This window comes from Kogia breviceps, chromosome 2 (genome assembly GCF_026419965.1).
Source record: "Kogia breviceps isolate mKogBre1 chromosome 2, mKogBre1 haplotype 1, whole genome shotgun sequence".
Taxonomy (NCBI): Eukaryota; Metazoa; Chordata; class Mammalia; order Artiodactyla; family Physeteridae; genus Kogia; species Kogia breviceps.
In genome coordinates this window covers 134,676,205-134,964,562 of record NC_081311.1, presented here as the reverse complement: position 1 = coordinate 134,964,562, position 288,358 = coordinate 134,676,205, and the positions used below count along the sequence as shown (strand labels likewise).

The following is a 288,358-nucleotide window of genomic DNA, read 5'->3' as shown; positions in this document are numbered from 1 at the left end:
GTGCGGAGGGCAAAGCGGAGAGAATCCCGCAGAGGATCGGTGCCGATCGGCGCTCACCAGCCCGAGAGGCTTGTCTGCTCGACCGCCGGGGCGGGCGGGGCCGGGAGCTGAGGCTCGGGCTTCAGTCGGATCCCGGGGAAAGGGCTGGAGTTGGCAGAGTGAAGACAGCTTGAAGGGGGCTAGTGCGCCACGGCTGGCCGGGAGGGAGTTCGGGAGAAGTCTGGAGTTGCCGAAGAGGCAAGAGACCTTTTCCTCCCTCTTTGCTGCCTGGGCGCGAGGAGAGGGGATTAAGTGCGCCGCTTAAAGGAGCCCTAGAACCGGGCGCGGAGCTGCCGAAGAGACAAGAGACTTTTTCTTGCCTCTTTGCTTCCTCGGGTGTGAGGTGAGGGGATTAAGAGCACCGCGTAGAGGAGCTCCAGAAACGGGCGCGAGCCGCGGCTGTCGGCACGGACAGTAGAGACGGGTGTCGGACGCTAAGGTTGCTGCTGCCACCACCAAGAGGCCTGTGTGTGAGCACAGGTCACTCTCCACACCGGCCCTCCCGGGAGCCCGGGCAGTCCGCCACTGCCGGGGTCCCGGGATCCAGGGACAGCTTCCCCGGGAGAACGCACGGCGCGCCTTGGGCCTGTGCAGCGTCACGTCGGCCTCTGACGTCGCGGACTCGCCCCACCCCCGTGCCACTCCCTCCCCCCAGCCTGAGTGAGCTGGAGCCCCCGAATCAACTGCTCCTTTAACATCGTCCTGTCTGAGCGAAGGACAGTCGCCCTCGGACAACCTACACGCAGAGGCGGGACCAAGTCCAAAGCTGAACCCCAGGAGCTGTGCGAACAGAGAGGAGAGGGGGAGATCTCTCCCAACAGCCTCAGAAGCGGCGGATTAAAGCTCCACAATCAACTTGAAGTGCCCTGCATCTGTTGAAAACCTGAATAGACAACGAATCATCCCAAGTTGAGGAGGTGGACTTTGGGAGCAAGATATACTATTATTTTCCCCTTTTTTTTCTTTTTGTGAGTGTGTATGTGTGTGCTGCTGTGTGAGATTTTGTCTGTATAGCTTTGCTTGCACCATTTGTCCTAGGGTTAGACCGACCCATTTTTCTGTTTTTTTTTTGTTTGTTTGTTTGTTTTGGTTTTGTTTTTTGTTTTTGGTTTTGTTTTTTTTTTTTTTAAAGGAAATTTTTCTTCTTAATAATTATTTTTTATTTTAATAACTATACTTTATACTACTCTGTCTTCTCCCTTTCTTTCTTCCTTTCTTCCCTCCTTCCCTCCTTTCTTCCTTCCTTCCCCCTTCTTTCCTCCCTTCCTCTCTTCCTTCCTCCCTTTCTTCCTCTGCACCTTCCATCCTTGCTTTCTTGCTTCCTTCCTTCATTTCTTCCTTCCTTTCTTCCTTCCTTCCCTCCCTCCCTCCTTCCTTCCTTTTCTTTCCTCTCTATTTATTCTACCTTTTATTTTGAGCCGTGTGGATTAAAGGTTCTTGGCGCCCCAGCCAGGCACCAGGGCGGTGTCCCTGAGGTGGGAGAACCAACCTCAAGACACTAGTCCACAAGAGACCTCCGAGCTCCACGTAATATCAGACGGCGAAAATCTCCCAGAGACCTCCATCTCAACACCAAGACCCAGCTTCACTCAAGGACCAGCAAAGAACAGTGCTGGACACCCTATCCCCAACAAAGAGCAAGACAGGTCTACAGCCCCATCCATTAGCAGAGAGACTGCCTAAAATCATAATAAGGTTACCAACATCCCCAAGCACACCACCAGACGAGGACCTGCCCACCAGAAGGACAAGATCCAGCCTCATCCACCAGAACAGAGGCACTAGTCCCCCCAACCAGGGAATCTACTCAACCCACTGAACCAACCTTAGCCACTGGGGACAGCCACCAAAAACAACAGGAACTACGAACCTGCAGCGTGCAAAAAGGAGACCTCAAACACAGTAAGATAAGCGAAATGAGAAGACAGAAAAACACACAACAGATGAAGGAGCAAGATAAAAACACACCAGACCTAACAGATGAAGAGGTAATAGCCAATCTACCTGAAAGAGAATTTAGAATAATGATGGTGAAGATGATGCAAAATCTTGGAAATAGAATAGACAATTTGCAAGAAACAGTTAACAGGGACCTAGAAGAAATAAAGAGGAAGCAAGCAACGATGAGCAACACAATAAATGAAATTAAAAATACTCTAGATGGGATCAATAGCAGAATAACTGAGGCAGAAGGACGGATAAGTGACCTGGAAGATAAAATAGTGGAAATAACTGCTGCAGAGCAGAAGAAAGAAAAAAGAATGAAAAGAACTGAGGACAGTCTCAGAGATCTCTGGGACAACATTAAACGCACCAACATTCGAATCATAGGGGTCCCAGAAGAAGAAGAGAAAAAGAAAGGGACTGAGAAAATATTTGAAGAGATTATAGTTGAAAACTTCCCTAATATAGGAAAGGAAATAGTCAATCAAGTCCAGGAAGCACAGAGAGTCCCATACAGGATAAACCCAAGAATAAACACGCCGAGACACATAATAATCAAACTGTCAAAAATTAAATACAAAGAAAACATATTAAAAGCAGCAAGGGAAAAACAACAAATAACACACAAGGGAATCCCCATAAGGCTAACATCTGATCTTTCAGCAGAAACTCTACAAGCCAGAAGGGAGTGGCAGGACATATTTAAAGTGATGAAGGAAAAAAACCTACAACCAAGATTACTCTACCCAGCAAGGATCTCATTCAGATTTGATGGAGAAATTAAAACCTTTACAGACAAGCAAAAACTGAGAGAGTTCAGCACCACCAAACCAGCTCTACAACAAATCCTAAAGGAACTTCTCTAGGCAAGAAACACAAGAGAAGGAAAAGACCTACAAGAACAACCCGAAACAAGTAAATGGTAATAGGAACATACATATCGATAATTACCTTAAATGTAAATGGATTAAATGCTCCCACCAAAAGACACAGACTGGCTGAATGGATACAAAAACAAGACCCATATATATGCTGTCTACAAGAGACCCACTTCAGACCTAGGGACACATACAGACTGAAAGTAAGGGGATGGAAAAAGATATTCCATGCAAATGGAAATCAGAAGAAAGCTGGAGTAGCAATTCTCATATCAGACAAAATAGACTTTAAAATAAAGACTATTACAAGAGACAAAGAAGGACACTACATAATGATCAAGGGATCGATCCATGAAGAAGATATAACAATTGTAAATATTTATGCACCCAACATAGGAGCACCTCAATACATAAGGCAAATACTAACAGCCTTAAAAGGGGAAATCGACAGCAACACAATTATAATGGGGGACTTTAACACCCCACTTTCACCAATGGACAGGTCATCCAAAATGAAAATAAATAAGGAAACACAAGCTTTAAATGATACATTACACAAGATGGACTTAATTGATATTTATAGGACATTCCATCCAAAAACAACAGAATACACATTTTTCTCAAGTGCTCATGGAACATTCTCCAGGATTGATCATATATTGGGTCACAAATCTAGCCTTGGCAAATTTAAGAAAATTGAAATCGTATCAAGTATCTTTTCCGACCACAACGCTATGAGACTAAATATCAATTATAGGAAAAGATCTGTAAAAAATACAAACACATGGAGGCTAAACAATACACTACTTAATAACGAAGTGATCACTGAAGAAATCAAAGAGGAAATCAAAAAATACTTAGAAACAAATGACAATGGAGACACAACGACCCAAAACCTATGGGATACAGCAAAAGCAGTTCTAAGAGGCAAGTTTATAGCAATACAATCATACCTTAAGAAACAGGAAACATCTCGAATAAACAACCTAACTTTGCACTTAAAGCAATTAGAGAAAGAAGAACAAAAAACCCCCAAATTTAGCAGAAGGAAAGAAATCATAAAGATCAGATCAGAAATAAATGAAAAAGAAGTGAAGGAAACAATAGCAAAGATCAATAAAACTAAAAGCTGGTTCTTTGAGAAGATAAATAAAATTGATAAACCGTTAGCCAGACTCATCAAGAATAAAAGGGAGAAGACTCAAATCAATAGAATTAGAAATGAAAAAGGAGATATAACAACTGACACTGCAGAAATACAAAAGATTATTAGAGATTACTACAAGCAACTGTATGCCAATAAAATGGACAACCTGGAAGAAATGGACAAATTCTTAGAAATGCACAACCTGCCGAGACTGAACCAGGAAGAAATAGAAAATATGAACAGACCAATCACAAGCACTGAAATTGAAACTGTGATTAAAAATCTTCCAGCAAACAAAAGTCCAGGACCAGATGGCTTCACAGGCGAATTCTATCAAACATTTAGAGAAGAGCTAACACCTATCCTTCTCAAACTCTTCCAACAGATAGCAGAGGGAGGAACACTCCCAAACTCATTCTATGAGGCCAACATCACCCTGATACCAAAACCAGACAAAGACGTCACAAAGAAAGAAAACTACAGGCCAATATCACTGATGAACATAGATGCAAAAATCCTCAACAAAATATTAGCAAACAGAATCCAACAGCACATTAAAAGGATCATACACCATGATCAAGTGGGGTTTATCCCAGGAATGCAAGGATTCTTCAATATACGCAAATCAATCAATGTGATACACCATATCAACAAACTGAAGGAGAAAAACCATATGATCATCTCAATAGATGCAGAGAAAGCTTTTGACAAAATTCAACACTCATTTATGATAAAAACCTTGCAGAAAGTGGGCATAGAGGGAACTTTCCTCAACATAATAAAGGCCATATATGACAAACCCACAGCTAGCATCGTTCTCAATGGTGAAAAACTGAAACCATTTCCACTAAGATCAGGAACAAGACAAGGTTGCCCACTCTCACCACTCTTATTCAACATAGTTTTGGAAGTTCTAGCCACAGCAATCAGAGAAGAAAAAGAAATAAAAGGAATCCAAATAGGAAAAGAAGAAGTAAAGCTGTCACTGTTTGCAGATGACATGATACTATACATAGAGAATCCTAAGGATGCTACCAGAAAACTACTAGAGCTAATCAATGAATTTAGTAAAGTTGCAGGATACAAAATTAATGCACAGAAATCTCTGGCATTCTTATACACTAATGATGAAAAATCTGAGAGTGAAATTAAGAAAACGCTCCCATTTACCATTGCAACAAAAAGAATAAAATATCTAGGAATAAACCTACCTAAGGAGACAAAAGACTTGTATGCAGAAAACTATAAGACACTGATGAAAGAAATTAAAGATGATACAAATAGGTGGAGAAATATACCATGTTCTTGGATTGGAAGAATCAACATTGTGAAAATGACTCTACTACCCAAAGCAATCTACCGATTCAATGCAATCCCTATCAAATTACCACTGGCATTTTTTACAGAACTAGAACAAAAAATTTCACAATTTGTATGGAAACACAAAAGACCCCGAATAGCCAAAGCAATCTTGAGAACGAGAAATGGAGCTGGAGGAATTAGGCTCCCTGACTTCAGACTCTACTACAAGGCTACAGTAATCAAGACAATATGGTACTGGCACAAAAACAGAAATATAGATCAATGGAACAGGATAGAGAGCCCAGAGATAAACCCACACACATATGGTCACCTTATCTTTGATAAAGGAGGGAAGGATATACAGTGGAGAAAAGACAGCCTCTTCAATAAGTGGTGCTGGGAAAACTGGACAGCTACATGTAAAAGTATGAAATTAGAACACTCCCTAACACCACACACAAAAATAAACTCAAAATGGGTTAAAGACCTAAATGTAAGGCCAGACACTATCAAACTCTTAGAGGAAAACATAGGCAGAACACTATACGACATAAATCACAGCAAGATCCTTTTTGACCCATCTCCTAGAGAAATGGAAATAAAAACAAAAATAAACAAATGGGACCTAATGAAACTTAAAAGCTTTTGCACAGCAAAGGATACCATAAACAAGACCAAAAGACAACCCTCAGAATGGGAGAAAATATTTGCAAATGAAGCAACTGACAAAGGATTAATTTCCAAAATTTATAAGCAACTCATGCAGCTCAATAACAAAAAAACAAACAACCCAATCCAAAAATGGGCAGAAGAACTAAATAGACATTTCTCCAAAGAAGATATACAGATTGCTAACAAACACATGAAAGAATGCTCAACCTCATTAATCATTAGAGAAATGCAAATCAAAACTACAATGAGATATCATCTCACACCGGTCAGATTGGCCATCATCAAAAACTCTAGAAACAATAAATGCTGGAGAGGGTGTGGAGAAAAGGGAACCCTCTTGCACTGCTGGTGGGAATGTAAATTGATACAGCCGCTATGGAGAACAGTATGGAGGTTCCTTAAAAAACTACAAATAGAACTACCATACGACCCTGCAATCCCACTACTGGGAATATACCCTGAGAAAACTATAATTCAGAAAGACTCATGTACCAAAATGTTCATTGCAGCTCTATTTACAATAGCCAGGACATGGAAGCAACCTAAGTGTCCATCAACAGATGAATGGATAAAGAAGATGTGGCACATATATACAATGGAATATTACTCAGCCATAAAAAGAAATGAAACTGAGTTATTTATAATGAGGTGGATGGACCTGGAGTCTGTCATACAGAGTGAAGTAAGTCAGAAGGAGAAAAACAAATACCGTATGCTAACACATATATATGGACTCTAAGGGAAAAAAATGTCATGAAGAGGTTAGTGGTAGGACGGGAATAAAACACAGACTTACTCGAGCATGGACTTGAGGATATGGGGAGGGGGAGGGGTGGGCTGTGACGAAGTGGGGGAGTGGCAGGGACATATATACACTATCAATTGTAAATTAGATAGCTGGTGGGAAGCTGCTGCATAGCACAGGGAGATCACCTCTGTGCTGTGTGACCGCCTGGGGGGGTGGGATAGGGAGGGTGGGAGAGAGGGTGATGCAAGAGGGAGGAGATGTGGGAGCATGTGTGTATGTATAACTGATTTAGTTTGTTGTAGAGGGAAAACTAACACACTATTGTAAAACAATTATACTACAATAAAGATGTTAAAAAAAAAAAAAAAAAAAAAAAAAAAAAAAAAAAAAAAAAATTTTATTCTTTTTTTTTTAAATTTTATTTATTTTTTTATTATTTATTTTTGGCTGCATTGGGTCTTCATTGCTGTGCACAGACTTTCTCTAGTTGCTGTGAGCAGGGGCTACTCTTTGTTGCAGTGCACGAGCTTCTCATTGCAGTAGCTTCTCTTGTTGCGGAGTGCAGGCTCTAGGCATGTGGGCTTCAGTAGTCGCAGCAGGCGGGCTCAGTAGTTGCGGCACGTGGGCCCTAGAGTGCACAGGCTTCAGTAATTGTGATGCATGGGCTTAGTTGCTCTGCAGCATGTGGCATCTTCCTGGACCAGGGATTGAACCCGTGTCCCCTGCATTGGCAGGCGGATTCTTAACCCCTGCACCACCAGGGAAGTCCCTATTCTTTTACTCTTAATTGATCTAACAGATAACAGTTTGTTCAAAATAATAATAGCAACGATGTATTCAATCATGTGCTTATGTATGTACTATTAGAATGGTGAAAATGTAGAACACTGAAAACACCAAACGCTGGCAGGAACTCTCATTCATTCATTGTACCATTCAATATAAAAGCCACTTTGAAAGACAGTTTGGTGGTTTCTTACAAAGGTAAACATAATCTTACCATAGGATCCAGCAACTGTACTCCTTGGTATTTACCCAAAGGAGATGAAAACCTATGTCTACACAAAAACCCACACACCGATGTTTACAGCATCAATATTCAAAACTGCCAAAACTTGGAAGGAACCAAGATGTCCTTCAGTGGGTGAGCGGATAAATAAACTGTGGTAAATAGATAATGGAAAATTATTTAGTGCTAAAAAGAAATGAGAGGGGCTTCCCTGGTGGCACAGTGGTTAAGAATCCACCTGCCAATGCAGCAGACACGGGTTCAAGCCCTGGTCCAGGAAGATCCCACATGCCGCGGAGCAACTAAGCCCGTGCACCACAACTACTGAGCCTGTGCTCTAGAGCCCGTGAGCCACAACTACTGAAGCCCAGGCACGTAGAGCCTATGCTTCACAACAAGAGAAGCCACTGCAATGAGAAGCCCGCGCATCACAACAAAGGGTAGCCCCCGCTTGCCGCATCTAGAGAAAGCCCGCGTGCAGCAACAAAGACCCAACGCAGCCAAAAATAAATTAAATAAAATAAATAAATTTATTTTTTAAAAAAGAAATGAGTTACCAAGCCATGAAAAAAAAGGAGGAAATTTACATGCATATTACTAAGTGAAATAAGCCAATCTGAAAAGGCTACATGTTGTATGATCCCAACTATAGGACATTCTAGAAAAGGGTAAACTCTGGAGATAGTAAAAATATTAGTGGTTGCCAGGGATTTAGGGGAGGGAGGACAGGGATAAATCAGCTGAGCACAGAGGATATTTAAGGCAGTGAAACTATTCTGTATGATACTATAATTGTGGATACATATCATTATACATTTGTCCAAACACATAGAATGTACAACACCAAGAGTAAACTCTAATGTAAACTACGAACTGTGGGTGATGATATGTCAATGTAGGCTCATCAGCTGTAACAAATATACAACTCTGGTGGGGAATGTTCTTCATAGGGGAGGCTGTGGATGTTTGGAGACAAAGCATATATGGTAAATCTCTGTACCTTCTGCTCAGTGTTGCAGTGAACCTAAAACTGTTCAAAATAAATTCCAAAATGCAAATTAATTAATTAATTAATAAAAACTAACCACCAAAAAAAAATAGTATAGAAATCCTATCTTAGTTTTCTATCACCATGCAACAAATAGACCCCAACTAGTGGTCTAAAACAACAATAAACGTTTTTGTGGACGAGGAAGGAGCAGGTTGGTTGAGTGGCCCTGGTTCAGGTTGCATCTGGGATGTTGGCTGGGGCTGCAGTCATCTGAAGGGTTGAGTGGGGCTAAGGGATCATTTTTCAACATGACTTACTCACATGGCATTGGCAGAGGGTTCAGTTTCTTCTATGAGACCCCTGAATGTCCTCATGACATTGCAGCTGGCTTTTCCCAGATTGAGTGATCTGAAAGAGAACAAAGCAGAAACCACAATGACTTTTATGACTTAGTATCAGAGATGACACATGTCACTTCCATCATATGCAGTTTATTAGAAACAAGTCACTGAGTCTAGCCCACGCTCAGGGAAGGGAAATGAAACTCCACTTCTTGATGGGAGGAGTATCAAGAATTTGTAAACATGTTTTAAACCACCCATAGAGCCCTATTCACAAAAAGGAATTCACCACTGTCACATACACAAATATTTAATATATTGAAAAAATTTATAAAGTTATCACTGAAAGTAGAAATACAAAATTTATTAAAAATTCTTTTTACTTTACTTTCTACTTTTAAAAATCAAATATATTTCTTTGGTAGATTAAAAAAGGAAACTTTTACAAGCTCTAGAAATTTACACCGCAGGTGTTTGTGGTCAATATGGTGAAACTAATTGTTTTTAATCAATAAATCAATTTGGACAGAATTGATATCTTTGGAATATTTAGTCTACTTATCCATGAATTTGGTATTTCTCTCCATTTATTCAAGCCTTATTTAATGTCTTTTGATTGTTACAGTTTTCTCTGAAGAGTTTGTGTGTCTTTAGTTGAATTTATTCCTAAGTATTTGGTATTCTTTGACACTATTATAAATTAGCTTCTTTTTAAATTATTATATCTAGTTGTTTGTTGCTGCTGTAAAAATTAATATATTTTCAGGCAAATCTTATATCTATTAAGCTCCCTAAATTCTCTTATTGCTTCTAATATTTTCCTTTAAAGTCTGTTGAATTTTTCTTTTTAAACAATTTCATCATCCCAGAATGACAGCTTTATTTCTACATTTCCAATCCTCATACCTATAAATTCTTTTCCTCTTCTTATTGCTTTAGGCTACAGACTCCAACATCATGTAAACTAAGGGTCATTATCATGTGCATTTTTGTTTCATTTCTTAATTAAATGGAAATGCTTCCAAAATTTCCCCATTAATGAAGATATCTGCTATAGTTTATCAGTTTAAGGAAGTTGTCTTCTGTTTCTAATTTACAAAGAGGTTTTCTCCAATCATGAATTCAACATTATCAAATGTTTTATTCTATATCTAGTAAAACAATTACATAGTTTTCTCTTGGCATCTGTTAATGTGGGAAATTATAGTTTTTTGGGGGTTAACCTATCCTTTCAAACTTGGGGTATACTCAACTTGGTCATGATATTGTTAGCTTTTTCATACACTGTTAGCTTCAATCTACTATCATTTTATTCAGGATTTTGAATCTATATTTTTTAGTGAAAGGGCTATAATTTTCTTTCTTTTAATGCACTTGTATCAGGATTAAGATTACTAATTTTAAATATTTCAAAACTGTAAACTTTGCATGAAAAAAATACCAGAATTTTAGAAGAAAGACGCTGGAAGAAGATATGTACAAAATATGTAACTGACATACAGTTGGCCCCCCAAATATATAAATAACTCTTACAGATCAATAAGAAAAAGACTAACAATCAAATCAAATGGGCAAAGGGTTAAAAAAAATGAAATTAACAGAGGATAACCAAAATATTTAATTATATTCATTAAACATTTTAAAAAGATCCTCAACATCACTATAGATTAAGAAAATACAAATCTATACAATATTTATATACCATCTTAAAGCTCATCACAACGTCAAAACTTAAAAAGAAACTAAGTCCTGATGTTAACAGTGCAGAGCAGGAATTCCATCCCTGCTGGTGGAAATATAATTGGGGCAATCAATTTGTAGAGCAGTTTGGAAATATTTAGTGAAGTTGAAAATATGCATGAACTACTTCCTCATAACTCTACTTCTAGAGAAACTGTCATTTAATATGCTCCAGAAGAGTACAAAATTAGAAACAATCTTAATGTCTTTCTGTAGGAGGATGGCTAACTGAACAGTGACACAGATAAAATGAATATGCTGTATCTGCATGAATCTATATAATACTTCTTGAAAACAGTACACTGGGTAAACAACAATAATGCTAGGAGGAAAGTAGTGCAGTATGGGACCATCTTTGTAAATCTTGAAAATACTCAAATCATTGTTATATATCATTTATGGCTACAAATGAATCAATTAAAATATAAAGCATGAATACAAAAGATATACACAAACTTCATGAATTGGATGAGTCTAGCAACGTAGGGAAAGGAATTCGGAAGGGCAAAGGGGTTTCTGTTGTGACATTAAATGTTTATTTTCGCAATTTGAAGAAAATATGACAAAATATTAGTATTTGTTACTTTGATAGTGGAGAGTATATGAAGTTTATAGTTCTCTTTAGGTTTTTCTATGTTTTTTAAATGCTTCATAATTTTAAATAAATGTTTATGAAAAAAGAACCACTTGAATTATTTGAGAAGCAGATGTTGTGTTATATTACCGCTCTAACTATCCTTGAAACTGTTCTCTATGTATTCTGTCTCTTTGTGATTGAATATTCTCTGGGCCTGCTTCCTCACCTGTAATGTAAGAGGGGTGAACAGATGGTCATTTCAGATTCTTTGTAGCCCAGATACTCTAAGTGCCTTTCCTTCCCCATCCCGACACCCCATCCCGCCACCTTTTTAAGGTTCGTTACCTGACTTCCATCTTCCTTTCCTTTCTCCAAGTCTCCTTTTCTGAAAAGTCACCCGGAAACATTTGACCAAAGCATGCTCAGTCACCAAATTTGCTAAAACTCGAGAAAAGTTTTTTTTAACAGTTCTACATTTTCATTTAACAGTCCTACATTTTCATCTGTCAGCTCTGACAGAAATCGGTGTAGGGAGCAGGAGGAGGTAGCAATAGAAAAGATGCTCCATGGGAACAGGTGTGCTAATGCGTTCTCACCTGGACGTCAGACTCCAGCCAAGGAGCAGCTAATTTGATAATGGACTATAAGGCCAGCTTAACTCTGTACAATCTGAGCAAGTCAGCGTGGACGGAACATATTGTACTTTGCAGCTGTTCGTTGGGTGGCAGGCGAGGGGAGAGAGGCTGCAGCTTGAGGTTTAAAAAAAATAGGCGAGGTGCGGGGAGAGAGGGCTGCCCGAATCAGAAACACCCTGTAGCGTCTCCGCCTCAGGAGGAAGGCGTATTTGGCAACCTCCAAGGGAAATCGCCTCGGCCGCGGCGTCCAAGTGAGCTGGGGCGCCAGCCCGCGCAGCCCGCGCAGCCCGCGCAGCCCGCGCAGCTCGCGCAGCCCGCGCAGCCCGCGCAGCCCGGGGAGGTGGGCCCGAGGGCGCCCGCGAAGCCTCTCAACCCAACTCGCCTGCCGCGCGCTGACCCCGGGCGCGGAGGGCGCGGAGGAGGCTGTTCCGGCGAGTCGAGTACCCGCGCCCGCGAACCTTCCACCTGCAGAGGGCCCGGGTGCAGCCATGGGCTGCCAGGGGCAACGGCCCGTCATCCCGCCACAGGTAACGAGACTGGGGCTGGTTCTGAAGCCAGGTCATTGCAAGTTTCGTTCACCCTGCAACAGCATTTAGCTACCTTCACCCGGCGTCTTGATGTAGCACCACAGAAGGTTCTCCAGGAGAAAAAAGAAATTTTGCCTTGATCTTTTTTTTTTTTTCATAGCGGGCACTGTTCAATATAACCCCTTTAATTTCACAAAAATCACATCCTTTGCTCCCTAAGAGATCCTAAAGTACTAGGATTTCATGCAGAAGTCCACGAACTTGGCGCAGCTGTAATCAGGACATTTTAGGATGGAGTTTGTTCACAAGCTGTTTGAATTACTAGATATTGTTGTTGCTCTATTATTATCCTCATTTTCTTATTGTTATTGGCATTACTTATTATTACTAATATCCTGTTAGTCTCCTAAATTGCATATTTGTCTTACAATTTTCTGAATTTTTGAGCTAGGTAAATATTTTTTTAATTGCACTTTTATATACTAAAATAGAGCCATCTAGATGACAGAGAAACCCTCGTTTCTGAACATAAGCACAAAGGGAAAACTTGTCGTCAGTCTGCTGCTGTTTTTAATGTTGTCAACTCGATTATAGGATCTGGTATAATAGGTAAGTTTTTTAAAAAAATTTTCAGTGAAAAGGCCAAATTTAAGTTGCTAGTATTCATAGGTTAATTTTAAAGGAAAAAATCTTAAATGATAAAATTGGTAATTGTTTTTTCATAAAAGCCTTCCTTTTTTTCCAATGTAACAATGTGCACACATCAGTCTCTCTCATACTAAAAATGGGGTGGTGGTTCACACTCTTTCCACATTTGAGAGCATCCTCCATGTGTGATAGATTAAGGTGGAGCTGCAGATGGGAGATTGCTGAATTGTTTTTTCATAGGCTGCATGGTCAAGTGATAATGTTACCTAATTTACTTTTTTCTCTGTTCCTGGAGTGGCCAACCGATACTTGAATTACCTTTATATAACCTTCTAGAGGTGTAGAACCTCCAGATACTTGCAAATACTGGAGATACAAAAGTTTAACGTGAAAACATAACAATCGTGAAGAATCAAATCCACGTAATATTTGCTTACCCATTTATAGAGTGTTAAATTTTAAAGTACAAGCTTATTATGATATATCAATGATAAATATAATTTAATCAATAAATAGAAATGGTTTTTTAAATGATTTTTTAAAACAAAGGAGCCAAATAATCAGAATTGAAAGAAATGAGCCTCTCATATTTTCCCAATTTGAAGCAAAGGAAAAGTTCTGAAAAAATTAAGTGCGTTGCATTATAATAATAAAGGCAGTTATTTTTTCAGCGCTTTTGTTATTTGAAACATCCAATTTAAGAAAAAGCACGGACAAAGCAAAATCCTGCAAATACTCATTGAGAATATTACTTTTTCCTGTAAAGTTATGACATTTTAGTCTCAGTCATCTGGACCGAATTACTTTTCTTAACTTTCACAAGTTGATGTATTTCTTGATTTTACTTTCCATATACAGACAAATTTTTTTTTTTTCAAATGGTAAATAAACTGTAGGAACCTGAGACAAAGTAGCAGCAAGTAGGTGCAAAGACTTTTTTGAAATTCAGCCTCCATGTACCATAGAGGTGTAGGCCAAATTCCAGAGTTAATTCCTGATATGAACACTTTAAGCTGATTCATGTCAACTTAAAAAGTACTTCTTAATTAGGCTCAGCAGATTTTTGAAAGGGGAAAGTTTTCAGAGAATAAATATTCTGGGTGGAATTATTTTAAATACATTTTATTTTAAATGTTTCATTGTCCATAATCTAAAATTGCCCATTTCCAAAAAAGATTCATAAGAAATAACATTACATACTCCTTTCAGCTTTATAAAAAATACTTCTGCCTTCTCATTTTCCTCTCCTTTTCCTACAGAGTTGCCCATTTTGACCCCAGGGTTGGTCTTTCCTCATATCTCATAACCCTTTTATACTCTTATTATCATCTCTGCTTTCCCAGCCAGCACATAAGGAGAGCTCCGGGTCATTACTCTCCATACATTCTAGGTCATATGTCCCCCTCACCCTGAAGGGAACATTATTTGTGTGAAATGTCATCTGTTTTTCATTTGATGCTTTCTTATTCTTATTTTTCCACCTCATAAACTTGCTCACTTGACATGCCCTTAACTTACAACATTTTATTCTGAAATAGGTGTTAATATGCTAACATTTAATTTTAGTATTCATATACACTGTTTACAATTATGTCATATAAATATGTCAATTTACTTAGCCTATTATATATAGAAATTGGGGGAAAACTTCCGTGTTTCCATATGTTTTATTAATGTGATGGGTGGGACATTTTATGTTTTTTCCAGGATTGCCTTATTCAATGAAGCAAGCTGGCTTTCCTCTGGGAATATTGCTTTTATTCTGGGTTTCATATGTTACAGGTAAAATGCTATGTAATTGCTTATTCCTGCAACTTAGATTGTGCAATGACTGTTTTACACACACACACACACACACACGCCCTGTAATTGAATTTCCTAATTAAAAAGTGCATCAAAGAATCCTAAAGAATTTAAACATTTGTGTCTGAGGAGATTTACTTTCCTTGCTAATCCTCTGAACAGATTAGAAAAGCATTATATATTACCAAGCCTAAATCCTTTTCATGTGCCCTTTCACTTTATGCCAAACGTGGTAGATAGAGGAGTCACTTTAAAGACTGATTAAGGCCAAGACCGTACTCTGAAAATGCAGACATCAGGGATTCCTTTCCCACAAAAACCTCGGGCAGGTGCACACAGATGAACAACCTTTTTGAGCTCTGTTTGTACAGGTGGCACCAAGAGCCTCGGTGCTCAACCAGCAGGGACCACCACCTCAGCCCGCCTGCCCAGCCTCCTGCCTGCCACTTTCTTCAAGGGCAGCAGTGAGGTGCTTCTGTATCACTTCTTCTGTTCTGCTTCCCGCTTTCCGTGTAACATGTTCATTCACACCCATTCCCCCATCTAAGTGCAGGATTTACAACTCCTGATCATCTTCTCTTCCTGTTGTTCTCACCCCTGCCCTGTTGTCCCCCCAGTTCACCTCAAGGCAAACACAAGGTCTTTCCTCTACCTTACTATCACTGTGAAAGAGGCAGCAATCACAAACAGACACCCACTGCAGTGGTTGCTGCTATGTGTGATCACCTAGATGTCCTTTACCAGGTAATACAAAACACCTCAGCTGTCCCCTGCTCCAGAGTGGCGACCTGGGCCTTAACAGTATCACCTTCCTGTGAGGTTATGAACCCCAGCCACCATTTCCCCAAAGACTGACTAACAGAAACCCCAAAGCTGTCCTCCTTGCCTCCGGGAGGGACCAATGTGCGGCGCAGTTGGAGGTCCAGGGCACCACCACTGCAGGGCTTGGGCTGCAGCAGCTCTCCACCCCCCCCCCCCGAGATCGAGTCCTCCTGAGCTGTTCCCCTGCCCTATCTTTTCACTCCCCTTCCCCTAAGAGCACTCCCTCAAATCTCTTGCCCAAGAATCTCTGTCTCAGCTCTACTTCTAGAGACTCTGACTGAACTGCCATCCCTCATAAAATCTCAGGCTTCCAAAACCAGCCTGTAAGTCAGCTGTTTTTCCTCAGGCTGAGGAAGAAAGTAAAGCATGCAGCAGATACCAAAGTCAGAGCTGCACAGGCCCTCAACTCCCTTCGTCCCTGCTTTCTTCTCACCACCCACCACTCCCTAAACCTAAGATGCTTTTAGCTTCTACAGCTCTTAGTTTGTAGCTTAAGACCCATAATTTAGTAATGTGGAATCTGTGACTTTGTGCTTATTCAGAGTTGCTGGTGTTTAAAAAGTGTATTTTATTTATGAGCACGTTTATCACACTAAAAATCCCTATTCAAGGATTTACCCTTGTCGTTTTTAATTTCCTGTTTTCCAGTCAATCAGTACTGACAAATAATTAATTTCCTCCCAGGCATAATAACCATGGCTTGTTTAAGTGCATTATGAACATGTACACACATTGTAAACCAGTAGACAGAAAGCATTTAAAAATATATATCACCTATGCATTCAATCAATAATTGAGGAGAATGAATAGTTTCTTAAAGCCAAGTCACGTTATACATACATAGATCATAATGTGAATAACTCTCTCAACTGATGCTATACGTAAACCTACAGCAATGTCTGTGAGCAGTCCTTTGCAAAGTCATATGTTGCAACTAATCAGCAGAAATTAGTTACTCAGTAATTTGGCTGCATGATGAAAATCCTTAAATAATTTTGATAAATTAAGGATGACCACACAGACACAAAACATAATAATAGACTGTGATTCATTTTGTTCCTTAATTAGGTTTTCAAGAGCAAAATCTACAAGTAGGGTTATAATATTGAATTGTTCTTTAAATTGACACTGTAATTATATAGTTGTTTGTCTCTACAATTATTCTTTTGTCTTTTTAAGATCTTTGTCTTTTTAATGAGTTATGTCCAGTTCAACAAGTAGTGTTACTAAGTTCTGTTTTCATGTTTGTGAAATGGTGGAGAGCAAGAAAGAATTGTAAATATTTACAACAAATGATTTTATTTTAATTTACTTTAAGGTTCTCATATTTGTTGATTAGAGTAAAATAATTTTTATTGTCTAAGTATACATAATGATGTAAAAGAAAATTTTCCTGTTAAATAATGTATACTCATTCATGGATTATCTAAAATTTGCATACAGTACATTTAAAGGGAGATCAAAATGTTATAGTTATATTTGAGATTCCTAAAACTTTTGAGAGCTTTATCTATAGCCCGTATAGCATTTGTCATTGACTAAATTCTTAGCAAATTGTTACTTTTAAGCAGTACATTTTGAACTGTTGTACAATTCAACAGTCTCATCCCAAGCATACAGTTCTTCACCAAAACTTTACAACATCTGTGAAATTGGTTACCCCTGTTACTACAGTCCTCACTGATTGTCTTCCTTGGCCAATAAGTTGCTATTTAGTTTTCCTGCCTTTAGCATCTGTCTTTTGCTTTCTGATCCGTCCTCCATATTACTGCAAAAGTTATCTTTATGAAACCTCAGCCTGATCTGATATTCTCCCAGTTAAGACGTTCCAAGACTCTATAATAACAGAAAAAAATTTATTGCATTTAAATTCTTTCTTGGTTCGGCCACAGTCTGCATTTCTGGTCTTATCTCCCACTAATATGACCTCTCTTTCACCCCGTCAATGACACTGCCCTGTGTGAGACTTATGTTTTAGCCATTCTGGACTATTGCATTACCCACATATAGAATATACCTTCACACTGACTTCCCATGGATAGTCCCCCTGCTTGACTTTTTTTTTTTTCTTCTCTACCTGGTGAAATCCTGTTTATCCTTCAAGGCACTACTCAACTCTTTTGTGAAGCTTTTTCTAGTTTTAAACAAAGGATGTAGGATGAATTAGTATGTCATTAGTGCTTGCAGAATATTTTAAAATATATTTATTAAGTCATTTATCACATTACATTTGAATCAGATATAGAGACACCTAGCAATCCTGCTTTATTGATCACTGATTCATTCAACAGATATTTACTGACACTGCTGCCATTATAACAGTGATAGCAATGATAGCTATAGCAATTGTAGCATTATTCCTGCCCACATGAAGCTCACAATGTAGTATGTTAGGCAGAAAATAAAACACATAATTATAATACTTCATGAAAAACACCATAATACAAATATGTGCATGACAATAGGGATTCTGGCATTTAACCCAGCCTTAAAGAAGCAGACATGTTTTGGGGAGGAAAAGACAGCTTCACTGACTGTTTATGAAAAAATGTGAGTGAGCAAAGAAAATGGAAGGGTACTCTAAGCAGATGGTAATGTGGAAATGTAAAAGAGAACTATGTAAGTGATTCAGCCTGGCTAAAGTATAGGGTTGATATCGGTAAGTGGAAAGAGATGAAGTTAGAGAGGTTTGCAGAGACATTTATGAAGGCTCCCATGTAATGATAATCATTACCATTTCCTGAAGACTGGCTAGATGCTAAGCATAATGCAGCCACTATACTTAATCCTTCTGACTCCATAAAGTAGGTATTCATGTACTACTTTTTATGGAGGAGGAAATTGAGACTTCAGTAGGTTAACATGATTTGCCCAAGGTCTGCAGTTACTGCCAACAGAGTTGAGATTTTGGTTAAATGCATGGATTCTGGGGCTAGACTACCAGGGTCTGAGTCCTGTCTCTCCTTTACTCTGTGAAATTTAGCAATTTACTTAAGCTTCTGTGCCTCACTTTTCTCATCTATCAAATGGAGTATCATAATGGCACCTACTTAGGGCTGTTGTGTGATTAAACACGTTAATATACATAAAGCATTTAGAAAAAGGTCTGGCAGACAGAAAGTGTTGTGAACTATTTGCTAGTGTTTTTGTGGTTGTTATCATCGTTACCATCATTATCATCAGACTCCAAATACAATGTTTTTCCACCACAACACACAGCCTATCAAAGGTAACTAAAAATAGCATGAGTTCTCATTCATTTAGCCTCCATAGCATGCCAGGCATTGTGGTAGGCATTTAAACATCATCCTCATAGACTCTTCAAGGTTGGGGTATTGCCTTACTTTACAGATGCAACTCAGAGTCCTTCATCCAAGGTCCCACAGCTAATAAACAGTTTTCTTCTGAAAAAAAAACAGAAAAAGTGTTGTTTTTTATCCAAAGGCATCAAAAGATTCCCCTGGAGGATTTTAAGCAGCAAACATGGTCAGATTTATGCTGTGGTCAGATTCATCTGGTAGAGGGGGGGATGTCAAGAAAGTCTTAGTAGGGAGGGGATGGTGGATGAGAGAACTAATAGGAGTTTTTGCAGTAATCCAAGCAAGAAATGATAAAGGCCTAAGCCCTAAAATAAAACAGGTTAGAGACTAGAAGTGAGGAGATATAGTTGAATAATTCATGATGCAGTAGTTAATGGACTTAATGACCAAAGGAAAATAGAAGGTGATGGATAATGAGAAGTCTAGTGTGATTCTCAAGTTTCTCTTGGTATTATTCACAGTTTGGAGAAATATGAATGCAGAAGCACGTTCCAGAACAAATATATAAATTATAATTTGGACATCTAAAATCAAGAGGCCTATGAGGTCTTCAAGGTAAAATATTTATTAGACAGCTAGATGTAGAAATCTGGAGTTTTGGAAGAATCTGGGCTGGAGGTACAAATTTGGGAGTTACTAACATCTTTATGAAAATTGAAAGCATGACCATGAATAGGATCACATTAGGACATCTTGAAGAGTGAGGGAAAAGTCCAAGAATCCAGGGTTTGAAGAGAGTTAAAGAAACGTGAAAAACTAAATGGCCCAAAAGGTAGGGGGAAATCCAAGAGAAAGTGATGTCAGAAAGGCCAATGGAGGATGGCTGAGAAACAAGGGAAAGGGAAACAGGGAGAAAATGCTACTGAAAAAGCAAATATGATTAATATTTAGGAGGTATCAATAGGATTTATCAACTTGGAGCTCATTGATGAACTTGTTAAAAGAAGTTTCAATGAACTGGGGGTGGGGAATCAAGGTGGAAACAACATTGCAATGATTTGTATTTTCTTCTTTGTATTCTAGTATGTTTCCAAATAACTTGATAAAAAATTCACCTGTGATGGAAGCATGAGCAAGAAAAAAGAAAAAGCAAGAACCACCCCCTCTGTGTAGCTGTGTACCCAATACAACTGCAGTGTCATTCACTAGGTGTTCAAAAAACATTGGGTTAAATGAAAGAGACTTTTAATTATATATTTTCTGTATATTTGTGTCTTCAATTTCAACACTAAAAGTGGAACTTGGGAATTCTCTGGCGTTCCAGTGGTTAGGACTCCGAGCTTTTACTTCCAAGGGCATGGTTCAATCCCTGGTCAGGATCCCACAAGCCACGCGATGTGGCAAAATAAATTAATAAACAAAGAGAAAATTGGCCATCTAGGTTTTTTTTTTTTAAGTGGAACTTAAATCTCTAAAATATAAATTTCAAAAAAAAATTCTTAGAGTGCTCTCTTAACTATAATAATAATATAGTAAAATAAACCATAATAACTATAAAGTTACTAGTTGTACTTTGTTATAAAACAAATGATCTGATTCTCCTAAATCTATTTTTTATTCTGAATGCTTCCAGCACGTTTTATTCTCGGTCTTCACACGTTGAACGCCTATGAGATATTGGATTACCTACCTTCTGTTGCTTGGACAATTGAGCCACATCCTGTTAATAGTCATCACACTGGTTAGGTTAAGAAAGTAAAATGGAAAATTGAAGCTTTAACTCTAGTCTGCATACCCTCATCTGTCCAGTTCATTGCTTGGTTATATGAAGTCTATTTGCATCTCGAATGAAAAATATATAACTGGAAACAGTACAGTTTCATGAAAGCTAAAGTTTTATGAAAAGAAAGTAACACTTGCCATGCGAATTCACTGTAGCATTAAACTCTTCTTTAAAGTTCTTTTTTTCTTTAACTCAAAACACTAAAAAAAAAAATTTGTATTAAATGTAATCTGACATTTGTTTAATGGTTATTTTTGCCACAGACTTTTCCCTTGTTTTATTGATAAAAGGAGGGGCCCTCTCTGGGACAGACACTTACCAGTCTTTGGTCAATAAAGCTTTTGGCTTTCCAGGATATCTCCTACTCTCTGTTCTACAATTTTTGTATCCTTTCATAGGTAAGAATGAATGTGAAATTGAATATTGTAAGTATTTTCATAAACGGCCATTTCTGAATAAAATAGTTTTAATAGTCATTAAAGAATACTAGTAGTTGAAATATTTTCCACATTAAGTGTTTATCTTTAGCCATTTTTCCCTTGTTTTCTGTTCCTTTTGGTCAGTTTTCCAAGTATTTTATTGAAATAAAGTGAGCGTGATTCTGAGTTAATGCTTGTGATTCCCTAGTTTGATGAAAAATAGAATGATAGATTTCTTCTAAGGCTAAAATTTTTTTGAAAACCCAAGAATTTGTGGAAGTCATGTCCAAGGCCAACATGCTATTTAAAGTTTGCACCCAGCACTTCTTAAATAAGCAAAATGTTAGTGTTCATCAATGGCCAAATAGACTTCAGTTTCAAAATTAGTAATACAGAAGCTATTGTTCAAATAGTTTCTCATGTCTCTACAGAAAGCTAGGAATATATTTCTCCAAAATCTTACTTTTTCAAATGAGGTGATATTTTGGAGCCTTGACAGTTTTCTATTATTGTTCCTCACTTTGAGCAAAATGTGTGTTCCTAAAGAGTATTTGGAAACTGAACTTCAATAACAAAACAAATTACGTTTTAAATGACTACCAAAACTCACTATTATTTAAAGATGTTTTGGAAAGAATCAATTTGTAAAATGAAAATCTTTTTATAATACAAACTGTTATTCTCCCACAAATCTGCTGTCTAGTTATTTTTAAAGTTGTACATATTTGTAATCACAATATATATTTGAAAGTAGACTATGCCAGTATTTGGGAAGTGATAACTGATTACTTTCAAAATATTCAAGATGAAATATGTGATGGCTTGTTGGTGACTATATTGTTTTAATTATGTGTTTAGCTATGATAAGTTACAACATAATAACTGGAGATACTTTGAGCAAAGTTTTCCAAAGAATTCCTGGAGGTAAGTCAGTATATTTATTTTATATAGTTTTTAATAGTTAATGTGATTCATAATAATTTAAAAATAAAATATTTGCAAGTGGAGGAATTGGATGACTTCAAATATCCAATAATATCCATGATCCAATCTGACCCTAAAGTATTAATCTCCTTTTATATATAGTTTAGTTCTAATTTAGCTGTTTAAAAATTATTATTTATATAATTAAAATACATTATATTTAAAATATCTTATGTATCACTAACTCTCTGTAGTATCATTTTTTCAGTACTGTTTATACTACATCATTTCTTAAATAAGCAAGCTAATCTTTGCCCCCATTATTTGTATTAAGGTATAATTTAATATGGTAAAATTAACCCTTTTTAATGTATAGTCCTATGAGTTTTAACACATGCATATAGTCATATAACCACAGCCACAATCAAAATACAGAACCATTCCATTATCCCCCTAGATTTTCCTCATTCCCCTTTGTAGTCAAACTTTCTCTCATCTCCAGCCTTAAGGAACCACTGATCTGATTTCTCTTCCTACTTTTGCTTTTCCCAGAATGTCAAATAAATGGCATCTTACAGGAGCTAGCCTTTTGGGTCTGGCCTCTTTCACTTAGTATAGTGCATTTGAGATTCTCCATGTTTTGGGGTTTATTAGTTACGTTTTCTTTTTTTTTAATTGCTGAGGATTATTTCATTATATGGATATAAACATTTTATCTATCATCCAGTTGAGGGACATTCGGGTCGTTTCCTGTTTGTCTTGATTCTGAAAAAGCCGCTATGAACATTTTAAGCAGACCTTTTCAGCATGCGCCACAATGCCACTCCCTGTTCATCCTTTCACCATATCATGGCTGTTTGAATAATTCAGAGATCGTGAGTCTTTTTGCTTTGAAGAGTTCCTCGTCCAAGCCACATAATCCCCATTTCATAGTCACCTAACTTTATAGTTGTTATTATCCTTCAAATTGATACAAAAACACCTTTTCTCTTAGTGGTGAATCACCCATCCTAGAGACATGCCAACAAAATAAAACAAAACGTAAAACTGGAAATTGTGCCTATTACTCTCACAGGGTTTAGTGGAAACTGAAACCAGGGAGATTTGAGCATCAAATCACTGACCCACTACTTGCTAGCTGTGTGACCTTGAGAAGGTTAATGCCCTCGCTGAGTTCTAGCCCCTCATCTCTAAATTACGAATTAGAGTATCACTTGCTTCATAGAATTATGATGTGAAATGAGAGACAATGCAGACAGTGCCTAGCATACAGGAGTTGTACCCAGCACTGTTAGCTATTATCTGTAGGTGCTGTCGTAGCCCCCAACCTCCAAATCCTGTTTTCATAAACTGAGATTAGGTGAGTGGATAGAATGTTAAGGAAAATGAGAAGAGTATAATACCATATATACAATATGATCTAAATTATGTAAATTTTCTATTTCCATAAATAAGGAAAAAATAAAAAACATATATTCACATATAAACTGTGGTTATCTTTTAATTGTGTGATTCATGGGAATTTTTTGTTTCCTTTGCTATTTTTTCAGTTTTTCAAAGGAGCATTATTAATTTAGAAAAAATTCTTTCTTTTTTCTTATTTAAGAAGTAATACATATGTATGAGGAAAACGTTAGAAAACATAGCATAGTCTCTTTCTCTTGGGGTAACCAAGTATCCATAATCCTTCCAACACTTTCTTCCTTCTTTCCTTTTCTCCTTCCTTTTTAATCTATACTTTCAGAATTTTAAAGATACATGTAACTTCAGACATCCGTATAAATAATATAACACTATATTTGTAGAGCAAACAGTTTGAAAGGGTAAATAGACCAGATATACAAATAATTTAATTCATATTATGTTCACCAGAAATATGTAAATAGTTGAGTTCAAGTGTTTTGGAACTTGAATTTCCTGTTTTATTGTTTTGACTCACAACGTTTTGATGATTGTTTAGTTATAACTGAGTTAAAAACCCACGATTAATATTTCCATTCTGGTATATATGTGTGTGTGTTTGTGTATAATTTATGCCATTTTGAAATTCCCACCTTGGAACTTCCTTGTACTTTAGTTTATTAGCCATATAAGAAAAGTAGTCTTACTTTTCAGAGTAATAGCTCTCTTTTTTTGTTTTTGTTTTTGTTTTTACCACATTCACTTACTTATTTGACAGACTTGGCTTCTACAGATTTTAGACTTTGCAGAAATTAATGCACAAAGACTTGGTACCATTGAGGACATTTCAAAAGTATAATCACATGATCTCTAAAGGAATTCAATATGAGCTAAAAATTTAAACAATAGTGTCTTCATTGAAATAGATACATAGCTCCTAAAGTGAATACTGTGATTAGCACAGCTTTAAATATATATATAAATCCTTGTAAGTATGTTTTATTTTACGTTTACAAATTTTGTTTGTATTTGATCACACACACACACACACACACACACACACACACACACACACACTCTATTATTTCCTTGTTTTGATAGCCAAGAGTCTGCAGTGAATACCAGGTTTCAGCAGCTTCCCTATGACATCTTCCCTATCCAAAAAGTTGCTTTGTCTGCTTTCCTTCAGGGAAATCACTTCTTTCTCAATAGAAGGGTAGAAATATAGTGAATATTTTTATCAAAACCTTGAGTTTTGAAGTTTTAAGTTGTACTGATCAAGTCTCTCTAGAATACAGAAGTTAGAAGAAAAAAAAAAGCCACAGAACATACCATGTCCCCATGTTTCTTACTTTATGAATGAAGGGTTTTGCCATTTAGGTTTAGGACAAGGAGTGACATAATATCTTTAGCCTTTGGAAAGTATCTCTGTAGTTTCTAGGTTAAAAATATACACTAAGGGGACAAAGGAAGGAAGAGGAAGGAAAACTGATGCAAAGGCTACTAAAATAATTTGAATGCAAAATATTATAACGTTATTTGAATTATAGGTTCATCCTTAAGTTATTTTGTATTTACATTTTTTGTGAATTATTTCTGTTTTTACATGGTTCTATGGAATTTATTTATTCAAAATTGTCATTTATGTAGCACTTTGTATTAATTAAGTCATTTTTTAATTAAATATTTGACTACTTGTGTCACTGGTGTTACTCATAAACATTTTATAATATTTATTGTGTTTTAGTTGATCCTGAAAATTTACTTATTGGTCACCATTTCATTATTGTGCTTTCCACTGTTGCCTTTACTCTGCCTTTGTCCTTGTATCGAGATATAGCGAAACTTGGAAAGGTAATTTTTACATTTTAAATAGGCAAAGAAATGCACTTTGTTACCTGCATTAATTTTGTCAAACTAACTACTACCTATATGGCCAAGTTCTTAATTACAGTATTCATCTTTAGTTTCTTTTAGTTTACTTATAATTGTATTGGAGTAAACTATGTTTGATATTTTATCTTATTGGGGGGAACTGATGGTTAAATACTTGATGACTATGAAATAAATAGGTCCTTTCTTTTCTTTTTTTAAGATAGATACTCTGACACAGACAGCACACTTTAATTTTAGAAAATATAAAGAACTCTATTTAAACCAAGTCTATTTACTAAAAAATCTAGTCTATTTTCTATCATTCTTTGTAGATAGTCACTTAAACAATTTAAAATTACATTTACTTTAATGAAGTAAGAATGAATCACTTCATTGGCTTAAAATTTTTTTGTAAATTACAACATCTATGTACCCATTTTTTGTCCAGTGAATTTAAATGTCAATATTTGATTGATTAATTGTTGAGAATTTGGCCAATATTTATGATTCTTATTGCTAAAGGGAAATGGTGATTTATTTCTAATGAAACCAACCAAGGACGTATTCAACTCACCACATATGCTTATCTGCATGCATTAGCCTTTATCTAGCTGTATTTTATTTCCTTACTCTCATGAACTGTTTGTATTTTACCCAGAATATTATTGGTGTTGCATCCTCATTATACCAAGCATTCTAATGAAAAAAGAAATTTTTTTAAGTTATTCATGTGTTTTTACATTCTATTTTGAAAAATCCAACAGTTAATTAATTTTACTTTTCACTGTGATGTTTCGTGTGTATCCACAGTGATGAAGCCCCTCCTTCCAGGTAGAGCTGAGAAAGGGGATGATATTCCAGAGTTTTCTGACCATGCTCCTTCCTTCCATAACAGGCATCCAGAAATAAACTAAAGTGTATTAAAAGGGACTTTTTTGGTGAATTTTCTGAAACGTCTGAACTGTTTTCCATTCCATGTGCTAAATGTAGACATAAATGCTTTCTTCTGAGAGCAAAAGGCAAGGCATTTATGAAAAGAAAGCTAATATTCCATCATATTACTAATACTTGAACATTTTGACCCTAAGTGTCCCTTAAAAATGTCATATTGATGTATTTAAATAAATCTCCCATGAGCAAAGCAGAGTAGTTAGAAACACTGATCTGGAGTCAGGCTGAGCATCTGAGTTCCCCATTGGCCACTTTCTAGCTATGTGACCGGATTCTTTCCCAATATCTGAGTGGATCAGAGGACTTATAATAGAACCTTCTCTCTAGTTAAAAACTAACAACCCAGGAGACAAGATTAATGACAATCAAATGAAATAAAAGCAATTTAATATTTTTCTTATCAGACAAAAATTTCTAAATTGTGCTTATCCATTTAAAAAATTAAGAGTAGAACACAGATTTAATGTTAAGAGTGCAAAGAACACACAGACCAGTTTATATTGTAACCAGTTAAAATAGTGACAGAAGAGAAAGGAAGTGGCAGAGAAGACTCTAGAAACACAGACCAAAGGACAAAACCACAGAGGAAAACTAGACTTAATAGAGCTAGAAAGCAGCAAGGTAAAAGGAGAGGCATCCAAAAATGTGTGTGAGTGGGTGGGGGGACGTTGTGTAGGGAGGGGCAGGGTAGTATAACGACAGAAGCAAGAAGCAATTATAGATAGAAAAAAGCACAAGTCAACACTAAAATAAAATCTGAATAAAAATGAAAACATAATTTCCCTTTATGAAATAGTCATATTTGGTACTTTTTCTATTTGGGGGGAAAAGAACTAAGACTATGATCTGATAAAAATTTACCTGCCTTAGATTATCAATACCAATCTGTAAGAATACTAAAGAATTGTATTTAAAAAACTGTACATAAGTTTACTCAAGTAAAAAGTGAATCACCTAATATTTTCAATAAAATTGTCTCTATTCTAAACTGACCATATATCTTTACACTTTCTTTTTCAGATCTCTCTTATTTCTACAGTTTTAACAACTCTGATTCTTGGAATTGTAATGGCAAGGGTAGTTTCATTGGGTCCACACATGTAAGTTTTGTTGCTTCATTGATTGATATTTGATTTATACCCATCATTCGATGTTCATATGATATAAATGCAGAAACATAAAGTTATGATGGTACCAGAAGCATCATTTATCTTCAGTATTTGACAAAATGAGAGAAAATGATTACATTTAAGTAGTAGCTGATGGGATTAAACTGAGTTTGCTTATTATTTTAATGGCCTGCCTAAAGAATTAAAATAAGGAAGGGATTTTGAATAGTGAGAAATAGGAACAAAGTAGAGAAGTGGTAGATGGCAGAAGGAGGAGAAATGGTAGATGGTAGAAATTTCTGTATCTATCTCACAGACAAATTTGTTCTTAACAAAGTTTTCACCAGTCTAGGTTGAAATGAGAAGAATAAAGAATATAGTGGATGTTTTTCTCTATTTAATGAAATGTAGTCGCCTTGAAAACCACCCTTTATTCTCTACCAAGGTTATATTCTTTAATTGTGTTAAAATGCTTTGTCATTTGTGAACTAATAGTGATAGTTGGTAATGATATTTATTTGTTTTTTAGATTATTATTTGGCCAAATAAAATGTTGGGAACTTGGCATTGGTTCCACAAATTTTAAAAATGTTACTTATCCGTGAAATTCAAAGTAGAGATTCTACTGATCTAAACCACACAGATCTTATGCTTTGATTATAGAATAGATTTATCAGATAAGGACTGGGTAGTTTGTATCCACAGTCCCAAGAGAATGCCATAATGAAACCAGCTTAAAATAGCTTTAAACACAAAATTGGGTTCCCACAATGCACGATAACTATTTGTTGAATAAATTAATAAATAATACATTATGGAGTTTCCATGACACCTTAAATATTTTCTTTATCCTACATAAGACAAATAAAATTAATTTAAGACAATCTCTAACATAGTGCAAGGAACATGCTGGGTCTTCAGTTGTTATCTGTGAGGAAAAAAAGAAACCTGGTGAATAGCTATAATTGATAATGCCATCCCCAAGGTAACTTATTTTGTTCCTACTGAACATTGTTCTGCAAAACCACATCATCTTCCACGATATATGACTTATGTCAGACTTCTTAATTTACCAGGAAAATACCAAAAATTATGCCTTAAATTTATTTGAAAGGAAGTATGAAATATCTAGACTAACTACATTTCATATGGTCTTTTCTTTAAAAAAAATTTTTTTAAGAATTTCAATACAAGGAGATAGCATAAATATCTGTAATGTTTATATTAATGTTCTCTTCAAATAACTTAATCCCAGTTCATAGTTGTATTAGTCAGTTTGGCCTGCTGGAACAAAGTACTACAGACTGGGTGACATGAACAACAGGTATTTATTTTCTCATAGTTCTGGAGGCTGGCAGCTTGGTTGGGTTCTGATGAGGGATTTCTTCCTGACTTGCGGATGCCTGCCTTCCTGCTGTGTCCTCATGTGGCAGACAGAGGGAGAGACAGCAAGCTCTCTAGTGTCTCCTCTTATAAAGGCACTAATCCCATTAAGAGTGTCCTACCCTCACGACCTCTTCTAAACCTGATTATCTCCCAAAGTCCTCATCCTTACATACCATCACGAATTTGGGTTACGGCTTCAACGTATGAATTTTGTGGGGAGCACAATTCAGTCCATAGTGATAGTGTTTTTGAAATGTACCTGGTTCACTTCAATATGGCCATTTATTCCTTCATCTAGTAAACACTTATTGAGTACCTATGGCTTATAACTATTTTGCTGTGCAGCACTTACTGCACATTGTTCACGATCAACTATGGATGAGGGATTTATTTTAAAAACAAAAAAGAAAAAGAAATGACAATACAGTATTAGGAGTGCAAAATAGAAGCATAAGTGAGGGGCAGTGTCAGCGCCGAAGAAGAGAGTTCTTGATAGTCTGAATTAAGGAAGGCTTCCTAGAGGAAGAGAAATATGATCTGGATGTTTTGAAAGAGGAATCTGTATTTTTCCAGATAGAAAAGGGTGTAAAAGGCATTACAGGCCTGGGAAAGGTAAGCTTAAAAGCACAAAAGCACATATTAAATTCTACTAGATGTATTTAACATCTATAATATTGGTACTGTATTCGGCTCTGGTTTTCAAAAGCTGAATTCACAGCAACGAAAGGCTAATAAGTGTACTGAACAAAATAACAATAATAATTTTTGTTTAAAATTTTTAATTTTATAAGCCAGATCTATTTTAATTGAAGGCTTTATCATGTAAAGAATAAATCAAGTTATAATAAAAAGTGTTATAGATTTGGTAAATAGAGTACTATGAGGGAATATTGAGGGAAAAAAAAGCAAGCAGCAAAAAGTTGGAAGTAAATAAATAAGCCATTAGTTGAACCCAAGCAGAACAGTTTAAAGCAATGATTTTCAACTCTGGCTTCACATTAGAATTACCTGAGTAGCTTTAAAAAATGCTGATGCCAGGGCCCTACTTGCAGAGATTCTGAAGGAATTGATGTAGAGATCAGGCAACTGGATTTATTACTTAATGGTTTTGAGTTTGTGAACAAGGATCTAGAGCCTCTTGGTTTGAAGCGATTAAAATCATGAGTACACATTTTAACTGACACATTTCTAAAAATAGGCCAGATATTTTGTTATCTTAGTTACTGTTGTGTCGTTATTTTTTATGATTCATCCTTCAGTTATTTTTTTCAGTGTCTTCTATATACAAAATGTGTGCGAGATACTATTGTGAACACAAAGAGAAAGTATCTCTGCTCTGAGGGGTGCACAGATTAGTGGGGTAGATAAGATGATACAAATGACTGTCATATAGGCAGTGTATCTTGATACAAAGGAAAGAGGAAGGAGAAGCCACTTCCTGGTGGTGCTAAATGAATTGCTTTTTATGGCCAAGAGCTATTTATTTCTGTTGTAAACAAAATGTGACCTGTATCTTTTTAACCTTCCTCTAGTGCTGATAATCATATTTTATCTGAGTCTTTGAAATTTTTCTAATAACACGGATTATTTAGTTAACTCTTTCAATATTTAAATGTTAAGGAAGTGTGTTTTTTAATATTATGATGCCTTTTATTTCTGTTTGAATACTATTGCAAACAACTTCTGTTTGTCCAGATTTACATTCAGGCTAATCAAATCCCATGTTTAGGGGCTGGCATAGTAGCTAGTCAGGCAGGCTTTTCTGTGAAAATATGACAGCCACGAATGCTTATAATCCATAAAACATGAGAAATTCAATACTCCATGTGTGTTTTTCCTCATATTTTTATTCAGATGAATGATCAGAAACCCTGTACTTTTTCACAGGGCTTTTAAAGTGGTATTTGAAAAAGATCTTTAAACCCAGTATCAGAAAAGAGGAAGGTCTGCAATGGTGACTGGTATTGACCTTGTTACTATGGAAACACCTTTGTAGTGGTTGTGTTTTAAAAATAAAACATACAATTCAATTTCCTTTTCCATAACTCATAGGGCCATAAACTCTGCTTTTTGATATGATTTCAAATATCTCACAGTCCAATGACTTTCAATTCTTTTTGGAAATAATGTTCAGTTTTATTGTGTTTTCTAACCTTTAGCTTTCTAAAAACTGAGGTGGCAAGGCAATCTAATTGCTTTCCAGAAAGTGTGCTAGTATCAAAATGCAATAACATATTTCTCCCGTTTTTTTTCAAACTACAATCAGAGGCATTATCACTGTGAAAACCTTCATTCTGTGCCTCATTAATATTCAATTCTTTACATTCAGGATGGAAATGATAGCATGAAGTCCAAATTTATAACTAGTCTCCCTCCATATAACATCTCTTTTACAGCATTTTAATCAATAATGTGGTGTTCCAAACACAATTTCAAAAAATGTATCTACACTTTTAACAGGTATTTTTATGCATATAAAATGTGCCTTTTCCAAGGATCTCAATGCATACTAGTTTTGTTACCCCTTATTCATTCTAACCCTGAAATTCCACAATTATAGCTATATATAAAGAGGAACTAGAGGGGATTAAAGAAGGATCAGAAAAAAATGGGTAAAGACAAAGGAATAGTGCATATCTGAAAAGGGAATGATTAGTTCTGGCAAATACCAGCCACTGATTTTTTTATTGATGATGCATAAATAATTGCCTTTTCTGTTGCAAACGACAACAACCATAGAACCATAACTCGTTGAGGCAAGAAAGAATTTATTGACTCACACAGCTATAAAATTCAAGGCTATTTCTGTTATTAGGTTTGGTTGGATTTAGGAGCTCAGTCAACAAAATCATAGTTTTTCTTTTTTTATCCTTTGGCTTCATATCCTATTTTGGCTGTAGTGTCTGAAAGACTTTCCCCTCATTGTGACAAGATGGCAATGGCAATCTTAGCCTACATCTATTCAAGTCCAAGTCCATAAAATTAGAAAGAGCTTTCTCTTTTATTTTACCTCAAACCTCACTTCCAGTATTAGTTCTGTTTGGCTCTAGTGAGGACCCATGACGATCATGCCTTGTATTGAGTTGCTTATGTTTATGTTACATGCCTACCTTTGAAGCTAAGGATGGGATCAGCTCAACTAAAGCACATAGACTCTGAGCAGAGGAAAAGGTATCCCAAAGGAAATCAAGGCAATGATGATGCCACAGGAAGAGAGAGTAGACTTTGCGTGGTGTCCACTTGAGGTGACAGGAGGTTACTGGTGACCTTCAGGAGTTTCAATCAAATGATATAGGTGGAAGGTAGCTTAGAGAGAATTAAGATCTAAGTGAATTTGGCCAAAAAAAAAAAAAACCAAACCCTTTTGTTTTTTAAGAGCCTCAATGAATGAAAATCTCAGGACAAAACAGTGGCCTTAAGGCAGTAAGTAGTCTAAAAATTACCATTTTTACCATAGGAGATGTGGAACATGTTATAGACCAAGGCAGAAGATGGAGTGAAAGTCCCCCAGGAGACCTTGAAAAGTTGGAATTCATAATATAGAGTGCTCCTTGGAGAGGACTGAAGTAATGAGATAATGAAAATGATCTTAGGACATTAAATATTTCATACAAAAACATTCTCTGGCAAAGAAAATGTTCCTAAGGCTGCTTCCATGCTACCAAAATTTGCTCACTCATTTGCTAAAATACCACTTGACTCTGTTCTGTAGCACTGCTAGAGCTAGTGTTAAGTTTTCCCAGACCAATTGCTGACATGAAGCAACAAATAGAATCATCATGTGACTTGAGTCTGCATGAAAATAGAAAAAAAACAGCTGTAAGACGGTATATTCTCCGAGGAGATCGGTCCAGTCCCTGTGTTAGTGGAGCTGGAGGAGCAGCCTGGGTTACTCAATGTTAAGGACTTATCCCACTTATCATCGATTATTTTTTATAAATGGCTGCCTTAGTGAAGTGTGCCACCTGTGTGTTATTTCCGATTAGAGGCCAGACTGGTCTGTGGTACAGATTAACAACCAAAGAGCAAAAATCAAGTCACCTGTTCTTTCAGCTAGTAAGCATTTATTAAATGTCTGGCTTATGCCAGTCACTCTTCTAGGTATTGAGGCTGCCAAGATGAGGAAAGCACAGTCCATGACCTCAGATATTTATAGTTTGTGAATGGGGAGAATAGACAGTTAAACCTCAATATAATATTTAATAGAATTATGGCAAAACACAATGGAAACAGGAAGGGCCCTTAGCCCAACCTGGGCAGGCAGGTAGTATTTCAGGATAAGACAGTATGTGATCTGCTGTTTTTAAAACAATGTACTGGGATTAGCTGGGTCAAAAAAGGAGAGGAGGGAGGAGTGGGAAGCTACTGTTGGCAGAAATGAGTGAGGCCCAGAGGTGGGATGTGTATAATGACCTAAAGATTTAACATTAACAGGAGGTACTTGGAGAAGAAGGACACTGCCACTGGTTGGGGGAACTATCAAAGAAAGTAAAAGTGCACCCCTTGGGGCTTCCCTGGTGGCGCACTGGTTGGGAGTCCGCCTGCCAATGCGGGGGACGCTGGTTCGTGCCCCGGTCCGGGAGGATCCCACGTGCCGTGGAGCGGCTGGGCCCGTGAGCCATGGCCGCTGAGCCTGCGTGTCCCGAGCCTGTGCTCCGCAACGGGAGAGGCCACAACAGTGAGAGGCCCGCGTACCACAAAAAAAAAAAAAAAAAGAAAGAAAGAAAAAGTGCATCCCTTGAGAATTTTCTCAAAAACTCTATCTTGCTTTTATGTTTCTCCTCGAATATATATTTTATCATAGTTTTAACAATGGTCATATCTCCATAATATCTCTTTTGAAAAACTGCCATATATGGTGCTTTCCTAATCTACTGACCTCTGCTCTCTCATTGGCACCACCTATACAGCTTCTGTGTTAGGGAAGTAACTAGAATGTTGGTGATTCTGAGTTGAAAGTTCAGCTAGAGTGAACAAAGAAATGATCGTAGAGAGGTTGGTAGGGACCGACATGGAAGGAAAGCTTTACATGTAGTGCCAAGAAAGTTGGATTTGTTCTTTAGTTGATGGGACATTGAAAGTTCTTCAGCAGGACAGTAACCACAGCGAGTCTTCATTTTGGACTTCTCGCACCGAGAGGTGAGGATAGATGGGGGTTAAAGGACTGGGAGGAGGCAAGCATCCAGGCAAAAGACAACTGGGACAGTATAAAGGCAAGGTTGGCAGAAAAGAAAAGGAAAAAGAGGAGAGTGTTGCCAAGGTTTCCAGCTTGGACAACCAGAATTGTAGATGGTCCAGAACTCACCACCAAAAGGAGAAAATGAAAAAGTCTGTTCATCCAGTAAGCATTTACTAAATGCTTGGGAACATCGAGGAAAAACCAGCTTCTTTTAAGTTGTTAATCAGGATAAAAAAGGAAGCAGGTCTGGAAAAAAACATCAGTTTTAAATTTTAATATCAATTTTGAGTAACCCTTGGGGTGGAGAGAGAGGAAAAGTAAGTTTTGGAAATGCAAGTTTGGAGTTTAGGGAGAGTCTGATATGAACAGGATTGTACAGGGACAGCATATAATAATAAGGTGGGGAATTCCCTGCTGGTCCAGTGGTTGGGACTCTGTGCTTCCACTGTTGGTGGGGAGGGAGGGGGTCACGGGTTCGATCTCTGGTCGGGGAACTGGGGTCCCACATGCCGCATGGCATAGCCAATAATAATAATAATAATAATAATAATAATGTGAAGAGAGGTACGACCCAAGTAGAACCCCAATGGTAAATACAATTGACCCTTGAACAACATGTGTTTGAACTGCTCGGGTCCATTTATTTGCGAATTTTTTTTCAGTAGTAAATACTGCAGTACTACACAATCACAATTGGTTGAATCCACGAATGCGAGACTCAGATAGGGAGGGTCAACTGTAAGTTATACTTGGATTTTCGACTGCTCTGAGGGTCAGTGCCCCTAAGCCCTGCATTTTTCAAGGGTCAACTACCATCTGGAGCTCACATCTGAAATTACATTTATTTTAATATAAACCTTGAGCACTTGCGTTTAAAAACAAAAGGATCAGTTTTGATGTTTAGGGTGATACCCAGGAAGAATGTTCCTGAACAGCTGTATGTGTTCATGTGGACCACAGCTGGCTATAGAACAGACTCAGAAGAAAAGTGAGCTGGGAGCAAGGAAATGGCAGAGAGCTGTCAGCTGATGCGGAGCTAGGGAAGTGGGCAGATCTGCTTATGTCACTAATAGCTTGTGGTGTGACAGGAAACGTGTAGCCTTTGTGTGCCAGCCAGAGCACTTAACTCCCAGATGTATCTGGTTGAAAAGGTTAATATGTAAGCCTCTCTTAACAAAAACGCAGGCTCTACCGAGATTGTATGATTTGGAAGGTGCCTGTGTTTAGCTGTAAAGAGTTTGGTCAGGTACAAGACACATGTGGTGTTCGATCCTCCTGATCGGAGGTCAGATGTTCTGGTGATCAGAAGCAATCCCTATGCAGCTTGTTTTCTCCAGTCTGTGAAGACTGAGATGTATTTGGTGGGACTTGCTTCCTACTTGCTTATTTCTACAAATCTACTGTTATAAAGATAAGGAAAAGTATGTCTTTCAAAATAGAACGCAAAACCTGAATCCAAGAACCCAGACTGAGATAACTTTGCAAAATGAATTTAAGCCCCAAAAACCTCCCCCCCACCTCGCACACATAAGGAAAAGGCTTCTAAAAATTTTATAACTAAGCATGTCTGGATTTTTCAGAGTAAGAGAAGCAATCATTCTTGTAAAAGTATTTGCAAACTGCTACAAGCCAATCTGTATTTCTGTCAGTGTTAAAATATGTTGAAACACTGGAAGCATTGCTTCTTAAATGATCTGAACCTTATAATAAACCTTCATTATGTTGCCATGATTTATTTGAAGTTTTGTAAGACATTTTAAAAGATCCTGCCTCTTCCCAATATTGCTTTCATTTGGATTTATTTTTCTCAAAAGAATATTCACATATTTTTACAACATCAAATATTACACATTGCTTTTAATGAAATAGAGCTGCCTCTTACCAAATCCTTTCCTATTTCAGCTGTATCTTTTGGCATTTACATTTTTACTTCTAGGTAATGTGCTTGTAACTGCTATTTCTGGATTCTCACTGTTGTCATAGAGTAGATGAGGATTTAGCTCTTTCAAATTATTTTTCTTCTTCTTCTATATCATAATATGTGAATACTTAACACAAGTTTCAAAGTTAGTTATATTTCCCTTTTGGTACATTTTTTCTAGAATCAAGACTTGCTTTTGGTTTTATTTTTAATCATGTTTAGTTGCATGTTCAGTTTAGCTTAAAAAAATTGATTTTTTCAAAGCAGTTTTAGGTTCACAGCAAAGTTGAGAGAGCGGTACAGAGATTTCCCACAAATGCCCTGCCCCACACATGCATAGGCTCCCCCATTATCAACATCCCCTACTAGAGTGGTACATTGGTGACAGTTGATGAATCTAGGTTAGTCCATCATAATCACCCAAAGTCCATAGTTTACCTTAGAGTTCACTCTAAGGTAACCACATTCTGTGGGTTTGGACAAATGTGTAATGACATGTATCCATAATTATATTATCATATAGTGTATTTTCACTGCCCTAAAAATCCTTTGTGTTTCCTCTATTCATCCCTTCTCCCCTACCCCTAACCACTGGCAACTACTGATCTTTTTACTATCTCCACAGTTTTTCCTTTTCCAGAATGAAATACAGCTGAAATCATATAGTATGTAGCCTTTTCAGAATGGCTTCTTGCACTTAGTAATATGCATTTAAGGTTCCTGTTTTTTCATAGCTTGATAGCTCATCTCTTTTTAGTACTGAGTAATATTCTATCATCTGGATGTACCAGAGTTTATTTACGCATTCACCTTCTGAAGGCCATCTTGGTGGCCTCCGAGTTTTGGTAATTATGAAGAAAGCTGCTGTAAACATCGGTGTGGCAGGTTTTTGTGTGGATCATATGTTTTCAGATTCTTTGGGTAAACACCAAGCAATGTGATTGCTGGATCCCATGATAAGAGTATGTTTAGTTTTATAAGAAACCATCAAACTGTCTTCCAAAGTAGCTGTACCAATTTGCATTTCGAAACACTAGCAAAGAATGAGGGTTTGTATTGCTCCACATCCTCACCAACATTTGGAGTTGTCAGTGTTCTAGATTTTGGCCAGTCTAATGGCTGTACTTTTTTTTTTTTTTTCTTTCAAGGTGTGTAGTGGTATCTCAGTGTTGTTTTAATTTGCACCTCCCTGGTGACATATGGTTTGGAGCATCCTTTCATATGCCTGTTTGCTCTCAGGATCTGTTCTTTGGTGAGGGGTCTATTAGGGGGTCAGTGGATCTTTGGCCATTTTTAAATTGAGTTGTTTGTGTGCTTATTGTTGAGTCTGAAGTGTTCTTTGTATATTTTGGAGATAATGAGTCCTTTGTGAAATGTGTCTTTTAAAAATATTTTCTCGGGCTTCCCTGGTGGTACAATGGTTGAGAGTCCACCTGCCGATGCAGGGGACGCGGGTTCATGCCCCAGTGCGGGAAGATCCCACATGCAGCGGAGCGGCTGGGCCCGTGAGCCATGGCCGCTGAGCCTGCGTGTCCGGAGCCTGTGCTCCACGACGGAAGAGGCCATAGCAGTGAGAGGCCCGTGTAACGCCAAAAAAAAAAAAAAAATTATTTTTAAATAAATTAAAAAAAATATTTTCTCCTAGTTTAGCTTTTGACTTTGATTATTTTTGTTACTCCTTATCCAAATGCTCGAACATATAAGATAATCTACCAATCTTGTTATTTTTCCTAGAGACCTCCTCTCAGAGCCTTTGTCCTCTTGCTCCTTTCTAGATAAGAGTGATTTCTCAGTTTGCCGCCCCATTGTCTTTCTAGGACTTCCTTTCACCTCTGTTTTTGTGTTAGACACCCTACTTCCAGTTTCTCATATCTTTCTTTTTTTCTTTGTTTTCTCCTTTTGCTGGAGCATCTTAGGCATGACCACAGATGCTGCTCTGGGACGGTCGCTGGTGGAGACTGCACGGCTGGGTCCGGTTTCTCACTTTGCTGTCTGATTCAGAAAGAGCTTTACTTCCCTGCAGGAGTGAGACTTCATTTGCACCTTTGGTTTTTATTTTATTTTATTTTGTTTTCAATAGCCATCTCTCCGTATAATGTGTATATAAAGACTGGAAATCATAATCTAATTTTTAAAAAGTTTATGCTCATGTTATTTAAGAATGACCCGAATTGTCTCTTTATTAATTGCCTTTTGAAAATCTGCAGTTAGGAAGTAATGTACATGTAGGATTTAGGAATGTCAGTCACAAAGTTATATTTTAAGAAATGTAATTATTTTATTTACCTTCCAAAGCCAAATATTCTTAGGCAGAAGTTCTTTGTTATTTTAGTTTCACTTTCTTTTGAGGGTCTTTCCTTGTCATGAGTGCACGACGCCCACCTGTTTGATCCGTGGCCTTGCATGGCCTCACTCACCTTGGCCGACCCCCGAGCAGGCCTGATGGCCACGGGGACGCCCACAGACACCACGGTCAGCACACTCTGACCTGATGCAAGAGGCGTAGGGCAAGGCCTGAAGAGAGGAGGGGAGGGGAAGCGAGAAGGAGGGACAGGGCCAGGGCTCCCGCAGGCTCCAAACCAGGGAGCAGGGTTTCCCCAGGCCTCACACTTCTTTGCCCTTGTGTGGCAATGTCCACCAGCGCCTGTGTGGACATCAAGAGATATGCTGGCCTCTGTGTGGTGACAACCTTCAGAAGGGTCAGAAGGCCCTTGACCCTCTCACCTGGAGAGCAGTGAAAGGGGCAGGTCAGCATGAGAGGGTCTTCCGAGCGAGGCTTATTTGAAATCAGACACCCCAGGTGTGTGAGGTCCCACCTAGAGTGACTGTGAGACTCGAAGTTTGTAAGCTTGCCCCTGGTTTGCTAAGATGATCTACAATAATGTTTACTGTTCCAAGTTAGAGAAGAGAGAGAGAGAGAACGGGTCTGTGCGGCCCCCTGTGCAGGTGGGCTGGTCTGAAAATGAAGTCTGCCGTGTTACTGATCAGGCCAGAGACGCTCGTGTCACTGCATCACCTGGGTCTCTTGTGCAGAAAACAGCATGGTGTTCTTTTTGTTTGTTTTATAAATTTATTTATTTATTGTCTGTGTTGGGTCTTCGTTTCTGTGCGAGGGCTTTCTCTAGTTGCGGCAAGCGGGGGCCACTCTTCATCGCGGTGCGCGGGCCTCTCACTATCATTGCGGAGCACAGGCTCCGGATGCGCAGGCTCAGCGGCCATGGCTCACGGGCCCAGTTGCTCCGCGGCACGTGGGATCTTCCCAGACCAGGGCTCGAACTCGTATCCCCTGCATTGGCAGGCAGACTCTCAACCACTGTGCCACCAGGGAAGCCCCAGCACGGTGTTTTTAATCTGCTTGTGTTCTCTCACAGTATGCTGTTAGAAGGTTAATTGGTAAGATTAAAGCAGCCTTAATCACAAAGAGGTTTAGTGTTTAAAAAAATTCCCCAACAAGTATTGGAACTTCTAAAATATGTATATCATTTGTACAGGGTTAATCTTGGAAATTATACTTGAAAACTTTATTCTACTCTTCTTTTTTAGTTGGAAATTGTTTTTGACAAAATTGTTTTGTACCACTGGAAAAGAAAAATAGTAATTTATGTTCCTAAAAAAAAAATTTTTTAATCCAAATCCATCTGACTCCAAAGCTCATTATCTTTTTCCATTTCAGCTCGCTGTATTCCATATGTTTTTCCTTAGTCGAGAGAAAGTTCCTTCAAAGTGGAAATTAAGTTCATTATTGTTCTAGTTGTCCCTTATTGATAATATTAATCACAGTTTTATCTATAGCCAGCAAATAATCACATTAAATGAAAGAAGCAGGTAGGAGCCAAATGGGGTTAAAGAGCTGGTTTATGCATTACTAGGTAACATTAACACTTGCTGAAGAGATGCTATCGACCGCAGTGGACTAACTTCAAAACTGTTGGCTTCCGTTGCAAACTCTAGACACACACCAGTAAATGTGGTTGGTTTCAGTTCTCAGGGAAATGAACTTTGACGGCGCCAACAGAAGAATCTAAAACAAAGAGAAACCAGAGAGTAGTTCTTATTTGGGGGTTTCTTCAGAAGAAAATTAGCCTCTCTTTGTACAAAAGAAATACTCCTGACGAGTTGTATGTTAATATGTTTGATTTTGAAAAATCATTTGAAAACCATTTCCTGTCACAGGTTACTTATTGTGAATTAGTCTTTAAAATTAAAAAAAAAGGAAAGTGCTCATCCTGTAATCACTTTGTAATAACAAATTAGTCTTTACTTGGTTCATATTTAATAATATTTCAATATGACTATGTACTGTGTTTTCCCCCTATGTCTATATTCATAATGACAATTTTGATTTGTTTCTCCCAGTTTGTTATTTTTTTGCTTTCTTCATCTTCTTTCTCTTTTCTTCTTCTTGTTTTTTTCTTTCTCAAATTCTCTAGTAGCCATGGTTCTTTATAAGTTAACAAAGTATTCTTCTTGTCTACTGTTACACTCATCTCCTCCATTCTTCTACTTGCATCTCAGGAAGTTCCGTTGATAAATAGTAGCTGAAACTTACCACATAAGCTACACTGCAGGAAAAATAAACCCTCTTTAAGTAATTTCTTTAACTCTTCTAGACCATTAGAAGCTAATTAGGTTTTTCTGCAACAGAAGTTACCTATCCCACTCCTTTTAGATCTATGTTGTCCAACACAGCAGCAACCAGCCACATGTGACTATTTTTTTATTTTATGGTTTTTTATTGAAGTATAGTTATTGACAATGTTGTATTAGTTGCAAATGTTAATTTACAGTGTTGTTTACAGCAAAGTGATTCAGTTATACATATAAATGTATATATATAAATATATATGTAGTCTCTTTCAGATTCTTTTCCATTATAGGTTATTACAAGATATTGAGTAATAGTTCCCTGTGCTATACAGTAGGTCATTGTTGTTTACCTACTTTATATATAGTAGTGTGTATATATGTTAATCCCAAACTCCTAATTTATCTCACTTTATATATAGTAGTGTGTATATATGTTAATCCCAAACTCCTAATTTATCTCCCCCCACATGTGACTATTTAAATTAGATAAAATTAAATAGAATTAAAAATTAACTAACTCTAGCCATAATTTTAAATGCTCAGTAGCCACATGTGTATAGTGGTCACCATATTGCACAACACAGATGTAGAACATTTCCATCAGCACAGAAAGCAATTGTAGAGGAGCAAAATTTGCCATGCCAAAATGTTTCTCTTTGGCAGGTGGATTATTTCCAGCTGAAAGACTCAGGAAGTACCTTTGACCTTCTTCCTCACTGCCTAAAAGAATTCAGATAGAGGGACGTTCCTGGAATAGAGCAATCACCAGAGATACCTGCAAAGAATATGTGCTAGGTGTGGTGGAGAAACTTGGCAAGGGCTAGAGGTCAGGGTCCGCTAAATGTCCCATGTCTCCACATGGCCCAGCAGACATTTCTTTACCAAACATTTACTTTTCCATCTTCATGTGAATTGCCTTCCTCCCCTTCGAAGTCCCAAACCACTACCCCCAACATCCTTGTTTGTCTTTAGCTAAAGATGGTATTTAAGGTGAGGGTTTTGGCCATTTTGGCGAGTTACTCAGTTCCCCTGGGTCTCTCCCATGTATACCTGTAGTTAAACTTCTGCTTGATTTTCTCCTGTTAATCTGTCTCATGTCAATTTAACTCTTAGAGCAGCCAGAAGAACCTAGAATAGCGGAAAATGTCTTCCTCTCCAACACACTATTGTATGCTGCTATTCTAGATTATCATACAGAATAAAAAATATTTGCCCTCTTTGTTTTGTCTTTTTCTCTGCAGCATTTCCAGTGGTCATAACACTGATTGCCACATTGGTAGTGTTCAGCAAATATAAGTTGAAAATTGAATGATTTGAATGACTTTCCAGCAGGAAGAATGTAATTTCACTTAAAGACTATTTATGGAAATTTAAGCTTAAAAATTAAGTTCAGGGCTTCCCTGGTGGCGCAGTGGTTGAGAGTCCACCTGCCGATGCAGGGGACACGGGTTCGTGCCCCGGTCCGGGAAGATCCCACATGCCGCTGAGCGGCTGGGCCCGTGAGCCACGGCCGCTGAGCCTGCGTGTCCCGAGCCTGTGCTCCGCAACGGGAGAGGCCACAACAGAGAGAGGCCCGCGTACCGCAAAAAAAAAAAAAAAATTAAGTTTAAATCCAGAAAGGTTTCATGTAGAAAATAATGTATAATTATATAAAGTTCAGAAAGCTTTAAATTGGGCTAAATCTTTTTGAAATAATTTTCTATATTTGGTTCCAGTCTTTATCAACAAGAGACTATCATATTTAAAAGTCAGTTTACTTATCTTTCCATAGCAGTAACTATAATTCTTAAGTTGGATTCATTTTTCTTTTCCCAGACATAACTATTATTCTTAAGTTGTTTGAATCATTTCTTCTATACTTATACTATGCATTTATGTATTGGCAATAGTATTAGTATTGATTAGTATGTTTGTAAAATATACATAAATAATCACTGTGGTAAAAAAAATGTACATTCTCTAATATAACTCACTATTTTTCCCTCAATATTGTATTCAGTATATTTCTATTTTGATAAAATTAGCACTGGGTGACTCTTTTTAATTGCTCTACAGCATACAATCTGATGGTTTAGAAATTTAGAAATGTAATTGTTTCCTTATAAGCTTTGAGTACCTTAAACTTTACTAGATATTGCCAAGATCTTCTCCAAACTGTTTTACAGTTCACAGTTCCCTCCATAGTAATTGTATCTTGTCCTAGCAACTTCTCAACATTGCTATTATTGAATTAGGTGTAAAATTTTTTTTAATGTATTGCATTTGAGTTTTTCTAATTATGAAGGAGGGTGAGCAACATACAGCATATTTGCTGGCCATTCTCATTTCCTTTTCTGTCAATTACCTGTTGTCTGTTGTTCATTGGAATATTGTTTTATTATGATATGCAGTAGCATTTAATATACGCTGGATAATAACCTTTCTTGGTTATATGCAAGACATATTTTGTCTCCCAATTTTTAGCTTTTCTTTATTTTTTAACTTTGAATATAAATTATTTTATTATACAGACATTTTATATTAATATTTACCTTCCATTGATTTTATCAGGTTTATCAATTTTTACCTTTATGGTTTTTGCTTTTATAAGTTTAAAACAATCTCTCCTCCATCGATATTATGTTTTATTCTTTGAAATTAAATATTAATTTGTAGAGAATTGACATCTACATGATATTGAGTCTTCCCATTCATAAATATGGATCTGGTATATCTCTCCATTTGTTTGCCTTTCAATAAAATTATGTCATGCCATTAATATTATGCATATCTTTAAAAATATTTAGTGTTTTTGTTGTCACTGCCATTTAAAAAACATTTTAACTGGTTTTTTTGTATACATCAACCCTCTTAATTTTTGTATATTGAGCTTGTATCCAGTGAAGTTGCTGAATGCTCTTATTAATTCCAATAGCTTGTCAGTAGATTCCCCTGAATTTTCTGTGTACATAATTATATTGTGTCCAAATAATTTATCACTTTCCAATGATTACATATCTTATCACTGTCTTACTTTATTGCATTAGCTAAGAGTTCCAATAATATATTCTGAAAACAGTGATAGTGAAGATCCTCATCTAGTTTCTGCCTTTAATTGTAATATTTCTAACTCTTCACTTTAAAATATGTCACTTGCTATATAGGTTTTGGTATATATTCCTTATTAGGTTAAGGAAGTTCTACTTTAATAATAGTGTGCTTAGCACACTTGTCAAAATAAATACTGGATTGTACGCTTTTCTACCTATTTTGAAATGGTCAGTCATAAGCTTTTTTCTCCATTAATCTGTTAATGTGATGACTTATACTAATAGATTTTTCTATTACTGAACTACTCTTGCACTTATTGGAAAAAACTCTTCTTAGACATGATTTTTTTCTTCAACATTGCTTGACTGCACTGATAATATTTCATTTTCTATTTCAGCATCTATATTCTAAAGTCAGAGCAGTCTGTAACTTCATTTTCTCATCCACACTGAGTATCAAGATTTCATAAAATATACCAAAAAACTTTCTCTTTTCTTTTTTCTGTGGAACCATTTTTCTGGAACTCAATCCCAGCTAATTTATAAAAGGTTGGAAAACCATATTCAATGTCTCTTTCCTTCTCTTTATCTAGATTTGGACACACATTTTTTCCTATCTGTAATATGTTTTTGGTATTTTCCATCTTATAAAATCAGCATCATTAAGCTGAACACAGAAAATCCAAAATCATCATAGGTACTATTTCACACTCTATCTTATCTAGGAATATCAAGGAACCACATGGACCAGGAAAAACCTTTGAAACTTAAAGAAGAAAAATAAAACTCCTACCTTTTCATTACTAATATAAGAGTTAAAAAGTAGGGCACCACCACAATCTGTACTGAAAGGAAAAATGAATATTATTCACCTGGAAATACCCTACCAGGGAAAGTAGGTCATTTAAAACATATTAGAAAGTTAAAAAATCTTCAAGCTTCTACAATTGTTAGTGCTGCCTTTTCTCAAAAACATGTTTAAGGACTGTGGACAAAATTTGTATTTTTCCACATTAACATTGGGAATTGACAGGTATGCTGCTGTTGGTAATATTCACTGCAGTGAGCAGTGGAAGCAGCAGGTGGCAGCAGCTCCCACTCAACAAACTGGGTTTCTGAGCAAGCACTGTAACAGCAGGAGGCCTCCCTTGCTTGCGCCTTAGTTCTTTTGTGTCTGTAATGCTCATTTCAAATATGGAAAGAAGTAATATAATGCATAAATCCCACTAACTTTGATAAAACAGATGAGACATTTTTGTGTCTACACTGAGAATGAATAACAAACTTTGGAAATAGATGGATTTATACCTAGTACCTTTATGCTTTCTAGGACCCTTCTTCCCTGTCCCCCTCTTCTATCTTATGCCTTTTTTGGATCTCACTGAAGCCTTTCCTTTTCAGGGAAGCTGGCCATACTTTTGGACATTTGCTACCTTCTATTAAATGACACTGTATAATAATAACAATGTTAATACATAAGTTGATAATACTAGTGACCATATATTGAATACTTACTGTATGCTAAGCTCTCTTCCAAAGTTTTACATATTTTTCTTATTTAATTTACACAATAACTCAGTGAATTTGGTACTATTATTATTATCCTCATTTTATAGATATCAAAACTGAAGCACAGAAAGGTTAAGTACGTTGCCTAAGATCACATAGCGAATAAGTGGATGGGGCCAGAAGATCACACAGGCTGTCTGACCTTGGAGACTGTGCTCTTTACTGTTACTCAGGGATTTGTTAAACAGGGAGACCAATCCCTGCCTATAGACAGTGTGGCAAATATTTTAATTCCACTAGGAAAGAGACCTATTCAAGCTATTTAAAGTACATATATTTCTAAAACCTCTTTGAGAAGTGTATATACAGGGGGGAATTTGAGGTGATTGGCAGTTCAGTAAGGAAGAGACGGACAGACCAAAGAGACAGATCTCAACTTCTTTACTTACTGTTTGTGGAAGCTTGACCAGATATGTCACCACCCAGAGCTTGACTTTCCTAGTGCATTAAATAGTGATAATAATACTTAAGTGTTATTGTGAAGATTGAGATAGCATAGGATAGTTCCTAGAACATAGTTAAGTACCTTTACAATTAATATTAGTTCAAGTCTACCTTTCTCAATAAACTGTAGTGCCAACTGTGAATTTCCCTTGGGTAGGATGAACCTGGAAGAGTTAAAGGGAAATAAAAGGCAGCATTGATTAACTGAGGAAGAACTTTGCATTATTAATGTTTGAATCTCCCTCAAAAAATATCTCAAATGATGAGTGCATAACAAATGTTTGTTGTTAAATTGATGAGTAGATAAAGTCACAGAGTTAAGTGGTCCATTCTAAATATGTAAAACTAGAGTCTCTCCAAGTCATGGGCATGCATTTTCAAGGACTGAGGTTAACAGTAACATGGGTATTCCTGGGAAATTTATTTACAATTTAAAAAGATGAATGGGAGCCCCTTATTAATTTCTGACTTAACGATGTTCAATTTATAGTGTGACATCATTTCTTGTTTTCTTTTATGCTTATGCTTGCATTTATTTAATCATTCATCAAATTAACTGATTTCTCTTCTAGACCCAAAACAGAAGATGCCTGGATATTTGCAAAGCCCAATGCTATTCAGGCTGTTGGTGTAATGTCGTTTGGTGAGTAGATGGTTTCCAAGGCCCTTTCTCAATATGGAGTCTTCTGTACCATGAAAAAGTGCTGTGGGGCTTCCCTGGTGGTGCAGTGGTTAAGAATCCGCCTGCCAATGCAGGGGACATGGGTTCAAGCCCTGGCCTGGGAAGATCCCACATGCCACGGGGCAACTAAGCCCGTGCGCCACAACTACTGAGCCTGAGCTCTAGAGCCCACAAGCCACAACTACTGAGCCCACGTGCCACAACTACTGAAGCCTGCGCGCCTAGAGCCCGTGTTTCACAATGAGAAGCCATGACAATGAGAAGCCCGTGCACCGCAACAAAGAGTAGCCCCCACTCACCACAACTAAAGAAAGCTTGTGCACAGCAACGAAGACCCAACACAGCCAAAAATAAATAAATAAATTTTTTTTTAAGTGCTGTATTTCATATTTGTGTCTGGAGAGCAGATGTCCTAAGTTTTAGACTTCCCATTAGCAGCATATGATCCAGTTTGTGCCAATATAAAATTAGGCTCAAACTTTTCTCACTCATCACCAGAATTTGTTTCAATTTGGACAAGTCTCTTCCTCATGCAGAAAACTCATTTAAGTCTTCTTGTTTCTTAACTTGAAAATCTAGCAAGTGTTATGGACTTCTTCAAAATCTTGCACACAAAGTATTGTGAATTGGCCATCTAAAGTTACTCTGTTATATCCCAGATGGGAAAGGAAGCCCTGGACTGAAAATATGGTGTTGTTTAGATTTCCTTTAAGATTGGAAAGGCCACTGGGAAATGGGAGAGAAAGTTGGATAGGCCTGGTCTATATCAAGAGTGACATGAGAAGAATATAAGCCTAATGTGAATGAAATTTCTCATTCCTACAGCTGGTAGAAAGATTATTTCTGACATATTTAGTAAATTAGTATATTTGAACTTCAGTTCATTAGTATTTAAAAGAAGCATATGGGCTTCCCTGGTGGCGCAGTGGTTGAGAATCCGCCTGCCGATGCAGGAGACACGGGTTCGTGCCCTGGTCCGGGAAGATCCCACATGCCGCGGAGCAACTAAGCCCGTGAGCCGTGGCTGCTAGGCCTGCGTGTCCGGAGACTGTGCTCCGCAACGGGAGAGGCCACAACAGTGAGAGGCCCGCATACCGCAAAAAAAAAAAAAAATAAAAGAAGCATATATCTCTGAATTTTCAGAAGGAAAGGGAGAACTATGGTGCTTGCTTTAATAATGCTTTTTTTTTTTTCTTGTATTGCAGCATTTATTTGCCACCATAACTGCTTCTTAGTTTATGGTTCTTTGGAAGAACCCACGGTAGCTAAGTGGTCTCACATCATCCATATGTCCACCTTGATTTCTGTATTTATCAGTATTCTCTTTGCTACATGTGGATACTTGACATTTACTGGCTACATCCAAGGTAAAATGAAAAATTCAGTATTAGCATATTTTGGTGTTCATATGGAGTGGTGCTATCACTTCTCATTTTAAGTACAATTATACCCAATGTTCTACTTCAGAGTAGAACCCATTCTCTCCTCTACCTTCCTGCCTCTCCTAATTTTCCTAATTTTCTCCTTTTTTAAACTGCTAAGCTTCTGTAGTCCATTCTCCCTCCTTCCATGGTATCACTTCAAAGCACATGAATTCCAGCTTCCCTCTCTACTAGTCCACTGCAGTTTCACCTTCGAGGACACCAATATCCTCCCACTCTTCAAAGCTAACAGTCTTCTTGGTTCTGATTTTCATGGACCTCTCTGAATCACTTAACTTCTCTCTGAGTGATTCCTCTTTACTTTCTCCTACCTCCTCTCCCTCTCTCCCCACAATCCCCATTAACTGGCTCAAGCAGGTTGGCTTTTCTTCTCTCAACAAATTCTTGGAGATTTTCATTGTTTTAACTCTAGTCCAGAACTTTCTTTCCATCTCCAGCCTCTTGGCTGCAGAACTTTTCTACTTAGTTGTTTCACTCTTGTCTGAAACACAAAATACATCTTTGCCACAAAACCAGGCCTTTCCCTCCTCACCCCAACTCTCATCCCAGGACCCCACACTGAATTCACTTTTCTTCTGTTCATCCAGGCCCAACAACTGAATGGTCATGTCTTCTACATCCTTGACCCTTACATTCACTCATCTCTGTAGTGTGAGAGTTAGGGTATTCTGACAGCCTGCTGAATACTATGATTCATGCATTTCACAGCTTTTGCAGGTCTGTTATCTCATTTGACCTTCAGACAACCCTAGGAAGGTAAGTGGAATAACTAGTTTTACCCCCTGCCTAGAACACAAAGAGGCAGAGTAACTTGCCCAAGCTGGCTGCTGACAAAGTAGAAAACACATCTCCTAACTTTCAGTCCCATTTTCTTTCCATTCCATCTTGTCACCTACCCCATGTTGGATACATATGGCCCATTAAAAACTGTCTCTTAGCCTCTAGTTCTGCTTAGCTTACTTTTCAGATGACACTGAAGTACTCTTGGGTGAGTGGTACATTGTTCCAAATGCAGGTTACAGGTGACTATGATTATAGGGAGAGATTTCTCAAGAAATAAAGAAGATGGCTTCATAAAAGAGTGATTAATAACATAACCCCAGTGCCATCAAAAATATGATACCTGTGTGTGCCATTAGAGTGCAGTAATGAAGTGACCTTGAAAATCTTGATAAAAATTGTTTCAAAACATTGCCATGTATCACTATTGCTACATAGTTTGCAAAGACAAATAGCCTGTAGGCTCCAGTCTGCACAGGACCTTGGTTTTAAATGCCTTTTCTATAAGACATATACCCTTTTTCTTAGTCACACCTTCCTGGTATTTTTATCATTAGTAATTGTTCAGATATAATTAAGTCTTTATATAACAAAGCTGACAGGTTGGTTTTGGTTTGGGTTGTTGTTTTTTATTTTTCTTTCTTTTCTAGCTATAATTCCCTAAAATACACCTAGACTCAAGCTAGAATAAGCTGAGGTTGTTTCTTCAGGCCATTTTGCCTTAGGCAAATCTAGTCTTGTTTGTCCACACTGCATGCTTCTTTTTCCCTTTCATTACATAAACTCCAGCTTGTGAGGCAGTGAGAACTCTACATTGTTCTTGAATTTCCCAGTGACTTTTGAAAAGGTGCAGGGCCTGTTTTTTTAGTGGAGGTTAGTGAACAGGGAGCTTTGGTCCTTTTTTCTCAGATTGTTGGAACCCTTTCAATCAACCTTGGATGAACCTCTGCCACTACTGCTTTGTGGTTTAATCTCCTTCTGGCCAAAAGGAGCACTAAAAAGTAATGTAGATTTAATCAAATTAACAGGGGAAGGGGAAAAGAGTCACTTAAAGTAAGTCTTGGAAGGAGGCAGGTCATTTAGTCTTTTAATTTAAAAAAAGTACAAAAGTATTATTATTTTGTTTTCTTTGTAAACAGTGTGGTAGTGTGTGACTTTTATCTAATTTTCTATTCAGTCTAATTGAAAAATGTGACCAACATTTTAAAATGTAAGCATGTTATATTTAGGAAATAAACCGTCTCAAATATTCTTTGTTTCTGTATTGGGAAACTTTTTGCTGACATGATCTGTGCCCTCATTAGATCCCTGCATTTCCTCACAGGTGTGTTAAGAAAATACAGTCTCTAAATAAGAATTGGTTCAATGTATATATGGTCCATCATTTAGTTTGGAACTAATTAAATATAATACTCTGCCTGGGAAATAACCATATTTTCACAGTTTTGAATCAGTGCATTTACCTCGGGCTCATCAGATACTGTGGAAGATAACGTGTGTTTGGAATTCCTTGCTGTGGCCCTGAGTTTGTGATTAAACTCTATAGCGTGATATACAGGAAATTCAGCTCCCTACATGTACTAGTCTACTGTTCCTTTCAGGATTGTCCTTGATCTAAGAATAACATTTCAAAAGGAAATTTGTTTATTTTAACAGACTTTCTTTTTTTTTTTTTAATAATGAAGTCACTTACTTACCAGAAACAAAGACCAGAAGCAAGTTTATAAAACCAGTGCACAAGAATTTAGGGAGTTGATTTTGGTGTAAGAAGACAATGGATAAAAGTATTTTTCAGAACTTGGTACAAATATAAGGCTAATCTTCTAAAAACAAACACTGAGAGTAAGAAAAAAGCTCTTAGTGATAAATTTGCTTTCAAGTGGAACATGTGCTACTTTTAATATCCATCAGTAATTATATAGTTTTTGAATGCAAAATTTATGTTTAGATTTGGCAGTCTGTTCTATTAAATTAAATGACATTTACGTCGCTTCACTTATATAATAAATATCCAATATCTCATTTATTAGATATTTATCTCAAATACCCAGTATCTATTAAATAAATCTATTTTATATTATTCTCTAGGAGACTTATTTGAAAATTATTGCAGAAATGATGACTTGGTAACATTTGGAAGGTTTTGTTATGGAGTCACTGTCATTTTGACGTACCCGATTGAATGCTTTGTGACTAGAGAGGTAAGCACAACTTCTTTCCGACACTTTACCTAGGTCATCTCTCTACTGCATTAATTTGGGGTGATTTATAAATCATTTGATTTTGCAAATCCCCAAGTGCATGACAAGTAATATAATGTGTAAAATTTTCTCTTTTAACCAGTTTAAAGATAAATTTATATTCAAATGTTTACAAGATATTTTTTCAAAAGTTGGATTTGAAAATCATGTTTGGTGGTTTAGTTTATATTAACATAAGTATAAATATTAATACAACTGCATTCCACAGTGAATGCCAGCCTTAGAGTCAAACCAAGATTTGATTTTACTCATTCTTGCAAAGAAATTAAGTACTAAGGTTTAAAACATGTTTTACAAAATTGTTTTTTGGCTAAAATGTTTTATAAGTCAACATGTATTAAAGGCACCACAGGACAGATTTGATGAGTTTTATTAGTTTTAAAAAACTAAAATATTTTATTTTTCATGAAAACCCAAAATTCAATTTAAACCATTAGTTTTGCAGATATATTTTATTTATATATTTATAAATTTATAAATGTTTATGTAAATATAAAATAAACATTTCTTTATTCATTCATAAATTTATAAATATGTTTATTATGATAAATATATTTATCTATTTATACTTATATACCATATAAAATAATAGAGAGTATATTATTTACTTATATCTGTATGTTGATATATTTCACTTATAAAGTCAACTCCAAGTTATATTACATAGCCCACCTGAATTTGTAGAGGAAGATTAGGTAAAAGAGAACTAATTCTTTTTATGTAAAATTGGATAACGTGGCTTGTCAGGAATCCCTTATACAGTAAGCTAAAAATCTACTGTACCATTTAGCAGAAAAACATGATCCTGCTTCATAGTGGTTCTTTCAGGAATCACACTGAAAAGGCTTAGTCTTAGGATCTATTCCTAGAGGCTGTTTACACAGTGCACCATGTCAATGGGTCTAATGTGTGAAGCAAAATGCCTACAGAGCTTCAAATACACTAACTAATGGGCAGGCTTCTAGAGGCACACCAGTGCTTACCTTATGCCAATTCTGCGGATAGGGAACTGCACAAGGAAAAAGAATGAGGAAATGTTCAGCACTATGTATATCCTTTGCAGTTATCACTTGTCCTCACTTACAAATGTATAACTCATAGGCCAGCTCTCCTCAAATATAGGGAGCAGGAGACTGAACTTGATGAATATTTTTTAAATTGAAGAGCCTTTAAAATTTTTGCCAACTATTGTTGGATGCCGGAAATGGTTTTATTTTAGTTTCTGCCCACTACTTGAGGTCCAGATCTGATCTCTAGATCAGCAGTAATAAATGGTGCATTCTTATATGGTTTCTGGTGAACTGCGCATGGTCTGTCAGAGTCACTCCACCTGTATATCATATGTCTTCAGTACTTGGAACTTGTGTTTCCTTTCTAGCTGCCATGACAGGAAGACAGAACTGAACCAAGATCTCTGCCATGGTAGCAAATACTAGGCAGAGGAACTTTGTATATACCTCACCCATTCACTTCCTTTTTCTTTCTCTCCTTTCTGCACACACACACACACACACACACACACACACACACACACACACACACAAATATACAGTTGGCCTAAATATAATCAAAGCTGTTTCTATTCACAGGTAAAGTAGCCAGCCAAGTACAGGGTGCCACAAAGCCAGTCTGTGCCTAATAAATACTCTCACTAGCATGCCCCACTCAGTGATCTTCATCTATAAGAATGAACTTCAAATTAGATAATATTTGGAAGGACATTACCAATTGTAAAACCACAAATGAGTAAGAGTGATTAGTATCCCCATTTAATTATTAACAGAGTTATGGCAGTATCCATCAATGGGGGACTGTTACTCAACTAGGAATGCTACTTATCACAGTCATTAAGGTCCCCCAGCATCTGACCCTCTCCTACCATTTCCAATACTTGTCTCATGGTTCTTTTGCATAAAGCTACCACCCTATCCAGGCTGTCTCCTCCTTGTCCCCCATAGGTATCTTTACTGTTCTTACCTCTTTGCTCTTTTTCACACTGTTGCCTTGGTCTATAATTCTGTTCTAAATCCCATCCATGTTTCAAGTCCTGCCTCAAGCCAAGGTAGGACAAGCACATTTCAGGAATACTGTAAAGCCAATTACTCTCAGGGAGACAGATCTAGATAACTAAAGCACTGTCTAGTTCTGAATTGTATTTGATCTTTTTAATCTGTCAAAAATTGATCACTATTTGTTTCATTAGATTGGTTGGATCTCTCCAATTTGGATGTTAATTTCTGAGAATAGGAATCATCTCCTAGACATTTTCTCTTAGCAAGTCATAACAAACTGTGGGACACAGTAAATAAGTAACTGTTGATCGATTTCCTGATCTGAGTATCAATGGAAAATGGTAATCAACTCTTCTCCATTTTTGTTGAGGAAAGGCGAGATAAAATACAGTTGGCTTGTATCAAATTAGATTTAGATTATATGAAATTAATTTCATGTTAGTAAAGGATATTACACACCCATTATTATTAAAGGATATTGTGCTAACCCCTTCCTTAGAGGTCATTCAAATAATCTAAATAGCACCTGTAGTTTGTGTAAGTGGTAACCTTGTTGGACTCAAGGAGGAAGGATAAGGTAACTTCCCAAGGTCTCTCTTACACTTGAGAAATATATTTATTCACACATTAGTATGCCATGTTCTGAGTCTGGAATGTAATCCACTGCCTGTCTAATAGTTCAACAAAGAATACTTATTATTGATATGTGTGTGTGTCTATGTGTAAATACTTTGGAAACGATAGAACATTCATTCATATGGCTTTGGCTTAAGATTTGATTGATTGCCTAATTGGTAGTATTTTATACAGTCCTAAGTACTATAATATAGAATACTCTCTTAATAAGTCCTGCACAACTCTGAGACTCCCTGTCTAAATAATCTGTTTATATTTGGCAGGTAATTGCCAATGTGTTTTTTGGTGGGACTCTTTCGTCAGTTTTCCACATTATCATAACAGTGGTTATCATTACTGTGGCCACACTTGTGTCATTGCTGATTGATTGCCTTGGAATAGTTTTAGAGCTCAATGTAAGTACATTTAAAGATTCTAAGAATCCCTTTTAAAATAATGTTTACATTTAACATGAGATGTATTTTCCCTTAACAAAGGTGTCACTTTCTAAAGTGGAATGAAAATGTGTTTGTTATAGTAAATATTTATAAAGATGATATTGTTTACTTTATAGGACTATATTTTTAGAGCAGTGGTTCTCCAATGGGGGAAATATTGCCCTTCCCTCTCCACCTGCAGGGGACATTTAGCAATGTCTAGAGACATTTTTAGTTGCCACAACTGGGTAGGCTGGTGCCAGTGGTATCTAGTGGATAGAGGACAGGAATGTGGCTAACCATCCCACAATGTGCAGGGTAACCCCTACTACAAAGAATTATCCAATCCAAAATGCCAATAGTGCTGAAATTAAGATATTGGTTTAAAGGACTTTTTTCATATTCTATTTTCTGTAGAACATACATATTACTGAAAATAACAATAAATTAAATGGATCTGGAAAGTCCTATGCAGAGTGAAGATAGGTCTAGAGAGATTAATTAAAATATGTAATGAAGAGACTTATATCCATACCCCACATTCACTTACCCTGGCGCAAGTTCTTCTTTCCTTTGTAATCTAGACTTTCCTTTGTAATCTCTACTGCTGCTTCCCAAATCTAGGTCCTCATCATATCACATCTGAATTAGTACTGGCGTTTTGCTTCAACTAGCATATATTTAAGCTCTGCTTCCAATTTATCACCATCCTGCTCAAATATCTCCACTTTCCTACCAACAAACATAAAATCTGTTGCCTTTATGATCTGACCCCAAACCTTCTATGGAAAGTTTTTTACCATTAACTTCCCAGAATCTGCCCTCAGCTCTAGTCGATCTTATTTTTGACCTATGAGTAAGCCATATTAATTCTTTCTTTTATCCTTTGTCTTATGTTTTTTCTTTCCTATAATTATTATTTTCCTTTCCTTTCTGTGCAAATATTACAAAGATTTAAAATTTAGTGCAGCTTCTAACTTGTTTATTTGTTGATCAGATATATATTGAATAATTACAGTTGACCCTTGAACAACATGGGTTTGAATTGCACAGGTCCACTTGTGTACAGATTTTTTTCAATAAATATGTACTACATGAACCTCAGTTGGTTGAATCTGCAGATATGGAGGAACCAAGTATGTGGAGGGCTGACTATAAGTTATACACGGATTTTCGACTGCTCAGAAACCCCCTAACCCTTACATTGTTCAAGGGTCAAGTATACTGTATTCCACACAACAGAGATACAAGGATGGAAGGAAATCAGAAAGGATCCATGCTATCGTGGAGCTTACAATCTCACAAATAAAAGTTCAGCTGCTGTATAGGCAATGAAGAAAAGAAAGAGGTATAAGTGGACTCCTAAAAGACATTCTTGAGAAAAGATTGACATAATTTGGTAACCAATTCAACTGGGAGGACAGGGGGATAGAGGATCACATCAAGAATGACTTCTTGGGATCCAGCAATTCCTCTTCTGGGTATGTATCCAAAGAAAAACAAAAACACTAATTTGAAAATATATATGCACCCTGAAGTACATGGCAGCATTATTTACAGTAGCCAAGATTTGGAAACAACCTAAGTGTCCATCAATAGATGAATGAATAAAGAAAATGTGGTATGTATATACAATGGAATACTACTTGGGCAAAACAAAATGAAATCATAGTTGGATCCAGAGTGTATTATGCTAAGTGAAATAAGTCAAACAGAAAAAGACGAATACTGTATTATTTTACTTATATGTGGAATCTAAGAAAGATTTTTTTTAAAAAAAGAAAACAGGCTTATAGATACGGAGAACAAATGAGTGGTTGCCAGAGGGGAGGAGGGAAGGGGTGAAATAGGTCAAGGAAATTAAGAGATACAAACTTCCAGTTATAGAATAAATAAGTCATGTGTATGTAATATACAGCATAAGGAATATGGCCTATAGTACTGTAATAATGTATGGGAACAGATGATTTACTAGACTCATTGTGGTGGTCATTTTATAATGTATGTAAATGTCAAATCACTATGTAGTACACCTAAAACTAACATAATATCGTATGTCAACTATATGTCAGTTTTTTAAAGTGACCAAAAAAAAAAAAAAAAAAGAATGACTCCTTGGTTCTACTTTGTGGAAGTAGGATAATGATGGCATTTGGTGAAACATGAACAGAAGTGAATCTACCACTTTAGAGTCTTTCATCTTCCCCTTCTACAGTCCTAATGAAATTTCTACTCAGAATCACACCACTTAGCATTTATCAATCATGCCCCCACAGGGAGGGCAAGCTTTTCAGATGGAATCCCAAGTCATCATTTACTCACTCCACTGAGAGTTAAGGGGAAGGGGAAGGTATTATTGTCAGTGCCCGAGACACTGTTCCCTCCAGGTGCCATTTGGATTTGAAGGTGCAGGCAAAGGTAGTGGAAGATTCAGTCAGGAACACACTATTGGGAGTTTTCCTGCATCAGAGTATGTGGAAAGTAGGGAGTAGGCAGCTCCCCTCAAACTGCACGGGACTAGGGAAACATCTATTCCACTAGCAATGGAAAGAAGGCTCATAGGAGAGATGGACCATTATCAAAGGTAACTTACCTACGTCCTAATTTTGCGTAGGCCAAAGGCAAGTAGGTTCACTCAAAATCATTTCATGTTCCAACCTTGGTCTACGTAAAGAGATGACTGCTACCTAAATGTGCTAACTTGATTTATGTATTATCTTGTATCATGTATTGTTTGGACTGTCCATAAGCTTGCCTTGCCTACCTATGTGCAAGTTCTTTGGAGACAAGAATGGTACTTAGCTGCCTTCTCCATCTTCCACAGTATATAGCACAGTGCTAAGAACACAGTGCTCCAATTACTGCATGGGCAATTGCCCTTGGGAGCATAGCTGAGGAACTATTTCTACAAATGCCCCTGGACATAAGAGACATTCTTAGTGTAGCACCAGGAAATTGTGTTACAAAAAATTGTTGGGGTTGACAGTAATGGTAACCCTCTAATTATGCTGAGGACATGATGGGCATGACTCCCAGCTCTGTTATTTCTTATTTTGTGAAATGTCTCATTTGAGTTCGCATGTTTGTTTGTTTGTTAGAATATTGTTGGATTGTCATATGAGAGAAAATGGCTTTATCAAGTGCCTTGCCACTCACTATTTTGATAGCCTAAGAATGTTTTGTTCCCTTTAAGTTAAGCAAGCATACACATATTGCTTATTTTTCAGGAATGATATATTTTTGTAAATTTGACCATTACTTTCTGTTAACTGTGGATCTCCCTCACACTCACACAATAAAATTATAAACACATAATCACATTAGATATTCCCTGTTATGCTTATGTTGAAATTTTTTGTGGTTAAGACAGAATTCTGGTGTTGTAGTCAAAGAATAATATTTGGTGAATAACTGTTATAAAGTCAAGATCTGAGCTGGCTTGGAGGACAATTTTTAAAACTTTGAAAACGATCCTTAGATTTTTTTAAAAACCTGATTATATAAACATTCATAAAAAACAGTGTTAATTTGTCATAATTTAATAACTCAATTACACTAGTTTTAAAGCACTTTGTAGGAATTCATAAAATCGAAGATCTCCATTCCCTTCCAGACCACTTGAGTGTATATTTTTCCGGTCAACAAAAGTCTTTTGGTTAGCACAATATCATAGCCCGGTCTTTGTTCAACTCCGTTTTGTGTGGGCATTTGTCATGTTTCATAACGCCATATCAAGCATCATTTCTGTCAGTAATGCAAGCCAGGTCACGCAACACTTTAGAAGTAGCTAAAGCATGTGGTGTTCCCCTTCTGAACAACAGTGTGAGCTAACATGTAGGGAGTATTTACTCTGTGCCAAGTGTTTTGCATGCATTATCCTCTTAATCTGTGTTAACTGTATAGATGAAGAAACTGAGGCACAGAATGATTGGAGTGATTAAATAGGTCACACTAGTTTTTTTTAAATTAAAGTATAGTTGATTTATAATAGATTACTTTCAGGTGTACAACATAGTGATTCAATATTTTTATAGATTATATTCCACTTAAAATTAATATAGAATAATGGCTATATTTTCCTATGCTGTACAATATATCCTGTAGCTTATCTATCTTATACATAATAGTTTATATCTCTTCATCCCCCTCCCCTATCCTGCCCCTCCCACCTTCACCCCTCCCCACTGGTAACCACTAGTTTGTTCTCTATATCTGTGAGTCTGTTTCTTTTTTGTTATAGTCACTACTTTGTTTTATTTTTTATATTCCACATATAAGTGACAACATACAGTATTTGTCTTTCTCTGATTTATTTCACTAAGCATAATACTCTCTAGGTCCATCCATGTTATTGCAAATGGCAGAATTTCATTCTTTGTATGGCTAAGTAATATTTCTCTCTGTGTGTGTGTATGTGTATGGATACCACACCTTCTTTATCCATTCATCTGTTAATGAACACTTAAATAAGTCACACTAGTTTTAAGTGGTAGAATCAAGAATAAGTAGAGGGCTTCCCTGGTGGCGCAGTGGTTAAGAATCCGCCTGCCAATGCAGGGGACACGGGTTCGATCCCTGGCCTGGGAAGATCCCACATGCTGCAGAGCAACTAAGCCCATGCGCCACAACTACTGAGCCTGTACTCTGGAGCCTGCGAGCTGCAACTACTGAGCCCACATGCCACAACTACTGAGCCCACATGCCAGAACTACTGAGCCCATGTGCCACAACTACTGAAGCCCGTGGGCCTAGAGCCCATGCTCTGCAACAAGAGAAGCCACGACAAGAAGTCCACGCACCACAACAAAGAGTAGCCCCCACTGGCCACAACTAGAGAAAGCCCACGCACAGCAACAAAGACCTAATACAGCCAAAAATAAAAACAAATAAATTTATTAAAAAAAAGAATAAGTAGAATATGGGCCTTTACAAATGAGGTGTGTAATAGAATCAGACCTTCAATTTGCAAAGTTAGGGGAATGCTGTTACTTAGTATAACTAAAATAATACAGAATAAATTATTCAGGGTTATATTAGTTATTTAATAAAAAATAAAACCCCATTTAGAACTAGCTTCCCTTTTATTTTATTGTTTTCATGGCAGCAGACAACGATATATTTTCCAAGGCAAATGCACCCTCAATTTTAAAGGATTCATTTTAGAAACAAATAAAATAAATGTAGGTTCCATTCTTGGTAATAAGAATCTAGCATCTTGGCACTGACGTTGCTCTTAGAAAGAAGAGGCATCTGCAGTAATTGGGTCCTATGGGTTTCTACGTGCAGCAGAGCAAAGAGAAGAGATGAAGCAGCTGGTGCTTGTGGTTGGAGTAACCAGCCCAGCAAGGACTGTGTGCAGCTTACAGTGGAAGGAGGACAGCAAACCAGTTACCCAGCAAGAGCCCACATACAGAGTGAGGGAGCCATAGTCCAAGCTGCCAAAGACCTCTGAGCTAGAGTTTCTTTTTAAGGTATAGGAACACATTTCATGAGTCCAAATTGATTACAAAGTCGAAATTTTCAATAGGTATAAGCATTCTTTTATTTAGTTTTCAGCTTCCTTGCATCAAATGAGAGGTCTCTATTCAGGTAGGAGAATTCAGATACTTTTCCAATCTGTATTGCCAGTAAAGATCTTCAACACTTTCTGTTATTTCCCTCTCGCAAATTGCAAAATGTGCTGGCATCTGTGGTGTTATTATCAAAGGATACTGCTTCCCCCCCCCTTTATAATTAAGTCTATACTTTCTTGTCTCTTTGATAAACTGTTATGGTATTTATGTTCTGTCAAGAAATTTCAAAAATTATCCCAAAGCCAGTGGTGTAACCTCAGGCAAGGCTGTATTAGATAGACCAAATTAGCTGGACTCATTTATAGGGACTAGAGCAGATGGAACTGTTCTATCAATTTACTGATGATCTTAGGTCCTAACAACAATCTCTAGCAAGACAGAGCTCTCAAATATTAGGAAAGTAACCGCTATCAAGACAAGATACTCAACTGGACTCCTTCCAGGACAAACATCAGCTATACAGTTTTCCCACTAATTCCCACTGCTTTCTCAACCCTTAAAAATTATGGCATAAACAGAACACCCATTACTTTGCACTGCCCAGCAAGTTAGGTTTGGAAGAGTCCCAAAAAGCTGACTGATGACAGCTTCTTAGCAGCAGCTGGTGGCAGTTTTCATCCTGATAGCACTTTCACACTCCACAGTTCCAGATGAAGTAGCTTCACATGTTTGTTCCTATGAAGAGAAGAGACTCTCTCTCTCTCTCTCTCCACACACACACACACACACACACACACGTACATATATAATTGTTTTCAAAAATTATTTCATAGAAATCAAAGGATCATTATTATAAGCACAGATTGAGTTCTACAGTATTTTTTATAACTTGAAAAACACTGTCAGTTTCAAGTGACATCATGGAGCCTAAGGAATCCATAATTCATTTAACTCTGGCCATATGAAAACTAATCCTTTATATGCTGTGTACCTTTGTAGGTATTCATTTGTATTCATGTGCTATGAATAACAAAATTATATTGTCCATATATTTTAAATTAGAATATGGTACCTCTTAGAATTTTCTCATTCTTATATCTCTGACTATAGAAATATTTTCCATGAAGTGTGGTCCCTTCTATTCTTCCCAAGATTTTTAGATGCTGCCTGGCTAGTCTGACTTCATAATTTGTCCCCCTCAATTGATATTTCTCCAGACTTTTGCTGTTTTTGTAAAAATTAAAAAGTTACATTTTTAAAATCATAGTCATATATTTCTTGTATGAGAGTAGTAATTAGTGTAAAATACAGTAAACTTAGTAAGTGGTGATACTGAGAAAAATCTTTCTCTTAAAACTATTTTTAAAGTCTAATCTGTTCTTTTACATCATCCAGTTTCAAAATCAGTTTTCTATGAGTTTTCCCTGGGGACAATCTACCAGAATAATGTGTCAAAAGTTTTCAAACCATAGTGATAGGCATATAGGGTTTCATTATACTATCCTTTCTACTTTTCTGTATATTTACATAATTTCCATAATAATTTTTGTAAGTTTTTGTAATTTTGTAAATTTTTTTTGTAATTTTGTAATTTCCATAATAACTTTTTCAGGTATGGAAAATATATTTTTTATGGAAAGCTTCTTTTGTATTGTAAACCATATCATATTTGTTATTGTCTGTTTTAAAAATTTTCTGTTTTATGGTTTAAGAAAATATCATTTGTCATATGTCATTTATCACATCATATAAATATATTTTTAATAATATGTGTTTTAATATATAATTAATTTTTAACATAATTAGAAAAAATATTACCTAAAATGCATTCAATTTTAACATTACTTCATTTGCAGAGTTACTAGTGCAGATTTGGCCTCCTCAAGGGGAAAGTCTCTTTCCTTTGAAGTCAGTAACTCTTGGTCTTTTTATAATAGACAACACCACTTCCCATAATTTTCAATCTTACATTCCCCCTCAGGTTGGACTTATCCATAAGACAATGTGGGGGAAAGGTGAATGAGTCATATTTATTTCTGCTGTCAATTTTCTAGGGTAATTAATATGTTTAGTTTTACTTGAAAGAGGATTTAGAAATGCTACTTCATGCTAAGTACCCTTAGGGGTACAGTTTTCCTTTCTCATACAGACAGGCACCTACTTTCATACAAAGTCAAGGGAAGATGAGAGATAAGACGTTATGCCCTATATACACCTCCCAATGGCCCCCTTTTGTACACAGCTGACAAACAGACCTCTCAGCTTTGAATGGCATAATAGATAACCAGCAATTTGAAATGAAGAGTATAAGGAAATATGATGTGACTGAAAATATGGGAACTTTTAAGAGTTTGCCAGGAGTCAGTCTTACCATCTGCTTTATTTTATATTATTTTCTGATTATTATTTAAGCCTGATATACTATTATATTATTGTACTTTTCTCATTTGTAAATATACCATCAGTAAGGGAAAAGCCTATTCCTAAGTCTTTCTTGGAATTATTTTTCTTTCCTTTGTTTGATTTAACTGAACCTATCAAACTTTTAACATGCATGATGACACATACATTTTGTAAATGTTTTTTAAAAACTGTCCAATGAATGCTGCATTCAGTAACATTATCTTATTTTTTGTTTTGAATACGCAGGGTGTGCTCTGTGCAGCTCCCCTAATTTTTATCATCCCATCAGCATGTTATCTGAAACTGTCTGAAGAACCGAGGACACACTCAGATAAGATTATGTCCTGTGTCATGCTTCCCATTGGTGCTGTGGTGATGGCTGTTGGATTTGTCATGGCCGTCACCAATCCTCAAGACTGCACCCACGGGCAGGAAATGTTCTACTGCTTTCCTGACAATTTCTCCCTCACAAACATCTCAATTTCTCATTTTTAACTGACAACACAACTTTCAATTTTAAACGTCAGCATCTTTCAGTGAGTTGCGTGCTTTAAAAAATAGGTATTTTTCATAGACTTCTAAACTGCACAATAACATTCACACATGTTTTAGTCTCTATATTATAAAATTATTACTTTGGCATTTATCAAGACTTGGTTTTTCTTTACCCTTTAGTCCAGTATAAAAGATAAAAAGGAGGGAATTCCCTGGCGGTCCAGTGGTTAGGACTCCACGTTTTCACTGCCGAGGGCCCTAGTTGGGGAACTAAGATCCCGCAAGCCACACAGTGTGGAAAAGAAAGTGAACGTATTTTATCTTAAACTGGGACAAAATAAATGGTTTGTTCTAATGACTGGGCTGCACTAACCTTAATGCAGGAGGAGCAGTGAAGCCTGTAGTGTCTGCTGCCACCCTCTCAAAGCAGTATTCTCTTATTTAATATGTGAGCCAATATATTGTGCTGTAAAATGAGTAGATGATTGTGGGTTGCAATTTTGTGTATGTATCCTTTATGAGAAAAATTCGGTTTTTGTCTTAAAAGAAGGACTCAAAGGGAAGGAAAACTCAAGACTATTAAAGAGACTAGATATCAAGAGCAAAGTGAAGCTGTCCATTATGATTTCAGCAGCATCCCTTGGTTAGAGGAAAGTGAACCCCTGGAGAAATGAGTAAAGTCCTTCACATGTTACAAAGCGTGACTAATAGACTAGGTATACAGAGCAAGGTGTGTGAGGAAGCAAAATTACCTTGTAGTTTTGATTCTGTGGGAATATGATGGTAATGCCATTAAATGAATTATAAAATGGGGGAAAACCACAAGTTGTTCTGAGGCACAAGCTTAAAGAGATCAGTTCTGCATCAGCTTTGGACCTGTTGAATGTGATGTGCTGGCAGGAATAAATAACTAGAAGCTGAACTTTCAGACTAGAGCCTTGAGAGAAGTATCAGGGCACAAAAGAGGCAGTCTCGGGCTTCCCTGGTGGCGCAGTGGTTGAGAGTCCGCCTGCCGATGCAGGGGACGCAGGTTCATGCCCCGGTCCGGGAAGATCCCACGTGCCGCGGAGCGGCTGGGCCCGTGAGCCATGGCCGCTGAGCCTGCGCGTCCAGAACCTGTGCTCCGCAATGGGAGAGGCCGCAACAGTGAGAGGCCCGCGTACCGCAAAAAAAAAAAAAAAAAAAATAGGCAGTCTCACTACTCTGGGGGCTCCTCAGAGAGATTCTTGGGTGCTCTCGTTGACTAGATTCTCCAGAAGCAGACGGTAAGATAGGGTTTGGCATTCGGGGTATTAGGGATTATAACTAGTGGGAGAGAGGGGGAAAGCAGGATCAGGTGGGCAAAATGGAACTGCAGTGCAGGCTGGCAAAGCCTCAGCCAAGTCCATAAAAAGTCTGGAGCATACGTGACCCATCAGAGTTGTCTCAGTTCAAATGAAATAGCCAAGTTTTAACACTGCTACTTCCATCAGTCCTTGAATGTGGGCAGCTCTTTGCAGCTGAGCAAACCCTAAAGGGACTGAGAGCTAGAGGTGATCTGCTGGTGGCTGGGACACTAATGCTTCCTTGTGCAGGGTCTGGGAGGCACAGCTATGCTTGCCACAGCTGGCCTCAGTTTTTAATGAGAATTTTTTTATATCTCTTAAGGAGGATTTCATGTTTTCATATCTATGACAATCTTTTAAAAGTAACAAGAAAATTTGGGCCCATCTGGATGGCTACCTTAAATCAAGTATCACCCAAGATTTCATTTCTCACCTTTTCATCTGTATTTCAATCAAGCTGACAATCCATAGTACTGTTTTAATTGTTGTCGAATAGTGAGAAAATATCACAAGCAGAGAAGACACACCTGATGTATCTGTAAAAATTACAGGCCAAAAAAAAATATTCCCACAGGAAGTGTAAAAGAGATAGTTTCACAGCAGTTTTAATACAGAAGTGGTGACAGCTGAGTTGTCATGTGACTAATAATAAGAAAGGCCTCTTGAAAGCAAAGGAAGCTGCCCCTTAGCTGGCAGGGCCATGCTCAGGCTTTGCGTGGTAGCATTCGCTTCAACAAAACATCATCCGGGCCACTGAATTAATTTAAATTCTATTGGCTGTATAGCTTTTCTGTATTTCATTTGTAGAGTTGTTTTTTCTTATAGTTGGTTAAGAATCATAAGGTATGGCTTCCCTGGTGGCGCAGTGGTTGGGAGTCCGCCTGCCTATGCAGGGGATGCGGGTTCATGCCCCGGTCCGGGAAGATCTCACGTGCCGGCGGAGCAGCTGGGCCCGTGAGCCATGGCCTCTGAGCCTCCGCATCCAGAGCCTGTGCTCTGCAGTGGGAGAGGCCACAACAGTGAGAGGCCCGCGTACCGCAAAAAAAAAAAAAAAAAAAAAAAAAAATCATAAGGTGATTTGTGTCCATTTTTAGATCAATACATGTTTTGGTAAAATGCTTATAAAAATACTTTCATTTCATACTGAGGGAATGTAAGAAATTTTTGCAGCAGTCCATCTCTACATTACTCAGGACTGAGAAACACTGACCTACATAGTTGTTAGATAAAGTCATGAGAGAGGAGATTTCCAAGGGTGTACAAAGAAAAGTACGTCAAGGATAACGTAATTTAGTACTTAACCTTCTATTATCTTGTACTCTTGCTATTGCCTCAGATACATTAACCTTGACTCAAGTAGGTGAAAAGCTCCGGGTAAGAACTGAGTGCTGTGTTAATGTCTAATAAATATTTGTTCTGGTTTTGTGTGTGTGTTTTCCAAATCAACTGCAGAACAAGACCACCTTGGGCCCGGTTATTAGCTGCAAGGATTACCACTTTCAAATTATGATAGAATAAATGTTAGAAACACATCTATTTCACAAGGATACTTATGTTTATTTTGCCAACATGCAGAACTTTGAGAACCACCCCCATCTATGTTCTGCCTCAATTTAATGAGATTTCCACTGAAACTCATTCCCTCCCTGCTACTTCTTGCCTGTAACAAAACAACTTGAATATTTAATCCAGTTTTTGAAGTTGTCACTACATTTGACCTTATAAAGTGCTTCTTAATTTTAAAGAGGAGGGGAGGGAATAGTATATTTATACACTAATGCAAACATCTAGCAATACATTTCCTTTAAGGATATAGATTGGACGGCATCTGTATAACTTACAAATTGGGTCCTTATGCATGTCACTTATAATTGGTTCTTTAACCTCAGCCCTAACTTGAACCATCTTCAAATATCAGAACAGGTAGATTGCTTTGCCTCTGACCAACCCCAGTGGTGTCAAGCAATAATTGTTGCCTCTTGTCTTTACTAAAAGAACTCTGAAATCCAGGTTATCCAACTAGGAAAAGCCCAACTAGTCCTTTGCTGGAGTCATACTGCACACATCTACTTAATTAGATGAGAGACAAAAAGATAAATGTATTGGATAGCAGCAGGCCTCCTTCTGGCTGATCTGCAGCAGTCTTCTCAGGGAAGTGATGCTAGTCCATTTTTTAGTATAGCTGGCCACTGACAGGACCAGGCGTTGTCAGGTATTCTCAAGCATGGACCAACCAATGACCATGAGGTAAGGTACCCGTAAATGCTTAACTGACTTTGATGGAGGTAATAGTTAGCTACACCAATCAGCTAACCTCTTGAAGAATTTGTAATTATTCTAGAAAGAGTATAAAGGATTTGCCCGGATTACAGAGTAGACACGCAGAGTGGACAAGAGGCACCATGACCTAGAGAACACATAGACTGGGAGACAAAGAAAACAGTACAGTCATTCTCTAGAGCAGTGGTTCACAAACTTCAACACGTGTCAGAATCATTGGCGGGCTTGTCAAAACACAGATTGCTGGGGCCCACATGCGGAGTTTCTGGTTCGGTGCTCTGGGGTGAAGCCTGAGAATCTGCATTTGTTCAAAGTTCCCAGGTGATGCGGTTGCTGTTGATTCAAAGATCACATTTGAATAAGGATGGAGGTTGGACATGATAGAGATGCCAGGTGGGCCCATGTATTTAGAGGCTGAGCAGGGCGTAGAATGCCAGGTTGGAGGTCAGGAAGAAACTGAGAGTGGAGACAGGAGGGAGAGCTCTTGTCAGAGAGTAACTGTACTTATCCTTCATCTCTTTGAAAACTCCTTTGGAGAAGCTTACAGAGGGGAGAGGAGAGACCAAGACAGGGAGATTAGGGAAGAGTAATGACAAGGGAGGGGAGGAGAGTTAACAAAGAGGAAAACAGAGATTATGGTCTAAAGTCAACACAGCTGCAGTGGTTAAGCTACAAACCTGGTTTGGAACCTACAGGCATTCAGGGAAGATTGCGTGAGCTTCATAGCTCTTATTATGAGAAGGAAGAAAATATACCAGTTCCTCAAAAGTACAGCAAGTTTTCCTAGGACTAAACTCAATAAAATGTCTTACTTGGAAAAAAAAATCTTAATTGGAACATGAGTAAAATTGGGTTATACTCATAATAACATCATGCTGATAAAGAATTCATGTGACTATCTTTATAGGACATTTCAATAGTCATTTTCTAATATTTGCTCATTGAAAATGAAGATTATGAATAAATTTAGCTTTGGAATTTTTATTATAGTGTTCACTTAGAGCAATATACTAAATGTCTCATTTAAAAAAAAAGAAGACATACGGATTTAATCTGTCCTTCATTCCTAACACCTACCTGATTCTGGTCCTTACCAACTCACCCAGACTAATGCCACAGCCTCTCACCTGAGCATCCTGCCTTCAGGCTCTCCTCCCTTCAAGATGATTTGTGCATCACTCCAAGCATCATCTTATTAAACTGATGCTCTAATAACACCAAATGCTTGCTCAGAAGCTTTTCATGAATCTCTTGTGCTTATAGGATAAAGTACAGGGCTTCCCTGGTGGCGCAGTGGTTGAGAATCCGCCTGCCGATGCAGGGGACACGGGTTCGTGCCCCGGTCCGGGAAGATCCCACATGCCGCGGAGCGGCTGGGCCCGTGAGCCATGGCTGCTGAGCCTGCGCGTCCGGAGCCTGTGCTCCGCAATGGGAGAGGCCACAACAGTGAGAGGCCCGCGTACCACAGAAAAAAAAAAAGAAAGAAAGAAAAGGATACAGTACAAACTCCATGGCCTATATTCAAAGTTTTTATCGAGTGGCCTCAACATATCTCGCCTCATCTCCCATGACTGCAGCAAGGAACCCTTTCTTCTGACATAACTAAAGCATTGTTTTACACTAAAATTGCTTTCTGCCCCTTTTGCCATCGCCCTTGAATTCTTGCCATCCTCTCATGAAATATCCAAACCTTCCTTTCCCACCCTCATCAAACTCTGTCAATCCTCCAATCTTCTCCCTGTGCCACCTCGGACAACTCTAGTTGCAGGTTAATTTTCCTCCTTTGGAATTCTGTAATTCTTATGCTATATGAAGAAACCATGTCCCGCCAACCAGACTAAAAGTTCCTTGAGGACAGTGTGTTTTAAAGCCTCTTTTTACTCTTAATAGTCCATGGCATGGTACCTTGAATGTACTAAACACTTAAGTATTTGAAGTGACATTGGTAGTATAGAAGGGAAAATGGCTGATTGTACCTATAGCCATCCATATTCTTTTAATTGGATTTTTCCATCTATAATGATTGTCTTTCAGTAAAGAAGCAAGTTAATGTGATACAGTCATTCATCCAACAAGGTGGTTTAGATAATTGAGTTTCTCGTTTTGCTTTATTAAGCATCGAACCTTCAGAGATGTTATTTAGAATATTCTTTTTTTTACATATAAGCACATACGTTTATTATTAATTTTAATAATATTAAAGACACATAATTTACAAATAATAATAGAGTACTCAGTACTGTATCATAAGTTCTTTATAGCCAATTGAATATTACAGGGTGCTTTGGTTAATTGTTGCTGAACTCTCATATCTGTAAGCAACCTATGATTGCAGTTCAACCATGATTTGGCACATGGAGTTCCATTCCAATTCACTCTTTTCCCAATAAATTTATTGTCACTAAATCTGAAATGTGATCTACTATTAAACTATTTTTATCCTCATATAAACTATACTCATTAAATTGAAATTTCTTTCAATTTTAGCACTACATATGTCAGCACCTCATCACCTGTCAGTGAAGTGAGTGACTATTGTGTTGAACTGCATAATGGTTTTCAAATCAAATACTGGAAGAATATTTCCTTAATGTTCTGTGCTATTCAGAATGTGATGGCCGCAGACACACCACACTTTTAGTTTAATCTGCATTTTTTTACATTTTTCTCAATTATTTTCTTAAGTTTAGACTCTTTGGAATATTCTTAAAAGGTCTCTTCAAGTGCATACCAATCCGCACATAGTTTTTCACTTGTTTTGACTGCTAAATAAAAATTTACTTGTCTCTTTCTTAATTACAAGCTCTTTGAGACCTAAGACCATGTCGTATTCAGTTTTACTTTTTGCCAGTGTATGCTCATATATCTTAGTAATTTGAGATGCTTGGATAAACATTTAATGACTTGAATTTACCTAATTCAGATGTATTTAACTAAAATTTATAATTTACCAGGAAAACTTAACCTTAATTCCTTCATTTAATATTATTCCTAAAGAAATAGTCAAAACTTTAAAGCAAAATGTGTTTATGGTTCAGATACAATTATCACCTTGTTTAATCTCATCTGACAGCTCAGTAATTTGATAGAGCACCAAAAAGAAGAGGTGGTTTAGGAATATGCAGGCAACAATTTAAGAAAAACACCCCAGACAGCAAATGAGTTTGCAGTTTAAAATTTGAAAGACTGAAAACTTTTATTTCCAAGGCACAGTGTATTATCTTTTAATTTTGTGTTGCCGGAGGACAACAAGGCCAGTTCCAGAAAAATAAATCCAGTCCAGGCTTCTTACAGTCACATCTCTCTCCGAACAGTATTGTCCTTTAATTCTTTAGGTTCTGGGAGAAAAAATAGTAAAGTGTCTTTTCAGACAGAGGAAAAACTACTGTACCCCAGAATGGCAGCCTTTGGGTGACTTCTGACTTTTCCTACACCACTTTTCATTCTTATAAAGTCCTAAAAAGAATTTTCTCAGTTATACCTTTTAACTGTTGTTTCTCCATGTGCAAGACATAGACAAACTGGAAGTTGAGTGATATGACCTTGGTTTTACATATGTTTCAAAGCATTTCAAAATGAATTTATAGATTTGTTTAAAAAGCTGTAGGAATAGACAGAGAAGGAAATCAACATTAAATATTTAGAAAAATAGGACTTAGAAAAACTTTGGGTTTTGTAGAAGTGGCGAGTTGATTGCACAAACACAGCGGGAGATGCTCCCTATTCTAGAAGACAATCTGACCTTTCAAAATAGACATTTTAAACAAGAGATTAAGAAATTTAAAAATATTAGCTTGAGGTAGAAATTTTTCTTGGAAACAAATGATTTTAAATGTGTACCCTAAATGCCAGCTGAGGACTCCTCACCCCCAAGTGAATTGGTTAAACTTGATCTTAAACCCCATTCCACACTCAGGAGCCTACTCCATAATTCTGGTAAATTAGCCTGGCTTACATTCTCACGCTTCTCTATGCCACCATAAACCAGGGCTCTTTTGCTCTGTATCTGAAAAACTCCACGATACTCCAGATGCAAAACACACCGTCCCTGCATCATTTTCCATAAAAATCTATTCACATCATGCATTGTGTATTTTTTGTGTTGTTGTTGTTGTACCTTTTGAAGATTTAGAGTGCTTAGGAGGAAGGGTTACACCCTGGGGCATGGCCTTCGAACAATCTTTAGGCTTCACCTCCTAAACATCTTTACTCTTCATTTTTCATCTCCTTCAGATTAATAAGCAAATATTTTCCTGTGACTTTCTCAGCGAGGTCCCAGAACCTCCAGGCCTCTAGAAGACCCCTATTCCATTTTACCCCATACCTGGTCATTGTATTTTTTTGACACAAATGCCATTCTCTTCCTAAGAAGAATTCAGGTGGAAGCTGTCAGCACATCCGTATTTTTCCATTTCCTGACATATAGGTACTCTGTCATTTATATTCTGAATTGCACTTCTTGACTTCACTCTCCGTAAAAAGAGAAACGAGGGACCTCCCTGACGGTCTAGTAGTTAAGACAGCGCTCCCGATGCAGGGGACACAGGTTCTGTCCCTGGTCGGGGAACTAAGATCCCGCATGCTGCATGGGGCGGCAAAACAAAAGAGAGAAACGAGAAGACTTCTGCTTGCACAAAGCTAAAACTCGGTTCATGGCGTTCAATAGGAGCGGTTCCATCCACATGGGTAACACAAGGTTGAGCAGCTCCCGCTGTGGTTTCCCAACACAGTGAACCCTCATGGCTTAAAGCTGTGCTCCCACAAGCCGCTCTTGCATATCTCCAGCCATTGTAGTTTCTCACCTCAACATCTGTACTATTCTCCAAACAACCGCTGTGTGTCTGCCTACTTCCTTTGCACGCCAGATAAAACTGGCCTTTCAGAATTAGATTACTGCAGGCCTAGCTGTAGCAGGTGGATAATCATCTGCTTTATAAGTGAGGAGAATATGAAAAATCCCTCCACTCATTTTCTCAAATATCTTGTGTAAATGATGCCATGGTATCTGACATATTGTTGATTGCTCTGCATTATTTAAAATAGAGACATCACTTAACACGGGGGCATTAATTAGGGGATCCAGATTGACCATTAGAAAGTGTAACTCCAAGAGGATGAGAATGCTGCCTGCCTCCCCACTTCTCTCTGTCTCCCTAAATTCTAGTAGCACTTAAGATTTTGCCCAAATGCCTCCTCCTCTGAAAGTTCCCTATGGCGAGCTGTGTCTGACCAGCAGAATAACAGTCGCCACACGCTAGATTCTTCTCGTATCACACTTTATTGGAGTACAGCTTGGTTATAGAAAGATGGAAAGAAGACGCCGCAGCCTAAACGGCAGCTGCCTATATAAGATTCGGGGTACTGTGCAAGTCTTTGACTGGTTCATATCGGAGGCATAGCCACGCGTCACCTTCGGACTGGTTACTGCTCCAAAACCTTGTTAGCATATTCCAACGCATGCGCACTGGCTACAGGATGGATGATTCAGCTTTTTCTATCCTGCTTTGCGGCAACGCTTTGCCGCGCCCCACAGTTCCCCCCAGCCATTTCCAGCAGACCATAACTTTTCTTTTCTTTTTTCTTAAAATAATGAATGTGGAGAATTCCCTGGCGGCCAGTGGTTAAGACTCGGCGCTTTCACTGCTGTGGGCCTGGGTTCGATCCCTTTTCAAGGAACTAAGATCCCACAAGCTGCGTGGCATGGCCAAAAAAATAAATACATAAACAAAATAAAATAATGAGTTCTTATTTCTCTCTTAATTTAAAAAATGTAAACATTCTGTAATTCAGCCACAGCCTTTACTTCCGGATGACTTCTTCATTGGGCCTCAATTCATTTTAAATAACAGACTCTTGTTCCAGAAGGCAGTTAGCTTTTCATCATGTTTTCTGTCTAGACAACATCCAAAGACAAATCCCAAAGGGGCAAGTATATGTACCCAGTAGTCACGCACAGTCTGAAGTAAGTTCATCATGAATGCTGGGGCCTTGGTGCCAACAATAACCCCACGACTAAGGGCAGTGGTAAGCCCAGCCACCAGCCAGGCCATGACTTTTCTTTTGCAAGCAATGGGTATATGTCTAACAATTAATAGAAGGAACAATCTAGTGTAAATAAGAACTTTCTAACAATTAGAGGCAACGGATGTCAGCATGGGCTACCCTGGAACTTCGTGAGCCTTCTGGGCTTGGAACAACTTAGAAGCTGGACAAACAATTGCCCACAGCATGGTAGGGGCGGTTCACGTGCTGGATAAAAATTGAACTTGATCTTTAAGGTCTCCCCAAATGCTGAGCTTCTAGGTACAGCTTTGTGTCCTCTAATAAAATAAAATGCAGAGTTGTCATGGAATTCCTTCATCACTTATTTTTGCACACCTTTTTTTTTTTCTAAATAAATATTAAACAGCTTAAAACCAGTGGTCCTTCATATTTTTTTCAGTGCTTAGACTGCCTTGCACAGAATTAGTGATCAGAAAAATGTATGGATTGAACCATGAAAGCTGGTTTTGAAGGGAGGTTAAGAAAGGGAAGGGGAAACAACCTTGAGAGAATAAAGCAGATATGAAGCAGCATCACCAAGCACCAAACTTCTAGGGATTAGGTCCCACTGAAGAATAAGAGCTCACAGGGAGTTAGAGGGATCCTTCAACAGCTTCCTTTGTTCTACCATCGGGTCTGTGCAGGAGTTATTGCTGCCACTGCTGACCAGCATGTGAGACCAGTTCTCATTCTCTTCTTGTCATCATTCCTGATTTTCTACTTATGGGAAAGATATTTGCAGGAAACACTAAAATAACTGTTTAATAACTGTGTCAAATAGATCCATAAATTCTTTAATTTCCCTCTTTGATCGGATGAAATTCTCTAAAAGCAGAATAGAATCCAACTACAGACAAGATAAAGACAAATGCATCAAACCCATGATGGGGTTCACAAATGTGCAGCATCTATTGGTGATTAAGAGCTGGGAGGTGGTTATACTGCCTTACCCTGAAAAGTAGGATCTGTGGACCAGCAGCAAGGGTATCCCCCCCACCCCCGGGAGCTCTTTAAAAATGCAGAATCTCAGGCCCCACCCCAAACCTAATGAACCAGAATCTGCGTTATAACGGGAGCCCCAGGTTGTTCGTGTGCAAGTTTGAAAAGCACCAGTGTGCAGGTGGCCATGTCCTTTGGGAAGGAGGCTTATCAGAATCAGCTAGGAATCTTAGTTAAATAGGAAACCACCTCCTGGAGAGTCTATTATGCCTACGTGAGGGCTTCTGTTACTGATAAGAATAATGTGTGATAACATATTTCTGGGAATTGGGGTAGGAAAAATAACTGTAAATCACTCATATATGGCAATAACAATTAAGTCCATTTCTGTTTATTGTGTATTTTTCGGGAACAATCATACATTTAAAAAATGATTTTTTCCAACATTGTCTAAAATTGAACACCCTAGCCATATATTTTCGTTAGCTCATAATAGCAAATTTTTTTGTAACTGTAGTAGAAACAATGTTACAAATTAGGAAAACTTAAGACATCCTGTGGATTTCTAGTTTGTATGTAAAGAGCCCTAATGAATGTCAGAAAGTTTGTAGCATGGCAATGTGCTTTCAATTTATGATTATATCTGTCATAAACAAGTGGGGGGATGGAGAGTAGAAATAAGTAGGAATATCTTGGAAATAAATGTTTAAAGCCTGAGCATAGTATTTATATTTGAATGCATAAAGAAGACAACCTAATAGATTAAATGGATGCAAGTCACCAACAATACTCTTTCTGTTGCTTCTAGATTAAGTAGTTGATTAAAAAAAATATTCACTGTCAGAGACATGCTCTTTAATTAGACTGAAGAGCAGCCTAAAATACATTTTACTTTAATGAAGATGAACATGTAATTACTTCGTTAACATTAAAAACTTAATGAGAGGAGTATGCTCTATTTAGAACTAAGCAATAACTGAGTCATACAAGTTAATGTAAATCTAGCGAGGGTCTGGTATCCAGAGAAGGGAGAGTATTCCTCATTCTAACGTCAAGAACTCTTCACTATGAGGGTGAGCCACAAGAAGTCGTATCTAGTTGAGGGAGACTGGGTTTCCTCAGCCACAGGTGTGACAGGGCTTGAGATCTTAGTCCAAAGTTAGAAGGATGAATCTCAACTTTGTCCTTATTCTCATAAACAAGGGATTTAACCTTTCTGATCCTCACTTTCCTCACCTGTAAAATGAAGAAATCATAATATCCTAGGTTTCTATGACAGCTTTTCCTGTATTTATTGATAATTTGAATTACTATGTACTGTATTACACATACGTATTTTCTCCCATTGGGGTTTTTGCTTTTTTTCTTTTTTTTTAATATTTATTTATTTATTTTTGGCTGCGTTGGGTCTTTGTTGCTGCACGCGGGCTTTCTCTGGTTGTGGCGAGCGGGGGCTACTCTTTGTTGTGGTGTGTGGGCTTCTCATTGGGGTGACTTCTCTTGCTGTGGAGCATGGGCTCTAGGCACACGGGCTTCAGTAGTTGTGGCACATGGGCTTAGTTGCTCCGTGGCATGTGGGGTTCTTCCCTGACTAGGGCTCGAGCCTGTGTGCCCTGCGTTGGCAGGCGGACTCTTAACCACTGCGCCACCAGGGAAGTCCCTCAACCATTCTTAAAACACAATAATTTGACTGTACATCCCCACAGTGATATGCTTTGAAAACAAAAGGAACATTAATAAAACCCCACACTATTTATTTTATCGATGGTATTTGTGGTAGTGTAGGAATTGTTATTCTAAGACTATTACATGGATATTGTGGCTCGATGCAAATGAGAAATTATAATGATGCCCTTAAAAATCAGGATGTTGGACATAGGATGCAGATATAACATCAATAAAATTCTGTAAAATTCCTGCAGTCCTAAAATTGAATTGAAAATATCTGTGTGAATTCAAAAAGTATTTTATCTTAAAAGAATTAACTTATTTTCTAGCTCTGACCACTGCAAAGGGCTAGAAAGAATGACCAGTGCATAACATATTGAGCACAGCAATACCAAAACTGTGTTCTCCAAGTATCTTCCCAATAAAAGGAACCAAGGCTCTTTGAAGAAATGGCTCAATGCAGAAGTGGAACAGAAAATGTGCAAAATAAAAATGGATGACCAAAAACAAAGAAGCAGAACTATCAAAAAAACAAGGAAGTCAGCTTGCAGAGGTTTGCTTCCACTGGTCAAAGACAGGATGATATGAGCATCAATCAGGATAATAATAGCAGTGGTTTAAAATAACTCCTTTATTATTATAAAATATTGGCTATAGTCCCTGTTTTGTACAATATACCCTTGTAGCTTACTTTATATATAATAGTTTGTACCTCTTTGGGAACTAGATTTTTTGAGTATTAAGAAAAAAATGTATGAGCTCGTAATCTTTCAGTCTTTGTGAAAGAACTTTTATCTGTACCCAACTTAAAGAATAGTTAGTATAAGATGATAGAGTTAGCTCCTGGAACTCAAATAATATTTACTAGTAATACTTTATTTTCCTGTTTGCAAAAATAAAATGGAAGTGAAAATATTATCAAGTATTTTTTTCTTAGCTTTCTATTATTTTTTTAATGTGACAAATGTAGTTGGCTAGAATACAGACAAAGCAAGCTTATCCTCTAATCATGTAGAATACTTATAATTATTATCTGCTGTGAAGTTTTTTTCATAAATATAGTTTGCCAGTATGCAAATGTGACTAAAAGACATAGAGTTTCCAAATGGGATACTCAAATTAAAGCACGAATAAAAAGTATCTCCTCAATGGGTGCCCTCAGACACTTGCTTTGGACAAATTTCTGGGTAATCACAAGGCAGGATACTCCCCACAAGACCATACAAGGAAGATCACCGTCTTTTTCTTTTTTCACTTTTCTTCCCAGTAATCCTCAACCCTGGTGATGTCCACAGGAACAAGCACCCTCAGGATGCATAATTTACACAACTCATTTAGGATCACAGAATCATAAACGAAACATTTGAGAAGGCTCTGAGTCTCTATTACAGTGAGAAAATTTCAGAATACAAATGATATAGTGTTGAGGTAATTTGCAAGTACACAGTCTCACATTCCTCAATAAACTTGGCACAGGTTTAAAGCTTTAAAGAATCTGTTCTTGGATGGCTTCACTTTTATTCCCCTTAGATGCAGCTGGCCCCTCCTTTGGCCTTGACCCAGGGTCACTGTCCTTTCTTGCTAGACTTACCATCATCCTAGGCCTCCTCTGAGTTTTACTTCTACTGATTTCCTAGACCCTTAGAGAACCAGGCTCCTTTCCAGTCTGGGGCCCAAGTCAAGCTTTCTGCACTCACATGAAAACTGTTCTGGTAGCTTCAAATGGGAGCGGAGAATTTTCTGCCCAACCTTCCTCTGGAGTCTGGGCAACGACAGTTTCCCTGAGCTAAGCATTCTCCCATAATCAATATGTTCTGAGTTTCTTCTTAATTGTTTTACTTATTTTTTCCTCTCTCCTTCCTATGCTTCCAATTTTTAAAGAACTTGTATTATTCACTCCTGATCACATACACCTAAGGCTTCCCCCCCACCACCCTCCACGCCAAATTCTAATGGCAGTTTCTATGAAAATGCCCAGGCTCTAAATGCATCCCTGGACTTGTGAACTCTACCTCACAGTTGAATGCTTTGGCCCAGCAAAGCATGGAGAATCACATTTCCCAGCTTAAATGCAGACTTATGGCAGACTTATGGCTGTCACCACATGTAGCACACATCCCCAGGGATCATTCAGATTCCCCTGGATCCTCTCTCCAAGAACTGACCTTGAGCTGTTGGAGCCCCTTCTGCCTTTGTTCTTTGTACAGAGAAACAGAAGTTCCTGAAAGGCACTGCATTCATGAGAAAACCTATAGCCAAGTACTGACTTGTGTGGGAGTTTGACAGACCATTCTTTGCCTCAGAGTGGGACAAATCTAAGATGTAATTTATGATCCAGAGTACCCTGTGGAATCTGAGACTCAGAAATCGAGGGCAATTTCTCTCTTGCTTGTCTTGTTCCCCCTTTTCAGTCCTGCTTCCTCTACTTCCTTACCTGCTTCTCCCGGGAGCACTTCCTTAATAAATGTCAAATATTAATACATGAATCCTCATCTCAAGGTCAGCTTCTAGAGAGTTCAAACTGAGTCCATGCCATAAACATGCCAACATTTAATTACAAAAAATTCCCTGAATTCTGTAAAACTGGTCATCCCAGGATTACCAAAATTTGAGAGGAAAAAGTTTGTACCTCCTTCCTAGTCCCCCCCACCACCAAATCTAGGGAATAAATTATCCCCTGCTAGGGAATTCCCAGGCGGTCCAGTGGTTAGGATGCCATACTTTCATTGCCGAGGGCACGGGTTCAGGTTCAATCCCTGGTGGGGGAACTAAGATCCTGCAAGCCATGTGGCACAACCAAAAAAAAAAAAAAAAAAAAAAGAAAAGTAAAGTAAAATACAATTATCCCCTGCTAATTTTTTATATTGTATTAATTTCTTGGGTATTGGCTTTTTAAAAATCTAGTGTTCGATTTCCATATTCTTAAGAATCAAAGTTTACCTATGTGGGTTTTTTTAAAAATAAAAGTTAAACAGAAAAGGGATGGATTTAGTTATCCATATAGTAACCTGAATACAATCTCTTGCCCTATATCTTTGCTCCCAAATATTTTGGATTATTTTCCTTTATAACACATGGTTCAGAAATGTGATCAGCTCCAGAAACCATTTCAAACAATTGATCTGGTTTATAAGTCAAACCCTAACACATTTCCAAGTTTATTATGTAATATTTAAACCATGTAACCATACATATAAAAGTTCATAATTTGAATTTTTTCATTTAATATCATATCTTTACTTTTTTATGTTACAAATACATTTTTAAATGCCTGTAAATCATATCAATGAACACACATTTTTATGGTGGATAAATTCACCTTAATTTTATTTTTTCCAATTTTTCTCAATTATGAATATAATACAATATAAACATTTTTTAAACTGTGTGTAAAAAATTTGGAAGGAAATAAATCAAAATATTATATTTATGTTAGGATGTTTTTCTTTTTTTCTGCTTGTCTATATTTTTGAGATAATTATCATGGGAATATTTTATTTTCAAAATGATAAATGTTAAATACAAATGGACAATAAAATCAAAGAAAATAGACATGCTTAAAAAGCAAAACTTCCTATAATATGTAAGCTCACATAATTTTTATAGATTTTTAAAGGCATCTGCTACACATTAACCCATGAAGAAAAAATTCTAGATCATGGTTGTTTGTAAGCTATGCTTCCTCCACCTAGAAGATTGCTTAATAGTAGAGCACAATTCATATTTGCTAAATAAATGATATTTTATGGTAAAATAATAGATTTTATTTAGGTTTGTGTTCATTAACTGATTCAGCAAGATATTTCACAAGTATCACTATGATATGAGGCAGGGTTTTTGGTGCTTATATAACATGTAGAGATTCAGAATTCATATTCACATGTAAAAACCCTTAATCAAAAAAAGAACATCTACTTACATAAGCAGGTTGAACATTAAGCAAGATGCAAGAATTTAATATTTGTCTTCCCTAAATGCAAAGTAATGATTTGTGTTTGAGATGTACACTTATTGGTAATCTGGCTATCATTTTATATATTTAGTCACTGCTTTTAATATCACAGTTCTAAGGAAAGCTTTTAGTCTAGACAGTGCTTTATATACTGTTGAGTACCTTCAACTTCCATTTCAGACTCCTCATATTTCAAATGTGAACTTGTCTTAATCAGTTGGAAAGAATGTAGAGATTTATGGAGCTAATTTAAGAAATAGAGCACTTCTACTGAGAAGAGTTTTCTCATATCAACACTAGATTAAAAAATGACTTAGTTTGATATAAGAATTTCAGTCATTTATAGGAGAGTTTCCACAATGATTTTTCCCTTAAATTTGTTTCAAATAAATTATATGTGACATCTCTATATCAAGAGTCAAAAGGCATTAAAGCATCTAAAATAGTAAAATATCACCAAACTTTAGCTCCCACTCAATTTCACTCAATAATCACTGTCATAGCATTTCTTTTTTCCAGCTGTTCTGTCTGCCAAGATCAAAACCATAGCGAGAATGGGCATAATTCTTAGTAACAGAAATTAGACATCAGATAAAGCTTTGTAGAACAAACAACAAAAAAAGAAAAAAAGAAAAGAAAAAGATGGCTACCATAGCAAGAGGCTCTGGATAGTCTGTCTCAGGGGGTCTGAACAATAGAATAACTGTCAGTGTGTAGTGGATTCATCTGGATTCAGGCTGAACTGTGTCATTTCTTGAAGACCTTTCCAATAGCATGAGCTTGTGATTATTCATGGAGGAAACTCTTTTGTGTCATCTACAAAATTTGATCTCTACAGCTTTAGCTTTATGGAAAAAGTGAGACAAATTTATTTTCCAGGCAATGATTTAAGAAGGAAAAATATTTATGAAGTACTAGATCGTGATGTCTTGCAATTCAAGGTGCAATAAAATAAGTGTTTTCTTCACCTAAGAGGTATTTTCATCGATTCAGATAAAAATATATAAATAGCTATATACACGTGTACATTAATGAAGTATCTGAAGAGTTAATATTGTAAGAGCACATGTAATGTATTAATGATGTCTTGCATGAACTCAAAGCAAGAAAAGTCAGTGTGAACGACCTTTGAATTGAAAAAAAGGCAGGCTGAAATGTCCTCAGTAATTATTTTGGCTGAATAAATTCTGAAGCAATGAAAGAGGTTTCAAAGTTCTTTTACAGAACCCATTGGGCTCAATATAATTTGTAAGCAGTGAAGTCATGAGAAGAATCATGGCAACTTATTTAGATTAAAACATAACAACTAGTAAAACATTATTCTAGTTGTAGTCATCATGCAGAGCCCACCCTCTCTAACTCTGTGAAGCAATTAGAAACAAAACCAAAAACTTTTCTATAGTTATTCTAGTAATTTTGATCAGCTATAACTAGTGTATAAGAACATCAATTTTTTTCTAAGATATTTTGTCATGCCCTTTATTTATCAGCTAGTAAACAGTCCATACATTTACATATCAATTAATCTTCTTCCTTAGTTCTCAGAAATGTGAATGCCAAAGACAGCGCCAAGCTTTTCACACTGTCCCTTATTTGTTAATCATACATATGACGCACCTAAGATATTTTGCTAGTGAAGGGCAGCACTTAGGTTGGAATCCTGGCATGGTTCATTGCCACAGGGATGAAATGTAGAGTGCCCTGGGGACCAAGCACTTCTCCAGCATGTTAAGACCCTCTGAAGCATTCTTTTAGCTTTCGCTGTTTGTTTAATATAAGCAAGTAGATAAGCAAGTAGTGAATTTAGCTCATACTTGTCCTTGGCCAGTTTTCTTTGCCCTACACCCCTCTCTACGACTTAGAGATTCACCCCAGTTTCCTCTTCCAACTCTAGTCTGAGGAGTGCCCTTTGTTGCCCTGGCTGCCCACCAAATTTACCCAGAAAAGGCCAAAACAAATAGCACCACTGACAGACATTACAAAATGTCCGTCACTTTGCCAGGAGCTCCAGCAGACTCACAAGCCCCTAGGGGGGGTCCAGGGGGTGAGTTCAGTCTAACAGACAAATCTCCAGACTTTTTGGAGCTCTCTGCTCCCTATGGATCAATGCTCTTCTCATAGGCAGGAGGTGATGATGATTTCAGTATGATTTTTCTGAGCTTGCCCACGGCCTCTGAGTATAAGAAGTAAAGACAATGTCCCTTCAAGAGGAGACAGGTTGATAAATAAATGGCTGCCCAATCACAGCAGGAAAGCAGCAGAACTCCAAACTATGCCTGTCCACTAAAAACCCATGGTATAATATTTTTAAGTAACGTAGGACTTTACGAACAACGGAAAACCACTGGAGGGCTTAGAGAAGAGGAGATGTATTTTTTTGTTTTTTTTTAAGGCATTTCTTTTTAAAAATTTATTTATTTATTTATTTTTGGCTGTGTTGGGTCTTCGTTGCTGCGTGCGGGCTTTCTCTAGTTTCGGCAAGGGGGGGGGGTCTACTCTTCGTTGTGGTGCGCGGTCTTCTCATTGCGGTGGCTTCTCTTGTTGCAAAGGACGGGCTCTAGGCGCGCAGGCTTCAGTAGTTGCAGCACGCAGCCTCAGTAGCTGTGGCTCGTGGTCTCAGTAGTTGTGGCTCACAGGCTTAGCTGCTCTGTGGCATGTGGGATCTTCCCAGACCAGAGATTGAACCCGCGTCCCCTGCGTTGGCAGGTGGACTCTCAACCACTGCGCCACCAGGGAAGCCCCAGGAGATGTGTTTTTAAAAGGTTATTCTGGCTGCTCTGCAGAATAAACTGAAGAGGACAAGTGTGGAAGTGAGGAGATGAGTCCAGAGTCCGCAGTAGTGGATAGGGAAGAGAAGATGGTGGCTTGGTTTAAGGCACTGGCACATGGGCAATGTCTATAAGGAAACAGTGCTCCAGCTTAGAAGAGTTTATCTGAGGACCTTCTTAGTGGCAGTAATCACACAGCAGAACTTATCACAAAGGCCACTTCTAGTACCCCAAAATACAACTGTCACCTCTATGTAACAGTGTGCCTATTAGCTAACCTGTCTATTCGTCAACTTCCTCTTACAGAAAATGGGCTAATAGTAGTACTTTTGCCTATGAGATTATCTTGAGAATTAAAAGCATTAATACCTATAAAGCTCTTAGAACAATTTTGCACATAATACAAATAAATACAGCTATTATTATTAACTTTCTACATTCTTTATTACAGAATGACAAATGGGAGGGCATAAATCAAAGTCTTTCAGTAATTATCATAAAAAAGAAGGACAAAAAGACAACCTTGCTTTACCCCACTGGTAATTATTATTATTATTATTTATTTATTTAATTTTTTTGCAGTACGCGGGCCTCTCACTGTTGTGGCCTCTCCCGTTGCGGAGCACAGGCTCCGGACGCGCAGGCTCAGCGGCCACGGCTCACGGGCCCAGCCGCTCCGCGGCATGTGGGATCCTCCCGGACCAGGGCACGAACCCGCGTCCCCTGCATCGGCAGGCGGACTCTCAACCACTGCGCCACCAGGGAAGCCCCCCACTGGTAATTATTATCTAATCTACGACGAGCTAGTCCTTCTAGTCACTGACTCTGGTTTTGCAGCACTACAAATGTCTCTATTGAATAGAATTCAGTCTAGCTCACAGCTGATTCCTGCCCTCAGGGCCAAAACACAGGAGTCTTTAAAAGACACAAGCAAGATTTTGTTATCGTAACAGGGTCTTCATTACAGGGAAAAGTTAGGGTATTTCATCCCTTCTCTGGTTGCATCCTAAAATATCTCTGACAGTGTCATGTCTCTTCCACGGTTCCAGTTCTTGCTATTAGCACCCTCACCCGTTGCCCAATGATCACCGACCGGTCCAGCTCTCACCATGTGCTGGCTGTAACCTGAGTCCAGCTTCTGCTGTCTGGTAGCCACACATTCATCTGTTGCTTCCAGTCTGAGGGTGATCAGAATTACTATGGGTTGCCTTCACCAACCCTTGTCTAGCTTCACTGTTTTACATCACCTGGGTAACCAATTCCCTGTATTAATTCCCTCTATTTGAAAGACTGAGGGTAGTTTCTGTTTTCCTGGCTAGATACTGAATGATAGAACATTCATGGAGTTGATATATTCATGGAGTTGATACATTGGCAAAGATCAGAGTCCACTATGCACAGAATTATATAAACATTTGGAGGCAAGAAATTTCAGAGGGGATACTTTATCTACCATGAGCTTTCACAATAATTTTAATGATGCTTCAATTTTTGTTAGAAAGATAATAGCTGCTTATTTTAGAAAAAAACAGAAGTATAAAACTAAAACCTTTTTTTTATTAGTTACTATTCACATACCTCTCCTCTACTGCACTTATATACTTCACAGTAGGATTTGGGATAGGGGACAGGGGAAAGCTGCACTTATATTTAACCAATTAAATTTCAGTTTGCTAGATTTGAGCTATTTAAGGTAGTGTAGATACCAATTTAACATCGATTCTATGATAGCAGAGCTTGAGAGAGGTGGGAAGGAGAGGAATGACAATTTATTAATCAAGACTCATCTGACCCCCTCTCCTGCTAAATGAAAGACCAGCAGGAGACAATGACAGTTACTACGGAGAACAAGCAGGCTTTGCCTGCCTGGAACAAGAAAACACATTCTGCCTTCCAGGGGCAGAATGGATATATTCCTTTGAAATAAACTGAGATATCCAACCTCATATTCCATCTTAATTCCTAAATAATTTCTCTTCAAAGACATATCTTGAGCTTTCTCTTTTTATCCATAAGCACAGAGCACTGTTTGTACATTACATATGAGAATACCAGCTCAATTAAATCTTACAAATAATTATATTCTTCATGGCAATTGATATATCCCAAGGGCCTCAAAAAATATAAATTAACTATCCAAGAATCTCTCAATCTGAAAGAACTTATCTCAAAAAGTATAAAATTAAAAAATAAAAAAAGTATAAAATATTCTAGAATTTGAAAGAATGTAAAGAGTCTAAAATATCTATCATGTAGCCAACCCAGAAAGTCTATATGCCCACCAAAAATCATTATTAATTAATCTAGAAAACTCATCATTAGGATGCATTCCTTAATTTCTCTTCATTACATGCTTTCCTGTTAGTTAGTGTCTATTCTGTCACAAGATTCCAGGAAGGGATCAATGAGGAAATGAGGGTCTTGTCTTCCAAGGGAAGAACTACCTTAAGTTTTACAAAGGCTGCAGACAGCCCGCCTTCTGTGCTGGAGCCAGAGAAGAGTAAACAAACTCAATTCCCTGTTGGTAAGGCAGAGTTGGCAGCTCTCTCTTAACGACTGATTCCCAAAGCCAAAGAGTGCTGCAATGTCTCTTTGCATCAGCCTCAGCCCCGTGGAACACATTTGGAGTGTCCTATTTTAAAAAGATTTAAAATAATAGATTTTACAACTTTCTACTATAGTAGTTTAAAATCAGAACCTGTTATCAAAGCCTACCTCACTTTGAAGTTGATAGTAAAACATCAAAAAGTATTACAAGATTATAAACTGACCAACAGAAGGCTGGTATATATGGTATAGAGTACTGACTGTGTATAAAAGAACCTAGGGCTTCCCTGGTGGCGCAGTGGTTGGGAGTCCGCCTGCCGATGCAGGGGACACGGGTTCGTGCCCCGGTCCGGGAAGATCCCACATGCCGCGGAGCGGCTGTGGCCCGTGAGCCATGGCCCCTGAGCCTGCGCGTCCGGAGCCTGCGCTCCGCAACGGGAGAAGCCACAACGGTGAGAGGCCTGAGTACCGAAAAAAAAATATATATTGCTCTTGTGCCTGAAAACATACTTGACATTAAGTTCTTTCCACATTAATTCCTAAATAATTTCTCTTCAAAGACGTATCTCTTGAACTTCCTCTTCCTATTAAGAGCACAGAGCACTGTTTGTACACTGCATAGGAGAATACCAGGATATTACTCACAGGTCTTTAATTAAATCTCTCCTTTTCTCCCTTTTATTTCACTTCTCTTCCTTTCCATCTGCCTCTTGCTTCTTCTTCATGTTTCTTTCTTTAGCAAAAACCTGGTCCCTAACACTCCCTTAAGTTCCAGCCTCAGTCCTGATATTTACTCCTTTCTCCACTAAAATACCTTAAAAATGTATCCACACTCTTTAAACCCCTTGAAATCAAGACTTTACTACCACATTTTAAAATTTCATTTGTTATTTGTGAAAATTAGTGATAATGTCCCAGTGTCACTAGCAAATGACAAAATTGACAATAACACTGTTACAGTATTATTATTATAAAATTCATCAGCTATCGGAAACCAGTTATGATTCACAAGATCCAGAATGTAATCTACATGGTTCCACTGCCTCATTCCCCATTCTTTTGTTGTTTCCTTTGAGGCAAAGTCTGGTTTCAGTTGTACAATGAGTAATTAGGAAAAGATCTATTCTATGGAGTAAAGGGGTAGTGAGAACAGCATTTCCTCTCCCAAGTCTGGAATGGGCTGAGTGGCGGTCTCAGAAGCATCAGAAGTGGCCACTCCGGGAAAAATGAAGAAAAGTAGCAGATGAACCAACCATAGGACCTTGTTTCTAAGTACCCCCAAGGCAATAGACTGAGAAGAACTGAGGGAGCTCATTTCTGGCAGACGCACTGGGAGCTCAGAGCAGTGAGATTGGGGTTACATGTATGTTCCTAACAAGCTTTAAAGAAGATGAAAACAAATTCATAAAAGACTCAGATAATAGAAAACTATACAGTCAATTTTATGGATTTTAATCAAACACAGTAAACATTCATTCAGTGTTCTCTATGTATAGGGAAGAAAGGAAGTAATAGACTGTATTCTTGAGAAATTTACACTCTACAATAAAAATTCCAAATAAAAAGAGGAAATCATAGGGCCCTTAAAAGTAGCCCAGAATTTCATGAGAGTACATAAGAAAGAAAAATTTATTTCAGAGATGAGGATTCAGGTAAGGTTTAAGTGGATCCATGAAGAACGCAGTGATGATTCTCTAAAGGAGAATCCAGGTGACCCAGATCTCGGTATGAAGCCCATATCCATCATGCACCAGTTAAGCAACAGAAAACCCAATGTATAAATTAAGCAAGTTAGGCTTTAGTCTTTTTACCCAACAAGAGTTTCTGGACAGGTGACAGGGCAGCAGCCCCACCCAGTACCAGCAATGCCTCAGGCTCTTTTAATTGTTTTGCTCTATCTATTTTAGTTAGACTACAAACTCATAGTCCCAAGATGGTCCCTGCTTTACCAGGCATCTCAGCCATACTTCTAAAGAATAAGGAGAATGGAAGAGACATGAAAGTGACAACACAACATTACCAAAATCCCCAGCAGATTGCCACAAAAATCTTCTTGGCTAGAACTGCGTCACAAAGCACTTTTTGCTATAAAGGAGTTAGGGATATACGGTTTTTTTGTGTTTTTTGTTTTTTAAAATCTGGTTACATTGTTCCAACCCTTCCCCTTCCCCCACCTCTCCAAAAAAACTCAGGGTTCTGCTAAAGAAAAAAAAAGGAAGAAAGAGTATTAGGTTGGTAACTGCTGGGATATGCCACATACCACTTATAATCGTGCAGCCTAGGGTACAAGTCACTAACACTTCTGAATGTCAGTTTCTTCACCTGTGAACTGGTTATAATAATATCTTTCTAGCAGGTATTTGAGTGGGGACTAGAGTTCACGTATTTAGGATGTTCAAGATGGCCCTGAAGTGGTAGGAGCACAGGGTAACATGGAGCTCCTTTTATAATTGTTTTGTTGGTTGGTTTGTTAGTTTCTTGGTTGATTCGTTAGTTTCTTGGTTGATTGGGAATTTAAGGACCTGTCAGATTTCCACAGGTAAATGTTGGAAGAATAAGAAACAAGATTGCAAAAACATGGAATTAGGAAAAATGTGTAAGAAAATTTAGAGTGTGTTTAGAAAATTTTGTATAGTTAGACTGTCATCCATGTGAAAGAGAAAAAGTAGAGAGTAAAGCTAGAAAGTTAGGTGGGAACTGGATCATAACACGGGAAGAGGGGTGTAAGAGTCAAGTCAAGGAGTTTGGATGCTTGGGAAGGTATTGAGGAACTATTGAAGGTTTCAATGCAAGATTGGTTTCAATGCAAGATTAAGTCCAAGCTGTGCTTTATGCTGACCACTCTTGACAGCAGAGCATGAGATATACTTGGGAGCTGGAGAGAAATCAAAGCAAGGAGAAGAATAGGGGAGTTAATTTATATCCGAGCAAAACATAATAGAAGCCTAAAGTAAGGTAGTAGTAACAGAATGGAAAAGACTGACTCGGGAGCCATTTTTAAAGCATTAAAATTACAGAATTTGGCATCCAGTAGAATATAAAAGGTCAGAAAAAGATGGTGCCAAGGTAATGAGCTAAACTTCAAGTTTAGTGGTGTCATTACCCAGGGTGGAGGATAAAGAGCAAGCCAGGAAGAAAGAGGACCAAATTTAAAAGGCAGAAGAGGGCTTCCCTGGTGGCGCAGTGGTTGGGAGTCCGCCTGCCGATGCAGGGAACACGGGTTCGTGCCCCGGTCCGGGAAGATCCCACATGCCGCGGAGCGGCTGGGCCCGTGAGCCATGGCCACTGAGCCTGCGCTTCCGGAGCCTGTGCTCAGCGGCGGGAGAGGCCACAACAGTTGAGAGGCCCGTGTACCGCAAGGGAAGTTAAAGGGAGGGGAGAGATGAAAAATTACTGAGTCGAAATGTTTACCCGTGTAAAAATGGTTATATTCTACGCGGCTGTTTAATCTGCAAAAAGAATTTTCTCAGGCAAATTAATAAATTTGTAACAGATAGATGCCTAATCCTAGTCATGCGCTAATCTGGCGGCGAGGGGAGCGACACCCATGTGTCTTTAGAATGCTTCCTTGCTGTTGCAACTGCATTAGCATAGAAATAGTCCAAAAGTATGCAAACGAGTTGCTAAAGAATTCTTAGTTAGTTTTTCACTCTCATTAGGATGTAAAATTATTCCTCTGGAAATATTTGGACACAGTTTGTCCTTCCTAAAGGCAGAAGGATGAGTTAATTTACCTCTTTGGTATCATTTGCAACATTCAGATCCTGTGATCCTCGGTTCTGGGCTCGGTTTCAGCAGTTAACGGTCACAATGGAAACCCAAGGAGAAAGCAGACTGCGGAATCACTGTTGGAATCAAGGCACTTTGTCACTTTGAGAAGAACAGAGTAAGGAACACAAGCGGTCTATTGACAGAAGTGTTTGCTTATCATTTTTAGCACCAGACATTTAAAACTGGGCAGGAAATACCTTTGAAAAATGATAATCCCAAACAGTTTAGAATTATAGTGGGCTTTCATCTCCATTTCTGGGATTTTTGGTTATGTAGATTTTAACATTGTATGTAGCCTCAAATCATCTAAGTACATTCTTAAATTTGCAGAAAGGGATAATTAGATTCAAGAATCCTGTTTTTGAAGAGTTATTCTGAAAATGATTTTAGTACAAGCTTTTATACAGACTCAATCCTTTTCATTAATTATTCAGTATTATTTCAAGTAAAATATTACTTCATTTTAAGCTTCAGAAACCCCTTTTAAAGATGACATCATATGTGTTTCTTCCAGTATTTTGGTTTACTTTAGTAATAATCATTTCTCCCTAAATAAAACTCCATGGGAATTTACTACAGTATTTAATTTAGTACCTGCTCTGCCTCAGGCACTTAATTAGTACTGATGTAAAAAGGCACAATTTTGTTATCCTAAATCATCTCACTTGTAATGTGTGATTAGGACTAAATAGTTTCAGGAGTCAAAGTGGTCGTAAATAAATTCACGTTAGAGGACTGACTGATTAAAAATCATGTTTTCGTCATCTTTTTGATTTTGTGAGGTTACAGATCCCATGAGCTTATGGCACTTAACCTAAAAGCAGTAAAAGTGCTAAACTGGATATTACATGATTTTCATAAGTCACCTTATAATAGAAAAAGACTTTGGCACATCCTGAAGTTGGCAGCCATCTGCAGTAAAACTAAGCAGTCTTCTTTCCTCCTTCAGATTCATGGAAGTACTCTCCTAGTCTTTGAATCTCACTCTGAGGTTCCCAACTGCTAAAGGAACAATGTCTTGAATATAGAACCTTCCTTGTAGAGTTTTTGGGCATAAATACCAGTGAAGGAAATAGGAGAAGATATCTCCTACTATAATCTCCTTCTACCGTGCCATAACCAAATATTTTATAGACTCACAAAGCAAAGAAGGGTTAAGTCAAGGTCATCCAGTTAGAGATTAATTTTTTTAACACAAAGTCTAATGTTCCATTCATTACCTTATCTTTATTATCTTAAAAATCACACTCAGCACTTATGTCTTATAAGTTTAAACTTTGTAAAACACAGGTTAGTATATGAACCAAGGTATCATGCCTTACAAGCAGCTTGCTTAATAAGCCCATTTGCTCAGCACATAATGCCAAGTTAAAAGAATTCAAAGAACGCGGGTTTGGTTGCTTTTAGTAATTCGCATTATGACCTACTAAATTAAATTACAAACTGAATGCAGCTGAAATAACTCTGTAACTGGTGCTGTTATGGCTAATGAAAAGGTTTCAATCTCTAACACACATCTCCAGAACATTTATTTTCATGAAAGTGTTCCAGTTGCCAAGTACTAATGAGACATGTGTAGGGCTAAAATTTGTGTTTGAATTCTTAAGAAAAATTACAGCACTAAACTCAGAGAAGTGGGGATAGGGATGAGATTCCAGTTAGTGTTATTCCAATTAGCACTGATTTCTGTTAGTGCTATTGATCTTCAACTACATGCCAGAGGCTGCGCTAGGCCCCTTCATGAACACTGTGACATCTGATTCTCCCCCAAACATGGTGGGGTAGGCTTGGCAATCTCCACTTCACAAATGATGAAATTTCAGGATCCTGAAAATTAGTTTGATGTTGTGTCCATAAGCTTCAGAATAGCAAAATAAGCTGATGTTGTCTGCATCTGGCATTGGGGCCCAAGTATAAGGTAGTATATGATGAAATTTTAGTATCTATCATGAATTGGTTAATTCATTTATAAATTGGGCTGATATTATTAGCAAACAAATGAACTTATGCTTGAATAAAATGAAACCAGCTGGGCTGTGGCAATGGAATATAGCAGGGAACTTTATATATTTCTATATTGTTTAAATATTTATTAGAGTAACTATTAATTGTAACTAAAAAAGTGAGATATAATAAAATGGTTGATTTTGGCTAGATTTACTTAAAATCTGGCAATGTCCACTTGTTTTAATTTGGTGCTGGGTCTCCATAATATGTGTGGTGGAAATTAATAATATAACAATAACAAAAATAATAATGGTAAACATGTATGTTCTATATATTCAAACATATTACTATATGCCATGTATGTTCTATATATGTCAACTCATTTGCTCCTCACATCTCTTTGAATTAGAGATTACTATTATCCCCTTTTTACAGATGAAGAAATTACAGCACAGAGAAGTTCAAGAACTTTCCAAGTTTATACATGCAGCAAAGTGATACACAACCCAAGCAGTATGCCTCCTGAATGCAAATTCTTTAACCCTACTCTCTATTCTATTCCTGTTTGAACTCCCCTATGGTGTAGTTCAATGACCTATGAGGTTATGTATCATTTTGATAGTTGTGCTTTGGCATTGAAGTTCCAAATTCCTACTCCATACCTGATTTAGAAATTAGAGAACCAAATTACATTCAGTTCATTTCAACACATATTTGTTGAGAACCTGTCAGATGCCAGGAAGTCTTCTGGATGCTTGGGATATATCAACTCCCTTTGGACAGCTGAAGTGGTAGAAGATAGGAAAAAGAAAAAAATTCTTCACTTGAATTCTCCATAAACCAAAGTCTGTGACCAATGGTTAATTAGGCATAAGTGGTTAATTTAGGAGTATGATCTCAGTGGATAGGATTTAGAGACTGGAAGGTGGGGGAAGGTAGGGGATGGGTGGAATAAAAGAATGGCGGAAGAATCAATGAATGGATGCAGGAAGTTGGCCACCACTCTGATTGACTGTGTGTTCTATCCCTTGGGATACTTTGTGTAAAGCATTCAAGAACGCTTATCAGTTATAGATAAATAAAAGCCCACACTTTTTTTTTTTTTTTGCACATCTGTATAATAATGAATTTTTTACCCTACAACTAAAGCAGATACATCATCCCTTACCTCCCTAACCAGGAATTAAAATACTGTGGTTGATCTGAAACCAACCTAATTAATCAATTCTTCACATGTGACTTCACACGGATCATTATGGACAGGACAGAATTTCAGCTCCGTCCAGGGTCTTAGGGTCTACACTTCTGAGAAAAGTTATGTAGACAAGAAAAATAAGCTTTTATAATTATGGAAACGTTGGCTTTCAACATAATCTGGAGTGTATCAAATATAAGAATATATATGTATAAAAACTATACACATAGTTTAGTCTACTTTCTTCTTCTCCCATGGTTTCAGTGAAATTCAGCATATACTTTCCTGTATATTCTTCATGTGGCCAACCAACACCCAGCTTAGGAACTGATATCCTAAATTGTTTCCAAATGGAACACCAACCAAATATACAGTCCTGTGACTGCAGGTAAAAAGTACAAATCAGGATATCCCTCCTATTTTATTTTATTTTTTTGGCCACTTCACACAGCTTGCGGGATCTTAGTTCCCAGACCAGGGATCGAACCGGGCCCATGGCAGTGAAAGCGCCAAGTCCTAAACACTGTACCACCAGGGAATTCCCAGGATATCCCTTAATAAAGGTAATATTTATGAATTAAAATATTTTCTTGGGAAACAATGTAAAATATCTTGTTTTTATTTAATGGCAGTTTCTTCTTTTAATTCTATGTTCATCTGGGAAAGACTAGGTCAATGTCATCAGTAACAGGATCTCAGGTTTTGCATTGATCATGTAATAAAGAAATTTAACCTGTCATTTGCTGAATTTAATTGCTATTTTTGAAATGAACATGAGTTACATTCTGTTGTTGTTTTTGTTTGTCAGTAACTTGTTAGGAAGAGTTTCCTGGCTGAGCAATTAAGCTAATACCATAGTAATTACTTAAATTATAGATTGGTGTCTAAGACTTACTGGGGAAAATTGATGGTCACGAAGACTTACTGACTAACCAAGATCAACTATTCTATCCATCTTATAAAATCTCTCTCCAGAATAAGGCAGGCAAGAATAATTTCAATATTATTTGACAAAATATAATTTGATCCAGGTTCAAGTCGTTTAAACTACTGTAACTGGTTTCATTGTGTACCTAAAAATTAAAGACATTCTATAAGAAATCCAAAGGGAAAGCAAAAATATATACATATTTCATGTTCTTTTTCCATGTGCAATTTACTAAAAATAATTAGCTCCTTTTTCCCATGAAAAACAATTTAAAAATAAATTTCTTTTCACTAATATCACTATCTACCTATTGCTCCTACTGACCACATTCTACACTCAGCCATTAATATTTGCTCTTCTTTAGTACTAGCTCTCACCCAATTACAGTTGCTCCTAAGCGAGTAGCATATCATACTCAAAAAGCATGCTCTTTCACGTTTCTTCAATGTAAAACTGACAAAACTGACTACGGGAATGTTGATATCAAAGCTATCGATGAATTCACTGGTTGGAAAATACTGTTGCAAATTTAAGACAAGTAAGACAATGACAAATTAGCAAGGTATAGATCTGGTGATTTTTATGTTGAAACAGAGTGATAACCTAAATTAACCAGTTGATTTAGAGAAATATAATCTTTTCCTCTCATTTAACATTATAGAAATTTCCAAGACCAAGAGCAAGTTAAGCATAAAATTATAGCACGTTTCCTTTAAAATTTTAAAAGCTAATGGTTTTAAAAGAGAATTAAACAACCTTTATGTTGTAGTAAAATCTCAAAGTTAAAAATTATCAAACTAAAATTATCAAAAGTTAAGCATGCAAACTGAAATGGATTAAATTATATTTTTGATAATGTATCATTTTCAAGAAGTTGAAAACATGACTGCAATACAAATATAAAGTTAACTGAAGAAAAATGCACCACCTAAAATTTGCAAGTTATGTTTTATTAGGGGACCTTATTGAGGACCATAGCCTGGGAGACAGCCTTTCAGAGAGCTCTGAGGAATTGTTCCAAAGAGGTAAGGGAAGAGGCAGGATATATAAGAGTTTTTGCTGGGAAAAACAAAAACAAAAGTAAAACAAAACAAACAAACAAAAACCCATGTAGTCAAACTCCAAAAGATTACTGCTAATCACAAAAGACAAACATCTCAAGTTAATGATTTTAGTGCTTTTCTATGTATGGAAAGAAGAAAGAGTCTGGGCTCATTGAAATTATTCCTTAGGTATGCATCTTAACCCTCTAGGGACAGTATTCTGTTTTCCTCCATCCTGACTTCGCCCCCCAGGGCTCACCATCAGGGGGTGGCTGTGGTGGGCAATATTGATTGTTTACTAGAATGGCAGGGAACATTTTTTTGTACATAATAAACATGTGGCAAAGATTTATTTAGCTCATTAATTAAGGAAACAAGATGTTAAATCTGGTTCCAGGGGCAGAAATACCAAAATTTACCAGTCAGGATCTCAAAAACTTATTCTTTTTAGTAGGCACAAAATATTTTCCAATCCATTTGAACTCACAAATATACAAACAAAAAAAGACAAAACAAGTAATTCCCAAAGATTATTCCTGGAAACAAAAGGAGGCTAGTCTCATTTTATCTTGACATGTGGGTATAGCAGGAGGTGTTAATTAACTAGATAAGTGGGCTTGCTGTGGTCAGCTAATCTAGAGCCAAATAGCATTGAAAAACTACCCAGGTCAGAAAATTAATTTTTGTAAAAATTTCATAAAGAATCTCAGATTATATTTTCAGATTATATTATCTGGAATAATATATCTATTAATATTATTCCAGATATAGTTTTTAAATTGTTCATATTGACGATTTTATTTGAGACTAAGAAACCAAAACCAAGAAATTCATCTCAACAAAGTGCACCTGTGAGATCTATAAATTTGGGTAAATTCATCTCTCCTCAAGGTCCCTAAAATACAGTGGGATCTCTGGCCTACCAAGGAGGGACATTATTTACAGCCTGTAAGCTCTAGAATGCATATCAGACCAATCTTCTGGGATTGTTTTATCGGTATTGGTTTCACCTTTGTTCTTTCCTGGTGGGCTTGTCAGACCTGGAGAAATGAGATTTACTCTCATATATGACACTTCCAGGTATTGTCTGGGTTACACAATCAATTTATCCAATTATGTCCTGGTAAAAATAATAGATTTTTATTGAACTAGTACAATTAACAATCATTGCCATAATAAACGCTAAAAGACTCAGGAAAGTGTGTGTTCCTGAATTCCAAAGCCCTAGAGAGAATGTTACCATTTAAAGAATGCTTTATTTCAATTTGCAAAAACATAGTCTGCTAAATTAAGAACTAGGGAGAGATCGAGAAAAAGAAAAAAGGTTTCCTCATATACTCAGTCAGAAAGAAAGAACACTAAAAATAATAACAACAATAAGATTTCCCTCCTATATGAATCTTAGATATTGGGTCACAGTCTGCTTTCATGCAGTTGTCCTCTTCAGAACTAAAAAGAGCATTGAAAATCCTGAGTCTTTTAGTACTATCTGACAGTTGTCTAAGTGGTGACAGTTTAAGATCCATATCCTACACCCATAAGTCTATATCTTGAAATATCAACAGTTAAGAGTACATGTACAATCTATATTCATTTTCTATTGCTGTATAATAAATTAGCACAAACATAGCAGCTTAAAACCTTCCACTTGTTATCTTACCGTTCTGTAGGTCGAGTCCTGGTGGGCTCAATTTGGTTCAGTGCTCAGGATCTCACAAATCTGAGATCAACGTTTTGGCTGGAACTTGCTCTTAACTGGAAGCATTGGAGAAGATTCCCATTTCCAAACTCATTTAGATTGTTGACAGAATGTAGTTCTGTGCAACTGTAGGTCAGAGGTCTTGTTGGCTGATAGCCAGCCAGCCTCTGCTCTCGGAGGCTCTCTGTATTCTCTTTCACCTAGTCCTCTCCATCTTCAAAGCAGCAACAGTGAGTTGAATCCTTCTCACACTTCAACTATCCCTGGCTTTCCTTTCTTCTATCAGCTGGAGAAAACTTTCTGCTTTTAAAAAGCACCTGTGATCCCGTTAGACCAAACTAGATAGTCTCCCTATTGTAGGTCAAGTGATTACTATCCTTAATTACCTCTGTAAAGTCCCATTTGTCGTGTAACATAACATAATCACAGACCTACTAGCTCATCACATTCATAGTCCTGAGGATGAAGAGGGAAAACTTGAGGGTTGATTGGGAAAGGTAACATTTTAGGATTCTGCCGACCACATAATCCTTTTCACAAGGTTCTGAGACTTTCCTTCGTTCTAGCCTATAGTTTAGAGAAGGCCTTCAAAGAAGGAAGAGAGGAAAGGAGAAGCCACGTGTTGATAATATGGCTGAATGCGTCAAGATAATTTATTATAATAACTAACAACATCTGAATAAAAAAGAGTAAAATCCTTTATTGGGTTGTAATTTATAACTATTTCAGATGGTTTGATCAATGTTTCTCCTAAGAAAAGGAATATATTATGGACAGTGTGGGCATTGACAATTCCGAGTGTTACAAATAAATTGCTATTTCATAATTTCACACTCAGTACTCCTTATCTATCCTTATCTAAATGATATTTTCAGAGTAGTCGAACTCATTAAAAAATATTCGTGTGAGAGATTTTTATATGTTTAACATTGTTCTTAAACCTTTCTTAACCTCATGGAAGATGCTGGGTTTGAACATCAACCTCCTTCCCAATTCACAGCTTCTCTCCTCCAGCCTCTTTACTGCAACCCTACAAAAGACTTCCAAAGAAAAAATGCTGTTAAAGGTTTAGCTACACTCCATTTTCTTTGAGTTCTTACTATTACAATCACTCCAAATCATTATTTTATTTTGAAAAGCCAACCAAGTAATAACAATTTCTGTTCTGGATTAGCTTCTTTGTTAAAAGGAAAAAATGTTGCCTCTCATACTCCTATTTTGTAGTCCTCATCCTCTTCTTGTCTGTGTCTCCCATTTTTAATTCACAATTGTATTATCCCTCCACATCATCCACAGAGCACAAAATGCCCTACATTAGGGTAGAACAAATACTGTTGTATTATTTTTAAGGGTTTTTAAAATGGTTGAATTGCTCTTATTTATTGAGAGCTTACAAAGTAAGAGGTGCTTCAAAATATGTCATCTTTGTTTTCATCTTTGTTTATTAATTACTCTCAGTAGCATAGCCAACATTAAATTATTACTCAAACAGTGCTGATGAAATTACACAAATCCACCTACAGTTTTAAATCCTGTATTTTTATGACTGCTATCCAAAATTCACTGTGAAGTCAGAGGTCATGAAACAAAGTGATCCATGCGAGGTAGAATCTATAGCCTTGTAAAATATATGCAACATTGGATATGTTCACTGTCTTTCCCCAGAAAAGTATATTCCAAACCATTCTGCCTATGAGACTTGTTTTTTATCAGATTAACACAATATAAATGTTAAAGAGAAAACTAGATGTGCCATATTGACATGATAATTCACTGTACCAGGGCTTGACAAACTTTTCTGAAAAGAGCCAGATAGTGAATATTTTTGGCTTTGTGAATCATACAGTTTCTGTTATAGCAACTATTTGACTTCGTTTCCCATGAACGCAGCCATAAACAATATGCAAACAAATAAGTGTGGATCTGTTCCAAAAACTGTTTAAGGACATCAAAATCTTTATTATAATTTTCACACATCACACAATACTACTTTTCTTTCGGTATTTTTCAGTTATTTAAAAATGTGAAAACCATTCTTCCTTGCATTTGGGTGAGCCCTCCACTATACCATGTATGTATTAGTTAAACTCTAAGCGTACTTCTCAAGCTGGCATCAAGGAATCATGGGGTCAGAGGATGCTCTCATGGAACACTGCAGCCACAAAACTCAACCTCTCTTTAGGGTTGATAAGAACAAACTATAGGAAGTTTGTTACCTCCATGTCTGGAATCTTTTTCTTATAGGGAAAAGTCAGTAAAGGTCAGTCATCTATATTATTTTATTTGTTATTTATTCACAAGTATTGTTAGCACTTACTAAGTACAAATCACCATGATAGATATTTTGAGTGCCTCACATCAAGGGCATATATATCAAAAAGGAATATGGGAAGTACAAATAAAGACAGGACCACGCATAATAAACTAAGAGACTAGGCAGCTAACAGGAAGAAGGTAAGAGCTCCTATGTTTGGGGATTGGGAGTGGATTTTAATGAAGACTGCCTGAAGGAGGTAAGCTTTGACCTGGGTTTATAGAGGAGAAAAATATCAATGTTAAATATTGAAAAAGGACATTCTGGTTGTAATTTAGCTAATGAAGCTGCATAAAAAGCCCTGTGCACATGTCCAAATCCCCTCTCTGCTTAACAAATGATACTAATAATCTGTGAACTCAAATATCAGAAAGCACAAAGAAAAATATTCTAGGTACCCTAAAAGCCCTAAAAAGCCACTGTGTATTTATAAAAATTACTGACATTTACTAATTATTACACCTGAAAAATCTATCTAGTTTCCCCTTCAGTTCAATCCAGTGTCTAAACAAATGAATTTCCATCTGCACAATACTTTCACTGTTTCAATTGGTGCTGTGAATATTTAGAATGTAAAAAGCACTAGGTCTATGGGGATGTTTCTACCAAACAATATCAATAAACTAGGTGCTATATAAATTGGTAAGTTTTTTCATCTGTATATCGTAAATTTAACTTTGCTTTATGCATTAGATGAATTCCATTAAATGCTCACCAAAAACAAACACCTAGGTATAATACCACATTTTTCATTGATTTATAGCAACATTTCAGAGATACTTAAACACGGAAGAAAATGTATCCCCAAATGTTGTTACAACACATTTAATCCTAGTGTTTACTTTAAAAATCCCTTTTACACGCACATTATGTACAGTCTCAAGATTTGCCTACATTTCCACTGACATTTTTCTCTAAATTAGAGAAAGTGGCTAACCTTTGAAAAACCTGATGACAATCAGTCACCCTAAGTTATGCAACAGTAAGTAACAATGTTAATTTCCCATAAGCACTATGTTATCAACATTCAACAAATATTCATATGACGTATTTTCATTAACATAAAGTTTGAATCATTTTCTAATTTCCCTAGTGATTTTTCACCTCTGAACTATTTGGAAGTGTGTTCATTTCCAAGTACTTAAGATTTTCTCTAAATATCTTGTCACTAATTTCTAGTTTGATTTCATTGCAGTTAGACAATATACTCTGTATGATTGCAAATCTTTTAAATATACTGAGGTTTGCTTCATAGCTCAGCAAATGCTTTATACTGGTGAATATACCACATGCACTTGAAAATGTGTATTCTGCATTTGTTGGGTCTACTGGTCTATAACTATCAATTAGGTCTTAATGGATTATAGTATGGTACATATCACCTATTTATTTACCGATTTTTCTGCGAGAGGGGGTCCTGGTTAATTAGAACTAATTGTAATACATCTCCCTCCCTCCTTTTGCCCAGGCAAGTTTTTATAGGTGCCATATTTTTTTTAAAAGGGAAAAGCAATATAAGAGAAGAAAAACTAGCTTCAGACAGAGGTTAGAATGAAAAGGTAAAAGGAATGATTCATAAATTGTTGAAAAATCGCATTTGGTTTTGTGGTTTGGTTTTTTGGTAAGAAGCCAGCAGCTGCTGGACCGTTTCTTAACTGAAAGAACATTAACAACCAAAGACATCAAAGAGAGCCACCCTTGCTTCGTCAGCCAAACCTCTGCCAATTTACAGTCAGCCAAACCATGTCAAGTTGAAAGAGGACAGTTAAAAAAAGAGGGTGAGGGCTTCCCTGGTGGTGCAGTGTTTGAGAGTCTACCTGCCGATGCAGGGGACACGGGTTCGTGCCCCGGTCCGGGAGGATCCCACATGCCGCGGAGCAGCTGGGCCCGTGAGCCATGGCTGCTGAGCCTGTGCGTCCGGAGCCTGTGCTCCGCAACGGGAGAGGCCACAGCAGTGAGAGGCCCGCGTACCGGAAAAGAGGGTGAGCGTGGAAGCAATTACACAGAATCAGAAAGTTGGGTACCAACTTTCTCACTCTTTTCTTTTGTCTCTCCAGACTGAAGCAAGCAGTGGTTGATCATCCCTTTTACTGCCCTGTGAAGAATAAGCATATTCTATTCGACGCTTCTGTGTGCTCAATACAAGGATGGCTGAATCATTCTAATCCTCATGAGCTCCCACCTGTGAGTGGCACGGCAAGAGGTGATGAAGTCACCATGCTGCCCCATGTATCACTTTATGGGCCTCTCACCGTTGTGGCCTCTCCCGTTGCAGAGCACAGGCTCCGGACGCGCAGGCTCAGCGGCCATGGCTCACGGGCCCAGCCGCTCCGCGGCATGTGGGATCTTCCCAGACCGGGGCACGAACCCGTGTCCCCTGCATCGGCAGGCGGACTCTCAACCACTGCGCCACCAGGGAAGCCCCCCATGTATCACTTTAAATGATTCAGTCTCTTTCAAGTAAATGTTCAGTTTTTAGATTTCTATCTCTACAGTGTGGCTTCTGGGCATGTAGGGGCTTATGTGAACTTGTGAAGGAAAGGGATAGTGGTGCCAGTGATCCATACATGTGCAGTCTTCTGGATCCTACTGGGTCAGAATGATTCCTGTACTTGTTACCACTATGATGCAACGTGATGCTTATTGCATTTGAGGTATCCTCACACACTAGCGCTCGGTCCAGGCTCCAGGCCAGCCTATATTAGCCCCCTGGATCTCTCAACACCTTCTAAGAGCTCCTAGCCAAGGAAGAGGGCATGACAGGAGTGCCATGTTGATCTTACTTACCTCACCAATCCTCTTCACCCATCCTTTTCACCACTGCACCATATTTGTATGTCAACAAGCTGGCTCCTACCAGAGGCCTCAGGATGCAGGCCACACACTTTTGTGTTCCCAGGTTATCTTACACTTACACTTAGAGTGTTTCTAATACATTCCTTTTTCTGGACTTTCCACCTTTGACGAGGGGAGATGAGGACGCACAGATCTGACCTTGTCCCTCTGGCTCTGTCAGTTTTTCTCACCCATTCCCTTAGACTGGAAAAGCTATTTTCTACTTGCCCTTCCTCTCTGCAAGCACTTGAATTTAGTCACAACCTATTTATTCAAGGATCACTTATCCTGTTGGCTTAGCCTTAATGCTAGGTGTTGTTTTTGTCAACTCAGTCGAAGAAAGCTTAAGATCTGGGCATATGAGGCATGTGCTCAAAAAGCAAGCTGCTGGGGCTTCCCTGGTGGCGCAGTGGTTGAGAATCCGCCTGCCGATGCAGGAGACGCGGGTTTGTGCCCTGGTCCGGGAAGATCCCACATGCCGCGGAGCAACTAAGCCCGTGAGCCATGGCCGCTAGGCCTGCGCGTCCGGAGCCTGTGCTCCGCAACGGGAGAGGCCACAACAGTGAGAGGCCCGCATACCGCAAAAAAAAAAAAAAAAAAAAAAAAAAAAAAAAAAAAAAAAAGCAAGCTGCTGCATCACCAGGCTCTGAAGATGACTAAGCAGGAAGATACATTGGTATATTATGTCAAATATAGTATTTCTGTTACAGGTGTTTAGTCTAATAGGGATTAAATTCCAGGCTCTCTGTAGCTGAAGGAGATTGGAATAAAGCTGATGGAGGGAGACAAAAGAAAGGAAAATATGGGAAGGGGTGATTTTGTAGGAGTACAGAATCGATTTATCTCTTTTGTGTCCTAGGCAATGAATTCTTCTACCCTATCAAGGGCCAGGTCTGGGATCACAGAGAAAGGGCGGAAGACTTCAGGGAGTATTTAGTTTATGAGAGAGTGATTAACCCTACTGCTATTAGGCTTATTTTACACCTATTTTTATATAAATGTGCAATAATTAACATTAAAAAGACCCTGAGATACACAAGGAGCTTTAAGCCATCTAATCTGCAAGATAATTTTCCAGTGACTGTTTTTGCTTCATTGTTTGTTGATTACTTTATCTTTATATGTAACAGCACAGTTACATGGTCACCAGTCCTAAGAGATAACAGTTATCTGACTGTAAGTCACCTTCTCATGCTGTTTGTTGTTCTTGTTGTTACAAGATAGAATAAAAAATTGAGTTTAAACCAGGATAAAGGACCTAAAAGTTGCAGGTATATGCTTATATGTCATATATAGTCTATATGTAAATATATTATAAACATATATGGTATAAGTTAGTTGCCTGCTTTTGGCTGAATGGAATCTCCAGTTTTATTCCCGCAAGAAGTAAGTTAATAACTAAACAATGTTGATAATTGTTATAGGGTAGAGGGTTAGCTGTTGGCTGTATGAGAGTCATTTATGGAGTAAACATTTTTATAACCAGAAGGCAAACAAGACTGGTTGTCTTGGTTACATATGATACATATCACAATTGGCCTGTTTTCCTTGTGTGACTTTTCATATTCTGAATCATGATTATTCATAATTATGTTAAATACCAGTAATTATAAATTGGCAGGTACAAATCAGTAGTGGCATGACTGTGATTCATTTTAACGTGTACCTTGCATCCAGCAAGAATCTTTTGGTGGAGGGAAATATTTCAGTTGGCAGAAGTAAACTTTAGTCAGAAGCCTCTACCTGAATTTATCACTAACTTAATTTTATTCTTAGTTTTATGACTAATCTTGGGAGCTAGACACTTTTGCTCATTTACTAAATATACAACAGTAAATATAAAACAATAGTTATACAACTTTGTTCTCTAAAGTAGACAGTAGATAAATACCTCATGTGCTGCAGTACAGCATAGAGAAAAGTTATTATAATCTCTCTCAAAGAAGGAAAACTCCTGTCTCATATGTTTATAAAATGATTGTACAAGTATAGTCATTTATGCATTTTTTTCTTGAGTGAATGTTACTTTTTTAATGAGAAGAATGATTAATATTACTCATTTCATTAATGAAAATAACAATTAAAAGAAAAATAAAAATTACAACTAAAAGAGAAGGTATCTACATGGCTTTTTGTTTATGTTAGGAAGCAATCTATGAATATAACTACAAAATAAAAGGACATAATTTCCTACGGGTCCAGTATTGAGACCAGTGAATGAAAGAGACAAATCTTGGTAACAGAAGTCCAATAAACCCCTATCTTACACGGTAGTTTAAAATGATTAGGCCTTTCTCTAATAAAGATCAACAGTTTGAATAATAAATCAATGCAAATAGAGACCCCTCAGATATTTTTCTTTGGACAATCTTTAAGCTTACCCTACGGTAAACGTGTGGGGTATGTCCAGTAAAAATTAGACAGCTAGAAATTTACCTGAGGGCACTAAGCCCAGAATTACACAATTAAAGTTCAATTACATATTTAATTTTAAAAGGTGGAAAAGAACAAATGTCATTCATTTCCATTTTTTTTAAAACGCTGCTTTATTTAAATATCTTATGTAAAGGCAATCATGGATATTTGATAAAAATACATTTGAATTAGTGTGAGACAGAGATGGTCCAATAAAGGACCTGTCCTTTATTTGTCTGTCATGGGCCATGGCCTTCTCTTGGATGTGAAATGCTCTGAGTCAATATTACTATTTATATAGAAAATCAATAGCATCATCTCATAAGAGCCTATTATAGTGCTGTGCTACCCACATTACATTTGTGAAAAAGATACTAGTGTCTCATCCTTATTATTCTATAATATTGTGAAGTGCTTTTTTGCAATGATAATTATGAATTTTCTCATCAGTAAAAAGAAGATAATAATATTAACGACACTGTGTTTTTAAGACTCTTAAATAATGTCTACAAAGTGCTTAATACAGTGTCTGGAATCTGGTAAGTCAAATATATGGTAATTAGTTGCTATTGTTTTCTTGGCGTCTCTGTAGAAGATACACAACTTGAGATTGTTTGTTTGAAGAAATCCAAAAGACTGCTTAAAAAGTGACTGCAAAGAAGCCAACTGGAAGATTTAAATAATCTTTTTAGAGTTTTGTCCTCCCCAGTGCTGGCTGGCACTATCTATTACAATTCATTATGCATTCGTATTGTTCAGGGTTGCATCAGAGCTGTGTGTTTCTACAAGCAACTCTTTCAAGTGCCGAACCAGAGTGCTCTGAGGGCAGCCACAATCCTTGAGCACAGAGCTGGCCAAGGAGGACAAGTCTGTGTTCTTTAATAGAATCACAGCTGTGACTTACAAAATTAGTTAAATAGAAATGTCTTAAGTGAAAATTCTCCATTTTTTTCCCAGGTTTTCAAATATGATAAGACAGTGCTAGCCAAGAAGTAAAGACTTTTGTGAAAATGGGTTTGCTTTCTTTCCTTAAACTTTTCCCCCTGGGAATCATTGTGTAACCTGAGTCAGAAACTAATATAGGCAGGCTGATGCCTTTCTTAACCTCAAGTTCATTGCAATTTCAAGAGAGAAAATCTTTGCAGAGTCTACATGGCTAGTTTTTAATATCTTGTGGTAAAGAAAATGTGAATTTGTGCCTTCTGAGGGTCGTCTTATGGAGTAGTTCATTTAGGTAGCAGTCAATGGTGATCCAGAGATGAGAAATAAAACGGCAAATGTTATCACTCGCAGGGACATTGAGATGAGGAAAGACACAGAGAGTGTAAGGTTCAAAAACACTATGGAGCACATCGATTTCTATTTTAAGGCATTTAAAGAGTACTTTCTTTTCATTTCAACCAAGACTTTCATAGCAATGAAAACTCATTAGAAATGACAAAATTCTGAATTTTGTCTCACCACTTCTAAACATTAGTGGACACAGATAAAAAGGACAACATCATTTTACTCTCTCCCCAAAAGCCTGCTTTGGGAAGCCAGCAATTTCCCTTTGTCCTCTCTTGGTTATGTGTAAAACTCTTCAGACTGTCTCCTGAATATTCGCTCAGTTATACATTTTTAAAATTATCCCTTATCAAAGGAAGTTGGCCTTTTATGTGATATACACATCCTGCCATTGAATTCAAAGTTCTTAGTTTTGACAACACTCTGTTCTCTGTTCTTTAGTTTTCTAACAGCAAATGCCCTTCTAGATGGGGTCCATGTTGTCTCTCAAATTGAGAGTCTGGTTTTTTTGGCCACTCCGCGCGGCATGTGGGATCTTATTTCCCCGACCAGGCATGGAACCCGCACCCACCTGCATTGGAAGCACGGAGTCTTAACCGCTGGACCGCCAGGGAAGTCCCTCAAATTGGGAGTTTATTCCAGTTGCCACACATTAGGCCAAGCTGCTTCCACAGTGAGGAATACTGTTGCATCTATATTTTATCTATCCAAATTTACATCTATCCAGTTTCTCTCTTTAACAAAGCCTTCCACAGATTTCTTCCAACTCTGAACTTCTGAAGCACTTGCTTTCTGAGTCACCTGTTTGCATACAGGGATATATTTGTGTACTGCTGTGGCTTCATGTGTATACATGTATCCACACCCAGGAAAGGGAGCAAGCTGCTAGAGGGCAGGAACCTGATTTTATTAGGTTTTTTTCACTTTATCAATTCAATAAATGTATGATGGACCTGATGCACACCAAACTCTGGGCTAAGCACTGGGGATACTGACATCCTTAAGAATTTCTATGTATAGTCAGGAATCTCACAAGTACTCAATATACTCCCCGATTCTTGTCTCAGTAGAGACAAATGAGGGCAATAAAAGGTTGTTTTTGGTTTTGTTTTTTTCTTTTTTATTACTGGCTCACCTCAAAGGTTCTCATATTTTGAGGTATATTTTATAGTTGGGCTGGAAGGGCAGGGTGGGAGGGGATCAGAAGGCTAGCAATCAATATTTGTAACATGTATACCAAATGATTATGCAGCTCAGCCAGTAAAAAATTCTCTGCCATTGATAAAGATCAGATCCTAGAAATGTCACAATTATTGAACTCCATAATTTAGCTTTATCTATATACTTCTTTAACCTCTGCTTTGAGCAGGATTTTATTAACATAATTAGTAGCCAATGATAAATTAAACATTTTGAATTTATATTTAAATATTGGCTCTGCCCCTTAAACTGGGTGTTTGGGCATGGATTCTTAACCTCTTGGAGAGTCAAAATGGGGATTAGACTAAAGGAAATCCTTTAGGATTTTTGTCAAGATTATATGTGAACCTTGATATTATTTATTGGTGTAAATCATTATAGTAGGCTTTCATCAAATACCATAGTATATTTTGTTTAGATCTGGATATTAATTTTCATTAATATAGTTTTATTAAATGCCTAAATAGTAAATGTAAATAAATAACTATAAATAAATGTAAGTAAACAGTAAATGTATAATGCTAAATAGTAAATGTATAATACTATTATAATACTTACAGGTATAAATAACATGAAATGTATAAATTAAACAAAATTTATAATACTAAATAAGTGTATATTATAAATAACATAAAAATAATTACCAGGGCTTCCCTGGTGGCGCAGTGGTTGAGAGTCCGCCTGCCGATGCAGAGGATACGGGTTCGTGCCCCGGTCCGGGAAGATCCCACATGCCGCGGAGCGGCTGGGCCCGTGAGCCATGGCCCCTGAGCCTGCGCGTCCGGAGCCTGTGCTCCTCAGCGGGAGAGGCCACAACAGTGAGAGGCCCACGTACTGCAAAAATAAATAAATAAATAATAATAATAATAATTACCAGACTCTGCAACTATTCCCATTCACTATACAGCTGTTGTTTTAACAGCTTCTCAATCTATCCACATTTAGTAACCAAATCCCCCAGAAGTACTAGATATTTAATATCATCTCCTAGGAGCTTTTACCCAATAAAGATAGCTTTAGTAAACGAGTTAAAATAATTATAGAAAAATATTGTTCATCTAAATGTGCTATCTACTTATGTAGACTATATGACAAAAGTGAACAGCGTTCTGATGAATTCTTTTTAAAGAAGAATACTTTCTTCAAGGATTTGAAAATATCTAGTTGATTTTGAGATCTATTTTAAGGTTTAAAACACTGTATCTGTATATTATACTTTTATTATAAAATAGTACTTTTGGTTAATGCCATCCTGGCATGACTGATTACTTTTTGTTTTTTTAAAAATAAATTTATTTATTTATTTATTTTTGGCTGCATTGGGTCTTCATTGCTGTGCACGGACTTTCTCTAGCTGCAGCGAGCAGGGGCTACTTTTTGTTGCGCTGCATATGCTTCTCATTGCGGTGGCTTCTCTTGTTGCAGAGCACTGGCTTTGGGCACAAGGGCTTCAGTAGTTGTGGTACGAGGGCTCAGTAGTTATGGCTTGCAGGCTCTAGAGCACAGGCTCAGTAATTGTGACTCATGGGCTGGCATGTGGTATCTTCCTGGACCAAGGATCGGACCTGTGTCTCCTGCATTGGCAGGCGGATTCTTTTTTTTTTTTTCGGTACGCGGGCCTCTCACTGTTCTGGCCTCCCCCGCTGCGGAGCACAGGCTCCAGACGCGCAGGCTCCGCGGCCATGGCTCATGGGCCCAGCCGCTCCACAGCATGTGGGATCTTCCCAGACCGGGGCACGAACCTGTGTCCCCTGCATCGGCAGGCGGACTCTCAACCACTGCTCCACCAGGGAAGTCCCATGACTGATTACTTTTATGAAAGAAATTTGAAAGATATTCCAATCCATTTTTTACTCTATTTTATCATTTTTACAATGATTCTAATATTATTATTATTAATGAGAATAACCTTAATCTAATGTTAAAATAACTGAAAATAATGTTATATTCCACAAGTAATTTAAAAATAGTTCCTGGTATTAAGATACATCAATGTTCTGTGTTCTTTACTGAAATGTGGAGACTCAAGCACTACTCTTCCACTAATTTGTGTGGCCGCAAGGTAATCCTACAATAAATTTGAGCTGCATTTATTCATCTTTAAAACAAGAATAATTATGCCTTCTCTTATAAGCATGTCGCAAGAATTAATTATATCTTTAAAATATATAGAGCTCTTTACCACCTTATAAGTAAATATAACAAATATCAAATGTATTATTATTATAATATTAGCATGATATTTTCTTTCTTTATGGCTTGCTAAACGGTACCATGTGTTGTAGTGTGCATTCTTAATAAAATCTTTTCTAGAATTTTAGGACCTGTTATTTTTATTATTTTTTTTAAGTATAGTTGCTGTACAATATTATGTAATTACAGGTGTACAATATAGTGATTCACAATTTTTAAAGATTATACTCCATTTAGAGTTATTATAAAATACTGGCTATATTCCCCGTGTTCTACAATATATTCTTGTAGCTTATTTTATACATAATAGTTTTTACCTCTTATTCCCCTACTCCTATATTGCCCCTGCCCCTCCTCCCTCTCTCCCCACCAGTAACCACTAGTTCATTCTCTATAAAATCTTTTATTTTTTTACCATGTTTTCTTACTTCATATTTCTAAGGAATACTATTATTAAAAAAATTATAATTTGGAGTTAGCTACAACTACTACTTTTGCTAAATAACACAGCTCTCAAAAACAAAGATTCTTACATTTGAAGGGTATCTAAAACATTGGTCCAACTTCCCACTCAGGGCAGGTATCATCTCTATAACATGCCTGATAAATTGACTTCTAACCCCAATTTGACCTTTTCCCAGGAACCACTTCACAGAGCAATGCATTACATTTAAAAATTTTGGAAAAAAAAATTGGAAGTAAATGTGCAATGGGGATCAACAAAGCCAAAAGTTGATTATTTTAGAAGTCTTATAAAACTGACATACCTCTGGCAAGATTAACAAGAATAAAAGAGGAAAGACAAATAAACACATCTGGAATGAAAAAAATGCAACTTAACTACAGTTTTTTTCAAGACTGAACAAATAGGATATTATCAACTTTATGTTGATAATTTTGAAAACTTATGTGAGATGATTAGAGATCTATATGAAAAGGATAAATTTACTCAAGGAGAAATGGAGAAGCCTAAGTAAGAACTTTGGGGCACATGCCCTCACTACATAAGGAAACTCAAGAGCCCTGCCTCAGTTTCCAGGAAGCCCCCATGTGACACTCCTGTCTACCTCTCTGTAGCTGAGGCTGGTTAATATACAACATGTCAGTGCTATTTAAGTCTTGGATTTGTTATAAGTGACCCGAAAAAATGAATAAAGGTAGCTTGTGATGATAAAAATATATTATAAAATAAGGGATAACAATCTAAAACATCAAGTTTAGATCGGACTAGAGCTATAAGATACTAAATTATTCTTAGTTTTTCATAACTAAGATTTCACGACACTTAAAAATTACTTTAGTCATCGACTAGACAAATTCAGAAAACATGCTTAGAGGAATAGGTGGTATTCAGTTCTGGTTAATAGTGAGGACCAGTTGAGCTACTCTTGTCTTAGCAAAAATTAAAAAAAAGAAACTCTGATTTTTAAATGTGAGCACTTTTCAAATTCTAAGAGAATAAAGCAATTCAGAACTTGATAAACAGAGTCAATAGATTCGAAGGTTTCCATTTTAAATGATTCGATTCTTTTCAGTTTCCTATAAAATTATGGTTATGACATAAGGTTATTTTGCTTTTCTAAAACATTCTACTATAGAACTTAATCCTTTGTAAGACTTTTCTGTAAACCCCTTAATTGTTCAGATTCTATTCCTTCATCAGTGTATAGTTAACTGTATAGGCTTTGAAAAGAATTATAGAATTCCCTGGTGGTCCAGTGGTTAGGAGGACATCACTGCAAGGGGCACAGGTTTAATCCCTGGTCAGGGAACTAAGATCCTGAATGCTGTGTGGCATGGCCAAAAAACAAAAAAACAAAAAGAAAAGAATTATGATACTTCTGTGGGTAGGGCTGCTGGATAAAACATAGGATACCCAGTTAAACTGGAATTTCAAATGGAAAACAAATAATTATTTAGTATAAATAATATTGCATAGGACATACTTATGCCAAAAATTATCTATTGTTTATCTGAAATTCAAATTTAACTGGGCTTCCTGCAAAATCTGACAGCCCTATTTATGTCTCAGTTTTCTAATAAATGTAATGGGTGGCTTGAGTGGACAATCTCTAAAGTCTTTCTCAGATTTAACATTGTATGATCCCTATCTATTACAGTTAGACTTTTAAAAAATACTTATTCATAATTCAAACCTTGTAACATAGAATATCATACTAATTTATCACCATCTTACTGATGGACAAGCTAAAAATTACAAAATTATTTTCTAAATTTTCCTTCAGATATGGGATTATGAACTCCCACTAATAAAACTATGATAATTAGAAAATTACTAGCTTCACTGAATTGACTTGACTTTAAAGTTTAAATGGAAGGATTGTATTCCAAAACTACCATTACCATGTTCTACCAACTTACTTGTAAATTCCTTAACCTCCTCTAACGTTAGGGAAAGAAAAAAAAAAAGGTGAGATATTTCAGAAAGAATTGGAAGGAAGCTCTTAGGTGTTGAAATAGTAGTGTTTGCAATAGCTCATCTTGTTTTATGCATTAACTGATTGCAAAATTTGTAACATGGATAAGAATCATGCCCAGAGCTATGAGACAACACTTAATTTAAATAAAAATATATAGAGAGAAAAGTAGCCTTACATTTGCCAGATGTAAAACTATGTTTTAGTAATATTCCAAAGAAAAGGCCACTGATTATAATAAATAGTTCCTATGTATCAGAGAATTAAGATGTTAAAAATGATTTGTATATCATTTTCATTTGCACCCTCGGAAAGAATATCTTAATCCCACTTTTACTTTTTTTTTTTTTGCGGTACGCGGGCCTCTCACTGTTGTGGCCTCTCCCGCTGCGGAGCACAGGCTCCGGACGCGCAGGCTCAGCGGCCGTGGCTCACAGGCCCAGCGGCTCCGCGGCATGTGGGATCTTCCCGGACTGGGGCACGAACCCAAGTCCCCTACATCGGCAGGCCGACTCTCAACCACTGCGCCACCAGGGAAGCTCCCACTTTTACATTTTTTTATTCCCAAAATAACTCTTTATTTACTTAGAACATTCCTAGATCTCTGTATGAGAATATTTGTTCCTTTCTGACCAAAGTCATCCACTTTATTTATTACAACAAAAAATTGTAAAGATCTAGAAAATATATATTATAATCCCTGTAAATATGTCATCATATAAAAACATACCAAATAAGAAAATCACTTTATTCAAGTAGTCTTATCTTCTACCTGTCTTGTGATGTCTGATAATACTATAAGCCCAGGAGAAAATTTTTTATTTCTGTCAACAGTGATTTGCAAAGCTCCTTCTAGTCCTTTTTTAATTGCAGACTTAGACTAGTATGGCTAGAGCTGCTCCTGTGTGCCCTCTATATGCTAGACATTCTGCTAAGTCTGTTAATGAAATAGGTATTATTTTTTCCATTTACTAAATAAACTTAAAAAAAAGACTCAAAGTTGACACACTCACATACATACAGTCAGTTTATAACTCCATCATTTTCTGCTTTCCTATCATCTTTCCACTTCTATTTCAGTCACCAGGGTGAAATAGCTAAAATAGCCAATAATTAATGTTCAGAGAAATTTAAAAAACATACCTGATATGTGTGATAATCTCTATACACAAGATGGAGTTCAGTAGTGAGTGTTTTCTATCATAATATCAGTATCCTAAATATACATTTTGTGATTTCTTTTCCTTGTCTGGCTGCCTTTCATGTTCCCAGATAGATTTTTTTTTTTTTTCTTGTAAGTAGAGGAAAATACATAGTATAATTAATTTAGCTGAAAATCTTTCACAGGATGGCTTTTGATAAGAACACAGAGGGATCTATTTCAACTTACTCCCATTCTGTACAGAGTGTCTTGAGTGGTTCTGTGATCCCACAGGAGAACATGGATTATTAATAACTAGATTTTATATTTTATAGCAACTTTGTTCTTTGGTCAAGCGTAGCTCACTCCAGAATGCATCTGAATTTCTGATCATCCTTGAATTTTTGTGTTTTGCCTCCCAGACCTTCATATTCCTTGGATGAAACTGGAAACATCCACAATCTCAAAGTCTCCCCATACTAAAATGGGTCCTTTGGAACAAGGCAGGTTTAGGTAGCCAGTACCTTCAAAGCTGACCTAGAGTTCAGAGATGGGAAAAGATGTTCAACATGTTGTTTACATAATAACATTAATTTGCTGTGGTATGACGTTTTTTTTCAAGTGCTATCCTTGCAGCAAGGTACCTGTAGTGTGACTAAAAATTTTAAAAATAGAAACCAGAAGAAGTAATTTTTGATCCTAGTTTTGCTACTTCACTAGTTTTGCAGCTTCGGGCATGTCACTTGCTTCTGTTCTCAGAACTGTAAAGTAGGGATAGGACTGACTCCGCAAGCTCTTGAAAGGCTCAAGGTAGAGTCAGTAAAGGAAAGCGTTTTTCAGGTGTTACAATGCGAAGTCTTGTTATTAATCATCCACATATAAAAATTCAATAGTTTTTGACACAGTGAGCTTGATTACTCAGCATAGATAGAGACAAAAAGAACTCAAAGACCATGGAATATTTATAGGCTCATTATAGCGATAAGGAAATTGAAGATTCCCTAGTTGAGTCACTTGATCAAGATCATCAAAAGCACAAAAAGCCAGAACTCTCAGCTTGGAGCAGGAAGACTTCTGCTTCATAAACGGAGCCTTACCCAAGACACAGGTGGCTCCCATTTGTAACATTCTTAAGAAAAGGATCTCCATTACCCTTCCTGGACACTGATTTTATCTGCACTGGTGTTTTTTTTCTTTACCAGGAACAGTAACTCTCCCAATGTCACCCAGAAACTAAGTAGCCAAGCCAGGGATGTGAACTCAAATCTGCCTGGCTCCAGAGGCTGAGGTCTTAACCACTGTGGTACTTAGTTAATCACACACACACACACACACACACATATGCTCAGCCTCCCAAGAGAAAAGGCAGGCCAGCAGGTGGCAAGCCTTGCCAGAAGGAAATGTGCTGAGACTTGTTAGATTTTATGCCTGGAAAGCCAGAGTCAGTGGCTGCCTGGCTCAAAATTGTACATTTTGATACATGGAAACTGACAAGCAATTAAGAGTTTACCAAGCTCAAGACTTATAAAAGGAGAGATGTAGTTCCCAGTTACAGTTATAATTTAATAGACAATATTAAAATGCTAAACACCAAGAGTTTGTTAATTGTATTATGTCAAATAGATACATATTTGAATTGATTTTTCCTCCTTAGCCTTTTTTTTTAAAGAGAGGAAATATCCATTATTTGAATGGTGTTTAAATTTTAAATCATGAGGGTATTTTTAACTGCACTGATACTTTAATGACATAAAAGGGCTTACTCTCTTCCAATGAGTAAGAAATTTACTGCCAATCAGTAACGGATTACATAATCCAGAAACAGAAATTCACTTTGACAAAAGGACATCTTAAAGAGGGAAGGAGAAAGTGGGTTTTAGACAACTTGGTGTTCACATATCTGAATCTGCAGCTTAGAACTTGGATGGGCACTGAAAACTTGGCCCTCCTGCATGCCCATTGTACTAAATATTTTACACATCTGCATGCCTGTGCACGTTTCTCCAGGCCTTACCTTTATTCTGGAAAGTATGCATATTAATAAGAGAGTCTTTGCCTAGAAATGTATATGATGATATAGAAATATAGTGCCATTTATACGAGATAGCATATTAAACTCAGGCATTTCTTCTTTTGATAAGTAGGACTGAAAATACATTTATCTTTTGGGAGAGAAGTAGAGACCCCTACAGGTTATTGACCAGTTTCCTTTAACTTTCATTTGGTTGAGTGCCACAAAAATATTACTGATGATCCCAGTGGTCTGTGAGCCCCTCCAGGGCAGAGGCAATATCTTTGCCATCTTTTGTTTCCCTAGCACAATGCTTCATATTGCAGACATTCAATAAATATTCCCTTTATTGAAATAAAATTTAATTCATGAATATATAATCTATTTGAAAAGGCTATTATGAAAAGAAGTTCAATGATTGTCCAAGTTTCAAAGTATAAAATCTGATGAGTTAAAAGCTCATTGAAATTGACCAGAAAGCACTATTTCTGTACTTTTAATCTCTAGAATGTTTGATTATAAAAATAAAAGGTATAACTTGATAATAAAATCATAAATCCAAACACAGAGGCATGAAAAGTGTAATTTATATTTTTACTTTATAGACAGTAGTGATTTTGAAACTAACTCCACCAGGTAATCATGCGGAGAATAAATCTTCTCTCCCTACTAGGACAAACTCAACTTTTATCTGTTCTGTTTAAAATGGTCTGCTGGTCCCTCTGAACTGAAAAGGCTTTCTGTGACTTGAGGTCCCACTCACCTCTTACAAGTCCCCTAGGAGTGGAGTCCTTAAGGATTCCCTTACTCCGTAATTAATTCCACAAATATATGGAGAGCTTCCGGTATTCTGCGCTGTCCTTTCAGGACACAAAGGATAAGATGTGGCCCCTTAAGCACTCCAACTCTTTGCTTGTGTAAATGAGTAACTGAAACGAAGTGTCATGGGGCCTGGTGCCACCTGGCAGAATCTAAAGGGGGTTAAGAAAAGGAAGGGCTAATTCTCCATGTGCAGTCCAGGCCCTCTGGCAGAATCTAAAGGGGGTTAAGAAAAGGAAGGGCTAATTCTCCATGTGCAGTCTAGAAAGTCTTCCAGAGGATATAACACTTAAGCACATGCATTAAAAATGATTTGATGGAGCTTCCCTGGTGGCGCAGTGGTTGGGGTCTGCCTGCCCATGCAGGGGACACGGGTTCGTGCCCCAGTCCAGGAGGATCCCACTTGCCGCGGAGCGGCTGGGCCCGTGAGCCATGGCTGCTGAGCCTGCGCGTCCAGAGCCTGCGCTCCGCAACGGGAGAGGCCACAACAGTGAGAGGCCCGCGTACCGCAAAAAAAAAAAAAAAAAAAAAAAAAAAAAATTGATGTTGTGGGCAAGGGAGATTTCCGAATAGAGAGAAATTGAGCAGAATCTTGGAAACTTGGACAATTTTGCAATAGGTCATCACAAGGAGAGGGAAGGATGGATGGGGGGGGATAGTTTTCCACTATCACGTACAAAGATTTATAGCAACTTTGATTACTATTTTGCTAATGAACTATGTAACCAGCAGACTACAGCGGGATAGTTTAGTGCCTACCGTATGAGAACATCAAGCCTAGCCTATTAGGGATTCGGAAAGTTGTCAAATAAAATTATATCTAAGGTAGGCTAAGTAATGCTGGACAACAAATCACTCCAATATTTTAGAAGTTTACCCCAACACAAGTTTATTTCTTGCTTTATGCAGATTCTGTTGTAGGTTCTGGGCTCTCCAGGACAGCTGTGCTCAGGATTGTACTATTGTACAGCATGCCAGGATCCTTCAGTCCTGTGCCACCTCCATCTTAATATAAACTTCCATGATTGCAGCAGCAAGGGAAGAGAGCATAGAAAATCCAGCACTGGCCCTTAAGTGATTCTACCAGGAAATGAAACATTTCTTGTCTGCTCACATTTACTTACTAAAGCAAGTTACATCATGATACCTAATTTCAGTGGGGTGGAGAGTATAATCCTCCCCTACACCTAAAACCAGAAAGAGGACAGAAAAAATGGGTAAGCACTCCAAATGCCTTCAGCAGTTATGAAATGTTATGCTAGGATTTTATGGTCAGATTAGACTAATGGAGTTAATAAAATTACTAGCATGCCATAAATTAAGTCTGAAACTAAAGTTTAATCTTCATCTGGTGATTGAAAGCTGCAGACTTTAAGTAGTTTCACTATTACTCAATGTTTACATTATTGTCTGTGTGAGCAACTGTAAAAACTAGTCATTCAGAGGCATAACCGATTCATGAAATTGTTTAAACTGTGTTTAGACTAAAATCCAGACGGATTTAGATGAACTGATTTGATTAATATTAAGTAAAATATTAAAAAGCAACTTTTTCATATATGGTTCTGATATTGTAATCCAATTAAGCTACTTTTTTTTCCTTTTCATACGTAGAGATACACTGAAAGGCATATATTATGCACAGGAAGGAATAAATACTGATGTCTGTCCATAAGAGACAAACGGCATTTACTAAGTATTTAGTATGTTACTTCGTTTCAGCAATCTTTTTGGTTGCTACAATGGATATATACCTTAAAGAGCATTTAGTCAAGCATTGGTCCCAAGTATCAATTTAATTTTTACCACCTACCAAATATTATTCTATCAACTGGCTGAAGGGGCCAAAACAGATGTGTTACATGATGCTAATACCACAGGCGCTCTTTCACTTAACCTCTCTACTACAGTTTATTGAAATATTTTAATTTTTAAACCGTAAAGTTAATTTATTTCACGTTATTTTTTCTGAACGCAAGCTTTTGGACCCATCAAAAATGGCTTGCACCTTACAACAACTGGCACGTACAACGTAAAGGTATACAAATATACCTGTTTGTCAGGTGTTAAAGAATCACGTAAAGAGCATGCACGTGGGAACTAAAACGTAAAAACAAGTACACGTTTGTGTCTAAGGGATTCCTTTCTTCCCGTAAAACTTTCAAGAGGTGTATAAAACCTATCATTCGATTCCTAGTTTACAGATTGTCATCAGACATATTATTGTCCGGTCACAGCTGTTACAGGCTTAAAAGAAAGAAAGAAAGAAAGACATATACGTCTGAAGACAGGGCAACCGTAAACCTGCCACCAATTAGAAAGATCACAGTGTCACAGGTGTGCTTCTAACAGAATAGCAACCTTAGCGGTCAGGTTGGGGGAGGGAGAAGCACCCTGGACGGGGAAGGTCAGACTGCAGGGAGAGCAAGCTGCAGGCCCCGTTCCGCCAGTTTCTCCCGGCACTTCCGCGGCGCTCGGGTCCTCCCCTCCGCTCCTCGCCGGGCAGGTACCCCCCCTTTCTCCCCACCTGTAAGGCTGGGGCGCGCCGGGCTTCCCGAAGCGACGCCCTAGCGGTGGGAATGGGAACACGCTGCGCGGGAGCGTCCTTTCCGTTCGGCTTCCCCAGCTGGACCCCAAAGCCCCGAGGGAAGGAAGTTACCACTCGGTGCTCGCCCACCCCCGCCCCGTTTCTTTCTCCGGCTCGCTGCCTGTCTCGCTCCGATGCCGCCGAGCCCCGTCGCCACTTCTGGGTGGAGGTCCGGCGGAGACAGCTGCAATCTCCTGGGCTCCGGGGAGGGAAATGGGGCAGGGTGAGTCAGCCGGCCCGGGGAGAGGCTCCATCGCGCCCGGCACCCGCCCGCGGGGTAGGGGAGGCGCTGGGCTGAGCTCGCGGAGAGGCTGCCGCTTTCACCTTCCTCCCAGTCCCGGCTTGAGAGCCGAATGCGAGCGCGCGGGCCGGGGGAGGAAAGAGTGGGAGAGGAAGCCGCGGGAGAGAACAGGGAGCCACTGTTTCCTTTTGAAAAGAAAGTAGGAGCCCTGGGTGGGAAAAGAGAAAGGAGCCCTCCCAACTTTTCTTTGCGAAGAGTTTTCCCAGGGCGTTTTGTTTGAGAAGCCCGGGATCGCGCTGCCGCCTTGGCGGCAGTGCCTGTGCGCCTCGCCCCTCGCCCCGCTCCTCCTCCTTCCAGCCTGGATAGCTCCGCTCCCTCCCCAAGAGGCGCCAAATGGCTACCCAGTAACCCCACGGGGCGGGGGCTGCAGCGCCGCCTCCAGCTGCCGCGGCTCCCGGCAGCCGCTAGATCCGCCGGCGGCGCTGCCCGCGGGCTGGGAGCCGGGCCCGCAGGTGGAAGCGCACCCGGGAGGCGGGCGGGCTGGTCCTGGGCTGGGGGCGGCTCGGGCGGGCTCTTGACGCGCGGCCAGCCCCGTTCAGGCCTCGGGAAAGCGTGCGTCCCGCCCTGACCCGCCGGCCTCTCCCACTCCAGCAGTGACGCGCCGCCTCGGAGTCGGAGCCCGCGCAGCGCCCCGCAGGGCGATGGACGGCCGAGCCCAGCGCGCGCAGGACGTCCCGGCGGCTCTCCCGCCGGCTACCCCCGCAGGGTAAGCCTCGAGCGCCGCTCCACGCCGCCGCTCACCGGGGAGGGCGAGGGCGAGGGCAGCCGGGCCTCCACCCGGTCACCTGGCTGGCAGGTCGCCTCCCCGCCGGCGGCCAGATTCACCCGCCGTAGGACACGCGGACGACGAGGCTGCTTCCTCCCGGCCTCCTAGGAGGCCTCTCGGGATGGGGACTCGGGTAGTTTTTGATTGCTTTCCTACCGGGGCTGCTCTGAGTTGCTGAAGGGCAGCTGAATGCCAGGAATTGGGTAAGGAGTCCAGGAGCAAAAATGGTAACAAAGGGCCCCTTGTTGGGGCTCTGGGCGAGCGGCGGAAGATACCTGTTAGTGAGCTCCTGGGAAGGGGAAAACAGTTTCCTTGGCCGGGGGCTGAGGCCCAGCAGGTGAGCAGTGTCAAGGTGAATGTAAGGAAGGGGCTTTCTGCGAGACGGTGGAGGGCGACAGGAAGGTGTGCCAGCTGTCAGCCCGCATGACAGTTCCGGGACATGGCCGGGTGCGCGCCTCTGATTGTGGCCAATTGCTAGTGCCAAAGCCTAGCGCAGAGTCAGACCGCCAACACGATTACTTTTCTTGATTACTTTTCTTCGTATCCTCACATGTTTAGGAGAGATTGGAGTGGAAAGGGCTGTCACATGGTGAGTTAATATTAAATGGAGCACGTCTTCCTGCCAGATATGCTAATAATCACCTTGCTAAGCGTTTGGGTAAATAGTAATGAGAACTGGTAGTTCTGCAAGAGATGGGAAGAACCTGAAAATAACCTTCGTCTTGGTAAACAGTGAAGGCTTAACATGGGCGCTAGTTGAGCTCCTGAAGTGGGAAAACCCTTTGGTGAAGTGTAACTTTTTCCTACAGGTGTTCCCCCAACTCAATGTCTTTTCTGATAGTTAATCCGAGCACAGAAATTCACTCAAGAGAATATGAACATTTCGGAAAAGAAACGTTAAGGAAAAAGCGACTTTGTAGCTAATGAATGAGATTTGTACAGTTTTCCTGATTTGAGAGTAGAGAAGTCATTTTTCCCTGGAACATGACACACGTTTCCTTAGAAGCAAGTCACAGCATGTTTATTCATCAGAGACCATGCGAACATGGTCTAGAGGAAACATGGAAAAGTCTCAAAGCAACATGACTAATATAAAAGATATTTAGTATAATGCTTACGTAGAGGAACATGTAGTGTATGAATTAATTCTTTCATTTTGTTCCAGTTAGTTATCTTCTCCCCTCTGCAAATAGCCATATTTCTGTTGACTTCCGTTTCTATTCTTTCCCCAGTTTTTTCATTATTTAGATATTTTCATATATTCTTTCATATATTATCACATTAGGATGTATGAGGAAAGAAATACATTGGCAGGAAGATATTAATTATAAAAGCATGGACCTCTAAATGGAGCTGCAGGAATACTGAAATGTATTCAGGTACCCCAAAATAAGATAGTATTAGACTGGTGGATTTAAAAATGGATTAGATTAGGTACTATTTAAAAGAAAAAGAAAAAGAACCCAGCATATGCATATACACAAAATACACTAATACACTTGGATGTTTAGAAATCATATAATACTTGTGAGTAAAATAGGTGACAGATGGCTCTGACATGAAGGAAATGGAAAGAGCTTTCTAGTGATAAGCACAACTATAGTAAGACACTTTGGATTTTACTTTCGAGGATTTAAAGGTTAAACCGAAATTCTTTGCTTCAAAAGAATGTACAAAACTGCTTTATCTAATTTCTCAAATATGAGGAAAATACTTTTTAGAAATTTGCCTTTCCCTCTCCAAATTTAAGGAGAGACATGTGGAAAAATGCTTCAACATCTTATCTGAAATAACCCCCCGGTATCATTTTACTTTGCATTATTCAGATACGTTAACAATATCTGAAAGGTATAAACATTAAAAAAAAAAATTACTTCTCTACTTTGTCTTCTTTCACTTGTCAGTCTTGTCCCTTTGGCATATCCCAAGTGCCTATTATATAATATTTGTTGAATATTCATTATTCAACATTACTGTTCTTTTTCTCAAAACCCCAGAACATTAAAAAGGTTTTAATTGTGAGAAACAAGAATTATCCTAGATATGAGGCTTTGGGGGGTGGCAGGAAGCAGTCCCAATCAATATGTTATAATAAAATGTTAGGTTTGGAAAGTAAATTCTTTACTATAAAACTAATTAAATCATGACTCATTAATAGCCTATAAGGCCTACTTTAGAGGTTATCCTTGGATATTACTGCTCTAAAGAATCTGTCTATGTAATTTTCCAAGTTTTACATCCTTGTAACATGTCATTTTAAAGAAATTTAGTGCAACTCCTTATTTTACAAATAAGAATCTGAAGCACAGACACAGTGATTTTTACAGAAGGCCCAGAGCAAATTAGTGGCAAAACCTGAAGGAAAACCCAGGATGTTAGTTGCCTAGTTCAGTGCACTAATTGCTTTTAAGCTTTTCCAGACCACAATATGATAAATTTCATCTGAGTACATTATCTTTAGAACTACTAGTGCTTTTACTTGCCAAAACACACATATATTTTTTTAATGGTAGAATATATATATATTTATTTTTCTTCTGTGTTGGGTCTTCGTTGCTTCGTTCAGGCTTTCTCTAGTTGCTGCGAAATGGGGCTCCTCTTCATTGAGGTGCATGGGCTTTTCTCAGTGCGGTGGCTTCTCGTTGCAGAGCATGGGATCTAGGGCATGTGGGCTTTAGTAGTTGTGGCGCAGGGGCTTAGTTACTCCGCGGCATGTGGAGTCTTCCCCGACCAGGGATCAAACCGTGTCCCCTGCATTGGCAGGCGGATTCTTAACCACTGAGCCATCAGGGAAGTCCCGAGATATATATTTTTAACTCTTTGAAATGTAAATGTCAAAAGTGTAGTTGCCCTTGCTTTGAGGGACCTTAGTGGTTTGATTCTGAAACAAATGATTGGGCATGGTTCAGGTATAAAAGCCTATTTCTTTATAATTTTGCAGAATTATAACTATGGAGTTAATTGAAGGCATAGTAAAAATTAAGAAATGATTTAGCAGCTGCTTTCTTAAGCTTTTATTTGGATGCATTATTGGTTCTAAAGTTGTACTGATTGTGTAAACTGAGTTCTTGTTAGCTAACATTTACTGGCTACTTAGAAGTTGAATGCCTTAGCTGAGGTTTCAACATAATCACCTGAGTATCTTTAAAACAAATACCCATGCTCTCACACTCCTACCTATTCTAATTTTAATTGGCCTGAGAGGGGACAAGGGCATGGAGAATTTTAAAGTGTTGCTAGGTGATTCTCATATGCAGCCAGATCTGAGAACCATTGATTAAGTCGGTTATCTCCAGCTGAAATGGAGATGAAGCCACAAATGGAATGGAGGCTACTATTTAGCATTTTTAGGAAACTCAAGACTAACTTTCAGCTTTATTTTGCCTTTTGAAAGATTCCATTCAGGTGCTCTACGGTACTGTTTAAAAAATAATTTTTTTTTTTTTTTTTTTTACTACTTTTTGAGGAAGTATGTTAACTCCATTTTATAATTTTGGAACTGAGGCTCAGAGAGCTTAATTTACACACTCAAGGCCATACAACACTAAGGGATGCAAGAATAATAGAAACAAGGTCTGATACCCAAACCTGTGCTCTTCCATCACTAGGCCTGTTACCCAGGATGTTTGCTACCATGCATTATACTGAATGGATTATTTAAAGAGGCTTTATAGATGCATTGTCTTGATTCTTCTTAAAATTATATTTATAGTATATTTTTAAAAACCTACAAAATCAAATGCATATAAAAAAACCTCAATGCCTAGCATTTAAAAGGAACTTAATTATTTCTTTAAAGTCATAATTAACATTTTCATGTGTTTAGGATGATTTAATGTAACAGTTAACTGATGCCATTTTGTCAGATGACATTGTCATAGCTGTACTTATTTTTGCTCTTAGGCAACTATTAAATTTATTATAGCTTAATTTCAAAAGTAGGATTTTTGACCAAATAAGACAAATGAAATTGTTTATTAAGACAGTGCTAGACATTTCGTTCAAAGTCTAATGTCCTCTGAATGTGTTAGAGGATAATTTAATAACATTATCACCTAACCTTATTATTGAAGTGCCAGTTGTATTTATATACTAATAAATGCCAAGCTTTATGTTATTGAGACAACTTCTCTTATATAATTAATTAGTCAAAACTTGTGAGCCCTTATTTTATATAAAACACGTTTTAGGCACTGGGAGATTGGCTTCTGGTCTTAAGAGCTTAATTTAAAAAAACTATCTGTAACTATGCAGGAAGAAAAAGGAGGGAAGGTGCTGTTAGTGTAGAAGTGGTACTTTGATATTAACTTTAAAAGCATATTATGGATATGCTTAGGACTTAAAATGCAGTATCCTAGCTCATTGGTCAGCAAACTTTGGCTGAGCAAACTATGTCCAGAAGGTTGAAATGGGCCCTCCACCTGTTCGTCTTTTTTCTTTTCTCCAATTTTTAAAATTGTGGTGTAATTTACATAAAATTTACCATGTTAACCGTTTTTAAGTGTATAGTTCAGTGGTATTAAGTACATTAACATTGTTGTGCAACTGTCATCACCATCCATCTCCAGAACTCTTTTCATCTTGCATAACTGAAACTCTGTACCCATTAAACACTAACTCTCCATTCTCCTCTCCCCCCAGCCCCGGCATCCACTGTTCTACTTTTTATCTGTATGATTTTTGACCACTCTGGTTACCTCATATAAGTGGAATCGAACAGGCTTTGTCTTCTTGTGACTGGATTATTTCATTTATTATAATATCCACAGAGTTCATCCATGTTGTATCATATATCAGAATTTACTTCCTCTTTGAGGCTGAATAGCATTCCACATTTTGCTTATCCATTTATCTGTCAATGGACACAGGTTGCTTCCCGTATTTTAGCTGTTGTGAATAATGCTGCTAGGAACATGGGTGTTCAAATATCTCTTGGGACCCTGCTTTAAATTCTTTTAAAGTAGAATTGCTGGATCATATGGTCATCCTATTTTTAATATTTTTTTGAGGACTGCCATACTGTTTTCCATAGCAGCTGTACCATGTTACATTCCCCAAAACAGTGCTCAAGGCATCTGGTTTCTCCACATCTGTGCCAACACTTGTTATTTTATTTTATTTTATTTTTTGACGGCAGCCATCCTAATATGTGTGAGGTGGTATCTCATTGTAGTTTTGATTTGCAGTTCCCTAGTGATTAGTGATATTGAGCATCAGATCATGTGCTTATTGGCCATTTGTATATCTTCTTTTGAGAAATGTCCATTCAAGTCCTTTCCCTATGTTTCAATTGGGTTTGCTTTTTATGGTTGTTGAGTTTTAGGAATTTTCTACATATTCTGGATATTAACCCCTTATCCTCTACTTGTCTTTGTAAAGGGTTTTATTGGCACACAGCCATACCCACTCATTTGCATATTGTTTATGGCTGCTTTCATATTATGTTGAGTAGTCCAGGCAGAGATATTATGGCCTGTAAGCGAAAGATATTTGCCCTCTGTCCATATACAAGTTTGCTGATCCCATGGGCCAACTTATGAAATTTGTAAGTGAAGTACTGATTATTTAATTCAAAATCTATTTACTGTGGGGGGGGGACATATAAGTATTGAACTTCAATATAAATTAGAACAAAATGATATTTTGTTTGCATAAAGCAAACATATAGTAAGAGATTTTGCAGAATGGTGATTAGTGGCCGTTTTTTTTTTCCCTAGGTGAAGACTTAGGCTTGGCTTGTTGGCAAGCCATGTAGAATTTTAACATTTATTTGATATCAGAATATATTTTAAAGAGAAATTCTAAACTTGTGCTGGAGACACTTTCAAGAAAAATGACTGAGGTCATTTTTGGTCATTTGGTCATTATATGATTAAAGTGTTTAGAACCAAATGTGCCTAGGAGAAGCTGGACCAAAGGTAGAAGGAATTCCTATCTAGTTTTTTCAGCCTATACCTATTTTATGAGTTAAGCAAACTGTCTTTATAGTTTTCAGCAAGTGTTTTTGTTGTTACTCTTAAAGATATTTCATATCCTTAAGATTTTAGTGCTCTAACATTAGGGTGACAGTTATTAGAAGACCTTTATGACTTTGCTAAATTTTTTTCCCATCTGTTACAGTAAAAACAAACTAAAAGTATGGGAGAAAGAAGTTTCCCATGACTATTTATAAGGGCCAAATGTCTTCAGTTTTGCATACAAACTTCATATCTGAGGAATGAATCCCTTAGAAAAGACTCTCAAAGACTGACTAGTCTTTAGAAAAATGCTAGAGTGAGCTTGTTTTTGTGCCCCGTATACTTTAAGTTCACATTGCTGTTTATAAATTTAAATAAGTTAAAACTATTTATTGACTTTGTACATTAAAAAAAACCTGCGGAGTTGAATTGTGGAGTAGTTTGACAAAGAAAATGCTTTAATTGAGATGATCATCTCATTACGAAAGCAAAGAATGCAATGGCAAGAGAAGTAGTTTAAGCTCAACTCATAGAAAGCTTATTTGTAACTTTTACTATATTTTAAATAGTTATATATCTTTACAAAGATCATAATTTCCAAGTTTCACAGGGAATAAATGAAGATATTTGGGTTTCCAGTATGTGTGGTGCCCCGTACTGGGCAATATTCTGATTATATCTGTGCCTTTTCATGCTGTATAGCTCAGCTCAGGCTTACAGTTCAGAGACAGGCCTTCAGGAATTTGGTGGGAAGCACAGTACACTACAGAACTGAGTTGTTTTCTTAACCTCTACTCTCTAGAAAAAAAAATGTAGCCCCATCAAGACTTTCAGGTTTGTGGTTGTGAGGTAGTGAGGATGGAGGTGCTAGGTGAGCAGGAAGAAGAATGACCTCTGAATGCCTCATTTTCATTTCCTTTAGGTACTCTTGTTCCCTTCCTATGGAATGCCCTCCCCCACTGAAAGCAGAGCTTTAGAGATAATATAAATAATCACTTTATAAAAGAGAGTATGGGTTAATAGGACAGAGGTTTTCCTTTGTAATTGCCTCAGGCTTGTAGAAAATTACTTTGGATGGAATTAAAAGAGTGAAAATGCCATCCATATTTGGTGGGATTTGATTTTGCAAAATAACGCAAGTGGTTCAGAGGCAAGCCTCTGAAGTGAGGTTGAAAAAGAACCTGAGATACAGTAGTATCATTTTGGGTCCAAAATGTGGTTGTACTTTTGAAATAATGATTCTGATTTTCTTGTGTGGGCTGTAGCTTGATTTTAAATAGGGTTGAATGCCAAAGGAATCAGAATATGTTTTTTAAATGATAATATCATTGGAAAAAGTGCATTGTTTCTCATTGTAATTGATTTGAGATTAAAACTACTTTGTGTGCATGTTGTTGTATTTTTAAAAATTAAATACACCATTTCACTTTGGAGCCTACCATTGCAGCGTCTGTTCTTACGCCAATATATATTTGTAAGGAAATAGAGTTAAGATGCTCAAATCTAGGTGGACCATTTATCACCAGTCCTTGAGGACTTTAGTCTCTTTAACCTGCACACGTGTTATTACATGCACATTCACACATACTATTGTCCCTGGAAAAGCGGAAGTGAAGAAGTATTAGATAATCCCAAGGGGAATAGCCAGTTTTAACAGCTGCTACAGTCATGTATCAGTTCAGTTGTGCTAGAAAGACAGGAAATTGAGTTGCTAAATCCGAAAATGGCTGCCGCCTTGCCATTCCCATGTCTGATGGATGTGCTGTAGTTTCTAGACCAATTGAGTCCACAGTAGTCAGGATAATTATAAGAGCCATTGAATTGATTTATCTTCTTTGTGCTAAAGTGGATGCATGTGATACACAAAGTAGAAGTGGCAGAGAGAGGAGCAACCCTTTCTTTGTCTCTTCTTTTTATGCCTGATAGTCAGGTATCCCTGCTCTAGGAGAATTAGGGAAGAGACAGGGTCCGTGTCTTACAGGACAGCATCTGTGTTTCGTGGTCTGAGGCAGCTTCATTATTCTCAGGTGTTCATGATTCTGTTAGTCATTGGCCGCAAAACTACTGAGCAAAGTGTCCTACCAGGTTATGAGAGTGGTTTCTTCCTATCTTTTGTTTCTACGTAATGTGCCCATTCCCAGAGAGCAATTAGATGCTTCAATTTAAAGCAAAAATTGTTTTTGCTATGCTTCAGGAGAGCAAAGCTGAAAGTGGCAAAGAATGTTGGCGTGTGGAAAGAAGCTAATTTTTACACTTTGGGTTGTGATCCTAGACTACCAGTCTTCTTTCTTCAGTTTTCTCTTTCTCTAAAAGAGGATAAGTTTGACTGTGTTAGTTAATTACCTGTGAACTTCCCCCCACCTAGGAAAGTTAGGTGTGACTTCATTTCAATAAAAAATATTTAACACTAGTTATCTAAGGGGAAATAATGCTGATTTTTCCCTTACATTTAAATAGGACAAATTTTGTATCTAGAACCTATTCCAACCTGTAATTTACTCTAGTTTACCATATATTATTTTTGAAATACAGTCTGGTCTGAAAGGAGCAATGTCTAAGAGTAGTTAATATCATCTGTTCATCTGTTTGTGATCCTGTATGTATGTAGAAATACATAGGAAATTCACTCTTAGATGATGCTAAGAAAATGTAGTCCCGAAGTTTGTGGTGGTAAGTTTGTGAAGCCTAGGAACCTGTTTCCAACTAATCTAGTGCTTATAAGCGGTATATCCCAGAATGTACACACTTACAGACATTTTTAGAGTTTCCTAATCAAATTCAGCATTTCATATGTATATATACATACATATATATGTATATATATATTTGGTGTGCAACACTTTGGGACTTTTGTTTTTGTGTGACTCATAGTTACTAAGTTAACTCATAATTAGGACACTAAGCAGATTATGCAAGCTCGATTTAGTGGCAGTTCTGTAAGTTATCTGAAGGGTTGAATGAATATTTGCTATCATTTTCGTATTCTTCCAGGTATTAAGCACATCAAAAGTTGAAGTTGGCAGTATTGCATGTTTGAATATCATGGATTTGGGGCATTCCCAGTTTCCTTGTATCACTGTAAAACCTAGGCAAGGTAGAGACCAAGTTTCTGGAACTCCACAGATAATTGTAATGGTTTGAACACAAAAATATCCCAAGTACCATTGGATTTAAAGGAGTAGCCTTGGAGCACTCAGAAGTGATGCGCTATGGCTGAAGGCCCACACAGTGTAGGAGGCAGGGTGTAGTACAGTGGTAGCTATTTAATTTCATTGTCGACATGTTTACCACTTACCGTTCTTCACAGGGAATATCATAAGATTTCTGGTCAAGAAACAATTTTTTTTTTTTAAGAAACAATTTTTAAAAATTCTGGCACTTAGCCATTTTGTTTTACTGGTTAAAGGTTATTTAGAATGCCATGCTCTCAAATCATACCTAGTCGAAGCCTCTGTTTAATGGTGATCATTGTTCATTCCCGCACATGATTCCTGCGACTGGTGAGGGCCTGTCTCAGGGCCTGAGCGATGCACACATTATCTCTGTGGCCCTGGGGGCATTTCCTCAGAATGATACTCACCAATGCAGCCCTGTGTCAGACTTTCTTGTGGAAGTTGAAGGAGAGCATGTGAGAAAAGGAGGGGAGCCTTTAGGAGTTGAGAATGGAGGCTTTTTTCTTCCTTGAATCCTAGAGAACCAACCAGCTTAAAATGAACGCTGCTAACGAGACAGTTTTCATTGCCATATGCATTTAAAGTTCTAAAATTGGCTATGTCAATGCAGAAAAAATGTTCAAAGTGTTTATTCTTGAAGTGGGAAAATTTGGGAGAAATGGTAATACCTTGTATGCAATTTGTATTTTTTAATTTTATATTTAAATACATTAAGTGTATCTCAGTTGTGTATATAATACTCATTACTCCCTTTCCTTGAGCCATTTGTGATCTGCTTATGTTTTTACACTGTTGTTTTATGGAAAAAAATTAAATTTCATTGGTGTGAAGGGGAGAATTTTCCTGGCATTTTTTCTTCTTTGGTTAGCCAAGTAGTTGCATGCTGAGCTAAATGGAAATGTAGAGATAATTACAATTTTATTATTTGGGGATGTAGGTGAAGAAAGGAACAGGAAAACAGGCAAAATATATTCAATGATGGAAAAATGAAAAGCAGAACAGTCTCTGATTGCAGAGGAAGAGGCAGTGGTGCAAAATTGCTAGACTGTGCTGGCACTAAACTAGCCATTTGAGGTTTGAAGTCTTTATCTCTTATGTTCAGTTGGTCACTCTGGTACCATTAGTTTGTGAAGCACTTCTGTGATCTTAGGTTATTAGAAAGGATTTTGTGCCCCAAGCTGTATACAACCTCTTCAAAAGTACCATGTATGTTTTTTGAGGGGAGAGATTCCATCCAAAGTGAATTGATAGTTATGCCAATGACAATTATTCTCTTTATAGGTCACATCATTTTATTTATTATTTTTCTAATAGGCAATATATTCAAATGGCACAGAATTCAAAAGAGAAAAATGACAAAATAGTGAGAGATCTCCCCCCTATACCCTTTGCTTCCTATTCACCAGGTTTTCTCCCCAGAGCAATCAATGTTACAGTCCTTACAAATCCTTATAGGGTACTCTGTACCAGTGCTGTCTAATGGAAATATAATGTGAGCCACAAATGTAATTTTAAATTTTCTAGGAACTAGATTTAAAAATTCAATTTAAATGATATATTATACAATGCAGTGGTTAACATGCTTCTAATTCTACAAAACAATGAAGTTATCTTTACCAACAAAAATATTTTCCACTGTCAGATTTGAAATTTAAATAAATTACGTAAAATTTAAATTTTATTTTCTTAGTCACATCAGCCATATCTCCAGTGCTGAAAAGCCTCATGGGGCTGGTGGCTACTCCACTGGACAGAGCATTTCCTTACAGTCAGGAGCAAATGGGTGTGTGGATGCATATTGTTTCTTACTCTTTTATACACAGTTTGTGGTACTTTGTTTTTCCCTTAATAATATAACTTGTGTTTTATTCCATTTTATTACATAATGGGCTCTATTTTTCCCTCATAGTTGTGTATTATGTCTTTGTAGGGATGAACATAATTTATATAACCAGTCCCTTATTGATGGATACTTGGATTTATTTCTCTGTCTCTTCCCCCTTTGCTGTTAATAAGTGATCATTTTAGCATCCTTTAAGCAGTATACAATCTATTGTACTAATACTCATTCCCAATATGTTTGATCAAATTAACTAGATTGTGAAACCCTAAAAAGTGGAGATCATATTCTGTTTTTAAATTTTATAGGACTAAAAAAGTTGGATACCATAAAGTGCAGAAATCAAACAGCTCAATGAATTTGTGTTAATACATACATAAACATGTAATTACCAATCAGATCAAAATATGGAATACTTCTAGCAGCTTAGAGTCCTCCCTCTTGCTCTCTCTTCAGCAGTACTTCCCAAAGGTAACCACTATTCTGACCTCCATCACAATAGATTAGTTTTGGTTATTCTTAAACTTCATATAAATGAAATCAAATCATTCTTTTATGTCTAATTTCCTTTGTTCAACATTATGCCTGTGAGATTCATCCATTTTTTTTAAAGTTAGCAGTAGTTCATTCTTTTTCACTGCTGTGTAATATTCCATTATATAAGTATATATTTTTATTATATTTATAGACATTCGGGCCTTTTAAAGTTTTTAGCTCTTAGGAACAAAGCTGCTATGAACAATTTTGTACCTTTTCATGGGCATGAAGATTCACTTCTGGCTGAATAACTTGGAGTTAACCTCATCTCTCTCTCTCTCTCTCTCTCTCTCTCTCTCTCTCTCTCTCTCTCTCTCTCTCTCTCTCTCTCTCCCCCACCCCCCGCTCACATACTTCTTAATTCCATGTGGTTCTTAGCACATGCTTGATGATCACTAAATGATTAAAGATAAATTATTAACTAATCATGTACTGTGACATTATTTCAATCTTACTAAACATATTGGACTATAGTTCCTTGCGGATGCTATTATTCTTATATGTGACATAAAACATAGCACTTTATCCATTTCTCTTTCCTCTTGGTTTGCCTCTTTTTTTCCCTTTTTTTAACCTTTTTTAAAAATTGAGGTATAGTTGATTTACAATATCATAAGTTTCAGGTGTACAACTTAGTGATTCACAATTTTTAAAGGTTATACTCCGTTTATAGTTATTATAAAATATTGGCTATATTCCCTGTGCTGTACAACATATCCTTATTTATTTTATGCCTAGTAGTTTGTACCTCTTAATCCCCTGCCCCTATCTTGTCTCTCCCCTTCTTCCTTCTCCGCACTGGTAACTACTAGTTTGTTTTATATGTCTGTGAGTCTGTTTCTTTTTTGTTATATTCACTAGTTTTATTTTTTAGATTCCATATAAGTGATATAATACAGTATTTGTCTTTCTCCATATGACTTATTTCACTAAGCATAGTACCTTCTAAGTCCATCCATGTTGCTGCAAATAGCAAAATTTCATTTTTTTATGACTGAGTAGTATTTCATTGTGTGTGCGTGCGTGCATGTGTGTATGTATGTGTATATATATATATATATATATATATATACACACATATAAATATATACCACATCTTTATCCATTCATCTGTTGATGGACACTTGGGTTGCTTCCATATCTTAGCAATTGTAAATAACGCTGCTATGAACATTGGGGTCCATATATCTTTTCAAATTAATGTTTTCATTTTCTTCTGTTACATACCCAGGAGTGGAACTGCTGGATCATATGGTAGTTGTATTTTTAGTGTTTTAAGGACACTTCATACTATTTTACACAGTGGCTGCATCAATTTATATTCCCACCAACAGTGTACAAGGGTTCCCGTTTCTCCACATCCTCACAAACGTTTGTTATTCGTGGTCTTTTTGATGATAGCCATTCTGGCAGGTGTGAGGTGATATCTCATTGCAGCTTTGATTTGCATTTCTCTGATGATTAATGATGTTGAGCATCTTTTCATGTGCCTGTTGACCATCTGTATGTCTTTTTTGGAAAAATGTCTATTCAAGTCTCCTGCCCATTTTTTAAATTGTGTTGTTTGGGTTTTTTTTTTTTTTTTTTTTTTGATGTTCAGTTGTATGAACTGTTTATACATGTGGGATATTAACCTCTTATTGGTCATATCATTGGCAAACATTTTCTCCCATTCAGTAGGTTGTCTTTGTTTTGTAGATGGTTTCCTTTGTGAAACCATATTCTTAAATATTGTTCTTGGGTGTACTGCTGGGTTTAATGCGTGAACATAGCTAGACACATAATGATCAGTTATTGGATGGATGGGTATTATTTGAATTATTTGTGTGACCCTGAACAAGAGGTCAGTGTTGGGAATGTAGACCAGCAAATTATTTGTCTACTAGAGTGGTATAAGCTTAGTTACACAAAAACTGAGTAGTTAAAATTCATCTCTTTATTTGAAATCCTCCAATGATATTTTTAATTGAAATATAGTTGATGTACAATATTATGTAAGTTACAGGTGTACAGTATAGTTAACATTCATTTTTGCAGCCATCAATCAATGAATTATTGCTAAGACCCCATCAAATGGCTATACCCTTAAAAGTGCTGTTGTAAATCTCTCAGTATTCTGCTATAAAACTCTATTCTTGGTTTGAGATTCTCTTTTAGCATTAATCCCTGCAGTAGTATTTATGAAAGAAATATGTGTTTTGTTAGTAGTTCAAGTGAAAATTCTGAGTAATGACACTTCCATCTCAAACTTCCAGCAAAGAAAAACTTTGGCCTTCATGGGTAGAATTGAATAACAGAACATAAGTGCTGTATTATTATTTGCAGCCCAAATAGTCCTATTTGAATAATGATAGCTGAGTAACATTTGATTTACAGAATAAGTTACAGGTTTTGGGAGTAAAGCAATTCGTCATTAATTATACGATTAATTAGTGCATAAGAATTCTCCTCATTTGTGTCAACACACTGAAATCTAAATTGTCAAGAGCCTTGCTATTTTGATTCAGTTCTTCTATCGGTAGAAGAAATTAGCCTTTTGACGTGAACAGTAATAGCTGAGCTGAAGGGTAAGATCAAAAAATAGAGGGTGTATTCTTCCAGCTCATGAACGAAGAGGCTGAGAATTTAGAGGTATCATGAATGAAAGAAATTACATCATCAAATAGGCACCTAGGAAACAAAAATCAGTATGGGTACTCCTTCTCCCAGTGTTTTTGAGAGTTACACTTCAAAATGGGTCCAACACTGCGAATATCACAGTGGAAAACAAGTTTATCCATTTTTTTTTTCTAAGAATGCTTTTGGCAACAAGTTGGCATTTTACACTGTTCCAAAATAGGATGAAATTCTAAGCCAGAATTCATCCGAAAAAAACCTCTAAAAAGTGATCATTTAATGCATGGTCAGGTGATAGAGCATTCCATAAAGCATTTTAAGCGCATCTGATACTCTCCATTTAACTCAGCAGCCTACCTTACTGTTGTCTGATGCAGCGAACCAGTACATTTAACATTTATTTTGGCTCTCGGGCATTTAACAGCATTTGGTTTTGGTTTCAAATAAAACTGGTCCAGTCAGAAGTCAGAATAAGCACTTGACAGGCAGCTGTTGTAGAAGGGAACTGGAAGCAGAAGACCTGGAATGGAAAACCAAATCTCTGCTCTGCCCCTCACTGGTTTAGGCACTTTCTTTCCTTTCACTGGCCATCAGTTTCCTCCCTGGTGGAAGAAGATGATAGCCCGGAATGAAAGTATGGCAGTAACACCAGCGCATGCCAGGCATTTCTATTTTCCTTTTTTTTTTTTTTTTAATTTTAAATATTATCTACTTTGTTGGGAGACAACCTTTTGTAATGCTGGCATCATTATTATACTAATTGGAAAACACGGAGTGAGGAGGTGGGCCCTGTTCTTATTTTCCTCTCCCAGGAAGTGGGTGATGGGGTTGGTTTTCTTCCTGAGTCCACTGTGAAGGTCCCCATGCCAGATGCAGGGAAGTTGTTCTTGGAACGTTGAATACAAAATGGGTACTAATCTTAATGAAAATCACATTCCCTTTTAAAGGAGAAAAAGGCCCCCTCTGAGATTTGGAATATGCTACCAAGGTGATTGTAATTCTGTTTCCTCGCTTCACTATTGTGGGAATTGCCTTACCTTTTAATATTTCACTTTTCTCTGATATAAGATTAGAGTAACTCTAACTGCATTTCTTTGATTTTGTTAGGAGGATATGCAGTGACTGAAAATTTTCAATTGTAATATCATACACAAGAATATCATTATTTAAAAGAGGGAGTTGGGACACGAGACACCATTCTAATCATAGGCTGTCATATACTGAAGGGAACTTCTGTTTTACACATAGATTAAAATAAGATCTTTCACCTCCTATAAACAAGAAATTGAGCCATTATACTTTACCACAAATGCTGTAGAATGAAGTGGCAATCTAGAAACTAACTTTAGTTATTGACAAGAGAAGAGGACTCTCCAGTTGCTGACTCCTTCACCCTTAGGGATGCTGTGACTGTATCCTTTAGTACAGAGGAGGTGGGTGGGCACATTTGTCCAGCTAGTGTAAAATTGTACCTCTTGAGGTTCTGGTGGCAGCATGATGGCATAGTCTGAAAATTAACCCAGCACACCCTTGACTGAAAGCCTGTAGAAGAGAAAATACAGTTAAATTAGCCTTATTTACTTGTTTTTCTGGATTTGCTTTTTTATATAATATAGGAATATTTTCTATATTCTTGGAGGTGAGTTTTAATGTCAAAGAGGAAAGACTAATTCAAAATTTCTTAACATAATTAAGATCCACTTTTCCATAGTAAGTTTAATGAAAAATTTCAGGCAGGATAAATTACACCCACGCACCGACTGCACCTGGAAAGTTTCTTGAGCACTAACGTGTTCCTGGTAAATTTACTTCTAAATAATGTGTTTTACAAGATAGTATATAAAATCATATGGAGTCTTAATTGCTTCAGAGGCTGAATGAATATTTGTAAATTCATTCAAATTTCTACTAATTAAAAGGATCAGCATCACGATTGTTTAGGAACAGTGGATGATGGCTTGAGTGACTCTGGTCATACAGGCAGTAAGCATTTATGGAACACTGACTATTCTCCAGGTTCTGTGTTCAGTGCATGACACGTGCTACTGCATTTAACAGTCAGCAACCATTCTATAAAGCTGATGTAGTTGTTATCCAGGTTGTGCAGAAGAGGAAGCTGAGCATCCAGTCCAGGGTCACATGGCTGTGCAGTGGCAGTTCTGAGAGGGGGACGCATTGATTTGATGACTACTTTGCATTCTGCTTTCCTACCTCCTCCCCCTCCTCTCTCTCCCCTCCCTCCCCAGAACTGCCAGGGGTGGCAAAACCAATATAATAACTAATAGTAGGAGTGACGTAAAGTGGGACTAAACATTTTATTTTTGTATTTTACTTTATTTTATTCTGATTATTAAATGACGTGCTTATCACAGAATGTTTGAAAGCGATAGGAATATATGTGAAGAAAAATAATCATTATCTAGGCCACCTGGAGATAACCACTGTTAACATGATTTACATTTTAGCATTTCCCAAGGTGTTTTCTGAATAAGACACAAGTTAACGTTTTCTGTAAAAGCAACTTATATAGTCAAATAATTTTGGGGAAGTCTGGGTTTAAACAAAATTAAACTGTTTTCTTCCCTAAAGGTCTTCTTGGGAACTTTAATATGCTAATATGTGTAATGGGCTTCCAAAATGGAAATATGGAAAGCAATATTTTCCAAATTTATTTATCAGAAGAATACTGATAAATATGTATAAATAAATATGTATCAGTACTTGTATCTTGAAACCAGTGTACTTTCAGATATAATTTAGATGGAATGCATCCTTCTAGACTTTTAAATAAGCATTTAGACTTTTAACTACAAATGCTATTTTTATATTTCTTTTCTCCAGGAGTGTATTATAGGTTATTTCATCTATTTAAAACTCTTTTAAAAATGCTTTTTGAAATAGTTGTATAACAAACTATATATGGGTCTGTGTGTGTGTTTGCTTTTTTTTTTTTAAGATCTTTCATCTGTTGTTAAACATTTGGGCGATTTCCAATGAAATCATTAACTTTGATAGGGTATGAGTTTCAGATTTGGGTAAATGTGATTCCAGAACTGAAAGACTGCAAAGTCTTCAGCAGGGAGGAAACCAGCTCAGCTAGAAACTGTGAAAGCCATTACAAGTTTCAGAGAAATCTGTGTGGGATGGCCCTGTGACTTGCCATCTGAGAGAGACATGCCAAAGAAAGGACATGCTTAGGGGGAAGATAGGAGTAGTCAGTTATTAGAATGGGCTGGGAAGTTAGGTGTCTCTGTGTAATTATCCATTTGGTTTGGAAGAATGCATTGCTTCATATGAAGCCTGTGTGGTCCCCAGGCTAGGCTTGGTCTCCTCCCAGCAGCACTGGGGAGGACACATGGGGAGTTCAGGGTATTAATCTTTGCTGGGTCAAGGAGGGTGAGAGGGCTGGGAGTCTCACGCTCCACTGAGGAGTGACAAAACTGGGTCCCCAGTTTCGAAAATCCACCCCTTGGATTTTGAGAAGTTTTAAACTTGGATTAATTGGGGAGGTTTGGGTTTGAAGCTCCTTAATAGATAAACCATTTTAATAACAACGATACAAGAAATCTCCCTGAAAGAATCAACAGTTCACTGATTTTTTTTTCCATTCAACAGATACTTATTGAAGGCTAACTATGTGTCAGGTATTAGGCTGGGCATTGGCAGCTAATTGTATTGAAAATGTGCAGTACATGGAAGTTATATTCATGGAATAGAATTACTTTGGCAGGAATGAAAATGTGATTCAATCTTATTAAAAATACACATCTTTGAACAGCCTCCAAGGCAGTGTAAACAATACTCTCTCTGTTTTAAAATAAGGAAAGTCCAAATCTCTGAAATGCCAGTTACTGTGCAATTTCAAATACTTTTTTTTGCCTTGGTTAACATTATGTCTGGTTCCTCAGATGAACCTTTTCTTGAATATAGAACTTGTAAATGTGTATGTGCCCTCTCCCTACCTCCATGGAAATTCTCCCTGAGATTAGTTCTTCTCACCGAACTCTGGGAAGTTGTTAGCATTGACTTTTCTTAGTCAGAACTGAGTATCAAAACTGTCTTTCTCAGCCTGGGATTGTTAATGGCAAGACTGGAGAATGCTGCCCGCACTGGGACAGTGGATCGCAAGGCCCAGTGAGGTGCCAAAGGGAAAATTCCTAAAGGGAATATCCAACAGCCCAGGAGGCCTGAAGATCGTTGCTATGGCAGCAAGAGGTGGTTGGCTGTGGCCTGTTTCTTCCCTTCCTGGGGCTCCCAGGGCCCCTAGCTCAGCAGGCACAGGGGCAGGCAACATAGAGGTTATTTTTCATCTGACTGGACTCCAGCAGTCACCTTTGTAGCCTTAAACTTGTGACTTATCTATGCGAAGTGACAGTCAAGAAGCACTGGGAATAGTCTTCGCATTTCAGGGAGACCTGTTATTATACCCTGGCTCAGCCACTGAACAGTTAGGAAATTTTGGACAAATTATCTCACCTCTTTGCATCTGTTTTCTTTCTTTTTTTCTTCTTTCTATCTGCAAATGAAGATACCTATCTCATAGGCTCAAGCCTGGGATTAATTGGAAGTATTCGTATGTGGAATCATGAAATATTGACAGAGTAATAAAACTCATTGACTATGATTTAAATTTCACAATTAAATCTCTGTAGCTAAATTATTAAAGTTTTTGAACATCAACCACATGAGAAGTTCACAAGATTGGTTTAAGCTTCTGACTCTTGGTTTCTAATAAGTAAATTAGTATTTGCTATTTGGTTAAGGATCATCATTTCCCCAATACATATCATGCTGTCTTGTAAATTCATTAGTTCATGGAATGCGATTCTCTGTAAGCAGGTTTTCCGGCTCGTTACAATCATTAGAAAAGCCTCTACCTGGTAAGATGTGGAGATAGTGAGCACACAATGTGTATATTGTAAACCTTTATTCCTTTTTCCTCTAAGAAAGAAAATAACCAACTAACCAAATATGTTCTTTCACTGGGCTTTATTGTTGACAGTGTTTCCTATTGAAAAGAGCTTATCTTTGAGACTCCAAGACAGTTCTCTCATGTATAAGACTACTAGATTTTTATTTTGGACCTTCCATATCCACTGCTCCGGTTTCATCCTTTTTTCAGGAAGCTGCAGGAGCAGAATACAGGCTGGGAACCTCTTATGTGGTTGGTCATATACTTTGCACACCTGTAAGCTATAAATAATCCCTTTACATTAAAAATGATATGTAAGATGGGAACCGCTTATGAATTGTTTGTTGATGATACATGTCTTTAAATGAAGTGATTTGGTTGAATGGGTTATGCGTTTCCTTCCTAAATTCTTGATGAGGTTAGTTCTCTTGACAGCACAGATTCTCTTGGGTGTGAAGCATGAGGTGACATCTGCATGAAGGTGTTGTTTCTCATTGAGTTTGTTGGTGCCATCTTCATGTCCTGCCAGTTTCATTTCCACATGGATACTCATTCAATTAAAAATTGTCAAATGCAAAAAAAAAAAAAAAAAGAAAAAAATTTGTCAAATGCCATTTCTGAAGGAAGGCTGATTATTACTTTGGTCATAAGGTGAACAGCTACATTTCTTTCTCATTAAGGTATCACAACCAGGTTACCACTGGTCATAAACTAGAAAATTGGTGAGAACCCAATTTTCTAGGTCATGAAGGTCATGAAGAAAGAAGGGATAATCATGGAAGAGGAGAGCACACTATAGTGTGTTCACAATTTGAACTGGTGTGTTTTCTTAAAAATGCAAGCATTCTTATTGAAACTGGCTGTTATTTGAATGGTATGAACACTAGTCACACATTACTAGTTTGCCATTTCAGAGAAGCAGGCATTCTTAAAGATTTGTCAAGCGTCACTGAGTTGCCTGACGGTACTTACATATTTTATGAAAACAACAGCATCTTACTGTTTGCACTAAACTATTCCCAAAAGAGAAAGAATTCATGAAGTTAAAAAAAAATCAGTCAACTTAAATGGAGTATAATCTATAAAGATACTGAATCACTATGTTGTACACCTGAAACTAATATAATATTATAAATCAACTATACTTTAATAAAAAAAAATCAAGGGACAAACCTAGCTGTTCCTTTCCACCACCCCGCCTTCTGAAATAACTAAACAAAAACCTTTAGAAATCCTTCATGTTTTAGAGTCAAGGGCACACTTTAAATGAGCGTCAGTGGAAACCTGGCCTCAAGATTATAAACAGTAGACACATATCAAGTTTCTCAGCAGTTGTTTCCTTCTCTACTTAATATTCACTTTGTGGTTGACAATTTGGCACCCTTCCTGATACCACTGAGCCTTCTTCACTCTTTTTTTTTCCATTTTCAGTTTGATTTAGTAGGGGAAAATGATTTCCAGTCTAATAGGGGAAAATGATTATGATTATTTTAAATTTGTATTTCTTAGATCGTTTGTGGTGATTGAGGAACTCTTAAAATGTTTAATTTTCTCATTCATTTTTCTCTTAAAAATCTACTTCATACCCTTTATCTCATTTATGTTTCCATATTTATCTTTCTCTTAATATGTATTTTGCTTTTCATATGGAAAAAGTATTGACCTTTTATTTCTTATGTTCTAAATATTTCCCCAGTTTTATCGCTTATCATGCAGCTTTGTTTATAGAAGCATTTTTAGCATTCTAGTTTCTTATGATTTGAGAGACAGTTCCATGTGTTTTTCTTTGTCTTACTCAGAAATGCATGTACTTGCTTAGAAATGCATTATGTCTTTAAAATATTCCCTTAAATGTATGATAGATTAAATGTTTGACGGAAACAAACTGAAGTTTATTCTTTTGTCATATGCAATAGGGTCTAAACTTAAAAAGTAATTGTCTCAACATTATCTATTGAACAAGTGATCTTTTCCCACTGATGTGAAATGGCACCTTTATTATATATTACATTTATTTTTATTTCTCTGTTTGTTAATGGGCTTTCTATTCAGCTCTATTGATTTTCATGCCTTTCTAGCAACCTAAAATGTTTTACTTAAATATGTTAAGTGTCTCTTTAGTATGTTTAAATGATCAGGTACGGTAAGTCATAATGGTCAGTTTTCTTTTTAGAAATTCTCCTGGCTGCTCTCAGGCATTTGTTTTTCCATGTTGAATTTAGAATTGGGAATGAGAATTGATTACTTGCATTTAGTTTCCATACAAATTTTTAGGGACTTGGTATTGTTACTATATTGAATTTCTGATTTGGGAACATGTCCCCAGCACTATTTTCTTCCCCTGATGTCTCACCTCTTTGTTAGGAACAGCAGATTTTATCGTTGGGAAGGTGTGCCTTCTTAGGTGCCCTCTGTCAAGAGCAAATCGTCTTGAGGGCTACTGAATTAACGAGATGTCTACAATTAAGTAACTTAACTTTATCATTATGGTTTAGTGCAGTGGTTTTCAAAGTTTGGTCCCCGATCAGTGTCAGTAAACTGGAAACGTGATAGAAATGTGGATTCTCAGACCTACTTAATCAGAAAGTCTGAGGGTAGAGCCCAGCAGTCTGTTTTAATAAGCCCTCCCAGTGATACTAGCTGAAGGGAAAGGTTGAAAACCCTGTAATGGATAAAGCATAGTGTTGGAGTCATACAGATGATCCTTGAATAAGCCAGGTTTGAACTGCATGGGTCCACTTGTACGTGGATATTTTTCATTAACTAGATACTATAGTAATACGGGATCCTCGCTGGTTGAGTCTATGGATGCAGAACCCAGGCTACAGAGAGCCGGCTGTAAAGTTATACTCACAGTTTCAACTCCGTGGAGGGTCAGTGCCCCCATCCCCATGTTGTTCAAGGGTCAACTGTAATATAAATTCCTACTTTAGCCCTTTACTCCAGTGAAATTTTGAGTAAATTACTTATATATTTAAGTCTACATATCGTCATCTGTAATATGGGCTGCTTTGAGCAAAGGGTATAGATGCTGAGTAGCTATTATTGTTATCAGATTGCTTTCTAGTGCACAATATGTGTTAGATAGTTGTGGTGGTGTCTTGGGGAATGGAGGCAAAGGTCTGGAAAGCAGGGGGTGTTGCTGGTTTTGATGGGTTCTAGATAATGGGTGATGCAGCAAGGGCATAAAAATTCCTGGTGTGGGGCGGGGAGGATAAACACTTTCAGTCTTATTCAGGGTTGGTGCCCTTTAAGTGGGCAGACACAATAGCGTACTATTTTTGACACCCCTGAATTCCACCTTAACAATATGTGTAGGATTAAATTAGTACAGTTCAGCTGTTACATTGAATGAAATAAAAACTTCTGCCATATTTCTCTAGTTTTAAAAAATCTGTTGTAGCAAATTTCTAAGATTGATCGAAGGATAACTAGAATATACAAGTGAAATAGGATTAATATCTTCATTCAAAGAGTAAAGGTTAATATGATACAAAAGTAAATAAATACATAAAACCTAATCAGTTATTCAGAAAATGGAAAAAATGTTTACTCAACATATGAAAGAATTACTTTATGCCAGAAACAGCTAGGCAGTGGACATAAAATAGTGATTAGAATTTAGATATCGCTTATGAATGATTCATAATTGGATGGTAGAAACAGCCAATTGGTGTGATACTATTGGTGGCAAGGCTAGGAATAAAGGCACACGTGGATGGCTGTGAGAGCCATGAGGCTTCCTGGAAGAGAGAACTCTTGAACTGATCTTGAAAGACAAGTAGATCCTACTCCAGGAGAGCTATGTAGAAAATGCTGTAAGAAATCACCCAGTGGTTAGTTCTGGTTGATGGTACCAGGGTTCTTACAGTGGAGGTGACTTAAAGGATGCATGCAACTTGCCAAGCCAGAAAAGGAAGATGGATACTGTAAACAGAGGCATGCGAACACCAGAATGCCCTGAATATTGGAGAATGTGGTGTAGTCCCTTGTGAACAGAGCCTATGGGCTAGGCAGGGACAGGTGAGGCTACAGGCAAAGCTGGGCCCAGGTGTGCAAGTTCTCCTAAGATTATGATGGGGCTTCCCTGGTGGCAGCAGTGGTTGGGAGTCCGCCTGCCGATACAGGGGACACGGGTTCGTGCCCCGGTCCGGGAGGATCCCACGTGCCGCGAAGCCCGTGAGCCATGGCCGCTGAGCCTGCGCGTCCGGAGCCTGTGCTCCGCAACGGGAGAGACCACAACAGTGAGAGGCCCGCGTACCACACACACACAAAAAAGATTATGATGGACTGAAAGACTTTTTGTTTTAATACTTTGTCTTGTTTTTGGATAAATGTATTTTATCTCAGTGGGTACTAGGTCTTAATCTTTTTCTTTTTTGGTAAGCTATACCATTACACTCACATCACATAAGGAATTTAGGTTAGGAGTTCAGAAAAACATTTGTGTTACAAGTTCATGTTCATATAGCAATCTTAGTTTGGGTCCTATTTGGCCTTTCTCAGTATTAAAGGCTTTCAACTTGTGGGTTCAAAAGTTGATTAGTTAATTCAGACAAAGCCTCCTCCACCCGTGGGTGTGGTCTAGAATTATTCCTGCTACCTCAAGCTCCACTGTTAAGTGTGCTGTCAACATCCATATACCCAGGGCTTCCCCACTGAGCCCTTGGATGTTTCTTATGCCTCACTAGAGTCCTGCCTTGAACTTCATGCCATTTGACTGGGCCCTGAGTCCCTCCCTGGCTAGCTAATCTTTTCCTCTTGGGGTCTGGATTTCTGTGGCCTCAGTAACTAGCTGTGGGCCTGCTGTGAACCAGAGAGACCCACCAAGAACCTTGACCACCTCCCCAAACTGACTTCCACACGTATCAAAAGTGCCTTGAAACCTTGGCTATTCTGTTTCATCTACCAACTGATACCCCTTTATTATAGTATAGACACCCCTTATAACCAATACTGAACCTATGGCTAGCAACTTCAGGAGATTATTTTGACTTTTGCTCTCACATGCTGGTCAGCCTCTCTTGTCCCAGCTCCTTAGCCCACTATTAACTTTTATCCTGAGTGGAAGAAATGTATTTGTACCTTATAAGGATTAGAAATTGCTGAATCTTATGGACTCTTACAATATAATGTCCTTTTTAATTTCCATTTTTTGATGTCCTCATTTAAGCCTGGGCTATTTTGATAGCCCCTTCTTGCTCTGAGTTTTTATTTTTTAGGATTTAGTGTAATTATAGGAATATTTCCAAATCATGAGTTGGTTCTTATCAAGCTCCCTTGCTCTCCCCAAAAAGGTCTTTGCTGCCTGTACAGTAAAGGCCAGACTGTAGTAGGCCCTGGGAATGCACGGATGCCTGGTCCTAACTTTCCTTTCTGGCTTTGTCTCCCATAATCTCTTTCTATTCACATTCTTTTCAGACCTGAGAGACAGACTGTGGCATCTCCTGAATACTGGGAAGTTACAACCTCCTTGCTTTTTGTCTAGTGTTTTCCAGTGTGGAATTCTACTGGCCCAACTCACTGCCCAGAAGCCACACATTTTTTCAAGGCCCAGTTGCAAATTCCACCTTCTCCTTGAAGCTTGTATAGATCCTTGAACCAGATATATTTCTTTTTCCCTTTTGCTTTCATGGTACTTTGACTAACTCTGTCAGAGCATGTACTACTGTCTGTCTTTTATTTTTGTTTTATTTATAAGCTTGTTTCTAAGTTGTAAGCTTCTTAAGAGCAAGATTTATTCATCTTTTTATTCACAATAGCACTGGCTCACATTATTTTGTTCACAGTGAGTTTTCAATTATTGCTTTGTCCACATTGGGATTTTGGTGGTCTAAGAAACTTCTTTGCAAAGAGGGATGTGGTGGAAGAATTTGTGTTTTTCCAATAGTTGCCGTTATCTTCTAGCCTGTTCTTTCCCTTTTCTCCTTCTTATACATGTCAGATAGAAGAATCTGGGTGAATGCTTGAGGCTGTAAAAGGAATGGCTTGGGAAGGAACACTCCCCATGGACATTTAACTAATTAAGGTGATTGTAATGCTTTCTTTGAAAGTTGCTTGAAAATAGGTCATTGATATTATTAAAACCAAGTACTATGGCAGCACTTGCACATACACCGGCTCCCCTAGTCTTCTCAACAACCCTGTGAGGTTCATGTTTCATCCCTTTTTACACAGAGGGACACTCTGAGGCTCATACAGTTTTCTTAACTGAGATTAAGGAAGGGATGGAACCAGGTTTTCATGTCAGGTCTGTCTGATTCCAAAGCCTATGTTCTTCATCACTGTGCTGTCCTGCTTTACCTGCACATTTGAAAAGTACGCATTTCTGACCCCACCTTCCTGCTGCAGAGATCCAATCTAGTTCAGCTTTGAGATCAGCTGGCAGTGGAAGAAGTGATTTCAGTGTGTGCTCTTCCCCAAACTAGTGCTTATCAACTTGTAGATGCTTAAGGTGTCAACAGGTAAAGTAACCTATCTGATTGAATTATAAAGACAATAAGTTAAAAATGTAAATATTGGGCTTCCCCGGTGGCGCAGTGGTTGAGAGTCCGCCTGCCGATGCAGGGGACGCGGGTTCGTGCCCCGGTCCAGGAAGATCCCACGTGCCGCGGAGCGGCTGGGCCCATGAGCCATGGCCGCTGAGCCTGCGCGTCCGGAGCCTGTGCTCTGCAATGGGAGAGGCCACAACAGTGAGAGGTCCGCGTACCGCAAAAAAAAAAAAAAAAAAAATGTAAATATTAATTCAGAGACATTTATATCATATAGAGTCGAGTGGACAGACACAAAAATATTGATTTTTTAGCTCTTCTTTCCTTGCTCTATGATTAGAGGACTGGTAATAAGATCCTGTTAGAGGGTGGTAGAAGATTTCAGAAGACGATGAGAATTTATATATTTTTCTAGAGTTCGGGGTGATTACTTTCAAATGGAGAAGAAAAAGCTGTGAATTGAGGGGTCTTTTTGCATGTATGTCTGCCTAGTTTTTCTTTACATGATGTATGGAGGTTCTGGGTTTGTGGTTTTTTTTTCTCTTTAAGCAAGTAGGACTTCCTATGAAGGATGATTTGTCCTCAGAGAACGTTTGAATCAAGGCGTTTGAATCAATATTTGTGCATTGAGATAAAAGTTAATGGGAAATTATTAGATTTATTTATTGAAAGACTGTTGAGCACTTACTCTATTCTCTTTCAGGACAGAGAATAGGACAAAACCAGTGACTTCTTCAGAGACCTCACAATTGATGACCTAGCAGAGAGTAAAGACTCTTTAATTTTACACATGACAATAAGAGTAATGTACAAAAATTGACCAACATTTATTAAGACCTTATTAGATGCTGGGTCTTATGTTAAGAATGTTAAATATATTAGAGTATTTGTCTTTTTAACAACCTTGTGTGAGAGATACTACTATCTTTGTCCTTATTTATCAGGTGAAAAACAAAACAAAACAAAACAAAACTTGAGACAGTGAGAGAGAAAGCACCTTCTCCAAGATCGTACTTGGTACCTTACTGCTTTGATCCATCTATTCAAAGTATTTGTGATTTTAGTTTGTATCATGTGAAAGACTTTCTTTAGAGACTAGTTTCCCAAACCTTCTTTAAAAATAACTTCCCGTCTGCCTGTTCTGACTTTGTCACATGGACTTGGGTCTGAATTGAAGATGTGCCATTTTCTTATTGGGTAACCTTGGGCAAGTTACTTAACTTCTCAGAGCCTCTGTTCCCTGGCTCATAAAATGGGGATTAAAACACATTTTCATGTGTGTGTAAGGCACATGGTAGTAGGACCCTAAAATCTTAGCTCCCATTCCTTTTTCTCTTTCACTTTTCCAAAAAATGATTCAAAACAATCGTGAAATTGTATAAAAAAGGTAGTACTGAATTTTTTAGCTTGCAATTTTCTTGCAAACAACTTGAGGAGTTCCAGCAGCCTAGTAAGTTCAGTTAAGGTTGGAAAGTAAACATTGGACCTGAAATTGGAAGTCCTGTGTTTAGTTTGCTACTTTGTTGTCCATTTCTTATTTTAAGAGGGGTGGAAATGCTTTCCTTTAATAATTATCTGATGACTTTTACTCCTGTTGGTACTTGAAAAGGCTACCAACTCTGCAGTCAGGCAAAGAGAAATAGCACACCCTCAATGTTCCATTTGGATGATGGGAGTCAGTTATATAATGGGAATAATGCTGTTTCTATCTCTTAAGCTAAACTAAACAACGGTGATTCTAGATAAAATCTTTCCTCACAGATAAGCTTTTTGAGTGCCCAGTTTGACTTTATAATTTCGTAACATTTGTTTACCCCCATGAGGTCTTTTGAAGGTACGTGGTTGTTTATACAGCGGTTAAAGTAAATGCATGACTACAAAATCTTTGTTGTTGATTAAACGAGGATGTCATATGACAGTGTGGGTTTTCTTTAGGTATTGTTGCATTTAGCTGTGCTGAAAAACTAGATTTAAAGTAACAACTGACTACAGTGAAAATGTGTAATACCGTATTAATTTAATGTTTCCATGTACATCAATCTGTTTGACAATATACCTATATGAATCATAACTAAAAGTATATGTCACTTTCTAAAATATAATTCTGGAAAAGTTTAAAAGATTTTTTTTTTTATTTGGAGATTTAATTTTTGGTCTTATATGTACTGAAAGAAGTTGTTACTTAAAGGAATCAATGTGAAATTTTTGGTGAGGTGAATAGTCAAGCCCTAATTTATTTGAGTTTGCATAAATGAACTTTATTGGGTTATGCCATATTTATGGGGAAAATACAAAAAGGACTATCTCGTTACTCAATGGGTTGCAATTGCATAATAAAATTTAAATGACTTTTTAAAAAATAAAGTCCATCCTATATGAAAATAAATGAGGGGCCTACTTTTTTAAACATAGAGCCAAGCAAACAGTTATCAAGTGCTTACTTACTATAAACCAGGCATTGCACCAAAAGCTTAACATATATTTTATTTTTGTAGCAACTCACAGATGAGTGCTAAGATGCTTGTTTAACAGCTGGAGGAATTCAGGAAGAGAAAGGTGAGCCCTTGTCAAGGCTAAAGACCTAGAAGGTGGTGGGAGCAGTAGTGTGGACCTGCTCACATTCACTTAACCACTAGTCTACCTAGGCTTCTCTAGTATTACAAAAGTGTTCCCCTTTTTATGAAGGTTTTTTTCCTGTGTAAATGAAATTTATCATTAATATTTTACTCTAGAATAAAAATAAATAATAGTTGTGAACTAAGTAGATTACAAAACTTTAGGAATACAGGGACAATGTATGCCTTACCTACTTCCCTACATAAATCACAAATGCCTAGCACACAGTAGGCCAGTTAATTCATTTTTAAAATTCAATCAATTAAAATACATTTTTGTAGCATAGTGATATGAAAAAATATTATACACGCATAATGATTTAAATTTTATCTGTAAAACAGGCATTCACCATAAAGGCATTTGGTGTTCTTGACTACTGATCTAGTTTCTTATATAATACAACGAGTGTCAGAGATTATAATGGTTTTATTCTCTTTCATTTGTGGTGCTGGATGCTGGTGAAAATAAGTCTCAAAATACCTCTAGATAGTTATTATGTCTTACAAAAATGCTACCACAGAGGATTATAAATTTATATTAATAGTTGTGAGTAGATGTCTAGAGTTTGACTTGGAGGATATAAATGAAAACTTTTTTTTTCCTGAACTTTTGTAGAAAGTTTTTCCTGAACTTTTGTTCAGATTCTTGATTAATTCTTAGCCTTAACTTGATGACAGAAACCTGGACTTCCTTTTTGTCTGTGCCATTTTTTAAACTTACCTCTTGTTGATTTCATCCTTAATGTCTTTCAGATAAGGATTTTTAAAAAATATTACTTTGATTTTTTTTTCTAGAATATCTTTTTTTTTTTTTTTTTTCAGAATATCTTTTTAAAACCAGTCATCACAGAGGCAGGGAAATTGAGAGAGAAACTGGTGCACGTATTTGCATTGGGGTAGGGAAAATCTAACCTGATATAGACAGTGGTCACACATGATGGATTTTAGCCCTCTAATAGTCATTCTTTAGATATATTGTATTTCATTGAATCTAAGGTGCCATCAGATTTTAGATTCACCATTATTTTATGTACCACTAAAAGAAAAACACTGCCAATTAAACTAGTACACTGTTCTTAAATTTTTTTTATTGAGGCATAATTTATGTATGGTAAAATTTACTTAGTTTAATGTTTAGTCCTGCAAGTTTTGACAAACAAAGGCAGTCATAAGACACCATCCCAACCGCCATCAAAACTGAAATATAGAAAAATTCCTTACACAGTGTATTACTACTTAGTTTTTATATTATAATACATTTTTTTTTTTTTTTTTTTTTTTTGCGGTACGCGGGCCTCTCACCGTTGTGGCCTCTCCTGTTGTGGAGCGCAGGCTCCGGATGCGCAGGCTCAGCAGCCATGGCTCACGGGCCCGGCCGCTCCGCGGCATGTGGGATCTTCTCATACAGGAGCGTGAACCCGTGTCCCCTGCATCAGCAGGCGGATTCTCAACCACTGCGCCACCAGGGAAGCCCAGCTTTTATATTATATTTAATGACATTGAAAGGGATTTTAAATTTGACACATTTAATTATATTATTTTTGTACAATCATAAAAAGGAACATATAAACAAAAGAATTAAACTTTTTTTCTTAAACGTATTCATATTCTGAGTCTGATTCTTCTTTTGGACTCAGAGTTGTCAGTGACTATTATCTTACTCAGTCTTGTCCTCTGCAATCAAGAGTGTGGAAGATGATATGGCACTTCTGGAAATATGTTCTACTATTGCTCCTGGGATTTTCTTTCAAGTTGATTATTGTCTGTTACATAAGTTTTGGCTACGGTTTTCTTTCTTTCTTTTTTTAAAAAATATATTTATTTATTTATTTGGTTGCGCCGGGTCTTAGTTGAGACAGGTGGGCTCCTTGGTTGCGGCATGTGAACTCTTAGCTGTGGCATGCATGTGGGATCTAGTTCCTTGATGAGGGATTGAACCCAGGCCCTCCCACCTTGGGAGCGTGGAGTCTTAACCACTGTGCCACCAGGGAAGTCCCCACAGCTACCATTTTCTTATTTGACTAACTCTAGGTTTTGTTTTTTCTTCAATTGAGTATACTGTCACTGGAAGTTAAGCAACTTCTGTTCAAAGTCAGTAGGAACTTTCTCACAAATTGATGCTTGAAGCCTGTATGTTAGTCTTGTTGGATGCATTAAGTCATTGGTCTCATCAGCTGTTTGTTACTTTCAAATATCTTCATCTTCTCCAAGAGCTTTGGTAGTTTCTTTTCCTCCTGTTGTTTTGCTTGGTTGGCAGTACCAAATGTGTAGCCGCAACAGTGCACATAATTCCCTGGGGTTGATGGCAGCATGGATACCTGGAACCACATGTGGACGTTCCTACATCATGACTGTCACCTGGTCAACAGCAAGTTTAAGATGCCAATGAATATAAGACACAACTACAGTTCACACTGGTTAAAAAGTGAAAAAAAGTGTGGATTAGAATTGACAACATAGGGTTTTATGTCCACCATTACACATTTTTATGTGTGAGGAAATTAAGGTACACAATGATTAGTTTAGGGTCATAGAGCTCTTTGAGAGCAAAGCTGAAGCCAGACACTGGGTTTCTGTCTGCTAGTTTGAAGATCTTTTCATAATACCCCTGGGAGAGATGTTTTGATCTAACAGGAGGTTGGTGTGGTAGCAAACGTATTGGCTTGGTGGTCAGACAGATGGGTTGTTTGCATTCTCGTTCTGTGACTCTGGAAGTTATTTGCATTCCCTGTCTCATTTTTTTCTCATCTGAGAAATGGGATGATGATGATACCAACTTCAGAGAATTGTTACAACTAATGAATACTTGCACAAAAAATTTGATGTATTTGCTTCTCTTTTTTAGAATTGAAAAAATATTATTCTCCTTTCTCCACACTTCCTTCGTGTGAAATTAAATGTATTGTCCCAAAATGTATGGTTGATAACTCTTGAGACTTTTAAGTTCAGTATCATCTTGTGAAATTCTGTGGTCCCTGCACATAAATGTTGTGGTATGACAGGAAAGTCCATGAGTGTGACATTGACATGAAATATACACTTCATAATTCCTTCCTCAAGTCCTGGCAGCTTCCTGATTCAATCAGTGACTTTAACATAATACTGTTCAGATGTTTAAAGGATTTTATGTTGTTTTGCTCTCTGTATTTTGTTTTGAAAAGTTAAGCACAGATAAACTTTAGAAGTTACAAAACATATTCAAATTTTCACCATCCAGAAATCATTTAGCATTTTTAAATTTTATCATCTTTTTTTAAGACAGAAAACATTACAGATAAAGCTAAAGTCCCCTTTAACCACCACTCCTGTTCTAGTCACCTTCTAGAAGTGACCAATACCACATAATGGTGTGTGTATTTCTGATCTAATTTTTATACTTATATAAGTATAAGCAATATATTGAATGCTTTTATATTTTACTTAATTGGTATATGCTTTTCACATATTTCTTTTTCTTTATATTTTCAAATAATTTTTGTTTAAGATAGTTTTATTTTTTTCAAGTTCCTACTGTGAACCACATCTCTGATATCTGAATTCCATTTAGGGACCTGAATAAAATTCAACAATAAGAATTTTGAGCTTTGGTGATTTGGAGAATTATTAATTTAAAAAATCTGTTCATGGCATAGATAACAATAAAAAATTAACTTCAATGTTACCATCCAAATAGTCAAATATTTTGATTTTAGGTGTTTCCTTTAACTGCTTTAAAATTCTAGATTCTGTATTTTTATGACAGTCATAAATACTTCTATATTGCTACAGTCTTCATCAAAATTTTAATGTCTACATCATAGTTGCATTGCTGTGTCATTATTTAACTCTTATTTGGCACATGATTCTTTACATAATTGCTTTTAGATTATATAACTTGGATTTTTAGAAATCAAGCTTTTTTAAAAACAAATTTTCCTGATAAGTATTTGCTCTGGAAATATATGACATTCTTACATTTTTGGAACATTAACTGCTCCCCACCCCAAATTCAATTTTCAGATCTCTTCAGAAAGAAGATCTCGAATCGAATCCATCTCAAATATCAGGAAAGGAAAATATTCCATAGGCAAGCATCCAAAAATATGTTTATTTTCATTAGAAGTATAGGTAACAAAAAACTTATGATTAGAAGGTGACACATTTATGTTGAAATCTATAAAAATGAGTAATTCATTTTCCATATCCAACCATATTTTTATCTTTTGTACATGGGAAGCTATATCTAGTGATATGAATTTGATTATTTTACTTTTTCTGAGATAACTAAAATTTTCTGAACATCTCAAAGTAAAATGAGATAGGTGATTTTTAATGACATATTTGGCATTTATTTTAAAGACTCAACTTTTTTGTTAACATTGTTTACTAGAGAGTTGAAGTGAATGTTGCTAGAATTGTTTATGATATGAATATCATGTGAATATATTTATTGCAGGAAATTTTGAGCTGAAGTGTGTAAAGGTACCTATGTTTGAAAGTTTATATATCATGACAGAGCAACTCATAGTACTAGAAAGATGCTGACTCGAGGCGTTTCAAAAGTAATAAATAATTTTGTGGTATATTTAGTGAGAATGATTATGATAGTCTTTAATTGGATGAGTTATTCAGATACTTAAAAATATCATTGAAGTTCAATCATATAATAATCTAGGAATATGCTGTGTCCTCTCTATTATAAATACATCAATACATTACTGTATAAAGTTGATAATAAGTGACAGATCTCTGAATGAAAGAGTTGCAAGTTTGTATTTCCACTATTTATGTTCTTTAAAGCCCCAAATATGGGGCTTCCCTGGTGGCACAGTGGTTGGGAGTCCGCCTGCCGATGTAGGGGACGCAGGTTCGTGCCCCGGTCCGGGAGGATCCCACGTGCCGCGGAGCGGCTGGGCCCGTGAGCCATGGCCGCTGAGCCTGCGCGTGCGGAGCCGTACCGCAAAAAAAAAAAAAAAAAAAAAAAAAGCCCCAAATATGAAATTTACTAATTGATAAAGTCCTTAGTAATTGATAACTTAGAGGTCAAATGTCATCTTGCCATTTCTCAATACTCTGAGAATTGGCTATTAATTTTTGAAAGAACAATTCTGTAATTTTGAAGTATTTTACATTTACTTTGGGCAACTAATCCCTTAGAATTTTAGACAATATTAGTTTTATATTAATCTTCTGATCATACGGGTGAAGAATAGGGATCCCCAGCATGGCCTTCTCAAGAGCAAGAATTTTGCTGTCTAGGGAAATTTTATTATATAATGTAGGAAGAATTCATCATCAGATTTGTTATTTAATAGTAAATATTTATTTCCTTCGTACATGGGTTTTTATAGCACATGGTTTATATGAATGTTATTAAACATATCTACCAGAATATTAAAATACATAAACTGCATATATCTTTCAACTTTGTGGTTTCTATAGGAATGTGGGAGGAGATTGCTGAAGGTTCTTTTCTTGAAATTCATCAAGTGTAAATTTTATTCAGATCCAATTGAAATGATGGAATTTATTCACTAAGTCAACAAAACACTGTTTTAGACAAGATGAGAATATGAGCTACTTAACGTATTATTTTTTGAGGATGATGTAGTCTGATGATTAAAGAATTATGAGTGTGGTGTAGTGCTGTGAACGTTGTAGAAAGTACCACATTGTTTAGCTATAAAAAGAAACATTGTTCTTTCTTTTTAAGACTATATGAGTGGGGCAACAAACCAGCTATTTCTGGTTGAAACAATTTCACTTAGTGATAGTCTCTTTCAAAGGCCGTGATATAGAAAACACTACACTTTAAAAATACCGTGGACTTTTGTGCTCTATACTTAACACAAATTAAAAACAAATAGTGGGTAGTATTTTATTATTTCAATGTATTTAAGTACTTTAAAAATCCTTAATAAAGTATATAAATACTTTAAAGTATTTTACTAATCTTTAAATATTGGTTAAACTTACACTGTACTTTGGAAAACTAAACTGAGAACAAGGAAATAAGTAAATAACATGAGGTCAGAGTAGCTAAAGCATATGTCACAAAGGTCAAGCATTTTTCTCAAAGGGCAGATGGTACTATTTGATTTCAAAAGCAAAGGCAGATGCTAGAAGTAGTGATTTAGAATAGTGGAGATAGACTGCTACAAGTGTGACACACTAACAGCAAGTTGTGATGACTGAAAGAAAGAGGCAGAAAAACTATTAGAACTAGATTCAAGGGCTCTGCAGACCTTACCATGAGGGCCCATCCATATTGGTAAGCCCCTAAAGTGTTATGTAATCCAGCAAGCATAGAGCATTGAAAATAATATTTACCAAGTTAAGAGAGACCATAAGGCATCAAACTAAGGTATTATAAAATTGCTTTTTATACTTAAGAAGGGTTGTAAAACTAATTATAGACTGGGCCAGAAGGAAAACCTAGTTTATTTCCATAAATATGAGCTGTACAGAGACATTCTTCAACCCAAAGATATTATTTAAAGTAAAGCTCAAACAAAGACCGCTTAAACACATGGAAATAATAGTAAAATTCTCCTAAGCTCTTAGGGTAACAAAGAAGAAATCAAAATAACAGCTATAGACTATTAAGAAAACAATGCTAATATAATAGTAAGCTATATTCAGAAGCAAACACATATGTATTTTCATACTGTATTTTCATTATTAAACTGGAAAATGTGAGAACATGAAGTAAGAACTTTAACTCATGATGCTAAAACAGAACAAATGAAAGCAGGAGGAAGTAAATAATGCATAAATAAGTAGGAATTAATGATTTAAGAAATACAGAATTGCAAAACTATGTAGGTTTTTGTGTGTGGGGGGAGGGTGACACAGCTCTCCTGCAAATTTAATGAAAAGAACAAAAATGTTATAGATTCCAAGAGTTTTTAAGTTACACGTAATAGATATGGTAGTAGGTTAGAAATTCCAGGTGAAATGGATGACTATCTAGAAAATATGTAAATTTTTAATCAAGAATTAGAGCTGTTGAATCAAACTATTATAGAAAAAAATATGAAAAATGTTATCAGAGGGCTATCCTCCGAAAGGCTCTGGGGTTAGTCAGGGACGCAAGCTTATTTGGTCTTCTAAGGAAGAGATAACAGTCTTTAAAGATTTACAGAGCATAGAAAAAACTGAAGTTTCTGAGTTTATTTTTACGTAGTGAACACATCTCGACTAACATTTTACAAAGAAATCCCACAGAATGAAAGAAACCTCTCTTAGGAGTACAGCTGTAAAGATGCAAAAATAAAATAATATTTAATAAGATAAATTTATCTGTCACTAAGTATGATTATTACAGGAATTCAAAAATGGCTTACTAGTATAAAGCTATATCTCACACTAATAAATCAAGGGAAAATCATGTTCAAGGTTGCATAGTTTATAAGTGGCAGACCTAGGTGTCAAACTTAGTTTTGTGTTGCAAAAGTTAGCTGGTCATACTCATCCCTGGGAACTCACTCTTATTTCTCCTTACAAACTGAAATGCTTATCTTAGACTTCTTGGAGGTCATCTCCCTTGCCTTGTCTCCCAGTTTTATCTTCTCTCTCATGCTAAAATGACTCCAAGGCAAGAGGTGCACATCCTTCTGAGCTAATGAATGTCCTTGACCTCATGGTTGTCCATTCATTCTGTGAATGTTTACTGAGCTCCTGCTCAGGACCAGCCACTGTGTTTAGAATCTAGGGAGACAAAGGTCAGTAAGAGAGGGCTCCTGACTGGAAAGGTGCCTGGTCTATCAATACTTCTCAATACTGTAACAAACTGTTTTTTAGAGGATGTGATTTTTTCCTTTTAATGGTCATTTTTATTCTATATTAGAAAATAATACCTATCAGTTCATGAGTTTGATATGTTATTGCTTAAAATAAAAGAAGTTAAATTGAATAAAATATATAAATAAAACATTAATATTATACTAATATGGTGAAAACCTTGAAAGGAAATAAAGATTGGGAAAGATTAGATAGTATAATTGGACAGCTCAGAATAATATTCTTTATGGAAGTGAAGTATGTGTCTTTATAACTTCTGCTTTATAGTTGTATATAGTTATATATAATTATGTCCTCTAAAGGGATAAAGCATTGACTCTGGCCCTTCTGCCACTGAATAGCTCTTCTCAAAAGATGATGTAAAATTAAAAACTCAGAAACCTAGAAATGGAGGGATATAGATTAAACAATATGTATGTTAAGCTAATAGAGAACGTTCTAATTAATGATGAAATATTAGCTTTATCACTGAAATCAAGAATGAGTCAAAGATGCCTGTCATCATCAATACTATACATCATCAACTTTTTCCCTGAAAGTTCTAGATAGTGCCATTAAATCAGATATGGCAGTGAGAGGTATACAAATTTCAAAGGAGTGTACTTTTTTCCCCTCCCTTTTTTCTTTCTTCCACTCCCCCCGCCTCCGCCCTTTGGTAAGTAAGCTATCTAACACCTAAGATAATCAAGGGAAAACATTTAAAACCAATGAAAAGGTTTAGAAAGTTGTCTGCATGTGAAAGTTAATATACATACACCTGTTAGAACCATTAAAATTCAAAACACTGACAGCACCAAATGCTGGCAAGGATATAGAGCAATAGGAACTCTCATTCATTGCTGGTGGGAATGCAAAATAGTACAGCCACTTTGGAAGACAGGTGGGCAGTTTCTTACAAAACGAAACATATTCTTAACTATACAATCCAGTTATCACACTCCTTGGTATGTATAAGTTTCAAAATGAATTGAAACCTTATAGCTACACAAAAACATTCACATGATTGTTCGTATCAGCTTTATTCAGAAATGCCAAAACTTGGAAGCAAACAAGATTTCTTTCAACAGGTGAATGGATAAACAAACTGGTATACCCATACAATGAAACTTTATTCAAGGATGAAAATAAATGAGTTATCAAGCCATGAACAGACATGGAGGAAACTTAAATGTAAATTGCTAAGTGAGAGAAGCCAGCCTGAAAATACACACTGTAACACTGTATTATTCCAACTACACAACATTCTGAAAAAGGCAAAACAATGAAGACAGTGAAAAAAAAAAAAAATCAGTTGCTAGACGTCAGGGACCAGGGAAGGAGGAACGAATAAGTGGAACATGGGGTTTTCAGGGCAGTGAAACTATTCTGTATGATGTAGTAATGATGGACACATGTCATTATATTTTTTGAAACCCATTGAACTGTACAACATAAAGAGTGAACCCTAAAGTAAACTACAGACTTTAATTAATAATTATCAGTATTGGTTCATCAACTGTAACAAATGTACCACACTACAACAAGATATAAATAACAGGGGAATATGGGAGAGGGGAGGGGCACAGGGTATATGAGAACTCTTTGACCTGTCTGATCAATTTTTCTATAAACCTAAAATTGTTCTTTAAAAAAGTCTGTTTATTAAAAAATTTAATATGGAAAAATCTGCATCTTTGCCGCTTAGCCATTTTAGTGCATCATCATCTCCCAAATCAGTGGAATCTCCAGAGGAGAGGGGAGTAGGAGATGACTCACTGATGTGAAAAGGAAAGTATTAGAACATTGTTAATATGTAATTTTAAAAGAAACAGAAGTTAATTTTTACTGGTATTTAAAACATGGATAGGCACTGAGGACAGCACTCAGTTTGTGGGTCAGAGACTCTGTGTGTGTGGTGCTGGAGTCATGCTGTGGGAAGAGAGGGTGCGCTCACTGAGCTGGGGGCCACCTTGCCAACCTCATGTGGTTATTACCTTTCATATTGCAATTTAAGTATGGGGTGTGCGAGGGCAGGTTATTTTCTGGGTTCTACAAAGAGGGACGGACAAATGGACAAAGAGGTGGACGTTTCTCTCTCTTTTCCAAACCCCTTTTCCATATCTTGATCTTTTCAGGAAAGCACTCTTTTGGGTGTGGAAGTGGGGCCTAACTTAAGATCCTGTGTTTTTGTGTCTGGTGCTTCTTGGAGCTCGCAGAAACTTGCAGCAGCAGGAGCTTCTTTTTGTGCGGTACGCGGGCCTCTCACCACTGTGGCCTCTCCCGTTGCGGAGCACAGGCTCCGAATGCGCAGGCTCAGCGGCCGTGGCTCACGGGCCCAGCCGCTCCGCGTCATGTGGGATCCTCCCGGACCGGGGCACGAACCCGTGTCCCCTGCATTGGCAGGCGGACTCTCAACCACTGCGCCACCAGGGAAGCCCCGGAGCTTCTTTAATTCCATTCTTTGAGAACCCTTGGACTGTGGAGTTGAGTTTCTGCTGCCTCAGTTCGAAATCTGTTTGCTCATAAAACTAAATATTAGTAGAGGTCAGGATACCAGTAGTATATGGGGTGGGGAGGCATATTTTTTAAATTGTTCGGGGATCACTTTCCATGAGATTACTTTTCAGTATTAGTGATCATAGTGCATGTCTCCTGATCCTTTGGATATTACCCTTCCTCCCTTCTTTAAGATAAAGTTTATCATGGGGAATGAACCCCCCTCCCTACAATATTGCAACCTTTAGTCATTGATTGAAGTGGTGATTTCTGTTCTTCAGAAAGGGATGGATCATTTAGCACTATTATATTGTCTGATTATTGTTTGATTTTGGACAACATCTATCATATCTTCCCTTAGTCGTTTCTCTGTTTGCTTCCCTTTCTCCTTTCCTCCCTTTCCTTCCTGACTCCCTTATTTTAAGTTTGAGTTTGATTTTTAAATGTTATTCCCAACTGTTGATAGTAAATGTAACTGAATGTTTCTCAAGAAAATTGTAGAGACTTTTCAAAATACTTATATATCAAAATACTGGTATTTCGAGAATGAAACCTGTTAGTATTAAAATAAAACTATTTCAGAATTTTACTTTAAGTTGTTGCAAGTTTCCCATAGCCTACATCCCTGAACATATTCATGCTCTAACACCCTCCCTCATGTCATCCAATGGACCTTACTTGGAAAGTAAGTCAGCGTTGTCGGGTGAATGGTGCAGAGGAAGCTGAGCATACACCCTCCCCTTGACTTCAATAACCCCCATCCCTTGCCTTTTCCTGCTGTGCTGGCCCAAGTGAACTCAGTCTTTCCACATTTAAATCATTCCCTGCCCCCACATTTATTACTGGCAGATGCTCCCACGTGTTTGCATGTGTGAATTGTTAGAGCTTAGCCTTCGATGTAGAGGTACATGTTTGGTCTGTGGGCTTTATGTTGGATATTCCTTTTTATTAGATGATACTTTACGGAATTATGATGAGTGTTACCCACATGCCGGGTACTGTGCAGAGCACTGTGAGGTCTACAAAAATACAAGTCTTTTACTTTTTTTTTTTCTTTTTTAGATTCTTAACTTTAATTTCCCCACAGATATGCTTTTCTTTTTTGATTGGATGGTTAATAGCATCCATTTGTGAATGTTAATCTCCTGTTATTTAGTTGCTAAACTCTGTATTGCTAGGTTCTAAGTGCAAATGAACTTTCACACTTACTTCAAGTGTAACTACAAAGAATCAGGAAAATACATTATTATTATGTTCTTTTTATTTTTCCTTTTGAATGCTCAAGAAATAAAATGTGGTTCAGATGACTAGCAGTGTCTGTGGGAGTTTATACTGTAGCCCAATCTCCCTTCAGCCTCTAGAGCCCATTGTTTTGTTAGAATGTACTGCATGTTCACAGATAATGGAAATAAATGTGTTATTTACTTGTGCAATTTCCTTCTTCTGTCATGGATATTTTTACTTTAAAATGGCATGGAGAAAGGAACAAGTCAAAAATTATGTGGCCGTCTGGAAATAAATGTCCATTCTATAACGTTTTTTTAATTAACATAAGTAAACTTCACATTAATTGGGTGTACAGTTCCAGGAATTTTGGCTTATGCACAGATTCATGAAAACTCTTCCATAATCAGGACACAAAACAGTTCTATCCTTCCAGAGAAACTCTTCTTTGTAGTTACATCCTCCCCCATCACTACTGACCCTTGGTGACCACTGATCGTCTCTCGCTATAGTTTGACTTTCTAAGAATGTCATAAAAAAGGAATCATAAACTTTTGAGACCATCTGCTTTCACTTAGCATACTGCCTTTGAGATTCATTCACTATTTATGTGTATCAGTAGTTCTTTTTTATTGCTTGGTGTAGTATTACATAGTATGGATGTACTACAGTGTGTGTATCCATTCACCCATTGAATGCCATTTGGGTTGCTTCCAGTTATGAGTCATTATGAGTAGAGCATTCATGTACAGGTTTTTGTGTAAACACTTAAGTTTTCATTTCTCTTGTGTCTAGGAAAGTGATTGCTGGGTCATATGGTAAGTGTGTGTTTAACTTCATGAGAAACTTCCAAACCATTTTCCAGAATGACTCTACCATTTTGCATTCTACCAACAATGCATGAGTTTTGTTTGTTCTGCATCCTTGGCAACACTTGGTATTGTCCATATCTATTTTAGCCATTCTAATAGGTGTGTAGTGATCTCATTTTTTTTTTAATCTACATTTCCCTAGTGGTGCTAGGTGTTGAAGACCTTCTGGTGTACTTATTTGCCTTTTGTTGATCCTCTTTAGTGAACTGTCTGTTTTAAGCCCTTTGTTGATTTTTTAAAGAGGCTTATTTTCTTATTGTTGAATATTCAGAGTTATTTATATATTCTGGATATAAATTCTTTGTCTAATGTGAGTTGCAGATATTTTCTCCCTGACTGTAGTTTGTCCTTTCATTCTCTTAAGGGTGTATGTTATAGGTCAAAAGTTTCTTATTTCAATAAGGTACAATTTGTCAATTTTTTCTTTTATGGATTGTTCCCTGGTGTCTTATCTAAGAAGTTGTTGCCTAACCCCAGATCATGAAGATATACTCCTGTGTATGTTTTGTGTGTTTTGTAAGCCTTACAGCTTTCCTTTGTAATTAGAGCTATTATTTACCCTGAGTTAAGTTTTGTTAAAGGTATAGAGTTTTTGTTTGTTTGTTTTTTAGCATACATATGTCTAATTATTCAAACATCATTTGTTGAAAAGACTATCCTGTCTATTGAACTTTAACCTATGTCAAAAATAAGTTCTTTATATTTGTGTGACTTTCTAGGCTCTCTATTATGTTATGTTAATCTATGTGTCTATCCATTTGTCAATACCACACTGTTTTGATTAGCTTTATAGTAAGATTGAAATCGAGTAGTGTGGTTCTCTAGCTTTCTCTTCTTTTTCAAATTGTTTCTCTTCTCAGTCCTTTGCCTTAGTATGTATTTTACAATCAGCTTGTCTATAGCTGCAAAAATTCTGCTGGAGGTTTTTTTTTTTTAAATTTTATTTATTTTCTTATATAGCAGGTTCTTATTAGTTATACATTTTATACATATTAGTGTATATATTGTCAGTCTTCTGGAGTTTTGATTGGAATTGTGTTAAATGTATGGATCAATTTGGGAAGAATGGACCTTTTTACTGTGTTGAGTCTTCTAATCCATGAACATTGTATGACTCTCCATTTAGTTAGGTCTTCTCTGATTTCTTTTATCAGTGTCATGTAGGTTTCAGAATATAGATTCTGTATACATTTTGATGAAGTTATATCCACGTAGTTCATTTTTGTGGTATTTTAAATTTTTTCTTGGCTATTATTTAGAAATATTTTTGATTTTTATGAGAGGAAATTTTTTTTAACATCTTTATTGGAGTATAATTGCTTTACAATGGTGTGTTAGTTTCTGGTTTATAACAAACTGAATCAGTTATACATATACATATATACCCATATTTCTTCCCTCTCTGTCTCCCTCCCTCCCACCCTCCCTATCCCACCCCTCTAGGTGGTCACAAAGCACCGAGCTGATCTCCCTGTGCTATGCAGCTGCTTCCCACTAGGTATCTGTTTTACATTTGGTAGTGTATATATGTCCATGCCACTCTCTTACTTTGTCACAGCTTGCCCTTCCCCCTCCCCATATCCTCAAGTCCATTCTCCAGTAGGTCTGTGTCTTTACTTTATTCCCGTCTTGCCTGTAGGTTCTTCATGACCATTTTTTTTTTGATTCCATATATATGTGTTAGCATACGGTATTTGTTTTACTCTATGAAAGGAAATTTTAAAAGATATTTTACTTCCTATTTCTGTGCATTAAGATACCACTTTCCTGCTCCTTGACTCTGAACTGTTGGGCTTCTCTTTGCATCTATTGTCTGCTTCTGAGTTTTGGGCTGCCTTGAGTCCTGGCTGGGGCATACTGAAGGGAAAAAAATGGTTAATTCATCACCAGTTCAGTGGTACTTTGAATTCTGGTTTTCTTCAGTCCACTTGCTCCATTTTACTCTGGGTCCTCAAATTGTTGCTTCATTCATTCCATCCAAGCTTTATATCTGTATTCTATTCGAGAGACAGGGTAGTGTGTGCTTACCTCATCTTTCCTACACCTAGAACCAAGAACAATCTCTTTTGCAGTGACTGTAACTAAGTCTTCCTAATCACATATCAAATTTTGTTTGTTGGGCTTCCCTCGTGGCGCAGTAGTTAAGAATCCACCTGCCAATGCAGGGGACATGGGTTCGAGCCCTGGCCGGGAAGATCCCACATGCCGCGGAGCAACTAAGCCCAAGCGCCACAACTACTGAAGCCTGCAGTCCTAGAGCCCGTGCTCTGCAATAAGAGAAGCCGTTGCAATGAGAAGCCCGCTCACCACAACTAGAGAAAGCCCGCACGCAGCAACAAAGACCCAATGCAGCCAAAAATAAATAAATAAAATAAAATTTTAAAAAAGGATAGAAATTTATTTTAAAAACTTTTGTTTGTTATTATCAGGCAATCCACATATGTGTTGAGATCCTGTAACATTTCTCCCTTGTCTACTCCCTGTCAGGAAAATTACAGTACAACTCCTTTCTCAACTCTGAATACCCAACTCTTATTTATAGTCTTAAAGTATTTATTAAAGGAAAATAATTTTTGGCTTGAGTAATTGGAGTTGAATATGTGGGGTCAGAGTAACATATTTATGACAATTTTCCTTAAAGAAGAGAAGTCATGAAAAATTATGTTTGAGCTATTTAAGACTGATTCTGCTGGCAGCCTTGGCAAATGTTAGAGAGGATTGGAGAATTGATATTTAAAAAACAAATCTGTGTGTATGAAACAAATTGTGGGAAATCTGTTACCCATTTAAACATTTTATACAAATGATGATGAGATGTAGAGGCGGGTATTTTAAAGAGGGAATAGACTTCCTTAATTTGCATAGGAGTCTCAGATTTTGTTCTTTTATTCACTGCTGATTTATCCACTCAGAAATTCTGCAGTGAGAGCATTGACAATTTTTGTGTTGAAATTAGGGCAAATACATTTTCTTTTAAATTTGTTGGCCACTTCCGTGTTTAAAGTTTGCTTTAGGTATACTAAGCACAAGCCAATATAACCATAGATTTCTGACCTTATCTTCAGTAATAACTGATCCTTTCATTGTAAATTTTAATAATTCTGTAGCAAGCATAATCATATAGGAGTAAAATTATATAGTTTCAGTTTCAATCTGGTTTCCCCAGAAATTGAAACTATTTAGTAACATTTGTATCTGTTAGAAGAGTTCTTGCTTGGCGAAAAAGGAAACAAAAGAGAGGTCACTTCTTTCCTAGAGGAAGAAAGTACTCACTGGCTTTTTCAAAAGTGGGCAAAGTGTCCTCCATATTCCCTCCCATTTTTCTTGGAAGAAAAATGTACCTTAGTTCAAAAAAATATAATCAGAGTGTCTTGAAAACACAAACTGACAAAATATTTCAGTTATACTTCATTTTGATGAAGGATAGACGTCCGCAGGGAGGAAGGGGAAGATGGTCATGATGAAATGAAAGAGCATAAACTCCGGGATCAAAGATTCCACTGAGGATTTATTTGGACATTTTTGTCTCTCAGGTGAGCTCGTGAAGGTTTTAGACTGATAAGAAGTTGCTGCAGGAAGAGGCAGCAAGATCATGGGGGATGATGTTCTGTGCCCCTGGCTGGGGCAGGGTCTACCAGATGTCTCTCCCTGTGGAACCCCAACCACCCCCCAGCCCAGGCCGGGAATTCCAGGAAGTCCTTTCCTCTTCAGTGTTCCAGTGCCCTCCATACGAAAGCTTAACATCACGCCCACTTTAAAGGAGGGATGCATAAAGGAATTCCGTTGTTTAGCTCGAGGCCTGCATTGAAGCATTTGGAACTGAGAGGCAGTAAACTGATAACTCACACAGCATCTGTTGTGAGGGGTTATGCCAGCATATCAAATCTAGAAATTATGCAAAATGTGAACTTGGTACTCATTTGGCCTTGCATGCAATTTCCTATCTTCTGAAGGAATGAATTATAAAACTTATGACAACTGAAATCATACCAATGGGATATGAAAGACTTGGCTGAACTTTGATCATAACATCCCTTAAATCTTCTGGAAGCTGTTTAGTTTGCATCAGCTGGTCTCAAGTTAATCGTGGTTGTCTTGTTTGTAGAGAGTGTTTCGGGTTGTAGTTTAAGGGGAGAAGTTTGCAGGTCCATCCTTCCCTCTGTGATACTCCTTATCACCACCTCTCCCAGCTTGCCTGGCAGATTTCAGCCAGCAGGGACCCAGCATTGCCTAGTTTGGTAATGCTTGCACATGAAAGAACTTTCAGTTACATTGATATTTTACTTGTGACTGATGACATCAGCAAAATTCCTAGAAGTAATGCCTCATTTTCCTTCTAGTCTTGTGAATAGCATTGACTTTTAGAACCTTTATGGGCAATTCTAGATGTGAAAGGATTTCAATTAATTTTTTTTCCGTCAGACAGTTTTATTAACTAAACACCTTTTCTTCTTTTTGGAAGGCCAGCAACTCCATCTGTCATCACACACCTTAAAATTTTATGAGATTGGTTACCTGGGCAGAAATCCAACCTCTTTTTAAGGTTTTTATTAATTATAATAAGTTTATGTTAATATTACTTTATTAGAAATATCCATTCTAGAAAGCTAGAAGATATTAATAAGCAAAAGTAAGGTAAAGTGACATTCTCTTATCCAGAGAGTATCTTTATTTACCCTTCAAGGTGTAGAATTCAAGATCTGTTTATGCCCACACACATTTGTTTTTACCCAAATGAAATGCTGTTCATGCTGGTTTATCAACTGCTTTTCCTTTTTTTTTTTCTGTTAATGCTCTTCACCTTTCCACATCAATACATTTTCATTTTATGTAATACCCAGTCCATTCTCACATTGGCTCAGTTGCCTTTAACACATTTTATAGATACTTTGTCCTAATTAGGATCTACTCTGGGGCTTTGCTGTGCATCTGGTTATGTCCTGTAAACTTCTCAAGTCATGACACTGACTTTTGAAAGGACCAGGCCATTTGTCCTACAAAATATTGCTCTTTCTGGATTTTTCTGTTGTGTCCTTGTGGTGGTGTTAGCTTGTTCTTAAATCCCTCTATATGGAACAGTTAGATTTAGGCAACATGGACTGAAGTTAAATGGTGTTTGACTAGAATATACTGTAGATGGCATCATATATTTCATAACATGTCACATCAGGAGGCACAAGCTCAGGCTCAGTTTTCTTAGCATGCAAACCTAGAGAGAGTTAATTTAACTGGCAGGTGGTAATTGGGCAATTTATCCACTCGAGGTACAAGAAGGGTTTGGAAGGTATTTGCATGGTAAGTTTAATAAAATACAGTGAATCAATGGAAATGATGAGTAGTAAAATACCATGAAGAAATTTAAGTGGCATTCAATTCACTTTAATTTGCTAAACCCTGAGGGAATTGCATATTTTTATCAGAAGTAAAAAATATCCTTTTTCTATTATAATTTCTACTCTCTGTCTCCGTCTGCCTCTTTTTCTCTTTCTCTCTGTGTATGTGTATAATATGCATAATATTCCTCTTCTGTTGAAGACTTTGCGGTGTGTATCCTTTTAGCCTTGTGAGTGCTTCAAAGTACTGTGTCACTTTAAAAAAAAAAGTTCTCCTTTTAGCATGCTGTTATAAAGGAGTAACTTTAAAAGAAGCATCTAGGGTAGTTTCCCTTTCAAAATAAACATATTTGATTACTTGATATGTGGAAGCAACTTTTCCCTAGAGATGAAGATGAGAAGAGTCCTAGAAGGAAGTGGGCTTAGTGAAGACTGGTAACTGTGATAAGTATTTCTCACAATTCACTTTTGTTTGTATTGGCTCTTGCTGTTGGCATTGACTTAGGAGGCTTAAAAATTCATATTCTTGGCTTTTCTGAACAATACCAGGTCTTAAATGCTAGTACTCATTGGGTAGGGAAAGGATTTGAGAGTTTAACAATGCTTTTTGCTTTTAGGTATAAATGGTATTGACTTAAGAAGAAAACACTAGAGCAACCCAAGGCAGGGAGGGTGGAGAAAGGGGTGGGGTGCAAGGGGATGTCTTTGAACCATCACATTTTGTGTAGGGAGATGAAGTTCCCTTGTGATTCCTGGGGAGTTTAAGTACCTGTGCCGTGTATGTACTGAGCCCCACTTAGTCCTATTCTTTCTCCTCCCTTCGTCTCTGACTGCATTGTTCAGGGGTGTGCCCCTGACTGAACAATGGAATTTGCCAAATGGTATGAAATTTGCTGGGTCATCACTATGCCTGAAGTAAAGGGTCACTGAAATGTCAGAATTCCAAGTATGGCATCGTATGATTTTTAAGGACGTCTGCATTTCCCTCACCTGATTTTTGTCTCCCTACCCACCTCACCCCATGCCCTCCCCCAAATCACCTGAAATGAACTTGTATCTGTATACTTCTGAAAATTCTTACCAGGACTGCCCCCAGGTGTAAGATGCCTCTCAAACTCAAAAGACATTCCTTCTACCCTTCATACGTAGCATTTAGATGAGTGCAATTTTCTTTTATCTTACATCTATGGAATGATTTAGGTACTGCTATTGCCAGGATACAGATGAGAAGGCTGTGGTTCAACTTCAGTTTTGAGGTTTGGATTTTTCCTTTTAAGCAATTGGCACATTAAAAAGGCAGACAATTCTTTTGCTTAACAAAGAGTTCTGCTGTGGCTTCCTTCAAATTCATTCTTCCTCTTCTAAGTATATGTGACCTGGTGATTATAAATAGAAAACCATATGATTTGGGGGGCCTAACTATGATCGAGTAATTAAATAACTTATGTAGAAGTTGTTTAACTATCGTGTAAAACTTTTCATAATATGAATTTTAAAACACACATGCACAAATCTTTAATCTGTAATTGTAAACTGCCTTTATAATGAATGACCCTAATGATTTTCGTACTTTATGCTTCATAAAGGAAAATGCTTATGGTCTTATTGATTTTTTCTGATGAGTAAAATGGTACTAACCTCAGCCTGCTATAAATAGACACTGTGCTTGGTTTTGAATTGCTGAACGGTTTCTTGTACAAATGTCTTTCTTATTCTATGAAATACTAGGATTCTTTTTTCCTTTTTATTTCTCGTCACATGCACACCCATTAATATTGGAAGGGAATTTCACGTGGAACTTAACATGGAAGCTATAAAAACAAAAATCTGTCAAAGTACAGCATGTTTCCTGGTCACTAGTGGTTTGAGTCCTAAGGATCCGATGCAAAAACTAAGATTAATTAGGGCAAAACATTATCATAAAAGTCTCTCATTTGTTTTCCTCTAGAATTTTCAGGCAAAATAAAATGTATGTCAAAATTACATGCGAAAATACTTGAAATTAAGTCTTGTTAGCTAAAATATGTCACATTTGTAAAAGATTCAGTTTTGATAGTGCTGGAAATCTAAGATGGTATAAATCCCTTCTTTCTTGGTTTTATATTTTAAAGAAAAGGTCAAAACCTTTCTTTAAAAGGGTTTATAAACCACTATCATGTAGCAGGGTTTTGTTCCAGCTGAAAAAAATTTTCCGTTTATTTCTACAATATAAACAGTGTGCAAATCACCCTAGAAAGGGATATACTGGGTATTTCAGAGACCTGAATCATAATCTACTTGGGGGTAGGTCTGGCTCATAAGGGTAAATTTAAGAGTTTCTGCCCTTTGCTGGTGGGGTGGGGAGGCGCGTCTAGGATCGTATTATCTCTGGACTGCTTTTGGAATTAAGGGGCAGAAGATAAAGTTGGTGAATTCTTTTTACCTTAGGCTGAGTAGTGATCCCTGATTGGAAATTCAGTGGAGTTTCGTGGTAAGAATGTTTATGGGTGGGAACTACAGGGTGTGTCTTCCCATGGAATGTCCACTCCAAGGAGAGGTCTGGAGTATTGTAGGCCATGGAAGGGATTAACCCTGGGGTGGGGCAGCAGTAGGTCACTGATTTTCAGGCAGGAGTTTTTGAAGGGTAGGATCTTCACAGAGAAAGAGTATGTGCTTAAAAGTATTCTCTCCATACACAGAGCATTAGTAATTAAAAAAAATGGATGTTTCAAAACTTTAAGTATTCCTAGAAGTCTCATTGAGCCAAAAGAACTTTTAAGTCACTTAAAAAGGAAATTTTTTTCCCCCTCATGGCATCTAGTGCTTGTTAAGGTACTTTACATATGCAATTTTAATACAGAGTGTTTAGCAGTGTTTCTGTGTGGTTGGTACTGTGCTATTTGAACGTTGAGGAAGCTGAGGCCCAAGGTCACATAGTGAGTTAAGGAGCCTGAATTCGGCCCTAGATATTAACTTGTGTTATATGTTTCTTAGTCGTGATGCTTTGTAAAAAGCTGACCATTTTCAGTTATGAGATAATCAAGACCCTAGCTCTTCTTTCAGGAGCAAATGGAATTTGGTTTGGGAAGTGGATCTACTCCTTACTTAAGATAGCCTCTCTTATGCGTTTATCAAAGGAGGATTTGGATTAAAAAAATAAAATAATTGAGCGCTTATATTTTTTCTTTTCCCACTGTGCAACCCGCTTCAGTGCCTGCAGCCTACAGGCAGAAGCCAGGCAATGGTTCCGGGCCAGTTTGCTCCAGCATGGGACACTATGTGAGGCCCAGAGGGGATGGGCCTGCCATAAATCCAAACCCATGCATAGCACTTATCTTTTTAAATATCTTAATACAAATGTGTAGTGTCAGTTTTCAGTTTCAGAACATAAAAGAAAACCTAGCTGTTTTAAATAGAAAAGAAGGTAATGATACTGATAAAAGTGTTGGCAGTTAGGAGCAACAGGACCTAGGCTCGGCCTTTAGGTGTGTTACGGCCTTTTATCTGGCCTGGCAGGGGCACTGCTGCTTCTGCTACAGTCAGGAAGGTGGAGAAGCTGCCCTTAGAGTATCACTGTGATGCAGAAAGAAAAAAAAAAAAAGTGTCCCATCCGTGCTTTGCTTTTTTATACCCATGAGATTAGTTACTGGACAAAGGAGTGCTGTAGCAGCAAAACCCAATGTCTCACAGCCTTGCTTAGCTCACTTTCTTCTTCCTAATCTCATGCCTGCATATCTAATTTGTAGACCCCTGGTTGCAGGGGAGCCTGGAAAAAGAAACGTGAAGGGTTTTGGCCTCTGTCATACAGGAAGGTACACAGGAAGGACATTGGTATGGAGATTGAGCTCCAGTCCACTATATCCATCCTACCATGAATGCCATTAAAAAAGAATCATGGTGATGGAGGATACCTGGCTTTGTTTTCCATGACCACATTTCCTGACCTTCCTCACCTCGGACCCTCATTAAAATATCACCTTGGGCCTTTCTGGTCCTGTGTCCTGTGGAAGATTTTCCAATCTTTCCTTTCCAGTGTTTTGAGGGGGTACATATATAGTTGACAAGATTTGTTTTTTTCTAACAATAATTTAATTTCTGAGAAACTGCCGTCATGATATGTTAGCAGCTTCTAGATATAATCTGTTTGCTGTTAGGATGAGTGTTCATCTTTTTTCCTTCCAGCTTTATTGAGATACAATTGACATATAGCACTGTATAAGTTTAAGGTGTACAGCATAATGATTTGACTTACATATATCACGAAATGATGACCACCATAAGTTTAGTGAGCATCTATTATCTCATTTAAAAAACCATTCTTTTTCTTGTGGTGAGAACTCTAGGGATTTGATCTCTTAACTTTCATATATAACATAGAGCAGTCTTAATTATACTGATCATACTGTACATCACATCCCTAGTACTTTTTAATCATATAGATGGAAGTTTGTACCTTTTGACCACCTTCTTTCTGCCCCTCCCCACCTCCGCCTCTGGTAACCACAAAGATTTTTTTTTTAACCATGCCATTAGGGAATTTTTTGGTGAATAAATACTTTAAAAATAAATATTTGATTAATATGTACAGTTATACTTTTTTTGAAAACATTTTTAGGAGGTTGGATATTATAGCAAATGGAGCAAGGGATGCTAGAGCTAAACTCTAGTTCTTAATCCCAAAGTACCAGAAAAAAGTAGTTAGTGATATAACTCTGGGAGAGTATTCAGCAGAGTACTTTTTCAAAGGTAAGATGCAGAGAATAAAGTGTGTGTGTACAATATAAACTTATGTATTTATATATACCTTATTTCTGGATGGAAAGTAATTTAGATGTGGATTTTCCTGGAGATTTCTGATGGGAGTTATCTTTTGGAGAGCACATTATAAGGCAGTAGTTCAAGTTATGCAGAAGTGTGGAAAGGAAGGAAGTTATTTCTAAGCTAAAATTGTGTCTTTTGGCATTGTTTTTAGTTCAGGTGCCTAAAACTGTGAAAAGCTGAATTGGCTTCTAGAGAGAAGTAGAGTGTCCTCCAAAACTTTCCCTCAATGACCGATGCTGTGTTATGTAAACCATGTTTCCTTTTCTGGAGTTCCTTGTGTAGTCGTTCCATTTTTTTCTTTACTTATCTTCTTAAAAGTTTTTATGGGGCTTCCCTGGTGGCGCAGTGGTTGAGAGTCTGCCTGCCGATGCAGGGGACACAGGTTCGTGCCCCGGTCCGGGAAGATCCCACATGACGTGGAGCGGCTGGGCCCGTGAGCCATGGCCGCTGAGCCTGTGCGTCCGGAGCCTGTGCCCCGCAACGGGAGAGGCCACAACAGTGAGAGGCCTGCGTACCTCAAAAAAAAAAAAAGTTTTTATGCTTAGTGAGCAAATACAAGATGCCAGTTTCTAAGCTAAGAGAAAAAATTGAGGAAGGGGTCTTTGGTTCATGTCTAATTATAGAGAATTTATATTCATATTTTATCTTGATATTTGTATTTTTATTGCCTTCATCTGTTTCCTCTCAATGCATTTGAGTATAAGAAAAAAAAAAACCAAAAAAACAACTGGTAAGCTAAAAAAACCAGCTGGCTGTTTTGGAAGTGTTCATGGTTATGTAATTGGCCCAATATGTATAAAACGTCCATCAACTTAAGGGCAGGAAAGTAAGTAGTAATCTTAGCTGAGCATTATCCAGTTACACTCAATTATTACTTATTTTGGAAAATGTCCTGTAAAAGGGGTAATTGCAGAGAGAATATCTGCAATTACAATCTAGATTTTGATGTGAGAAGTAGGCTTGCTGATTATAGGTTTTCAGGTAGATATTTAAGTAGTAATTAAATTAATCTTCTTACCTATTCTGAAATCTGAATAGAAATAAAACAATGCTAAAAATATAGAGACTTTTGAGAATTAAGGGATTGGAAGATAGTCATTCTCCTAAGCACAGAAGTAATACCAATACTAGCTTTTCCCTGTGCCCTGTTTTTGCTTTATATGCTATACTCTTGCCAGAGGGGATATAAAAAATCAAGAATCTTACTGCCTTAGAGATTGATACCAATTCTCACTACTTTGGAGATCGATACTGTCTGGCCAAACACTCTTGGCCATGTAAACCATGTTTTCTTTTCTGGAGTTCCTTGTCTAGTCTTTCCATCTTTTTTCTTTACTTATCTTCTTAAAAGTTTTTATGCTTAGTAAAATAATAAGATACCAGTTTATAAGTTAACGGAAAAATAGCTGCCCTTCCCCTGCCAGTTTTTTCTCAGTCCCTCTAAACTGTCATCATGATGTATATTAAGTTGGAGTATTTGACTCATCCAGTACCTTATCTTAATGTTTTGTGTGTTTTGTTTTTTTTTAATTTTAAAAACAAAAACAAAAAACCCCTCTCTTGGGGTCCTGCCAACTACCTCCCTTGTTGCTACTGGAATTAACATACTTCTGAAAACGATAAAGTCAAATTTCACTCACTCTACAGATTCTTTTTTTTTTCTATTTTTATTCATTTGTTTATTTATTTTTGGCTGCATTGGGTCTTCACTGCTGCCCGCGGGCTTTCTCTAGTTGTGGTGAGCGGGGGGGCTACCCTTCGTTGTGGTGTGTGGGCCTCTCACTGCAGTGGCTTCTCTGTTGCTGTGGAGCACGGGCTCTAGGTGTGCGGGCTTCAGTAGTTGTGTCTCGCACAGGCTTAGTTCCTCCGCGGCATGTGGGATCTTCCCGGACCAGGGCTCGAACCTGTGTCCCCTGCATTGGCAGGCAGATTCTTAACCACTACGCCACCAGGGAAGTCCTCTACAGAGTCTTATCCTCCTCTCTTTCCTACTAAACCCATTTTACTACTCTTTACATCTCTTCTTATATATTTTTAGTTATCTGACTTCTTATGCATTTATTTCTTTGTTCTGTCTAACCTCCCAGGTCAGTCATTTAAACTCCCTTCAATAGCCAGCTCAGTTTCAAGTTTTCTTTTCTCCCTAGACAAACTTTGGTTCAACATGCCACCAACCATAAACCTGAATCAGCTGAAATTATAATATCCCCTTTTCAGTCCTCCAGCTAGTGGGTGCTACTGGAGGGAGAAAGTGGGCCTGGATAACCCGGTGGCAGATTCTTTGCATATATCTCATGTAATTTTCTGAACCTCCATGGAAGTTACTGTTATCATCTTTTTCTACGTTAAAAAAAAAAAAAAGAAAAAAAAAGAAGAAGAAGAAGATGCAAAGTTGATTTGAATCCAGGCCTTCTGATGCATGATAGTTCAATAGATGGAGTAGTTCCAAATGTCACATCTGCACAACAGTCTTTCTTGGGGAAGAAAGTCTGTCTTCCCCTGATTGTCAGAAAAGACTCCTGGGCTTCACTCTGGGTCAGCTTTAAGCTGTGGTCTTCATAGCAATTCCTATGACCAGAGTAATGCCAGCCTCCAATTGGTTTGGGCTTGAATTATTGCCAATCACAGTAGTAAGGTTGTGAGATTTTTGCCGCTTATTTTAGGCCATTATGGCCCACTTATGTGGCTAACTTATGGAAATCAATCCCACCTAGTCACCAGAACTGCTAAACTGTAGAAGAAGTATGAAATGGATATTGAGGAAGCAGCTGACAAGAGTCTATTATGGTGGCTGATATTTTTATTCACTGTAACGAAAGGGCTTCTTACACTTTCAAGTTCTAATAGTTTATTTCAGATTTTGTTACAGAAATTAAGACTATATCATAAGAGAGGACCATCTGAAATCAATAATAGAACAATTTTGTGGGGTTTACTTTCTTCAGAAGCCTCATATGAGTCTAGGGAAAGTATTTTTTTAAAAATTTTTTTATTTTTATTTTTGGCTGCGTTGGGTCATTGTTGCTGCACACGGGCTTTTCTCTAGTTGTGGCGAGCAGGAGCTACTCTTCGTTGCGGTGAGTGGGCTTCTCATTGGGTGGCTTCTCTTGTTGCAGAGCACAGACTCTAGGCACACAGGCTTCAGTAGTTGTGGCACTCGGGCTCAGTAGTTGTGGCACAGCGGCTTAGTTGCTCCGCGGCATGTAGGATCTTCCCGGACCATGGCTCAAACCTGTGCCCCCTGCATTGGTAGGTGGATTCTTAACCACTGCGCCACCAGGGAAGCCCATGTGTTCAAATACTCTTGATTTATTTCTCCATGTAGCAGGGACAACTTTGTTAACTAGAATTATTTTTATACTTAGGAAAACTGTAAATTGAACTTAAGACATAATATTCATCTGAAAAGTTAGATGTATTATCTTTTAAATGTCACTGCTTCATTTCAGTCCCTTTATTACCATTAGCTTCCTATTTTATACATGGCTGGTGTAAAAAGTCCACCTTTTGGGGAGAGGGGGTTAGGATTTCCTCTAGCTATGTTTTAATTGAGGAAGACCTCAGCTGTTGCCCATATATCAGCTTCCTATTTTCTTCCTGGAGAATAAGCCTCAGATGTTATTTTTCCTTTCTTGGGCTCAAACACCACTGAAAACACCCCAGCGAGTAGATAGCATAGTTAAACGTTGACTGGAAATTCTGTACAAGGTTTATTTTTGCTACCATAGCAACTACTAGCAATTGCATTGTCTCTCACTTTTGGATCTCCTAGCACACATGAAAACGTTTGGTGTAACTTCCCCTGCTGGAGGTTGTGGCTCTCTCCCTGTTTCATCATAAAGAGCTTTGCCTATTGTTTTTTTCCTTTAAGAAAACAAATCAAACAAAAACACAAACAAGAAACCCAACTCTCTAAATCTTTGACTACTTCAATTCATTCATGAGGGTCTCTAGAAGTTTTATCATGAATGTCCAAATACCCTTATTTTTATATCCATTTACTTTTTATATTCATCATTTAAAACATCATTTATTGACCCTTCTGGTACCAATGAAATTGAAAAAAATGACAAATTTCCTGCCCTAAAGGAATCCACAGCATAGGAAGGGAAACAGATAAATGCTTAATAAGTATCATATAGAGCTTTTGCACTCTGATTACTTGTGAATGGCCTCTGCTAAGTGCTTAGTGAAAACAGGGCAAGGGGGCTAGAATGTTCCACTGGGAGGAAGGGGGACGGATTAGGGATGTCTTCTCAGAGGGATTAATATTAGAACTGGCTTGTTAGGGACTTCCCTGGTGGTCCAGTGGTTAAGACCCCACACTTCTACTGCATGGGGTATGGGTTCCATCCCTGGTCAGGGAACTAAGATCCTGCATGCTGCACGATGTGGCAAAAAAAAGAACTGGCAAAAAAAAAAAAAAAGGACTGAACTTTTAGAGAGAAGTAGTGCTTTGGACAATGGATGTGCACACATCACCAAAGGAATTCATGGAAGCAGCCATGCAAAATAATTATATATGTGAACATCTTCTATATGCTTTAGCAGTGTGTAAGGAACTTGGGAGGACTAAAGAGATATCTATGTATTATTTTGAAAGAATGGAACTTAAAATTTAGTTAGAGATACAAAATGCAGACCTGAAAATAGAACAATAAGACAATCTAGGATTATAAGTATTGCCAAGTGTTTATGGTGTGGCTTCTGCATCTGTGCCTGTGGGGATAGCACTCCCTTCTTCAAGAGGCTTAAAGTGTATTTGAGAATATAAAACACACATAAATGAAAACTTAGCATTTTAGTCAGTCCATAAAATTAATATGAATGAAATTAGAGATAAGTGCTGTGAACACTATGAAATGAGAGAAACCATCATGAGTTGAGGAGAGAAAAGCATCCTGAGAAGGTTACAGTGGTCCACTTGGACCTGCTGCTTCTCTTTGTGGCCTGGTTTGGTGTGTAGAAAGGGTGTAACAAGATCCACTCCCATCAGTAGTGTTTGATGGTTTGAACTTCATTCTTATCTCTTGCTGCAAGATTATAGAATGTCTGATGCCATTATCTCTTAATCTTTGATGTGTTTGGAATGTCTGGGATGGAGGAAGAGCTTTTAGTGTTTGGTTCTGGCCAGCCCCACCAGGGCACGTGTTTCTGACACTGATTAACTGGATGGCCTTTTTCAGGGCCACAGCCCACAACCTGAGAGGTATGCACTCTGCCTTTCTGAGAGAGCTGTGGAATGTTGGCATTTATTGTTGGATTACTGCTGTGGAAGTCCAAAAGTACATAGTCATACTCACATACTAATCTTACCTTTGTATAATATAAGAAAAAAATGTTGGAAAGTGACAATCTACTGAACTATTGATAACTTTTTAAAAATAAATTTATTTTATTTTTGGCTGCATTGGGTCTTCGTAACCGTGTGCAGGCTTTCTCTAGTTGCGGTGAGTGGGGCCTACTCTTCGTTGCGTTGTGCAGGCTTCTCATTGCGGGGGCTTCTCCTGTTGCGGAGCGTGGGTTCAGAGCGCAGGCGCAGTAGCTGTGGCGCACGGGCTTAGTTTCTCTGTGGCATGTGGGATCTTCCCGGACCAGGGATCAAACCCTTGTCCCCTGCATTGGCAGGCAGATTCTCAACCACTGCGCCACCAGAGAAGCCCAACTATCGATAACATTTTAAACCTAGCCATTTTATTTTAAATATAACTTTCTTTGGGAAGTTATTTTCTAGGAGATAAAACTTATACTTGCAATAGATTTTCTTACTATTTCAAACATTCTAATATGTTCAACTTTTGTTAAACATTATGATTAAGTGGTATATTAATAGACATGTTACCTTTATATCCTAATTGCTGTTTTGAAGTGTAAATGTTTCATCAGAAATCTACTTGTTATGTTAATAGCAGTCTTAAAATATCTGGCTGGTTTTTAAAAATTGTGATAGAATACACATAACATAAAATTTACCATTTTAACTTTTTTTTTTTTTTTTTCTGGTACGCGGGCCTCTCACTGCTGTGGCCTCTCCAGTTGCAGAGCACAGGCCCAGCGGCCATGGCTCACGGGCCCAGCCGCTCCGTGGCATGTGGGATCCTCCCGGACCAGGGCACGAACCCGTGTGCCCTGCATCCGCAGGCGGATTCTCAACCACTGCGCCACCAGGGAAGCCCTACCATTTTAACTATTTTAATGTGTATAATATAGTAGCATTTAATACATGTACAGTGTTGTGCAACCGCAACTATCCAGTTCCAGAACATTCATCATCATCCCCAAAAGGAAACCCATACCCATTAAGCAGTTACTCTACATCCTCCCTCCCCAGCTCCTGGCAACCACTAAATCTGTTTTCTGTTTGGTTTTTGATGTATATACTTCGATGTCATAGCTTGCAAAATAATGGAAGTACTCTGGTTTGAACTTTATTGCTCAGTTTATATAGTGGTATAATAAAACTTTTCAGTTTGTTTGACTCATTTTCTGATCAGGTGAGTATTTAAAAAAAATACATTAACGGGAATTCCCTGGTGGTCCAGTGGTTAGGACTCCATACTTTCATTGCCGAGGGCGCAGGTTCGATCCCTGGTCCGGGAACTAAGATCCCACAAGCCATGCGGCACAGCCAAGAAAAACCACAAAACAAAAAAACATCAAAACCCAAAAAACATTAACCATCATAGAGAGTTTATTTAAGGATGAGCAGCTCTACTTTAGAAATTTTCTTTAATATTAGCATTAATAATTCTCTTAATGGAGTAAAAAACCCTCACAGAATTGGAAATAAGTAGGTCAGGCATTTTCTTAAGCTTTTATAATACTGAGAATGAACGGCTATAACCATGCTAGCCATCAAGGTTATTCACACTTTTGTAACCTGTGGAAATCTAAAACTGTAAAACATAAAAGTAAAAGGCAATGCAGAGTAACAGAGGAATTAAAAGTATCGTCTAAATGAAAAAAATATACAAGGATAAAAATTCCCTTTTTCTCTACTGAATAGTCTTCTCTGAGGCTAAAGAAAAAATAGCATTATAAAATAATGTATGACTTTTTTCAGGTTTAAAAATTATATGCATTGATAATGCATGATATTATCAATTTATTTAGAAAAGCATTTTTACTTTTTCCTTAAAAAGCAGTAGTGACATTTGAATACCTAGTTTTGCTCTTGATATCTGTTGAAAAGTATGTTTTATTGGTTTTTCTCTGTGCCTGTAGTTCCCTTATGCCTTCTTAAAAAAAAAAAAACATGTTTTGAGCACAGAGTGCTTATAGATACACTGTTTCACAGTGAAGCCCTTTGAAACAAAATCAGGTGGGAAGATTAAATTTGGAACACATTTGGAATTAAATTTGACTAAGTTTAGTGGGCAAGAGTGTAGGTCTAGAGTCAGACTGCTTGGGTTCAAGTCTTGCCCCTCAGTTGTACTACTTCATTGACGAGACTCTCTAAATAGTTCTTATCCTTAAGTATCTTGCAAACAAGCAGAGTGCCTGTTTGTGGGTTGTTGTGAGGAGAGTGCAAGAGGGCCTGAGGAGCGTTCTACAAAGAGCCTGCTCTGCAATAAGTGTCCAGTGGGTGTGAGCTGCTCCTTAGCCCCATGATGATGCCAAAACATTCTTTATTTAAAAATTAAAATGTTAGCCCAACATTTGTACAACTCATTAGGAGCAACTTTATTTTTTTATTTTTATTTTTTGTGGTACGCGGGCCTCTCACTGCTGTGCCCTCTCCCGCTGCGGAGCACAGGCTCCAGGCGCGCAGGCTTAGTGGCCATGGCTCACGGGCCCAGCCGCTCCGCGGCATGTGGGATCTTCCTGGACCGGGGCACGAACCCATGTCCCCTGCATCATCAGGCGGACTCTCAACCACTGCGCCACCAGGGAAGCTCATGGAGCAACTTTATTTTAAGCAACCTTTCACAAAACTGTTCCAACCCCTCTCCTTAAGTATCCACATACTTTTTTTCTTTGGACATGGGCTGTTATTGTGATGTTTTTGTCATATGGATATGAGGCACCTAAAAAATAAGACTTTTTGATTAAAAAAAAGTAATCATTTAACACAAAGTAGATAAATGGCTATTTTCTATGCATTATTCATTGTGATCTACGTATAAGGTGTTGAATCTTGTTTTCATGTTTCTGATTTTAAAGTCGTGAAAATTACTTTTACAATTAAAATGCAATATTATGAAGTTCAGAATATTACAGAGGAGAACATATTACTCACTGCTGGTGAAATTCTGGAGGGGTATATGTGTATTTAAAATTCTTCCAAGATGAAAGAAACGCCAAGGGGAAAATATGCACATCACAGGCAAGATATTCTTAAGGGGTGTCTGTTCTAGTGTTTGACGAAGTGGAAGAACACATTATTAACCGGGAATTATATTTACCCCTTGCCCAGAGACCTCACAAGGTGACAACGTATCTTCTTGAAAACACAGCATCTCCACTATGTCTTTGCTTACCCTGCCTTTGGATTTCCACTGAGCCTGGCGCAGACACTGGCAGCACCACCCAGGGCAAACAGTATTTAGGTTTCTAAATAAGGCACAAAGCTGAAAATACACAAAAGTGGAGTGGTTGCTAAATAAATAGGAGTCCTGCAGCTCCTGTCCATACTTCGTGGTGATGATGTCTTTGTAGAGCTCATAACCCAATATCCTGGCAGTCAAGGAAAATAATATTTAATTCTTCAACTAATGTTTAATTATTAATTATTTTCCAAGAGGAAGCCACACTAAAAAAGTTGGTCTAGGAAAAGCCCTCATGAAAAATCTCAAAACTTTTCCATGTGACTCACTCAGAATCCCTTAAAAAAAAATATATATATATATATATATATATATATATATATTTTAAGGGATATATATATTTGTATGTATCTTTAAGTTTAAATTGACTACTAACTTATAAATCAAAAAATTTTAAACTGATTTACCCCTTTTTTTTTTTTTTTTGCGGTATGCGGGCCTCTCACTGTTGTGGCCTCTCCCGTTGCGGAGCACAGGCTCCGGACGCGCAGGCTCAGCGGCCATGGCTCACGGGCTTAGTCGCTCCGCGGCATGTGGGATCTTCCCGGACCAGGGCACGAACCCGTGTCTCCTGCATCGGCAGGCGGATTCTCAACCACTGCGCCACCAGGGAAGCCCTGATTTACCCCTTTTTTAAAGGGGGAATTGAATGGAATTCCTTTCTAAATTGTTTACTACAAAGGTCTGCTTATGTTCTCTTTGGGGCATTAGAAATCTCAGTAAGTGTTTGCTATTTCAATGCTTCAGGCACTGTGCTGAGGACTTTCTCTATATTACCCCTGAGTATACATTACTACCACCCCATTTCACAGATGAAGATTTAAGATAGAGTGAGGATAAGTAACTTGCCCTGGATCACACAGCCACTTAGTGACTAGGCTGGGGATCGGCCTAGGTGGTCAGCTCTATCTTGATAGACTGCCCCACATTTAGCAAAGGTAGCACTTTGCTTGGATTGTAGGACAGGGGAGTGATGCTGTGATTATGTACCTAAACTAAAAAAAGGAATAAAAGTTATCATAACTTTACCCCATAAAATATGAAAAGTGCATGAGGCAAGCTTTGTTCTCAACAGGCCTCACCTCAGGAGCAGTCCAACAGGAGAACTTTCCACAGACGGAGGCTTGACGCACATTTCCCACCTGCACATCTCTTACTTTGCTTTTAGTTTTGCATCTAAACTAGTGGAGTTCAATCCCCGAAACTCTTCTTCTTTCCTCCTAGACTGAATTACTGGGACAGTGGCTGGTGGAGGAGCCCTAGTGTGTACGGTCTCTGTTGCAGGAGCTGAAGGGCCTTGTTGGCAGAGGTGCTGGCAGGGTACCCTCCTGCTCTGAGAACACAGCCCTGCCTGGGCCTGAGTGTCTGTGGGAGGCTGGGAGATGTCCTGCAGTGAAAAGACTGACAAGGTATCTCTTGTCAGAATTTAGATTCTGAAGGGAGCTGGTTTTGGGGGGGACAGCCAGACCAACAAAACATACAAAGAAAAATAACAGTGATATGTGTTTTGAAGAGAATTAAAATAGGGTGATGTGATAGCAATTGCTTTGCTCCTGTAGATGAGATCCTTGAAAGTCTTTACAACAAGCTGAGATCTCAGTGATGGGAAAGTTCAAAGGGAAAAGCATCCCAGGTCTTGGGAACAGCAAAGGCAAGGCTGTTAAGACTGGGAAGGCTTATGGATAATAGGCCTACAAGAAAGCTAAGCCTGCTGGGGCACAGGGGGCTATGAAAGCGCTGTGAGAGTCTGAGAGGGCCAGTCTTATTGGGCTTCATTCAAGGATGAGGCTTTTGGGATTCATTCTTAGAGCCGTAGGAAGCCTTTGGAGGATTTAAAACAGGGAATGAATTGATAGTTTATGTTTTAAAATGATCACCGTGGAAGTTTTTGGAAGAGATTATTGGATTGCGGCGTGAGCACAGAGGCAGGGAGACTGTAGTGGCGTTGCCGGTGGGAGGGGGGTGGTGGGTGGACCTGGGATGGTTGTAGTGGAGATTGAGTGTATGGATTCAGCATCTGTTTCAGACTAAATGTGGGCAATGAGGGAAAGAGAGGACTCGAGTTTAATTCTTAGGTTTTTGGCTTGAGTGGGGCTATTTATTGAGATGGGAGAGACTAAGGGAGGAGAGACAAAGATTTCACTTTTGGCATTGTCAAGTTTAGGATGCCTAATTAGATAGCGACTGGGAGATGTAAAGAAAATGGGTAGCAGTACCCAGGTAGGGTGACCATGCAATTGATTGTGCAGCCAGGGACACCTCTGAGAGTGAAAGGATGGTGGAGTGGGATTTGGATTTTAAATACTAAAGCTGGGACAACAAAGGCAAATTGGGACTGTCTTGGCAAACTGGAATGTATGATATGTAGGAATCTGCTTCCAGGCAAAGATTTCAGGATTGACAGTATTAGATGTTTAGAATACTACAAAGAAGTCAAGCGAGATAAGAATGGAGAAGAGGCCTCTTCTTCAATATCCACCAAAATATGAGCATCACTGGTGATAATAAAAGCATAGGACAGCCTTATCTTAGTGGGTTTAGTTAGGGGATGGCAGCCAGATGGGTGTGGACTTCTGAGTGGATACAAGGTAAGAAGATAGAGATGGAAACTACAGTTACTCTTTTAAAGAGGTTTTGTTGTGGAGTGGGATGTTGGTGAAAAATATCTAGAGTGCTATAAGAGACCACTGAGTCTCATCAAAACCCGAAAGGAAGTCCCAGAACTTCCCAGTGGAAGTTCTCAGTTTTATTTTAGGCTACAGCTGCATGAGATTCAATACTGCACATATGGAAGAAGAAATAATGCTTCTATTAGTGAAAATAATGCTTCTATTAGTGAAAATAATGGGACATGTAATTTTGGATCAAAGTTTCTGTCTGCTGTTTTTATTTGAATAATCTGTATTTGGTTTTGAATATCCTAGAAAAATTTGAATTGTTGCAAAGATGAACTTTGATTTAAAAAAGGACTGATTATAAAATTTACCCTTTCAGATTACACTTCATTCACATCAGGGCTCATATTGTTCTGGATTAGTGGGGTGAAGCCGTGTAACTCAAGTATCGGCTTCCATTGACTACATCGGGGTTTCCATGTAGAAAATGGTGCTTGTCTTGAACTAATTGGAGCATCTGCAGGGAATTTACCTGTTTCTTTTTCCTTTTTACAAAATTAAATGACTGATCTTTTCTCTGAATCTGATTTTTATATACCCAGCTTTCTTCACACTATCTACAAATAATTTTTTCTTTACTATTATATGGATGTGTTTCTTAACACTACCATCTAATGATTAAATTATCTAGTAAGATGTTGCTTAAATTAAAAAAAAAATTACATATGTTGAGATCTGCAAACATTTATAACTTTATAAAGGAGACAAAAACGTTGAATTCTCCGGTTTTAAAATTGCTTGGTAAGGAGTTACTTTTAAAACTACCGTGCAAAACACATTCTCTTCAGAAAAAGGACCTGTGAAAATGTTACATGATTGTTCCCGGAATGATTTTGTAAGGCCAGTGAATTCCTTCTTTTACATATTTGCCAGAGGTAAGGAGTGCCTGGCACTTAACACACATGATAAACAGAAGAGCGAGTAAAAGGACAGGAAAGTCGGTTTAACGTTCTCTAAGTGTAAATAGTCAAAGGAGCAGTACTGTTTCATAGAGACTTTCAGAAAGAATTGTAAGTATAGATGATTTGTAAAACTTTTGTAATAATTTCACATTTTCTAAACATCTGCTTTTAAAAATGGTCTAATATTTTCCTTTGAACTATTATTATTCAAAAATTTTTAATGTGTGTGAGAACCATCAGAATTTTTATAGAAAAGGCTGAAGATTTTATGGGTTTTTGAATTGATGTTTTGGAGAGTAAATTACCTATTTTCCTTGATACATTTAAATGTATGGGCAATGATGTGACTTATGCTTGTTGGAGAAGAAAAAAATTTTAATGTAATAATTCATTAAACTCCATGTATATATAAAATTAATTACTGCTGTTCATTTCTGTTCTTGATAACTTTCGAGCTTTAAGATGTGGTAAAATTTCTTCAAATTATGAACATTGCAGTAAGCAGTACGATAATTGTACTTATCTAGGATTTTCACTTTTACAAAGTCCTAATCACTTTCTTTTTTAATACTCACAAGAACCCTATAAAGCAGACTTTGGATGTTTTCTTCCTTCAACATCAGTAAACAAGAAAGCTGAGATTCAGAGGTGTGAAGTTACTTAACAGAGAATTCAAACTAGAATGAAGCATTTTGATCCCTAGATTTGGACTCTTTCCCTTATACCGTCCTGGCATGGGACCTCTCTACCCTTTAGGTAGTGAGTAAAAATAGCATTTAGTAAAATTTACCCGAATTAAAAAAAAACACACGCAAAAAACCCAATGGTTAACACATTACTCTTAGAGCAGACCCTGAATGTAATATTAACTCTGTCAGCATGTAATGTGAATAAGAAAGTTGCTAGTGGAAATTCTCACTTAGCTGGTGCTTGATTACATATAACCTTGCTTGCTTAACTAACCAAAGAACACAGCTTAACTCATCACTTCACTTAGAGTACTGTACTTCTTTTGTAAAAATGTGAAAATATGATTTGTAAAACTTTTAAAATAATTTCATATTTTCTAATCATCTGCTTTTAAAAATGGTCTAATATTTTCCTTTGAAAATATTTATTCTCTTTTCTTTTTAGAAGATATTGGGGGTAGGAGTTTATTAATTAATTAATTTATTTTTGCTGTTTTGGGTCTTCGTTTCTGTGCGAGGGCTTTCTCTAGTTGCGGCAAGCGGGGGCCACTCTTCATCGCGGTGCGCGCAGGCATCTCAGTATCGCGGCCTCTCGTTGCAGAGCACAGACTCCAGACGCGCAGGCTCAGTAGTTGTGGCTCACGGGCTTAGTTGCTCCGCGGCATGTGGGATCCTTCCAGACCAGGGCTCGAACCCGTGTCCCCTGCATTAGCAGGCAGATTCTCAACCACTGCACCACCAAGGAAGCCCTATTCTCTTTTTAAAGGCCATACTAACCCCAATAAAGATGTTAAAAAAAATTAAAATAAAATAAAGGCCATACTTACCTCATCCCTTAAATAGATGCCTGGCATTATATAATCTTAGATAAAGTGTGAAAATGAGTCTTTTTGTATATGCTAAAATTTGGGGGTAGAATATCTGTGGAGATTTGGTGACTTAAAAAAATAATAAGATGAAGAAAAATGTGAGCTAGCATTGTCTTGTGGTGGAAACTGTTTTTTTCCAGCTTTATTGAGATATAATTGACATACAACATTGTGTAAGTTTAAGGTGTACAGCATGTTGATTTGATACACTTATTTATTGCAAAACGATTACCACTGTAGCTTTAACTAACACCTCCATCACATCACATAATTACCATTTCTTTTCTTTATGGTGAGAACATTTAAGATCTACTCTCTTAAAACCTTTCAAATATATAATAGATTATTATTGGCTATAGTCACCATGTTGTACATTAGATTTCCAGAACTTATTCATCTTATAACTGGAAGTTTGTACTCTTTGACCAACATCTCCTGTTTTCTCTACTCCTTAGCCATGGAGTAGACACCATTTAGTGTCTGTTTCTCTGAGTTCAGCTGTTTTAGATTCCACATGTAAATGGTATCATACAGTATTTGTCTTTCTCTGTCTGATTTATTTCACTTAGCATAATGCCCTCAAGGTCCAGTCATGTAGTCACAAATGACAGGATTTCCCTTTTTCTCCTAGCTGAATTGTATTCCGTTATATATATATAATAGGTTATATCTATAAATACATATATATATATATCTGTGTCACAACTTCTTTATCCATTCATCCATTGATAGACATTTAGGTTGTTTCCATATCTTAGCTATTGTGAATGATGTTTAAATGAACACGCAAGTGCAGATATCTCTTTGATATCCTCTTTTTATTTCCTTTGGATATATACCCAGAAGTGGGATGCTAGATCATATGGTAGTTCTATTTTGAATTTTATGAGGAAGATCCATACTGTTTTCCATAGTGGCTGCACCAATTTACCTTTCCACCAACAGTGCATAAAAGTATTACTTATAACTTGTTTAATATTTAAAGAAGTCTTCTTAGAAGTGATAAGATTATAAAAACTTTTGAGAGTAGAGAAGAAGTAACAATTATTTGTACCTAGGAAGGATTTTACATGTTTCAAATTATAAATCAACTTGCTATTATAAAATATATCTTAAATCTGGAAAATAATTTGTTTGATAGAATCAAAGTGGTTATATATATATATATATATATTTTTTTTAACAAGGGCTATGTTTCTAAATACCTTGTAGAAATCTGACTTGCATAATTCAAATTTAGTTTTCCCATGGAAATAAATACATGAGATTTATATTTTTCCAGTTTCACTCACAAAGAAACCTTATCATACTTAAAGTTCACATAAGTCAAAATAACAAAAAATGCAATATCATATTTTATCTTAAAGATCAAAAAGATTGTTATTATCTCCCTCTGGTTAATTGCTGCTAAACACACACTGAGGATTAAAAACTAAACAAATCCATTTATCCATGTAGGGCATGAGGTCAGATAGTTGAGTCTATAAATAAGCAGATTTAATGATGCCATTAATAAGGAAGAAGAGAATGTACTTCTCCGGTGTCTTGTTTACTCCCACTAAGCGTATGTTCTTTAGAAAGCAAATTACTGAATCAGATGGAATAGGAAAAACTAAGGTAATAGAATTATTTAACACAAAGTCATTATACATTCAACATTAAGAGCATAATTATATTCCATGTTCATGTTTGAAATGATTATGCATTAATCTTTAGAATTAAATTTGGGTATTTTCTGCAGAATCTTGGAGTTATATAGTTATCACTTAAATAGATTGTGTGGATGCCTTCTTATCATTCATTAACCTTGTCAAAAGAAAGAGGAGAGTTACTTGTACAAAGGCAGATTGCAGGGGTTAGTCTATATATATATGGAGATGTACAACTAGAAACTCATTTTTTCTAAACCCCACAGTTTCAGCCTTCCCACAATGCTGTCCCTGGTAATGAGTCTCTTTCCCCCCTTTCCTTTTTTTTTTTTTTTTTGAACTTTAGCCTATTGTCAATTATGTCATTGAACTCTCAAGTCATATGGAAAGTCCCTGATAATTCTATTTGTCAAGGTAACTTGTTTGTTAACTTGTTTGTTTTCACTTTGTAAAAAATGTACCTACCAAGCTCTTTTTTTTTCCCCCCAAAGATAAACTCTTTGGAAAACAATGTAAAACTGTTGTTTAAACAAACAAACAAACAAACAAATTGGATGGAGTATTAAATTGATGACTGGTTACATTTGATTGAGGGTTTCTTGGTTTTTTGTTTGAGAATTACTCTTGTGGAATCATATAAAGACGATTTACCGGTTTTCATAGTGAATTGGAAAAAAGGTTGTTGGTCAGAGTTACCTGTCATTTCTTGAAGGGTGGATATAATACATTAAAAGATATCTCATCTAATTCATGAAAATATGCAATAGTCTATCAAAGAGAAATAGAAAAAGGATTTAGTTTTGCTTTTGAGATGAAATATAAATAACATTCTTTATAGTTTATAGTTTTTATTTTTTTTTACTTTTATAGTTTTCCTAAATGTAAAAATAACACGGGAATGGTGCTTATGAAATTTGGGGGACAAAAAGGAGAATGTAATGATCTTTTTGTGAGATCACTGCAATAAATATATCCAATTAGTTTTTATTTTAGGATCAAAAAGTGAATGTGTTGTTATTATTTTAGCTCTTTTATCTTGGCATTTATAACAACAGGACCACACCTATTATACCAGAATTCTTGTGTTAAAAAAAAGTTGTTAATGGCTTTGATATTCTAAGAGCTATTTTTGAACAAAATGTTTGCTAAGACTTTGTGCTGTATTGACCACCAGTACTTGGCATGTTATATTTGCCTTTGTTTCTAGTTCCACCTATTTCCTCAAGGAAAGTTTATATAAATGAGACTACTGTATATTTCTTTGTCATTTCCTTCTGTTGTTCCTCAGGAGGAAGAGTTGCAATGGATTTTACAGTATTTCTACACTACATTAGCTACCTTTCTGTGGAAATGAAACATGTGGTAGTTGGGAGGGCCTGGAATAGTATTCTGGGTTGCTTAAATCAGGCAGATGACACAAAATTTACTTTTTAGAATTTGGGTGATTTCCTTTATTTGAAAAGACTGTGGTTTTATACAGCACAAAGGCATGGTTCTGATGAATTGGTCTTTAGCATACACGTCTTATGGTTTTCTTCAGGTGAGTCAGTGCTTCTTTCAGATATTGTCCCTGAGAAGGTAACAATAAATTGTATTTATTGGATAGGTTCACACAATGTTGGTTTTTTTCTTTCCAATCTGTCACTCCAAATAGAACTTTTTTTTTTTGCGGTACACGGGCCTCTTACTGTTGTGTCCTCTCCCGTTGCGGAGCACAGGCTCGGGACGCGCAGGCTCAGCGGCCATGGCTCACGGGCCCTGCCGCTCCGCGGCGTGTGGGATCTTCCCGGACCAGGGCACGAACCTGCGTCTCCTGCATCGTCAGGCGGACTCTCAACCACTGTCCCACCAGGGAAGCCCCAAATAGAACTTGAAGATCTCCGATTGTTGTTTCGTCAGAGCTGGATGCACACAGTAGGAGACTGAGCAATAGAAGGGCATGGGAGAAAGGAGATGGGCTTGGAAATGAACTACCCTGGGTTAAAACCTAGATCTGCAGTTCACTCACTGTGATTGAGGACAGGTTAATTCTCCTCTTGGGGATTTGTTCCTTATGCTGTAAAATACAGATAACAGCTACTCACAAGGTTGCTGTTAAGAATTAACTGTAATGCATACATAGCTTCCTGCCCATTGTATCTTAATAGGTTGCACTGTTGATGTTATTAATGGGTGCTTTAGCAGTGCTCATTGATTGGTCAAACTGAAGACACCTAAAGAGAAAGGAAGAGCAAGGTAACATTTGGGACTTTTTATGTGTAGTTGAGTAAAATGGTACAATAACAAACTTAATTTTTTGAGTACAGGAACTGATGTATTTTTTTCTGTACCCAAAGCCAGTGTAGGTGCTGAATAAATGCCTGTTGTATGGGAGTGTGTGTGTGTGAAACTAGTGTTTCTTTACCTGGTGGTTCAGAGTTCTTTCTCATGTATCATAACCTTTAACTCTGTATGATTACTCCATTAAGGGAGCTCATTTTAATTAATCTATAATTTCACCTTTTTCACAAACAGAAATATGAAGTACATTCTTACTTGCAGATGATTGCAGGAGAATATATATAAAATAATTTCTTTGGAAGAGTTGACTAGCAATGTAAGAAAATATTAGTAAAAGGTAAATGACTTTATATTAGATGGGAGGAGGAAGAGAAAACTGTTTTAATGGGCTGTAGATGTTAGGAATCCTAGTGGTTGTTTGATTATTTTTATACATTGCTTTAAAGACAATCAGATTTTAGTACAATTGGGAATAATTTACTCCTTGTACAAGTTTTCCTTGTTTTCTGAGAATCAGGGTCAAATGGTGAAAGGAAACTGTCATTTCATGCCAAATATATCAAATGTCCTATCCTAGTGTGTTTCTAAGAAATTAGGATTTTTTTTTAAATTAGGAAAACATTTGAGGACCTGACTCTATATATGTGTGTGTGTGTGTGTGTGTGTGTGTGTGTGTGTGTGTGTGTGTATCTATCTGAAAGAGAGAATTCATTCATTCAACAATATTTTATTAAGCACCTTCTTTGTGCCAAAAATATTCTGGATCCTTCAGGATATAGCACTAAACCAGAGAGTAAGAGTGCCTGGACTCAGTGAGCTTTCATTCACTAATCAGAATTCACTAATCTGAACTAATCACTAGTCAGAATTGTGACCATTTAAAGTAAGCCATTGGAACATAACTGTCATTGTATGAAAAGTAGAGTATGTAAACTGGGATCTCTTTGCTTAGTATACCATTATGTGCTTGCAATAAAGAAAGAAATACCTAAAGATAATTAAGGAAATAGGAAGGCCAGCTCTTTCACAGAGATCTTTATCTCTGTCAATATTCTTTGTCAATAAATATTATTTGGTTTTCAATTTCGTTGTGATTTTTTAGTTATGATGGCACAAATAAGATTTTTAATAGATTTTTTTACTTCCCTTTACTAAATTATTTTATTTACTTGGGGATTGAAAATAGTCATGAAAGCATTTAATTAATAAGAATGAATTGTTTCTGGGGGAGGGATAAATTGGGAATTTGGGATTAACAGATCCAAACTGGTCTGTATAAAATAGATGGACTGCAGGGACCTGCTGTGTAGCACAGAGAACAATATTCAGTGTCTTGTGGTGACCTGTAGTGGAGGGGAATCTGAAGAATAACGTGTGTGGTGTGTATGGTTGAGTCACTTTGCTGTACACCTGAAGCATTGTGGGTCAACTATACTTCAATAAGAAAGAGGGAGGGAGTGGAAAGAGAAATTGTTTTAGGTCATTCTTCCTTGGATAAAAGGGATTATTTCTACAGAAGGTTAAAAATGATAGTTTCTGGAGAGTTATACTTATGTATTTATATCTCACTACTCTTAGATTATTAATTGAGAGAAAAATTAGTACCATTTCTGACATGTTTGATCTGACCCATAGTGTTTTAATTTTTTTTTTTTTTTTTTTGTGGTATGCGGGCCTCACTGTTGTGGCCTCTCTCGTTGCATAGCACAGGCTCTGGACGCGCAGGGTCAGCGGCCCAGCCGCTCCGCGGCATGTGGGATCTTCCCAGACCGGGACACGAACCCGTGTCCCCTGCATCGGCAGGCGGATTCTCAACCACTGCGCCACCAGGGAAGCCCAGTGTTCAAATTTTTTACTATCTGTCTTATAAAATTCAGTGGAAATTAAGAGACAGGTGGTGTGATTTTTTGCTTGGACTGCAGGTGTTTGGATGAACTAACTAAATTGAGTTTTGGGTCACAATTTCTTAAAAGATTTGTCACTGAGTGGATCAGAGTTTTCCAGGAATCTTATGTCTAGTAATACTGTAGAAGCTCTTAAATTTTAGTGAGCTCAGTCACTGGGTCAAGTAAGATTTCCATTCCCCTAGTAAAACATGCCGAATGGCTATCCTGGCACAATGAACCCCCAAAGCAGTAAGCTCCTTTCTAGATTGTCTGTACATGCCTCTTGTTGTATTTTATCAAAAATTTGTTTTGACTGTTTCCTAACCTGTTAAGGCCTGTTTTTACAGTTACTTATTGTAATAATGTAATTAACCTAAATATTAGAAACACATGATTTGAATTCATTAAGAGAGTTGTTCTATAAAAGCGAAATTAAATACTTCAGAAAGAATCTTTGGTGAGCCAGCTACCCTGCCCCTCCCCCCAAAATGTATTATTGAATTATATGTGAATGAGACACTGAAAGAATGAAATAAAATGCTACAATCAAGGAATTTGCATTCGAATTGCTTGCAGATGTCTTGAAATCCTTGGCTTAATTTTAAAAGTTAGAAGTTGAGCTTCCCTGGTGGCGCGGTGGTTAAGAATCCCCCTGCCAATGCAGGGGACACGGGTTTGTGCCCCGATCCGGGAAGATCCCACATGCCGCGGAGCGGCTGTGCCCGTGAGCCATGGCCGCTGAGCCTGTGCATCTGGAGCCTGTGCCCCGCAACAGGAGAGGCCACAACAGTGAGAGGCCCGCGTACCGCAAAAAAAAAAAAAGTTAGAAGTGGAAGGCAAGCCTTTATGTGCTAATTATACAAGAAGTACAAGGTGAAAATTTAGTCAGTGGGTACAGCTTGCAAATACAAACATTTCACTCTATATCAATGAGTTAATTTATCTGTGTATTTTAAGTTAAAATGCCTAAGGTTTACTTGAACTTTTGATTTCCCACTTTCAGTGGCTTTTTAAAGTAACCTACTGATTAGAAATGTTAAAGGATTTTTGTTATATTTGCATTCCTTTTTGATCATTTTCCTAAATCACTATTTTCAAACTGTTTTCTGTAAGATAACATTAATATCTGTTCTATTTATATATTTAAACTCTCGATAATTTTTTTTCTCCAAATGAAAATTTTAAATATATAAGAAAAATACAGAATACGTTTATGCAGTTTTATGTGTGAGTTTAAAAGTACAGTTTGCGGGCTTCCCTGGTGGCGCAGTGGTTGAGAGTCTGCCTGCTGATGCAGGGGACACGGGTTCGTGCCCCGGTCCGGGAAGATCCCACATGCCGCGGAGCGGCTGGGCCCATGAGCCATGGCTGCTGAGCCAGCGCGTCCAGAGCCTATGCTCCGCAACGGGAGAGGCCACAACAGTGAGAGGACCCCGTACAGCAAAAAAAGAAAAAAAAAAAAAAGTACAGTTTGGAACTACACTTTGTTGTATAAGCAATACTTATGGGGGAATCTTATCTTTTCTGGGTTTAGGTAGGAAGCTAGTATATAAGTTAAATGCAGTTATGCTGTGTTTCCATTACACCAACTACCTCTTCCTTTGTTAGATATGTTAGTCTATTCAATGATTGTTACTTTGTATCTTGTCTTAAATATGTTTAATTATATTCATTATATTTATTGTATATTTAATATTTATACTAACCCATTGATCTGTAGTTGAAGAAGAATGGCTTAATGGGAAAGCAGAATCTTATGGTCCTTGAACTGTTTTAATTATAATCAAAATGTTTCTTGGATAATCAGTTTGTGTCTGAAGCTCTGTTTGGTACAGTCTATATGTGGCTTATAATTCTTGAATATCTATTGGTCTTTCCTGAATATGTGATCATTTTAAGTGCCAGTGACTTCAAATAACTTTGAGGAATCAGGGCTTTAAATTATTTTCTTGTGCCTGTTGGGAATTGGGAGAAATTATTACGCTGAGTACTAGGAAGTACTCAGCGTAATAATAGTACTGAGCATAATATAGTACTGAGTACTATATTGGTTTTGTTGTAAAGTCTTCACATGAATGATGTACCAAGAAGGGGTGTGTATAGACTTGCCTGTAAATGTTCATAGCAGCATTATTTACAATAGCCAAAAAGTAGAAACAACCCAATGTCCATCAGTTGGTGAATGGATAAGTAAAATGTTGTATATTCATACAATGGAATTCTGTTGGGTTAACAAGAAGTAACAAAGTACAGATACATGGTACCACATGAGTGAACCTCAAAAGCATTACAGTCAGTGAAAGAAGTCAGACACAAAAGTACACATATTGTATGATTCCATTTATATGATGTATCCAAAAAGGCAACTATATAGAGACAGAAAGTTGATTAGTGATTGCCTAGGGCTTGAGATGGGTTAGAGTTAGGGCAAAGATATTAGAAAGAAAAATGATGAGCTTTGCGTACCTGAAGCACTTACTAGGAATAGTAGAGTGGAAGAAGTAATAAGGACTTTTGTTTTAAAATATATCTTCTGTGCTATTATTGTACCCAACAGAATTAATAGTTCCTTTTGCATATCATCTAACACCCAGTTTTTATTTAAATTTCTTTAACAGTCTCTTTGTCCAACTTGGATTGAGTTTAACACATTACTTTGGTGGTTTTGTCACTTAAATCTCTCATTCTATATCAGTTCTTACCCCCGCTCCCATCTTTTTCCCCACATTGTCAGTTTGTTAGAGAAACTGGATTGTAGACTATCCACATTCTAGATTTTGCTAATTATTATGTTTGATAATTATTAAACAGTTGAACTATTTGAGCATAATCAGAAAATGACTAATTCTTCATCCAAAAGAATTAATTTTCCACAGAGCTGAGAGCAAGTAAGCTAGCATTTAGGAGCCTGTAGCAACTGTTTAAGATAGAAATCAGCAGTCTTTCAGAAATTAGCAGCCTAGGTGTTCTAAGACTTGATTTATTCTGTTATATTGCTACATTTCTCCTGGTAATAAGATGGATGGGAGACAGTGGGAAACTGTGAATCATTCTCCCTGAGGAAAGGTGAAAGGGGCCTAGCAGGTGTTTGGCACAAAGACCCCCCACAAGGTAAAAGCAAAAACCATGGGTCCGGGGTTTGAAAGTCGTGCCACTTAGTGAGGGAATAATTGAAGGAAGTCTTGGCAGAATTCTTGGGTTTTAATTCTTATTTTGTTGTACATGAAGTAATGTCTAGGTTGATCTTTTAATGCTTTATTTTCCAACAAAAGAAACTTTTAGATCAAATGCCTTAATGCTTATATATGTGTGTGTAGTTTGCCAACAGTAGTGATTTTACCTAGAAGCATAGGTAAGGACCTTTTATAGGCATTTAAAAATGTGACCTTTTGGGCTTCCCTGGTGGCGCAGTGGTTGAGAATCCGCCTGCCGATGCAGGGGATACGGGTTCGTGCCCCGGTCCGGGAAGATCCCACATGCCGCGGAGCGCCTGGGCCCGTGAGCCATGGCCGCTGAGCCTGTGCGTCTGGAGCCTGTGCTCTGCAACGGGAAAGGCCACAACAGTGAGAGGCCCGCGTACCACAAAAAAAAAAAAAAAACAAAAAACAAAACAAAAATGTGACCTTTTTTCTTATTGAGAATATGTTTTCCCTACATGCCTTTGTTTTAATAACATGTTTTTTTTTTTAATATCAGCATTTGCACTTCTGTATTGCTATAACAGATTTGTGTTATGAATAATGGTATTTGTGTTTTTAAAATAGATCATTTGTCTTTCATTGAGTCTATAAATGAGAACCTCTTGGTTCAGTAAGACAGTCTGTGAATGAGGTTCTGTGTAGGTAGGACTTCTTTAGTAATTAGCCATTAAATAGAATACATATTGATGGAAATCATTGGTGGAGATCATTGTGGAGATCATCATTCGAATACCTTTGCCTTTTAGTCCAGTGGGTCTCAAACTGTAATGTGCTGGACCACTAGTATATATATCACCTGGACCCCATATGCAGATTGTATTTAAAAAGGTACAATATGGGGCCACCCAAGTAGATCTGTATTAGAAACAAGTTCCATAGCTGATTCTAATGCTCATTGAATTTTGAGGATCACTACTTTAGAAATATTTTTATTATGTTTTACTTTTAAATAGTTTGACTTGGAAGAAATTGCAGAAATAGTGCAGAGGTTTCCCTCTGCCTTCCTCCAAGCTTTCCCCAATAATAATGTCTTACATAACCATAGTACATTATCAAAACCAGGGAAGTGACTTTGGTACAATACTATTAACTTAGGTACAGACCTTATTTAGATTTCATCAGCTTTCACATGCATTCTTTTATTATTTTTAAAAATTTGTCTTGGGCTTCCCTGGTGGCGCAGTGGTTGAGAGTTCACTTGCCGATGCAGGGGACACGGGTTCGTGCCCCGATCTGGAAAGATCCCACACGCCGCGGAGCGGCTGGGCCCGTGAGCCATGGCCGCTGAGGCTGCGCGTTGGGAGCCCGTGCCCCGCAACGGGAGAGGCCACAACAGTGAGAGGCCCGCGTACCAAAAAAAAAAAAAAAAAATTGTCTTGATTTATAATTCTATGAAATTTTATTACATGTATAGATTCATGTGACACTCCACTATCAGAATACAGAACTGTTGCATCACCGTAAAGGAATTCCCTCACGTTACTTTTTTTTTTTTTTTTTTTTTTTTTTTTTTTTTGCGGTACGCGGGCCTCTCACTGCTGTGGCCTCTCCTATTGCGTAGCACGGGCTCCGGATGCGCAGGCCCAGCGGCCATGGCTCACGGACCCAGCTGCTCCGCGGCATGTGGGATCTTCCCGGACCGGGGCACGAACCCGTGTCCCCTGCATCAGCAGGCGGACTCTCAACCATTGCTCCACGAGGGAAGCCCCCTCTTTAAAAAAATATATATTTATTTATTTATTTAATTTTTGGCTGTGTTGGGTCTTCATTGCTGCGCGTGGGCTTTCTCTAGTTGCGGTGAGCCGGGGCTGCTCTTCGTTGCGGTGCATGGGCTTCTCATTGCAGTGGCTTCTCTTGTTAAGGAGCACAGGCTTTAGGTGCGTGGACTTAAGTATTTGTGGCACGTAGGCTCAGTAGTTGGGGCTCACGGGCTGTAGAGCGCAGGCTCAGTGGTTGTGGCACATGGGCTTAGTTGCTCCATGGCATGTGGGATCTTCCGGGACCAGGGCTCGAACCTGTGTCCCCTGCATTGGCAGGCAGGTTCTTAACCACTGCAGCACCAGGGAAGCCCCAGGGAAGCCCCCTTATGTTACTGTTAATAGTTACACCTTGCCTCCAGTCCTGGCAGCCAGTGATCTGTTTTCTATTACCATAAGTCTGTCACTTTGGGACTCACATAAATAGAACCATATGGTATGTAACCTTTTGAGACTGGCCTTTTCACTCACCATAATGCCCTTGAGATTATCCAAGATGCTGAGTGTATCAAGGCTTGCCTTTTTATTGCTGAGTAGTATTCCATTGTGTGGATGCATCACAGTTTGTTTATTCATTCTCACGTTGGAGTACATTTGGGCTGTTCCCTGTTTGGGTTTGTTATGAGGAGAGCTGCAATAAACATTGACATACAGGTTTTATGCAAATATAAGTTTTTGTTTCTCTCATGTAAATACCTAGGAATAGATTGCTGGGTCTTATGGTGTGAGTATGTAGCTTCATATTACACTGCCAAACTGTTTCCTGAAGTGGCTGTGCCATTTTGCACGCACCTTGTTCAAGTCACCTATGAGAGATCTAGTTTCTCCACATTCTTGTCTGTACTTGATATTTTCAGTAGTTTTAATTTAGGTGCATAGTGGTATTTCATCATAGCTTTAATTTGCATTTCCCTAAATGGATAATAATGTTGAGAATATTTTCATGTGCCTTTTTTTCACATCCTCTTTGGTAAAGTGTTGAAACCTTTGCCCATTTTGATTGGATTCTTTGTTTTCTTACTCTCATGTATTGAGAGCTCTGTCTATATTCTGGATATAAGTCTTTTTGTTGGCTATGTGACTTAACAAATATTTTTTCCCAGTCTGTGGCTTGTCTTATTATCCTCATAACTGGGTCTTTCACAGAGCAGAAGACTTTACTTTTTGATGAAGTTTAGTTTCTTGATATTTAAAAAATCTTATGGATTGTGTCTTTGATGTCATGTCTGAGATTCGTTTGCCTAAGCCTTAGTCCCAAGGATTTTCTCCTACATTTTGATCTAAACATTTTATAATTTTATGTTCTACATTTAGATCAACTTAAGGTTGATTTTTTTTTTTTTTCGGTATGAGGGCCTCTCACTGTTGTGGCCTCTCCCGTTGCAGAGCACAGGCTCCAGACGCGCAGGCTCAGCGGCCATGGCTCACGGGCCCAGCTGCTCCGCGGCATGTGGGATCTTCCCGGACCGGGGCACGAACCCGTGTCCCCTGTATCAGCAGGCGGACTCAACCAGTGTGCCACCAGGGAAGCCCAACTTTAGGTTAATTTTTGTATAAGGTGCTACTTTAGATTTTAATATTTCTAAATTGTGAGACACTATTTCCAAGTAGTTTTTCTAGCCAGTGTTTGACAAAACTTGTAGCTAAGAAACTTAACTTGGAAAATCCATTCCAAGGACTTTTCTTTATCAGTATGCAGTGAATGTTATGCCTTTGAATACGGTTTATGCCAACACACTCTACTCCTCAACATAGATTCAAAACTTTAACACAGACTGATGACTAAATGCTGTTTAGTATTTACCAAAGTACATATTTGAGAGTAGATTATTGAGATTGTGACTTGAAAGCAACTTCTGCTTTCATTTTATGGTTGGTTAATCTACCAGTGTGCTTGCTTGGCTGAAATATACATTCCCACTGTTTAACATGCATATCTGCATATATTTTAATAATTATAACATCCACATTTAATGTTTTTCAGTTCCTTACTTAGCGTGCTTTTGAAAATTGGAAAAACATTCCAACTAAGAACTTTTTTTTTTTTAAAGACAATGTTTTTAGAGCAGTTTTAGGTTCACAGCAAAACTCAGCAGAAGATACAGGTTTCCCATAGACCCCTGTCCCCACACATGCACAGCTTCCCCCATTATCAGTATTCCCCAGCAGAGTGGTACAGTTGTCACAACTGAACCTACACTGACACATCATAATCACCCAAAGTCTATAGTTTACATTCGTAATCACTCTTGATGTACATTCTACAGGTTTTGACAAAAACATAATGACATGTATTCATCTTTATAGTATCACGTAGGGTATTTTCACTACTCTAAAAATGCTCTGTGCTCCACCTGTTCATCTCTTCCCACAACTCCTGGCAACCACTCATCTTTTTTAATTGGCTCCATATTTTTGCCTTTTCCAGAATGTAATATATTTGGAATTATACAATATGCAGCCTTTTCAGACTGGCTCCTTGCATTTAGTTATATGAAATTAAGGCTCCTCCATGTTTTTTCATGACAACAGCTCATTTCTTTTTTAGTGGAAATAATGGGATAATATTCCATTGTCTGAATGTACCGTAGTTTATTTGTCCATTGGCCTACTGAAGGACATCTAGGTTGCAAACTAGGAACATTTTAACTTCCTTTTAGAGAAGAAAATTTCTTTTTTTACATTTACTATTTTGTTGTTTCAGAGAACGTAATAAGTAAAACAATTCAATTGTGGATGATTTTTTTAATCTTAAATTTAATAAGTATTTAACCTCTTTTGAAAAGGTAGAAATATAACTTTATAGGGCTTTTTATACTTAATTTTTACATGGCAAAGAAAAAAGAAGCCCCCAAAGTTTTGCATAATCCCCTCTCCCCATGTTTTTTTAATCATTTTTGAATTTTTAAATTGTAATGTCAAGCACATTTTTTATTTACCTTTTCAGACTAACTTCCATAAATGGCACTGACTTTTCCATATATCAGTACATTGCCTGCAAGGCAACAAATACGAAGTTTAAAGGAAGCTTTCAGTAGATGCTGCTGAGCCCAGTTGCTACTGACATGTATTACCTACTGAGCAGAAGCCTATGCACAGAGTGAATGGGGCATCAAGTGAGCACTGGGTCATGGTTTTGGAGTTTCAGTTTGTTTTGGAGAAATATTACTTGCTAATCTCTATAAATGTTTAAGAATTTAATAAGATACTAATTTTTTTAAAAAGGATAACACTTGTTAAGGGATTATCTGTGTAAAACATTTGCACAGTTCCTGGAACTAGATAGGCATTCAGTTAAGTTAGTTTTTGTAGGGTCCATTTAGGATATCTTTGAAATTGTTTGGTTGGACTAATTTCACTTTTAAGCTACTGGTATTAGAGGACCTCATGTGGTATTTCTTTAATCTACCCAGATTTTTTCTATAGCACTGAGAACACAGTGGGTACCCAATAATATGGTTGACTGTCTTGTGACTCATTGTTTACACTGCTTTCAAGCCTGTTTTTCAACTTTGCTTATTTGTTTTGATGAATTTTTTATCTCCTCCATTGATATGCCCTTTTCTACTGAAGGCTTTTCTCATGTCTCTTCTTGTTGATGTTTGACTTTCTTAACTGTGCATAAAATAAACATCCCACATAAGATATTTAGGAAAACCCTGAGACAAGCTGAAATTGCAGCAACATTTATGGGACAGATATGAGAAATTTAATATTTAAATTTTAATGTATAGATACACTTTCTTGCTCTATATCTTTGTGCGGGGTTTCCTCGAGTGTGTATATATATGTGAAAATGTATTCACTTATATTTGTACATTTTTCTGTGTATAAATTATAACTCAGTGAAAAATATCAAGAGAAATTTGTTTTCCTTCCTTCCATAAGGACCTTCCTTTTTAGAGAAAAGGAAGCAAAAATATAATGGGGTGGTTCAAGATGGCAGAGTAGAAGGACATGCACTCACTCCCTCTTGTGAGAGCACCAGAATCACAACTAACTGCTGAACAATCATTGACAGGAAGACACTGGAACTCACCGAAAAAGATACCCTACATTCAAAGACAAAGGAGAAGCTGCAATGAGACTGTACGAGGGGTGCAATCAAAATAAAATCAAATCCCATAACCTCTGGGTGGGTGACTCACAAACTGGAGAACAATTATACCACAGAAGTTCACCCACTGGAGTGAAGGTTCTGAGCCCCACGTCAGGCTTCCCACCCTGTGGTTCCAGCAATGGGAGGAGGAGTTCCCAGAGAATCACCACTTGAAGGCTAGTGGGATTAGGTTGCAGGACTTTGACAGGACTGGGGGAAACAGAGACTCTATTCTTGGAGGGCACACATAAAGTAGTGTGCACATCAGGACCCAGGGGGAAGGAGCAGTGACCCCATAGGAGACTGAACCAGACCTACCTGCCAGTGTTGGAGGGTCTCCTGCAGAAGCGGGAGCTGGCTGTGGCTCGCCGTGGGGACAAGGACACTGGCAGCAGAAGTTCTGGGAAGTATTCCTTGGTGTGAGCCCTCCCAGAGTCTGCCATTAGCCCCCCCAAAGAGCCTGTAGCCTCCAGTGCTGGGTCACTTCAGGCCAAACAACCAATAGGGAGGGAACTCAGGCCCCACCCATCAGCAGACAAGCAGATTAAAGTTTTACTGAGCTCTGGGCACCAGAGCAACACCCAGCTCTACCGACCACCAGTCTCTCCCATCAGGAAACTTGCACAAGCCTCTTAGATAACCTCATCCACCAGAGGACATACAGCAGAAGCAAGAAGAACTACAGTCCTGCAGCCTGTGGAACAAAAACTACATTCACAGAAAAATAGACAAAATGAAAAGGCAGAGGGCTATGTACCAGATGAAGGAACAAGATAAAACCGTAGAAAAAGAACTAAATGAAGTGGAGATATGCAACCTTCTAGAAAAAGAATTCAGAATAATGATAGTGAAGATGATCCAGGACCTCGGAAGAAGAATGGAGGCAAAGATCTAGAAGAATTAAAGAACAAACAAACAGAGATGAACAATACAATAACTGAAATGAAAAATACACTAGAAGGAATGAATAGCAGAATAACTGAGGCAGAAGAATGGATAAGTGACCTGGAAGACAGAATGGTGGAATTCACTGCCGTGGAACAGAAAAAAGAATGAAAAGAAATGAAGACAGCCTAAGAGACCTCTGGGACAACGTTAAACACACCAACATTTGCAGTATAGGGGTCCCAGAAAGAGAAGACAGAGAGAGAAAGGATCCGAGAAAATATTTGAAAAGATTATAGTTGAAAAATTCCCTAACATGGGAAAGGAAATAGCCACCCGAGTCCAGGAAGCACAGAGAGTCCCAGGCAGGATAATCCCAAGGGGAAACATGCCGAGACACATAGTAATCAAATTGACAAAAATTAAAGACAAAGAAAAATTATTAAAACTAGCAAAGGAAAAATGACAAATAACATACAAGGAAACTCCCATAACATTAACAACTGATTTCTCAGCAGAAATTTTACAAGCCAGAAGGGAGTGGCATGATATATTTAAAGTGATGAAAGAGAAGAATCTACAACCAAGATTACTCTACCTGGCAAGGATCTCATTCAAATTTGATGGAGAAATCAAAAGCTTTGCAGACAACCAAAAGCTGAGAATTCACCACCACCAAACCAGCTCTACAACAAATGCTAAAGGAAATTCTCTAAGTGGGAAACACAAGAGAAGCAAAGGACCTACGAAAACAAACCCAAATCAATTAAGAAAATGGTAATAGGAACATACATATCAATAATTACCTTAAATGTGAATGGATTAAATGCTCCAAACAAAAGACACGGGCTGGTTGAATGGATATAAAAACAAGACTGCTATATATGCTGTCTACAAGAGACCCACTTTAGACCTTGGGACACATACAGACTGAAAGTGAAGGGATGGAAAAAGATAGGCCATGAAAATGGAAATCAAAAGAAAGCTGGAATAGCAATACTCATATCAGATAAAATCGACTATAAAATAAAGAACATTACAAGAGACAAAGAAGGACACTATATAATGATCAAGGGATCAATTCAAGAAAAAGAAATAACAGTTATAAATATATATGCCCCCAATATAGGAGTGCCTCAATACATAAGGCAAATGCTAACAGCTCTAAAAGAGGAAATCGATAATAATAGTGGGAGACTTTTATGGACAGATCATCCAGACAGAAAATTAATAAGGAAACACAAGCTTTAAATGACACAATAGACCAGATAGATTTAATTGATATTTATAGGACATTCCATTCAAAAACAGCAGATTACACTTTCTTCTCAAGTGCACACGGAACAGTCTCCAGGATAGATCACATCTTTCTTTTTTTCTTTAAAAGAGACAGCCTTTATTTTAAGGATTTTTACATTGAAGGCTTCAAAAAGTGGTAGGTTTTTAGAACTTATTTACCTGTATTTAAAAGGAACTGTTGACAAAGATTTGCCAGAAATAATCTGAACAAGTGGGAAAATACAGTTAATACTACTGAAACCTACTAAAATAACACCAGGACATATGGTTTATCCAACATAATGATACCTCTCAATGCTGTCACTGATATAAAACTGACTGCTTCTTTTCTAAACACAGTGGTATAATTAACAATATTCAGTCACTTCTGTTCTTTCCTGAATATATAAAAATTAAAATACCAATTAAAAAACTAATATATTCTTCTCTGTCAATGTTTCTTACAGGTACAGTTTCCATATTTTCATTCAGTAGTGGTGTGGTTTAAGAGATTTTTCATTCACACGTCAAACGACAATCCACGCAAAGGGAACTGATAGTCTATAGGCTCCTAGTGCAAATAAAGAGTTAGGGAATGCAGCAACTGGCCTTTCTAAAATACAAAACGGATAAAATTCTTAGAAGATACATGAAATAAGCTCTACTAAGCAGCTGGCCAGAGAACTAGAACATCTGATCATTTTCCTGGTGATTTCAATGGGACTCCAGATGTTTCCAGACTCAACCTGAACTCTCATTTTAGGCTTTGTATTTTGCTTTTCCAGTTTTGCTAATGACACAAACATGATTCAAATCCCTGAAGTATTCATTATAGTCAAGGGCATATCCTACAACAAACTTGTCTGGAATTTCAAATCCAGCAAGGTCTGGTCTATATCCAACACTTTGAGGGGTCCTTTTCACCAGCAGGCTTGCAACCTTGACCAGCTTTAGATTATGCTGCTTGACCAAGGAAAGCAAGGTTTGCATTGTTTTGCCAGTGTCAATTATATCTTCAACAATCAAGACATTCTTTCCAGTGAAAGTTGAGAGATCACCTCCACCAGTTACTTTTATGTGACCTGTTGACTGGTCATTACAGTAGCTCTTCAGTCTGATAAAATCTACAGTCCTAGGTATAGATCTATCACTATTTCTGTTTATTGCTTTGATGTAATCTAGCATGTCAGCAAAGAATTTATAGCCCCCCTTGAGCACACAGAGGGCCACGATGTGATGGCCTCCCATCTCTGTCATCACATCTCGAGCCAGCAATTTGGTCTTGTCCATAATTAGTCCATGAGGAATAAACACCTTTTCCAAATCCTCAGCATAATGTTTAGGTATAAAAAATAAATCTAGGTCATAACCTGGTTCATCATCACTAATCACAATGCTGGGGCTGTGGGTCACCATAACGGAGCTGGCTGGCATGCGGGCTGAGGGAAGACTGGGGAGGAGGAAGCCGGCAGCAGGGCCAAGCAGTAGGCGGCAACACTCATGAAAGCCCAGGATAGATCACGTGTTGGGTCACAAATCAAGCCTTGGTATATTTATGGAAATTGAAATCCTACCAGGCATCTTTTCCAATCACAAAGCTGTGAGATTAGAAATCAATTACAGGGGAAAAAAGATAAAAAACATAAACACATGGAGGCTAAACAGTACGTTACTGTATAACCAAGAGATCACTGAAGAAATCAAAGAGGAAATCAAAAAGTATCTGGAGACAAATGACAACAAAAACATGACAATCCAAAACCTATGGGATGCAGCAAAAGCAGTTCTAAGAGGGAAGGTTATAGCAATACAGACCTACCTCAGGAAACAAGAAAAATCTCAAACAATTTAACCTTACACGTAGAGGAACTAGAGAAAGAAAAACAAACAAAACCCAAAGTTAGTAGAAGGAAAGAAATCGTGAAGATCAGAGCAGAAATAAATGAAATAGATACAAAGAAAACAATAGCAAAGATCAATAAAACTAAAAGCTGGTTCTTTGAGAAGATAAACAAAATTGATAAACCATTAGCCAGATTCATCAAGAAAAAGAGGGAGAGGACTCAAATCAATAAAATTAGAAGTGAAAAAGCAGAAGTTACAAAGGACACCACAGAAATAGAAAACATCATAAGAGACTACTACAAGAAACTCTATGCCAATAAAATGGACAACCTGGAAGAAATGGACAAATTCTTAGAAAGGTATAACATTCCAAGACTGAACCAGGAAGAAATAGAAAATATGAACAGACCAATCACAAGTAATGAAATTGAAACTGTGATTAAAAATCTTCCAACAAACAAAAGTCCAGACCAGATGGCTTCACAGGTGAATTCTATCAAACATTTAGAGAAGAGCTAACACCCATCCTTCTCAAACTCTTCCAAAAAATTGCAGAGGAAGGAACACTTCCAAACTCATTCTACGAGGCCACCATCACCCTGATACCAAAACTAGACAAATATATTACAAAAAAGAAAATTACAGATCAATAACAGTGATGAATATACATGCAAAAATCCTCAACAAAATACTAGCAAGCAGAATCCAAATGTGATACACAATATTAACAAATTGAAGAATAAAGCCCACATGATCATCTCAATAGATGCAGAAAAAGCTTTTGACAAAGTTCAACACCCATTTATGATAAAAAATCTCCAGAAAGTGGGCATAGAGGGAACCTACCTCGACATAATAAAGGCCATATATGACAAACCCACAGCCAACATCATTCTCAAAGGTGAAAAACTGAAAGCATTTCCTCTCAGATCAGGAAGAAGACAAAGATGTCCTCTCTCACCACTGTTATTTAACATAGTTTTGGAAGTCCTAGCCATGGAAATCAGAGAAGAAAAAGAAATAAAAGGAATCCAAATTGGAGAAGAAGAAGTAAAACTGTTACTGTTTGCAGGTGACCTGATATTTTACATAGATAATCCTAAAGATGCCACCAGAAAACTACTAGAGCTAATCAATGAATTTGGTAAAGTTTCAGGATACAAAATTAATGCACAGAAGTCTCTTGCAATCCTATACACTAACAGGAAAAGATCAGAAAGAGAAATTAAGAAAATAATCCCATTCACCATTGCAACAAAAACAATAAAATACCTAAGAATAAACATACCTAAAGAAGTAAAAGACAGGTACTCAGAAAACTATAAGACACTGATGAAAGAAATCAAAGATGACACAAACAGATGGAGAGATATACCATGTTCTTGGATTGGAAGAATCAATATTGTGAAAATGGCTATACTATCCAAAGCAATCTACAGATTCAGTGCAATCCCTATCAAATTACCAGTAGCAGTTTTTACAGAACTAGAACAAAAAATCTTAAAATTTGTATGGAGACACAAGAGACCCCAAGTAGCCAAAGCAGTCTTGAAGGAAAAAAACGGGGGTAGAAGAATCAGACTCCCTGACTTCAGACTCTACTACAAAGCTCCAGTAATTGGGACAATATGGTACTGGCACAAAAATAGAAATATAGTTCCATGGAACAGGATACAAAGTCCAGAGATAAACCCATGCACCTATAGTGAAATAATCTATGACAAAGGAAGCAAAGATATACAATGGAGAAAAGACAGCCTCTTCAATAAGTGGTGCTGGGAAAACTGGACAGCTACATGTAAAAGAATGAAATTAGAACACTCCCTAACACCATACACAAAAATAAACTCAAAATGGATTAGAGACCTAAATGTAAGACTGGACACTATAAAACTCTTAGAGGAAAACATACAAAGAACACTCTTTGACATAAATCACAGCAAAATCTTCTTTTACCCACCTCCTAGAGTAATGGAAATAAAAACAAAAATAAACAGGACCTAATGAAATTTGAAAGCTTTTGCACAGCAAAGGAAACTATAAACAAGACAAAAAGACAACCCTCAGAATGGGAGAAGATATTTGCAAACGAATCAATGGACAAAGGATTAATCTCCAAAATATATAAACAGCTCATGCAGCTCAATATTAGAAAAACAAACAACCCAATCAAAAAATGGGCAGATCTAAACAGACATTTCTCCAAAGAAGATATATGGATCACCAAGAGGCACATGAAAAGATGCTCAACATCACTAATTATTAGAGAAATGCAAATCAAAACTACAGTGAGATATCATCTCACACCGGTTATAATGGGCATTATCAGAAAATCTGCAAACAACAAATGCTGGAGAGGGTGTGGAGAAAAGTGAACCCTCTTGCACTGTTGGTAGGGATGTAAATTGATACAGCCACTATGGAGAACTGTATGGAGGTTCCTTAAAAAACTAAAAATATGGCCCAGTAATCCCACTACTGGGCATATACCCAGAGAAGATTAGCATAATTCAAAAAGACACATGCACCCCTATGTTCATTGCAGCACTATTTACAATAGCCAGGTCATGGAACCAACGTAAATGCCCATCAAAAGATGAATGAATAAAGAAGAAATGGTACATATATTCAATGGAATATTACTCTGCCATGAAAAGGAACAAAATTGGGTCATTTGTAGAGATGTGGATGGACCTAGAGACTGTCATACAGAGTGAAGTAAGTCAGAAAGAGAAAAACAGATATCGTATATTAACACGTATTTGTGGAATCTAGAAAAATGGTACAGATGAACTGGTTTGCAAGGCAGAAATAGAGACAGAGATGTAGAGAACAAACGTATGGACAACAAGGGGTAAAGTGGGGGGCGGGGTGGCAGGGTGGGATGAATTGGGAGATTCGGGTTGACATATACACACTAATATGTATAAAATAGATTAATAAGAACCTGCTGTATAAAGAGATAAATAAAATTGAAAAAAAAGCAATGCAATGTTTGTAAAAATGCTAACCATATAAAGCTAAGTTGGGATGTAAAAAATATATATAATGGGGATTTAAATTTGGAAAAGTTATTATTAAACTTTGGACTACTTTTTTTTTTTTTTTTTTTTTTTTGCGGTACACGGTCCTCTCACTGTTGTGGCCTCTCCCGTTGTGGAGCACAGGCTCCGGACGCGCAGGCTCAGCGGCCATGGCTCACGGGCCCAGCGGCTCCGTGGCATGTGGGATTTTCCGGGACCGGGGCACGAACCCCTGTCCCCTGCATCGGCAGGCAGACTCTCAACCACTGAACCACCAGGGAAGCCCGGGACTACTTTTAAGATTGTTACATTGAGTGATTCTGAGAACTTCCTGAATTTACAGGGACTTGATTGACCTAAGTAGCAACCTTCTGGCAGTGTTTCAGACATTACAAAGTTCTTAGGAAAGTAAATCATTAACTCTAATTGAATTCCTACTCTCTGTCAGGCGTTGTACTAGTGGTTCTCCAACTTGGCTGCACTTTAGAATTGCTTGGGGAGATTTTAAAATCCCCATAGCCAGTAGATCAGAATTCCCGGGTGTGGGGCCTGAACCTCAGCATTTTATAAAAGTCCTCAGGCGAGTCCATTGTGTAGCCACATTTGAGCACCACTGGGTGGAGAGTGGGCTGAGATGGGTGGGGCTAGGCGTTGCCCCCCACCCCTTTTGAGTGGTCGGAGAACACCTATACAGGGAGGGAATGTTGGATGTGCTGTCTGGATGCGCCGAAGAAGCAGAGGCAGTTTGAAATTCTGTGGTGAGAACATTTGGAGCAGAGTGAGCAGCTCTGCAAGCCCCTCAGATGTGAAGGAAGGGAAGGAAGGCCAATGTGAATTCCATAGCGAGCTGCAACTGAGTAAACAGAGGGGAGGTTGGCAGGGGCTGGCTCAGTGATTTCTCAGATGTTAGCATGCATCAGAAGCACTTGGAGAGCTTTGTCGAAGGTGCATTGCAGGGCTTTACCCTCTGTGTTTCTGATTATTTAGGTCTGGGGTAGGGCCTGAGAATTTGCATTTCTAACAAGGTCCCAGGTGATGCTCTGAAATCACACTTTGAGAACCACCAGGCTGGCTCATCTAGGGCTTTGCAAACCAAGAACAGGAATTTGGTTTTATTCTTAATGTATTGGGAGACCAGTGAAGGGTCAGAGATGTGATGTGGTCTGATTTACATATTTAAAAGATCATTCTTGGGCTTCCCTGGTGGCTCAGAGGTTATGAATCCGCCTGCCAGCGCAGGAGACACGGGTTCAAGCCCTGCTCTGGGAAGATCCCACATGCCACGGAGCAACTAAGCCTGTGCGCCACAGCTACTGATCCTGTGCTCTAGAGCCCGTGAACCACAACTGCTGAGCCCATGCGCCACATCTACTAGAGCCCACATGCCTAGAGCCCGTGCTCTGCAACAAGAGAAACCACTGCAATGAGAAGCCCGTGCACCACAATGAAGAGTAGCCCCCGGTCGTCACAACTAGAGAAAGCCCGCGTGCAGCGCTGAAGACCCAGTGCAGCCAAAAATAAATAAGTAAAAATAAATATATTTTTAAAAAAAAAGATCACTCTTGACTACTGCAGAGAATAATACATTTTAAGGGACAAGAGCTGAAAACAGGGAGACAAGTCAGGAGGCTATTGGAGCAGTCCAATCAAGAGCTGATGGCTTAATTGCCAGGGTGGTAGCAGAGGAAGTGGTGAAAAGTATACAGGTTCAGGATGTTTTAGAGCTAAAATCCCACAAGACTTGATAAGGAATTGGAAATAGGAGATAGGCATAGAGAGGAATTAAAATGTGCCTAGCATTTTTGCTTGAGTTAACAAGGTGGTGAGTATGGAGCCATTCCCAGGGATGGCAGGGGACTTGGGGGAGGCTTGGATGAGAATTGGGGTAGAGAGGAGAATCAAGAGTTTTGATTCTGAGATACCTATGGGGCATTCAAATGGCAAAGACCATGAGGTTATTGGGCATATAAGTCAGAACTCAATAAGCAGGTCAGGGTTGGAGATGTGAATTTGAGAGTCATCAACTTGCAGATGGTATTTAAAGCCATGGAATTTCATGAAATTACTTGGGGCTGAGGACTGTAGAAGAGAAGAGAAGGGGGCAGACAAGGAGCCCTGGGGTGGCCTCAACACTTAGAAATCAAAGAGATAAGGGCATTGAGACTGAGGAGTGGCAGTAAAGAAGGAGGAAAACAGTAGGTTGTATTATCACACAAAGCCAAGGGAAGAGAATCCCAAGCAGAGGGCTTGAGCAACTGTGAAGGGCGTCATTATTGGAATTTAGGCGCTTACTCAATTGTGAGATGAGATGTATAATTATCTAGTAGATTTGAACACACGTAGATGATTGGTGACCTTGACAAGAGAAATGTCTGTTAAGAGTTATATAATGCTTGGGACTCCCCTTGTTGCCTTTTGTCACTGCTTATCGTTTAAAGCCACTTTGATATATTTACTTTGATTAGATATAAGGTTCATCAAGAAAAGGGACCTTTTGGGGCTTCCATGGTGGCGCAGTGGTTGAGAGTCTGCCTGCTGATGCAGAGGATGAGAGTTCGTGCCCCGGTCCAGGATGCAGGGATGCAGGGGATGAGAGTTCGTGCCCCGGTCCAGGAAGATCCCACGTGCCGCGGAGCGGCTAGGCCCGTGTGCCATGCTCGCTGAGCCTGCACATCTGGAGCCTGTGCTCCGCAGCGGGAGAGGCCACAGCAATGAGAGGCCTGCGTACCGCAAAAAAAAAGAAAAGGGACCTTTTGTTCTTAATTGCATTCCCTCAAGCACATAGCACAATGTTATGCCCACCATTGGGACAGATTTTTGTTTAATATAATCTTCTCTTGTTTCATTAAACCCAGAGAGACACACTAAGAAATTGTTTTGAAGAACTGATCTCCACTTTATAGTTGAAATGCATAAGGTAGGAACCATCAAAACATTGCCAGATACTGTACTTCAAGAAGGACTGTCTTGTCAACACTTACCATAATGCATCTAATGTTTGATAGCCCTCTGTACTGAGAGAGGGTGGCTGTTAAATTTCTTTTTGGTCATTAGAATGTAATACTTTAAAAACCTATTGTTTTAAGACTTATAATTCTGTTCTTATATTTTGTCTTTAATATAAAAGCTGTATTTTTGTATAGTATTTCTTGAATCTATGAGGATACTATATAAATAAAGCAAACAGATGAGAGCCCATTGGACTTGAGTAGCTTATTAAGGATGCAAATATTGATATATCTCATATGCAATTGAAAGATTTTTTTCTTTCAAAGTAGAGGTATTTGAGTAGATTTCTGTTGTTTTGCTGAGCATCTCTTTTATTCCTTTTCATTTATTTTAAGGATATTAATATTGACAGGGATGGAGGATGATTACAGTGGACACATGATTTTGAAGTGCTTTGTAGATAAGTGATAAAAAAATCCATCAGTAGTGGTAGCAGGATACCATTCAAATGGTAATTTGAATTCTCTGTTAAAATTAAGTTTGGGTATTTTATTATTTATTTATTTATTTTTGGCTGTGTTGGGTCTTCGTTTCTGTGCGAGGGCTTTCTCTAGTTGCGGCAAGCGGGGGCCACTCTTCATCGCGGTGCACGGGCCTCTCACTATCGCGGCCTCTCTTGTGGCGGAGCACAGGCTCCAGACGCACAGGCTCAGTAGTTGTGGCGCACAGGCTTAGTTGCTCCGCGGCACGTGGGATCTTCCCAGACCGGGGCCCGAACCCGTGTCCCCTGCATCGGCAGGCGGACTCTCAACCACTGCGCCACCAGGGAAGCCCAAGTTTGGGTATTTTAAAGACCAGTTATTGCATAACATGGAATCGTACCTTAATTTTCATTATGAACATTGAATATAATATTGAGGTAATTTTCATGAATAAAACTATGCTTTACCTAAATGATAATTTACTGTGGCTTGTTATTTTTAGGGCTTGATTAGTGAATTTTTGCGTTGACACAGAAAAGGTTCCTATCTCAAATATCTTTTCAGTATAACCTTCTCTCCACCACCCTTGTGTAAAAGTTGTTGCTGTAACTGTTGAAGGTAGTGGCCTCTGAGGAGCAGGAACTTGGAGTCAAACTAGGCCACTGAGAAGCTTATGTGGAAATCCCTTGAGTAGGAAACTGGCCCAAACATCATTCCCATTTAAAAGGGTGGGGGGACTTCAATGGCAGTTACTGCATTTTTAATATATTAATGAAAACTAGCATTCGTCTAAGCCATAAATTACAGTTGTTATTGCATGTTGATGTATCACTCTGCTTTACCAGAATTTCCTGCACTTAGATTATGTTAAAAGCTTCGATTATTTCACTATACTTTCGGCTTTGGGTGACATTTAATTTTGTTATCGTTTCCAAACATTTCAACTAAGAAATGTAAAACATTGGGAGAGATGTGAGTAGGTAAAAGGTATTTTAAAACTTTTGCTGGTGAGTAAGAGATCAAGTAAGTTTACAAAGTCTTAAATCTACTTAGGATTCAGGCCAAATCCAAGCCTCTGCCTGGTGTTCTTTTCACTAGACTATACCATGTAGTGAGCAAACTTTAACTGGATAGACACATTCCTGAATTTAATATAACTGGATCACAGTCGGGAACCAACATATAAATTATCCTATAGGCTCTTCCTCCTAAATACTACTATTCTTTCAAGAACTGAGTCCCTTTTTTCTTTGAAGTTACCTTAATACCTGCCTTCACATCCCCATAGAGCTCATTTTAGCTTGCTCTCATTGCTCTGAGTCTTCAAGGTTACCCATCTGTTTTATGACACTTCACTTCGTTTTTTTGCTTTGTATATGTTGTTTAATTAATTACATATTACATCTTCCCTGTTGGATTTCTAATTCATTGTGGAAGGATCTTGGTTTGATTCCCAATATGCTTTCCAATTTTCAGGATCAAAGGTGACAAAAGCTTTATTATAATAATAGAGAACACTAATATGTTCTTAATAGAAGTTCCATGTAAATAATATTTCAACAAGTGCTTTGTTCTGCTTTCCTTTTTTTTTTTAAGTTGGTTTAGCTTTAGTAATTTTTTTTTTTTTTTTTGCGGTACGCGGGCCTCTCACTGTTGTGGCCTCTCCCGTTGCGGAGCACAGGCTCCGGACGCGCAGGCTCAGCGGCCATGGCTCACGGGCCCAGCCGCTTCGCGGCATGTGGGATCCTCCCAGACCGGGGCACGAACCCGTGTCCCCCGTATCGGCAGGCGGACTCTCAACCACTTCACCACTAGGGAAGCCCTACCTTTTGTAATTTAAGATGGGTTTTTGGGGCTTCCCTGGTGGCACAGTGGTTAAAGAACCCTCTTGCCAATGCAGGGGACACGGGTTTGAGCCCTGATCCGGGAAGATCCCACATGCTGCGGAGCAACTAAGCCCGTGTGCCACAACTACTGAGCCTGAGCTCTAGAGCCCACGAACCACAACTACTGAGCCTGCATGCCACAACTACTCTAGGCCCGCCCGCCTAGAGCCCGTGCTCTGCGACAAGGGAAGCCACCACAGTGAGAAGCCTGCGCACCGCAACGAAGAGTAGCCCCCGCTCGCCACAACTAGAGAAAGCCCACGCGCAGCAACGAAGACCCAAATGCAGCCATAAATAAACAAACAAATAAATAAATAAAGTTATAAGATTGGTTTTCATCATAGACTCAAAGTACCTTAGGAAATAAGACAGTCATACATATAAGAATATTAAAACTGTTAGAGTTCATTGCACTGTGCAATAGACAGGGAAAATGTACCAAGGAATTGTGATTCAATATGAACCTTGAAGGATAGATAATATACTTAAAGGCAGGGAGAATGGGGAGGGCATTCAAACGGTGACTTGTGGGAGCAAAACTTGGAGATGGGAAGGTGCCTTCAGTGATGAAAGTAGGGGATGGGGAGGTGATGATAGCAGCAGGAGGTGCCTATCAGACCTTCTATGGTACCACTTCTCTTGAAAGCCAAGTCCATTTTGTGGGCAAGGTTGTTCTTGATGCTTTACCTACCTGCACGTGGTGGCTGGGCTTGTCTTCTGACCTTCCTCATGAAACTCTTTTAAAGCCCTAAGCTTCCCAGTTATTCCATGCTAATAAGTCCAGTGCATAGTTTTCAACTCTCATCTTCTTAAAAATAAAACATAATCAGTTTCTGAAACCTAACACAGCTAATTCTGAGTACCTTGGTGGTAAGACCTTTTTTCCTTCCCAATTACGTGCTTAGGTACCTCATCTTTGTGGGAAGTATTCACTGAATGCATTCATTCAGTAAATATGAGTGCCTACCACGTGGCAGACATTATTCTAGAGATTTTATACATTAGCAAATATGTGTGACACCAGGCAGTGGAGACAAGAACCTACACTCATGAGATTAATTACTCTAATGGAAGGAGACAGGATAAACAAGTATGTTAGTTGCCCCGACAAGCCCTCAGGCAAAGGTAAGGCAGAGAAATAGAGTTGTTAATCTTAAGGTCAGGAACAGACTGCAGAGGAACCTGAGTAGGAATTGTCCTAAATGTGTTCAAGGAAAAGGCAACAAGAGTCATAGGATCGGAGTGCGGTGAGCCTAGGGCAAAAGTGGGAGAGGGGAGCTTGGAGAGGCTAGAAGTAAGGGACGACAGATGATAAAACTCCAGATCTTATTTTGGCTGAGGTCAGAAGCCATCGGAGGGTGGGAAAGGAAGTTCTGTGATCAAACTTAACATTTTAAGAGGACCACTCCAGCTGCTATGTTGAGAATAAAGTGTAAAGTGACAAGGTTGGGAGCAGGAAGACCACTTAGCTTGAACAGAGGTGTTTGGTAATCAAGGTTGTTGATGGATTCTGGGTCTATTTTTTTTTTTTTTTTTTTGCGGTATGCGGGCCTCTCACTGTTGTGGCCTCTCCCGTTGCGGAGCACAGGCTCCGGACGCACAGGCTCAGCGGCCATGGCTCACGGGCTTAGTTGCTCCGCGGCATGTGGGATCTTCCCGGACCAGGGCACGAACCCGTGTCTCCTGCATCGGCAGGCGGATTCTCAACCACTGCGCCACCAGGGAAGCCCATGGGTCTATTTATAATATAGAGCTGGCAGAATTTGTCAAGGGATTGGATTCTGTGTGTGTGAGAGAGGAGATTTTTGGCCCAAGCAACTGAAAGAATTGAGATTTACTGAGATGGGAAGACTTGGAGAGGAAAACATTTGGTTTGGAGGAGACGGGAAGAGGAGTTGGAATAGCTGGAGACTCCAGTTAGTCATCTGAGTCCAGATGTCAAGTAGGCATTGAATTTATAAATCTGGAGTCTAAGGGAGAGGAAATCCAAGCTGACTATTTGGCATTTAAGATTTTCTTCATATACATTTTGCAGAATTCTTGTTGTATTTATTGTAATAATTCTTAAAAATTTATTTGGGTTGCTACTGTAAAAAGAAGTTTTTTCTTTCATTATACTTTGACTAGGTTTTGCTTATGTTTACATAGGCTATTGATGCCGGCATGTATCATTTTGTGCCAAGCCACCTTGCTGAATTCTCTTAATTTATAAAAGCTTTTTCATAGATTTACTGATTTCTCTTCTCCTTTGACTTTTCTGTGGAATTTTACCAAACTCTTCAATTCTGAGAAGTACCACTTTCTTTCATGGCTTGATTTGCTTTCCTTTGCCTAAAATATCAATTATTTCTTGTCTTTTCCTGTGAGTTTCTGTTCATTCCCCCAAACCCAACTCATGTTTCCCATCTGTCAAACATTTCTGGATTTCTAGGAAAGTTTCTCTTTCTGTGAGCTGCAGCTGCACCATCTGCATACCTGTATTAGAATAATCATCAAAATTTATTCTAATTTTGTATATATCTTTCAGTCCTTTGGGGGAAGGAGAACTGGGTCTTACTGCCTTTACACACCCAGTATTTAGCTGAATCTGCTACATGGTTGTCTGTTACAGGATAAATGTTTGTTGAATAGATGAGTAGTCAATTTGGGCAGATTAAAAACATTTGGAAATTGGATAAAGTTTTTCTTCATATAGATTTTATAAACTTGTTATATTTATTGAAACACTTGTAAAAATTCATTTTTGTCACTATTGTAAAAGAAATATTTTCTAAAGTGTAATATAACTTTGCATTTATGCTCCTAAAAATTAAAGGCCTATTAGTTTAGAAAATTAATGTAGGAACCTTGTTTCTGTTTTTTCATAATGCTGAGTGCACGAACATGCTTGGATTTGTAAGACCTTAAATTTTGAAAATACTTAATGGCTGGATGTTATGTATTTACTTACAAAGAAGGCCTTTTATTTTGCATGGTTTTTATTTTTGCCTAGGAATCATCAAAGCATTGAATTGGCCATGTGTAGAATGTCTACTACTGTTTCTGTTATAAATCAGTTAAGGGGTTGTCCTAGTAAGTGACACTGAAACATATTTATTAGAATAATTATTTGTAACATTTTTTATTGAAATAGAAATATACTTTATCAAATGACCAATCACAGTTCACTGTTCATTGCTAAACACAGTGGGAAATACAGCATGCTTCTTTCTTACAGGGAGTAATAAATGTAGGCAGAGAGGTGAAACTGGTACCCAGGGGAAAAAATGGGAAAAATGTTACATTTCTGGAATCTGTTGTATGTGCCTTATAGGGAGACACTTGATATAGGGGGGTGGTAGGAGGATGTTTTCAGCTAAATTTTGAAGCATAGGTAGAGTTTAATCTGGTTAGAGAGGCAGAATACACTAGTTTGGAAAAAAATAGAATGAGAGGCACAAAGGTAAGAGCTATTAGGAGGTGTAGAAATGAGATACTGATTTCCATCCTAGGACAGTAAAAATTTTTATAATTTGTTCCATCAAAGAAAATGCAGTACTTTTGCTTTGCTGTAGTGAACACACATTAATTGAATTTAATGAAGGCCGATATCAGATCTCTTTTGTTACCATGTTTCTTTGTATTGCCAAGTAATGCAAGCACATATGCTGATTTTAAAAGACAGAAAAATAGTTTACTTAATTCCATCATCCCTAGTAAGCTAACAGTTAACATTTTAGTGCATTTTTTTTCCCTAGGTGTGAAAAACATACATATACACATTTTGTGTTTTTATTAAATGAGATCCTATTAGCAAATTATTTTTAAAATACGTATATTTTATTCTCTGTGTTTTGTTTTTGTCTTAGGAGAAAACCAAAAGCCAAGGCACCGCTTCCTCCAGCGGTGGAGGAGACCAAATACCTTGATGCCTCTTCAGTTGATGATTCTGTAGAATCTTCTGCTTTTATCATGGAACAGAAAGAAAACACGATAGATAAAGATATTGAACTCTTGGTGGTTCTACCTGGGGATATTATCAAATCTACTACTGTTCATGGCAGGTACGATGGAGTGAAGGAAATACCAGGACTTCCCTTTCTTCTTCTGTAATTGAAACCCTCTGTTGTAGACTTCTTGATTTTTTTCTTTGATCACTCAGTTTACTTATCTATTAAAAAGGTAAATGCTAAAAGGTATTAAAATTTTTATAACAATGCTTTAAATATCAAATCTATGAATTCCACAACCCCAGTGAAGTGACTCTTGGAATTTGGAACTATTTTACATTTTGTTAGTCATTAAAAAAAATTTTTTTTAATAGCCTTTTCCAGAGGAACAGTCATCAGTTTTATTGATTTTCTAAGTCAAACTTACACAGCAAGCCACGGACCCATAAGAAAACTCTTTCCCTTACTTCCAAATTATTCTTTCTCTTTTAAGCTGCTTCTCCAAATTTGACTTTGCAGAAGTTATTAACTACTCTTAAAAGGTAATACTCTTTTATTTATCAAGACAGATAAATCTGTCTGTAGAACTAGCAGGATTTTTCACATCACTGAATGATTTAATAAATTTATTTAAAATGTGGATAAATTTAATAGAAACATAGGATTAAACTTTAATCCAGCGAGAAGGGAATATGTGATTTAGGAGACTGATATTTTTAATATCTGAATAAAAATTGGAAAAATGGAATAAAGCCAAGTGTAATTTTCCATTTCATTTTGAAGTGGAAAGTTACATAAGTTGTATACTTGGTCTTGTTCCACCTTTCACCTTCAACTACCCGTTTGTTATCAAGAGTCCTGTTTTAGAAATTTAAGCTCTTTTGACCTTAGTATTGCATGTGTGTGTGTATGTATATATGTGTGTGTAAAACGAAAGAATAAGCAGGCAACATATTGAGTACTGTATTTTTGCAATGTGGTTTTATCTAGATGAAATTTATTCAAGATAACCTTAATCTTGAGATTTATTCTTAAGATTATGTACAACTTTATGAATTATTGAAAGTTCATGAAAATAGAAAAGTTCAGCATTAGCAAACAATACATAGTATTGTATATTAAATTCTCACAAAATTTAAGTAAGTTGCACTTTGCCATTTATTTTGTATTGGAAGTAGTTTAGGAGATGACCCATTGAACCATATTTAGGAGGTTGAGAACCCTGTGACTGACCTTGGTGGGCTTCCACCTTAGATGCAGGTGGGTTTTGCCTCTTCTGAGGGAGGAAGGCATCTTGTAAGTTAGAGACAGTGGCCATCGCCTCATCTTCAATCCTTGAAATCACACCATTACCCTGGTTTTAAAATAATAATTGTAATGGATGTGGCTAGGGGTAATAAAGGCAATTCCTCTTATGTTCCCTGAATTCAAGGTAATTTTTTTTTAAGTCAGTATTTTTTTCCTAGTTCTTCACTGATGCTGACAGGTAACAATGGTTTCATTATCAGAACTCCTCAAAATTTCATCTTGAATGTACCAGTCATCTGTTTATATTGCCATCTGCTCTACTCTCAGCCTTCTGGGTTCTTTTGTTTGTTTGTTTGTTTTTAACCCTCAGTGATTTCAGTATTAGAATCACGGGTTTCCCCTCTATCCTGTCACCCATCGTAATCACTTTAAACTTTTCCACATGCTACCCTGAGCTAACTTTTCTTCTGTTTCCTTGACTCTGGGAAAATACATCTATAGTGTACATCCCCTGTCCACCTGGACCGTGGTATGTTACCACTTTGAAGGTGATCCAATACTGAGATCTTAGGTTCTCTCTTTGACACAACTTTTTTGAATCTAGCTTATCCACTTTCTCTTTCTTAATTGGATTTGTTCTTCATCCTCCTTATTAAGTCTAATTGATGATTTCTCTTCCTGTTGCTGCATTTTTCTTCATATTTGACTTGGATTCTGCATCAGTCATTTCTACTACATTTGTGCTTACAAGGACCCTAGACTTTCCCCACCCTTTTGACCTTCCAGCATGTTTGCCTTCCAGGTTCCTAAACTGGACTAATTTTCCATCAGTCAGCTTTTTGTTTCTGGGTCACCAACTGTTGTTGAATTGCTTCAGTTTTCTTATCTATAAAAAATGTTTTATAACTGAATTGTTGTTGGGATTAAATGAAATACTTATCAGTGCCTGGCACATAGTGACTTCCACCATTTTCTTTTGAGAACTGTTTTCCTTAGCCCTGGGCTCTCTCCATTCATTCCCCACCCTCAGGTTAATCTGACTAAAACATACCTCTGTTTGTGGCACTCGCTTTGATAAAAGACTGCAGGGATGGCAATTCAACAAAGTAAAGTAAGGAAGTCCAAGCTAACAAGCCTGGACACTGGGGCACCTTCTTCTCTTCTCCTCTGGAGTTAAGCAGTCTTTCCTTCACTACTCCCCCTTTGAATAGCTTAAGCTTCAGCCGCATGACTCTTTGATTCTACAGATACTCTACTTTTTCCACCTCCACACTTTTTTTTGGAAAGCCATTCCATCTTGAGTACCTTACCAGCTACATTTTATCCAGTTAATGTAGCTCAAGTGACGCTTTTGATTTAAAGGCTCCCTGATCTCCCCAGAGTGAACTATTACCTCTGACTTCCAAACTCTTCTGACACTTTATACTGTTGATAGGACAGTCATACATTGTCCTATGCTATAATTTATATGTGTATCTTATCTTCTTAAATAAACCATAAGATCCATGCAGGTATCATGACTTTTGTTCTGGGTGCTTAGCACAGTTTATTTTCTTTCTTTCTTTCTTTCTCTTTCTTTCCTTCCTTCCTTCCTTCCTTCCTTCCTCCCTCCCTCCCTCCCTCCCTTCTTTCTTTCCTTCTTTCCTTCTTTTTCTTTTTTTTTTTTTTACAGTTTCTTGCAATGTAGTAGGCATTTAGTAAATTCAGCATATTGTCTCCCGAAATCTTATATGTTGATGGAAGTAGCAACTTAAATGGTGTGTCTTGAAGAGGCATTTGGATGGGTCCCAGTAACTTTCCCAGAATCTCTTAAATATATTTCCTCAGGTAGAGGGTAAGGCAAGAATGCCCCAAATTCTGATTGCTTTTTAAATTTTGTTTGAAAAATTTAAGCTAAACTTTAAATTTTGGGGCTGAAAAACTTTTCTGAGAGTAGAACTTGTTTTATATCAGTGTTTTTACTAGGGGGTTTGATTTTGAGACTTTGTTCCTAATAGTTTTATCACTCAGGAATGACTCAAGTTGTAGACACTATGACTAACTTTTTTTAATATATTAAATGTTTATAATTAAAAGTGGTTGTGTGATTCTGAATATTTCAGGAGTGTGATTCTGGATATCTCAGGAGTGATTCCAGATATTTTAGAAGGCCATTCAGGATATCTTAAGAGTGTGATTTGGGGTATCTTGAAGCAACTGCTTCAAGCCAGCAACTGCTGGCTCGTTATTAAAAAAAACCAAAAAAACAAAAAAACCAACGTTTAACAATAGCAACAAAAACAAAAATGTACAAATAGAAAAATTTATTCTATTTCTGAAAAATGTTAGCTACCTATGTGAAGACCCATGATATAGATAACTTAAATTTCTTCTGGGCTTTGTTACCATAAATGGAATAGGAAAATTTTCAACAAAATGATACAGGAATTTAGTGGGGGACTACAGAAGAATCATTTTAAATAAGTTTAAGGGCATAAGGTTTTCTTAGCTAAATCAGAGTTCTGTATGTTACTGTGAAGGATCTCTAATTTAATTTTTTGAGACCATCTCTTCTTAATTTGTCTAAATATTCTTTGTATACTATATTTATTTTGATAGTATTATTTATATATATAATATCAATATATAATATCAATATGAGCCTGAAATAAATATTTAGAAACTTACCATGTGCTTCATTTAACTGTTCAGAAAAGTTTTGCTTCTCAAAATGTATTCTTGGGGAAGATTTTTAGAAAGTTCCCCCTCTTCTATACAATTCATACAGAGATATGCTCAGAATGTTTCATTTTCGAGAATGTAACACACAGCATTATTTTCAGAAGAATGCACTTGTTGTACATTGATTTTTCACCAAAGAGCTTATTCGGATTAAGGAACACAAGATTGGAGGTGGTAATAGACTTTATGCTCAGGGGCAAACTAAAAACTTGTTATCCTGAATCAGGTTAGGAGCCTTCTGCAGGCTTACCACTCTTTTGGTACCAGAGCTTAGTGATATTGCCTCTTTAGTGACCAAAAGTCACCCGATGTCTGTTATCTTGCCTTTGCGATCCTTGACTTACATTGAAGATGGCTGAGTGGCAGCCTGAAAACTCTTGTGCATTTCTGTGTGTCCTGTTATTACGAACGATTGGATTGAAGGAAGAAGTACAGGTATATGTGTATGTATATGTGTATATATATCTGTGTGTGTGTGTGTGTGTGTGTGTGTGTGTGTGTGTGTGTGTTTGTATCTGTGTGTGCTGGTGAAGTAAACGACCTTTTTCACCAGGCAAAGCAGCTCTGTGCCTTATTAAAAGTGAGCATTAAAGAATACTACTGTTAGAGGCAAGCTGCCTAGGGGCTGTGCTCCCCAGAAAGTACCACACTATGCAATAGCGTAAGTGGTGGTGTCTACCAGTACTTGGGAAAAGTTAATTTTTAATGAAAATGAGTTTATAGGCTAAACTGGCATAGACACTACAGAGAAAAAGGAAATATGTGGGTATGTTTGTACATCACTGTAGGTCCTTACCTTATAGTCAGGTGTCATTCTCACTGAATAAGTATTTTTCCTTTTTCCTCTTTCTCTGGGGACACTTAAAAAGCAGTTTTCATTTGGGAATTTGATAAAAGATTGACATTAACCCTCTTTGTTAACCTAAAGGGAGAGCATTCTATGGGTATATTAGCATCCTCTCTCTCCTGTTACTTACGATATTTTATGACCTGAATACCATAAATAGGAATTTGCTTTGATCTGAGCAAATCTTAGAATACCAGGAATGAAAACACAAAGAAAGCATAGAACTTGAAGTTAGAAATCTCCAGCTCTACAGTTTATTACATAACTTGCTATGTGATGTCAAGCAAGTCACCTCACATCTCTGGCCTTTAAGACCAGAGTTTTGAAGGGCACTGGGTGGGTCAGAGAACTAGCTCAGGAGAGTTTTACATGGACTACAGTGCCACCTATTGGAAAAAAGTCGACTATGAAAAACGACAAGAAATTACTGGATCAATGTGGGTCAATTCTGTTTACCTCACCCCTCTCCAAAAAAAACAAAAAAACAAACAAACAAACAAAAAACAGTAATGCAACGAACGGTATGATCACAGAAGGGTTTCAGAATTTCGTATCATTCTTATATTTATTGGAAAATGTCAAATGACAGATATGACAGATGTGTGATGAATACATTATATAATAGGGTAATAGATTTCAAAAACATACTGCTAAAAATCTGTTGCATGGCATAATCACATTGAACTCCATAAGGATGCTTTAAATTTTGGTTTAGATACTTTTTCAGTTGTACCTGCTTAAAATAAAAGTTGGAATTTTAGCTGTTAAGTTATTTAAGTGTAACAGTCCTGCCTGAGTTTCTACCTAGTTGGAATCCTGTACTCCAGGCTTTGGCACTCCCCCACTGCCCTGAGCCAGGCAGCACGTAAGCCTCTGTTGGCTGATCGCTCTCCTGGTTTGAGAAACAGTGACAGAATACTAACAAATGCCCTCCAAGTCCTAGGAGGGCCACCCTCATCCCTTTCCCCTCCTGGCATCTACACCTTATATCAATGACCCTTCTAATTTTACTTTTAATTTTTTATGACTATAAATGCAATGGTTGGGCCTTACAGAAAGTAGGAAAAGACAGATAAGCCAGAAAAAATACTTAAAACACCATGTCATTATTAAGGAGAAAGATTACAGTTACTAACATTGTGGTATACAACCTTTTACTCACACAGACATATACATAGACATACACCACAAACACTCACAATTGTATATCTACACATATACCTATATAGGAACCTTTTCCTCTTTTGTCAATATGACATCATATTGTACATGCATGCTATCTTGTAACTCGCCTTTTTTTCAGTTAATAATTTCTAACTTTCATGTCAATAACATTTTATCTTATCCTTTGCCCATATTTGAATTGTTCCAATTGCAATGAGATATATTTGTGGTATTTCTCTTTTTATAAGGGGTGCACGTATGTATGTTTAATAGGTATGTTCCTAAATCCTAGTTTTTATAAAGGTAATTGCTTATAATTAGCTTCAAATATAATATCCAAAATAAATGATCAAGTAGAGTTTAGTCTAAAGTGGAGAATTTCAACTTTGAGAAGTATCTGTTTTTAGTATTTGATGCACCTTTTATCAATTTAATACTACCCTGATCTGTTATTGTCTTCAAATTTAAATTGTGTGTTACTTTCTTCAAAATGTTTCCTATTGGCATAATTCAGTAAGCACTCTCAACTTTGAGATTAGGTTTATTTGTTTTATGTACCTGATCCACTTCATTTCATGCACACAAGCATAGTTAGAGAGCATTCCTGAACTCATTCTGAATTAGCTGGGTTAGCTTCATTCCTGAACTCATGACTAAACGAGGTGGGTTAGCTTAAGATAAATAAACATCAGTAACAGTGGAGAATGTTTTAAGAGTTCCTATACTGTTATTGGTAAGTTTAATTGGGTTGTTGGTATGCATTTGTAAGGGACAGCTGGAACCAATTCAACTCAACTCAGTTTTGAGCATGTATTGAGAATGGGTAAAATACCTTATTAGATACTGGGGTAGATTTAAAGAATCATACTAAGGAAGAATCTTACTCATTCGGGTTCAACCCCTTATCAGATGCTTGAAATCCATCTAGTCATAAAAAAAGACTTATTATCATGCATCTTCATTTTCCTGTGACAGTCCCTGTTTGTACCTATTATCCCAGAGTAATTACTAATAGTGCCCCTCTTTCGATCTCAGGTGTCCAGATTGGATGATAAATTTCATTGCAACCCTATTGGTAAGTGACTTTGTTTAAGCACCTCTAGGGTTTGGAAATTCACCTACATAGTTGTTGGAGCTGATCTGAAGGCTCTTTGGCGAATCATGACTTTCATTTTTGATATCCAAGTGGATCTTAAAAACACAAAAATGGGAAGTCTTGTCTTATCTAGCAGGTAGTAAAACTAGGACAAGATTACCCTTAATATGTGTCATGAATGCAGGAAGGGTCACTGGAGGATGTTAGGGGGTAACTTAGTGATGCCATCCATCTATGAAGTAAAACTGCAGCAGATAGCAGATAGCCTGTTGCAAACCATCCACCCTGTCCTGAATCCTGATGAGGCTAAAATGTAGCTGGATTAGCTAGAGTCAGGACATTTTGATCCTGACTTCACCCTAATTCTATTTATACTCCTCATAATCTGTTCATATAACTTCTCTAACCACAATTTTCTCATTCGTAAAGTGGGAGTAGCTTTTGTGGTGGTTGTGAGCTCAAATGAGATAACAGGTATGAAATTAATGCAAGGGATTGTTTGTTTCTATAAAGAGTAGGAAATCTCATAGGGATTTCTTCCATTTCAAAGAAGAGTTTCTAAAGAGTTTTTTTTTTTTTTAAACGGCCCTCTAGGCAGTCATAAGAGAAAAAAAATCTGTAAATAATGCAAAGCAGACTCTTAAATAATAAACCAAAATTGAAAGTAATGTGGTAGTAGAGAGGAGGAAAAGACTGCTTCTTACTTGAATGAGGAAGTAATGAACAAATTCAGCCACTCCTTTTCAACTTTTAATTATTTGGCTCAGGCTTCAGGTAGGCTGCTGGCACGTGCTCCTCCCTTAGCAAACAGGAGAACAAGCATCCTTCCTGTGGTGATCACGTGCTTAAACCTTTTTGCCAACTGCTGTTAGGTGCATCAGCTTAGGATAATTATCCTCAAACCAAAATTGTTGTTTTTGGTAGAAGTAAGTTGGCATTCGGGTGGATAACTCTAGATTATACTCAAGAGATGGTTTCGTTTTCTGTGGGAGCACTTTGTGACTAGTTAATCCCCAAAGCAGCCCCATTGCATGCAGGGCCTGCTTAAAAGTTAATGTCCTGCCTTTATAGTGTTACAGCTCCTTTATGGTAGAGCCGGTCAGTAATTCCCACCCTCAGAATCCACTAGGTCAGGGTCATCTCTTCTGTGCTTTTGGTGCCAAATGTTGAGCTTTCAGTTAAATATTTCAAGCAGTTGAACTGGTCTGAGGCTATTTTCGGATAAGGTCTTAGCCCAACTTAATGCTTATATCCCACTTCTGTGTAAAGATGTACTGGCTTTAGACACAACAATGCTACTAGTCAAGTTTGTTAATTAAAAAACAAAAAGCAAAACAGCTTTCTCACCTATGTGGTTTTTTTTAAAGCATGTGAATCTCCTTGCAACAATTTCATCTTTTCATGCATCAGACACTGAACGGAAATCTCAAATGCATATTATCTGCTATGTGTTTGAACTCATGGATGTTTAAGCAAAATTACCTGAGAGATAAATAATCATTGGTTCCTATAAATTCACATTCAATGACCCTGACCTACATTGTATTAGGTCCTGGGAAGAAAGTCTACTAAGAGGTGGTCCTGCTAGAGAGGAGTTCACATCTAGGTATAAATGGAACCCAGGTAACATCTTTAGGTTATTCTGCTCTTTGAGGTCTCTGAAAGATTGGCCTGAACCCCTGTTCCATAAATACCCTTTATAATATTATTGTACATTCCCAAGGGTTTATGTTCTCTCGGAGCCGCCTCTGGCTTGGACTTTATATCCTTTTTTTGGATTCTTATTTTCCAGTCTCTACTTTTTTTTTTTTTTTTTTTTTTGTGGTATGCGGGCCTCTCCCTGTTGTGGCCTCTCCCATTGCAGAGCACAGGCTCCGGATGCACAGGCTTAGGGGCCATGGCTAACGGGCCTAGCTGCTCCGCGGCACGTGGGATCCTCCCAGAACGGGGCATGAACCCGTGTCCCCTGCATCGGCAGGCGGACTCTCAACCACTGCGCCACCAGGGAAGCCCCAGTCTCTACTTTTTGAAATGTCCTCTCTCTCCTTGATTTAACCCCTCTCAAAGCTACCAGAACCATAGCGATGGTTTGTGGGTCACCAGGGAGAGGTTAGTAAGTATATCACATACCAAATAACTTAAATGAGCATTTTAGGCCTTCTATGGAGTCCTTTTAGCAACGCTGCCACTTGGTAGTGTCCCTGCAATCCTGGCCTCTTCCCATTGGCTGGCTCCTCTTTCTGTCTCTTGTGTCATCTTACCCTTTTCTTCCCGCATTAGATTTAATCCTATCACCTCCTTATGCAATATGTCTGGAATCTGACTAGTCTTAGCTATCACCTTCTCTCACCTAAATTTTTGCAATAGCTTTGTAACCTCAGGCTACTGTGAATCAGAATATTATCCTTTAAAAATGTAAAATAGGGCTTCCCTGGTGGCGCAGTGGTTGAGAGTCCCCCTGCTAATGCAGGGGACACGGGTTCGTGCTCCGGTCTGGGAGGATCCCACATGCCGCGGAGCGGCTGGGCCCATGAGCCATGGCCGCTGAGCCTGTGCATCCGGAGCCTGTGCTCTGCAACGGGAGAGGCCACAACAGTGAGAGGGCCGCGTGCCGCAAAAAAAAAAAAAAAAAAAAAAAAAAAAAGTAAAATAGATCCCATCACTCCTCAGAACCCTTTTGTGGTTTTCTACCTCACTTCATAAAATCCCAAGTCTTCACCAGGCCTTCCAGATCTATAAGAAAATCACTCTGATATCATGTCTACTGTTTTTACCCCAGCAGGCTGGTTTCTGTTTTTCTTTAAACATGTGGAGCACACTTCTGCCTCAGGGCCTTTGCACTTGTCAACTATGCCTGGAGCACTCTTTTCCCAGTATCCCATTCCATTCAGGTCTCTTTTCCAATGTCATTTTTTCAGTTAGGACATTTTCTTATCTCCTTCCTTATCTTACTTTCATCATGACATTTATCATTATCTGATATACTATATAATTTACTTGTTTCTTTATCCTCTTCTCTCCAGACCACTGGTTCGAAAACTATAGTATGTGTCAGTCAGCTGGAGTGCTTGTCAAAGCACGTATTCCTGTGCCTCACCCCCAGAGTCTCCGATTCAATGATCTGGACTGGGGCTTGAGAATTTGCATTTCTAACAAGTTCCCAGCAACACTGATGCTGCTGATTTGTGAATCACACTTGAGAATCTGTGCACTAGAGCTACTCTGTCCAATACAGTGGCCACTCACCACATGTGTGTTTAAACTATTTAAATTTAAGTGAAATGAAAAATTCAGTTTGTTAGTCCACTAGCTCAATGTATTTCAAATGCTCAGTAGCTATATGCAGTGAGTGGCCACAGTATTGGACAGGACAGATACAGAGCATTTCTATCATTGCAGAAAGTTCTATTGGACAGCCCTGCTCTAGAACATAAACTACATGAAGATGGATTTCTTTTTGGCTCCCCCCTTTCCCCCCCACCCAGAATTATATTCTGATATTTATATAGCTGGTCCACTTGGGCTTACTTTAGTATAAAGAATAAGGTAGATACATAACTTTTTTTTTCATCAGATTTTTCCCAATACCAGTTATTGAACGTTCAGTTCTTTCCCCAGAAATTTGAAATATCATTATCATAGGCAGTATTAAATCCCCATCTGCATTTTTGTCTGTTAGAGAACTTTCTGGTCTTTTGCATTTATCTGCCTGGGAATAGGAATATTTTCCAGACAAAATTGGCTTCTGGAATTATTGAATAAAAAGTTGAACCTGTAATTATAGAATGAGAGAATAAGGTTATAAAGAAGATCTGTAACTTTTACTTGCCTAAGAGTCATTTGTTAGAAAACATTTAGGCAGTGAGTTCAAAGGTTCTAGTCAGCATGCAACATTTTTGCTACAAAAAAAGTATAGTATAGTATACTATATATACTATAGTGTGCAAAGATTATAGATGACCATATTGACTAAAGGAATAGGCCATAATTATAATATTCTTGGCCCATTATCCATCACCTTTATTAAATTAGAAAATTTATATATCACAGAAATACAGTAATTCATTAAGGCATATCAGAAGGTTTAAATAAGAGTGTCAAATTGTTATTATCTTTAAAAAATTTTAAAGTATCTTTTTCCTTAAAAGTTTATATGTTTGTACATAAAGGGATGAAAAAATGGTAGCACAAAAATAGGGATTAACAAAACAAAAACAAAACTTTAAACTAATCAATATTTTTGTCGTTAACTCTTAGTGTATATTTCTGGCAGAGATTCTAAAGAACTGTACATTTAAGAAGTAAAAGATGTTTGAAGTGTAAAGTTTAGAATTTTTACATGAATTAGTTGGCACATTTATATATAGAGAGAGAAATATAATCTGAACATATCACCATTTACTACTCATAGACCACAGTGGACAGCTCTCCATTTAGTTGGCAGTGAAAATTCTCTTCTCTTCCAGCTTAACTGTATTTATAATTATATTGTATTTTTCTAGGCATTACCTAATCCTTCTTAAGTTTATTTACTATCAGGGAAAGAAGTACCATTTTCCAAATCTAGAATTGGTATGTAGCATCAAATTGCTATCATAGAGTACTATGTTATGAAAAAATGAACTTCAACAATACCATTATGCTAGTTTTTCTCTTGATGAAATTAAATATGTACTATCCAAAGCCAAAATTCGGGAAATTATAGAAAATTTATGTATGAACATACTAGATAGCTCAAGAGAAGGACATAAAACTCCTAAATATTACCGCGCAAGCATTTAATAAAGATATAGAAAAAGATGAAAAGTTTTGGGAAGATGGAATTATGAAGTTGCCTGAAAAATGGCAGAAGGTAGTGGAACAGAAGGATGAATACGTTGTTCAATAAAGTTCTTGGTGAAAACGAAAAAAAAAAAAGATATAGGAGGGCTTCTCTGGTGGCGCAGTGGTTGAGAGTCCGTCTGCCGATGCAGGGGACACGGGTTCATGCCCCGGTCTGGGAGGATCCCACGTGCCGCGGAGCGGCTGGGCCCGTGAGCCATGGCCACTGAGCCTGCGCGTCCGGAGCCTGTGCTCCGCAACGGGAGAGGCCACAACAGTGAGAGGCCCACATACAGCAAAAAAAAAAAAAAAAAAAAAAAAGATATAGGAAATGTATTTTGGGTATTAACACATATTCCAGAGAACACTTTTTTACTGAGGGACTTAGTCTTTTATTTATTTATTTTTCTTGGTATATGTATAATGGGTACAACTTGTATGTGGGAGAGAGAAGGGAGGTGAGTGTACTATTACGAAATACTCCTCTTTTTCCCAAAGCAACTGGAATGGCTTAAGAATGGGCAACAACCGTAGAAGGTGATGGTGAGGTAGAGTCTGAATCCAGGGGATGGTTTGAAAATCTCTATAAAGTGTTTGACCTCAAGACCACACAGTGCCAGACAACTAATCCTTCCCCAGCAGGACACTGGGGGAAGGATTGTCTGAAAATGTGGAACTAGCGAGGCTACATACCTGGGGGTTCCACTTAGGAGACTGGGAATGAGGTGCATATGAAAACAGATTACTAAATTTAAAATAGCATGCTGAACAGTGAGATTTTTAGCCTCATTTCCCTGTCAACTTTCTAAAAAACTGGTAGCTGGGTTCATATATCTACTAAGAAATTGGAGAATTATTTTTTATTGATAGTTATACCTCCCATTGGAAAAAAAAAAAGAGCTGGCCGCCTGATTACCCTCAAATGAAGCCCATCAACCTACGTACCTCAGTTCATGAAAACAGGACTTTCACACAGTGTTTTAGTGCCTCAGTCTTAAATACAGTCTAATAGCGTAGGATCTCCAGATGTTTGAGGAAAGCACATAATACAAAAGATTTTTTGGTGTGCTTTCCTTAAAGGCTGACAGTTAAGAAAGAATTAGAGCAGAAACTAACACACCATTGTAAAGCAATTATACTACAATAAAGATGTTAAAAAAAAAAAAAGAAAAGAAAAAAAAAAGAATTGGAGACCACACTGTTCTGTTGATGCTGTGAATGGAAACAAAAGTCTATGTCAACAGTTGGAGTCTGTGGAAAGGGAAGCAAAAAATTAAGAAGTGTCTCTGAATCTCAAGTTGGATTAACAATTCCCTATAGAGATAGGTTATGTATTACCATTAGTGTTTAAAAATCACTATTTAAAATTATCTCATGCATTTACTTGGTTATTTTTTCATTGTCTAGCACAAGAGTCCATAAACTTTTTCTGTCAAGAACCAGATAGTAAAAGTATTAGGTTTTGTGGGACGTACAGTTTCAGTCACATCTACTCAAATCTGCCAATGTAACACAAAAGTAGCCCTAGATATTATGTAAACAAATGAGCATGGCTGTGTGCCAGTAAACCTTTATTTACAAAAAACAGGCTGTGGGCCCACTTTGACCTGCAGACTGTAATTTGCTGACATTTGGTCTAGTCCATCTAGCAGAGTATTAGATCTAAGAGAGAAGGTATGCCATAACAGTTGTACCGTGTCTCCAGTGCCTAGAAAATATTAAATGCTGTTTGAAGAAATCTGTACGACACTCTTTAGGATTTGTGGGCTTCCTCACGTAGATTCTTTCTATGCTTTCTAAAGCCCAAAGGGTGATAATACTTTATGCTTATGAGAACCAGTTTATAAGCTAAAGATTGCTCATATTCCAAATGACATTGTAAAGGAGCATCTGCTAAACCAAGTGACTGCTTTTGGATAAGGAAGGGCTTTTCCTTCTACTGAAATCTATGATATGAAGACAATTTGGCAGATAAAATATACAGAATTTTTAAACCAACACAAGGATCCAAGCTCTCTTGAATACTATTCAGAAGTTTTAAACTATTATAATTTTGTCTGCTTAAATATCTTGTAGTTAGATTTTTTTTTTTTTTGTAGTTAGATTTTTAAGCAGCTTTCACAAATAGTATTTTGCAGCCTTGCTTTATCTACTGAAGACAAGAGGCCCTAGGAAAAATGCTTGAAACAATAAATTTAACAGTTAATGAAATTGTTCTATGATCAGCATTACTCTTGTTTTACAGTAAACCTATGATGGACTTGTTGATATTCCTCTGTGCACAGTATCACTTAAATCCATCAAGTCACACAATTGACCTGCTGTCAGCTGAAAAGAACCCCATTAAATTTAAGCCAAACACACCAATAGGAATGTTGGAGGTTGAAAAAGTAATTTTAAAGCCAAAAATTTTGGATAAGAAAAAACCTACACCTATAATACCAGAGGTAAGATTTTCACTGTAGATTTTGGTATCTCACAGCTAAAATACTAAGTTGAATTTTTTTAGTCATTATCTGCAGCTCATTGCAAATGAAATAAAATTGCCTTTCCTGGTCAGATTTGACGTAAACATGGCTGTTGTGTTTTCCTGGCCCACTTTGTTTAGGATTCACTTAGTTATTTATCCTTGGATTATCTAGAATTGGGGGAATACTAGAGATTTTAGATGTTCTAAAGTGATCTATGTGACAGTATCAGAATCTGACAATTATGAAAGATCTATATTTTAAGCTACTCTTTTAAAAAGTGTTTATATTAAAAAAAGGTTTTATATTCCTTTAATACAAATTCCTTTAAGAATTTATTAAAATAATTTTTGGCTTCTCTGTACTTGGTAAGCCGTAGTTGTAAGTTATTTAAATTATTGTTAATTTGAGCTACATGATGGCTCAGTTTTCTGTGATGTCTGAATTTTAAGCCAAAATTTTTAACCACTGTGATTCTAATATCATCAATTCTCCTTTATAAAATTGTTCTTTTTCTGTAAGCAACAGGGGTAGAAGTTTATGGGTTTCTAGAAATACTCATTCATTAGGAATGATATTAACCATTTTTAACTTCACAAAATATATAAAGGTTTACATAGTTCATTTACATATGACTTGAGTAATACATTCTCATATTTTCTTCAAAAAATTAATTTTTGGGCTTTCCTGGTGGCACAGTGGTTGAGAATCTGCCTGCTAATGCAGGGGACGCGGGTTCGGGTCCTAGTCTGGGAAGATCCTACATGCTGCGGAGCAACTGGGCCCATGAGCCACAACTACTGAGCCTGCGCGTCTGGAGCCTGTGCTCCGCAACAAGAGAGGCCACAATAGTGAGAGGCCCGCGCACCGCGATGAAGAGTGGCCCCCGCTTACCACAACTAGAGAAAGCCCTCGCACAGAAACGAAGACCCAACACAGCCAAAAATTAAAATAAATAAATAAAATAAATAAATTAAAATTATTTTTAAAAATTAACTTTTTTTGGACAATACTAAAACATTTGCTTTCTATAAAATATGAATATTAAATATTCACCAGGATATTGGGCTATTTTCTAGCAAGATATACATGCTATTTATCTAAATGGAAATAGTATTATTTATGCTATAACATGGGACTATATATGGTACTTTAGTTTTATGAATACATGTTAAACTTTGAAGATCTGCAATCTGTAGGTTTCACTTAAGATGGTCACGTTTCTAAATTCCATTTACATATAGAATTTAATTCAGTTTCATTAAAATGTGGAGATGCTTAAAATCTCAATAATTTTGAATTAGCAGTATTAAATATTTAAATAAGGACTATTATAATATTCTTTACTAATATATTAAAATTAACCAAAGTAGTAATAATAATAGTGACAACAACAATAGGTAGTCACAATAGTTAACGTTTACTTATTGATAATTTACAATGTGCCAGACACTGTGTTAAGCTCTTTGTAATGGATGAACTCATTTATCTTACCTCAAATAAGAGAAGTTCAAAAATGTTAATGTCTTAATTAAAATATCCCTTTTTTTCCATTGAGAGAACTGACCATTAGAAAAATATTTCTCAACTAAAAAAAATAGAATAAAACATAATTATATTATTATGTATGTTTGCTAATTTTAAAGTAAATATATGGAATAAAGCAAAACCTCTGTAGGACTAGATATGAGGATTTTATGTTTCTTTTTGGACTTAAATCTACTTAATAATTTACAAGAGTTATGAATTTAATCTAGATTACTTAATAAGCAAACTATTTCTAAGAATCTGGTTTGGATTTAGGAAATCACATTAATCAAAAAGAAAATTTTACAACAAAGTAGAAAAATACTGTTTATTGTACCAATATATAATTGTAGATTATCTCATTGTTCTAGATGTCATTGTAGAAAGTTTGTTTCAGTAAATCATGGTATAACTCTGGCTTTAATCTGTGTTTCAGAAAACTGTGAGAGTAGTGATCAATTTTAAGAAAACACAGAAGACGATAGTGAGAGTTAGCCCACATGCACCACTTGAAGAACTTGCCCCTGTTATATGCAGCAAATGTGAGTTTGATCCATTACATACACTATTATTGAAGGACTATCAGTCTCAGGAGCCGCTCGACTTGACAAAATCTCTTAATGAGCTGGGACTAAGAGAATTATATGCCATGGATGTCAGCAGAGGTAAGTAGACTTTTCACGTTATACATTTGGTGCATATATGTGCATGTTTTGTGTTTATGTGTAAGTGTTCTCAAGTTCATAATGGCATGTTAATGGATCCTGTAGTAAAGTCAATACATGTCACTGGGAATAAGAGAAAACGTAATAAAATTTAACTTGAGTTCAGTTATTCAAATTGGAATAAAAACACGTCTTTCTTAGCTGTCATCCAAATTTTACACCTTTCCATCTACCTATGAATATTTGGGCTGTAATTTGTCTTAATTCTTTGTGGTTTTAAGATGTAAACAGAAAATTAAAGTTTACATGTAAAGTCATTGTTGTTCTAAAGAAGTGTGAATTGCAATAGACTCACCATGGATTTGTCTGAGTCTTAATTATCTTTTAAATTTGGGAGTTTCTTGACAAATTTTTTTCTAAGTTCAGCACCCAAAATCAACTGGCTTATAAAATGAATCAGTGTACTTACAAAAATCTTCTAAATAGGAATAGCTTGGAGTGTAAATCTATAGAAATAATGTATTAAAATTTGGAGATTTTAGATAACGTTGGTTTCTATGATGTCTGATAGATAAATGCAAGTTTATTCAACACAAATCTGTTTTATTAGGAGAAATAAAAGTTTAGTGAAGAATGATTACTTACATCCTCTGTGTATTGAGAACTTCAAACTTTATCCTGAGATTGTGGCTTTAAATAATCCATAGATGACTATTTCAACTCAGTGATGTTTTATACTTGAACAAACATTATCTTTTCAGTCAATTTACCCTCTTTTGCCCCCTCCTTCTGTAGCCACTTCTGTTACTGCCTTCAATAAGTCATCTTTGCAAGGTAAGACACATGAATCAGTAGAAATAGACTATAATATGAAATCTCTATTTCTATTGGGTCAATTGAAAACAAGCTGCTAATTTTACCTGTTTTCTTATCATTACTAAGATTTTAATTTAGAAAATCTTTGGGTTTTATTTCCTGAAAAATAGTTTAAAGCCCCCTACCTTGATTTCTGAATTTAATTTCAGTAATTACATTTAAATAATTGTTTGAAAATTAATATCATCTTAAGAAAAATATATTCTTGACTCAGACAAAAAATGATGTTGCTATGATTTTTATTGTATACATATACTGATAACTTGGTGGTTCCATGGAAGAGTCTCAGATTATTTCTTTTGAAACAGTTATTCAGAATAATAAGGGTATATTCATCATAGGAAATATTTACAACCATTAAATTGTTTGTGAATATTTTGTAATAACATGGAAAGTGCTTATGCTACAATCAGCTTTTAAAGCTTTTTAAATGTTTAATACAGATGTTTTTTAAAAAAGCTTTTACATGAAATTGCTGAAAAGAAATACATAAAAATTTTAAGAGTTGATACCTTTAGGTGATAGGGCTATGGGTAAATTTTTTTCATCCTCCTTTTCTTTATTGTTTTTGAAAGTTTTTATTTTATTTAAAAAATTTTTGATTTACAAGGTTGTATTAGTTTCAGGTGTACAGCAAAGTGAATCAGTTATACATATATCCATCTCTTTTTTAGATTCTTTTCCCATATAGGTCATTACAGAGTATTGAGTAGAGTTCCCTGTGCTATAAAGTAGGTCTATTTTATATATATCCTTTTCTTTATATTATAGAATTTTTTAATGGAAATGTATTACTTTCATAGAGGAAAACTTTATTAAAAATTAGCCATTAATAATAAAGTCTAGAAATCTGTTTCCCCATTAAAAAAGGATAGGCTCAGATAATTGATTACTATAATAATTAACCCCTACTAAAAAAAACTTAATAAAGTGTACACATTATACATTATTGGATTATTGGAATCTTCTCTCTTTACCACTTCCAATTTTTTTATAACACAATGAGCCTCTCAATTCCAAGAATTAAGCCCACATCAGTAATAGTGTGATTATTTATTTTTAGTGACTGTCATGAAGACTAGCCTAATCAAAGGAGTTGAAAATTCTTATGTTTGTAAAGTGTATACTGGCTAATAATCAGAAGATAGGCATGTTAATTCTGACACTACATTAGCTTTCAATTTTCAATTTCATTGGCAAACTGATAGGGCAAATGGCTTTATCTGTGCGGATCTCACCTTCCACTTCTATAATAATCTAGAGGTAGGAAAAAGTGTCCTCTGGTTCTTCTAGCAACAGCATTCTTTTACTTGTACTTGGCTTTTGCTTCTAATTTTGCCAGTCTCTACATATGTAACCGAAAGCAAATTCCATAATCTTGTTGGCCTCAGTTTGAAGGTGTTGAATGCACTGATTTCTAATATCCCCTCCAGCTAAAAAAAAAAAAAGTATGTGGTTTATGCAGAGTATTAAATATTGTGAACATGATCTTGAGAGATTGTAATAGGAAAATATAAAAAAAAGCTCCTTTTACAGTGTCAAAATCTACAGGGTCAATCCAAATATTATAAATGCTCCTGCCTTCTTATTTTGTCCAATATTATCAGAAGGCTTAGAACTTTGTGTGCAATTATTTACAGCCTGTCTTTGGGAAATAGGAAACTACAGTATTTGAGTTGCTTTTCTAAGTAGGCTCAACTTCTTGTCTTAGTGTTTAACTCTGATTTGTAGTGATCCCTGAAAGTGAGTTTTAGGTGAAGACCTAGGAGTTAACCAGAGTAGAGGATGCCCAGATGCCTGGAAATTGCTTTACCAAAAATAACTACATGAGTACTCTGGTTATAGTTATTGCACTGCACCACCATGTGAACTTTCTATTTACTGTTCCAACTAAGTTTAATTGTATATCTACATTCAGTTAGTGGAGGAGTCTATCTTAAAATGAAATAGTAGCATTTCTTAAACAAAAAAAGAGGTATTACACATCATCTTTAAATGGACACTGGATTCAGTTCTACTATTTAATGTCTGTTTTTCTTGGTTCAAGTTATTCAGACTCTCTAGTCACCATCACCAAGGCCTCAGGTGTGTAATGAGATAGTACCATCTGCTTCCAATTCTTTACAGTCCCTAACTTATAAAAAGGAATCAGAATAATAACTTGTGACACCACCTCACAGGATTGTTCTAAAGACTGAGTTAGGCATGTGAAAAAATCTTTAACCACGAAGTGCTGTCCACATGTCTATTATTATTAATTGTTAGCATTGTCAGCATTGTATAGCATGCATAGTGCTTATTTAATATTTGAAGCATCAGATTTATGAAGTTTTAATCTGTGAAATATAGTTCTCCTTTAGTGTCTTATTGAGGAAAATTGCATTAATGTGTTTATTGGTGTTAACTATGTTTGCTTCCATGGAATAACTCCTACTTTGTCATAATTTATTTAATTTTTTAAACATTTCCTTTAAATAAAAAGACTATACATTTACTCCTAAGAAAGGGCTATGTATTTGAGACTTTACATTGAGCTGTAAGTTCTGCTACAGATATATCCCACAAATGTCAATATATAGTACTTTGTCTCCAGTGTCACTGAAATTATACTGTGGTTTACCATAAAACCCATATGTGTTTCATAGGAGAAATGTTTTTAAAATTTATAAATCCCCACTCCTGTGTCTCTCTCTCTTTCTTTAAAATTTGCAACTTATCTGTTGAAGAAACCAGGTCATTTGTCTTATGGTGTTTCCCACATTCAGAATTTTGCTGATTGCATCCTGTGGTGCCACTTAACTTCTTTCTTTATCCTCTGCTTCCTGTAAATTGATTGTTAAATCTAGAGACTTGATCAGATTTGGGTGAGATATTTTTGGTAAGACTATTTCATGGATGGTATTGTGTATTTCCATTAACAGACCTGTAATAACAAGTTATCTTTTCTTGATGTTAGCCGTCAATAATCTTTGCTTATGTCTTTTTTTTTAACTGAAGTATAGTTGATTTACAATGTTGTGTTAATATCCACTGTACAGCGAAGTGATTCAGTTATACATACATTCTTTTTTATATTCTTTCCCATTATGGTTTATCACAAGATATTAAATATAGTTCCCTGTGCTCTACAGTGGGACCTTATTGTTTATCCATTCTATATATAATAGTTTGCATCTACTGACTCCAAACTCCCACTCCATCCCTCCCCCTCCCCACCCCCATCTCGGCAACCACAAGTCTGTTCTCTGTGTCTGTGAGGCTGCTTCTGTTTCATAGGTGGATTCATTTGTGTCATATTTTAGATTCCACATATAAGTGATATCATATGGTATTTGTCTCTCTCTTCCTCACTTACTTCACTTAGTATGATAATCTCTAGGCCCATCCATGTTGCTGCAAATGGCATTGTTTCATTCTTTTTATGGTCTAGTAGTATTCCATTGTATATATGTACCACATCTTCTTTATCCGTTCATCTGTTGATGGACATTTAAGTTGTTTGCATCTTTTGGCTATTGTAAATAGTGCTGCTGAGAACATCATTGCCAATGTCTTGGTTAATTAGGAGTTAGAAAATAAATATAATCTGTTACAAGTATTCTTTAATTATCAGTTGAGATATTTCTAAAAAAGAAGATTTCCCTATGTCAGCTATTTGTCTACCTAGATAGAGTTCATTCAGAAAAGACAGGATAAAAGTGTGATTCTTTCCTTTAATCAATTTTTAAAACAATGGACAATGAGAATCAGTTATTTTTTTTGGTATCATTATGAATTTATGGAATTAAAGCAATATTTCTATTTATTGAGATATTCTTATGATGCCCAAATTGTCCTGACTTTGGCCAGGAGAAACAGTATCACATTGGCTCCTGAGACGGTTCCTTTTAGTGGGAAATGGTATTTAGAGACAGTCTGAGCAAAGGTGACTCAGCACTACTGGGTTTGTCATTGTTTTTGGCCCTTTCAGTTGACATTAGGAAACACTTTTTAGAAAATGAAATATTACCTATACAACTTTGAGGTTTGATGTTTGCCATTCTGCTTCAATGGTGGTTTAATTTCAGCACTATTGACATTTTGGGCCAGATAATTCTTCGTTCTGGGGGGCTGTCTTGTGCATTGTAGTTTGTTTAACAGCATCACTAGCCTGTACCCAGTATATGCCAGTAGCACATTCTCTTCACCCTTCCCCCAGTTGTGACAACCGAAATTGTCCCTAGGCTTTGTTAAACGTCTTTGGCGGGACGTGCGTGTGTGTGTGCACAAAATCACCACCAGTTCAGAACCACTGGATTAAAGAAACAAAGTTTTTAAAACATGTAACAGAGTGCTGAGTAATTATAATGAATCATGTTTTGGAGAATTAAATATTTCAGAATAGTTTGGCTCCGAGACAAAATATATAATTCAAAGTCAACAAAGGGACAGACTATATGATAGCAACTTCATATCTCATTTAATTCGAAGTGTCCTTTTTACTTCTGAAATGTTGGTAGTTACGGATAAAACACAGACTCTTGAGTCGCTTCAGTTTCCTCTGCTGTGGAACAGGAACAATAATACTAAATTTGCTTGTTGCTTTGAGAATTAAAATATGAGGTGCTGAGCAGAGTGCGTGGTTCATAGTAGAGCATAATTAATAGCTTTTATCATTAGATAAAGTTATCAAGGGAAAGTAATTGAGGAATAGTTCACCTCGGAGGTGAACATATAACCCCTCAAGCAAAAGTAAGGTGCTTTTCTTCTATTTTAGAATCCTGCCAAATATCACAAAACCTAGACCTTATGAAGGATAAAGAAAATAAAGGGTTTTTCAGCCTTTTTCAACGCAGTAAGAAAAAGCGGGAGCAAGTACGTATTTTCTTATGTAGCATTTTATAAGATTCTTCTACTCTGTTTTTAAGTGCACTGGCTTTTCGTCTTGGAATTACCTGTAGATTTTGCTTTTTCTTTCTTTATTAGACCGCCAGTGCCCCTGCAACTCCTCTAGTAAGTAAGCATCGTCCAGCTTTTACGAGGAGCAATACCATTACCAAACAGTATATTTCAAACACCCTGCCATCGGATGCACCCAAGAAGAGGCGTGCTCCACTGCCTCCAATGCCAGGGTCTCAGAGAGCCCCCCAGGACCTTGCTCACATCCAGGAGAGGCCAGCTTCTTGTGTGGTGAAATCCACAAGTCTGGATGAAACAGAGGAGGTATGTAAATTTGTTTTGTTTTTTATTTTTAGGATGGAGCAGGGGACCATCCATTTTTCCTCTTAACTAACTTGTCCTTTTCCACATAGGCTGCTAATAGTAGCAGTTACTAATATATAATAAGATGAATAACTAGTTACTAATAACATTGGTACTGTGAAGAGATTCTATATGTAGAGCTCTGCAATGCAGTAAAGAATAAATATGTCAGTTTTAAGTAGCTTTTATATACAAGCAGATAAATCATCCATAAACCTTAAAGCCCTGGTTTATTAAGGCCCAACTGGAGGTTCTTGCTTGATGCATGTATTAAGAATGGAAATACTTATTTTTGAACACTTTTTTTTTTTAAACAGCAACAAATATTTATGTTGCATTCGTGGGTTTCTAACTAGATATAGTCAGGTCTTGACCTGACTCTAAGATTCTCGGGGTGGGAAATCCTTGTGTCTGCCTGATACATAAATACTCTATAATAAAAAAGAGTCTTTATATAGCATATATTGTATTTACTATCATATACTTTTATGTTCAAGGCACTGTTCTAGGTGTACCTTTTTCTCAAACATTCTCACTATTGCTCTCTTTAATCCCAAATTTTCCTGGAGCATGCTGTTTTGTAGAAATCCATTTGCAAACAAGTTTTCATGCCTATGAAGTCTGTACATTCCTTGCTTTTATTCAGGTGAATTACAAGCGAAGTTTTAAGTAAATGTGATTGGACATGAGACCATATATTTTGCTGCTTGTAATCAAATGATTTAAGTAACTCTGAGAGCAAATTTTATTTTGAGGTATTTGAGAAACCGAGGAGTTTTCTTCTATTTAGATGAAGGGTTTTATTTCCCCCTTGGACGCTTAGTAAATTCAATGCTCAAGTAAATGAACACTTCTCAACCAACTAATAAACATTTTTGTACTTCCTTAACCTTAGAAAAATTTTAACTATAGTTTTTCATTGCAATTGATAAGCTCTCTTATGTGTCTTTAGAAAGTAGCAACTGGATTAGATAGAAATGAGCATAAAAAATGTTGGAACTCGGTAGTTATTTGGAAAATCATCTATTAAACTGTCTTCTTATTTCTGTAAGGCTCTCTTGTCTAATGGTTGTGGTATGAAGTCTCACCTTGCCCATCAGGAGGATAGTTATTTTTTCAAATGATAGAATCATTTACTACAGAATTTTCCAGGGTAACTGCTTGGTAGTTGGATTCAGCCTTAAAAAGCACGTGGGAGTGCCATAGTCAGGCAAGAGGAATCCCGTTGAAAGATGCAGTGAATGTCAGGGCTGTGGCAAGTCTGGGCATGCACAAGAAACAAAGCTTGAGCGAGGCAGGGACCAAATCAGGGTCCCAGAGACCTCATTTTGTGGCCATAACTAGTTTGCATTTCTTCATAGTGAATCATTTAAAAGGTAGCACTTTCAGGATTGTTTTATATTTTTAATTACCATAAAACTGCACTGTAAGAGTATAACTTATCATACTCATGAGTGGTTACCAAAGTCGGTCTTTTTCTTTATATAGAAATACATCTCAGCCCCTGCTCACAAACCTTTATTCCAGATGACTTCAATCTATTTCAGTAAATGTCCTTTGTGTTGGGAGCCTGAAGAGGTCTACGTTGTTCTTCTAACAGTCAGCTTCTTAAAATTCTAGGCCATGCTACCAGTGACCTAGACAAAAGCCATTTCTTTTGATTCTCACTCTCTGCTCTATGACCAGTTGATGCCCCCGTGTTAAGGACTAATTTTTTTTTTTTTTTAGTATGTTGCCTTTGGCAAACTAGACATCTTTATATAATTTTCTAATTCTTTTTTCCTTTGATTTGGACATCTGGATAGTTCTTTGATGTATTGTTTAGTAGGACCTGGAATTATTTGTTTATCCCTAGTGAAGCTGAAGAACCACTTTTTAAATTTATTCATTACAAAAATTTGTAACAATTAAGCTTTGGTTCTGTGTGTGGGTATGTGTACATGTACATGCTCATATGAATTCTTCCCTTCCCAGGAATCCCAGCACTTATTTTCTTAAGTTCTTTGCCATATTTGATGGAATAGATCACCCTTTCGTCTTGATTTTTCTTTCTTCCTTTTATTTTTTTTTGGTCTGTGCCATGTGGCATATGGGATCTTAGTTCCCCGACCAGGGATCGAACCTGTGCCCCCTACAGTAGAAGCATGGAGTCTTAACCAATGGACGGCCAGGGAAGTCCTTTCTCTCTTCCTTGGTCCTAATTCTCTTCTTATATCTCAGCTCTCTTCTGTTTTTTTTGCCACTACTTCCTTTACCCATTTTCTAAATTTGGAGGTACCTGAATCCACAGTCTTAGCCTCTATTTACTCTTTCAGAGAAAACATCTATTCTTTGTTGAGTTTTTGGTTGTAGTGTTTTGAATAGTGTCCCCCCAAAAGATACATCCAAGTCAAGGATCTAGAGATGAGATAATCCTGGACTTAAGTTGGGCTCAAACCCAATGACTGGTGTTGGTATAAGAGGGTAGACACGGGCACAAAGACACAAAGGAGTAGGCCATGTGATGACACAGATGGAGACTGCAGTGGTGCTGCCACAAGCCAAAGAATGCCAGGAGCCACCAGAAGCTGGAGGAGGCAAGGAAGGGTTCTCCCCCAGTGCCTTCTGAGAGATATGGCCTTGCTGACACCTTGATTTCAGGCTACTAGCTTCCAGAACTATGGTAGAATAAACTTCTGTTGTTTGAAGTTGCCCAGTCATGGCAATTTGTTACAGCAGCCCTATGAAATGAATACATCAGCTTTGTATTCCAATCCCAATATTGTTCCACTTGCAGTTTGAACTCACGGTTGCTTAGTGACTCATCACTACCTGGAAATCAACGTATTTAAAATCAACCTCACTTTTTTTTCTCTCAGATTGAAAAGCTCAAGATCATCTTTGATGTTCTTTATTTTTATTTTCACATCCAATTAGTGACCAACCCTTCATTCAGTCTCCCTTCACAATATCTCCTTGTCCCTTTTTTCCATTCCCTCTGCTAAAAACATGCCTCAGGGAAATCCAGGGCCAGGAGGGTAAGGAGAAGGTCAGTACTTAACTTGTCTTGCCCCTTCTTGTCTTCAGAAGACAAAGAATGTGGCAAACTGCCACATTTATATTTTATAATTGTCACTCCCCAGCTCAGAAACTTTGGATAGCTGGCTGTTATTTTCTAGGCATTCACGGTCCTCTACCAGCATAACAATTTGGTGGGTATGGAGGGCTCTGCTTTTCTCCCTCCCTCTCTCCCTCCCTCCTCCCCTCCCTTTCTCTCTTTCTTTCTAGCTATATTGACATATAATTGACAAATAAAATTGTAAGCTATTTAAAGTACACATTGTGGTAATTTGAAATACACTGTGAAAAAATCCCCACTATCTATTTAATTAACATATCCATCACTTCACATACTATTATTTTTTTTTTTGGTAAGAATACTTAAGTTCTACTCTGTTAGCGAATTTCAATTATATAATACAATGTTGTCAACTATAGTCACTATGTTTTACATTAGATCCTCAGACCTTATTCATCTTATAGCTGAAAGTTTGCCCTTATTTACCAATTGCTATTTCCCCTACCGCCTAGCCCGAGGCCACCTTTTCTACTCTCTGTTTCTATGAGTTTGATTTTTTTAGATTCCACATATAAGTGATACCATGCAGTATTTGCCATTCTTTGTCTGGCTTATTTCATTTAGCGTAATGCCTTCAAGGTCCATCCATGTTGTCACAATGGGCAAGATTTCCTTCTTTCCCATGGATGAATAATATTCCTCTGTGTGTGTGTGTGTGCCCGCGTGTGTATCACATATATATATATTTTAACATATGACATCTTCTTTGTCCATTCATCCATACATGGACACTTCGGCTGTTTCTGTATCTTGGCTATTGTGAATAATGGTTCAGTAAACATGGGAGTGCAGGTATCTTTACAGTATCCTATTTTTATTTCCTTTGGATACATACCCAGAAATGCAATTGTTGGATCATGTGGTAGTTCTATTTTTAATTATTTGATGGACCTCCATACTGTTTTCCATAGTGGCTGCACCAATTTACATCCCCACCAAGAGTGCACAGGGATCCCCTTTTGTCCACATTCTGCCAGCACGTAGCTCTTATATTCTTGATGACAGCCATTCTAACAGGTATAAGGTGGTATCTTAATGTAATTTTGATTTGTAATTCCTGGATGATTAATGATGTTAAACACCATTTCATGTACCTATTGACCATCTTCTTTGGAAAAACATTTGTTCAGTTCCTCTGCCCATTTTTTAATTGCTTTTTTTTTTTTTTTTTTGCTATTGAGTTGTGTGAGTTCTTTATATATTTTAGATACTAGCCCCTTATCAGATGGAGTGATCTTACTTTCTCTGAATTTGTCTCTCTTGTGCCTTTTTATTTTGTTTTAATTTATGTATATTTGCAGGTAGTATATTCATATGATATATATTTCTAAAGATAAAAAGGAAAATACAGTGAAAATTCTCCTTTCCTACCCTGCCGCTAGCCAAATTCTTATGCCCAGAGGCAACCACTAACAGTTTCTTGTATATTCTTCCAGACATAATCTATATATACTCAAGCCAATATTCAACCTACATATGATTTTTTTCTCAGATGGTCACATGTTACATGCATTATGTTATACCTCACTTTTTGATACTGAATGATATATTTTTGATATCCTTATCAGTACATAAAGGGCTTCCCTTTTTAAAAGCTGCATAATAAATATTCCATTGATGGATATAACATGTTATGGGGTGGGTACCCCATCCTCTAAACATAAACATTAAGGTTATTTTATTGTTTAAAGCTTATAGCATTGTTAAATTTCCCCCCCTTTTTTTCTTCCAAACCACAGGGTGGGAATTGTGTTTCACAGAGAAATTCTGTAACATAGTAGGTGTTCAAGAGAATTGATAAGTAAACTTTTAACCACAGCTTTCACACAGCCAGGTATAGTATTGATATATACAATGAGAATGTCTGTCTAATAAAATTTTAGTATTTCATGTGTAGATCTGGTAAATTTTCAGAAGTACTTGGATAACTTAAAAATTGCTTACATTTACTTTTATAGTAATTGGCCCAAGTAATTCTTGGCACTATTCTTCTTAAGCTGTTACAAAAAAGCCAGAATTTTGGCAAGGTTGTACTGAAAACTTAAGGACTAATAACTAAAAGGTAGTGTGCATTACATAATGCATATAAATAAAATTGAGCCCTGAATTGAAATTTTTTATAGTGTTAGATGAAAATATTCAGGAAACTCAGCAAAACTTGTAAGTTTATAGGTGAGTTTTACTTATTTTACTGTTTGCTTCTTTTAAATTTAAAATTGAAGAGTCATTATCACTGGAGACATTTTATATCTATTTTAACAATTTCATTTTGAATTTGAAATTTTAAAAAGGCACTATTTTTACGGATTAAAAGTAATACCAAGCTGGGAAAAAAATTACTGGAAAAAACCCCAGCAAAATCATTTCCAAGTCTATGAAGAATTTTGGATATATCTTTATCCTGTAATTTTTATTGTTTAGGTGGTAAGATAAACCACAAGGGAGCGCTGTTTAACAAAACTACCGCATTTTGATTTTTCCATTTTTTTTTTTTTCCCCAAAGAGTCCTTTGAATAAAGCAGAAAGAAAATATTGGAAATAGTTACATTATATTAGAAATAGCAAATGCTTATCTCTTGTGGGTGAAGTGCCTGAAAACAGAGCTAGAGAGATAAATAACAGTAATGCATAACAAAGTGATTTATAATTAGCAGTTTTATTCATTTGAGCTTTTATCTTAATGTTCTTTTAAGTAATCATTGATATTATATTTGCCTTAGGCTTACAGATAAGTCAGTTTATCTGTAGCTTGGAAAAAATATTGTCAACCACATCTATTTTATGCTTTTTGGCTGTCTATATTTAATAATTTGCCTCATTCCTCTAAGGCATTTCTCAATATTGGCAAATTAAGGTATTTGGATAGTGATTTTAGAGCATCTACTGAAAATATTCCCATAAAAGGCTGTTGATTTTCTGAGCTAATTTTGGCAACCGATTGTGCAGTTTCCAAAGAGGATTCAATGATGATCCCAGTTAATAAGATAATTTATCTTAACCTTTTTGCGGAACATTTCTGCATCTAAAATTCTATCCACCTAAAGAATATATTTTAAAGACTACATAGTTTACTGTCGTTGCTACAGTGTCCTTTGCATGTCCCTGAATCTCCCTGTACTCTTTTCACATGGTTTCAGGTCTTGTGTCATTTTCTTTGTAAAGGTGAAATACATTGTCTTCTATGGAAATGTTCATTTGGAAGAGAAAACTATCCAATTAAAATTTCTGGCAGTTTTTCCTCGTACTCTTTAAGTGCTTTGTGAACATGATTCTGCCTGAAAATGTGAAATGCCATTTGCACAACAACATATGTAAGAGCTGGCTCATGCTGTCATTTACATGGACTAGATCACATGTATTACTGCATAAAATGCATATAGTTATTTACCTAAGATTGTCATTTACTTCATACATGACAGAAGTCAGAAATGCAGTGGCATTGACTTAAATTAAAAGTGACTTAGAATTCTGGGATTGAAACTAAGTTCAGAAATCCAGTTTCCGTCCCGTGTCTGCTGACCAAGTACCTGTGAAGAGCACATCTAGTGAACTCAGTGGCCAAAGGATGTCCTAGTATTATTGACAAATTAACCTTTTACGCCTATTTTACATTTGAAAAAGAGGAAGGAGAGTTGGACAGAAGCTGTAGGTAATCTTGACCCACTGAATTCACAGAACCTTTTGGAGAATTCTTCATTTTTTCATATTTGGTATGGCTTTGCTGCTTGGTTATGTGAGTATACAACAGTGAATTGTTTTTCCCGGGCTACTAGCATGGCACCTCGTTTTCTTTAGGATATTGGCTTTTGGCTGGTAGCACAATAAGGAATGCTCTTGATTGGGCATTTCACTTGGTCTCATTTTGCATTCTGCTGCAAACACTCAAATGTTGAGAAACTGAAATTCTTTGCCATATACTCTTATGCAAGTGAAATTTAATACTTAGAGTGTTAGTTTTTTAACAGCTGATTTGTTTCTTTAAAAATATTTGACATTTTTCATCTTTTACCCAATTTCATCGTTTAATATTTATCATGCTTTACAAGCAGATAAGATGATTGATTGTTATATGATTTTAAAATGTGCAAGTATATTTGGTCTTAGCTTCACTTAATGAGTTTAATCTAGTCATTTTATGCAGTCATTAAGGTTGTTGTAATAGAGCATATATTTATAATTTTTAAGAAATATACCCCTTTTTAGTTTTTTTCTCCAGGTTATCTCATAACATTTGATTTTTTTTTTACCTCCACTCTCCACTTATATTTATTATATAGAAAGTGGACCACACACATAATTCTCCAATTGCCTAGGAACAGTGGTTGTCATGGCATTTTCAGCTTGATATACAGGATACAGCTGTCTGTACTTCCAAAAATATGACTTGTTTCATTCAGTAGAGAAATGTACCAGTGCAGTATAATATTTAATATTCCTCCTCTTTTAAGGCTTTCCCAGATATAAGACATACTTTGTATTGTAGTTTTCATCAGATTTTCAAAGGGTCATAATCACACAAGAGCAGAAGTAATGACTAATGCTTATATATCACTTACTAATATTTCAGACAAGGCTCAACCACGTTGCTCATTTAATGCTGTCGAAAATCGTCTGAACAATTACTTTTTAGGTTTCTGCCAGCTTTACCTCTGACCTAAATGTAAAGAGCTATGCTCATTATAAAGTTGCTAAATTTTAAAGAACAGTACTATTCAAAGAACAATAGGTCATTTATGGAATTTGTGTGGATTTATCTTCCTTATCTAGCTTTCCTCTCTGAAATACGTATACTGAGTTAATAAAATATCATTGAAAATAATCAATGTTAGGGTCTTCCTTTACAACTTCTCATAGTATGAAGTTTACTTAGCCTTTCTACCACTGTGACATTTGGGACCTCATGGTTTCAAAGACATGCCTTTCTCTGGTTACCAGCATGTTAACAGAGGTCAGGGTGGAGAGAAGCTGGCCGCTTTCCTGGAGCCACAGTGATAAAATGGTGAGGTCACTTGGATAATGCCTGCCATATACAGCCTTAACTCTCTTTCTGGGATGAACTAAGTTGAGCTTGTTCCCTTGATTTCTCCTTTACTCTCATTGAGGCCCTAAATCAGTTACCTATAGATGTTGAGTATTCTCCTGCCCTGCTCCTAGACACCCCTCTGTTTGATCACTGTGACCGCAGAGAACTATGGTTACGCGGGCTTCTCATTGCGGTGGCTTGTCTTTGTTGTGGAACACAGGCTCTAGGCACGCAAGCTTCAGTAGTTGTGGCGCACGGGCTCTAGAGCGCAGGTTCAGTAGTTGTGCACGGGCCTAGTTGGCTCTGCAGCATGTGGGATCTTCCTGGACCTGGGCTTGAACCCATGTTCCCTGCACTGGCAGGCAGATTCTAAACCACTGTGCCACCAGGGAAGCGCAGCACCAGCCTCTTTTTAACTTGTTCCTGATCTCTGCTATTTCCTGGTTCATTTTGTCTTTTTCCATTTAAGATGTACTACTCAGGCCCTTATCTTTGGGCATTTAAAAAATGTTATAAGGGATTACCACTAATAAGACTTGGTTACACGCTTTCTCAAAGTATTGGAGGGTTGATGAAATGAAAGCAGATTGTCTCAGGGAGAGAATGTAAAACCCTTGCAAGGATAGGTGTAACACAGGTTGTAAAATTTGTGTTTTGGTTTTATTCTGATATGCATGGAGAAGGACTGGAAAGAATTATATTGTGGCAGAAGAAACCCTAGTCTCGCTTGAGAGAGAGTCTTGGATCTGTAATACGCCTATTATATTCTTTGCTTTCGGTCATCTTTCTCATTGTCTCCTTCATCTTCTACCTTGAAGAACAAGCCATTGAACTTCTTTATGGTTTGGGTTTCTCCTCTGTAGAATAACGTTTTGTAATTAAATTTCCAGAACTCTTTTTCAACTCTGGTATTATAAAATCTTTTTTTTTTTTAAATAAAAGTTGTTGTTGTCATTTAAAATTGGCCTTTGGCTTCCCTGGTGGCGCAGTGGTTGAGAATCCGCCTGCCGATGCAGGGGACACGGGTTCGTGCCCCGGTCCGGGAAGATCCCACATGCCGCGGAGCGGCTGGGCCCGTGAGCCATGGTCGCTGAGCCTGCACGTCCGGAGCCTGTGCTCCACGATGGGAGAGGCCACAACAGTGAGAGGCCCGCATACCACCAAAAAAATAAAATAAATAAATAAAATAAAATAAAATAAAATAAAATTGGCCTTTAACAGATTAAAGTGTTCTGCTGCAGGGACCTTTGGTTTGATCAGTGTTACCAGACAGTGGTATCTAGTCTTGGTATTACTCCTCTAAAGATTTTTGAACCCTAAAGAACAATAGCTAAATGAAACATTGGCTAACTGATATCTTTCTCCCTGAACTCCTAACTGTTACACCAAAGTAAGCACAAGTGTTTTGGGCATCACTTAAAAGATGTTGAAGACAGAAAATTTGAGGAAGATACGCTCAGGTTAATGAGTTTGTTAACCAGAGAACACAGATGTTATCATTGACTAATCGTGAGTTTAAAACTAGATGATTTTGAGAGAAACCTAGTGGCAATCGCAGCCACTCAGAATCCTCTGAAGAGATTTAATTTTTTGTTAGTAACTCAAAAAGTCACAAGTGAAGAGTGGTGGTGGTTACTTTGATACCTGTAAGTGAATCCGGCTCTAATCTCATTGCTTCCTCTCGTAGAATTTATTTCAACAGATTGATAAACACCCTTAAAATTGGCAGAACAGTTGCCTGCTTACAGTGTGGATTTAAGAGCTCCAGGCTCTGATACTGCTGCCCTATTTCTTCTTTCCCTAATTACAATCATCTGGTACCTGGAATGTCGCCCCTACTTCTTATACCCCTTCCCTGATGACTTTTTAAAATCTAAGTTGACCTAAGCAAGAATTTCAGTGCTATAAATGATGTTAAAACAGGTTTATAGACAGAATAAGAAAATAGAATATGTAAGTCCTAGATTTTTAGGAGTCTGGAGGAAGTGCTGTCCAAGGGGCAAAATGGTGTAGAAGGAGATTCAAGGCAGCAAAATAAACTTGCTCTGGACCCACCAAAAGATAACATGTTGCGTGAAAAAAAACATTAAAAAGAAAAAAAGAGGGCTTCCCTGGTGGCGCAGTGGTTGAGAGTCCGTCTGCTGATGCAGGGGACGTGGGTTCGTGCCCCAGTCCGGGAAGATCCCACATGCCACGGAGCGGCTGGGCCCGTGAGCCATGGCCACTGAAACTGCGTCCAGAGCCTGTGCTCCACAACAGGAGAGGCCACAACACGTGCGTTTGTGTGTGTGTGTGTGTATACAGGTATAAGGTAAAAGGCTGGACACCAAAACTTCTATGAGGTGACCTGTATTAGCTGAGATTTACAGTAATTTTTCTTTTCTTTTTTTCCTCATCAATGTATGCACTGTTTGCACCTCATAGGAGATTGTGCTAATTTTATGATCAAATTAATAATAAAACTGATTTCATTGTAGTAAGAAAAACTTACCTTCAGAGCTTTGCCTATTTTGAAATTCAATAGAATATCTTATACTTCTATATTACATTCACTATGGTATAATTATTATATGTTTTGACGTTTAAGAAAATTGATTTGTTGTTCTAGTTGTAAAATTATTTTAGAATTCTCCTATCAAGAGTTAAGAGTTAAAGCTTGACCTTCAGTTATGTGAAAGTTCGGTCATTAGGATACTAATGACTAATTCATAGTCAATTAGGAAATCCTAATGTCAATTATAAGGTATTTTATAATATTTTATAGCATTCATTGAGAATGTCTGCATTGGAGAAAGATAATGGGAGTCCGTCCCTTAAAAAGAAAAGAAAATTATATGAGTTTTAAGACAATTTTATGAAATTGCTTAAGCTCTCTTTAACCCAACTCCTCCTCACACGAGAAATCGTATTATAAACAAACTAGAATCCAAAAGCTTCTAATAGAAACATTTAACAGGACTTCCCTGGTGGTGCAGTGGTTAAGAATCCGCCGGCCAATGCAGGGGACATGGGTTTGATCCCTAGTCTGGGAAGATCCCACATGCTGCAGAGCAACTAAGCCTGTGGGCCAAACCTACTGACCCTGTGCTCTAGAGCCTGGGAGCCACAACTCCTGAGCCCGAGTGCCACAACTACTGAAGCCTGCGCTCCTAGAGCCCATGCTCCACAACAAGAGAAGCCACCGCAATAAGCCCATGCACCGCAACGAATAGCCCTTGCTCGCCACAACTAGAGAAAGCCTGTGCGCAGCAACAAAGACCCAACGCAGCCAAAACAAAAACAGAAACATTTAACGATGTCATTGATTGAAGTTGGGCCAGTGTATTTCCATCCTTTGATTTAATCTTTTTTTAAAATTATTTTCCTATTTGTATTCTTCACTCGTAATCAGAATATATTGATTTCAGTGACCCACATCTTATAATTCAACTGTGATTAATAAGTGATCTAATAACAAGTACAGAGCTAGTACTAAGTAAATCTATTGAATACCATTCAATTCTATTTTCTTCAGCTAAATTTAGTTCCATTTTGAACCAGTGAATTCTGATCTGGATGTGAATTATGAAGGATTAACTATCTGGCATGGTTTTCAACTTGACCTTGCCACTTTCATTAGTGTATTCTGTTTCTCTGTGCAGTATTTTTCTTTTCACAGACTGTAAAATTCAGTGATGTACATTCCTGTTAGAGGTGCAGTTTTTGCTGAAGGCAGGCAGACTTAGTGACTCTAACTAAAGTAAATAATTGAATATCTCTAATTATTAACCAAAGTGCTTTTCCCCATAGTAAGAAGAAACCTGTCTGTTTTCTTGTGTTGTGAATCCTTTGGACTTAAATATAATTTGATCTCAACTCCTTTTAAAAATTTTCAGTCATAATTTGACCAAAGGAAATGTACCTTGGCTAGGTGGTAAAAGCTAAAGACAGTTCTAAGCATTTCTTTCATTTTAATTGTTCACATTAAATGTATGAAATATTTCAGATTTATATACTATAATTCACTTCTGTGTACCCCTCACTAAGAATTAACAAACTGGTGTTAAATATTTAGCTTTTATTAAACTCCTTTAAGGTATGATGAAGCTGCCTGTGGTGACTTAAAGGTGGAGTTTTACACACAGTGGATTTAGCTTGTGCAGTGGACTAAGCACAAGTTCCTAAGTTGTTTAAGGTTGATTATAACTGAGACTCACCCTAATAGGACTCCTACCACCGCCATCACTAAAGAAAGTACAGTCTTAGAATAAGTACCTCCTTTTATCCACACTTTTTACTCTAACCTCTACACTACAACTATCGTTTGCTTTTTTTTTACACTTTCACATACTTGAAAATAAACAAATTACACGTAATAACATTAGCTACTACTTATGGAGCGTGTACTATATACTAGGTGCAGCACTAAGTGCCTTACACAGGTCCTTTCACGTGAGCACCCGGCCCCTAGGAAGCAGGTGCTGTTACTTTTCCCAGTTTGTGGAGAAGGAGGCAGAAGGTTGCAGGGACAATAAATGCCACGTTCCCCGTTCAAGCCCTGGCATCGACTCCAAAGCTCATGTGTTTGGTAACCATTACACTGGCTGCCTTCCAACTTGCAAACCCTCTGTAAGCTTCTTGCCAATTAGACAAAGTCACACTCCAAATCCTGGGTAGCCACACTCAATCCTGAGAAATGCAAGAGTAGATCTATTGGGAGCCTAGTAAGGAGCATATTCCTGAAGTGCACAGAACAAAACGGGGCTTCAGAATGCATGGTGGCCTTCCTCGCCCTTCTTTTCTTTCTTTCTTTCAACATTTTATATGGGAACTCATGACGCGTTTACTTAAATAACTGCAGTAGTTTAGTACGTCTACTTCTTAGCAAGCTTGTGTGCTGGATCCGTATATTCTACACGTATCCCACGGTACACGCCAGTTTTCTTGGCTACAGTCTATTTAGGAACACCTAGATCTTCTACCTCAAATGCCCCTTCTTTCTTGCAGGCTTTTACCCAAGAGAAGGATGTTTTCCGTAGACATAGGGTCCTGGAGTTCCTCCATTTTAGTCTTATTAGCAGAGTTTTAGTTCACACAAAATAACTCCCAAGTTTGATTTTCTTTTGGCTGCTGCTTAGCTGATTGAAATTATTTTCTAAGTCTCCTTAAACACACACACACACACACACACACACACACACACACACACACACACACACACACACAAATAAATGTAAAAACTCTTGTCTCTGTCTTACAGGACAACAAGAAATGTATATTAAGCTATTTCCTTGAATGCTAATACTAATATCACTCATATCTCAGAACAAAACTTATATTCCTTTCACTCATCTATGCTGATTAAACTCACCATTCTTATTCCTTCAGAACTCCTGCGTTGGCCCATCTTATGTCAGTTGTTAAATTTACATTTTTGTCACCAAGTTAGTAAGCTCTTACCATTGATTATAGCATTGAATCTAGTGATAGTGATGCAGGTAACATAAGTTGACCTGGTCACATGCAGTGACAGTCATGTTCTCTTCAAAGGTCTTCGTTCTTAGTCCCTATGATCCAGTTGGTCTGGAAACATAAGTCCATTTGCTTTCATGACACGCCCGTACAATAGAGGAAGGGGGTAAATCTTATGGAATAAGGTTGTAAAGCATGTGCTCCCCCAAGATGTTCATGGCTTTGCCCACCTAACGTGCATTCCCTCAACTGTCTTCACAAATGCTATTAAAACTGTTTTAGCATTTGTAACACTGAAATATGTGTATTTGGACAAATTTTAAATTCTTTATCCATAGAAATATAAATATCCTGTACAAAAAAAGGTAGCTTATTTTAAGACCTCTAGGGTGATAAATGAAATATATGAGTTTATTTTTATTCTGTCTTTGAGTTATTAGGTCTATATAAATTTCTGAGCCTCTGTATATACATTCCTCCCTTTTTAATCTCTGTGCTATTTGCTTTATTATATTATCACCAGAATTTAAGAGCTCTAACACCTAAACAGATACTACTGTCTGAGAAATTCATGTTGTGACTGCTTTTATCAGGTAACAGACCAATAAATGACAGTGTCTGGGAACCTGACCTAAAGGGGAACACGGGTTGTTATCAGACTACATGAAAGCAATCGGCCCAAACATGAGAAACACGTTTTCAGCATGGAATTAGAAGGAAAACCAAATGCTGCCATGACTTCATGCATTCACCAATTACTTATTGTTCACCTACTGTGTTCCTACTGATAAACTAGGTCTGTGATAGGAATGAGGTCATGCTTGAATAGGGCTTTACAGAAGTAAACTCATCAAGAAATAAAATGACGTCTTCTACTGCTTTTGATGTTTTAGAGCAATATTTTAAAAAATGAAGTGTCCTATTGTTTTAGGAGAACGTTTGGCCTTCTCCCTAACAATCCCTAAATTTCTCACTTTTATAAGATAGCAAGTGAAGGTTTCCAAACACAGAGACATATCATCAATTAGAAGATTTTAATTTAAACTTTATGTCCTATTCAAAATGATACTTAAATATGGCTGATCCATCACTACATTTCTTTCCCAGCTCTTTGTCGCTGAGGGCCCTTCTCCTAATTATTTCAGAGGTCCAAGCAGCAGTTGAGGGCTCACCCACGGGGTTGGGAGGGGGTGACCCTCTGATTTAATCAAAATTGGCTTCAGTGACTCCGAATCAAAATCTGGGTTTGGATGGCAGACTTTAACTCTTTTCATGCTGGATTATGGAGACGTCTGAAGAGTTCTGTAGGAGGGACCAGGGTAATGAGAGGAGAGGAGATTGGTGGCTGCAGCTATTTACCAACTGGTATGGAAGAAGTTTAATGTTCTGATTACCGATAAGGTCAGCCTGGTGCCACCCTGTCTGACCCCCTTGTTGACATGAGTTAACCTTAGTGAGAGGTGTGTTCCACCAAGTGCCTGCCATATGGACCTGACTCTGCTTCTGCCGGTGTGAGATGAGCTGCCTTCCACTTTTGTCCCTAACAGAACTGGAGGTGATGACAGCTAACTCAAACTTTTCTCTGTGAGAGCAGGCTTCCTTTCTTCTCTGGCAGAAATATTATAACATTACAAGATAGTAAATTTGCTAAATTTTTTGTGGTATATAGCAAGACATAATGACTGATAAACATCTTATGAAGTAGGCTGCTTCCCTTAGTTGTACTTACATCGTCTCTTAAGATAGGAATGGCCCAAGCTTTACATACTCTCCTAGTCCAAGTTTATCAAGGCCTTTTATTTGCAAATGAAGAAGGCAGTATTTGGTTCATTTCTTTCATTCACTCCACACGTATTTATTGAGAAACTTCTATGAGACAGACTTTGTTCTGGAGACACGGAAGTGAGCAAAATAGGAGGAAAAAATATCCGTGCCCTTAGAGTCACACCTGGTGGAAGCAGCAATAAACAAGGTAAAGAGGCCAACTCTGTGGTATCTTAGAGAGTGATTAAATGCTGATCGTAAAGATCAAGCTGGGAAGAGGTAGGAATTGTTGAGGCCGGATGGGGGAGGTCAAGGAGGAGCTCACTGAAAAGGTGACATTTGAGAAATGACCTGAAGAAGATGATGGGGTAAGACATTAAGTTATCGGAAGAGCATTCCAGGGACAGGGACAGCAAGGGCAACCACTCTGAGGTGGGAGCACTCCTGGCACATTGGAGCAGCTGTGTGAAGGCCAGTGGGGCTCAGTCCGCCCCACACCTGGAGAAGGAGGTGGGCAGAGAGACCTAGGAGCCAGGTCGCCAATGGCCTTAGAAGTTATTACAAGGACTTTAGCTTTTCTGTACCAGTTGGGAAAGTATTAGTGGGTACTGAACCAACTGCCTTCACCTGATTTTTATTTTAACAGGATCCTTTGCTGCTATGTTGAGGAAGGACTCTAGGGAAGCAATGTGGAAGAAGCAATCCAATTAGAAGGTTCTTAGTGATGGTTCACTCTGTGGTAGCAGTTGAGCTAGATGGGCCAATAGGATGGACTTGATATGGATGGAATGTGAGAGAGAGGGGACATGGGAGGGTGACTCCAAAGTTTCTGGAATGAACAAATGGAAGAATGACTTGCTATTTTTATTGAAACAGGGAAGACTGTGAGAAAAGGGGTTTTGTTTTGTTTTGTTTTGCAGTAACGCGGGCCTCTCACTGTCGTGGCCTCTCCCGTTGCGGAGCACAGGCTCCGGACGCGCAGGCTCAGCGGCCATGGCTCACGGGCCCAGCCGCTCCGCGGCACGTGGGATCTTCCCGGACCGGGGCACGAATCCGCGTCCCCTGCATCGGCAGGCGGACTCTCAACCAGTGCGCCACCAGGGAAGCCCCAGGGTTATTTTTAATGGGGGAGATGAAAGGAGGATTATCAGGATCTTAGTTTTAGACATGCTGAGTTTGAAATGGGCTTCAACATTAAATAAAGATCAGACAGAGGTCCAGGATGTGGACATAATTTGGAAATCATCAACATATAAATAAGACATAAAACCCAGAGATAGCAGACATTACCAAGAATGAGTATAGATTCTTAAAGAGAATATGTCCAAGGACTAGATGAAAAGGAACCAACACAGAAAACAGTTCAGATCTTTGCAGAGTAAGGAAATAGTATTCTGGATATAAGAAAAAGAAGATTTTAGAGGGTGGTCAACTGTTTAATGCTGCTGCTATGTCAAACAAATGAGTTCTAAGAAGTAACCACTGATTTAGTCATGAGGGAGGTCACTGATGACTTTGATAGTGTAAAGGAAAAACTCAGTTTTCTACCCATGTAGGGAAAAAGCCAGTTCTTTCCTACTGTGTGTTTCTTCCCTGTGAGTCTCCTTTGCTACTCACACAAAACATTTCACTTCTGTTCAACCAATGTGTGGAGGTTTTCCCCACACCACCAAGCAATTTTTAGATACCAGCATTCAGCTAAATTCTGACACCATCTATCCAGAGACAACATCAGATTCCACAGGATAAGGGCTCAGTCCCACAAGACGGCCCTCCCTTTCCTACACACACTTCAGGCACCAGTCACAATCCCAAGTTATCACCTCTGCTCCTGACCAACCAGCTATTGATTAGAGATTCCAATGACCCCCTTCTTGGACTTCAGATGCCAACCACAAGTCCAGGTTGTTACCTATACTTCTGACCAACTGGCTATAAATCAGAGGTTCCTTCGACTCCCTCCTCAGGTTTGATTAATTTGCTAGAACGGCTCACAGAATTCAGGGAAACACTTGCTTACATTTACCAGTTTCCTAAGGGATATGGTAAAGGATATAGATGAACATCTAGATGGAAGAGATGTATAGGGCAAGGTATGTGGGAAGGGGCATGTGGCTTGCACTACCTGTCCAGGTATGCCACTCTCCCAGCGCCTCCACGTGTGCACTGACCTGGAAGCTCTCTGAACTCCATACTTTTGTGATTTTACGGCAGCCTCATCACATAGGCATGATCCGTCATTAACTCCATTTTCAACCCTTCTCCCTTCTCAAGAGAATGAGGGCAGGACTGAAAATTCCAGGCTTCTAATCATGACTTTCCCATGACCAGTCCTCATCCAGGAGCCCATCCAGAGTTGCCTCATTACAACAAAAGGTACTCCTATCATCCAGGAAATTACAAAGGTTTCGGGAGCTCTGTGTCAGGCACTGGGGCCCAAGACCAATATTAGAACAAGAGATGCTTCTAGTGTTCTTGTCACTTAGGAAAGTTCAAGGGTTTTAGGAGCTCTGTGCCAGGAATGTGGGCAGAGACCATTAAATATTTTCTATTATCTCACAGATAGGAATAGTTTTAATGGATCAAAGGTTGAGAAAAATCTGATTGGGGGCGTTCAAGTGGGAGATGAGAAATTGGAGGAAAAAAACTATGAATAACACTTTTAAGCGGGTTTGTTGTAAGGGGAAAGAACAAGAGGGCATGGCAATAGGCCAGGAGGCACTGGCCAGCCTGCTGACAGTCACATGCTGTGAGTTGTGAGCATTAGCTGTGTATAGAGTCGAGGACCTCAAATGACCTTGCCTTTGGTAGACATATAGATTTTTGAAATGTTTGTCATTGATGTATTGTGCTAAAAGGAGATTAATCAAGCCAGTCTTAATGTACAAATATTCTTCCCTTTTTCACTTCTTACTTTACATCCAGTATTTTCTCTAGATTTTTCTTTGAAAGCTAGTTTTTAACTGCATTGCCTATGAGTCTTCTACATTTTAATTAGTTGTTTACATGCCGGCCTCCCATTCTAGCCTAACTTTCTTGAGAAGCATCATATTATACTTTTCTTACAATATCCGTCTCTGACACGTGGCGGATACTCCGTAAATGCTTTCTGAATGAATAACCATTATGTTCCCTATTGGCATATGACGTGTTTGATGTAAAGGTCAGTGTCTTCCTAAAGTTTGCTGTTCATTTCTGAATAGAGATTCTATGTGGTCACTTTGTTTTCCATAGAGTTCCTGTGGAGCGGGCAGAGTGAGGACGGGCTCTCTGCAGCTCGGTAGCACATCCGGTGGGAATTCATCTTTGAAAAGGACAAAGCGAAAAGCACCTTCCCCACCCTCCAAAACAGCCCTGCAACAAAGTGATGAACATAGTCACGTGACTGGTAATGTTACTTTTCCCATTAACATTAGTGTTGTGTTTTCTTTAATATAGGCAATAGAAATGATACAGGTTATAAATCACATCTTTTTATTAAATATTAGTACTTAAACTTAGGCTTTTAATTAATTGATTTTAATAGTAATACTTAGATAGTCCCTGATTATTCTCACTACCTTTGAAAAATCTGCATAACAAAATTTAAAATTGTACAGCTCCATTATCCTAAAATGAGCATGTTATAATTTGCGAGTCTATTCAGAAAGATACTGCCTTTCCAGGATTGACTACATGTAGGATTGGGAATCAAAATAGATTTTAGCTGTATCACAGCTAGACAAGTACAGTGGCTTCTAATAAGGTTATGGCTATCTTTTTCTGAATTATATAAAAATGACTTAAGGTACTAAGGAATTGTTTCGTTGGTGAATGTGACTTGCTCAGAAGTTGTGTTTCTTCTGTCTTCTAGCCCTGCAGTCGGTACCTGCAATTCCTACAGCCAGTGTTTTAGAAGCAAACTCTTCTGAGGGCCTGTCCAGCCCAGGTATGACACCTCTGTTCCACATCATGTAACCACTGAGAAAGAACTTCCAGGACAGTTGAGGAATGAATCTAGTTGTAACGCTCTGTATATGAAGGAGATACAGATGCTTTGTCTTCATTTCCCACATTATATAGTATGAAATGAAAAATATTCCTCTCCCTGAGTTCAGAGTGTGAAACACAGAAATCAAAATTTTAGTTCTGCGGTGGTACCTTGAGTGCTTTTCCTACTAGGTCTCCTGCTTTTCCTTATGCAATGTCAGGTTGCCATTTATTAATCCTCTCCCCAAGAGGAATGACACATCTTAGCTAGGAATGTACCTTGGTGTGTTCAGAAGAAAACTTACATGAAGGTGTTAAGCATCATTCTTTATGCAACTGTTGTAGGTGTGAATTCATATTGTCCTAATCTGATGGTAAAAATTTATTATGAAATATTTTCTATTATATGGTTTTATTTTGGATTCTCTCCAGATAAGTGAACTTTCAGTAAAAATCTAATACTGTTCCTTAATATTTTTTTTGTTCCTTAATATTTTTAATAATAGCTATTTAGTAGCTATAACTATGATAAAATTTCTTAATCGTTAGGCTTAAAGTTAGGTGTAAATGAATATGACAGACTAATAATGTTTAATCAAAATAGAATATTACTATGTCAGTACTTTAGCATGGAAATAATTTGATAGGTATAAAAATTGCTTAATATAACTACCTAAGTTTTATAATTCACATTCACAAATACAGAAAAACTCAGAAGCACCCAAATGCTCCTGAATCTTTAATCCTTAGGTGATATTTAGGAATTTAAGATTTTGATATAGAATTCTCCTTTCCTCTGTGATTAAAAACACTGTCATTAGGTAACTGGTAATGATTTTTCTCAAGTCTTACCCAGAATAATATCAATGATACAATTCTGTTTCACAAAGGAAATTTATTAAATAATATCGAACTATATAAATGAAATGAGAAGATTTCTGAAGTATTAGACAAAAGTGGCTGCTATTCAAACTTTGCTTGATAGCTGTTTTTCTTTCTTTTTTCCCCCTTTTACCTCTTCTTGTTTAATGCATGGCTAATTGTGAGTTAACATATCTAATTTCTTGTGAAATGCTTCTTGGTCTCTGCTTGCTTAATTCTGTTTTCTAAGTGCCATTTCCACAGATTTTACTTCTTTGGCAGAATCCTCCCTTGGCCCTGGGGTCCCCGGTCATGAACAGTGCGCTGTGCCCCAGCTGCCGGCCGAAGCCCCTCTCTCGGAGTGCCCTGGAACGCCCGAGGTAGCTGCCGCATCTCTGCCATGTAGGTGACCTGGCCTTTCTTGCCTGCTGCTTTGTTTAAGACAGATTGAGATGTCATCACATTTAGATTTGGTTACTTGTTGATTCCTTGTGTAAAAATGTCTCATAGAAAAAATAGTAGTTTCTGCCTTGTCACTTGAAATTCTTGGAGTTTGATGTTTTCCCTAATCACATAGTGAATGAATATGGCAACATGTAAGATGATAAAATCAGTGGCTCTGAAGGATTTCAGCTTCTCTTCTATTTAGCTTTCTGCTTTTTGGCAAAACTGTTTGAACTTTATTATTTTCAACATATAACTATATAAATGTAAAAGAATACATATATATTTTTTCTTTATTGAACTACTCTTGTTATCGAGGCATGGCTTATTTTCTATAGTATTGCTTTTGATTGGGATTTTTATTTTTAAGTGATCGAAATTTTTTCGTTACAAGATGGCAAAACTTCATAGTTAGGTAATATTTGAATTCTATCATAAATAATTTTACTCAATTTTTGACTCAGAAAAAGTCCTATTGCCTCAAACCAGTTGTTTAAAATCAGTATACTATCATACACTCGTTAAAGGAATGAAAAATTGTGTGGCCAGTTTGGGAAATACTTTAGCAGGTTTTTTTTTTTTTTTTTTTAATAAAAATAAGGATTCATTTTCTATATGACCCAGAAATCCCACTCCTAAGACTTCTCAAGACAAGTGAAAACGAATGTGTATACAAAAACCTGCATGTGAATTATTATAGCATTTATGTAATTGCCAAAAATGGGAAACAACCCAATGTCCCTAAACTGAGGAATGGATAAACAAAATGTAGTTTGTCCATACGTTGGAATACTACAACCTCGCCAAAAGAAGGAACAAATAACTAATACATGCAACAACATGGCTAAATCTTAAATACATTGTTAAATGAAGGAAGCTAGACTTAAGTGGCTAGATGCTGTATGATTTCATTTATATGACATTCTTGCAAAGGCGTAACTATAGGGATGATTGCTGCCAGGGGCTGGGGTTAGAGAGAGGAATTGATTACCAAGGAGCCTGGGGGATTTGGGAAGCTGATGGAATTGTTCTACATCTTGATTGTGGTGGTGGTCACAGAAAGGTAGGTAGATAGATGTCAAAACTGGACATTCCAAAATGTATTCCAAAAATGATGAATCTTACTGAAATTATACCTCACTTTTTAAAAATAAAAAACAACTCTGTCAGAAATTACAGCAGTGTCTGACACAGTGAACATTTTTTGAATAAGTGAATTTTTTTAAAAAAAGTTCACCAGAATAGATTTAATCTAATACAGTTCTGTTTTAGCAAAGAGTAGTATCTGTCAAACAATTCTGCCCTTTTGACCATCTCCGGGAAAAATACACAAGGTGTCCCAAAAGGCTCAGTGAAATTTTAAGCTTTAATAACTTATAAGATGCTACAAATTAAGTTTAATTATTTAAATTTCTTTTACACATATTACATTTTGTGAATTTTAAATAATTTTTAATATTTTTTGTTTCAGTCAGTTTTGCAATCTTTAGAGAGACTGAAAAAATTAAGATAAATATATTCAAATTATATTAGAAAGCTAAGTAAGTGTAAAAGAAACTTCAACAATTATAATTTCAAATGATTTTTTATAATTTTCTAAACATATTTTGGAAGTTGTTATATCTTACAGCTACACTAAAGTTTTGGATACTCTGTTCTTGGAAAGTGAATTCTCTTCCCTTAAAACATGTGAAGCTGAAATATGATAGTTGTGATCTAACGTTTGTGAAAATTATTCACTGTTCACAGCCCCCACTTCGTTTTGTTGCTATTGCTGTAGTTCTAAAATTTGGCCATAGCATAAGTCTGTTAACACATACAAAACAAACTTGATTTAATATTTTTTAAAGCTTGGAAAAAATCTGTACTAGTCAAACAACAAAGTGTGAAAGTGCTCTTGGTTAGAATTTTTAAAAAGAATCACAGCCTTTTCTAAGACTTTTAATGACAGGAATGCAGTTCAAATATATATATTTAAGAAAGCCTGTATGATGCTTATAACTACTCTTATAAAACCCCAGAAAAATAATTTGAAAAGATTTCTGAAACATGTGACTCATTCTTCATACTTTGAGACCAGTTTCTCAGTGAGGACCTCATACTTAAAGAAAGTTGCGGACCTCGACTTTTTAAAGAAAAGTTGTGTATCTATATAAAACACATGTGACGGTAAAGAGAGAAATAGGGAGAAAGATCAATAATTTGCTGAATGTTACCTCAGTTAATATAATTTCCAAAAGAGCTTAATATATACCAAGGAGCCATCTATAAAACATACTTGCACCTAAACCATAATGGCCTTTCATTTTTCCTTGATACACAGTTTTCAAATTATGGACATACACTCTTACTGTATAGATGTAATATGCTACTGTAAAGGCATAATATTGTACATTGGCATCAAAATAACTATTCCATGTCATGATAAAGCAAGATTTATATATATAAGTATATACATATATTTGTATATATAAATTTACTTAAAGTCGAATTCTTTTTTTTATAAATTAATTAATTTATTTATTTTTGGCTGCATTGGGTCTTTGTCGCTGCACATGGGCTTTCTTTAGTTGCACCGAGCGGGGGCTACTCTTCATTGTGGCGTGTGGGTTTTTCATTGCGGTGGCTTCTCTTGTCGTAGAGCACAGGCTCTAGGTACGTGGGCTCAGTAGTTGTGGCACGTGGGCTCAAGTGCAGGCTCAGTAGTTGCAGCACATGAGCTTAGTTGCTCCATGTCATGTGGGATCTTCCCGGACCAGGGCTCAAACCCGTGTCCCCTGCAGGGGGATTCTTAACCACTGTGCCACCAGGGAGCCCTTAAAGTCAAATTCTTTATTGTTTTTTTCTAAGTAATCTGTTTTTTACTTTACAACAAAAATGTCATTTAAATTCCCCATATTTGTTTATTAAAAAGCACAAATAGCATAATTTTCTGTCTATATACTTAAAGATAAAATTAAAGAAATACATTTTAAGTACTTCATATATTCTTCAAATATGTTAAACTTTTTGTTAAATTTTGTAGATGTGCTTATCACTATAATCCAGTGCTATACTATCCTTTTTACCCTTCTATTGTGGTAAAATTAAACTTTGTTCAGCTGCTATTATGTAAGTGGAAGTGTTGAATTATATTTATTTTTATAAATTTATTATTTATTTATTTATTTATTCTTGGCTGCATTGGGTCTTCGTTGCTGCGTGTGGGCTTTTCTCTAGTTGCAGCGAGTGGGGGCTACTCTTCATTGCAGTGCACGGGGCTTCTCATTGCGGCGGCTTCTCTTGTTGCGGAGCTAAGTGCGTGGGCTTCAGTAGTTGTAGCATGTGGGATCAGTAGTTGTGGCACACGGGCTGAGTTGCTCCGCAGCATGTGGGATCTTCCCGGACTGGGGCTCAAACCCGCGTCCTCTGCACTGGCAGGCGGATTCTTAACCACTGCACCACCAGTGAAGCCCTGAATTATATTAAAATAAGCAAAGATCCAGACCTCATTCTTTGGTTTAAATTTACTTTCACAGCTAGTGTGGACACCAATTGCTTAGGACATCTCCTCTTTTACCCTGTTGGCCATTTGGTGTTAGTGTTAAGAAATTATAATAAAACAATTTCATTCAATGGACTATCAACCACAGCTATTAAAAAGAGTCATACACACATATATTGATATGGGACGACCTTTAAGACATAGTTAAGTGGAGGAAAAAAGTTAGTGTAAAACATCAGGTATATTATACTTCCACTTATATTAAATAAACCAAGAAATAGAGAGAAAGAAGGAAATGTATGTATATCTGCTTAAATGGTATAGGCTTATTATACTTTCTGATAATATAGAGGAAAAAAAACTGTTAAGGGAAGTTGCCTCTGAGAATCAAACTGAGTAGGAGTTAAAATTAATTTTTGTTGCATAGTACTTATTCTATTTGTATATTAAAAATTATATTAAGCATCTAAGTAAATGGCTTTTCACCTTGGTTGCACACTAGAATCACCTGAAAGAACCTTAAGAAACTTCTTGGTCCCTCCCTTCAGAGATTCTGATTAAACAGATGTGGATTAGAGGTGAGCATCAGTATTTTTAAAAGATGCTCAGATAATTCTCAATCATAGTTAGTACTGATAATTACTGAGTCAAACTTTATAAGTATACTTGGAGCCAATTTAAAAATCTCGTGTTCTTTTTGTTTACATTTAAAGCCATTGCATCAAGGTAAAAATCATTTAAATTGAAAGATACATTCTTAAATGAAATATATAACTTGAAGCTTATGAGCTTAAATAACCTCTTTTTTCTACCATGAATAAAACCGAGAGAGACAGCATATTATTTTTAGAAATGTATGTTGAGATAATCTGATTATATGTTAACATAATTATTCACCATTAGAAAAGTATTTTTACTATTAGCTTTGAATCAGAATTTAAAAGAGTCCAGCTAATTATTATTTTAAAAATTCCTTCCTTGCCAGGATTGCACAGGATGAATGAGGCAAATTAATATTTAGGGTTATATCTTCATTTCTTTGTAGCTGGAATAAGCTCTGATTACAGCCTTGAAGAGATAGATGAAAAGGAAGAACTGAGTGAAGTGCCTAAAGATGAGGCTGAAAATACTTCTCTGAAGTCGCAAGACATTCCTACTGTATCTACTGATATAACAAATACACTGAAAAATGATCCTGACTCAGCCCTTGGCAGTGATACTGGAGAGTCCTCACAAAACTCCAAAGAAGAAAAACAAGAAACTAGAAACACAGATGGACAGTAAGTAGTCTGTATGCCAGAAGTGGTGGTGGTGGTTTGTTTAATTGATACTAGTCTTCTGAAATGTAGAACTGATATTTTAAACACAAGTATAGTCATTTCTTTAGCTTATACTTTATCCCTTTTACAACCATTTAAAAAATGTTTATTCATAAAGCATCAATTTACATGTGATTGTTTTTAATAAAATAAAATCTAACAGTTCTGGTATCCCTGTGGCAGATCAACCATAACAGGTAGTTATTTTGTATGAAGATTAGCATTTTTGTTTGTGTTGCATTTGGTTTGCCTATTACCTATTTGGCCTAAATGAAATATTTAATTTTCAATTTTCACCAAATGCTCCTGAAGAATTTTTACTAACTGCTATATAAAACAATTCTGCATCTTAGAATATGATGTTAAATCACTAGTATTATTTTTACAGTCAACTTTATGAAGCACAGAATGCACCTTCCCCTTGGTCCTAGAAATCAAAAGTTATAGTATACTTACATTCTGTTAGAAATGCCACACTATGAATAAAGATGAAATCAAGTAGGCAAAATAAACCATTTTATCAAAGTTTTATTATAATTTGCATGGGATTGTCTCCAAATTAATCTCTCGTATCACCAAAAAAACCCCCAGTGAAGTCAGTTCACATCCTGACTTGCCACAAGCTGACCTTGCCAGATGCAAGGAAAATGTCTATGAGAGTACATTTCATTTAGTTCCTTTTTCTTTAAAAGATAATAATTGATAATAACAAAAAGACACTGTCTTGGGGAAAGTGTCCATTTTACCAAGCTTCTTACATTTTGTAACAGGGTCACCATATGAAAGCTAATGTTTCATAGCATTTCCTCTCAATTGTATTCTTTCTTTACTATTAAATTTCTAATATTTGGCAGAAAAAGATGATTATTCCAGTCCATCTGTCTTTGGAAATTATTGCCTGTTTTATCATCATGTATGTGTGTGTGTGTTTCAATAGTATCAGTATATAACATACAATATCATATTTTACAGAGGACCACACATTATGGTATGTAATTCAAGCAACAAAGCGAGGGTAGTTGACAGTGTAAGAAACCTGAGGTCACCGGGCCCAAACCAGGAGAATGGTGAGTCCTATAAACACTAATAGCCAACACTTTCATAGCACTTGCTATGTGCTAGGGACCTTTCTTAAATACTTTATATATATTAACTCATTTAATCTTGTATATTAACTCATTTATGGGTATTATTACTTCAGTCCCATCTTACAGATAATAGAGCCACAAAGACATTATGTAACTCACCTGAGGTCCCACAGTTAGTAAGTGGTGAACCTCAAATTTGAACTCAGGCAGTATGTGTTCAATACGTGTTTATTCCAAAATGTGCTTCTACCTACCATGTGTTCTAATGTTATTGTTCTTAAATCTTAGAGGTTATCTAACCTGGATCTTGGATCTTAAAGATGTATACTCTGATGTATACTTAAGATCTACTTCTCTTTTTTCCTTCTACTGACTCCCTAACCCAAGCCTGTTTTATTTCATAGTTGGGTTGCTATACCTAAGATGAAACTTGTCTGCCTGATTTTTCAGGCCCAAACCATCTAATTATGTAATAGTGCTTACCAGTATTTCCCACTCCCACCCACCCCCACCAAATCAAGACAGTTTATTCTCTTTCTCATGATATATTTCACTCAGTTCTATCATTAGGCCTATGCTCATTTTTATCTTTGCCTGGAAAATAATTTTCCACCTATCTTAACTCATTCAACTATTATCCAAATCCTGCCACTTTACTTATTCTGTTACTTGATTACTAGAAGCCATGTAGTTCTCTGTCTTGACTACTCAATTGGATTGGACAGTCTTCGATCATAGAAATTATATCTGATACTTTGAATTCCTTATAGCAGAATACTGAGATATGGTTTAAATATATATTTAGGATTGAATTTCAGAAAAGTGATACTATACAAATAGAAGATGCGAGGAATACACAATGGTATTTTAAGGGGGTATGAAGGAAGTGCTTATTCTCATAGTCCAATCTATTATGTTAATATATAAAACTAGGTTAAAAGAGTCATAGAAAACATAGGGATATATATATATAAAACATGGATTATCCCAATGTCACAAACAAGATGGACAGATGGATATAGATATGTCATTTTATATATGTTGTATGTGTTGGTTAATTTGAATATATATGTCTCTGACTCATTTTCCTCATGGTCAATACCATCCTGAGATACAAGTGTACAACTTATATACTTGTATCTAATTTCCCCTTTTTCTTCTTGACTCAGTTTTTTTTACCACATACGCTATGACAGCAATAGCATTTCTATTGATAAGTCATGATTTATAAACTGTTTACTCATTTTAAAAATCATAGTCAAATCATTTTTGCTAAGATTTTGGCATCATATTAGTGCTAGGGTCACAAGTACATTTCCGTAATACATTTATTTTGATTTGCACTTGATTTACACTGACCATTGTCAACTCTAGGTGATTTTTAAAAATAATTTGTTATCCTTAAACTAGTTTTATTCTCCTTTTCTCTCTCTTTTTTTTTTTTTTTTTAACCTACCCTGTATACTTATCTAAATCATCAGGTTGTTGATGTTGAGTAGGGGGGAAGTACAGTATAGTACAAAATATACCTTCTCCCTCTACTGGCCATTCTTGAAAAGTGGCCTGTCCATTCATTGACATTATCATCTATATGTAGGAGGATGGACTAGCTAATGAATTCAGGAGTGATTCTAGGTTTCCAGGCCTGACAATCATTGAAAATTTTGAAATTGTGAAATTTTGATGAGAAATTCAGTTAGATAATGGTGAAGTAGGTGTAACCCACAGAAAATGTGAAAAATAGAAACTTAGAGTTCTAAAACCAGTAAATTAGGGTTTGTTAGAGGGGATTTAATTTAAAATATATTTTTATGTTGATTTACCTTCTTTTGGAAAATGTTTCCATTCTGCAACTGGGATATACCTATATTCAGTGGAAAATGAAAAATTAGCAAGAGAAAAGGAAATACATTTAGGCTCATTTTCTGATGCCAGGACCATTTCTTAAATTCTTTTGTGCTCATATCCGCATTGAGAGTACCACTTTTCATATAGATATTAAAAACACTTAAGAACCAAGTAAATAAGAACACAGGCAGAGATGTGCCTCTTCTGTGGTTCCTAATCATGTGTCCTTAATTTTATAAATCACAAAAGTTAATAATTATTAGTCACTGAGAAGAGAAATCACTTGAATAGACAATATGTATTTGAATAACCAGTTGTATTTTATGTGGGAAGAATAAAAATTAATTCCATTTTAAAATTATATATGTAATATAGGAACCTTGCAACATAATAGAAAATATAACCACCGTGATCAAATAATTGTGCGGTTAGGCAGGGTTTAAAAATTTAGAGATTAAAAAAAATTGTATCCAAATTTACCTGGCAACATGATTTTTTTTGTTTTTTGCATGCATATTTTTCTTTTCTCTTTTTCTTTTTTCACGAAGGACCCATTTTAAATAGTTCATGATATATTTTAGGCAGTGAACTTTATCTTATAAAGTGAGTGATTATAAAACTATAGAGAAATACTTGACATCCTTTCATAATTTGACTTCCAAGGCTCACATTTCACTTGTGCTTTGCAAACAGTCATATCTGAAAGGAGAGGCCACTGAGGATTTTGAAGATGAGGGTTAGCTGGTTATTCAGAAGAAATGACTCTTCATGGCATTTGACTGGAGGAGCACAGTATATAAATCACTTGGCTTAGTACAAGACACGTGGTACACATTCATAAGTCTGTGTTTCCTTCCAGATGCCTCATTCCAACTCTTTGCCATCATGTTGTTGGCTGGCAACTGTTGCTTTGTTAACCTAGACACTGGGAAATGATTTTTGTTTTCAGGAGGTCTGAATTAAAATTAAGAGGAAAGGTAGTGCTGGGGAGAGGGAAGTGGTTTTCTCTACCTGGATTCAGACATGAGAAAAATAGTTATTTTTTCTCACAGAGGAAAATCAGAACCCACATGATTGTTTTTATGTAGTTGAAATCACCCATATTGTAACCGAAAATAAAGTCCTCTAAAAGTATTTAGCAAGGACACCTAATTAATAAGACAATCAACTTAGGTTCTGTTTTCACTTCAACTCTTAAAGGTAAGGTTTTGTTGTCTTCCTTAATTAAAACTGATAGCATTTGCTGGGATTTTTTCCCTTTTAATGTTAGGTATAAAATGTAAATATACTAGGTATTATAGAAAAGACAGAGAGAGAATTAAAATGGAAAAAAAAAAAGAATAAAAACATTTTTAAAATTTGTCAATGTCTTTTGTCATTCTTAACAATGACTGAAATATGGTCTTTATTTAAAAGAAAAATCATAGCTATCTTCTATGAGTACTTGTTTTGGGCAATACACTATCCTAATAATCATGTTACATAAATGATATATATAATACATGTTTTTGTTTACATCTGAGCAAACTGAGGCTCAAAGAGGGTAAGTAATATGATGTGGCCATACAGGTTGTAATTAGTCAAGCTGATTCCAGATTCAGGTCTCTATGATATCAAAGCCCATGCTGTTTTCTCTGTATGCCACTACCTGTATAATTTTTGTATAATTGGTAGGTGAAAATTATCTATAGAATTCAAATCAACCTGTTTCAGTTTGGGGGGAGGCAGGTGTTGAAAACTTGAGGTTTTCTATTTTTTTCATATACTTTATATTTTTTCTCTCAGTAGATCAAAATGAAATAATTGTCATTCCAACAAACACAGAAGACAGTATGAAAAATGGAATGAGGAGGACAGAAATCAATGTAGCAGGTGTTGCCAAAAGTAACAATGTGGACGTGGAAGTTGACAGACTATCAAACTATCAGGCATATAAAACTGATACTGCTAGAAGTTACAAGGAAAATAATCATGCTGCATCATCAGCACCAGATCAAAAACTGATTCAACCTAGTGCAGAAAAGACAAAAATGCAAGATGCAGCAATTCAGACAATCCCTTCCTGTGACAGATTTGATGGGAATCACCAAGATCATAATTTGTCTGATGTCAAAGTTGATGAAAGTGTGCAAACTTCAAGTAACAACAAATCAACTCCACACTCATCTTTAAGCCCACAAGATTCTTTAGATACCTCAAGTGACTTTGGGAGTCACTTATATACAGAAGAGCAACTCACCGTAAAAGATCCAATTTGTGCACATGGTAATGATGATCTTTTGCCTTCTGTAGATGGAACTGATAAAAATTCAACAGCTTCTTATATAAAGAATTATCCATTTTACAGACAAGACTATAATCCCAAGCCAAAACCTTCAAATGAAATTACAAGAGAGTACATACCCAAAATTGGGATGACTACTTACAAAATAGTGCCTCCCAGATCCCTAGAAATATTGAAAGATTGGGAATCGGAAACCATAGGGTATAAAAATGATCAGGAGATAAATACTTTAGGAGAAAAGGACACTCATGAGAATGTGAAAGTAACTGCAATCCAAACAGAAGATCCTGTTATTTCTGAAAGCCCAAAGGAGCCAGAAGCAGACCTGAAACCAAAGCCTACCCTGAGAACAGAGCATCAGGTGCAAAGTGAGGAGAGCTTTACCCACAGCACAATGTCGAATCCTCTGAAACCTACTCCCGAAATGACGAGAGACACTGGCACAGCTCCTTTTGTGCCAAATTTGGAAGATATAAACAGTATTTTGGAGTCAAAACTTAAATCTCGGGTTTCAAATCCCCACTCCAAACCAAGTTCTTTTTTCTTGCAGATGCAAAAAAGAGTTTCAGGTCATTATGTGACATCTGCAGCTGCCAAGAGTGTTCAAGCTGCCCCTAATCCTACTCCAAAGGCACTAATAAAGAAAGAGGTGGAAAGGGATACAATACCTCCTCCAGAGCCAGCTCTTTCTCCCTTAAGTAAAACAACTCACTCTCCTCCACAGCCACACATTCAAAACACTGATGATGACAGCAATCAGAAGCCCACTGAAACCCCTCCCGCTCCTGCAACCTCTCCCCCTCCCACTCCTGCAGCCTCTCCCCCTCCCACAGCCCCCAAACCTGTTCCTCTTCCCAAGAGTCAGTTAGCAACACTTAACCTGAAGACTCTGAAAACTTTTGGTGCCCCTCGACCATACTCCAGCTCTGCTCCTTCACCGTTTGCCCTCGCTGTGGTGAAACGGTCACAGTCTTTCAGCAAAGGTCGTACAGGGTCATGCAGTGAGGAGGTCGGAGGTGCATCCGCCCGAGCTCCAGCTGACACAGAGGGAGGGAAGATTCCTTCCGTAAATACGTTTGTGGACATCCCACAACCAGGTGTGAAAGATAAGGTAAATGTAACCTTTTTAAAAGTAAGGGATTCTTATACAACATGGTTTAAACAGGGTTAACAAAGCATGTCGGTTTGTGTGTTACTTAACTCTGAATTCATAATCCACTATCAAGCTACTCTACGAAGAAAATAGTAGTAATACACAGAATCTGATAATTTATTCTCAGAGTTATTATAATTCATATAACTTGATCAGATATTACTATAAGTTAATCATTATATAATTGTATCATTAGCAAATATTTAAATTTATAGCTTCTTTGCTCCTACATTTGTATAGTGTACTAGTTTATATTTCTGACTCTAGTTTTCTGTGTTTTGCTTATCTCAATTTGTTTATAACTTTTCTGGATGTTCTGGTTGACTTTATTTTCTTTTCCAATTCTCCATAATGGCAAAATAGTTTTAATTACATAAAAACATAAGCAGTATCAAAGACTAGATAAAATAACCAAACATCTCTCAGCTCTGTATTTTCTATCATATACACTCAACCTGAGCTTACCAAACATTGTTATATATAATTTAAATTAAAACCAGAGTTTAAATAGGTAAGTTTCTTAATTTCCCATTTTGTTAATTCAGTGTCAACTTTCCAGTTATACGTATGTTGAGCAAAATATCACTTAACCACCATCTAACCTTAATGGTGTACAAAAAAGGGATTTGTTGACTTCATGTTTGATCAACTAATGATATAATTTGCTAGATTCAAGTAGTATAGTCGGGAAGAAATTCACAGTATGAATTATGATAATCCCCATGCAATTTTTAAAAAATACATTGTGTACTTTTACTCTGATAGTGTTTAAAGAATACTTTCATATTTGTATGACAGTTCCAGAAGCATTTTATACTATTTTTTCAAACACTCCCAGAGTAACAGAACATTAACCATATTGCCAAGTAAAGACTAAAGACTTTTCCATAATTTTAAAACAATATTTACCTTGAAGAATATTTCTTCATATATTTTCACATTTATGTTTATTACTTTGATATCATATCAGGAAGAGATATATGATGCAGAGATTAATTCTTTACTTGGGAATAAAGCCTGAGTTTTTTTCTTAGAATGGAATACCATTTCTAAACAACAGAAGCTTGATGGAGATAATACAGTTTTTGAGCCATTGCCTGAGTTCTGTTTAGCTCATCTTTTATAAAGATACTCATCTGGCAGTTCGAAAAAGACATTTGTAAGATTGTTTGAATACAGTTGCCAGTTAAATCAGTTACTAAATCTTCCCTCCTAGGAAGTTTAATTAAATTTTTGATTCTTAAATTTGGAAATTTCTAATATTTATTTTTAGTCTCATGAGAAAAATAAAGAAACCATGGCCATCAGTTAGCCACTGTGATTTCCAGAAACACAAAATAAGCTGTTAAATAGTCACTGATATTCCTTTATGAGAAGATACATTAGGTTCAACAAGTATGAAATTACCCATATTTGTCCATTTGTACCATCAAAAATAATTTCACAACACTAATATATGGGAACTATGAAAATGGTGTATTTTCTTTTTGTCTGTGGAATTTTTATTATTACTTTGGCTCTTCTAGCCAACTCCACTGGAGAAATCGGCATTATTTTATTTACTCAAGGACAGTAAAATTACCACTACATTTGTGAAACCAAAAGAGGTATCACTTTCCTTCCTTAGCCTCCTGAGTTCAAGATGAGGGAAAGAAATGCCCTCATCTTCCAGCTGAGCTCTGGCAGCAGAGATAACTCAGTGGATGAGGAAACAGAGCTGAGTCTAAAACACCAGTGAGGCAAATGGTGGTTCTTAAAGAGCTATTGAGGATGAAAATGTTTTGCATAATGGCCCACTCTTCACCTGGTATTCATATAATTATTTCATTTATTTTTATAGGAAAATAACTCTGCACATAATGAACAGAATCCCCAAACGCCATCTCTGACTGACGGCCCATCATTCACCCTTAAGAGACAAAGTTCTTCAACATTCCAAAGCTCTGACCCAGAACAGATCCGACAGAGTCTGCTGACTGCAATTCGTTCTGGAGAGGCTGCTGCCAAGTTGAAAAGGGTAAGTTTTCTTTATCAGATGGGTGACAGTGGGTTTATTTTCAACATTGTCGAACTCATACTTAGGGGAAATTGTTTTCTGGCTTTTAAGTCTGAATAGGGAAGATGCCAGAAGTTACTCTTTTATGTCAGGGGTCATTTTTGAAGTATAAGCTGAGAGTACTTAAAAATATGTCAGGTCTGTTTTCCAAAACATGGGCCAGGTGCAGAACACGAGTTTTGCTCATTATTATATATCTATATATAGAAAGTGCCTTGGACTCTTATTTTAAAAAATTGTGTTAGCACAGCAAGAAAGAGTCTTTTGGAAAGAAAGTCCCTCCTTTATTCCAGAAAAGCTGCACTGTTGTAGGAGCCTGCAAGTTTTCAGTCATTGCTCCTACAGTAATCAGTTACTACAAGACGTGGGATTGGGTGGTTGGGTGGGGGGGAGGAGTTTTATAGGCTAAACCAAAATAATGTAGGGAAAATCTAGAGAATTTAGATGAGACCTAATGCAGAAATTCCAATCTTAATAATGCCCTGCCAGAGTCTAGCTTCTCCTGGGTGTAGGAGAGCAAGGAGGTGTGCCCCTTTCTTGGGCAAACACTAAAAAGCATCACAGGGAATTATGTGCAGAAGAGTTTCCTCCCTTTGTCGCCTTCATCCTCTGAAAGAGGATGTGGTGCAGCCTTAAGCCTGGCATCCTCACTTGGACCTCCCAGAGGCTGTAGTTTCCCTAAATGTCTTTCTTGTTCTTCCCTTAGTCATCTTGGTTGCAAGTTCCTCAACACCCAAGACAAGACAAGTACTCATTATTTCACTGACTCCCTAGGCATTTCATTTTGTGAATTCCTTCTCTAATCATTTTAGAAGCTATTTAGAGAAGAGTAAGAGACTTGTTGAGCAAAACACTGAACTCAACAAAAACGAAATCTGCCAAGGAATAGGAATGCTGCAAAGATAGAAAAAGGGGGAGGCATCCTCGCGTGTCTACACAGCCAGCCTTGCCTGTGTCAGCCAACTTCCTGGATGGGTTTCAGTGGAGCCCTGAGTGACGGCTTTTCCCACAGAGGACTTGGCGCTCCCATCTGGGCACACATGGTGACAAGGCAAAATATTGTGTGCTGTCAGGAGTGGAGGAAACATGAAGGAATAATTCAGGGGAGTAGGTTTGAATTTTGTAGATTATTTGTAGAGTTTAAATTAAGGTGCCAGGCAGCAAAAAACCAAAAAAAGCCAAAAGGAATATTGAAATTGGTATTTCACAGGTCATGACATCTATATTTTGTGTGTGTGTGTGTGGGGGGGGGAGTATGTCCCTGTAAATAAACTACATTCTCATTTATGAAAATAATTCTATTTCTAATTCTGTTTCTAATCTTATAAATTGTAACGATGAGTTTCAAAGTTCTCAATTCAATAAATTTGATAAATATTTTTTTAAAGCAGAAAAATACCAAACATTGTACTAGATACTGCAGATACAAAATTGAATAAAATGAAGCCTCTGTCTTCTGGGTGATCATAGCCTGGGACTGAGAAACAGTGGTACCTCAGGCTCATGGGAGAACAGAAAATAACCACAGTGCCTTTGTACTAAGTCAGTGGATGTATTAATCAGTCTCAGTAAACTAACTGCAGAAAACAGTGCGTTAAGTTGGAAATGCCTTTTAGGCCAACAGAATTTTACAGGCAAGCAGCTGTATACTTGGTGTCTTATGGGCTCCGAATTGGCAGTCTCTTCACGTATAAAATTCTCATTGCTTCCAGAATGAGCTGGATGTGAATCAACAAAGAAAGCAGGCCCTAAATGATGATCCTATAATTGTATCCTGTTTATAACTCATTACTTTAGGTTCTATTGAGTCTAAATTTTCTCTCTTTCAGTAGGAGGTTATTGATAGCTCTGACTCCCTATAGTGTCAGCTCCTAAACTCTGTTTAATGAAAATTCCTTACATAATCCTTTTTCTTCCCTCTGAAGAAAGACACAGGGTCTAGTAGAGTTCTACACTCCATGATCAGCACCTTCACTTCTACTTATATATGCTAAAAATGTGTTTTTATATACCAAGACTCAGAAGAACATTGTTTGTAATAGCTCCAAATACATATAACCTTAATATCCAAAAATGGTAGACTAGTGGTATATTCAAAGCATGGACTATCAAATGGCAATAAATTGGATAAAATACACACAACAGAACAATGTAGTTAGAGACATAAAAAGATATGTAAAGTTGACAGCATGCAAAACTAAATTATATTATTCAGTGATGCATGCATAGGTGGCAATTATTTTTAAAAGTGAGGAAGTAATTACAAAAATCACAATAGGGTTACTTCCAGATGGGAAGAAAAAGTGCTGTTGGGGCGTATTAGAGCAAGACGGGCACAAAATTTAAGAGGGAACTAAAAAAATTAGTAATCAAGATAAATATTATCTTAATGCAATATTTTAAAATGTACAAATTAATGCAAAAATCCATGATAAAGTCAAAATTTTAAATAAAGACAAGATCAGTAGGGAGCTGGAGTAGGGAGTATTCTCTTGACCTGGGTGGTGGGCTGCATATATGTCTGTTGTTTGTTTTCATTGGGCTGTACAGTGCACTTCTCTGTGCATGTATTATATTTCAAAAAATTGCAGGTGGTAAAAATGGACACAAGAATGCTCTAATTTCTTGTGATCTTTGCTTAAGTCCCATATTTCTGTCCTGTTCTGAACATTTCTTCTGGTTTGTTTTACATTCTAACATTTCTTTTATAGAACAACAGTTACAGTGCCAAATAAAATCTCCAGTGATTTTGACAGTGGGTTTAGATTGTTCATCAGAAAGTTGGCTCCGTGTTTGCCTGTATTTTGGCACCCAAATGTTCACTTTTACTCCAGGTACCAACCTGCCTTATGGCTCTTGTTCATACTTGAGCAATTAACCTTCATTAAATAGTTGGTTCACATTAGAACAATTATCTAGTTGATTGCTCTAGTGTAAATGTAGTTGTGAATTTTCATGTTCCTTAAGGCTTTTTTCCCATGCCTTACCCCCACGTCAACCCACATACAGTCAAAGTGATTTGTCTTGTCTGCATATAAAGCATTAATAAATCTAGCACAGTATTTTATAAAATGTGTTTGACATTAAGATGTATGTATGACAGCAAATTGTTTTCAGAGAATAAGAGATTAAGTCATCTACTCTCATTGACTTGTGTTGACACAAGAACTTCTTTGGCTGCTTTTGCTTCTTGTTGGTGCTTGAACTACTGAGGTTATTACACTATTATAAGGAGAATTTAGGTTTGTAAAAATAAAAGTCTGAAAATAAACTGATGAATGATATTTAGTGCTTGGTATTAAGTGTTTCCTCAGAAAATAAAACTTATCGTTAGCTAGATAGAAATCTGGAGGGAAGAGAAAACCTGGATAAGTCACCCAGGATCTTCCTGGCTTATTTTGTTTAATTAGTCTGCTTTTTATTCATATTTCCTTGGTTTGAATTTGAAAAGTCCAAGTGTTTCAGGTTGGCAGCTCTTTCCATGTATTTTAAAAGTAAAAATAGATGGTTTCTTAGTAAGAAAGCTATGTGAATATTCCTGAAAATTTCTTGAACTTCAAGGGTAGACAGTCAACTAGTAGATGCTTACATCAGTAAATTCTTAAAGTTACTTTTTAAAGATATCTTTATTACCAGTGTCCTATGGTCACTGTTCAAAAAATTCAAGCAATACTTTTATACTTCATAAATGTTTGTAAAAAGTTACCATATTTCATCTAAGAAATAGTCATTGAGTTACAATGACCAGGCACTAAAATAACTATGAGTATGAAGTAGGTATGAAGTAGCATTAAAATAGACAAGGTCTCTGACCTCAAAAAATTCATAGAATAGTATTCTAATGATATCTCTCATGTTTGAAGTTTAAGTAAACAAATTTTTAAATAACAAAATACCATTTCCCCCCAGAGTAACTGCTCTGGATAGAGTACAGTGTAACCTTTCAGACCACTTTTGTAGTATATAAACGTTTATTTTTTCTAACAAAAATGGAATCCTCTGTAAAACACTATTAAATATATATCTATCTCTTGAAGCTTTCCCTTTTATTACATACATATCTATGCTATTCTTTTAAGACTATGTAGTATTTGGAATTCCCTGGTGGTCCAGTGGTTAGGACTCTGAGCTCTCACTGCTGAGGGCCCATGTCCGATCCCTGGTCAGGGAACTAAGATCCCACAAGTTGCGTGGCATGGCACAGCCAAAAAAAAAAAAAAAAAAAGACAACATAGTGTTTGACTGTATGAATGAACCATAGCTTATTTGCTCCTTACTGGTAGACATTTAATTGGATTCTAGTTTTTCACTCTATAAATGATGTTACAATTAACATCTTTTACTTGTAGACATTTAGAACCATCAGTATGTTTTTTAAATACTTACACCAAATTTTCTCTCTTTTACTTTACAAAGAGTATGAGAACTGCAACTTCGGCAAGAATTACAAAAATAACCCCTCACACACACAGAGACTTTTCAGACCAAGATTACATAACAAAAAGCCATTACCTGTCTGTTTGTTGGCTGTACTTGGAAAGTAGCTCCACATGAGTACTGAATAGGGTGCAGATAAGTAAGTGTTCTTTCCCTTGGTGGCAACTTTTCTGCTTAGCTATTTTATTTCAGGTGGATGGTGTCAACCACTCTACTCCATCCTGGGTTCATAAGACAGTCAAGAAAATTAATTAGTTTAAATGATCTATCTTTGTTTAGTAAAAGGCAAGAAATGAAGCACCAGGAAACCAAAGCCAACCAAAATTTGCCAACTTTATTTTCCTTTTCACTAACTCTGTTGCTAGGCAGAATCTGTGGCCTTTTGTACTTCTCTTCTTGTGAAAAGAGGATAATGTTTGGTTATAAAGCTGAACTGGTCAAATTACAATCAAGAGATAAACCATTTTTCTTAAAATATTGTCATATTTTATATGTAATATTTCAAAATATTATACCTACTTACTATTCAGAATCCAGATAACTTTCTTCTACATTCCTGTAAGTAATGTTGGAATTTCAAGCTATTTAGGAAATTTTGTTTTAGTGTTTTTTATTCCCTTACAGTTTGTAAATAGGAAACTTTGCCATTGAATTTTGGAACTTAGGAGTTTATTCCCTAGTAAATAAACTCCTTTTCATTCTGCATTTGTTTTGGCAAAACAGTCATAGGTTTGACTTTTTTAGCCTTTCAAATGAAGGCATTTTAAAAACCAAAGCTAGTTTTTCTTATAAATGAGGGGTACGTAGGAGACTAACTTCAAGTTAATATATATCATCAATATGAAAATTATAGAATTCATTGCTTTGTGGAATTTGCTTTATTTTTCTACATTCCCCAAGGTACTTTGGGGGAGCCAGAATTAATCTAGCTAAAAATGCACTTTAACAGCTTGGCTTGCAGTCCACTTGTGCTCTTGTCCTTTGAGTTGATTTGGTAGTTTTGTAAAGACTAAGGTGTGTTAATGGATTATTTAACTTGTTTGCTGTGGAAATAACTCATTTTTAATTTCATGGTAGAATGAACATTTATTCTTGATTATTTGAAATTTACTGAATAATAAATACTAAATGTTAGCATTTATAATTAAGTAGAAGTTAAAATGTGGTAATTGTTGAAAATTGAAAATTAGACAGCTGTCCCATTTTAAATTGATGGGTGCAAAGTGTGTTTCTTTCTCTTAGGTTACAGTTCCATCAAATACAGTATCTGTGAATGGAAGGTCAAGATTCAGCCACTCCATGTCCCTTGATGCCCAGGATGGCCATTAAATGTTGCCCTGCCATGCCACACTTCATCAGCGCTGTTGCACAGAACGACTTCATACTGATGGAGAATGTTAGCAAAATGTATGTTCAGATGTACACTAATATATTATCTATTAAGGCATAAGAACTTGTGCTGTGGCTTTTAATGCCAAAAGAAGAATTACCAGAATTTATAATTTATAATAATATCTTTGGTCTTTTTTGCCTTAAGAACTGAATATGCTGCTTTAGAACTTTAAGACAAGGTGTTAATGACTTTCATTTTTCTCAAATGAGAAACAGTCACCTTTTGTTGATTTCACTTATTGACACATTCTCTACAATCATGACTTAGACAAAGGGATAAATTAAGATTCTTAGACATATTTGTATGACACATAAACAACTAGGCCGACATAGATCTGACATTTGCTGCCTCAATGTTACAGTTTAATTGGAAATGTTTATGTTATATTAAAGCCCATAATAAATATTCCATTGATGGATATAACATGTTATGGGGTGGGTACCCCATAAACATTAAGGTTTCAGAAATCCTGGTTTTAATTAAAGTGATAGTCATTACGTAGTTCAGATGCTAATATTCTGAATAGTAATATATATTTACATTAAAGCTAAAGTTGTTAAGCAAAACAATGCCTAATTTGTTGGCTTGTAACTGTTCTGGGGTCTAGAGCTTGTTGATGTTCAATTCCTACTTTAAAAATTTAACTGCTCACTTATTCTAAAAGCCTTGTCAAACAAACTGATGTTATGTTGGTTTTTACTAAAGCTACTGGGATATCTGCCTCTTTGGAAAATGTGTTGCTTTTTCCCCTGTTTAATAAAAGCAAGTTATATATTTGGGATGCTTTTTAAAATGCAGTTTGTGTCAATCAGCATATTTGTGCACTTCACCTGATGAACACATCTCCATCAACCAGTAAACAAATAAGTAATATAGTAAGACCGACAATTTATCAGGGCTCCCTGGTGTGTATGAGCCCATGTATTCTAACTCCAAAATGCATAACATGCTTAGCAGAGTTCCTGACACATGGCGAGTACACAGTATGTTAAATATCGCTGCTATTTCCTTGAATCAGACTTGAAGAGACCCTCATGTATGGAAACCTAAGTTATGTCATTATAAACCAATAGGGAAAGGAGTGACTTTTTGAAAAACTGTGTTTGATTATCCACTCGGAACATAATACGTTTGGATTCCTAACTCAAACCATAAACAAATATATTTGAGTTAAAGACAGCTTTTAAGAGCAGTATTTTAAAACTTAGATGAATATATTCAACATTTTTCAGACCTCAGCATAGGAAAATTACTTAAATAAGACAAAGGCACAGTCATAAAAGATGACACATTACAAATATTAAAATTTAAAACATATGTACATTAAGTACTGTAAAAATGAAAAAATAAGCCACAAAAAGTTTTTAATATATATAAGCGTTAAGTTATAAAAATGTAAACATTTCTAAGACTCATGAAAAGACTACTGAATAGAAATATGCACACACTTAAAAAACAAAGGGTATTTCTTATAAGAGGAAATCTGAAAGGCTAACAAACATATGGAAAAAAATACTCTTCAGTAATAATCAAGGAAACACAAGAACACAAGGAAGTGTACCACATCACACCCATCAAATTAGTAAAAATGTAAGTTTCAAAATAGCAAGTGTTGTCAAGGGCAGTGAAGCAATGGGAACTCTTACTGTCGGTGGGAAAATACACTGGCACAACCATCAAATTTGCAATATCTAGTAAAATTAAAGATCTCTTATCATGTTAAAGAAGTACTTATGTGTGTGCTTAAGGAGACATAAAAATGTTCATGGCAGCCTTGTATCTAAACAGCAGAAAGCAGTCCTAACCAGCGCTAAACATTGATAGTATATTCATATAACAGACTTTTGTACAACACTCAAAATGAACAAATTAGAGTTATGCATATCACATGGATACATGTCAAAAATAATAAGGAAGAAAACAATGGAACAATGCTTACTTTATGATGCTTATATAAAATATAAAATATGCAAAGTGATACTATGTATTATGGCTGTAAATATAGAAAAAATAAAATACACAGGTTTGCTGGTGGGAATCAAGAAATGAAGATCGGATTGGGGAGATTTATAGGAAGCATCAATTGTGTTTGTAGTACACACTGGTTTGAAAACAAGTTTTACTCCAGGTTTTGGCAAACTTGAAATAGTTTGTAGTTATTTTTTTTAAAGATCACACAGGACTTAGGGGGATATATATATTTGAACCATTAGTACACATACAATCTGAAAAAGTTGCCTTGTCCACATTATTTTAGGAGAAAAGCATGTGCTACACTCTCTACCCAATTGGGAAAGGATAGGAAAACTAGTCATATCCTTAAGTGACAGCAAAAGGAAGATACAGGAATGATTTAGAACCAACTTTCAATTTTCATATTTAATTTTTGGCATCTAGGCATTTTGCTTTTCCTTTTTTTTCCCCATCAGGTTATTTCTTTATGATACCTATTATTAAATTATCCAGATTCTATGTAAATTATAGGGTTTGAAATTACCCTCTTTTCTGTCTCCAGCATCCCAATCCCCTTTTCAAAGATAACCAATGTTGATGCTTTGATATTAATCCCTATATAGATGTATTTATATCCAATACATATTTATAGGTTTGTTTTCAGCTTTTGTATTTTTGCAGAGTTGTTGTTAACTGTTGTTTTTAAGATTTAAAAAAATCACACTCTAATACTATTTAGCAACTTGCCTTTGCACCAGCAATGTTCCTTCTTGCACATAAAGATCAACCTTATCATGTTTCAGTTTGTTGTTCTCCTATTATTAATTTCATTCTTGTGGTACACAGTTATGTCTAGAGTCAAGATACTTGGGTTCAAATCATAGGTCTGCCACTTACAAGTTATGGGATCTTGGGCAAATTATTTTATCTGTACCTCATTTTCACCTTTGAAAAACAATTAACATACTTATCTCATGGTGATGGTTGTGAGGATTAAATGAATTTTAAAAGTGTTTGGCACAATTCATTTTACAAAGCTACCTATTTTTAATACTACTATTAGCGAACAGGTATTATTTATCTAATATACTTCCCATCCTTCTGAAGAGTGACCTTCCCTCCCATTTTAAGACCAGATCTTGCGAAAATGACTATACTACCCAAAGCAATCTACAGATTCAATGCAATCCCTATCAAACTACCACTGGCATTTTTCACAGAACTTGGCCTGAGATAACAGAATTCACACTCTGCTACTTGACCCAAGTCCTTGAATGAGACCAGTCATTTTCCTGAAACCTAATGTTGCTTGTACTTGAAATTTAAAAATCCCAACGGATACAATTATTTGTCTAGTGCCAGTTCATTTCCTACCCACTACCAGTAGAGACAAAAACATAAAAGAGCTAAGAATCAAACTCACTAGTTTTAACTATCCATTGACTGATAAATGACTTGAAAGAAAAGGGAACTTGCAGTTGGGGGTCACAGTGAAGATTTCCATGGATAGAATTTTTTTTTAGATTATTTTTCATGTAAAAATAGCTAATTTATTTGGTGTTTTAGAGTTTACACAGAACTTTTGTATTATTTGATCCACATGTGGAACAGAAAACTACGCAAAGAAATTGCTACTTTACAAAGGTCACACAACCAGACAAGTGGCAGAATCCCACATCTGATTTCTAGTTTGCTCTTTCGCCTGGCCAAACTTTGCAAATGATGGAGAAAATGGTGCCAGATTTCAAGGGACGCTTAAATAGTAACCTGCTTGTTCTGGATCTTCAGTTTGTCTTGCTTTTCTCTTAAATGTTACCACTTTCTTGCAAGTTTTCATCCTTAACACCTCAGACTCTTCATATGGATATATTTTGTTTATGGCAAGAAAAAATGCCACCATGTGCTCTCTCAAAAGAACTTTTCTGACAGGTATTTCAAGAGAAATTGTGAAACATTCTGGTAATCTGTATAGCACTGTTGGCATTTCTGCGTCACAAACTGGAGAAATTCATTTGGAAGTCTTGCAAATTACTCATCTTGAAGAAAAAGTGCTACAATTCCAACCTTACAGTTTTCAAACCAAGAAATTTCTTTACCTACCAACTTATTATGTCCCTGCCCACGCCTTGTGGTAGACGATAGTGATGGCCCCGATTCTTTACCTCACCTGCATCCACACCTTTTGCCACATGACTTTGCATTTCCTCTCACTAAAGAGACAGAACCCATTTCCCCACCCACAGGAACAGGTTTTGTGACTAACAGAATGAGATGAAATGACACAGTGCCAATTCTGAGACTAGATCTCAAAGTCTGCATGTTTTTGCTTGCTCTCCCTGTGCCTGAAATGCTGCTATGAGAAAGACATCTCTGGGATGGCTGAATGGTCCTTAAAAAAGGGTGAGATGCATGGAGCAGGGCTCCCAACTGAGGTCAGCCTAGAGCATTTAACAGTCAGACCCCCTAGCCATGAGCAAGTTCAGTCAAGATCAGCAGGGCCAAATAGCCACCCGAAGCTGACCCTGGTGTAAGAGCAATCAATGCTTACCCACTAGCAATGCCCCTGAGGTTTCATGGTTGATTGTCATACAGCATTAATGTGGCAATAGATGCAATACATCCTCTTAAACTCATATACATATGACTCTAACCCAAATTATAAATTCATTCAACTGGTTCAGATCTACATACCCTATTTCCCCCATAGTTCCACAGATTATATACTAAATCCAACACAAATACACCTCAGATTCTGTCTAGCTCCCAGCTATCTCAAAAAAAAATTCTAACTTAATAATTCCTTTATTATTTGTGGTGCAGAAATATCTTCTTTCCCTTTCTCCTCTCTCGTTTTATGTTCAGAACTGGGAACACGAGAGCCCAAATATCAGAGATCCACAGCCCCCTTAAAAGCTCTATTGGACTTGTCTATTTCATACAGTTGCCAGATAAAATACAGATTTCCCAGCTAAATCTGAATTTCAAAGATAAATGATGAATTACTTTTTAGTGTAGGTATGTCCCATGGAATATTTGGGATATATATATATATAATATATATGTACGTATATATACACTAAAAAAATTAATCATTGATCTGAAATTTAAATTTAACTGGACATCCTATATTTTTCTTTGCCAAATCTGGCAATCCTACTATTTCAGGAAAATCTGGAAGGAGGAAATGAAGCAAGAAGAAGCATCCAACATGTAGGGAAAAAACAGGAGAGAGCAGGCCCAGGTACATCAAGAAACCAGAAAGTGGCATCATAGAAAAGAGTGGAACCTTTGTTCTCTTTGATAGTTCACCATCAGAGAAAACCTCATGTAATGAATAGGAAAAGGTTCATTGAGTTCACAGTGAAGAAACCCTGTGGATGACTTCTGTTGGTGGGTTTTAGATACCTTCAAGTCATCAAGAAATAATATACTCAAGAAATTCTGCTAGAGATTGGCCAAGATGGCAGAGTAGGAAGACACTAAGCTCACCTCTTCTCACAAGCACACCAAAATCATAACTATTTGCAGAATAACCATCAATTAAAAAAACCAGAACCTACCAGGAAAGACCTTATATAATTAAAGACATAAAGAAGGCAAGACAGGTAGGAGAAGCAGACTCACAATACAATAGAGTCCCATACCCCTGGGTGGGTGACCCACAAGCTGGAGAATAATTATATTGCAGAGATTCTCCCACAGGAATGAGAGTTCTGAGCCCTACACCAGGCTCCCCAGCCTGGATGTCCTGCACTGGGAAGACAAGCCCCCATTGCATTTGCCTTTGAAGGCTAGCAGGGCTTAATTTCGGAAGCCCCAAAGGACTGGGGAAAAGAGAGACTTCATTTTTAAAGGGTGCTGACAAAATCTTATGTGCACTGGGACCCATGGCAAAAGCAGTAATTCGATAGGTGCCTGGGCCAGACCTACCTGCTGGTCTTGAAGAGTGTCCTGGAGAGGTGGGGGTGGCTATGGATCACCCTGGGGACATAGACAAGAGTCATATTTGGGAGTTTGGACACTGCTGCTAGGGATCATCTTGGGACCATCTTGGGACCTTCCCTCTAGTTCATGAGCACCAAGACCTGACCCCACCCAACATCCTATAGGCTGGGACACCTCAGGCCAAACAACTAACTGGGCGGGGCCACAACTCTGCCCATCAGCAGACAGGCTGCCTAAAGACTTCTTGAGCCCAAGCCACCTCTAGACATCCCTCTAGACATGGCCCTGCCCACCAGAGAACCAAAAACCAACTCCAGCCAGCAGTGGGCAGGCACTGGCCCTGCCCTCCAGGAAGCATGCACTAGCCTCTAGACCAGCCTCATCAACCAGGGGGCAGACACCAGACATAAGAAAACCGTAATCCTGTAGCCTGCAGACCCAGCCAGCCTATAGCAGGCCAGCCCCTACCCAGGGACCAGCTGGGTCCCAGCACTGCCCATTAGCAGGCCAACATAAGCTTCAGGACACCCCAGACCCCATACCAAACTGTGTCAAGAACTGGTTCCTCTGTTCCCCCACCAATGATCTAACACCAGCTCTGGGATCCCTGGGCCCTGCAGCCAGATTCTAGGACCTGGCTCTGCCAGCCAGTAGTCCAGCACTAAACCCGTGATCTGGATTCACCCTACAGTGGGCAGGCAACAGCCCTGGAGTCTTCTGAATGCTGACTCCACCCATCAGTGAGTCAGCACTAGCCTGGGGTCCCCTAGGGTTCTACAGCAAACTGTCTCATGACTCGACCCCACTAACTAGAAGCCAGCAGCATCTGCACAGGGCAGGAACTGGCAATCAACTGGGCTACAGGCCAACCAAGCCTACCAGACCACCCACATAATCAGCCCACCACAAAAGAAGGAACCACACAGCCCTCCTAGGGGGAAACCCTAGAGCAAATAGCTTGGGTGATGAGAGGGGAGTGTGCTGCTGGGACACACAGGATGTCTCCTACAGAGGGCCACTTCTCCAATGTCGTGAAATGTAATAACCTACCACATACATAAATATACAAATAGCAACTTAGACAAAATGGGGCAGCAGAGGAACATGTTCCAGACAAAAGAACAGGATAACACTCCAGAAGAAGAACTAAGTGAAGTGGAGATAGGCAATCTACCCAAAAAAGAGTTCAGAGTAATGATCGTAAAGATGATCAAAGAACTTGGATGAAGAATGGATCCACAGAGCAAGAAGTTAGAAGTTTTCAACAAAGAGAAAATATAAGGAACAACCAAACAGATGAAAAATTATAGCAACTGCAATGAAAAATACACTAGAAGTCACCCACTGAACGCTGGCAGAAGACCTCAGCCCTCCCAAAAGGCAAGAAACTCCCCACATACCTGGCTGTGTGGATTAAAGGCTCTTGGCACTCCAGCCAGGTGTCAAGGCTGTGTCTTTGAGGTGGGAGAACTAACCTCAGGACACTGGTCCACAAGAGACCTCTCAGCTCCATGTAATATCAAACGGCGAAAATCTCCCAGAGATCTCCATCTCAACACCAAGACCCAGCTTCACTCAAGGACCAGCAACGAACAGTGCTCAACATCCTATCCCCAACAAAGAGCAAGACAGGACCACAGCCCCATCCATTAGCAGAGAGGCTGCCTAGAATCACAATAAGGCTACCGACATCCCCATACACGCCACCAGACATGGACCTACCCACCAGGGAGACAGGATCCAGCCTCATCCACCAGAACAGGGGCACTGGTCCCCCCAACCAGGAAACCTGCTCAACCCACTGAACCAACCTCAGCCACTGGGGACAGCCACCAAAAACAATGGGAACTACGAACCTGCAGCCTGCAAAAAGGAGACCCCAAACACAGTAAGATAAGCAAAATGAGAAGACAGAAAAACACACAGCAGATGAAGGAGCAAGATAAAAACACACCAGACCTAACAAATGAAGAGGAAATAGCCAGTCTACCTGAAAGAGAATTTAGAATAATGATGGTGAAGATGATGCAAAAATCTTGGAAATAGAATAGACAAATTACAAGAAACAGTTAATAAGGACCTAGAAGAAATAAAGAGGAAGCAAGTAATGATGAGCAACACAATGAATGAAATGAAAAATACTCTAGACGGGATCAGTAGCAGAATAACTGAGGCAGAAGGACGGATAAGTGACCTGGAAGATAAAATAGTGGAAATAACTACTGCCGAGCAGAAGAAAGAAAAAAGAATGAAAAGAACTGAGGACAGTCTCAGAGATCTCTGGGACAACATTAAACGCACCAACATTCGAATCATAGGGGTCCCAGAAGAAGAAGAGAAAAAGAAAGGGACTGAGAAAATATTTGAAGAGATTATAGTTGAAAACTTCCCTAATATAGGAAAGGAAATAGTCAATCAAGTCCAGGAAGCACAGAGAGTCCCATACAGGATAAACCCAAGGATAAACACGCCAAGACACATAATAATCAAACTGTCAAAAATTAAATACAAAGAAAACATATTAAAAGCAGCAAGGGAAAAACAACAAATAACACACAAGGGAATCCCCATAAGGCTAACATCTGATCTTTCAGCAGAAACTCTACAAGCCAGCAGGGAGTGGCAGGACATATTTAAAGTAATGAAGGAAAAAAACCTACAACCAAGATTACTCTACCCGGCAAGGATCTCATTCAGATTTGATGGAGAAATTAAAACCTTTACAGACAAGCAAAAGCTGAGAGAGTTCAGCACCACCAAACCAGCTCTACAACAAATGCTAAAGGAACTTCTCTAGGCAAGGAACACAAGAGAAGGAAAAGACCTACAAGAACAACCCAAAACAATTAAGTAAATGGTAATAGGAACGCACATATCAATAATTACCTTAAATCTAAATGGATTAAATGCTCCCACCAAAAGACACAGACTGGCTGAATGGATACAAAAACAGGACCCATATATATGCTGTCTACAAGAGACCCACTTCAGACCTAGGGACACTTACAGGCTGAAAGTGAGGGGATGGAAAAAGATATTCCATGCAAATGGAAATCAGAAGAAAGCTGGAGTAGCAATTCTCATATCAGACAAAATAGACTTTAAAATAAAAACTATTACAAGAGACAAAGAAGGACACTACATAATGATCAAGGGATCAATCCATGAAGAAGATATAACAATTGTAAATATTTATGCACCCAACATAGGCGCACCTCAATACATAAGGCAAATACTAACAGCCATAAAAGGGGAAATCGACAGTAACACAATCATAGTAGGGGACTTTAACACCCAACTTTCACCAATGGACAGATCATCCAAAATGAAAATAAATAAGGAAACACAAGCTTTAAATGATACATTACACAAGATGGATTTACTTGATATTTATAGGACATTCCATCCAAAAACAACAGAATACACATTTTTCTCAAGTGCTCATGGAACATTCTCCAGGATAGATCATATCTTGGGTAACAAATCTAGCCTTGGCAAATTTAAGAAAATTGAAATCGTATCAAGCATCTTTTCTGACCACAAAGCTATGAGACTAGATATCAATTACAGGAAAAGATCTGTAAAAAATACAAACACAGGGAGGCTAAACAATACACTACTTAATAAGGAAGTGATCACTGAAGAAATCAAAGAGGAAATCAAAAAGTACTTAGAAACAAATGACAATGGAGACACGACGACCCAAAACCTATGGGATACAGCAAAAGCAGTTCTAAGAGGGAAGTTTATAGCAATACAATCATACCTTAAGAAACAGGAAGAATCTCGAATAAACAACTTAACTTTGCACCTAAAGCAATTAGAGAAGGAAGAACAAAAAAACCCCAAATTTAGCAGAAGGAGAGAAATCATAAAGATCAGATCAGAAATAAATGAAAAAGAAATGAAGGAAACAATAGCAAAGATCAATAAAAGTAAAAGCTGGTTCTTTGAGAAGATAAATAAAATTGATAAACCATTAGCCAGACTCATCAAGAAAAAAAGGGAGAAGACTCAAATCAATAGAATTAGAAATGAAAAAGGAGATGTAACAACTGACACTGAAATACAAAAGATTATTAGAGATTACTACAAGCAACTCTATGCCAATAAAATGGACAACCTGGAAGAAATGGACAAATTCTTCGAAATGCACAACCTGCCGAGACTGAACCAGGAAGAAATAGAAAATATGAACAGACCAATCACAAGCACTGAAATGGAAACTCTGATTCAAAATCTTCCAACTAACAAAAGCCCAGGACCAGATGGCTTCACAGGCGAATTCTATCAAACATTTAGAGAAGAGCTAACACCTATCCTTCTCAAACTCTTCCAAAAGATAGCAGAGGGAGGAACACTCCCAAACTCATTCTATGAGGCCACCATCACCCTGATACCAAAACCAGACAAAGACGTCACAAAGAAAGAAAACTATAGGCCAATATCACTGATGAACATAGACGCAAAAGTCCTCAACAAAATACTAGTAAACAGAATCCAACAGCACATTAAAAGGATCATACACCATGATCAAGTGGGGTTTATTCCAGGAATGCAAGGATTCTTCAATATACGCAAATCAATCAACATGATACACCATATCAACAAACTGAAGGAGAAAAACCATATGATCATCTCAATAGATGCAGAGAAAGCTTTTGACAAAATTCAACACCCATTTATGATAAAAACCCTGCAGAAAGTAGGCATAGAGGGAACTTTCCTCAATATAATAAAGGCAATATATGACAAACCCACAGCCAGCATTGTTCTCAATGGTGAAAAACTGAAACCCTTTCCACTAAGATCAGGAACAAGACAAGGTTGCCCACTCTCACCACTCTTATTCAACCTAGTTTTGGAAGTTCTAGCCACAGCAATTAGAGAAAATAAAGAAATAAAAGGAATCCAAATAGGAAAAGAAGAAGTAAAGCTGTCACTGTTTGCACATGACATGATACTATACATAGAGAATACTAAGGATGCTACCAGAAAACTAGTAGAGCTAATCAATGAATTTGGTAAAGTAGCAGGATACAAAATTAATGCACAGAAATCTCTGGCATTCTTATACACTAATGATGAAAAATCTGAGAGTGAAATTAAGAAAACACTCCCATTTACCATTGCAACAAAAAGAATAAAATATCTAGGAATAAACCAACCTAAGGAGACAAAAGACTTGTATGCAGAAAACTATAAGACACTGATGAAAGAAGTTAAAGATGATACAAATAGGTGGAGAAATATACCATGTTCTTGGATTGGAAGAATCAACATTGTGAAAATGACTCTATTACCCAAAGCAATCTACAGATTCAATGCAATCCCTATCAAATTACCACTGGCATTCTTTACAGAACTAGAACAAAGAATTTCACAATTTGTATGGAAACACAAAAGACCCCAAATAGCCAAAGCAATGTTGAGAACGAAAAATGGAGCTGGAGTAATCAGGCTCCCTGACTTCAGACTATACTACAAGGCCACAGTAATCAAGACAGTATGGTACTGGCAGAAAAACAGAAATATAGATCAATGGAACAGGACAGAAAGCCCAGAGATAAACCCACACACATATGGTCACCTTATCTTTGATAAAGGAGGGAAGGAAACACAGTGGAGAAAAGACAGCCTCTTCAATAAGTGGTGCTGGGAAAACTGGACAGCTACCTGTAAAAGTATGAAATTAGAACACTCCCTAACACCATACACAAAAATAAACTCAAAATGGGTTAAAGACCTAAATGTAAGGCCAGACACTATCAAACTCCTAGAGGAAAACATAGGCAGAACACTGTATGACATCAATCACAGCAAAATCCTTTTTGACCCATCTCCTAGAGAAATGGAAAAAAAACAAAAATAAACAAATGGGATCTAATGAAACTTAAAAGCTTTTGCACAGCAAAGGATACCGTAAACAAGACCAAAAGACAACCCTCAGAATGGGAGAAAATATTTGCAAATGAAGCAACTGACAAAGGATTAATATCCAAAATTTATAAGCAACTCATGCAGCTCAATAACAAAAAAACAAACAACCCAATCCAAAAATGGGCAGAAGAACTAAATAGACATTTCTCCAAAGATGATATACAGATAGCCAACAAACACATGAAAGAATGCTCAACATCATTAATCATTAGAATGCAAATCAAAACTACAATGAGATATCATCTCACACCAGCCAGATTGGCCATCATCAAAAACTCTAGAAACAATAAATGCTGGAGAGGGTGTGGAGAAAAGGGAACCCTCTTGCACTGTTGGTGGGAATGTAAAATGATACAGCCACTATGGAGAACAGTATGGAGGTTCCTTAAAAAACTACAAATAGAACTACCATATGACCCAGCAATCCCACTACTGGGCATATACCCTGAGAAAACCATAATTCAAAAAGAGTCATGTACCAAAATGTTCATTGCAGCTCTATTTACGATAGCCAGGACATGGAAGCAACCTAAGTGTCCATCAACAGATGAATGGATAAGGAAGATGTGGCACATATATATAATGGAATATTACTCAGCCATAAAAAGAAATGAAACTGAGTTATTTGTAATGAGGTGGATAGACCTGGAATCTGTCATACAGAGTGAACTAAGTCAGAAGGATAAAAACAAATACCGTATGCTAACACATATATATGGAATCTAAAAAAAAAAAAAAATGTCATGAAGAGATTAGTGGTAGGATGGGAATAAAACACAGACCTACTAGAGCATGGACTTGAGGATATGGGCAGGGCGAAGGGTAAGCTGTGACGATGTGAGAGAGTGGCAGGGACATATACACACTACCAAATGTAAATTAGATAGCTAGTGGGAAGCTGCAGCATAGCACAGGGAGTTCACCTCTGTGCTGTGTGACCACCTAGAGGGGTGGGATAGGGAGGGTGGGAGAGAGGGTGACACAAGAGGGAAGAGTTATGGGAACATATGTATATGTATAACTGATTCACTTTGTTGTAAAGGAGAAACTAACACACTATTGTAAAACAGTTATACTCAAATAAAGATGTTAAAAAAAATTTAAAAAAAAATACACTAGAAGGAATCCACAGTAGACTAAATGATACAGAGGAATGGATCAGTGAGCTGGAAAATGGAGTAGTGGAAATCACTACCACTGAACAGTAAAAAGAAAAGAAAATGAAAAGAAGTGAGGACAGTTTAAAAGACCCCTGGGACAACACCAAGTGCAGGAATATTTGCATTATAGAGGTCCCAGAAGGAGAAGAGAGAGAGAAAAGGACATATAGAACATATTTGAAGACATAATAGCTGAAAACTTCCCTAACGTGGGAAAGGAAACAGTCACCCAAGTCCAGGAAGCACAGAGAGTCCCATACAGGATTAACCCAAAGAGGAATACACCAAGACACTGTAATGAAAATGACAAAAGTTAAAGAATATTAAGCAACAAGGGAAAAGCAACAAATAACTTACAAGAGAACTCCCATAAGGCTATCAGTTGATTTATCAGCATCAACTCTACAGGCCAGAAGGGACTGGCACAATATACTTAAAGAAATGAAAGTGAAAAAACTACAACCAAGAATACTCTAGCCAGCAAGGTTCTCCTTCAGATTTGATGGAGAAATCAAAAGATTTACACACAGACAAAAGCTGAAAGAGTTCAGCACCACTAAACCAGCTTTATAACAAATGTTAAAGGAACTCCTTTAGGCATTAAAGAAAAGGCCACAACTAGAAACAAGAAAATTAGAAAATGAAAATTTTAACCAGTAAAGGAAAACCTACAGTAAAAGTAGGAAATCATCCACACACAAGGTTAGTAGGGAGGGTAAAAGAAAAAAGCGGTAAGATTTTGTATATCCACAATAAGCTAAGGGATACACAAAATAATTAGATGTAAAATATACCAAAAACAGTAATCATGAGGAGAGAATACAAAT

At 37.3% G+C, this 288,358-nt stretch overlaps 2 protein-coding genes, 1 non-coding gene and 2 pseudogenes across 18 annotated transcripts; 2 read left to right on the top strand and 3 right to left on the bottom strand.

Annotated features, from left to right (window-relative positions):
* The first annotated feature begins 12,338 nt into the window (after positions 1 to 12,338).
* SLC38A11 (solute carrier family 38 member 11) lies at positions 12,339 to 63,466 on the top strand. Of its 2 annotated transcripts, XM_059052351.2 has the most exons (12): positions 12,361 to 12,550; positions 13,042 to 13,159; positions 14,906 to 14,980; positions 21,130 to 21,264; positions 22,144 to 22,209; positions 25,358 to 25,464; positions 27,457 to 27,536; positions 46,233 to 46,303; positions 47,548 to 47,709; positions 50,653 to 50,765; positions 53,737 to 53,868; positions 62,052 to 63,466. In XM_059052351.2, the coding sequence occupies exons 1-12, from the start codon at positions 12,512 to 12,514 to the stop codon at positions 62,298 to 62,300; spliced, it is 1,347 nt and encodes a 448-aa protein (XP_058908334.2). In that variant the 5' UTR covers positions 12,361 to 12,511; the 3' UTR covers positions 62,301 to 63,466. The 2 variants fall into 2 exon arrangements, with proteins under 2 accessions (XP_066883623.1, XP_058908334.2); XM_067027522.1 differs by lacking the exons at positions 13,042 to 13,159; positions 14,906 to 14,980; positions 21,130 to 21,264; positions 22,144 to 22,209; positions 25,358 to 25,464 and having other exon boundaries at positions 12,339 to 12,550; positions 62,052 to 62,450.
* Positions 63,467 to 71,704: 8,238 nt separating this feature from the next.
* On the bottom strand, positions 71,705 to 71,907 carry LOC131750497 (NADH dehydrogenase [ubiquinone] 1 beta subcomplex subunit 1 pseudogene; annotated as a pseudogene).
* Positions 71,908 to 115,623: 43,716 nt separating this feature from the next.
* Positions 115,624 to 275,329, top strand: COBLL1 (cordon-bleu WH2 repeat protein like 1). 15 transcript variants are annotated; one of them, XM_067026210.1, is made up of 17 exons: positions 115,720 to 115,867; positions 116,537 to 116,651; positions 212,087 to 212,281; positions 226,310 to 226,511; positions 228,496 to 228,724; positions 229,520 to 229,558; positions 234,357 to 234,454; positions 234,566 to 234,802; positions 253,432 to 253,585; positions 254,051 to 254,125; positions 255,310 to 255,429; positions 260,001 to 260,235; positions 261,247 to 261,341; positions 264,996 to 266,605; positions 268,488 to 268,664; positions 273,120 to 273,279; positions 274,383 to 275,312. In XM_067026210.1, the coding sequence occupies exons 1-16, from the start codon at positions 115,858 to 115,860 to the stop codon at positions 273,255 to 273,257; spliced, it is 3,729 nt and encodes a 1,242-aa protein (XP_066882311.1). In that variant the 5' UTR covers positions 115,720 to 115,857; the 3' UTR covers positions 273,258 to 273,279; positions 274,383 to 275,312. The 15 variants fall into 15 exon arrangements, with proteins under 15 accessions (XP_066882305.1, XP_058908358.2, XP_066882311.1 ...); XM_067026201.1 differs by having other exon boundaries at positions 115,724 to 115,867; positions 264,999 to 266,605; XM_059052375.2 differs by lacking the exon at positions 273,120 to 273,279 and having other exon boundaries at positions 115,688 to 115,867; positions 274,383 to 275,329.
* On the bottom strand, positions 165,709 to 165,841 carry LOC131751710 (small nucleolar RNA SNORA42/SNORA80 family). Its single transcript, XR_009334275.1, has one exon. It is a non-coding gene; the product is annotated as a small nucleolar RNA SNORA42/SNORA80 family (small nucleolar RNA).
* Positions 198,809 to 199,469, bottom strand: LOC131750078 (hypoxanthine-guanine phosphoribosyltransferase pseudogene; annotated as a pseudogene).
* Positions 275,330 to 288,358: the final 13,029 nt, after the last annotated feature.

Bases quoted from the DNA above. Each gene is read 5' to 3' on its own strand.
- COBLL1 (XM_067026210.1), top strand. The intron at 234,455-234,565 runs GTACGTATTTTC...TTTCTTTATTAG, and splicing joins GTAAGAAAAAGCGGGAGCAA to ACCGCCAGTGCCCCTGCAAC. The intron at 255,430-260,000 runs GTAGGTGACCTG...ATTTCTTTGTAG, and splicing joins AGCTGCCGCATCTCTGCCAT to CTGGAATAAGCTCTGATTAC.
- SLC38A11 (XM_059052351.2), top strand. From the start codon at position 12,512: ATGGGCTGCCAGGGGCAACGGCCCGTCATCCCGCCACAG. The intron at 14,981-21,129 runs GTAAAATGCTAT...TTTTTGCCACAG, and splicing joins CTGGGTTTCATATGTTACAG to ACTTTTCCCTTGTTTTATTG. The intron at 53,869-62,051 runs GTAAGTACATTT...TTGAATACGCAG, and splicing joins GAATAGTTTTAGAGCTCAAT to GGTGTGCTCTGTGCAGCTCC.